General features: G+C 40.8%; 1 protein-coding gene and 2 non-coding genes across 3 annotated transcripts; 1 reads left to right on the top strand and 2 right to left on the bottom strand.

Moving 5' to 3' along the window:
- Nucleotides 1-48,392: 48,392 nt before the first annotated feature.
- LOC114808624 lies at nucleotides 48,393-48,530 on the bottom strand. The gene has a single exon (XR_003756468.1). It is a non-coding gene; the product is annotated as a small nucleolar RNA SNORA7 (small nucleolar RNA).
- Nucleotides 48,531-59,176: 10,646 nt separating this feature from the next.
- CCDC171 (coiled-coil domain containing 171) lies at nucleotides 59,177-200,407 on the top strand. Its single transcript, XM_039910752.1, is given in 21 exon segments — nucleotides 59,177-59,239; nucleotides 60,747-60,893; nucleotides 73,329-73,489; nucleotides 75,208-75,346; nucleotides 87,902-88,004; nucleotides 96,197-96,303; nucleotides 98,053-98,142; nucleotides 99,550-99,750; nucleotides 102,187-102,354; nucleotides 103,954-104,104; nucleotides 105,265-105,371; nucleotides 112,544-112,664; nucleotides 112,919-113,041; nucleotides 117,145-117,264; nucleotides 132,916-133,127; nucleotides 133,737-133,868; nucleotides 136,696-136,878; nucleotides 163,927-164,072; nucleotides 165,980-166,034; nucleotides 181,764-181,895; nucleotides 199,989-200,407. Coding segments are annotated over 21 exon segments (2,835 nt in total). The 3' UTR covers nucleotides 200,163-200,407.
- LOC114808595 lies at nucleotides 59,704-59,841 on the bottom strand. The gene has a single exon (XR_003756441.1). It is a non-coding gene; the product is annotated as a small nucleolar RNA SNORA7 (small nucleolar RNA).
- Nucleotides 200,408-236,786: the final 36,379 nt, after the last annotated feature.

The raw sequence follows: 236,786 nt of genomic DNA, 5'->3' as shown, positions 1-236,786 counted from the left end.
AGAAAGCGGACAGTGGAGGATTAGTGGTGTGAGATCAGCTAAGGGCTAAGGGAGTGAATTCAGTAGAGAGGGTGGTGTTGAGGGCCTCACTTTGTGTATCAAAGGGAAGGCAGTTTGTGTACAGAGACTAAATGGAGCACGATGACTTAGAAAATCAAGGCGTGGGTCAAAAGATTGTTGGTCTCCGTGGGGGAACAGGACAGGGAACAGGACAGATTTGCAGGGAGGGGGCGTGTGTGGGAGAGAAGCCAGGTGAGGAGCTTGTGATCGGATAGAGGGATTTCAGAGTTGGTGGTTGTACAGATTGTACAGTGACTAGAGATGATAGCAAGTGGGGGTGCAGGTTGTGGCGGGGGTGAGGTTGGATAGAGCAGGAGGTGAGTGGAGCTGAGGAGTGCTAGGAAGAGGGCAGCGGGAGAGTCATCGGGAACATCCACGTGGATATTGAAGTCCCCAGGTATCAGTGTAGGAATGGAGAAAGAGAAGGAATGTGAGAGAGGCATCAAAATGGTTGAGAAAGTCAGAGGTGGGGCCTGGAGGGACAGTAGATGACTGACCAGTAACTCGGTTGGGTGATGTTTTGGGCTTCGAAAGATGGGGTAGGTGGGATGGGGAGACGAGGGAGCCTCCTGTGGAGAGAGGGGCTGGGGAGATTGTGTCATCTGTGGAGAGCCAGGTTTCAGTGTCAGCGAGAAGCAGTGATTGGGTTAAGAGCAGGTCGAGGATGAAGGAAAGCTCTCCCATGATGGAGTAGGAGTTCCACAGGTGGCCCTTGGCTGAGGGGAGAGGGGAGGCCCATCCTAGGCCTGTGGGCACATTGGATGGAAGTGAACTGGGGGAGGGGTGCGGGGGGAGAGGCAAATAAGGGGCTGAACTGGGAAAGAAGGACAGGGGTGGGATGGGAGAAGAGGGGAAACCACAAGGCGTAGGGAGGGGTGAATGGAGTTTACAGTCTGTTCAGACCCGGATCTGTGGTCTAAAATCCTCGAGGGCAGGGCTTGTCTCTCCCAACTCTATTGTACTTTCCAAAGTGCTTAATGCAGTGCTCTGCACACATTGATGGATTGAAATATCTAAAACCGACAAAAATCCAAAATCTGCATATTACTTGGCCCCAAGGGTTGAGGATTATTCATCTTTTAAACTACAGAATTCTATTTATTGGCCCGTTTCCAGGTCCTTCTATTCTGGGCGCCTTGTAACTGATGAAAGTGTATCATGATAACAAAGGAAGTAAGAATTCAGGATTGTCTGATGGAGTGAAATGCAGATTCAGGATAAAGAAAGGCCCTACCCACTGAGAGCCTGATAAAAAAGAGAATTGTTAGTGACATGATCCACCTCAAATTCTTCAGAACCTCAGTGGGTGCAATGTTTATATAACACCTTTCAACGATAGGGGATGCATTCATTTGCATATATATTTTAACTAGGGTTTTAAAAAAATCACTAGCTAATTGATTAACATGGGAAACAGTTACAGTTCAGAAGACAATTATCAGCCATTTACTATTTTTAAAATTCCACCACCCAGTCTGACCTTTTCTTCACCCCTCTGAGAGAATGAAACAGCCAGAAGTTAGTGAAGGCCTGCTATGGCTCTGCCATTGGTGGTGAAATGGCGAAGGCTTCTGACAAGAGCCACTTAGGGCATCTCCTGGGAGAAGCTTGGCAGAAATCGTGAAAATGGCTGGCTAACGCGGTAAAGACCACAGCTCTCTGAAGTAGCTACTCGGGTAACTGCCTGCCGGTCTATGATGCTGTAACATGCTATGCTGTGGTCGCTTTGGCTGTAAATAGACTTTACACATGCATTTCTTGTGGTCTAGTGAGAAGCAGTGTGGCTCAGTGGAAAGAGCATGGGCTTTGGAGTCAGAGGTCATGAGTTCAAATCCCAGCTCTGCCACTTGTCAGCTGTGTGACTGTGGGCAAGTCACTTAACTTCTCTGTGCCTCAGTTACCTCATCTGTAAAATGGGGATTGACTGTGAGCCCCACGTCGGACATCCTGATTCCCCTGTGTCTACCCCAGCGCTTAGAACAGTGCTCGGCACATAGTAAGCGCTTAACAAATACCAACATTATTATTATTATTAGAAAGCGGGCCTGGGAGTCCATAGGACTTGGGGTCTAGATCTGGCTCTGCTAACTTGTCTGCTGTGTGGCCTTGGCCAAGTCACTTCACTTCCTCTGTGCCTCAGGTACCTCATCTGGAAAATGGGCTGAAGACAGACCTACGAGGGAGAGGGACGGTTTTCCACTCGATTCGCTTCTGTTTACCCCAGCGCTTAGGTACAGTTGCTGGCACACACCTAATCACTGGTTGCACCACTGCCCCAGTAGGAAAGTGATTAGAGGGACAAGAGACGGGGAGGGGGGCAAAAGAAGCAGCATGGTCTATTCATTCAATAGTATTTATTGAGCGCTTACTATGTGCAGAGCACTGTACTAAGCGCTTGGGATGAACAAGTCGGCAACAGATAGAGACAGTCCCTGCCGTTTGACGGGCTTACAGTCTAATCGGGGGAGACGGACAGACAAGAACAATGGCAATAAATAGAGTCAAGGGGAAGAACATCTCGTAAAAACAATGGCAACTAAATAGAATCAAGGCGATGTACAATTCATTAACAAAATAAATAGGGTAACGAAAATATATACAGTTGAGCGGACGAGTACAGTGCTGTGGGGATGGGAAGGGAGAGGTGGAGGAGCAGAGGGAAAAGGGGAAAAAGAGGGTTTAGCTGCGGAGAGGTAAAGGGGGGATGGCAGAGGGAGTAGAGGGGGAAGAGGAGCTCAGTCTGGGAAGGCCTCTTGGAGGAGGTGATTTTTAAGTAAGGTTTTGAAGAGGGAAAGAGAATCAGTTTGGCGGAGGTGAGGAGGGAGGGCGTTCCAGGACCGCGGGAGGACGTGACCCAGGGGTCGACGGCGGGATAGGCGAGACCGAGGGACGGCGAGGAGGTGGGCGGCAGAGGAGCGGAGCGTGCGGGGTGGGCGGTAGAAAGAGAGAAGGGAGGAGAGGTAGGAAGGGGCAAGGTGATGGAGAGCCTTGAAGCCTAGAGTGAGGAGTTTTTGTTTGGAGCGGAGGTCGATAGGCAACCACTGGAGTTGTTTAAGAAGGGGAGTGACATGCCCAGATCGTTTCTGCAGGAAGATGAGCCGGGCAGCGGAGTGAAGAATAGACCGGAGCGGGGCGAGAGAGGAGGAAGGGAGGTCAGAGAGAAGGCTGACACAGTAGTCTAGCCGGGATATAACGAGAGCCCGTAATAGTAAGGTAGCCGTCTAGTGGCTAGAGCACGGGCCTGGGAGTCAGAAGGACCTGGGTTCTAATCCCTGCGCTGCCACTTGTCTGCTGTGTGACCTTGGCCAAGTCACTTGACTTCTCTTGCCTCAAGTCGCCTCATCTGGAAAATGGGGATTAAGATTGTGTCTAACCTGATTATCTTGACTCTACCCCAGTGCTTAGTACAGTGCCTGGTGCAGGGTAAGTGTCTAACAAATACCACAAAGAGAAAAAAAAAAAGAGTGGCACCAAGCAAGCCATTAGCACTATAACCCATTCCTTTACACAGGCCCTCAGTCCTGTAGTCTTTGAGACTGGACTGAGGCTCATCCATCATCATTGTAAAAATTGATTCATAGTCCTCATGGAAAGTCAGACTGTATAAATTGCTTTTCAAATTACTGAAAGGGGCGCCGTGCATAATTGGATGTTTACTGTTTTACTCAATTTGACCAATCAACCTTTCATATATTTTTAAACTTTAGAGTTAACCTATTTTTTTCTAAGCTTTTAAAGCATTTTCACTGCCAAAATGGACTTGAAGTAAATTGATGAATTCTGCCATGGTCAACCTAAGTCAATTTAGCACATTTGTGTGATGAATTGTCATTAACTTCACTCTTTTTCGATGGGATTGACATATACCTTGGAAGGTGATACCTAAAAATTTTCTTTTTTAAATGCATCATAAATATTATTTTCCTTGCAGCTAACCTTCTTCCCAATTTTGTGAAGAGATTGTAGTCTCCTTGGTAAATAGCTATATTCTTGTATGCATGAGAAGCAGCATGGTCCGGTGGAAAGAGCTCCAGCCTGGGAGTCAGAGGACCTGGGTTGTAATCCTGGCATCACCATGCATCTGTGTTGTGACCTTGGGTAAATCCCTTAAATTTTCTGTGGGGATTAAAGCTGCGAGCCTTGTGTGGGACATGGACTGTGTCCAACCTGATCATCTTGTATCTACCCCAGCGTTTACTACAGTGCCTGACAAATAGTAAGCGCTTAACAAATAAAGTATCATGATTCTTCCCTTGGTAATATAGAGTCTTCACTTCAAAACCAAGATTTGGACAATATCATGTTTTGGATTGACACCTCTTCTGAGCACGTTTGACCAGCGGAGTAGGTGGCTGAGGAGAATCAATCAATCATTGTATCTACTGAGCACTTACTGAGAAGGCAATATAACTTTATCATAATCCTGGAACAAAATGAGAGCCAAGCAAGCTAAAGGGCACAGAGTTACTAATAAGATCTGACCCTAGCAAAGGAAGGGCCAAGGGGGCAGGACCAACAAAGGCATAAGGTGAGGTAGGGTTCCTGAGAAAGGTAGAGAGTGGGCTCAGAAAAGCTAGGAAAGTCAAGAGAGGAGTTTAGAATGGAAAGGGTAAGAACTAGGAGGAAAAAAAAAACTGAATAGGCACAAAAAAATAGGGGGAAGAAATGGAGAGGAACAAAATCTCTATGGGCTTAAAATTCTACTAGCACAACATCTGTAATTAATTTATTATACGTGTAATTTATCATATCTGTAATGTATGTATCATGTCTGCAGTGTATTTATTATATCTGTATCCCCCTCCTGACTGTAAGCTCATTGTGGGCAGGGAATATGTCTGTTTATTGTTATATTGTACTCTCCCAAGTTCTTAGTACAGTACTCTGCACACAGTAAGTGCTCAATAAATACGATCGAATAAATGAACATAAATTTAATAATCTGAATTTGGGCGGGTGAGTGCTTAACTTTTCTCTCCACTTTTGGAGGCCTGGGAATCAGAGGACCTGGGTTCTAGTCTCAGTTCCACCACTTGCCTCCCGTGTGACCTTGGAAAAGTCATTTAACTTCTCTGTGCTTCTGTTTCCTCAACTGTAAAATGGGAATTAAATACTTTTTCTGCCTCCTAAATAGACTGTGAGCCCCATTTGGAACAGGGACTGTGTTTGACATAATTATCTTGGAGCTTAGAATTTACCAATTAATAAACCAATCAGAGAAGGTGCTGCTCTCTTTGAGTAGAGGTTTGGAGACTGGAATACCAAAAGGTAGAATCAAAAAATGACAGGTGCAACACATCAGTTCTGCCCAGAACAATCTTTCTATGTTCACACAGTGTGAAATGGGTTGTTGCTCTTGCATTAGCCTTGCATCGGTCTTCTGAGGCACACAGCCACCAACGGTGAATAAAAACAACCATGCATAATTTACTGTGGTTGAGATTTCATCCAATCAATGCAATTTTACATTATTTACCCATGTCAAGATTCAGTGTGAATTTTCTCTTTTCTCAATGCTGAAAATTAATTTCAAGGGAGGAGAGAGAATAATTGTCACAGAAAGGCCTGTTGTAGATTTTGGCCCAAAAGTAAATGACAGAATAATTAAAAACCCATACACCATTAGAAACTGTATTGGCTATGAAAGCAGATTTCCAGAGCTCTCCAGTGGGTATTATCATTTTTTAAAAATTGTACATATCCATTAGAGCATGTGCTTTCCTCTCTTTTTGGTATTTTTTTTTCAGAATTGCAGACTTCTGTGAATCAGAAAAACTGAATTTCTCCAAGTCGAAATTCATTCAACATTGCTTAGGGCCAGTCTTCCTTTCTTCCCTTTTTAGATCTTCAAACCAAGATTTTTCTTTTTCAAGCAGTCCCTTCTTTCTGGTCTTAAAATTTCCAGTTCACAGACATGAATAAATTATATGTCAATTCCCAGTGTTATCTCTGTTTATAATCATCACTGATGAAAGCCAAAGTTGCTTTTTCAATGGCATGCCAATATATACAGTTTTTTTCTTTTCAGTACAACATTGCATAAAGTTACAATTTTGTTATATCATTTCAAACTGGAGTTTTCTCTTTGCAACGGTCTACGCACATGGGAAACAAAATATAACTGGGCGTATACAGAATCCACCTGCAGATTTATAGGTCCTGGGAGTATTTAAAACAGCTGCAGACTTAGGAAGTTTTAAACCACAGTATTCTAGAGTTGTTTAAAAATGTTATCATTTGAGAACTCCAAAATAAAACATAAGACAAAGCAATGAAATTTCTAGTGATTACGGCATTTGAAAATTTCAGGGTTGCCTCCTTTTCTGTACTGATAATTGAAAGTATAACCAGATATTATGCCTGTAGTTTCCATTTATGTGCTCTAAGACAATATAGATGGTTGACCTTCAGATTCAAAGATGATACTAATGCTATAGTATCAACTTTTCGTTTTGAGCTTGAGGTGAACTCGAGGTATGTTCCCAGTCTCTTTCGTTATGCCAGAATTATTTGAGGTTTCACTTCATTGTGCCTTTCAAACCATACTCCTGTCCTCTTTTAATGGTTTCTTCATTTCACCTCATCATACGGCAGCTATATATGTCTTGCTTTGTTAGGCATTTCCCTTACGTATGCCTAATAATTACAGCATTTGTTAAGCACTTACCCAGCCACGCAATGGGGTAGGTAATCGGGTCAGATGGTCTCTGTCCCATGTGGGGCCCTAAGTAGGAGGGAGAACAGTTATTTAACCCTATTTTACAGATGAGAAAACTGAGGCACAGAGAAGTTAAGTGCCAAGATCACACAGAGCAGACAAGTGACAGAGCTGGGATTAGAACCCTGGTCTCTGACTCCCAGGCCCATGGTCTTTCCACTAGGCCACTTTGCTTCTTCAGTCTCACACAGTCTAGAACATGGGCATTATAATTGCTCTATAGACTTTTGGTTGGTCTAAAGTTCCATAGCATGTTGGGACCATTCTTTGCCTCACAAAGGACATAGCCTTCTTAATTTCATTTTCTACCTCTTTATCTCTCTGCGCATAGATAAAGGTAGCAGAATTCAGTGTGGATATTTAACTACGCTGGCAGAGCAGATCTTTAGTTGTGTGAAGGATTTTCCAGGCTCAGTCTGGTACATAACCTTGGCCTTCTTTTGTCATCCACATTGCTTCAGTAATTCTCATCAGCAGTTCATAAGTACCTGCATGTCTTACGTATATGCTTCTGAGGATAATTATCGGAATATCCTGATAGAAAAAAATCAACTCATACCACTTTGTAAATAAAATATTAAATCAATTATTTTAGACCTTAAAATCTTTGATTTTTTTGTTAGAATTGAATTAATTTAGTTTGCTTTTGAAATTTGAGAATTAAACCTAAGAACCTAATCTATAAATTTGTCTAACAATGCTATTAAAAAAGGAGCAGCTCTTTTTGAGCAAAAGCCTCACGAAGAGCTAGAGACAAGAAATTAAAAGAAAAAAACGTGACAATAGGTACTGCAAATATGAAATACGACAACACAAGGGATAGTGCTTTTATGGGTACATATGGGCAAGACTGAGGATTGATCCTGTATTGGCCTTTTTCAATCACAAATGCATTCACAGGGGAATTTCAGAGTCAGCGGTGCCCTCTTTGAATACAAAGGTCAATGATGTATATATACATACACATATATGTATATCTGTATTTCATCGTGCAAACTTCTCTGCAGATGTCCTATGAAAATGTTACCCTGCTAGTTTTGGAAGAACTACTATTTCAACTTCTCTACCCAGGAAAAAGTGGCTGTTTTTCCTATCATTTGTTTTCTGTCTATTAGCCAACCTTGTAGCAATGTCAGAACATTCCCTTCAATCTCACGACAACTCAGTCTATTTTAAAGGCTTCACTGTGTGAATTTTCAGAGGTTTTTTAAAAGATAATTATGCCCACTTGTTCCCCTTTATCCTTGCATTTGTTGACTCCCTCAAAGAACCAGCATATTAGGCACGATTTCCCATTAAAGAAGCTATGTTGTTTTTCTTACAATAGGTCCTCACTGATCCTAAACTCTATTATCTAGTCAACTAGTTTTCCAGGAATGGAAGTGGGACCATTCAATCTATAGTCCCAAGAATTGCCTCTGGAAACCACCTTGTCAGCAGTTCCACAGTTTCTCCTTCAGAACCCGTCAATGGATGTCATCCAGTCCTCATGAATATTGGAAACACCTTGGGGTAGGGATTGTGACTGTTCGCTCTACTCTACTCTTCCAAGCTCTTAGAAATATGCTGTATACCCTGTAGGTGCTCAATAAGTGCTGACTGACTGATCGTTACATCTGTTATATTTATGTCTTTTGTGATTATCACAATTTGATCCAGTACTTATAATAGTCTGTTACAAAAAAAAAAATTGACCCTTTAATATCTTCCTCTGTAGAACTGAAGTAATAGTTCATTGTGCCTTTTTGCATCTCCTTCCTATCCCGGGGTGTACCTTTTACATCAGTCAATCAATAAATTCTATTTTTTGAGCTCTGTGTGCAGAGCACTGTACTGAGCGGTTGGGAGAGTACAATATAATAATATAACAGAGTTGGTAGACACGTTCCCTATACACAACGAGCTTCTCATCTAGAGGGGGAGACAGACAAGAATCAAAATAAATAGATTATGGATATGTACGTAAGTGCTGTGGGGCAGAGGATATGGGGGGTGGTGGGGAGGCGAATAAAGGAAGCAAATCAGGGTGATGCCAAAGGGAGTGGGAAAAAAGGAAATGAGGGTTTAGTCAGGGAAGGCCCCTTCAACCATCATCAATTAGCACCATCCATGCCTTAGTGAATTGTTGCAGGGTATGCAGTGAGCTGGGACGGAGGGAAGAGAGATGTTCCAGGAAGTCTTCCCTGATTAATCTCGACTCTCCCCACCCTATTCTCCCTCCCTTCTGTGTCGCTTATGCACTTAAGTCTCACTTTGACCTTCAGCCTTCACTCTCCCTCACGCTGCCACAGCATTTATGTACATATCCTTATGCTCTGTTCCTTTTTTACCTGCAATTTATTTAAGCGACTGTTTCCCCTGATAGATTCTAAGATCCTTGAGGGCCAGGGACCCCATCTAATTCTCACCTGTGTATCCTTCCCAGCCTTTTGTACAGTGCCTTGCACACAGTAAGGACTTAATAAATGCTATTACTATTACTTCTAATAATACTGTGCCTTGATCTTATCTCTCTCACCATTTACCCCTGGTTCACACCCTCCCACCTGGGATTCCCTCCCCTTTCATAGTAATAATAATAATAATAATAATGGTATTAAGTACTTACTATGTGCCGGGCACTGTACTAAGCACTGGGGCAGATACAAACAAATCGGGTTGGAAACAGTCCCGTCTCCTGTGGCGTGCACAGTCTCAATCCCCATTTTACAGATGAGGTAACTGAGGCACAGAGAAGTGAAGTGATTTGCCCAAGGTCACTCTTCCCATCTTCAAAGCCCTACTAAAATCATACCTCTTCCAGAAAGCTTTCCCTGACCCACCTCTCCTCTTACCACCCTATTGTTCTTCGCTTCTGTGTCACTTACTCACCTTGTCTGTACCCCCTAAGGATTTTGATCCTCATCTCACCCCCTTCCCCACAGCACTTATGTACATATTCTTATATTCTGTTACTACCTGTAATTTATTTTAAAGTCTGTCTCCCCCACTAGATTTTAAGCTCCTCAACTGTAGGGATAGTTTCTACCAAATCTGTTGTACTTTCCCGAGTGTTTCGTACAGTGCTTGGTACACAGTAAGTGCTCAATAAATACAATTGATTGATTGATGGATTGATTGAATGAAAGTGGAAACTGGACCTGAAGGGCGGATCAGAAAGAAAGCAAAACCTTGGAATTGGAAAAGAATATGGGATCAAGTTGGGTGGGACTAATGGGGAGGAATAGTCTGGAGAAGCTGATGGGGGAAAAACTTTAAGCTTCCAGAGGGTAGGCACCATGTTTTTTTAATTTTGGGGTAGGCTCTCAAGCTCCTAGTACAGTGCTCTGCACATAGTAGGCACAAAATAAATACTGATGATGATGATAATGATGCTCTTAGCTTCAGTATCTTCTGTGGATCATTTCTATTTTTTTTTTTTTTGCTGGAATTACTGTTTGCACTTGGCCTGCCATTCGTTTTCAGTTTTTTGTCTTTCCTCATTTGGATGAGCTTTTCAATTTTTAAAGGATGGCTTTTTTCCTCTGAGGATCTCTTTTAGTTTGCTAGTTATTCATTCAATCGTATTTATTGAGTGCTTACTGTGTGGAGAGCACTGTACTAAGCACTTGTTTGCCAGGGAGGGTCTCTGCTTGATCACCTCTTTTTTTTGTTGTTGTTGTTGTGGGCAAGGAACATGTCTGTTAATTCTGTTGTATTCTCCCAAGCGCTTAGTTCAGTGCTCTGCACTTGTAATCACTCAATAAATACCATTGACTGGTTGACTGATTGTTTTGTTTTGCTTTTTGTTCTGAAACACACATTTTCCCTGAACTTTTAATATGGTTTACTAATTCACCTCCTATGAAGTCTGCCTACTCCTTTCAGCTCAGATTCACATTGTATCCTAGCCTTCATTTCATGTCCATCCTCTTGTTCCTCCAAATGTCCTTGCTTGCCAGAGTCACAGATAGAAAACTGGGCTGAATAGAACATTGTTCTAACCCCTTGTCACATTTCTTAGTTTTTTAAAGTAATGCAAGGATGCTCCTCTAACTCAAGGGTTAGTCTAAGTACTCTTTGATAGGTGCCATACAAATCTACACAACTGTTTCTTCATTCATTCATTCATTCATTCATTCATTCATTCATTCATTCATTCGTATTTATTGAGAAATTACTGTGTGCAGAGCACTGTACTAAGCGTTTGGGAAAGTATAATACAACAATAAACAGTGACATTCCCTGCCCACAACAAGCTTACAGTCTAGATATTATCATGTTCTATCCAGATATCTCTTCCCTTTGCAGTCCATACATCACTCTGCTGCCTACATTGTTTTTCTGGGGAAAAAAATGTAATTTTATTTAAAAATACCTAAATGTATATGGTAATTGGGAAAGTCTTTTAAGTTCCCAGTCTTGCTGGTGCCTCAAATTAAAGGTACCCAAAAGGTAATAAATATATAAAATAATTACTTTGATTTTGAAGTTCATTGGCCAGTAACTTCTCAATAATAGTATCGCTGTTTGGGCAAATAGCTTCATGGTAAAAGTTTTATGATTAGGGATAAGAAAGGAATTTTCTAATCACTGTTTTCAAGTCACTAATAATTTATTTGCCCCAAATCCCTTTTGGGTTGAATTTTATCAGGGCTAATTAAATAAATGTGTAGAAATGTTTATTCAAAAAATATGTATTTATTGAAAGCTTACTGTGCAGAGCATTTTGCTCTGCACAGTACAACAGGCTTAGTAGACATGGTCAAAGTCCACAAGTCGCTTACAGTCCAGAGGGGGAACAGACATTAAAATAAATTACGGATATGTACGTAAGTGCTGTGGGTTTGAGGGTGGGGAGAATATCAAGTCCTTGAAGGATACGGATCCCAGTGCAGAAGGGAGAGGGAGTAGGGGAAATGAAGGCTTAGTCAGGGAAGGCTTCTTGGAGGAGATGGGATTTTAGGAATGCTTTGAAGATGCAGAGAGTGGTGGTCTGCCATATATGAAGGGGGAGGGAGTTCCAGGCCAGAGGGAGGATGTGAGCAATGAGTCGACAACAAGACAGATGAGCTCGAGGTACAGTGAGCAGGTTGGCATTAGAGGAGCGACATGTGTGGCCTGGGCTGTAGTTGGAAATCAGGGAGGTAAGGTTGGATGAGGCGAGCTGATTGAGTGCTGAGTTTCTGTTTGATGTGAAGGTGGATGGGTACCACTGGAAGTTCTTGGGGAGTTGAGGAGATGTGAGCCGAATGGCTTTTAGAAAAATAATCCAGGCAGCAGAGTGAAGTATGGACTGGAGTGGGGAGAGGCAGGAGGCAAGGAGAAGCAGCGTGGCTTAGTGGAGAGAGCACGGGCCTGGGTGTCAAAGGTCGTGGGTAATAATCCCCGCTCCGCCACTTGTCAGCTGTGTGATTTTGGGCAAGTTACTTCACTTCTTTGTGCCTCAGTTCCCTCATCTGTAAAATGGGGATTTAGACTGTGAGCCCCATGTGGAACAACCTAATTGCCTTGTATCTACCCCAGCGCTTAAAACAGTGTTCAGTACATAGTAAGTGCTTAACAAATACTATCGTCATCATCATCCAGGAGGTCAGCAACGAGGCTGATGCAGTAGTCAAGACGGGATATGATAAGTGCTTGGATCAGCATAGTAGCAATTTGGATGGAGAGGAAATGATGGATTTTAGCGATGCTGTGAAGGTAGAACTGACAGGATTTGGTGATGCTGAATATGAGAGAGATGCATTGAGGATTATGGGCTGTGACACATGAAGGATAGTGGTGTTGCCTAAAGTAATGGGAATGACAGGGGGATGATTGGATTTGGGTGGGAAAACGAGGAGTTCTGTTTTGGACATGTTAAGTTTGAAGCGCAGGTGGGACATCCACGTAGAGATCTCCTGAAGGCAGGAGGAAATGTGAGACTGCAGAGAAGGAGAGAGTTCAGGGCTGGAGATGTAGATTTAGGAATCATCCACCCAGAGATGGTTGTTGAAGCGGTGGGAGAGAATGAGTTCTCCAAGGGAGTGAGTGTGGATGTAAAAGACAAGGGGACCCAGAACTGGGCCTGGAGGGACTCCCACAATTAGAATATAAACATCTTTTCTTTCATTAAGATTTTCTTTAAGTGGGCTTTCTCAGAATCATTTATTTGCTCTGTGAATGTGACTGTGTGCATTAATCAGAAATTGACATTGAGGCAACTCTCTGCATCTTCCAGACCACATGAAATTAGGAATTGGGCCTATGCAACAGAGCAACACCAAACGGTCATTTAGGACAAAGTGGTCTTTTCTGAAGAAGAGATAATTCATTTAAAGGCATCCAAAGGGCAGTTATCTCTAGTTTCGTTTTCTCTCTCTGCTTGTATGAAAATTCTTATTCATTTGGAAAGATTAAGCAAATTTAAAGTGAGCCACACTTATGACTCGAGTACAAAATCTAGTCAAAAAAAGGTAGACTTTTTGTACATTCATTCATTCAATCGTATTTATTGAGCGCTTACTATGTGCAGAGCACTGTACTAAGCGCTTGGAATGGCACAATTCGGCAACAGATAGAGACAATCCCGGCCCAACACGGGCTCACAGTCTAAACGGGGGAGACAGACAACAAAACAAAACAGAACAAAACAAAACAAGTAGTCTGGCAAAGTTATATACTCAGATTCAGATTAGACAAGTGAAAATAAGAAAATTAAAAAATAAATCGAGCCTCAAATTACAATCTGTAACACCTTGGGGCCAACCAGGACCAGAGGAATGGGGCAAGGGTGAGCAAGGTAATTGTCCTTGGCCCTGTGCCACTGAGGAGACTGCAGAGGTATTTACTGAACACCTACTGTTTGCAAAGCCCTGCACTAAACACTTGGGAAAGTACATCAGCATTAGAAGACATGGTATTTTTCCCTGAGGTGCTTATAATCTAGTGGGGAAGACAGACAGAAAATAATTCTACATAGGAGGGGAAAGCACATGAAAAAAATGGATATGGGGATAAGTGCTTATACAGTAGAGCATCTAAGGTAAGTGTCTAGGAACAGAAGTGTGATGGATGGCTGGGAGGGCGTAAGTGCAGAGATGGCACAAAAATGCCAAGGAGGTAGTTTGGGAATGTGATCTGAGAAGAAAATGTAATTGGGGACGGCTTCCTGGATGTATGATTTTAGAAGGGCTTTGAAGATGGGAAGAGTTGGAGGGAGAGGGAGTTCCAGGCAGGTTGTGAGCCAGGGGTCAGAGTTGGGGGACTCGAGAACAAGGCACAGTGAGTGAGCTTGAGTGGAACCAAGAGTGTTAGTCTTTGACAAGCACGGTGGCCATTTAGATGGAGGAGAAGGGGTGAGTTCTAGAGATAAAAAAACTAATTATCTATTATGACTGATAAATCCTCCTCTATGAATAAAATATGGACATTTCTATCACTTACAGGTAGTCATGACTGTTTGCCAAAATTGGCGCTTTCCCCACTTTGGGTATACCAAAAGAGACACAAGGCAGTACATTAGACTACTTATAAGTATGGATATAGGAAATGTGTTATTTTGAATAATCATATTGTTATAGTTAAGAAATAAAGATTTCTTAGACAACAACTCGAGAGATGAGGGTAAGCTTAAACAACCCTCAAAATAAAGATTATTCCAACCTTTTTGCTAGGTGTGACATAATTGAGTTCTAAGTAAGATTTCCAATAAAGCTGGAAATTTACTCAATTTTCTACAGTACCTTTCTTATTACACTGTGCAAAATGTTCAAGTCAATCTAATTGGGCATAGTGTCCCTAAAGCAAAATGATCTCTTTAATTCTGGTTGGATGTTCAATTCCTAAAAAGCTGCCTCCTTTCCTCTCAAGCAGGACTTTGCTCCTTCCAGTAATGAAAACCCTATATCTCGAATATCAGAAACACAAAGCTATTCTCAAATTCTTTTTATGCCGTTCTTGTATTAAATGCTTCACATGATTTTGATGAGTTTAAACGTCCTTGTTCTTAATAGCCTACCTAAAGTTTATCCGAAATTTCTTGCCTGCTTCGGTTTTGAGAGGACCAGATTAACATTTTTTTCTCTACAGAGAGTCTTTAACCTACCAGTAATTTAACATATGAAGATCAGGTACTCATCGACGGGCAATTACGGTGTAATCTTTCAAGTTTAGAAGTTATCTGGGAGTAGGAGGACCCATCTATTTTTAAGTTAACTACTTAAGCACAGACCAATTAAAGCCACCTAGCCACAGCAATCACACATGATTTGGCCTTCAATGCCATCTGCAATTCAATACCTTCAGGATTGTGTGCATTCCTCGGGGGTGGTGGGAGGGCGCTCAGAAAAACCCTATCACCTAGGCATAGGAGTTAGGCTGAATACAATCAGCATAATAACAGTACTTGGTATTTAACACTATTTCGAGGGGGAAGGGGGAGGAAAATGGGGAAATAAAATCTCCTATCACTATTTTGCTACCGTATATCGTTTACCAGTGAGCCCGGCCATCAGATTTCACGCTCGATGTAAAGGAACAAAAGAGAGCTTTTCAGTTCCCCAGTCTCGCCGAGAAGTGCGGTGACGGGGATAGCATTTCCTTTGAAAGCAGCGATTACATTAACGCCCAGTCTCATGGCATCAAGGCATTTCACGTGAATTTAATACATCCAAGAAGGCCTACAGAACGCAAACAATGCACGACATTAAAGACGATGCATTGAAGGGGTATGGGACAAAAAAAGACTCAGGAAAAGAACGATAACTTCTAGTTGGGCCCTAAAGGTTCATCGATCCTGGGGAGAGGAGTGCCAGCTCTTTTTACACAAGCCCCTCTCTCCATCTGGCCTCTTTAGAGGGGGCAGAAGGAGACGCCCCAGCTTGGTTGAGGTATTGGGGTGACCGTCCATTCCCCACCCCCAAATTCACACTCCAGCGGTGGTTAGAGCTGCTGGAGAAGGGGTCAGGAGCAAAGTACAGTAGAGAGATGCCACATGCCAGGCTGGAGTTCCTGGGTCCAAACAATCAATCGTTGGTATTTAATGACCACTCACTGTTTACAGAAGACTATACTAAGCCCTTGAGAGAGTACAACAGAGTTGGTAGAGACATTCACAGTCTAGAGGGGGAGACAGATATTAATATAAGTAAATACATTATGGAGATGAACCTAAGTACTGAGGGGCCGAAGGTGAATAAAGGGAGCAAATCAGCATGAGAAGCAGCATGGCATAGTAGTGGATAGGGTATGGGCCTGGGAATCAGAAAGTCATGGGTTCTAATGCCGCCTCTGCCACTGGCCTGCTGCGTGGCCTTGGGTAAGTCACTTAGCTACTCTGTGCCTCAGTTACCTCATCTGTAAAATGGGGATTAAGACTGTGAGCCCCACGCGGGCCAGGGACTGTGCCCAACCCGATTTGCTTGTAACCACCCCAGCCTGGCACATAGTAAGCTCTTAACAAATACCATCATTATTAGGGAAGCAGCGGGGCTCAGTGGAAAGAGCACGGGCTTGGGAGTCAGCAGTCATGGGTTCGAATCCAGGATCTGCCACTTGTCAGCTGTGTGACTGTGGGCAAGTCACTTAACTTCTCTGTGCCTCACTTACCTTATCTGTAAAATGGGGATGAAGACTGTGAGCCTCACGTGGGGCAATCTGATTACCCTGTATCTACCCCAGCGCTTAGAACAGTGCTCTGCACATAGCGCTTAACAAATACCCTTGATTCTATCGTGATTATGTTGTCTTGTTTTTGTCCATCTGTCTCCCCGATTAGACTGTAAGCCTGTCACTGGGCAGGGGTTGTCTCTGTTGCCGAATTGTACATTCCAAGCGCTTAGTACAGTGCTCTGCACAGAGTAAGCGCTCAATAAATACTATTGAATGAATGAATAGTGAGGGAAGGGCTCTTGGAGGAGATGTGCCTTCAATAAGACTTTGAACGGGGGGAGGGGGAGAGTGATCGTCCGCATGATACGAAGAGGGGAGGGGTTTCAGGTCGGAGGCATTCATTCAGTCGTATTTATTGAGTCTGTACTAGGTGAAGAGCACTGTACTAAACGCTTGGAACGGTACAATTCGGCAACAGAGACAATCCCTGCCCAACAACGGGCTCACAGTTTAAACGGGGGAGACAGACAACAAAACAAAGCAGAACAAAACAAGTAGTCTGGCAAAGTTATATACTCATTCAGATTCAGGTTAGACAAGTGAAAATAAGAAAATTTAAAAATAAATGGAGCCTCAAATTACAGGCTGTAACACCTAGGGCCAACCAGGACCAGAGGTACGGGGCAAGGGTGAGCAAGGTAACTGCCCTGTGCCACTGCAGAGATAGACGAGATCAGTGTACAGTGAATAAATTGGCATTAGGTCCAGATTGAGTTCAGTTCCCCTACTACGCGAGCAGGTGTCCGTTGGGCTGTCGGAACCCTTCTAGCTCTGCCAATCAGAACCCCGCTTTCAGGTCGTTGCTAAGGTACCGCTAAGGGGGGGAAGAGACGTTGCCTGGTGAGTTCATAATTGGGGAGAGGGCAGAGACCCAGGCCTAGCGATAAGCAGCCAACAACTCACCTCATGGGGCTATCATCTTCTTGGTTCGCTAGGTCTAAAGTTTGCCCGGTGCTGCCTCTCCCGAAATCTCCCAACTTCGGGCCTCAGCGCCATTACAGATTTCATTCCCTGGCCTTGCGAGGACCCCTTCGAAGTAATAAGAGAAGCAGAAGCCGCAGAGGTGAGAGGAGGAGGATGAACCTGAGGGGTAGAGGGAGGAGGGAATGATAGGCAGGCGGAGGTGTCAGGAGAACTAATTTACTCCGAGGTGACATGAGAGTGGGGCTGGGGCAGGGAATGTGTCTATTTACTCTTGTACTCTTCCAGGTGCTTAAGGCAGTGCTCTGCACGTGGTAAGTGCTCAATAAATACGACTGAATGAAATCCGAGGGAAGGATTTACTAGGGCGGGACCCTTCAAGTAACTCTAGTGGTAAAATTCAGACCCAACTTTCGAGGCCACTGGGTGTGACCTGTTAAGAGTCTTTGCTGCTAACTCCGGGTTAAACATTTCCATGAATTCTGTACAGCCTAAGTGGGCTACACAGTCAAATGAACCAGGGTCAACTCTCTCGTTTAAAAAATGTACCTATGAAGTAGAAAATTTGAGAGTTTCAAATTTCTTGGGGTTTTTTAATGGTCTCTGTTAAAGGCTTAATACGTTCCAGACACTGTACTAAGCGCTGGGGTAGATACAAGATAATCAGGTTGGGCACAGTCCCCGCCCCACGTGCGGATCACGGCTTTAATCCCCATTTTGCAGATAAGGCAAGTGAGGCACAGAGAAGTTTAGCGACTTGTCCAAGGTCACCCAGCAGCCTAGTGTCAGAGGCGGGATTGGAACCCAGGTCTTTCCAACTCCCAAGCCCATACTCTATCCACTAGGGCATGCTGCTTGTCCGAACTTCATTTGTTTTTGTTTGGGTGAGAATTGTTTTGGGTAGGGAGATAATTGACCTGTTTCACTTCCCTCAGCTCTTCAACCTCTTACCCACAACTTCTGGCCCCACCTATTCACATTTCCAGGCAAGTTAAACATTGCCATTAGTTTGTTTATATTTACTTTAAACCACATACTTTTTTCTACTTTAGGCCCAACCTTTTTTTTTTTTTTGAGGCTAAGGCAGCTAATCATTCTGTGAAAATGCCAATTGTGATTATTTCCACCTGCTCCACCAAACTCAACTTTCTTGCCCCACTGACCCTCTGTAGATCTCCACTAACCCCCAGCCCTGGATCACTTGCACAGCATGCTTCCTCAGCGTCTGCACTCATGCCCCAGATAAACAGGTATCAGACCAATTTGGACCACTTCAAATTCATCCTTATTTGCGACGATTTCACTCTCTCTCCAGTTTACACTTGTGTAGTGAGAAACCTACTGCCTCCTTCTTTACATAAGGAAGAAAAGGTTAGCAGAGAAATCAGATGACTCAGTGGTCACTCCCTCTGTTCTCAAATCTCCCAGATTATGACCCTCCTGAAAACCCATCCCCTTTAGGAGGAGAGAGGAAGGAGGGAATGATAGTGAGGGGGAGGAGTGAGGAGAATTAATTTTCCCTGAGGTGAAATGGGGGTGGGGTGGGGATCTCGCTGCTGTCCGAAAGAAGGATTTATTGGAGGCCGGACCCTTCAAGCGACTCTAGTAGTAAAACCCAGACCCATAATAATAATAATGACATTTGTTAAGTGCTTACTATGTGCTAAGCACTGCTCTAAGCACTGGGGTAGTTACAAGGTAATCAGGTTGTCCCACGTAGGGCTCACAGCTCACAGTCTTGATCCTTTTACAGATAAAAATAATAATAATGTTGGTATTTCGCTGGGGTAGATACAGGGTAATTGGGTTGTCCCATGTGGGGCTCACAGTCTTCATCCCCATTTTACAGATGAGGTAACTGAGGCAGAGAAGTGAAGTGACTTGCCCACAGTCACACAGCTGACAAGTGGCAGAGCAGGGATTCAAACCCATGACCTCTGACTCCCAAGCCCGTGCTCTTTCCACTCAGCCACGATCTTCAGAGACCGATCATGTAATGCCAGTAGCCACTCTTTGCACTTCAGTCAATCGTATTGATTATTAATGATGGTATTTAAGCGCTTATTATGTACCAAGCACTATTGAACACTTACTGTGTGCAGAGCAGTGTACTAAACGCTTGGGACAGTAAAATGTAACAGAGCTGATAGATGAATTCCCTGCCCACAAAGGAGTCTTTACCAATGTAATTCAGTGGATGAATGCGGGGTAGGTATTGGAGTGTTTACTGTGCACAGAGGAAAAGTAGCTCTTGGGAAAGTAGAATAGATGCAGCCCCTACTTTGAGAGAGTTTTCAGTCTAGAGGGTGGGGTGAGACAGACATTATTTTAAAAAAAGTTTTACTTTTCCTTCTCTTTTCACACTCTTGCAGCTTCTCTTTAACAATCACCTTTTCTTGGAAACCAGATGTATCAGAACAGAAACAGTATCATACTAGGTCAGAACAATACTCCATTTAATCAATCAATAGCATTTAATGAGCACCTTCTGGGTGCTTGGGAAAATGCAGTAGAAGTAGAAGACAGGAGTTCTATTCTCAGAGAATTTACCATCTACAGGTGGAAATGGCAGTATTTACAAAGGGTGGGAGCAGGGAAAGAATGCTTTAATTTGTTGAGAGCAAGAATATTCATTCATTCATTCAATAGTATTTATTGAGCGCTTACTATGTGCAGAGCACTGTACTAAGCGCTTGGGATGAACAAGTCAGCAACAGATAGAGACAGTCCCTGCCGTTTGACAGGCTTACAGTCTAATCGGGGGAGAAGAATATGGTAGGATGCATGGATATGTAATGTAGATTAATAAAGTAGCTCAACATATACATAAATGCTAAAGTTAGATGTATAAACGTAAGTGCTAAGGACGGTTGTTGAAGTGAACATCCAGTCCAGTGTACTGTTTCTGAGAGTGGCACCAGAAGGATGTTTGGAGATATTCCCAACACTTTTTTCTCTTTAACAAAGGTCACAGTTTGAAATGAGTACCTAGAAACCTATGCTGCGGTACCATTCTCAACTAAATGTGGTTTTCAGGCTACAAATGTTGTCATCTTAAATTCAGCTACAGTGCAGGGAGGTTGGTGAGAGCCATTACATTCCACGAAGAGATATACATGAAAAAGGTATAAAGGGACAGTTGGAATTGAATAATTACAGGAAGAGAGTGTGGCAAGGAAGAAAATGAGGAGTTGGCATTTTAGCATTTACAAAACCCATAATCTTGTGTGGAAAAATAATTTTGAATACAGTAGTAGAACTGACTGTTCTGATTTAGCACAGTAGTTGGATGTTTTGGGCAATTGGAAAAATTGATGTGACAGAATGGTAAATGGGTTGCTGTCACTTGCAATCACACCCAGTGGGATGCTCTCATGATGTCATAAATTATAAATAAATGTAGGCTTGTGAATTAGACTTCTCAGTCATATTTTTCATTTTTGGTTAACCTCAATTGTTTTTATATTAGTGAAACATTCTCTTTGTTTTTTATTTATTTTATTTTTGACAAGATCAATTTGGCTTTTGAATGTTACCCAACATCTAAAATTCTGTACACAGAACTCTGTTGACTGAGTGAAATGTTTTGTTCAGACTCCAAGGGAAAACATTCTCATCCTTATGTGGATTAGTAATTTGCATGAGCACCTATATGATTTTATAGGTAAGAAGTTGAAAATGCTTTACAAATATTGCCTCTTTCTTCTCACTAGGGTGCAACAAGTATGCTCTGAGCATAGAACTTGTGGGTGTGTTGTGTGTGTAGCTGAAAGGGCTAGTGTGGTACCCGTAGTCCTTGACTACACTGTCCTTTGTTGTGCTGTGACATAGAGCTTCTGATGGTGATGGTGTCACAGTATACTCATCTACCTTCTCAAGCGCTTACCTAGTACAGTGCTCTGCACACAATAAATCCTCAGAAAATACTCTTGACGGAGTATTTGAACTAGTGGGTTTGGGTAACCAAAAATTTGGGTAATGGAACCTTTCTTTCCAAGATTTAGAACTTGTTTCCTGATGGTCCAAAAGTGCAGGAGAAGAAAAGATTTTCCTCCTTTATGACCCAGGGGTGTCTGCTGGATCCTATTCCAGATCAGAAATGAACCCAGGCATCCTTTACTTTTGCTACAGGACTGGTCTCTGCACAGTGGGTGGATTATTTTTAGCCTTTTTTTTAATGGTATTTGTTAAGCATTTGTGTCAGGTGTGTGGTATTTGTCAGGTGCTGGTCTAAGTGCTAGGGTAGATACAAAGTAATCAGGTTGGACACGGGCCATGTCCCACATGGGATTCTTAGTCCCCATTTTACAGATGGGGTAACTGAGGCACAGAGAAGTTAAATGACTTGCCCAAGGTCACACAGCAGACCTTGAGGAAAAAGTCTTAGTAAGGGAAGGCCTCTTGGAGGAGATGTGCCTTCAAAAATAATGGCATTTGTTAAGCACTTACTATGTGCCAAGCACTCTTCTGAGCACTGGGGTAGATAAAGAGTCATCAGTTTGTCCCACGTGGGGCTCACAGTCTTCATCTCCATTTTACAGATGAAGTAACTGAGGTACAGAGAAGTTAAGTGACTTGCCCAAAGTCACACAGCTGATCAGTGGTGGAGCTGGGATTAAAACCCACGACCTCTGAATCCCCAAGCCCGTGCTCCTTCCACTGCACCACACTGCTTCTCTAAAGACTTTCAAGGTGGAGAGAGTAAATTGTCTGTTGGATATGAGGAGGGAGGGCATTCCAGGCCAGAGGCAGGACGTGGGCGGGAGGTTGGTGGAGAGATAGAAGAGGTGGAGGTACAGTGAGAAGGTTACCATTAGAGGAGCGAAGTATGCAGGCTGGGTTGTAGTAGGAGAGTAGTGAGGTGAGTTAGGAGGGGGCAAGGTGATTGAGGGCTCTGAAGCCAATGGTGAGGAGTTTCTGTTTGATGTGGAAGGGCAACCACGGGAGGTTTCTGAGAAGTGGGGAAACATGGCCTGAATGATTTGTGGAAAAATGATCCAGGCAGCAGAGTGAAGTGTTGACCAGAATGGGGAGAGACAGTGGGGGTGGGAGGTCAGCAAGGAGACCAATATGGTAATCCAGGTGGGACAGGATAAGTGATTGGATTAATGTGGTAGTTTGGATGGAGAGGAAAGAGTGGATTTTAGTGATGTTGCAAAGGTCGAACTGACAGGATTTAGTGATGGCTCGGATATCAGAGAGCAGTCAAGGATAATGTCCAGGTTATGGGCTTGTGAGACAGGAAGGATGGTGGTGCTTTCTATGGTGATGAAAAAGTCAGGGGGGAAGATAGGGTTTGGGTGGGAAGAAAAGGAGTTCTGTTTTAGACATGTTAAGCTCCAGGTGATGGGAGGACATCCAAGTAGAGATGTCTTGAAGGCAGGAAGAAATGTGAGACTGCAGAGAGGGAGCGAGATCAGGGCTGGAGTTGTCAATTTGGATATCATCCAAATAGAGGTGGTAGTTGAAGCCATGTGAGCGAGTGAGTTCTCCAAGGGAGTGGAGGTAGATGGAGAATAGGGGACCCAGAACTGAACCTTGAGGGGCCCCCACAGTTATGGGGTAGGAGGCAGAGGAGGAGCATGCAAAAGAGACTGAGAATGAGCAGCCAGAGAGATAGGAGAACCAGGGAAGGACAGTATCAGTGAAGCCAAGGTTCACCAGGCCTACAGCTCTGCTAATGAACTATCTCTGAGCTGGAACAAAATATTGCTACAGTTGTGTGCCTGGCCTTGGCACAAGGACATGCTTTCTAATCCAGACTCTGCCACTTGTCTGCTGTGTAGCTTTGGGCAAGTCACTTTACTTCCCTAGGCCTCAGTTACTTCATCTGTAAAATGGGGATTGAGACTGAACCCCCAAAGTGGAACAGGGACTGTGTCTAACCGGGTTTGCTTGTATCCATCCCAGCGCATAGTAAGCACTTAACAAATACCATATTATTTAGAAAGAGCTGAAAAGTATTATCATGTATGTAAATTATCCAGGTAATTATAACATGGTGAATTACAAGGTAAGCCTCAAATCTACTCTTTTAATTGAGAAATATTATTGAGGACATACTCTGAGTTTTTTCATAGCAATTCTTATCAGTTTGAAATATGTATTATGTATTATTGTTCCAGGTTTCCACATAATTATGCTATTTATTAAATGCTTTCTATGTTCCAAGCACTGTGATAAGAGACATACAAGGTAACCTGATTGGGTACAGTCCCTGTCCCAGATGAAACTCACAGTCGACGAACAGAGTTGGAACAATTGGAGTGAACAGAGTGAAGCAAAAATAGCAATTATCCTTGGGTGGCCACTTGTGATTGAGTGGGGGTGGTGGGGAGAGAGAGGGGTCAAGGGGAAGGTACTTCTCCTGATACACAGTCCTCTCCCCTTTTCTACACCTTCTTGGAGAAAGGGGACAGAGAGTGAACAGAGTGGAACAAAAATAACAATTGTCATGGGTGGCCGTCTGTGAAGGAAGGATAGGAGATTGAGGTACAGCCCCCAACGCTGTAGCTAGACTATAAGGGAGCACAGTCTCCCCTAATAAATGCTATGATTTAAGAAGAAAAAATTTGATCAGAATCTTTTCTATTTTATAGATTTTTATGAATCCTTCTCATTTGTAAATTCAAAGATCTAAAACTACTCTTTATCCCTTTATGATTATAGAGTTAGAGAAGCATTACTTAGAAAAAGCTGAAAAGTCTTATGGTATACGTAAATTATTCCGGTCATTGTAATATGGTGAATTATAAGGTAAGCCTCAAATCTCCTTTAATTGAGAAATAGTGTTAAGAGGACATACTCTGAGTTTTTTCATAGCAATTATTAGTTTGAAAATTATAAGATTTAGCAATTAAATGCTTCTGAATGCATGAGTAGGAAACTGGACTTTTTCAGCTATCACTACCTCTATGTTTACAGGACAATGTATAGTACTTAATTCAAGGACTGAGAATGTTCATAAATGTCTTACATTTAGATAATTTTTTTTGGTCTGTGTTACATGCTTATTATGTGCCAAGTGCTTTTCTAAGCGCTGGGATAAATACAAATCAATCAGATCGGACATAGTCCCTATGCCACATGGAGCTCACAATCTATGTAGGAGAGAGCACAAGTATTGAATCCCCATTTTACATTTGAGGAAACTGAGGCACAGAGATGTGGGGTGACTTGCCCAAGGTCTCACAGGAGGCAAGTGGTGGTGCCAGGATTAGAACCCAGGTCCTCTGACTCCCAAGGCCCATACTGTTTCCCCTGGGCCACTTAAGCAATCCGCATTAAAGAATTGATTTTCCTATTCCTTGAAATTTAAATTGTGTATGGTCATTCTATGGATTCCCATTTTGCCAACTTGTTTGAACACACTGTCAATGTAAACACCTCTTTCAGCACTTTCTCTCCTAGTTTCTCTCCCTGCCCTCCCCACCCCATTCCCTTGGGGTTGTATATTCTTGCTACCAAATGTATCCCTTCCTGTGACCTGATTATCTTCTATCAATTCCAGGCTTGGTTTGGTGCTTGGGACATAGTGAGTGCATAACAAATACCAGAATTGCTATTATTCCCTGTTTCAGTGACCTTCCTCTCCTGGAAATAAGCACTTTTGTTGGGAAATTCCCTTGGCTATCTACTCCAAGATCCCCTTTGCCTATCCAATAGCTACCCCAAATCTCAAATTCAGCAGGCAGTTGTTGTGGATGGGGTGCGGTAGGTTTTGTTTCTCATCCAGATAGAACTCGTGTTTCAGGGAGCTTCAGGCTTCATGGGTCATGAAGTCTCCAAACTCAAACAAGCTCAACTCTCTCCCATACATATAACGTTTATACCCAGTCTGCCTTGTGTCATGCTGGATCCTGATAAGCATAATAACCCTCATTTTTGCACCCTGCATCTTCACCCAGTGCAGAAAATCCTGGGCCTTTTTCTTGAATCCTGCAAGGAGAGAGCTTTCACTTTTTTGCAGCATTACCTGGAGATGATTGAGTCATCTGCTTTCTGGTGACTCCCTGACACCTATTTGATTCTTCCTCTCACTGGTTCCCTGATGAACTCTTCCTCTGAAGTTCCTCTAATCTCCACCTAGGGTGAAAGCTCGCTGTGGGCAGGGAACCTGTCTACCCACTCTGTTATACTGTATTCTCCCACGCGCTTAATACTGTGCTCTGCACACAGCAGCATGGCTTAGTGGAAAGAACATGGGCTTGGGAGTCAGAGTTCATGGGTTCTAATCCCGACTCTGCCTCTTATCAGCTTTGTGATTTTGGGCAAGTGACTTAACTTCTATGTGCCTCAGTTACCTTGTCTGTAAAATGGGGATTAAAACTTACAGTTGCCCCACGTGGGACAACCTGATTACCTTGTATTTATGCCAGCGATTAGAACAGTGCTTGGCACATAGTAAGTGCTTAACAAATACCATTATTATTAATAATAAATGCCATTGAAGAAGTGATTGATAACAGGGACATTTTTTGGTGTATTGTACTGGAATTTGGAGTCTCCCCAGGGAAGGTACCTGTAAAATTTAGTTCTCACCCAAGGATCTCTTCTTATCCCATGATCCATACCTCCTCCATTACCGGTTTGAAGCAAACCTCAGCTAACCTACCTCCACCTATCCCATTGTAGGGTTCCTTTTCTCACAAAACACTCATTATCTGCAGCTTAACAAACATTCCCCATCAGGACACAGCCCTTTCTTAGAATAATGTCACCGAGACATCCCTATTGCAGGCCTTCCATTCACTGTGAAATTGAAATGAGATATTGCTTTGCTTTCTTAGAAATTTAGGTTCTAAAATAATGTTATAGATATGTTAATATGGTATTCTCATCACAAATCTTTTTTTTGCTTTTATATTCAGTAAGATCCACCAAATGATTGTCTTTACCGAATGAAGATGTATTCATTTGAATATATTTTGTGAATATCACCGCAGATTGTAACTTAAATGGGTAGAATGAATGGAAGAATAGGGAGCTTTTTATCTATAAGCAATACATTTTTTAAAAATGCTATTTAGGTGCTTACTATGTGCCGGGCACTGTACTAAGCACTGAGGTAGGTACAAACTACCTACCTCAGAGAAGCAGCGTGGCGCAGTGGAAAGAGCACGGGCTTTGGAGTCAGGGCTCATGAGTTCGAATCCCAGCTCTGCCACTTGTCAGCTGTGTGACTGTGGGCAAGTCACTTAACTTCTCTGTGCCTCAGTTCCCTCATCTGTAAAATGGGGATTAAGACTGTGAGCCCCACGTGGGACAACCTGATTCCCCTGTGTTTACCCCAGCACTTAGAACAGTGCTCTGCACATAGTAAGCGCTTAACAAATACCAACAGTAGTAGTACAAACTAATCAGGTTGGACAGAGCCCCTGTCCCACACGGGGCTCACAGTCTTAATCCCCATTTTACGGAGGGGGTAACTGAGGTAGAGAGAAGTTAAGTGACTTGACCAAGGTCACACAGCAGACAAGTGGCAGAGCTGGGAGTAGAACCCAGATCCTTCAAATTTGTTTCAAAGAAAACTTAGATTTAATGTTATTTGTAGTAATAACATGTTACCGATTTTGTGATCTTTTCAGAACTCTGAACTTAGTTGGATTCTAGTTGTAATAAATTAGAAGACCTTCAAGATTGGGTTAAATAGTAGTAGGCATTGATAGCTTCCTTTTTTTTTTATTCCTAATAATCCTTTAGTTCTACTCTTATTCATACTTTTGATTGGGTAAAAATAGGTATAGCACAATTGAGATTTCCATAGCAGCATCTTTATCCTTTTTCTTTGAAGAAATTTCATTTCAGGTTCATATAGTGGTGGGAAATATTGCATGTTGTCTGGGAAAATGCAATTCAAATAGTTATAGGATCATATTGTGAACCTTTGACTGTTTGCAAACCACTGGCTTTTTTTGCATTGTGTTTTAAACAATGTGGAATAATATGATGAAAAGATAGGGTTGAGAGTGTAGTCAAAGTATAGTTGTGAAACCAAGAGAATTTAAGCAGGAGAACTTGAAGACATTAGAACCTTAAATACATTCAAAAGGCTGGAAGATAAGACGAGGAGACAGTCTAAACAAATTGGCATTAATGATCCAACAGGAGAAGAATGAGAGGCGATTAATTTTGGTCTTTAAATAGATCAAGAATTATATAGAACACGACTATTAGTTCCGAGCAAGAGGAAATGGACAGAAGCAGTGGCATAAGGAATCCAGTTGAAGCTTAAGAAAAAAATTCTCAGCTGGGTTTGAAAACACCAGAGAGGGTTTTCCAAGGAAGTTGGGACATTTTCATTAGTCAGAAATGGGTTAGGTGTGTTCCCAACTGAAGGTGAAAGCAAGGACAAATAACTTCTCCAGTCACCTGCTCGGGTTAGGATTCAATACTAGATTCAAGGTTTCTTTCTTGTCCTTTGGCAGTGTGCATTAATGTAAAGAGCAATATTCATTCATTCATTCAATCGTATTTAATGAGTGCTTACTATGTACAGAGCACTGTACTAAGTGCTTGGAAAGTACAATTTGGCAACAGATAGAGACAATCCCTGCCCAACAGCGGGCTCACAGTCTAAATGGGGGAGACAGATAACAAAACAAAAGAACAAAACAAGTAGTCTGGCGTTAATATCATCAAGATAAATAGAATCATAGATATATACACATCATTAACAAAATAAATAGAGAAATAATATATACAAATATGCACAAGTGCCGTGGGGAGGGGAAGGGGGAAGAGCAGAGGGCGACAGAAGGGGGAATGGGGAGTCAATATGCACCTGGGAGTCAGGAACCTTCAATTTTAAGGCTCTTGGGTTCTATTCGATTTCTGTGTCATGGGTTTTATTGGCCATTAGGTGTTTTTTTTTTTTTTGAAGGTAATAGTATTTAAGTGCTTACTATAGGCCAGACACTGTACTAAGTGCTGGGGTAGATATAAACTAATCAGGTTATATACAATCCGTGTCTCATGTGGAGCTCACAGTCTCAATCCTCATTTTACAGATGAGGTAACCGAGACCCAGAGAAGTGAAGTGAGTTGCCCAAGGTCACACAGCAGAGAAGTGGCAGAGTTGGGATTAGAACTCATGTTCTCTGACTCCCAGGCCTGTGCTCTATCCACTAGGTCATGCTACTTCTCTAGTTGTGTGTCCTTGGGCAAGTTGCTTAACCTCTTTGTGATGATAATAATTGTGGGGTTTCATTCCCTACTATGTCTCAAACACTATATTTAGCACTGGGGTAGCTACAAGATAGTCAGGTCCCACAAGGGGGTCACAGTCTAAGCAGGAGGGAAAACAGGTACTGAATTCACATTTTGCAGATGAGGGAGCTGAGGCACAGAGAACTTAAGGGGCTTGCCCAAGGTCACACAGCAGGTAAGTGGCAGAAGAAGGTTTAGAATCTAGGGCCTCAGACTCCCAGGCCCATGCTCTTTCCACTAGGCCATGCTTCTTCCCTATGTGCCTCAGTTTCTTCAGCTTCACAGAGAGGTGATGTACCTCCCTATTTTTCAGTGATGTTTTGAGGATAAAATGAAATAATTGATGTGAAAGTGCCTTAGAAAAGGCACTCTATTCAAGGTCTTAATATTAATGATTCCCAGCATCCACATATGAGTGTATGTTTTTTTAGTTTATGTATATCCATTCATAGGTGCAAGCAATCCTTTTTCTTTGTTGACTCAATATTACTAATTCAAGTTAGAACCTATTGTACTTTTCCTCCTTCAGAACTCACTTCAAATATTGACAGCAGTGCTCACTTCACAAGGAAAACCAGTGTTGACAATTTCACACCATTTATCATTTCTTTAAAGTTGTGCATAGACATGTGACGTAAGCATATACTGAATAATTAATGTAATGTACATTTTAAAGATCTCAGCAGTTCATTTATTTACTGTCTTTTTGTGTCTTTGATTTATTTTCACATCCTTTCTACTGATTCCTTGAGGGATAGTTCCCATAGTAACAATACCCAAAGGAAGTGCAGTAATATAAGTACTGTTGTTGTGTCCTGCAAATCGTCATTATCATAAAGGAGAATATATCTTTTTTTAAACATCTGTTGGGTTTTTTTATTACAATGAATACATTTTACCTGGAGAATTGTTTATATGTCCCTTACGCTAGTAGTTATTTTAGATAAAAGCACTTATCCTATCCTGCCTTGACTACCGCATCTGCCTCTTCGTTGAACTCCCTGCCTCCTATCTCTCCCCACTCCAGTCCATATTTTACTCTGCTGTCTGGATCATTTTTCTACTGAAATGTATTTTTCTACTGAAACGTTCAGTCCATGTTTCCCTACCCTCAAGAACTTCCAGTGGTTGCCCATCCATCTCCGCATCCAACTGAAACTTCTTACCATTGGCTTTAAAGCATTCAATCACCTTGCCCCCTCCTACCTCAATGATCTCCTATGGCCCAGCTTGCACACTTAGCTCCTTTAGTGCCAGTTTACTCACTGTGCCCCTATCTCATCTACCTTGCTGCCAACTCTTCTCCTCCATCCTCCCTCTGGCTTGGAACTCCCTACCCTTCTATATATGCCAGACCACCATTTTCCTCACTTTCAAAGCCTTATTAAGGTTACAGCTTCTTCAAGAGGCCTTCCCCAATCAAGCCCCCTTTTCCCCAGCCCCCTCTCCATTCTGCGTCATCTGTTCACTTGGGCTCTTGGTATTCACCCCACCATCAGCCCCACAGCACGTATGTGTGTAGCTGTAATTTATATTAGTATCTGTCTCCACCACTAGACTGTAAGCTCACTGTGGGCAGGGAATGTGTCTGCCAACTCTGTTGTATTCTCCCAAGCACTTAGTACAGTGCTCTGCACACAGTAAATACGATTGAATGAATAAATACCATTGATTGATAAAACCATAGATAATCTTGTAACACAAATGAAGCATTATATTCATTCAATCATATCTATTGAGTTTTTACTGTATGCAGAGCACAGTTCTAAGGGAGAGCACAGTACAACAATAAACAGATGCATTCCCTGACCATAACAAGGGGGGACAAATGTGAATGTAAATAAATCCAGATATGTACGTAAGTGCTGTGGGGCTCGAAGCGGGGAAGAACAAAAAGGGAGCTAGGCAGGGCAACACAGAAGGGAGTAAGAGAAGAAGAAAGGGGGGCTTACTCAGGGAAGGTTTCTTGGAGGAAGTGTGGCTTCAATAAGGCCTTGAAAGAGGGGGAGGGTGTTCCATGCCCAAGGCAGATCGTGGGCAAGTGGTCCAGTTTTAGCAGTATATTGAAACACTGTTTTGTGTTCAATTCTTCACTCTGATATTGATGCATCATGGGTATCATTGGTAAAATTATATTACTTCATTTATAAAATGGGGGTATAATATTAACTTAGAGGTATGGGGTCAGAAAGAGAAAAATTGGAGAATGTGAGAGGGAGGACAAGTAGAAGCGAAAGGGAAGAATAGGAGGAATCAATGGTATTTATTGAGCACATATTGTGTGCAGAGCACTGTGCTAAGTGCTTGGGGAAGCACAGTACAAAAGAGTTAGTAGACACGATCACTATCCACCAGGAGCTTACAGTCTAGAAGAGGAGACAGGCATTGAAATAAATTACTGGTAGGGAAAGTGGCAGAATGTAAGGCTATGTATATAAATGCTGTGGAGCAAATATCAAGTGCTTATAGGGCACAGATCAGAGTGCATAGGTGATACAGAAGAGGGCAGGTAGGGGTAATGAGGGCTTATTCAGGGAAGGCCTCCTGAAGGAGAGCCCTGATGTCTTTTAAAATGAGGACCCACTCTCACGCTAAACAAAAAACCTTATCGAAGAAGCTGAAAAGATACATTAGCGGAGTGCATTTTCCCCCTCCCTATCTCTCAACTCTGGGTTCTGTAGCAACCTGCCGACTTGTAGCTGTTTTAGTGGGGCATGCCATGGCCTGGTCAGAGAGGCCTTGAGTAGGAATGGTATTTATTCAATGTCTACTGCATGCAGTGCTCTATAGTAAGAGTTTGGGAAAATACGACAGAAACAAAATAAATCTACTCATGAGGAGTTTGTTTTTTTTTAATGGTATTTCTTGTGCACTTACTATGAGCCAGGCACGGTACTAAATGCTAAGGTAGATACAAGCTAAGCAGGTTGGACACAGTCCCTGTACCACATGGGCCTCACAGTCTTAATCCCCATTTTACAGATGAGAGAACTGAGGCACAGAGAAGTGAAGCGCCTCGCCCGAAGTCACAGACTCCCAGGCCCTTGCTCTATTCACTCGGCCACGCTGCTTCACTTTAAGGCCACTAGGCCTGTTCTCCCTCCTAGTTAGACTGTGAGTCCAATGAGGGACAGGGCCTGTGTCCAACTCTGATTATCTTGTATCTACTCTAGTGCTTAGGATAGTGTTTGTAAGCGCTTAACAAATGCCACCTCCTATTTTCTCTGGGCTTCAGTTAAAATGGGGATAAGAGTATGAGCCCCATGTGGGACAGGGACTGTGTCTGACCTGATTAACTGGTATCTACCCCAGTGCTTAGAACAGTGCTTGTCACATAGTAAGCATTTAACAAGTACCATTATTATTATTAGGCCAGCCAGAAGCCTGGGATTTGTTCCAGAGTCACATCAGGCCTTTTGGATGGAGACTGCCAATCGAGGCCTTCCTGGAGCACCTGGAGCCTAGAGATAGATTTCAAGATCCCTGAGGAGGACAAGTTTGAGGGCTTTGGTCCTTTTGTATCCCTAGAAACCTGCTGCCGAGAGCTTCTCCCCTGGCTGCGGCCCTAAGTGGTGGTGGACAGGAAGGAAGCCTCCATGGATTTGTTTATGCAGTGCCTTTATCTCCATTTGCATAGAAAATAAAAGGGTTTAATAGTAGTATGAAAAATAATGGAAACTGATTGTCATTTCATTTTACAGATAGAATATACCCGATGAGAGAAAGATAATACATTAAAGCAGTTATTCCATTTGGACATCACAACATACCTGAGAAATGTCAAAGTACCAAAAAAAAGAGAAAATGTATTCTAATTATGAGTGCAATATGGAGGTAGGTGATTTTAATCCTAAATCAAAAGTGAAAAGTACAATTGGATTTTTTTACACATTTTGGTATTATGATTTCTTTATCAGTATTTATCCATTCATATTTCTTAAGGATGTTGTGGAATGATTAGGTTGTTCTTCATGTGGGTCCATGAGCTCACTGAGAGCAGTGAATGTGTCTGTTGGTTATTGCGTTGTACTCTCGTATAGACTGATGGAGTCAGGAGGACAGATGTCAGGACAGGCTGCAGGTGAAGTAAGTGGAACTTAAGGATGACAGACGGAAGATGAATAAGATGGTCAAAAGGCATAGATGAGGGGAGGGGACAAGTGAAAGGGATTGTCCAACTGTAAAGGTGAAGCAGGAAGTAGCTGATGGGCTAAGATGAGAACCTCGATCTTCTGGTTCTGAGAGCATTTTCGAAGGCTGTAGTACAAATTTTTTTTAATTTGGGCATTACAAAAATCTTCCTATAAGTTCTATTCATAAGAGCAATGGTATATTTTAAAATATATCTCTTGCCTTTAGTCCAGATGACTTTTTTTCTCTTCCCACATTGCTCCTATCCCATTCTCTGATCTCAAACAACTCCACATTCCCACTTTCACATAAAATAGTCTCTATAATAATAATAATGGTATTTGTAAAGTGTTTACTATGTTCCAAGCACTGTTCTAAGTGCTGGGGTAAATACAAGGTAATCAGGTTGTCCCACGTGGGGCTCACAGTCTCAATCCCCATTTTACAGATGAGGTAACTGAGGCAGAGAAGTTACGTGACTTGCCCAAGGTCAGTCAGCAAACAAGCGGTGGAGCCCACTACCTCTGACTCCCAAGCCCGTGCTCTTGCCACTAGGCCATGCTGCTCCTCAAGCAGTTTTTCTCGTCCGCCCGTTCGTGGTTCCTGAATTTAAACACATCATACATCTTTTGCCCCCAGTGTGCAAAGAATACCTTTTGCAACTTGACAGGCCCTCCTTCTGTTTTTAGCCAGTTGACCACTTTCTAGGTAGCTTTAGGTACTGCATTTTTCTATGTTCATCTGTGCTCTTGAGAGAATTCTTCATACAGCTGGATGCAGCATTTGACGTATTGGTCTTCTGCCAGTATTGTGACATCACCAGCTTAGGGCAATATCAGTGAGCTCCTTGGAGGGTCAAGGGTGATGTTTCTCCTCTGTACACACACACACACACATTTTCCACCAGCACTTAGTACAGTGCCCTGCACACAGTAAATACTTAATAAACATGAATTCCACTACTCCATCTGGCACGTTGAGAAGCAGCGTGGCTCAGTGGAAAGAGCACGGGCTTTGGAGTCAGGGCTCATGAGTTCGAATCCCAGCTCTGCCACTTGTCGGCTGTGTGACTGTGGGCAAGTCACTTAACTTCTCTGTGACTCAGTTCCCTCATCTGTAAAATGGGGATTAAGACTGTGAGCCCCTCGTGGGACAACCTGATTCCCCTATGTCTACCCCAGCACTTAGAACAGTGCTCAGCACATAGTAAGCGCTTAACAAATACCAACATTATTATTATTATTATTACGTTATCCTTCCATCCTCCCTTTTACACATGAAAGGACTTATGGTGGCATTGAATGCCTGAGGTAAAAGTGCTGTTCCCCAAGCATATAGTAGTAGGCTGTCTTTCCCAGGCCCCTCCCAATCTTAGTTTCTTCTCCAGATTCTCCAACTTGAAGAAGCAGTGTGGCCTAGAAAAGAGCTCAGGTCTGGGAGTCAGAGGAGTTAGGACTTGGGTTCTAATCCTGACTCCACCACTTGTCTGCTTTGTGACCTTGGACAAATTGCTTAACTTCTCTGGGCCTCAGTTACCGCATCTGTAAAATGGGAGCCCCATGTGGGACATGGACTGTGTCCAACCTGACTAGCTTGTATCTACCCCAGCGCTTAGTACAATGCCTGGCACATAATAAGCACTTAACAAATACCTTAAAAGCAAACAAAAATCCTTCCAATTTTGGGAACGCTCTTAATATCCTCTTAAATTGATTTTTCACATTTTCTGATTCCGGGGGGTCACTCTGTCAAAAGGCTTTCAGACTAGCATCACTCTAGCTCTCTTCCTTCAGATGAGCAAAGATTGCCCACACATGCACCAGGCAGTTCATAATATTTCTTTTCTGGTTCCTTTCTGCATTTCATGCATCACTTGTCAATCAGAGCTGCCAGTCTTCTCAACAGCACACCCTTGTGGTTCTTGTAATTGGCATTTAACATAATGAGTAGCCTCCAGGTATATTCACTCAGCATGGTTTTCATCTCATTGTTTTCACCATCTCGCCCTCGCTGTCAGTCAACTGTGTTTGAGTGCTTACTGTCATTATTATTATTATTACTGTGTGCAGAGCACTGTACTACACACTTAGGAGAGTACAGTATTACACATATTACGTAATTACACATCCCCTGCCACAGTGAGGTTACAGTCTAGAGGAGAGCTGACTCTCTCCTGATTTAATGAAAAACTCTGGCTAATGGTTTCCCCAGCACACATGCTTCATAATATTCAGTCAATCCCACTGTCTCTGGAACGTTCCCTTTATTCCGTACTCTTATCATGCTCGCCACCCCACACCCACCCCTCCTATATAATTCTTCTTTCCAACTCCTTTATCTGTCCTTCGATCAAATGTATCCTTAGCGTGCGTTTCCTGGAGCGAGAGAGAAAGTGAGGGGAGATGAGTTCAGTGGAGGGGTGGATTTGAGGATGTGTGTTTGTGTATCAAAAGAAGGGAAGTTGGATAGGGAATCCAAATGGGGCATGATGACCTGGGAGAAGTGGAGGGGGGTCTAGAGATCTGAGTTCTCCGTTGAGGGAGAGGAGAGTGTTTGTTGTAAGGAAGGGGGCTGAGGGAGAGAAAGATTAGGAGATGGTTGGAGAAAGGGGTTTCAGAGTTGGTGAGGTTAGCGATTGTACAGTGACTAGAAATAATGAGATTAAGAGTGTGTCCAAGTCAGTGAGGTCAGTGGAGTTGAGTGATAGGAAGCGGGTGCTTGGGAGGTCAATAGGAACATCCACATGGATATTGAAGTCCCTGAGGATCAGTGTAGGACAGAGAAGTAGAGCAGGAATGTGAGAGGCAGCAAAAGGTTTCTAATCTGGTTCCTTGCACTAACACGATATCCTAGTTCTCTTCCCTCAGGCCATATTTCCGGACCATATTACTGTTCACGTTTATAGTGCAGTGTTTCAAAATCAAATTGTATCATTTTTCAGTCTTCTTTGCCCTCTCCTGACCTCCCTCCTGCTTACCTTTGGCCTCTTCCACTTTCCGCACTTCGCCCCTCCCTTATTTTCCTACTGGACTCTGGCCCACCTCATGCCCCTCTAGTGTGTCTGAACTTTTCCAGGAGCAGATGGTGGTGGAAAGGAATGGCTCAGCCCTCTGCTTCATCATCTCCTTCTGCTCTTTTTCTCCACCATCTGTTCCTTCTTTACCTGCCCCACTGCCTTCTGTAGCTCATGACTTTTTATTTTTGTCTTGCCCTCCGCTTTTATGAAATTCTCCTCTCTGCTCAGTCCTTAAGTCTTCTTTACTATTCTTTTGACCTCTTCTCCTTTCCTTCCCATCGTCTGCATCTCTTGGTAGTGGTAATAATGATATTTATTGAGATCTCACTGGGTAAAATGCACAGTACTAAGCTCTTGGGAAGAAGAAGCATGTAACCTCTACAAGGAGCTGATACACTTTTGGGGATGTTGTATATACCATACTTACAAATAGACTGGTCAAAATAAATGGTGTGAGTGTGCATATACATATATATACACACATATGTAAGTGCTGAGGATAGTTCTAAATACATTCATAAATGCTAGCAATGGTTGAAGGATTTTTATGATTTAGGGTGCAGGGGAAGGCTTGTTGGAGGAGGTGGATTTTAAGGAAGGCTTTGGATGCCACTGCTTAGTACAGTGCCTGGCACATAGTAAGTGCTTAACAAATACCATATTTATTTATATGGGAAGACCTGTGGTCTGTTGGATTTGTGCTCTGCACATAAGCACTCAGTAAATACAATTGATTGAATGATTGGGAAAGGAGGGAGTTCCAAGCCAGGGGAACAGCATGAGTGGGGGGATGGAGGTGGGAGAGTTGAGAGCAAGGTCCAGTTAGAAGGGTAGTTTGAGAGGAACAAAGAGAGTGAGATGGAGCATAGTGGTTGAAGAGAGTAGATATGTAAGATGGGGTGAACTGACAGAGAGACTTGAAGAGCTGACCATGAGGAGTTGTGATGAGAAGAGACATGGGAAGCCAGTGGAGGGTTTTGAGGAATGGAAAAGCATGTGTTGAGTGATGCTTCAAGAAGATGGTCTAGGCAACAACATGTAGTTGGAGAAGGGGGAGTCTGGAGGTAGGGAGACCAGTAAAGATGATGATCCAATAGTCTAGCTGCTATATGACTGCAGCTTGTTCCAGGGAGGGAACTATTTGAGTGGAGAATAAGGGGTGGATCCAGGAGAATTGCGTACAGATATGTACATAAGTGCTGTGGGACTGGGAGTGAGGAAGAACAAAGGGAGCAAGTCAGGGCAAGGCAGAAGGGGGTGGGGGAAGAGGAAAGAGAGGTGCTTAGTCAGCGAAGGCCTCCTGGAGGAGATGTGCTTTCAATAAGGCTTTGAAGCGGGAGAGAGAGTAATTGTCTGGATTTGAGGAGGGCTACAAATAAATAAAAATAAAATAAATGATGGCATTTGTTAAGTGCTTACTATGTGCAAAGTACTGTTCTAAGCGCTGGAGAGGACACAAGGTGATCAGGTTGTCCCTCATGGGGCTCACAGTCTTAATCCCCATTTTACAAATCAGGTAACTGAGGCACAGGGAAGTTAAGTGACTTGCCCAAAGTCACACAGCTGACAAGCGGCCGAGCCGGGATTTGAACCCATGACCCCTGACTCCCAAGCCCGTGCTCTTTCCACTGAGCAACCCTGCTTCTCTAATTTGCCTCTACCCCTCTATCTTGGTGATAATTGTGATGAGGTAACAAATTGCATATGCTCACCACCTGTTTGTGTGAAAAAGTCCTTTGTCACTTTTAAAAAATTTCCTGAGGAGTTCTTTATAAATAATTTGCTCGTGACCTACAGAAACTTTAAAATTCAAAGTCTGAATATGATGTTGGTAAGTTTTGCATTGCTGCTGTTTTTAGTCCTTCAGAAAGTTAATAATTTATCATATTAGCTAAAGGTACTACAAAAATAGTTTCTTCCACTGAATGTTTATTTTTATGTTTTTTAAGCTGTTAATTAAAAAAAAACTTAGTAATGTTGTGAACATATTTCCTTTCAGTTGCTAATTTATTGGACATTTGTTTTCAGCTATTAAGATGTAAGAACGGGATTGCCCTGTTACAAAATAAAGTGGAAAAAGAAGAAGCTCTTAGAGAAAGGCTTCGATCTGAATCAACTCTTGTCCTAAAGATTGCAGACTTTGAAAAAATGGCGCTTGAAAAACAGTTAGGTGAAACAAACAGATACTGCAGAACACTATTCTGTAAGTTTGACTTGTTGATTCTTTTCTTTGATAATTGGCTGATATGTTTGCAGTTTTATTAAAGGTTCATTTCCTGGTCCTTATATTCATTAAAAAATTAGGGGCCAATTTATCAGCGTGGCTCAGTGGAAAGAGGCCGGGCTTGGGAGTCAGAGGTCATGGGTTCGATTTCCGGCTCTGCCACTTGTCAGCTGTGTGATTGTGGGCAAGCCACTTCAGTGCTCTGTGCCTCAGTTACCTCATCTGTAAAATGGGGATGAAGACTGTGAGCCTCATGTGGGACAACCTGATGACCCTGTATCTCCCCCAGTGCTTAGAACAGTGTTCTGCACATAGTAAGCACTTAACAAATACCAACATTATTATTATTATCCCTTTGGGTGTGTTCACAGCTACTTCCCGAGGAATACTTGTTCTCTCTGGCGTACAGAATGCTTCATGGTGTACACAATTCTTAAAAGTGTGATTACCCCTCCTTTGCTGGAGGGAAATGGTTAGTGAGTATGTCAAAGAAGGCACGACTAAACCCTGACCAAGCAAGGTCAGCTCCCATGATAATGGGTATAGATCATAGCCCCAGAATGAACTGGCCCCTACTGGTTATGTTAGACATCAGATTTTAGTCAGAAGGCTGATTATGCCCACTTAAATCCAAGTTGTGACGTCCATTGTTCCTAAATGTTTGATGTCTTCTTGTTGAATAGCACTCACATGTTTCAAGTTTTTTTTTTTTTTTGTCAAAAAAAAGGCTGAGAGACTCTAAGGAATTTTTTAAAAGTATTTTGTTAAGCACTTACTATATGCCAAGGCACTATACCAAGCACTGGGATTCATACAAGCTAATCGTGTTGGACACAGTCTATGTCCCACATGGGGCTCACAGGCTTAATCCCCATTTTACAGATGAAGTAACTGAGGCACGGAGAAGTTAAGTGACTTGCCCAGGGTCACACAGCAGACAAATGGCAGAGTCAGGATTAGAACCCAGGTCCTCTGATTCCCAGGCTCATGCTCTTTCCACTAGGCCAAACTGGCTTCTCATTTTCTTTCATTTTACTGCTTCCTTACCAGCTTTCCCAGTGTTTCCGCTGCAACTCCACTTGCTCCTAGTCCCCTTCACGATATGTACAAATCCCAGGAAGGCGAGGATCATATGCTGAATCTGCTGCGGGACTATCTTGCATCTGATACCGATCCCAGAGCTCAGGATTGTCTTGGAATCCTTCGGTTTCACTCCACAAAGTTGGTGTTTAAATAGAGTGGATAGAAATAAAATTTTAAGGAATTTCTGTAGAATCTTGTTTTGTTACAAATTTCATTTTGCATTCTCTTGTAGATTCTGTATATCCGCTTTTTAACCACACAGTTCCAAGTGTCAGTCTTTGTTCTGTTGCACACATAACTTTCTCATCTTTCTCCTCAAGTTGCCTGAGTCTTTTTTCATCTTCATCCAATTACTTGCCGATTTCTTTTAGATCCTTTACTTCAGTGGCATTTCCCTTTCTAAAAGTACCTTTTTCACCTGGGACTTTCAGCCATCTTTAAGCCATGACTTTCAGCCATGTTTTCCCTTCACAGAATATGTAAGTGTATACATGCTCATATCTGTTCTCTATCTTTTTTATTTAATTAAAAAATAACATTTGGGAAATTAAAAGAAGGAAAGGCAGGGAATGTGGTAGAATAATTATGGTGGAAGAGATCCAGTTAATTCTATACTTTCCTCAAGAGAAAATCGGGGTAAGAAGTCATGAGAACTTTGATGTTTTTTTCTTGAGAAAAATCTACATTCCATCCAAATATCTGGAGTTACGGCGTTAGCTCTGTTTTCAGATTTTTGTGTCAAGTTGAGATGAAGTGAAAGGGAAGAGAGCAGAGTGCTTGCCAGGATTTGTGGTTGTAGCTGAAGTTCCAGGTGCATTTTCCACTACTTTGGGATTCCACCCCTCTCCAGCAGCCCCTAACACTCTCACGACTCATGTATGGTGTCCTTTTTGCCTAGACGGGGACAGTATCGAACAAAGGAGAAAAGCTGAGGGATCCAGGACAGCCTGAGCTTGGGAGTCAGAAGGTCATAGGTTCTAATCCTGGCTCTGCCACTTGTCTGCTGTGTGACCTTGGGCAAGACACTTCACTTCTGTGGTCCTCAGTTACCTCATCTGTAAAATGGAGATTGAGATTGCCCCACATGGGACAGGGACTGTGTCCAGCCCGATTTGCTTGTATCCACCCCAGTGCTTAGTAGAGAAGCAGCGTGGCTCAGTGGAAAGAGCATGGGCTTTGGAGTCAGGGCTCATGAGTTCGAATCCCAGCTCTGCCACTTGTCGGCTGTGTGACTGTGGGCAAGTCACTTAACTTCTCTGTGCCTCAGTTCCCTCATCTGTAAAATGGGGATTAAGACTGTGAGCCCCACGTGGGACAACCTAATTCCCCTATGTCTACCCCAGCGCTTAGAACAGTGCTCGGCACATAGTAAGCGCTTAACAAATACCATAATAATAATTACTATTATTATTATTAAACTATGTCCAGAGGCTGACATATCTAGTGGAATATCAGCTAGCATATATGCGGAGAATTGCGAGCCTCTGTTTTGAGGCTGTTTTTAACAAATCAGAATGAGAAATTGATCAGAAATTAGAAGTTTTTTTTTTTGTAGCAGTCGTGATTTCTCATTTGGATACATAGCATAAGAGAATTAGAGGTACGGGTGAGAGAAGGAAAACACGAAAAGTTTTTGAATGAGACCAAAATGTTTGAAAACAGTGTCAGGAAGGGAAGGCGTATGGCCTAGTGGAAATGAGCACAGGCTTGGAAGTCAGAAGATTTGGGTTCTAATTCCAGCTCCTCCATTGTCTGCTGTGTGACCTTGGGTAAATCTCTTAACTTCTCTATGCCTCAATTACCTCATCTGTAAAATGGTGATTAAATCCTCCTCTCTCCAACTCAGACTCTGAATCCCATATGGGACAGGGACTGTGTCCAACCTGATAAAACTTGTATCCACCCAGCACTTAGAATATGCTTGACATAGTAAGTGCTTAACAAATGCCTTTAAAAAAAAAGGGACATATTTTGGGCTCATAAATTGTTGATTATCAAAAATAATGTCATTTAAGGACCTGCTTAATTTGAAAGTTGCCATAGAGCCTAGAATTAATTCTGTTGTGGCAAAAAAATAAAGCAGGAATTATCTGTTCAGAGCAATAATAGCAATGAGGCCTATTGGAAAGGTTTGGACATAGTCCATGTCCCATATGGGGCTCACAGTCTTAATCCCTGTTCTACAGATAAAGTAATTGAGGCACGGAGAAGTTAAGAGACTTGCTCAAGGTCACACAACAGATAGCTGGCGAAGCCAGGATTAGAACCCAAGTCTGGGAGTGGGGAGATTCATTCATTCAATCATATTTATTGAGCGCTTACTTTGTGCAGAGCACAGTACTAAGCGCTTGGAATGTACAAATCAGTAACAGAGACAGTCCCTGCCCTTTGATGGGCTTACAGTCTAATTGGGGGCGACAGACAAAAACAATAGCAATTAATAGAATCAAGGGGATGAACATCTCATTAAAACAATAGCAAATAAATAGAATCAAGGTGATGTACAGCTCATTAACAAAAGAATAGAATTAAGGTGATGTGCATCTCATTAACAAAATAAATAGGGTAATGAAAATATATACAGTTGAGTGGACGAGTACAGTGCGGAGGGGAGGGGAAGGGAGAGGGGGAGGAACAGAGGGAAAGGGGGGAAAAGAGGGCTTAGCTGAGGGGAGGTGAAGGGGGGGGTAGAGGGGGAGCAGAGGGAGCAGAGGGAAAAGGGGGAGCTCAGTCTGGGAAGGCCTCTTGGAGGAGTTGAGCTCTAAGTAGGGTTTTGAAGAGGGGAAGAGAATTAGTTTGGCAGAGGTTAGGAGGGAGGGCATTCCAGGACTGCGGGAGGGTCGACGGTGGGATAGGTGAGAATGGGGGACGGTGAGGAGGTGGGCGGCAGAGGAGTGGAGCGTGTGGGGTGGGCAGTGGAAAGAGAGAAGGGATGAGAGGTAGGAGGGGGCAAGGTGATGGAGAGCCTTGAAGCCTAGAGTGAGAAGTTTTTGTTTCATGCAGAGGTTGATAGGCAACCACTGGAGATTTTTAAGAAGGGGAGTGACATGCCCAGTGCGTTTCTGCAGGAAGATGAGCTGGGCAGCGGAGTGAAGAAAAGACTGGAGCGGGGAGAGACTGGAGGAAGGGAGATCAGAGAGAAGGCTGACACAATAATCCTGGCTGGATATTATGAGAGCCTGTAACAGTAAGATAGCCGTTTGGGTGGAGGGGAAAGGGTGGATCTTGGCAATATTATAAAGGTGAGACAGGCAGATTTTGGTGACGGATTGGATGTATGGGGTGAACGAGAGAGCCGAGTCAAAGATGACACCGAGGTTGCGGGCCAGAGAGATGGGAAGGATGGCCGTACCATCCACAGTGATAGGGAAGTCAGGAAGAGGACAGGGCTTGGGAGGGAAGATGAGGAGCTCAGTGTTGGCCATGTTGAGTTTTAGGTGGCGGGCAGACATCCAGGTAGAGATGTCTTGGAGGCAGCAGGAGATACGAGCCTGAAGGGAGGGGGAGAGGACAGGGGCAGAGATGAAGATCTGTGTGTCATCTGCATAGAGATGATAGTTGAAGCCGTGAGAGCGAATGAATTCATCGAGGGAGTGAGTGTATGTGGAGAACAGAAGAGGGCCAAGAACTGACCCTTGAGGAACCCCAACAGTTAGAGGATGGGAGGGGGAGGAGGAGCCCACGAAGGAGACCGAGAATGAATGGCCAGAGAGATAAGAGGAGAACCAGGAGAAGACCGAGTCTGTGAAGCCAAGGTGAGAGAAGGTGTGGAGGAGAAGGGGATGGTCAACAGTGTCAAAGGCAGCAGAGAGGTCAAGGAGGATTAGGATAGAGTAGGAGCCATTGGATTTGGCAAGAAGGAGGTCATGGGTGACCTTATAGAGAGCAGTCTTGGTAGAGTGGCGGGGACGGAAGCCAGTTTGGAGGGGGTCCAGGAGAGAATGGGAGTTAAGGAATTCTAGGCAGTGAATGTAGACGACTCGTTCTAGGAGCTTGGAAAGGAAGGGTAATAGGGAGATAGGGCGGTAACTGGAAGGGGAAGTGGGGTCGAGAGAGGGTTTCTTTAGGATGGGGGAGACATGGGCATGTTTGAAGGCAGAGGGGAAGAAGCCATTGGAGAGTGAGCGGTTCAAGATAGAAGTTAAGGAGGGGAGGAGGGCAGGGGCAGTGGTTTTTATAAGGTGAGCGGGAATGGAGTCCGAGGCACAGGTGGAGGGGGTGGCACTTGCGAGGAGGGTGGAGATCTCCTCTGAGGATACTGCAGGGAAGGATGGGAAAGTAGGGGAGGGGGTTGCGGGGGGGAGGGGGAGGGGTGACTTTGGGGAGCTCAGACCTGTTTGTGTTAATTTTTGTGATGAAGTAGGTGGCCAGATCATTGGGGGTGAGGGATGGGGGAGGGGGAGGAACAGGGGCCTAAGGAGAAATTAAAGGTCCAGAACAATTGGTGGGGGTGATGGTCATGGGTGTCAATGAGGGAAGAAAAGAAGTTTTGCCTGGTGGAGGAGGGGGCAGAGTTAGGCAGGAAAGGATAAAATTGCAATGAATAAGGTTGGCTTGGTGCTTGAACCTTCGCCAGCAGTGCTCAGGACCTCGAGCATAGGAGCGTAGGAGGCAAACAGAGGCGGTGACCCAGGGCTGTGAGTTAGTGGAGCAAGAGCTGCGGAGGGAGAGGGGTGCGAGAGAGTTGAGATGAGTAGAGAGGGTGGAGTTTAGAGCGGTGACCTGATCATCGAGAGAGGGAAGAGAGGACGGGGGGCAAGGTGGGGAGAGTTGCTTTTGGAGAGATGGATGGGATCAAGAGAGCAGAGGTCTCTGTGGGGGAGTAGTATAGATTTGCAGGGGGAGAGAGTGTGAGAGATGAGGCAGGTGAGAAGGTTATGGTCTGAGAGAGGGATTTCAGAGTTGGTAAGGGAGGAGATAGTGCAGCGGTAGGAGATGATGAGATCGAGGGTGTGACCGAGTTGGTGAGTGAGCGAGGTATGGTGGAGCAGGAGTTTGGCGGAGTCGAGGAGGGATAGCAGGCGGGCGGCAGAGGAGTCACCGAGTACATCCATGTAGATGTTGAAGTCTCCGAGGATCAGAGTGGGCAGAGAGAAGGAGAGAAAGAAGGCGAGAAGGGGGTCTAGGTGGTTGGAGAAGTCGGTGGTGGAACCGGGAGGGCAGTAGATGACGGCTACAAGTATCTGGAGGGGGTTGTAGAGGTGAATGATATGGGCTTCAAAGGAGGGGAAGGAGAGGGAAGGGGGAGGAGGGATAGTGCGGAAGCAGCAACGGGGTGAGAGAAGGAAGCCGATGCCTCCTCCCTTTCCGGTGAGTGTGGGGGAGTGGGAGAAGGAGAGGCCTCTGCTGGAGAGAGCAGCGGCGGAGACCGTGTCTGCAGGAGTGAGCCAGGTCTCCGTAAGGGCAAGGAGGAGGAGAGAGCGGGAAAGGAAACGGGCAAGGATGAAAGGTAGTTTACCTGTAATGGAGCAGGGGTTCCAGAGGCCACACTTGAAAGTAGCTGTGGGTGCAAGGCGGGGAGAGGGAGGAGAGCGGGGAGAGGGGAGGGTTTGGATGGGAACGAGATGGCAGGGCCTTGGACGGGGAGAGGGGGAGGAGAGGTGGCAGTGGGACAGGAGGACAGGGATGGGGCATGGGTGGGGAAGAGGGAAGGGGGAGGGTGGGAGGAGGGGGTTTGGTGGGGAGGGGCGTGGGGGGGTGGCGCTGGTAAAGTGGGGTTCTAGGGCAGGGTAGAGGAGGGAGAGAGGAGGCAGAGGAGAGAGTGGGAAAGAGCTGGGCGAGAGAGGGGAAGGGGAAGGAGAGGATTGGGAGAGGCAGGTGGGAGGAGGGGGGGTGGAAGGACATGGTGAGGCCAGAGAGGTAGGTGGCAGCACTCACAACAATTAACGATAACATGCGAAAGTGATAATATAGTAATGTGATACAATAAAATATTATTAATAAGTGGGTGATGACCAGAGTCGGGGGTTCACTTGACTATGGGTCCACCTGATCAGAATCAAAGTCAAAAGGCCAGAGGTAAGGAGAGTCCCAGGGCTCATGTCCAAATAATAATAATAATCTTGGTATTTGTTAAGCGCTTACCATGTGCAGAGCACTGTTCTAAGTGCTGGGGTAGATACAGGGTAATCAAGTTGTCCTACGTGAGGCTCACAGTTAATCCCCATTTTACAGATGAGGTAACTGAGGCACAGAGAAGTGAAGTGACTTGCCCACAGTCACACAGCTGCCAAGTGGCAGAGCCGGGAGTCGAACCCATGAGCATGAGCCTCCGAAGCTCAGGCTCTTTCCACTGAGCCTTGCAAATGTCTCTGAGGTGGTGGCGGGAGCCCTGAGGATGTCCGGTGTGGGTTGCGGGCATAGGTGGCAGCTAAGGTAAGGTAACACAGTGAGAACAAGGACATCGTTGGCCGGGGTGGAGGAGATCAATCACCTCACGGGGGAAGGGAGAGAGGGCATCCCAAAATGGCCGCTTCAGGTGGAGTGGGGGGAGGGCGGTTGGGGAGCATAATGTCCCAAGGCCCGGGGTGGGAGGAGCAGGGGAGCACAATGTCCCCAGGCCCGAGCAGGGGACACAATGTTCCCGGACCCGAGCAGGGGAGCACAATGTCCCCAGGTCCGAGCAGGGGGAGCACAATGTTCCCAGGCCCAAGCTGGGGATCACAATGTCCCCAGGAACACAATGGGAGCTGGTGGCTGGGGGTCTGTGGGGGCGGAGGGGGGGAGGGGAGATCCTTAATGTCGGAGTCCTTGAGCGGGGTGGTGCAGAGGTCCGGATTGCAGAGCTGACTATAAGCCCAGGGGCAGGTCATCGAGGACTGATGGCGCAGCTCCAAGGAAGCGGAGGACTCGAGTCGACGTGGCGGCGATGCCTGGAGGAGAAATGTTCGGTCTGGCATGGGGCTGGGCAGTCATTCATTCATTCAATAGTATTTATTGAGTGCTTACTAGGTGCAGAACTACTAAGCACTTGGAATGTACAAATCGGTAACAGATACAGTCCCTGCCTTTTGACGGGCTTACAGTCTAATTGGGGGAGAGAGACTAGAACAATAGCAATAAATAGAATAAAGGGGATGAACATCTCATTAAAACAATAGCAAGTAAATAGAATCAAGGTTATGTACATCTCATTAACAAAATAAATAGGGTAATGAAAATATATACAGTTGAGTGGACAAGTACAGTTCTGAGGGGATGGGAAGGGATGGGGGGAGGAGCAGAGGGAAAGGGGAGAAAAGAGGCTTTAGCTGAGGAGAGGTGAAGTGTGGGGGGGTAGAGGGAGCAGAGGGAAAAGGGGAGCTTGGTCCAATGCGCAGCTCCCCAGGAGATGCGGTCCCGGCGTAGATGAGTCGGCGAGCGGCAGCCGAAGGGCTTGCCGGGAATAGGGGACAGGTGGTCCAAGGCTCCGCTGCAAGGGAGAGGAGCTCTGGGTTTTAATCCTGGCTCTGCTGTGAGACCTTTGGGCATATCATTTAACCTCTCTGTCCTTTCAGTTTCCTCACCTAGAAAGTGGAGTGATGCCTACTTTCCCTATTTCTTAGACTGCAAGGCTCCTATGGGGCAGGGACTGTCTTAATCTGATTGCCTAGTATTTAGCACAGTGCTTAGCACATAGAAGCACTTCATAAATGGCATAATTACTACAACAGTGGCTGAGCTCTGCCTTCAGGCTCAGGAAATTGGAATTTGAGGAAATCAATACATTGCTAATTCAGGTGAAGCGTAGCCTGTAACTTAATAAAGGAACTGCATTTTATTTCTATTTTCTATTTGAATCCTTAAACATATACAAGTAAAACAGGCCTTGGCTTTCTGTGGGTTTCGTTGTATCTTTTTGTGGCAGGGGCGGTGGTCTGTTTTACAGCTCAAAAATCAGAACTACAAACAAATGTATATGAAGCTGAGAGAGCATTTCATGCTTCCCAGCAGAAGCGGCGGGAAGAAGCCTGATGCTTTGAAGAAAATTTGGAGAAGAGAGACATCCTAATTCGAAGAGGCCGTCGAGAATATGATTTACTTCTAGAGAAAAAAAGTAAGATTGAGCATGCTTTTAAGGTACGGTGCTTCCATGAAGAAATTATGTTTGTAAAGTAAATTCTCGGTTTCTTTTTGTATGTGGGATTTAGAAAAGTAAGTACTGTCGGTAAAATCAAAACCTTAAGACATGAATTTCCTGAAATCTCTCTCTACTCCTGTTTCCACATCTTTCTCTTGCTTCCAAGTTGTCTCCCACCTGCTCTCCGGACCTCCTCTTTCCTATTTCTCTTTCATCTCCAGAGCCTTACTAAAATTACATCTCCAAAGATGCCTTCTTCAACTAAGCCCTTGCTTCCCAGTCTAAATCTCTAGACTGTAAGCTTATTGTGGGCAGGGAATGTGTCTTTTTATTGTTACATTGTACTCTCCCAAGTGCTTAGTACAGTGCTCTGCACACAGAGCTCAATAAATATGACTGAATTAATAGGCCCTCCTTTGGACAGGGAAGGTGGCAGAAGGTTCTCGGTGGATACTCTTGGCCGTCTGGTGAGTTTTGGCTAGCTAGAAGGTGGTTAGAAAACTTAGGGGGCATCTCTCCAACAGCGTGAGCCTGTTTGAATACAGTCTACCGTGGTGATGAAAAAAGCAATCTGCGTGCATATCCACAGAGTCAAATGGGTGAGTTCTGTAAGTGTGTTTTTCAATCATTCAGTAGTATTTGAGTGCTTACTAGGTGCAGAGTACTGTGCTAAGTGCTTGGGAGAGTACAGTTCAGTGGCATTGTTAGACACGTTCCCCATCCGTAATGAGTTTACAGTCTTGTGGGAGAGTTTATTAATCTGAGGTTTTGCAGTAATCTGCCTCCCATGTAATCGACAGACTGCGTGTAAAATCCTGAAGGCAAGGAAATTTGGGAAGAATATTAATTTCTGTAAATGTAACCACATATATGGTTAAATTGTACATAATGGTATTTGTTAAGCACTTGCTATGTGCCAGGCACTGTACTAAGTGCTGGGGTGGATACAAGCAAATAGGGTTGGACACAGTCCCTGTCCCACGTGGGACTTACGGATGAGGTAGCTGAGGCACAGTGAAGGGAAGTGACTTGCCCAAGGTCACACAGCAGGCAAGTGACAGAGCCAGGATTAGAACCCATTATTTTCTGACTCCCAGGCTCATACTCTATCCATTATACCATTAATGAAGTGTTTTGAAGTAATCTTGGGCCGTTGAGTTCTCTAACCCATAGTGACTCCATGGACGCACCTCTCCCAGAACACCCCACCTCTACCTGTAATCGTTCTGGTAGTGTATCCATAGAGTTTTGTTGGTAAAAATACAGAAGTGGTTTAACATTGCCTTCTTCCGTGCAGTAAACTTGAGTCTCCGCCCTCAACTCTCTCCCATAAGTTTTGACTTGTAGCAGATTGCCTTCCACTCACTAGCCACTGCCCAAGCTAGGAATGGAATGGGTAGGCCTCTGCTTGACTCTCCCTCTATTATCTGAGACTGGTAGAGTAGTGGAAACTCTCCAGGTGCGATCCTGAGAGCAGGCTTTAAAGTAGAGAGCACTACATAAATTCCTGTTGATGATAGTCAAAGGGATGGTGTAGAATTCTTAAATGAAGAACCTGCTGTCCAGCCACTGGTGATAATCTTGCTACTTTCTGCGTTTTATTTTTTTCTGTGCCAAGCCCCGTCCTAAGCAGTGGGTTAGATACAAGATAATCAGGTTGGACCTAGTCTCTGTCCCTCTCATTGGGCTCACGGTGTAAGTAAAGATTAACTTTTGAAAAGTTAATCTTGTTGCATTTTAAAATTAAAATACTGGGATCTCTTTTTTCCCCTCACTCTGTTATGAAATATTTTTTAGAATTAGAAAATCAAACCACTCTCTAACCCAAGAGGGCAGAGACCAGGGAGAAAAAATCCCTGTTGCAATGACTTTACCATATGGCATGGTTTCGTTTGTCTCTTGAGCTCATCATGGGCAGGGAATGTGTCTACCACCTCTATTTTCTTGTACTCTCCCAAGCGCTTAGTACAGTGTTCTGCACAGTAAGCGCTCAATAAATATGATTGATTATTTGTTGTTGGCAGGTTTGATTTTTCTCCTCTGTTTTGCAATTAGGTGTCGACGTATATGGGGGTGCAGAAAACTACTTAGAGGGTGCAAGGAAGAGACATAGTCTTATTGAAAAGTAATTAATTTAGTTAGATCATTCTGTAACTAAACTCTACCATGGGCAGCAAACTTATTATGTGGTTTATCCAGCCAGCTTCACTGTTAGCATTTATAACAACATCACTAGTTTGACTAGATTTAATCCTGTTACCTCTGTAGTCTTTTTCCAGCAATCAGTCAAACTTCCACTCTATAGAAATAATGATTAGAATGCTTGACGTTCTTCAGTAGTTACATACGATTGGAATCTAATTCCTGTGACTTTAAAAATAGAATATAATATTCTCCAAAAGTGTGTAAGTGACATAATGCCATCATCATCATAATCTTAACTGTGGTATCGGTGAAGCGCTTACTATGTGCCAAGCATTGTACTAAATGCAGGAGCAGATACAAGATTATTAGGTCCCATAAGGGGCTCACAGTCCAAGTAGGAGGGAGAACCAGTATTGAATCCCCATTTTTCAGGTGAGGAAACTAAGGTCCAGAGGAGTTGTGACTTGCCCGAGGTCACGAAGCAGGCAAGTGGCGGAGCCAGGATTAGAACCCAGGTCCCCTGACTCCCAGCCCCCTTTTCATAGTCTTTTCCCTCCTTTCCTTGGCCATTTATCTCCCTTTGTATTTGAGTATTGGGGTCTTTCCCCCAGTTCCTTCCAACTCTGCAGTGGTAAGCAGGTTAAGGACCTCTCCTGCTGGCTGCGATGTTCATCCCTGTGCTGTGCTTTTGTGCGGTAATCCCACCTCATAGGATTCTCTCCCAGGCTCCTGGTCTGTTCCTCATGGTTGCTATATTACCTTTATGAATATAGTAGTTTGAGAAGCAGCGTGGCCTAGTAGATAGAGCATGGGCCTGCAGGTCAGAAGGACCTGGGTTCTAATCCTGGCTCCGCCACTTACTTGTCCGCTGTGTGACCTTGGGCAAATCACTTCACTTTTCTGTGCCTCATTGAAGTCATCTGTAAAATGGCGATTAAGACTATGTGGGACAGGGAGAGTGTCCAACTTGCTCAGTGGAAAGAGCCTGGGCTTTGGAGTCAGAGGTCATGGGTTTGAATCCCTGCTCTGCCACTTGTCAGCTGTGTGACTGTGGGCAAGTCACTTCACTTCTCTGTGCCTCAGTTCCCTCATCTGTAAAATGGGGATTAACTGTGAGCCTCACGTGGGACAACCTGATTACCCTGTATCTACCCCAGCGCTTAGAACAGTGTTCTGCACATAGTAAGCGCTTAACAAATACCAACATTATTATTATTATCATTATTATTATTTCCCTCCTAAAAGAATTTTCTTCCTAGCCTCAATTTAAAATATTATCAGTACACCACCACCACCTAGTGGACAAAAGCCGGCACTCTCTCAAGGTCTCGATGGTTTTTAAACAATTATTCTGTAAAATGGCCTTGTGTTGCTTTTGCCTGAAAAATTCAGTTTAACTCCGGTTTGTAATAAAAAAAATCTTTGAAGGTTTTTTTGGTAGGTATTTGTCGGGAGGCATTTGGTATTAGCAGGATTTTCAACTTTTTCCTCCCCAGTTAATTCTTAACAACTCAGAGAGCGTCAACCAGCCTCGCATAGAACATATGTTCCAAGCGCTGGGGTAGATACAGGGTAATCAGGTTGTCCCACATGAGGCTCACAGTCTTAATCCCCATTTTACACATGAGGGAACTGGGGCACAGAGAAGTTAAGTGATTTGCCCACAGTCACACAGCTGACAAGTGGCAGAGTGGGATTCGAACCCATGACATCTGACTCCCAAGCCCGGGCTCTTTCCACTGAGTCACATTGCCTTGTAGTACATATTCACTTGCACCTATACTTAGCACTTATATACGTTTTCATATATGAATTAGCAAGTGTGTATTCAGTTAGTTCATCCTGATATACTCATGCGATGACTTCTTGTATCCTTGTTCTTCCTCCTGCTTCCTCTCTTTCTAAATAATACACGTCTGCTCATCTTCTCCTTGGTATTGGAGCCTCCTGTGAGTTCAGACCGTGTCTTTTCTTGAATTGGGGTACTCTCACCAACACTTAGTATAATTGCCCTACTGAGAGCTCACCTCCTCCAGGAGGCCTTCCCAGACTGAGCCCCCCTTCCCTCTCTTCCTCCCCTCCCCATTCCCCTCCTCCCACCCTCTGCTCTTTCCCCTTCCCTCCCCTCAGCACTGTGAATATTTGTATATATATTTATCACCCTATTTATTAATGATGTGTATATCTCTATGATTCTGTTTACCTTGATGATATCTGCACTAGACTGCTTGTTTTGTTTTGTTCTGTTTTGCTTTGCTTTGCTGCCTGTCTCCCCCATTTAGACTGTGAGCCTGTTATTGGGCAGGGATTGTCTATCTGTTGCCGAACTGTACACTCCAAGCGCTTAGTACAGTGCTCTGCACATAGTAAGAGCTCAATAAATACTATTGAATGAATGTTTTGCATACAGCAGGTACTTAATAAATAGCATTGGTTAATATTTCATTTGAACTTTTTGGGCACTAACAATGATACTGTGAAACTCTGTAATGCTATATTACTTTTTTCTAAAGTATTTTTACATCTGCTGTTTCATTTTGTCTTCACGATATCTCTCTAAGGTAGAGTGAGGCAGATAATTTTATCCTGATTTTACAACACGTTTCCCCCCGCTCCCCAATTAAAAAAAATGGGGGCAGAGAGAAATCCAGTGATTTGTCCAAGATTGCCCAGCTACTCTGCAGCTAAACCAGACAACAACTTTGGTCTCCTGACTTTCTTCCTTGATCTCTTTCTTCTATACAAGGGCCAGGAGTTATTTGGACTCGTGGACCACTTAGATCTGATCCTTGACCTTGAGGAGCTTTTTTTTTTCTATGATATTTAAGCGCTTACTATGTGCCAGGCACTGTACTAAGCACAAGCTAATCAGGTTGGATGCAGTCCAAGTTCCACATGGGGCTCACAGTCTTAATCCCCATTTTACAGATGAGGTAACTGAGGGAGATGAGGTAACTGAGGGACAGAGAAGTTAAGTGACTTGCCCAAGGTCACACAGCAGGCAAGTGGTAGAGCCAGGATTAGAACTAGGTCCTCCTGACTCTCAGGTATGCTCTATCCACTAGGCCATGCTGCTTTTCTGAAAAGCTTTTGCTTTTATCCTTTCCCAGGCATCTAATATAGTGCTCTGCACCCATTAGGTGCTCAGTGAATACTGCTGAATGAATGGGTGTTATCAAATTTGACAAATCTTATGTAGGCTATCAAGTTGAAGAGTTAAGTGAGAAGAGAAAGGAAGTTTAAGCGGTGTATGGCTATAGTTTCTTCCATGTAGCTCCCAAGTGGGTGATAATTACATTAACAGTAGTAGTAATAGTATTTACTGAGCACTTACCTATACAGTCCACTGTACTAAGTGCTTGGAAGGTATAAAACTAAGACTAATTGTGATGTTTAAGCGCTTACTTTGTGCAGGATTGTACTAAGGTCACACACAGTCCATGTCCCAGAATTAAGGTGGTGTGGGGTAGAGGCTGGAGGAGAAAGAACAAGTATTGAATTCCTCTTTTACAGATGAATAAACAGTCCCAGAGAAGTGGATTGACTTGCCCAAGGTCACACAACAGACAAGTGGTGGAGCCGGGTTTAGAACCCAGGTCCTCCAACGCCCAGGCCCACGCTCTTTCCATTAGGTTACAATTTTCTCTGCCCACGAAGAGCTTACAGTTTAAGGTCTTGTCCATATTGCTAATTCTGTTTAACGCAAGGAGAGTTGCCAAGTGAGCAGAAAACAGTTGATTTCACCAGTTTTAAATGACAAGGCTTGTGTGTGCCTTTTGGTCCCTTCCCTTCCCCCTCCCCTGCCCCACTACTAATCTGCAACTCTAGATTGTTTGGTCCCACCTCTAGCCTTAAATTGCTTCAATTAATTCATTCACAAAATCACATTTTCATTAGTTTTGGGGATTTTTTTTTCCTGTTATATTTTAAGTGCTTTCTGTGTGGCAAGCAGTGTTCTACTTGCTGGGGTGGATGCAAATGAATCAGGTTGGATACAGTCCCTGTCCCACATGGGGCTCACAGTCTAAATAGGAGAGAAAACACATATGGAATTCCATTTTGCAGAGGAGGCAACTGAAGCACAGAGAAGTGAAGTGACTTGCCCAAGGGCATGCAGCAGGCAATTGGAGGAGCCAAGGTTAGAGCCCAGGTCCTCTGATTCCCAAGGCCCACAGTCTTTCCACAAGGCCATTTAATTAAGCAATCTGCATCAAATTATTGATTTTCCTATTTCTTGAAACTTAAATTATGTATGGTACACCATTTTTTTGTAATGAAGAGCAGCATGGCCTAGTACAGAAATCTACTAAATCCTCCTTCCTCCTAATTAGATTTTGAGCCCCATGTGGGACAGGGACTCTGTCCACTTGATCAACTTGTATCTACCCCAGTGCTTAGAATACAATTCCTTAACTCCCATTCTCTCCTGGACCCCCTCCAATCTGGCTTCCGTCCCCTCCACTCTACCGAGACTGCTCTCTCTAAGGTCACCCATGACCTCCTTCTTGCCAAATCCAATGGCTCCTACTCCATTCTGTCTCCTCTTATCTCTCTGGCTGGTCATTCTCGGTCTCCTTCGCAGGCGTCTCCTCCCCCTCCCATCCTTTAACTGTTGGAGCTCCTCAAGGGTCAGTTCTTGGCCCTCTTCTGTTCTCCATTTACACTCACTCCCTTGGTGAACTCATTCGCTCTCACGACTTTGACTACCATCTCTATGCAGATGACACACAGATCTACATCTCTGCCCCTGTCCTCTCCCCCTCCCTTCAGGCTCGCATCTCCTCCTGCCTCCAGGACGTCTCCACCTGGATGTCTGCCCGCCACCTAAAACTCAACATGAGCAAGACTGAGCTCCTCATCTTCCCTCCCAAGCCCAGACCTCTCCCAGACTTCCCTATCACCGTGGATGGCACAACCATCCTTCCCGTCTCTCAGGCCCGCAATCTCGGTGTCATCTTTGACTCGTCTCTTTCGTTTACCCCACACATCCTATCCGTTACCAAGACCTGCCAGTCTCACCTTTACAATATCGCCAAGATCCGCCCTTTCCTCTCCACCCAAACGGCTACCTTACTGCTACAGGCTCTCGTTATATCCCGACTAGACTACTGTGTCAGCCTTCTCTCTGATCTCCCTTCCTCCTCTCTCGCCCCGCTCCAGTCTATTCTTCACTCCGCTGCCCGGCTCATCTTCCTGCAGAAACGATCTGGGCATGTCACTCCCCTTCTTAAACACCTCCAGTGGTTGCCTATCAACTTCCGCTCCAAACAAAAACTCCTCACTCTAGGCTTCAAGGCTCTCCATCACCTTGCCCCTTCCTACCTCTCCTCCCTTCTCTCTTTCTACTGCCCATCCCGCACGCTCCGCTCCTCTGCCGCCCACCTCCTCACCGTTCCTCGGTCTCGCCTATCCCGCCGTCGACCCCTGGGCCACGTCCTCCCGCGGTCCTGGAATGCCTTCCCTCCTCACCTCCGCCAAACTGATTCTCTTCCCCTCTTCAAAACCCTACTTAAAACTCACCTCCTCCAAGAGGCCTTCCCAGACTGAGCTCCCCCCTTTTCCCCTCTACTCCCTCTACCCCCCCTTCACCTCTCCGCAGCTAAACCCTCTTCTCCCCCCGTTTCCCTCTCCTGTCCCACCCCCTCAGCACTGTACTCGTCCGCTCAACTGTATATATCTTTATCACCCTATTTATTTTGTTTATTTTGTTTAATGAAATGTACATCACCCTGATTCTATTTAGTTGCCATTGTTTTTATGAGATGTTCTTCCCCTTGACTCTATTTATTGCCATTGTTCTTGTCTGCCTGTCTCCCCTGATTAGACTGTAAGCCCGTCAAAGGGCAGGGACTGTCTCTATCTCTTGCCAACTTGTACATTCCAAGTGCTTAGTACAGTGCTCTGCACATAGTAATAGCTCAATAAATACTATCGAATGAATGAATGAATACTTAACAGATGCCATCATTATTATTAACAACCTGACCAGAATCACCTGTGCCCCAAGACTTGTAAATTTGAATTGCATTTGTAGCCTTTGAAGAGGTTTTTCAAACTGTTTTTTCAGATTGGCAGAGATCAAAATAGAAATGCGTTAACAAGAGGATCCCAACTGTATTACTATTAAATCATTTGCCTTAACTAAATGAAACTCTGGAAAGGCCAAGAGGTCCCTAAAATAGCATGTCTCCATGTTTTCTCTCATTCCATTTCCACTACTACATGTTGGACAATTTTTTCTTGCAATATCTTTTTAAGAGAAGAAATGTTAATATCCCCAAGGAAATCTGGACAGGAAGAAATCCAGCTTGTTGCTTGATTCCAGGCAGTAAGTAAATAGTAGGACTGGGATTAGATCATGGAAGCCTTGATGTTCAGTCCTGTTCTCAAACAGGAGTAATAGTTCATCTCCCAGATTAAAATGTTTTTCTCCTGTCTTTCCTTCCAGTCCATTATTTTATTTGCTGTTTAGTAGGCCCTTTCGAGTAAATTTTCCTATCTATATGATTCTGATTAGCTTTTATTTCCCTCCCTTTCACGTTATGCTTGCTAGTTTTCACTCTCTTCTGCACTCTTCTTGTGATCTATTTTACTTATTTCTTTTTTTTTTACCCCTTCTGCCCAGCATATTTTAACTCCTATATACATGCCTCTCATTTTCTTTTTGAGTTTTTTCTTCCCTTTTTTTGCTTTCCTTTTACCCTTCTGTGGCAGCTAATTCTGGAAAGTTATCGAGCTGCTGACTTTTTGTATGCATACCCAATGGGGCTCACTGACCCAACATATGAATGTTTCTGGGTTTGAGTTATGCCACGATGAAGGAAGAGTTAGCTGGAATGTGAATAGTAGTGTGTGAGTGCCTTCTTCCTATTGAGGAACTTGATAGCATTGAGGGTAGAAAGTACATACGATAGAGTTGTTAGTCCAAGAGGACTCTTCTCTTCCAGCAATAAATATAGTAAGAGAAGTCTGACCTCATCTAGGTCTCACTGGCCAAGTCTACATGGGACACTGGACTTTTTGGGAAATTATTTTTCCAGTGGAAAATTCATTGTGTAACATGTTCATAGGGCAGATTTCATGTTTTTGGTCAACTGGGGCCCTGTATAGATAAGGATAATGTTTTAAAGCTGTATTCACTAATATTTTCACCACAGAGCCCCTCTTAATGCCTGCATATTTGCTTGATTGACAAACTGCACTTAGTCAATACATCCCACTCCTTGTTTGTACTCAGGCCTACTAAATTTAGTAGAGGTGCTTTTCGTTCAGTACAACTGGTAGACACGAACCCTGCTTTCAAAGAGTTTATGGCCCAACGGAGGAGACTTGTGGATTAATTTGTTATTTTTGAATTCCACAAGCTGGAATGAAAATTGTGCCTCAAAATTTTTTTTTTTTTTGGTCCAAGAAAGACAAAAATGGAGAAACCTAAAACCAGTCCTCTCATATTTTTATCTTCTCACTTAGATGTTAAGCAAGCATCACTGTAGGTTGGACGGGATGCATTTGGGCAAAAATGCATTTATGCACAAATTAATGACAATCCAGACCTTTGACAATCCTCTTTACGTTTGAGGGAAAATGGAGTAGAGACATTTACACTATTGACGCAGCATGGCCAGAGAAATAGGCACTGGGAGTCACGTGACATGGGTTCTAATCCCAACCCCACTCCTTTCCTGCTGTGCGACTATGGGAAAATCACCTAACATTTCTGTGCCTCAGTTTCCTCCCACTTAGACTGTATGCCTGAGGTGGGACAGAGACTTTGTTCAATCTGATTGTCTCTTATCTACCCCATCATTTAGTACAGTGCCTGACAAAGGATGTGTGCTTCATAATTATTGCTAATAATCATTGTTACTGTTAAGGAATGTGGAAGCATAGGCTTTTATCTTTTGATTGGAAGCCCCTGAGGACATTCACTGAGTCTTTTGCTTCTGGTGTACATTCCCACATAGTACAGTGCTCCCCACACAGTAGGTGCTCAATAATTATCACTGGTTTATTTTGGGGGTAGAAAAGGGCAGGGGCGGGGACGAGAAAAAGGCAGCAGCACGGCCTAGTGGAAAGAGCCCCGGCTTGTGAGTCAGGGGACCTGGATTCTAAACCTGGCTCTGCCACTAAATAGTATAATAATGATAATAATTGTGGTATTCGTTAAGCACTTAATATGTGCCAGGTACTGTACTAAGCGCTGGGGTAGATACAAACTAATTGGGTTGGACACAGTCCCTGTTCCACTTGGGGCTCACACTCTTAATTCCCATTTTACAGATGAGGTAACAGGTCCAGAGAAGTGAAGTGAGTTGCCCAAGGTCACAGAGCAGAGGTGTGGTGGGTCCGGAATTAGAACTCAGATCATTCTGACTTTCAGGCCTGTGCTCTATCCATTAAGCCACACTGCTTTTCACTTGTCTGCTGTGTGACCTTGGGCAAGTCACTTAAATTCATTGGTCTTCAGTTCCTCATTTGTCAAATGGGGATTAAGAATGTGAGCCAAATGTGGGACGGGGACTGTGTCCAACCTGATTATCTTGTTTCTACCCCAGTGCTTAGTACAGTGCCTGGCAATAATAATATTATTTGCCCTAGGTAATAGGATCACAGTTTTCTTATCTTTAGCTACCACACCATTCAATTTTTAAGTCTCACTTCAAGGTATAACTAATATACCCGAAGAATAGAGGTTAAGTAAAATTGCTGCATGATAATTCTCTCTAAAGTGAAACATTTAGTTGAAAACTTTGGAGAAAAAATGATGGGGAAATGAAATACAGCCATCTAGTGGATACTACATTAATAGCTATTAAGCAAGGTTTAACTACTGTGAATTCACAGTTGAATCTCTCAAGTATCATTATCAGACGAATGAGCTAATCAGTCCTTAGCACCCTGAGGAGTTATATGCATTTGGGTTACAAATGCTTTTAGAAATTAATGAAGGAAAAAGCATTGTATAGGACATTAAAATGTAGCAATATAGACCTATCCCTTAGGTCAGTTTAACTAGCCTAATGGCAACATGCTGTGTCCCTTGTCAAGTGTGGTCGCTGAAGAGGCGGTTTCCTGGGTGGCTGAGCAGCCCTATTTAGGAATGCACAGCAGACTCCCAATGGAGAAGAGGACTATGGAGGAGCAGCAGAGAAGCAGTGGGGCTTAGTGGGTAGAACCTGGGCCCGGGAGCCAGAAAGACATGGGTTCTAGTCCCAGCTCCGCCACTTGTCTGCTCTGTGACCTTGGGCAAGTCAATAATTTCTCTGGGCCTCAGTTACCTCATCTGTAAAGTGGGGATGATGACTGTGAGTCCCATGTGGGACATGGACTGTGTCCAACTTGATTACCTTGTATCTACCTCAGTGCTTAGAACCGTGCCTGGCACGTAATGGGTGCTTAGCAAATACCATTAAAAAAAAAAAGCTAGAAAAAATGCCCCTATGGCCCAGCTCACCAGAAAACCACTATTGGTTATTTTCTTCTTAAGTCTATTTTTCCTGTTTGTTTTGAAACCCCAGAAAAAAAAGTCATGCCATGGAGTGTCAGGATGCTACGTGTTGACCGAACTAGTCATCGACCTATAAGAACAGCACTGATAGCATGTGAACTGGCCAGATGTTGAATAGGAAGAGAGAACCGTCAACCAGCACATAGGGAGGGATGAGACAGATGTTTCACTTGTTTGCTGTATGACCTTGGGCAAGTCATTTAACTTCTCTATGTCTCAGTTTCCTGATCTACTAGACTGCCTGATGAAAGACAGTTCATAGAGGTAGGTGCTGGGTGCACCTTCTGGTGGAGAGACCTTCCCTCTTCACAATGATTCCTATCAGGAGTTGGATGTGCAATCAGACCATCACTAATATTGGCCCTTCCAGATCTACCTAGAGGTGTCTAAGTAACCATCTGATGACACTCTGCACCTGCCCCAGAAACAAAAGAGTTTTGGCACAGTCATTAACGCCTGTCCCCATGATGATGGGTGGTGATGAAGATGAAGAACACTATGATAAAGATTTAGGCAGACTCATCCCAGGAGTAGTAATATTGTATAAAATGAATTTAATAGGCAATTTCAAAGCCTCAGTTGAAAGTGTTGCCTCCATACAGAGGAAAGACAATGAGCCACGTGTGTTTGGCAGACTCAGCGACTTAAGTCTACTGAGTGAATAATAACTGCACTATTGGTTAAGCCTATATTATTTGCCAAGCACTGTCCTAAACGCTGGGGTAGATGAGATAATCAGGTCAGACACAGTCCCCGTCCTACCCAGTAATAATCTTACCTTAGGCTGTTGAGTCATCTCCGACCCATAGCGACACCATGGACGCATCTCCCCCAGAATGCCCCACCTCACTCTGCAGTCGTTCTGGTAGTGTGTCCATAGAGTTTTCTTGTTAAAAATACAGAAGTGGTTTATCACTGCTTCCTTAAACAAAGTAAATGTGAGTCTCTGCCCTCATCTTTCTCCCATGCTGCTGCTGCCCAGCACAGGTGAGCTTTGACTTGTAGCAGATTACCTTCCACTGGCTAGCCACTGCCCAAACTAGGAATGGAATGGTTGTGCCCTTGCTTGACGCTCCCTCCCATAGCCGAAACTAGTAGAGTACTGGAAACTCTCCAGGTGCGATTCTGAGAAGGAGCACAGTAATAATAACTGTGGTATTTGTTAAGCACATGCTATATTGTTTTATTGGGTTTTTTTTGTCTGTTTCATCCCTCCCTATGTACGTTTTTCGCCAGTCCTTCTCCCTGCTTTATAATCTTAGATTGTGAAGCACTTGAGGGCCAGGGACCATGTCTAACAGCACCCATGTATTCTTTCTTAGCTTTTAGTACAGTAGCCGACACACAGTAAGTGCTTAATACTACCGATACCTGAACAAAGCCTCAGACGATTCCGCATCCCCGCCAAAAGCTGGGAGTCAGTTTGCTAAGGGTAGACCAGCATGGCACCCTGCAAATAAAAGAGGTGTGGCTCTTTTTGAGCAAAAGCTTCATAAAGAACTAGAGACAAGGAGGCACTGCAAACATTAGATATAACACAGTAAGGGACAATGTTTTTCTCTGCATGGTGTGGCAGGGACTATGACTGCCACATTGTCATATTCAACCATACATGCATTTGTAGGTGAATTTCACCATTGGTAGTTTCGTCTTCAAATACAGAGGACACATCTCTCTCTTTCTCTTTCTCACATAATGATTACAGTAGTTATGGTATTTGTTAAGCACTTTTTATCGAACAATGTTAACTTGTTAGATACAAGTTAATCAGGTCAGACCCAGCTGCTGTCCCACATGGAGCTCAGAGTCTAAGTAGAAGGGAGAACAGGTCTTGAATCCCCACTTTACAGAGGAGGGAACTGAGGCACAGAGAAGTTAAATGACTTGCACAAGGTCACACAGCAGACAAGTGGCAGAGCCAGGATTAGAATGCAGGTCCTCTGACCCCCAGGTCTGCGTTCTTTCCACTAGTTCACTGCTTCTATTACATACGTACATGCATGTACACATATATTACCTATGCTGTATATTCTTTTGCAGATTCAGGAACATGATATGCATGATTTGCACAGGAGAATAAGACACCTAGGGAAAAAATGCGATGACTCTTCTGATATTCTACTGCAACAAACAAGTGAACTTAAATCCAGCATTGAACGAGAAGAACACCTTGAAAGAGAATATCTGGTAAGCCATAATCATTTTTCATTATCAACATTACATTACTCTATAATTGAAATAAGGCTACCGCAATCCAGATTTTACTTTGCAGAAAAGTTTTACTAACTAAACTTAATATTCTCTAGGTCTTTGTTCATGGATGATTTGGGACCTTTCCAAATATTTACAATTCCACTGAAAAGTTGTCATGGATTTTCCTTGAGAAGTTGTAATTTTACAGTTTTGACCTGTTTTATATTTCCACATTAATCTTTCTGGTATCCCTGTGACACTTAGTAAATTCTTCCCATTTTAAGAGAGGCAAAAATAATAACTGTGGCATTTGCTGAGGGCTTACTATGTGCCAAGCACTGTTCTAAGCGCTGGGGTGGATACAGCACACACAGACACACACATGCACAAACTGATTTTGTCCACTGGTGATACAGTGGCAAGAGCTTTAGATATTTTTCAAATTCTTGTCTCATGCCCTGATCACCAACTGAATGATTTTCTGACATGTTCCTGAAATAGCATATTAAAAGGAAAAGGGAAGTAAAAAGCAAAACTGAATAGAATGTCTACTGTTGGCTTTAAATAGATGAAGACCAGTTCTCCAGGTTTTATTAGCTTTTAGTAAGGTTTAAATTCTAGTAACTATTTTTCTGTGCATATTGAGATAGTTCATTTCTAAAAAAAAAAATCTCGTTTGTGCAGTAGGACCCATAGTATTAATGTTTTAGGGCCCACTTGATGTAATACGCTATACTAAATCCTTGGGAGGTACAAAATGAAGAAATGATTGCACTCTAATGAGGGAGGCATTATTTAACAATAAATGATTATTTCCATCTCAATGACTAAATATTTTAAATTCAGGGCATTTAAGTAGACAGTGTTTACCACAGTTCTTTGGCCCATAGTAAACTTAAAAAAAAAATACCATCAAAAAGCAACTCTTTGATAGAACCAAGGCTAATTATGTAGTACTCTTACTCTTCTGCCCCTGTAGACTGTAAGGTTATTATGGGCAGGGAACATTTCTGCTAACTCTGTCGTACTCTCCCAAGGGCTTAGTACAGTGCTGTGCACGTACTGTGTTGAATAAACACCACTGATGTACGTATATGTAATGTATTTATATTTAATGTCTGTATCCCCCTCTAGACTGTAAGATTGTTTTGGGCAGGAAATGTGTCTACCAATTCTGTACAGCACTCTCCCAAGTGCTTAGTAAAGTGCTCCTCACACAGTAAGCACTCAATAAATACGATTGATTGATGGACAGAAAGTTTCCTCGGAAGAGTAAGAAATTTTACTTATAGTAGTGTTCCTCCCCATCAACATCTTTATGAGGACAGGAAGATTTTTGCTTTTAAAAAGAAAGCTTGCTAATTATGGAGATTAGATATTTAAACTGCAATGGATGAGTGTAATTTTCTTATGGTTTTTTTCTTACTCTTTTTTTTTCCTTCTCAAAAATATTCCAGAAATGAATAGTTTTATTCCTCTTACTCCTATCTAGGATTTTTGGGATGCAAATCCTAGCATTTTAAATAATTTCCTCAGGAGTTGAGTCTGATCATCATCCCGCACGCCTTTGTTCCGGGGTAGTGACCAGCTTGGGTGTAGTGGGGAGGGAAAAAGGGAAAAGTGGTTTCTTGGAGATTTTCCCATTGGACCAGTGAGTTCTAAGAGAAAATCCTGATAGTTAATTTAACATTTGAATCGTAGTGCAGAAATATTGTTTTCTTCTCCCCCCCTCATGTTTCTGCTGTTGGGGAACAGTATAGTATAGGATACCACTATTGGTCAAGGATGCATTACTTTGAATTTAAATTAATTATATTCTGCATTAAATATTATGTCCTATTGTCTACAAGAGTTTTTTGATAGCTCATTCTAAACCAGTTTTACAGGATTGGACATTATCCATTCTGCACACTTTTAGATACATATATTCCAACTCTTGAAACAGGACCAAGACAGCACAGCTATAATAACGTGGAGGAAAACCATGCTTTGCATTGTTTGGAATTTTTGATTGCAGTTAAAGAAATGATTTTTGATGGTGGAAATCCATCTATTAGACTAAAAGAACCGGTACTCTAAATTTTCAATATAATAAACATTCTTACTTTTAGTGGACTCTTTACAAATTGCATTTCATGAAAAGGTGATTTCTTTATGAGAGTGGGCTAGCGAGATGCTTTTTTTAATCTGATAAACTGTATCCCATTGTGCAGCTTAATCACCTTAACATGGATCAATGGACTCTTGGTTTCAAAAAATTGCCCAATCCAATTTTATAAAGGTGATACTGAATAGCATAGAACCAAGGGAAAAAGGGAAAAAGAAAGATCCTGGGCTTCCATAAAACACTTTTCAACTCAGGGGGAGGGGGTTATTATCTTGGGAAATAAGCTTAACTCAATAACAGAAAAATATAGCCTTAACAAAGAGGTGAATCAAAGCTAATTCTAAAAGAGCAGGTAGAACCTGGTGAAGATTATGGTTGGGGAAAGAACTGTCTTTGGAAATAAATTTTGAATTGCTTCTGTCAGTCATGCTTTAGATTACATAATATAAAATAACTTTGATTGCAGTTTTGTCTTTAAAGTATTTGTTTTTTTCAAGAAACTTAGAGCCTGAAACTAGTTTATCATTTATTTTTCTAACTCTAAGATCATCTGTGAATGTAAGCCATACTGCCCTGGGTTTTAAATTCTCATCTAAGTTGTTATTGACAGCACCTGTATTCTAAATAATAAATGATAAATATTTTTAGTAAAGTTCTTAATTTTGTTGAACTCTTCGGCACTGTTTGAAGCTTACACAAATTTAGATATTTAAACCAGAGAGAGGCAGGAATATATTAAGATTATAAAAGGATCATGAGAATATGGGGAATATACCATGATTAATAGATATTTAGACCAGATTAAGTCCATCGATCAATGGTACTCATCGAGCGCTTACTGTGGGCAGAGCACTCTACTAAGCACTTGGTAGAGTGCAGTGCAATAAAGTTGGTAGACCTGATGCCTGCCCACAAGGAGCTTACAGTCTAGAGGGGGAGATGGGCATGAAATCAAGTCACAGATGGAGGAAATGGGAGAGTATTATGAGGTTGGGGGGAATTTCAAGTGTGAAAGGGGTGCAGATCTAACTCTACAGCAGATGCAGAAGGATCAAAGAAGTGTCAATGAAGCCATCACTTTATGGAAGTGCATTTAATTTAGAGACCAGGATAAAAGTGAAATCTTGTACTATTAATGATAATAATGAAAGTGGTGTTTAAGTGCTTACTATGTCAAGCCCTGTACTAAACTCTGGGTTAGATACAAGGTAATTAGGTCAGACGAAGTTCCTGTCTCGCATGGGGCTCACAGTATAAAATAAGAGCGAGAACAGGTATTGAATCCCCATTTTACAGATGAGGAAACTGAGGCCCAGTGGGGTTAAGTGATTTGCTCAAGGTCACACAATAGGCAAGGGGCCTCTGATCCCTAGGCCTGTACTTTTTCCACTAGGCCACGCAGCTTCTCAAGTTTATCTCGTCTATTCTGGTGCTGCAAGCATCAAAGATAGTGCAACAAGGGGCAGACTTTTTTGTGTGCACAATGTGGTGTGGACCGTGGAGGCTCCCCATGGGCCTTTTCAGCCACATATGTGCTCATAGGTGAATTTCACAGCCAGTGGTATCTTAGAATACAAAGGACAACTATATATATTATAGTTATATAATAGTAACTATATATTATATATATATTTGTAGATGGGCAGAGAGGCCAAGTGAATGAGTCTGTGTTGCGGGGTTTGAATATGTGGGTAGAATTTTGAAAGTGACTTAATGTAAAATAAAGTACTTTGAGATCTTGAATGAAATGTTTTAAGTGAGTGCATTTTTCACTTATGCAACTAAAAGAGCTTTTGCTCTTGCATTTATTTTCTTCATTGAGCATTAACTACTTTAAAAAAGAATGCCAGATTAAGTGAACTGTGACAATTTAGATTTGATTTATGCACTTGCACAGTATTTTACCCCATCATTTTTAACAGGTAAGCTGTGGTCTACTATTGAAAACCATAAAGTGTTTGTGACTTGATAGATGTAGTTATGGAACCCATATATGAATTAATCTAGAGGAAAAATAAATACTTTGTTATGAATGCCTTGGCAGAAAGCAGCAGAGAGGAATTCTGTTGAGCAGCTTGGCCTAGGCGAAAAAGCAGGGGTCTGTGAGTCAGAGGACTTGGGTTCTAATTTCCAGATCTGCCACTTGTCTGCTGTATGACTTGGGCAAATCACTTAACTTCTCTGTGCCTCAGTTTCCTCATCTGGGAAATGGGGATTAAATCCTACTCCTCAGTGCCTAGACTCTGAGCCCGGGTATGGGACAGGGCCCATGTCCAAACTGATTATCTTTTATCTACCATAATCCTTACAGTGCTCTGCACACAATAAGCACTTAATACGATCGAATGAAAACATAGTAAGCGCTTTGTAAAAAGAATAATATTAATGGAGCCTTCTGTGCAGGCTTGGTTTTCTGTAACAAAGCTGAATTCCAACCTGGAAGTTTAGAAGCATTGCATCCTTTTTTTCTATGTTTAAATAGTAAGAGTTTTGGTCTTGAAATTCGGAATGGCAGATTTATGTTCCTTTAGCACCCTCTGCTGGATTTGAGGAAGAGCTCATTGATTAGAAGATTGCAAGCAAAAGACACATTAATTCCATGCTTTGTCTATCATCTCTACCTGAAAAACCCACTCATGGAAGATGTTGCTTGTATGGGAAAAACGACTGAATTGATAGTTTGTTGATATTAAAATGATCCCCATACCTTTTTCCAGGACATAGCAGTCCAAATTGGATTCCATTTAAAATCTGTGTTTTATTGAAAGTGGACAATGGGCTCACTTTTTGGCTTTGACCTAGCAGGAGATAAGATAACTAAAATGTGCTGACTTTGATAACGAAGGACAGTTTTATTGGGCTGCTATGACATAAACTCTTAAGGTTGAAAATAACAAGGGTTGGCGTTTGATAATCTAGTGGTAGATCCTCCAAATTTGTTAAAAGTTAGACTTGTTTGTTTCATTCCCAACTTTCACGGGTATCCCAATATAAATAAGTGATGTGACTCAGCAAGGAGCAGTGTGGCTTAATGGAAAGAATGAGGGCCTGGAAGTCAGAGGACCTGGGTTCTAATTTTGTCTCTGCCACTTGACCGTTGTATTGGAAAATCACTTAACTTCTCTGTGCCTCAGTGTCCTTGGTGGTAAAATGGAGATTCAACACCTGTTCTCCCTGTCACTTAGACTGCGAGCCCCTGTGGGATGGGGGCTGTGTCCGACTTTATTAACTTGTATTAACTCCAGTGCTTAGAACAGTACTTGATACATAGTTAGTGCTGAACAAATACTGTAGCAGTAATGATAATTAAAAAGGAAAATCTTTAGTGTCAAATACCAAATAAGGCTGAACAATTATTTTGGATGGGGAGATGCTTCTTGACATTTGAGGCAAGTGGAGGGGCACAAGCAATCATCTTCTTCAAATGCTGTGGAGTCATTTCCGAACCGTAGAGATTCTATGGATGCACCCTATTCAGAACATCCCATCTTCTGTCATAAGGCCGTTCTGGTAGGTGTATCCATAGAGTTTTCTTGGTAAAGATATGGAAGTGGTTTACCACTGTCTTCTTCCACACAGTAAAAACTTGAGTCTCTGCTGTTGTCTTCGATCAACATTTTGATCACTGCCTTTGACTCTTTCCCATGTCTCTGCTGCCCAGCACAGGTGAATTGACTTTGTTGCTTCGGCTTAGACGTTCCCGTTGTGGGTAGCCCTATATGGCATAACTCTAAGCTTCTTCAGCATATGCAGACTCTTCTGCCATGATAAGGCGTCGATTCATAGTCATACTGGTATATTTTTTTCAATGGTATTTGTACGGCTTATTATTTGCTGGGCACTGTAATAAGCACTGGGGTGGATACAAGCTAATCAGATTGGAGAGAGTCCATGTCCCACGTGGGGCTCACAGTCCTGATCCATATTTTCCAGATGAGGTAACTGAGGCCCAGAGAAGTGAAGTGACCTGCAGACAAGTGGCAGAGCAGAGGGTAGAACCCAGTTCCTTCTGACTCCCAAGCCTATACTCTATTCAATAGGCCACAGAGCTTCCCTATTCATCAGGTGATAGCAGGAGTAGTAGGGAAGGGAATTGTTTAAACTGCCAAAGTGAAGGTGCTTCCACCTGCTACAGCTTCTATTGGAATCCAAGCCAGCTAATCCCCACACGTCGCTGTTTGTCACTGTTCTTGGAATTGCAGTGTGCTGGGAGTTCATTCCTTCATTCATTCAATTGTATTTATTGAGTGCTCACTGTGTACAAAGCACTGTACTAAGCGCTTGGGAGAGTACTTGTGCCCATACTGGCTTTTGCAGGGTGCATGGTTCAATTTCAACCCTGCCAATAGAAATGCCAGCAGCAACTACATTCTGCTTCATTTATCTTCTTCTATCTGGGCCTGTTCTCTACTTGTCTCTGTTGGTAAATACCTCAGTCTCTGCCAATATGTGTTTTTGTGTGTTGTTTTCTTTTTTGTGCATGTGAATGAGTGGCTGTGTGTGGTTGTCTGTGTGTGTGTGTGTGTGTTCGTATGTTCGGCTGAGTGAGGGTGTTCTGGAATCCCCCTGTGGTCTCTTCTCTGTATCCCTCTGAAATTTTCCCTATTTCCCTCAGTAGAATCCTCTTATTCCAGTGCTTAGAACAGTGCTTTGCACATAGTAAGTGCTTAACAAATACCATCATTATTTTACCCACCATCTCTCTCGCTTCCTCTTGTATATTCTCTAGTTACGTTCCATCACGTCCATGCACCTTTTTTTCTGTGGGGGAAGTAAGTAACAGTTATTCCAAATGTTTAAGGTAAAAAAAAATTCAACTTTTCTAGCCTCAAATAAGGACTTTGTTTGCAGACATCCAAAGTATTGTGAAACTTAGTTTCTCTCATGACATGAGCTTTAACCAGAAATCTGGGGGGAATTCCGTTTTGACAGGAGATGGGAGAGAAAAATGTTCATTCACTATCGCTTTATGAAAAACAGAATTATCAATTCAGAGCTTCCATACATTTTGTCTTTTACATACAAGGGCAGCCATGTGCCCATTGATACATGTAAAAAAAAAAAGGAATTTATCTTTGTGAGCTCTGTTATAGAGTGCAGCCAATTCAGATTTTGCTGGAGCAGAAAATATCCAGTGGGGTTTCATTAATATACTGCAAGTTGGCCCAGTAGTTGCTGAGACTCCTCTCGATGAGGGTAAATCATAACTAAAAATTTCCCTGCTGCATTCATTATGTTTTTGAGCCATGGTCTAATTACATTGATTTTTGCGGGCCTGTCCATTCCTGCTGAATAAACAAATAGACTATCCGGTTTGGTCCAGGCATAACCGAGGCTCAAGGTTAGTGTCTAAAGGGAGATTTGTATTAGGTAATGTCCCTTTAAGCCCAGCTTGGTGGAGGTTAGAATTATCATTAGTTTTATAAATAAAGAAAACAAGGGCCACAGAATCAGGACTTAACCCCTGGGAGAACTCCATTGTTTATTATTCCCCTCTAAATAAGCAACACTGAAACTGTAAAGGAGGAAAGAGAAAACACTTTATCAATAATAAGCAAACAATATTTTACAGAAGAGCTGAGGGTAAATCACTGAGAAAATTTTTTAAAAAATGTGCTTACCATGTAAGTGGTCTGTACATACATGGGAAGTAGCGCTTAGAACAGTGCTCTGCACATAGTAAGCGCTTAACAAATACCAACATTATTATTATTATTAGTCTCTACACTCTGTCTTTTGTTCAAGCAAAGCGGCGGAGGGGGGGAAGGTGCAGAACCTATTTTGCACAGCATGGGAATTGGCGAAGTAGAGCCTAACATCTATTGCTATTTTGGTCTAGGCTTAAATAAAAGCATTTATCAAGACTTTAGCCTTATAAGCTTATGTGACCCAACCAGTCAATCGTATTTATTGAGTTCTTACTGTGTGCAGAGCACTGTACTAAACGTTTCGGAGAGTACAATATAACAGATACATTCCCTGCCCAAAATGAACTTACTGTATAGAGTGGGAGACAGACATTTATATAAGAAGGAGGGGCCACGGAAATAGGAGGATAACCTAGAAACAACAGGGTGAGTGAAGCCAAGGTGCTTAAAACAGTGCTCAGCGCATAGAACAGTGCTAGGCACATAGTAAGCGCTTAACACATACCATCGTTATTATTATAGTGTTTCCAGGAGGAGGGGGTGGTCTACAGTGTTGAATGTAGCTGTGAGAGGTCTAGAAGGTTAGGATGAGGTAGAGGTGGTTGGATTTGGCAAGAAGGAGTCATTTGTGACCGTGGAGAGGGAAATTACCAGATTGCAGGGAGTCAGGGAGAGGAGAGGGAGTAGAGGCAGTGGAGGTAAACAAGTCACTTGAGAAGTATGGACTGGTATAATAGGACTGGGATGGGGAGATAATTGGGCCAATCCAATTAATCTCCTAAAATAGTGAAAGACCATGTAGACAAAGGAGTAGCAAAAATCTAATCTGTTGACCTCAGAAAGGCCTTGGGTTTTGCCCTGTCTGGTTCTAATCCCAGCTTCGCCACTTGTGTACTGTGTGACTTTGGGCAAGTCACTTCACTTCTCTTTGCCTCAGTTATCTCATCTGTAAAATGGGGATTAAGACTGTGAGCCCTATGTGGGACAGGGACTGTTTCTGACCTGATTATCTTAGTATTTACCCCAGTGCTTAGTACAGTGCCTGGCACATAGTAAGCATTTAGCAAATACCACAATTATTATTACTACTACCTGACATCACCGGTAAACTAGAAAAATATGGTCTGGTTAGTAATAATAAAAATAATAACGATAGGGGAAGCATCATACCCTAGTGAAAAGAGCATGGGCCTGGGAGTCAGAGGGCCTGGGTTCTAACTGTAGCTTCACCACTTGTCTGCCTCGTGACCCCGGGCAAGTCACTTAACTTTTCATTGCCTCAGCTACCTCATCTGTAAAATGAGAATTAAATCCTTAGACTGTGTGCCCCTGTGTGGGACAGGGACTGTGTCCAACCTGATTAGCATGGGCCTGGGAGTCGGAAGGTCACGAGTTCTAATCCCGGCTCTGCCACTTGTCTGCGATTGAATGAATGAATGAATGCCTGCTTTGTCAAGCCTTAAAGCCACCTCTGAATTTGTCAAGCACTGGGATTGAGTAATTGTATTTTGATTATTTCTTTTGTGGCCCATATCCTGCCAGCTTTTAAAAGGACAATTTGACAGTAGTCCTTCTTGAGGTCACTTAGGAGAGTACGAGTCAGAGTGTTTGGTTGAACCACTGCGGAACAGATATTTATGCATTGATAATAGTAATAATAGATTGTGTTTCTCCCGATTGCCCCTGAAATCTTCCCTGCCCGATTGATGACTGTTTCTTGGGAATTCCAGTGACTCACACTCTTCACCTCGGTTTGCTCTGGTTTTACTCCCCTCCATCCCCCACATATCTTTCTCATGTACCTATTCTCCCAGTTTTTCTCCCTATAGCCCTCTACTAGCTCTTGGCCACCTCCTTCAGCAGTCTGGTGGGTGGGAGATAATAATAATGATGGTATTTGTTAAGTGCTTACCATGTGCCACGCACTGTACTAAGCGCTGGGGTGGATACAAGCAAATGGAGTTGGACACAGTCCCTGTCCCATGAGGGGCTCACAGTCTCAATCCCCATTTTACAGATGAAGCGAAGTGATTTGCCCAAGGTCACACAGCAGACAAGTGGCGGAGCTGGAATTAGAACCCCTGACCTTCTGCTTCCCAGGCCCTTGCTTTATCCACTATGCCGTCAATGGTATTTATTGAGCACTTGGTGTGTGCAGAGCACTGTACTAAACATTTGGGAGAGTACAATTTAAGAAAGTTGATAGACACGTTCCCTGTCCACAGGAAGCTTGAAGAGACCCTAGAAGCTCCCCATCTCCCAGGTTCTTGATCAGTTGCTGGGGTGACGGGTGACTCCCATGGGGTCAATCAATCAATCGGATAATGGCATTAAGCAAATTTAAATATCATTTAACAATATACCATCAAATGTTAATAGTTGATCACTAACCTATCTTCCTTTAAAGTACTGACCAAACTTATTTAAGGTGAAAGGAGCATCTTATTTTCATGTATGTGTTTGAAAATGTTCTAAGAAAAGTCCCACAGTGCATTTATTTAAACGAATGTTTAAATCAGTGCTCATTCAAGTAGATCCAGTTATTTAAAATGAACAGTTAAACTAAGTGTAAAAATTGGAACCATACTTCATTACAACTGAAATTTAAAATGGAATAATTCAATCAATCCATTAATGAATCAATCATTTATTGATCACTTACTGGGCGCAGAGAGCACTGTACTAAGAACTTGGGAGACACATTCCCTGCCCACAGTGAGCTTACAGTCTAGAGGAGGAGACAGACAATAATATAAATGAATGAATTATGGCTATGCACATAATTAAGGAAATTCAAAAGGAAATCTTCATTTGCACAAAAGCTGCAATGTCTGTTCACCTTGAAACTGAACATAAAAGCCAAAATAAACAGACATGAGTGGAAAATATATATGAAACATATTACTCTACGGTTTGATAGGAATATTTGGCCATCTGCTATCCTAAGGTCAGAAAACAGGACTCAGGAATCCCTTCTTCACTGTGTACTTCCATTTTCTAACCTGGAGCTGATTAAAAATAACACACTATCAGTCATGAACTGAGGGGTTAACTAGAGTTGCCCCCTGAAAATAGGACTCAGGCAATTCTCTTCCCTTGCTTTTCCATTTCTGAACTGGAGGCACTTAAAAAATGAAAGTACCTTACAGCTCATAAAGGGACAGTACAATGGATGGAGGACAGTCCTGAGATTTTTTTTCTGACCCCAAGGTTAGAAAATTTAGGATGGGGGTCTCCTCATGGTTTGCCAGAAACCACCGAGTTAGAGCGGTATGGTGGAAATTATTTGATTAATTTGGAGAAATCTCCAATTTTTTTAAGGTATATGTTAAGCACGTACTACGCATCAAACACTGTCCCAAGTGCTGGGTTAGACACACTCCCTGTCCCACATTGGGCTCACAGTCAAAGTAGGAAGGAGAACAGGTACTGAATCTCGATTTTGCAGTTGAGAAAACAGGCATAGAGGAGTTAAATGACTTGCTTAAGGTCACCAGCTGGAGAAGCACTGTGGTCTAGTGGATAGAGCATGGGACTGGGACTCAGAAGGACCTGGGTTCACTTCACTTCACTGTGACTCAGTTCCTTCATCTGTAAAATGGGGATTAAGACTGTGAGCCTTGTGTGGGGCAGGGACTGTCTCCCACCCAATTATCTTGTATCAACCCCAGCACTTAGAACAGTGCCTGGCACATAGTAAGTGCTTACCAGTTACCATTGAGCAAGTCACTTAACTTCTCTGGGCCTCAGTTACCTCATCTGTAAAATGGGGATGAAGACTGTGAGCCCCATGTGGGACAACCTGATCACCTTGTATTCCCCCAGCGCTTAGAACAGTGCTTTGCACATAGTAAGCACTTAACAAATACCAACATTATTATTATAAAAAATGGCAGAGTCGGGATTAGAAATTGATTGTTATTCCTTTAATTTTAGTGACCAAAATAATAGTAAAAGACAAAAATCACTTTTCTGATCAGGCAAAACACCTGTTTGGGCCAGAAGTTGTGATAAGATTTTCAGCCTCAGAAATTTGTTCAGGTCATAATGAAGCTTGAAAGTTCATGCCTGTGTCCCCAGTTATTTTCATCAACAACCATCTCATTTAAGTATAACACCAAAGAGAAGGCTTTCAGTGGATTAGCTGGTCAAAATTAAGGCCCACTGAGAAGAAAGGGGTTAAAATTGGTCCAACCTTTCCTTTTTGGTAATGCAATCCCTGTATCACTTTCATAAATTCTAAATAAGTATCAAAAAAGTAAAGTGCCTTCCCTCTAAACTGTAAGCTCCCTGTGGGCAGGGAACATGTATACCATCAACATCATCATTCATGGTATTTATTGAACACTTACTATGTGCAGAGCTTTGTACTAAGCACTTGGGAAAGTACATTACAACTGAGTTGGCAGACACATTCCCTGCCCACAGTGAGTTTACAGTCTACCAACTCTGTTATGTTGTACAGTCCCAACAGCTTAGTATAGTGCTCTGCACACAGTAAGCACTCAAATAGAGCTGACTGATTTTTCTTGATCATTTTATATTTTTACCAAAATCAAGAAGTAAGGCATATTCAGTTGGAAAATAAACTGCTATTGGTAAAGTATTCTGCTCCTCTTAAGATCAATGTTAGCATTTCCTAACTGACTTGAATTGTATTTTATCCCCTGGTAGTTACATATTGAAGACCTCCAAGAAGAATTACAAACAGAGAGAGCTAACCATGCTGAAGCTGTATATGATTTGGAAATCATTCTTGATGAGTTTGCTGAATTTGAAAACGTGTATGAAACAGAGAAGCAAAATGCTCAAGTGAGCACTTTACTGCTACAGATGTAAGTTATCTGTAACCTTCTAAATTACTGTAAATAAAGATTTTATGAGTGACATACACAAGATGTGATTATACCAGAAAAAACCCTCTCATTAATGTCAGGGGAGGTTGTATCAGAGATACAGTTCACTATTTCCTGCCCCTTTCTGATAGTCTTTTTTTAAAAAAATCAAAATACCCCAAGTCTTGGAAATCCCAGTTTTAACTTCAAAACTCAGTGATCATATGCAATGTCAATGAAGGTTATTTATATTTACGAGAGGACTTTATATTTTAACTTTTCCATCATTAGGCCAAATAAAATGATAGAGACAGAGTTGGTGGATTTATAAGTTTCCAGGGATGTAGACAACACAATATATTGCATCATTTTTAGAATCACTAACTTCAGAATTTATGTGGAACATTTACAAAGTATTTTGAAATCTTTGTAGATGTAGTCTTGCAGAAAAAGGAAAGCTGGGAAACCCAGGATGAGTTTCTCCACCTACTAGTTTATTGCTCTTTTTTCAGAGGAGGCAGCTTAAACATTTCAGCTGCTGCCTCTGAGGACAAGAGTTGCATCCCCCACCATACCATAAGGCAGAAAAATTTGAGGTCACTTTTCCTCCCCAGATATACATGTTGCATTTTATAAATGAGGTAATGAATTTGCAAATAGGATAAAAAGTCAGAGGTCTTGCAGTAATAATTTACTTTGGAGTTTGACAATTTAAAAAAAAACTCAAAACAACAATTTTTCTGGTATATTCACAGCCAGATCACTGCACAGTATCTGTGAATACTCTTGAGTTCTACCATTCAACTTCAATTCATGACTGGTTAAGCAAGATGATGGTGATGATGATTATTTTTTTGTAAAGTGCTTTCTATGTGCCAAACACTGTTCTAAGTGCTGGCGTAGATACAATTTAATAATAATGATGGCATTTGTTAAGTGCTTACTATGTGCAAAGCACTGTTCTAAGTGCTGGGGGCATACAAGGTAATCAGGTTGTCCCATATGGGGCTCACAGTCTTCATCCCCATTTTACAGATGAGGTAACTGAGGCCCAGAATAGTGAAGTGACTTGCCCAAGGTCATACAGCTGACAAGTGGAGGAGCTGGAATCAGAGCCCATGACCTCTGACTCCCAAGCCCGGGTTCTTTCCACTGAGCCCAACTTAATCAGTTTGGACATAGTCACTGTCCCACATGGGGCTCACAGTTACGTAGGAAGGAGACTAGGTAATGAGCATCCTCATTTTACAGATGTGGCAACTGAGGCACAGAAAAGTGAGGTAACTTGCCAAAGGTCACACAGAAAGCAAGTGGCAGAGCTGGGATTAGAACCCAGGTCCTTTGACTCCCTGAGCCATGCTCTTTCCACTAGGCTATGCTACTTCTCATACTGAGTCTTGAGGCAATTTTGAAGCTAATTGAACTGTGTGACTTTTGCTCATGAAAAATAATCTATAGGCCAAATCAGCTATACCAAATCTATTTTACTCATGACCTTGGGCATGGTAAAAATATCTGATATCATAAGAGGAGGTACCATCTCTTTAAAATCTTTCATTTAGAAGTGTGGAATCCTTTTTATTAAAAATAAGAAAGGCAGCCTTTAACGCCTCATGGCATGAAAACATATAGTACATCTGTCAGTTGTGTTAAAAGAATATAATAGCAGTTAACAAAAGTATATTTGAAAAACCCGTTTTGACCCTTTACCTTTTCAGAAAAGAAAAAGAGTTTTCTGACACAAACAAGCAACAAAATGAAAAGATTGAAGAACAGAAAAAAGTAATTACAGATCTCTCTAGGAGACTTCAAAATAATGAAAAATGTTGTGATGAATTACGGGAAGAACTTGTAAGGGTAAGGATATAAAAAAAACCCTATGGCAATTACTTTATTGGGTCAAAAGTTGATGTGCGGTGCTACTCTGTATGTCACATATTAGGGACTAGTATAAAAGTAACCGGAAAGCCATATTGGGTTAGGATTTTGAAATGGTATCCTTTAGATGCTGATTTAAAAATACATTAATGATGTTAATGTGTTAAAGTAACCTGTGAGCCAAATCATTTAAAAAAATAGATATCTAAATTTTTTCTTATGCTGTAATGATAGCATTACAGTGTGGAGTAAAAGAGCATATTATCCAAATGAGTATCTTCACATGATTTCCTTGCTCAATTAACATTTTTAGGTAGACCCTCAGTGATGCAATTTTACAAGGGGGAATGGAGCTTTTCTGCCTGCTGATTAACTATAAAAATATGGCACATATACTGATTGGTGTGTTTGGCATGGTCAGGACCTAGGAGAAATCCCAAAACCTAACATCAGTTTAGGCTGATTAAAAAACAAAACCCCCCACTTTGCTAACGCTTACTAAAAATAGTTTTATTTTTAGAGGTATAAAAGTGGAAGAGTTTTGATAGCTTAGGAATAGGACTCAGAAAAGACAAAAAATGAATAGAAAGCTGAGACTTTCCTCTCCTCTGTAGGCCTACATATAGGTTGGGGAGTTTGGTGCAGGAATTATTACTCAGTATTATTACACAGTATTACAGTGTTTGTCACAACATATAATGCTTCCATAGTTTTCATTTTACTTATTGTTTTCATTTTTCTTAGGGCAGCAGCATGGCCTAGTAGAAAGAGCACGGGCCTGGTAGTCAAAGGACCTGGGCTCTAATCCCTATTCCGCCATATACTTGCTGTGTGACCTTGGATAAGTCACTTAACGTCTTTGTGTCTCAGTTCCCTCATCTGCAAAATGAGGATTCAATGCCTGTGTTCTGTCCTACTTAGAATTTGAGCACCACCTTCACTTTTGCATCAAACCAATGTCCCATACAGTCTTGTGCTCTGTCATCGCATTAATTACGGATTTATCATCTAACATCTCCAACCTCTTTCCCTCCATGAGAATCATACAGCTGAAAGGGAACTCGAAAGAGCATTTGTTTGGTGCCCTTCCTCCGTGTAGGTGAATGATTAAATCATCCAAGAAAGATGGTTGTTTGTATTTAAAGACCTTTAGGGATGGAGGCTCCATAACCTATTTGGGTGGCTTGTTTTGCTCTTTTATCATTTTGATCAAGGAATTCTTCCTTATGGTAACTGAAATCTCTCCCGTTGTAATGTAAAACTCCTTTCCTCTTGTTTGATCCTTTCTGGACATGGAGAACAACATGTCAGCATCCTTATTAAAAACTTCAGGAGACTGAAGATGCTCATAGGGAATTTAATGACATTGCAGCCACTTTATTAGAGCAACAGTAGCAAAGCTTCCACTTCCAGTGGAATGCCCACTAAAATCCCCAGGCCTTCAGCTAATCATTCATTAATTCAGTCATATTCATTCAGTCGTATTTATTGAGCGCTTAACTATGTGCAGAGCACTGTACTAGGCCCTCGGAATGTACAATTCGGCAACAGATAGAGACAATCCCTACCCAACAACAGGCTCACATCAGTTACCTGCACAGGTGCTTCAACATATGGGACACTGAGGAAGTGATAAGAATTTCAGAGGCCACCACTATTAATCATATTCCAGAAAAAAGGTGGAAGAGCTGTGAGAACTATTGTGGAATCTGCTTTCCATTGTTGGCAAGATACTAGCCAGAGCCCTTCTGGATTGACTACTGAGGAACATTGTTAATCATGCTTTCCCAGAATCGCAGTTTGGCTTTAGACCACAGCAGGACAGAGTAGACATCTGAGCATAAATTCAAGAAAACGCACAGATGATTATGTGTGTTATCTTTGTACTGGATCTGTACCTTTTGGGCACTTGGTATTCACCCCACCCTCAGCCCCACGGTACTTATGTACGCATCCATGATTTATTTATTTATATTAATGTCTGTTGTGCCACCTAGACTGTAAGCTCATCTTGGGCAGGGAACGTGTTTCCCAACTCTGTTGTATTGTACTCTCCCAAGTGCTTAGTACAGTACAATAAATACTATTGATGACTGTGACCTGCTTCTCCAAAATCATCAAAGCTCTATTGGCTGACAGTTTGTCTGAAGATGATCGGTTTACTTACCATACCATACCTGGAAAACATTACACACAAAACTCTCCTTAAAGAAAACAGAGACAAAACTTGTCATTAAGTGTTTTTTTCCCCCAAGGCATATAACTGTGTAATGATGCTAGAATAATTAGAGTTAGAAAAGCAAAACAGGAGCCCTGAATATCTTTTGGGGAAAATACAGAATGTGGCACCAACATGGCATCCAGCCTCATACCCCGAGTTTTAGGTCTACAGAACAGATGAAAGTCCAACTTTCTTTAGAAGGTGTCGTGAAGTTGCTACAGAGTTCTTTCTCAGTGCGTTTGTTCCCCAGGATGATGATGATGGTATTTAAGTGCTGACAATGCGTCAAGCACTGTTCTAAGTGCTGGAGTAGATAGATACAAGTTAATCAGGTTGGATGTAGTCCCTGTCCCACATGGGGCTCACAGTCTTAATCCCCATTTTACAGCTGAGGCACAGAGAAATTAAATGACTTGCCCAAATTCACACAGCAGACAAGTGGTGGAACCGGGATTAGAACCCAGATCCTTCTGATGCCCAGGCCTGTGCTCTATCCGTTAGACCATGCTGCTTCCTACTTGGAAGCGCTTGGCAGAGTTCAACACGTCAGAGTTGGTAGATCCTTTCCTTGCCCTCAACAGTCTAGAGGTCTGTATCTTTATATTTTCTTTAAAATTCTGTGCCCAAATATTAAAGCTCACCAGGTGTGTATACAGCCTGGATCTGGTTCAAAACCAGTACCTTTCCCCCTTGAAAATCAGACCTCACTCAATTTCTTTCAAATTTCAATAGCAACAGCAACAATATAGTAATTTCTCTGCACTTTGTAAAAGGCTATGTGAATAAGCTTCAGAATAGTCACCATATGGTCTTCATTTCTCCCTAGTCCAATATTGCAGACTTTGGCAGGGAGCATTCCATTTATCAGGATTTTGTTAACAAATTATCATCAGAATAGGGAATTTCTCAATATAGCACACAAAACTATCAAATTTTCCAACACGTCTTATGGGAGAGTTAGTTTAGTTTCTTCGGAGCAGCTGCTACAAAGTGGTTGTTCCAGAACTATTTTGCAATTTCATTGACATTAACCTTTATTTCTGGAGCCCCATGCCTGGTAAAGAGATGCATCGAGTGAATACTACTGCCATATGTTATTAGCTTGGGACCTTCTTTACTTATTTCTTCTAATCTTTGACACATTTATAGTGTTATGTGACTAAATTGCATACTGGACACCTGATTTTTTTTTCAGTTTATTGATTTTACTGCAATTTTTGCAAATATTTTGCTGTGTGTGCATTTCCTGATATTAATGTTTCAGTATGGAAGACAGACGTTCTGTTGTCACAAAAGCCCATATTGTATTTTTGGATCATTGTGGTCACTGCCCCACCTATCCTGCCTCAGGCAAGCATTTTTTCCCTTTACTCCTCGAGAGCACCGTTGTATTTTTTGCTCTTACACTTTTTCAAGCAATTTACCAATTATTTCTGCTCTTTCGGGTGGACGATCTACTTGTCCTAATAACTCAGTAGTATGTTTGCAAGCATATGGAAAGGAAAGCTTGTAGCATAAGCAAAGTGAGCGACATATGGACCTCACGCTACAACAATTAGTAATGGAGTGGCTCTCTAAAAGTGGTAGTTTCGAGATGATTGGGGCATAAAAAGAGGAGAATTGAAAAAGGTACCAGCACTATGATAAGGAAAAAAATGTAGAAGTATTGAAAAAGATTGTTAGTCATATATCTGTCTTATCAGTCAAATTCATGTAATCATCTTCAAATCATCTTCAAACTAATAGTTTTTGCTGAACATCTTCTGTGTGCAGGGCACTTCCCTCAGCACTTGGGAGAGTACAGTAGAGATAGAACAAATAATTCCTGCTCACAAGGGGCATACAGTCTAGCAGGGGAAATAGACATAAAATCATTTTCAAATTAGAGGAAGTAGTGCTCAAGTAGAGTATGCTAAGTGATACGAACAGAAGTGCAACAAGGAGCTTGGGAGTATGAGTATTACTGAGTTAGTGCAAAAGTCATAAGATGAGAGTTTGGAGGGTGTGACCTGAAAGGAAGAAAACCTTCTGGAGGAGACGGTTTACCAAGGGTTTAGGAGATGAGAGAATTTTGGTCTGGTGGATTTTAAGGGAGAGGAATTTTCAGGCATTCATTCAATTGTATTTATTGAGTGCTTACAGTTGTGCAGAGCACTGTACTAGGCACTTGGGAAAGTACAATATAAGAATAAACAGTGACATCTCTGCCCACAATGAGCTTACGGTCTAGAGGGGCTGAAGGAAAGGGGTAGGTGAGGGGTCGGAGGCAGGAGGGTGGACAATGGGGCCATCGTGAGGTGATGAGATTGAGAGGAACAGAGCGTGTGAGTTGGAGTACAATAGGAGAAGAAAGTGGATAGGTGAGAGTGACAGAACTGATGGAATGCCTTAAAGCCGATGGCCAGGAGTTTCTACTTGATGTGGAGTCAACTAGGTAACAAACAGTAAGCACTCAATAAATACGATTGAATGAAATAGAGGTTTTTTACAGAAACATATTCAGAATGATGTTTGGAAAGATGACCTGAGCCACAGAGGGAAGGATAGACAGGAAAAGGGAGTGGTTGGAGGCAGGGAGACCAGAGAGGAGGCTGATGGAGTAATCAAGCCAGGGCATGAAAAGCCCCAGAACTGAGGTGGTGGCCATTTGGTTGGAGAAGAAAGGACAGATCCAAGAAGGGTTGTGGAGGAAAAATTGACAGGATTTAGCAACAGACCGAATATGAGAGTTGAAAGAAGGAGGAATCACTGATAATGACCAGGTTGAAGGCTTCAGAAACAGGGAGGATGGTGGTGGTGTCAGTTTTGAAGGAAAGAAAAGATGCATTCCCTGCCTTCAGTGGTCTTGCAAACTAATGAGGAGACATTAGGCATTAATTGACAAATATTCTCCAATTAGCAGTGAGAAAGAGGTATTAATAACAGGCACAAGTGAATGAATAAACAAATGCAGTGTGTATTAGGGCCTCTACATGCTTGTGAAACATGCAGAAAGAGAATGTTAATAAAACTAATTTCAAAATGATAGGTCCCCTGCTTTTAGAAAAAGGAATATAAAAACCTACAATGTCTGAGAAACCTAATCGAGTTTTGTTGAGCCGCTAGAAGGCACCGAAGTAATATAAACACTGCATAACGTAGAATCTAAATTCAATTCTATTTAAAAAGAAATTCATTAAATTAATTCTAAGAAAATGCATTTGAAAAATATAATTAATAGGATCAAATGTATTTGGAACTTTTAACCACTTTACAATTAACAGCATCACAGAAAGTGAACTAATCTTTTAGGCTTCAAGCTACCCTACCAGACTAGAATTTTGTTCCACATTCTCACAATTGGATTTCACTTGTAGAAGTGGTTTTAAAAAACAATACCATGCTAATAATTATATTTAAAAATCTATGAATTTAATAACAATTTAATAAAACTCTAGATACCATTGAATTTCTGTTAAGCCCCATAGTTTTCATATGTACTAGCATACACCAGAGACTCAACAGACCCAATTGGGTCTTTTCAGATTACAGAGAGTTTTTATATTCACTTTCTTAAACATGGGAACTATTAGTTTCAAATTAGTCTTATTAGAACTTTCTTTGTGCTTTCATCAATGAAGTATTCTTCTTAAGCCCATTACTTTCTGGGAGATATTTTTCTGTTGCTCAGTGATCTTCACCATTTGAGTTCCAGGAAATGCTATTATTGAAAAGGGAATTCTGTGGCTCTTAGAGCTTTTGCTCAAGATATATTTTGCTTCTCAAGGAATTCAGTTTTGCAAATGGCAGTGTATATGGGCAATTGGTTCTCCCTATAATTTGGGAGTTGTGTTCTTGAAGAACCACACAATTAGGAAAACTCATGTTTTAATACCCTGTATTTGATTCTGTGTGCAATGCACACAATCTTTTCTTCCCCAGACTGTCACCTCCAATCCAGAGAGAGAGGGAGAGACGTACTGCGAGAAGAACTTTACCCAAAGTTGTTGTGGCATTTTTATCTAAAATTCATAGTGAAAGCAGCCATTATCTTAGAACTGTCTGTATCTTTTTTCTCTTTTTTTCTTTGTAACCAATCACACATCACTGTAGACATCAGTTTATTTGATGACTGTGACATAATATACTCACCTGAAATGAACTAGTGGCATGGACTCTAGAGGAGGCACAGAGAAGTGATTTGCCCAAGTTCACACAGTAGGCAAGTAGGAGATCTGGGATTAGAACCCAGGTCCTCTGACTTCCAGACTCATTCTCTTTCCCCTAAGCCACGCTGCTTCAAGGCTTAGTTGTTCACTAGCCCAGTGAACATTTTCTTTGGTGTTTTTCCTTCTTAGTTCAGTATTTATTAGTAGTAATTAGCAATTCCTATATGAAAGATTATGCTTCAGAAAAATGTCCCCAATTTCCTTTTAAAAAGTTCAAGTAGAAGCTAGTTTTTACTCATCATGAGAGGGAGTAAGTCTTATACATCTCCATAGTTGTTTGTTGTACAACTGTTAGACATCTTTTTTCTTCTGTTCTTTATCGACTATTCAAATGGCACTAAGTGTTTTATCAAATGACATTTATATTTCTCATGGGACTATGCTGGATCTCCAAGTTGTTATAGAAGTATTTTGTTTAGGCTTTTCAGTTAGGTCTCCAATCAATCAATCAGTGGTATTTATTTATTGAGTGCTTATCTTGAGCAGAGCACTGTGCTAAACTCTTGGGAGACTGCTATGCAACAGAGTTGGTAGAGATGATACCTGCCCTCAGGAAGTTCTCAGTCTACAGGGGGAGGACAGATTTTAAACTAGATTAGAGATAGGGGAAATAATAGAGTATATTATGTCTTGGTATTTTACCCGCACTACTTCTGTTTCCAACTTCCTGCAAAAATCATGTCTCGTGCTGAATTTTGGTCTGAAATGTGAGATTCAGATAAGGTGTATTTCACAGTAGCCTATCCTGAAGACTTCTGGGTAAAAATAATAGTAGTAATAGTATTTATTAAGTTCTTACTGTGTGTAGAGGACTGCACTAAGCGCTGGGAAAGAGTATACCGGAGGAAATCAGACACAGACCCTGTCCCTCAAGAGGTTTCCAATCCAGGAATACTTGCCATGAAAAGCAGTGAGATATCCTGGTCATTTCTGCCAGCTCTCTCACCTTTCTTACTGGAACTATAGTTTAACTGTGCCTCCCTAGCAATGCTGTCATCTTTGATCCATTGCTCATACCTTCCCTCTACTTGGGATTCCATCTCTCCCCACCTTAAACTACTCCTAGAGGTTTTCCCTGACTGATCCTCCCACCTTCCTGATCATGCCACTCAATCAACTACTTTAGCACTCATTCATTCATTCAATCATATTTATTAAGCACTTACTGTGTGCAGAGCACTGTACTAAGCTTCGGGAGACACATTACCTGACCATGACGACCTTATAGTTTATGGGACGAATGTATATATCTGTTATTAGCTATCTACTTATTGAATTGCTTTGTTTTTTCTTCTCTATTCTCTTACCCTTTTATCTATTGTATATTTGGTTATTCTTGTCCATTGGCCTTCTTCATTAGATTGGAAGCTTCGCTAGGTCATGAATCATCACATCTTCAACATCTGTTCTCTGGCCCCAAGTGCTAAATATAATGCTCCACACACATTAGATACTCAATATTAGGTACTCAGTATTGCAGCGTTTAGAACAGTGGTTGGCACATAGTAAACGCTTAACAGGTATAAGTATAAATGGATTTAGCTAATGAATAAGAAATAACTGCATTTGCTAAGTGCTCACTGTGTGCTAAGCACTGGTGCTAGATACAATGCAATCAGATCTCAGAAGGCAGTCCCTGTCCCTCATGAGATTCACGGTCTAAGGGGGAGGGAAAACAGGTATTTAATTCCCATTTTGCAGATGATGAAAATGAAGCACAGAGAAGTTAAATGACTTGCCCAAGGTCACACAACAGGCAAGTGGTGGAGTCAGAATTGGAATCCAGGTTTCCTGACCCCCCAGTCCAGTGCTTTATGATAATTTTGAGGGTGGGAAATCTTGTAGCATTTCTTCAGTATTTCATAAATTGAGGAAGAACTTCTTGATAGAGCTAAGCATTAGGGCCTCTTTCTTTCTTGTAGATTTCTACAGGAATGCCATCAGATTTAGATGCCTTACCATTTGTAAATTGCTTTTACTGCAGGATTGCTTTCCTCAAATGTTGGAGCTAAGGCATACCTTCACATTTGGCCAGTTTTCCTATGCTTTGAATAGTCTCATCCTCAGTGGGACAAAGCAAATTTGGAAAAGGCATGTAAAATAAACTGACAATTGGTGCAACTCTTGGGTGATGAATTAGCCTGCTACCTTTTGCCTTAGTGTAAACTACAGTAATACATGCTGGGCATGTTAGCATGGCTGGAAAATCTCAGTAAGGGAGATTCTGGGCTCTGAGGCAGCTTTGGCTTGCACTTTTACTGTTTTCTGTGCAACAGAATGTTCTAATGCCTATTGGGGGTTGTTAGACTATGTTATAGAATTATACGGCCAGTACGAGAGTCCTTGGATGGAGCAATCTGGCCACCAGTGGCTATCCAGGGGCTTCATCCAAGGACACTTATATTGTGATGGAGTAGCCAAATGGTAAATGCTTGAAGAGGAGAGAAGCAGCATGGCATAATGGAAAGAGCTCAGGCCCGGGAAATCAGGAGGCCTGGGTTCCAATATCAACTTGGCTACTTGCCTACAGCATGACTTTTTACGAGCCACCTAACTTTTCTGTGCCTCGGTTTCTTCATCTGTAAAATGGAGATTAAATACCCATCCTCTTCCCCACCTTAGACTGTGAGCCCCATGTGGGACAGGGACTGTGTTCTGATCATACTGTGTCTACCCCAGTGCTTAGCACAGAGGTAGGTACATAGTAGGTACTTAACAAATACCACAGTTATCTTCATCTTTTATATTTTATCAACAATTACATTATTTTTTATCCTTAACAATGTTAATGCTACAAAAAGTATTATACTAGCATTAAGTTTTTATATCATTTTTTGTAATCCCAAAATATAGGAGGAGTTAAGTGGGGATTTAGGTAGAGCAATAAGTAAATCAGGAGAAAGAAGGGGAAATGAAAAAGAGGTGGGAGGGAGGAAGAGAAAGGTAAGTGGCACTTGAGGCTGTGTCTCCTATTTATTCCACGCTCCCAAGTGTTGCACACAATAGTAGACTGCCTGCCCCCTCCTCTAGACTGTAAGCTCATTGTGGGCAGGGAATGTGTCTATCAACTCTGTTATATTGTACTCTCCCCTATGCTTAGTACAGTGCTCTGCACACACTAAGTGCTTAATAAATATCATTGATTGATTGGTTGCAATGTATCAATTAAGGTAAGCCTCTACCCTTACATTTCAACCATTAACAAAGTTGGATGCTGTAATTACCTGTCTTAATAACCAGTGATGGTAAATTCACCTATGTGAAAGAGAGAGAGAGAGAGAGAGAGAGAAAGAGAGAGTGTGTGTGTGTGAGAGAGAGAAAGAGACTGAAAAAGGCCATTTCAGGACCACAGCCCTGGCCATGTTGTGTGCCCAGAAAAACCATCCCTTGTGTTGTCATGTTTGAAGTTAGTGGCACCTGGTGCTACTTTCGCCTTCTGGTTCTCATTCCATTCAAAGCTTCTGGTAAAACAGACCTTCTCCATCCTTGATTGAAATCAGCATACAGGAATTCCTGTATTGAGTGATTAAAAAATTTTCCAGAGAACTGAAATCGTATTCTGATAACAGCTTCTGGATTAGTTTTTGGTCCTCTACTGTGGCTACGTAGAAAAGATAGAACAATATAGGCCTCGTACATATTCTTTTAATGATGGAAAAATATCATTTTACCTGCATTTCTGATGAAGCCAACCATGTTGTTGTAGAGCCTAGGTTGACTGATGATATAAAATGCTCTTGATTTTTGTCTCCTATACTTTCCTAAATTTTCTGCTGTGCTCCACTGTGGTTGGAAGCTGCAGGAAGATTTTGGGAGTGAATGTGTAATGGTGGTGTCCAACTGTTGGTTCAGAAAGAAGAATATAAGCTCCTTGCGTGTAGGGAATGTGTCTTGTGCTTCTGTTGTATTTTCCCTAGCACATATTACTGTGCATTGCAACCAGTGGACACTCAATAAATAACATCACTGGAGAGTGGTGAGATAGAGAAGCAGCATGGCTTGGTGGAAAGAGCAGGGGCTTGGGAGTCAGAGGATGTGGGTTCTAATCGCAGCTCTGCCACTTGTCTGCTGTTTGACCTTGGGCAAGCCACTAAACTTCTCTCTGCCTCAGTTACCTCATCTGTCAAATGGGGATGAAGACTCTGGGACAACCTGATTATATTGTATATATCTATCCCTGCATTTAGAACAGTGCTTGGCACATAGTAAGTGCTTAACAAATAAAATGATAATTATTATATTGGTTTTTACAGTCTGCTCTTCTTTCTTCTTGAACAGTTATAATAACTGTGGCATTTGTTAAGCATTTACTATGTTCAAAGCACTGTACTCATTGCTGGGGTAGAGGCAGTATAAGCAGATGGGACACAGTCCCTGTCCCACATAGGACTCACAGTCTTAGGGGTAGGGAGAACAGGTATTTAATCCCCATTTTACAGTTGAGAAAACTGAAGCACAAAGAACTTAAATGAGTTGCCCAAGGTCACACAGCAGGCAAATGGCAGAGTCAGAATTAGAACCCTGGACCTCTGTCTTCCAGGTCCATGCTCTTCCAACTAGCTGTGCTACTTCTTGATGGTGACGATAATGCAAGCATCTTTGAAATCCTGTGGCATTTCCTTAGCATTCTAGATGTTGAAGAAGAGCCTGTACAGATTACTAAGCAGCCCATCCTTTCCCAGCTTGTGGATCTTGATACATATACCATTCAATTTGGTTGTTCTCTATTTCTCCTGATGTTGACTTTGGAGTTGCTTTCATTAAGTGTTGCGGCGAAAAGCATGTCTTCACCAAGTTGGCAAATTATTCTTCAGAGGGCATCACCCTTGATGGTAGAAAAAGTGTGTTGTTGAGATCATTGGAGTGTTTGTTGTGTCATCCCTTTTTGTCTGTAATGAGGGTGGTCTTCATGGTGCTGTATGGGGCATATGGAGCCACCATAAAAATGATTTAGGGATGCAGAGAAGACCCTGGTGGGGTTTCTGTCTGTTTAGTTTTATGGCTCTTCAGACTTAACATCTTAGAACTTTTCTCATGGGCTTCTTAGTTGGTTCTGTATTCCATGGTATAGAGATGATAAATGTCCCATTCATTGGGGATGTGAGGATCTGCAAGGCAGTGTTGTAAGCAAAGTGGGCAGGGGATGTGTCTGTTTATGTTATATTGTACTCTCCCAAGTGCTTAGTATAATACTTTGCACACAGTAAGCTCTCAATAAATACGATTGAGTAAACGAATGAATAATGCTTTGGTCTACAAGGAACTTTCCAATCTCAGAGTCATTCTCATCGCACCAGTCCTGGTATTTCCTTCTGACAGCTCTTAGAACCTTAGTCTGCCTGAGAGAGTATCTCATAGAGATTCCCATTAATTACTCACAGTAGGATGAGTTCCAATAGGGCTGCTTTGACTTTTTTTTTTAAAATTTCTCATATGCATATTTCTTCTGTAGGAGATGGTCATTTGGTCTTCTGGATGGTTTGGCTACCCCTTCGAGATGCACTGACTTTATGGTTTGTGGAAGTTTGGCATGTGTCAGGTGTCTGTCAGTCCAGAATTTGTCCCCACAAAGGTTGTAGCAGAAATATCAGTATCCCTCAGGTTTGGCCGTTGGACAATGATGTAATAAGTAAATGCTACTTCCAAGATCTCGATGCATCCAAAATGTCTCCTACACTTTATTAGCCATTTGCTTAGGCTTTTAAAAATGACATAAGCACCAATCTCTTGGTGATGAAAATGATTTTTGATTCCATGAAGTTTATTTATGAGTTTCCTTGAGACTAATAAGATTGGTTTCCAGGTACACAAGGTTGCTTTTAACTTGGGCACACATTTTCATGGAAGAGGGAGGCAAGGTCCCTAATTCTTGCTGCTCTTTTTTCCTAATCTCCCTTTGAGGTCATAATGCTTCAAAAAGCTGACTTCTTATGTTATCTTACCTCTCCAGTTGGAGTGATCCTTGGCCAAGGTGTCCCAAGTGTCCGTATTTACTTTAAAAATCCACTGGCTCAAAAGTGTTCGAAACCCTCTTTTTTTAAACCATATAACTTTACAGTTTTGTGATATTTCCTATTTTTCTCTCTCCTATCAAATAATAAAAAGTCTAAGAGACACCAGACCGACCTATTAGAGACATGTGAAAATGATGCGAAAGAACTGGTATTAATCTTGGACATGTTTCCTGGGTCGACTGAGCGGACATCAGGTTAGTTGAAGGTATAAAATGACAGATGCATCTGTCAATGTTCCAAAGTCACTACATTGTGGGAATTCTGCAGATGCCTCTTGCAGTCTCTCTTCTCAACATGTTTTGATTTGATGACATGGTAAGAGCAGTTCTCACAGCAGTCAGTTGGCCTAGCTGGCTGAGAAAGGGTGACGGAGTGTGGACCTACTGTTGTCAGCCCAGAACTTGATTTACAAGTGCTGGGATCTTTATGATCAGGCAGAAAAGGGCTCACTTGCTGTGCTTTGAATCCAACTGAGAAAAAAGTCCTTACAGTATACCTGCAAGGGGAACAGATGTTTTGATTGAACTGAGCCAAATTCTGAAGCAACCTTCAGCAACTTAAAGGTCACTTATTCCAAAAAAATAAAAAAAAGAAAAAAAGGTTATGTAGGACACAGGCTATAACACACTGCATGTTCAACACTACTGCTTTCTAGTCAATTGTCATATTCATTTCACACATTTACATTCATGTGCTCTCCATGTAAGTATGGCAAAGTGACATTAGAATTACTTTATTATATTTAGTATGCTAAAATAATTCTGTTATCATCTACTGACCAAGGAATTGTATGAATGGGGGAAAAATGTACAATTATCTTATCAAAAGTGAAACAGGTGTGTAACACTATTACTTACAAGAATATATCAAATATGGTATGGTAACTCTACTGTAACATTTTAAAACACCTATTAGTCCATTTTCTATAGTCCTGCCATTTTACCTTTGCTTTCTCCATATTTTTCAGGAGATGACACTACAATGTATTGTTTTAGTGACTTGTCCATTTTTGGTTTTTGCTTTTTTAAAATAAATTTACACCTACATTTTAAATTGTGATTTCTTGGATCTAAAGTAGAAGTGAAGTTTACTTTTCATATTTCTATTTTGCTGAACTACAAGTATAGTTTACTTCTCATATTTCTAGTTTGCCTTATATGTGATCTAATTAAAAAATCAGAGCTAATAGAATAAAAAGGTTTTACTAGTTAGTTTACAGAAGTATATGGATAGTATGTGCATACTTGCCTTTTTAGCTGATGCTTAATGTCTAGATCAATGTCCAATCTGCCACAATTTTTATATCAAGACTTTTATATCAAGTAGAAGTGAAGTTTACTTTTCATATTTCTATTTTGCTGAACTACAAGTATAGTTTACTTCTCATATTTCTAGTTTGCCTTATATGTGATCTAATTAAAAAATCAGAGCTAATAGAATAAAAAGGTTTTACTAGTTAGTTTACAGAAGTATATGGATAGTATGTGCATACTTGCCTTTTTAGCTGATGCTTAATGTCTAGATCAATGTCCAATCTGCCACAATTTTTATATCAAGACTTTTTTTGGAACCATATAGCTTTCTTGTCAACATGCCATTATGTTGTATAATGAAGGGATGTGGCTGTAATAATTTCCCAACATTTAATAACTCAGTGATGCCATACAGCTTGAAGACCAAGTTGACCCTGGTTGATCACCCACACTTTCAAATGTGGCGTTTCATAATCGAAAAAAAATGATCTCATTCTTATTTCCCAACATATCTGTGTATCTATTACTCATCTCTGTACAGTTAAATTATTCTGTATGATCAGAAATCCTGGTACTAACTGACTGTGGCTCTTCCTTTGGACCACACAATGTGTGAGTGATAAGCTGGACCAGAAGTGAGCCTAGGCTAAACTGGAAGTGGGCCTAGGCTCACTTTCACGAGATGTTACCACAATTGTTTGGTTGCCATGTGGGTTGCTGGGAGGGTAATCCCAACAGTCCAGGGGACTTACTGTATGTTAGAGAGCCAAGGTCACAGGGCCAGGCCCCCCAGGGGTCATTTGGAATATTTTGGGAGGGGATTGGCTTATCTGTCAATAGGGGAAAATTCAACTCCCTCAGCCCCCGGCAGGCCACCCCCCAAGCCCCTGAGGGCATAGCCAAGCTCTCTTGAGAGCAAGGTGGAGAGAAGTGAGGGTGTGACAGCTGCCTATTGACTGAGAGGGGATATCTGCCTGCTGCTTGGAGACCCACCCAGAAGTAATCTTTATGCAGTAATGTTTTTCTCTCTATCTAAGCTATACCTGGGCTTAAAAGGAAGCCATTTTGGTCATTATTTTAATTTGGGGGTGATTTTAGACAAACCCTATTTCCTGGTTTTTCCCCAAACAAAACTTTCAGGCAACACCTGACCTAAGCACCTGACTTGTTAATCAGGTCCGTAGGTTGGTTCTGGCAGTCTTGATGAACCTCAGAGAATGTGAATATTACTTACAAACCTTATCTTTAGCATTCTCTGTTGTGATCTTTTCCTGTTTGTATTTCTAATTAAAACCCAACATTGATCTTGTCTGGCTTGGAAGTTTGGTTCTGTCTTAGATACTGGGGTGTACATACAATTTTCAACTGGATCTTGCATGGAGTTCCTGATTCCATATATTATCATTTAGTCAGTCAGTCATATCTGAGAGCTTACTGTCAGTCAGTCGTATTTATTGAGTGCTTATTGTGTGCAGAGCACTGTACTAAGTGCTTGGGAGAGTACAATATAACAGACATATTCCCTGCCCACAATGAGTCCTAAATACAGGATGGCTGGTTTTGGTCCCAACTTTGATCCAAGGAGGAAAAAATAAATGGTCTGTAGAGGCTGGGGAACTATTTGTACCTGGCCCGAACTCCACTGAAAAGACTTTATAATGACTCAGCATGATCCCATGAATTTGAGATTTGTAGGTCATTGCCTTTCCCATTTGGGACTCAACCACTAATGATATCTTTCTTTACCCTCTCTATTTTTAACTGACACCCCACAACCTTTTTCTTAAACTTACATTTATAATAAGAACTGGAGGTCAGTCCAAATGTTGTTTGAGGACCTACTAGCAGGTGAGTGACTCCCACTGCAACAAACAGAATGAATGGTGGTATTTAAGCACTTACTATGTGCCAAGCATTGTACTAAGCGCTGGGGTAGATACACGGTAATCAGGTTGGGCACAGACCCTGTCTCACATGGGACTCAAGAGGAGAAAGAGAAATGTGGAGTGAGGAGAGGTAAGAATCAAAGTGACTTACCCAGCTGGTTTTTATTTTCTCCAGAATTATGATTTCACCCAATATTCAAATACTTGTATGAAAAGAGAGAGGAGAAAAGGGAGCAGGAATGAAATAACCTCAGTACAATCACTTAGATAACTATTTTAATATGAGCCTTTGGATTTCCTAATAGTTAAATAGTGTAAACCTCTAGCTTTAGTTGTGGACCATGTAGTTTCAGTTGTAAGGTCTCAGGTCAGGGTGATGTAACCTGTTAACTGTAATGATCCCTCAGCTCCTAAGAAGTCTTCCCTTCTGTCCCAGCACTCCAACAATTATAGAGGTCTCCATCTCTCAGCTGTTTCAATCAATCAACCAATCATTCAATCAGTTGTATTAATTGAGTATTAACTGTGTGCAGAAGACTATTAAGTGCTTGGGAGAGTACAATATAATAGTCCATGGTGGTGCCATCCTCTCAGCATGCTCCTGCCTTTTTTATTTTTATGATTAATTTTTATCATGGTAGGATGGTACAGAAATCCCCAAAATAAGGATTTTTATTGTCTTCCACAGGGGATTTAGGTTTCTTCTTACTTTTCCCTTATTTTTCTGAGTCATGAATCACAGTCTCATGTCCATGCTTTGAAAACAGTTTCAATTAAAGCTTTGAACCTACATTGACCAGCAAAATATTTTTCCAGATAAATCTTGCTTCGAGATTTATCTACATTACGAGTAGGATCCGTGACTGTAAGCTCACTGTGGGCAGGAAGCGTGTCTACTAACTCTGTTTTATCATACTCTCCCAAGCGTTTAGTACAGTGCTCTACACACAGTAAGCACTCAATAAATACCATTTTTGGATTGATATGATTAATGAAAATTTTGATGACCTCACCATCCTGGCTTCGGCTATTCATTCAGGAAGTAGAAGCAACAGAGAAAGTAAATTCACTATTTGATACCACTGTCATGTGACTCATCCACCTATTATTCATGAAAGATTTTTGTATTCTACCTCATTTAAATAAATGAGCAAGCTCTGAATTTGATTCCCGAAGGAGTGCCTGCCATTTGGCATGAGTCTTCCAGAGCCATGTCTCCCAGATCCAGGCTATCTCAGGAAAAGATTCGCCTGGACCATGTAGTTCGGTGGGGTAATTTTTATGCTTTTATTTTCCAAAGAATATCTATATCAGTTTTTTCTCTTTACCCTTACAACATCCTTCTGAGGTAGCAAATGGTAAAGTTGTTCCCTTTTTACAGATGACAAGACTGAGGCTCAGGGAGGTTTTGACTTGCCCAAGGGGCCAATAGTCGAGTTTAGGTCTACTAGACTATGCTGCACCAGGTGCCCTGCACAATACACTGTAATATCTTCAGTCAATCTATCAGTGGTATTTCTTGAGTGCCTTACTATGTTCAGAGCACTGTAATAAGCACTTGGGAGAGTACGATACAACAGAATTAGCCGACACATTCCCTGCCCAAAACGAACTTACAGTCTGAGCATTGCCTTGGTGCAGCTGAGCTGACTGTGTTCCAGGGCCTCATTATTGGTAATCTTGTTCTGCCATTTTATGTTGAGTAGGAATTGTAGGTGATACTAGCTAAACTACTGTAGAAGCTAGGTTGATATGTCTTCTGTGGTTTGGTCTAGGTCTCACAGCCATAAATATATTTTTTGGCAGTTACCATAGCCCTGGATGTCATTATTAGCTTTGGCAACCTCTTCACTGGTCTTGCTTGTTGTTTTAGTAATAGTAATGTAGTGCTTACTTTTTCTAAGCTGGGGTCTTGTCTTATGTTGTCGAGTCGTCCCCGACCCATAGCGACTCCATGGACGCATCTCAACCAGAACGCCCCACTCTCCATATACAATTGTTCTGGCAGTGTATCAGTAGAGTTTTCTCCATAAAAATATAGAAGTGGTTTACCATTGCCTTCTTCCACGCAGTAAACTCTAGCCTCCTCCCTCGACTCTCTCCCATGCCGCTGCTGCCCTGCATGATTGAGCTTTGACTTGTAGCAGATATTGCCTTCCACTAGCTAGCCACTGCCCACGCTAGGAATGGAATGGGAATGCCTCTGCTTGACTCTCCTGCCCATAGCTGAGGCTGGTAGAGTACTGGAAACTCTCCAGGTGCCATCCTGAGAGGGAGAAACTGGGGTAGGAACAAGTTAATTAGGTCGGGCACAGTCCCTGTCCCACATGGGACTCACAGCCTAAATAGGAGGGAGAACAGGTATTTATTCCCCATTTTGCATGTGAAGAAACTGAGGCACAAAGAAGTGAAATGACTTACCCGAGGTCACACAGCAAGCAACGGGCAGAGCCGGGCTTACTGTGGGCAGTGCATTGTACTAAGCACTGGGAAAGAATTTACAGCTGAGAATTAAACATGTCCCTACCCCTTGGGGGGCTCAAGGGGAAGAGGGGATTGAGAGATGAAAAAAACCACTAAGACAGCACAAAGACAAAAATCAAAGATGAGTAGGGTACCATGACTGGAAGAGTAGAATTTCAGTCTCCTTGTGGCTCAGAGTCCACAGTCACAACTGCAGCCACAGTGACTGTGACAGCAGCAGCTGCCACAGCTTTACTAAGGTTTTGTGGAGATGATGTGCCATGGCTCCTTTTCTCTTTCTTGCTGGGATAGTGGAAAGCCGGTCAGATGGAGGTGATGTGGAGGGGAGTTAGTGTGGGATCTCAGGGAGTCAGCATGGCGGTCCAGTAGAGAGGGACCTGAGGGCTGTGGGGTGGCGGGGAGGATGAGGGGATGGGAAGGCACCGGCAGGAGTCGTATAGTCATCTGGTGGAGAAAGAGGTGTGGCAAATGCTTAGCTGTATCTTAAGTCCACAGGGCATAGGGAGCAGAGCTGGTGGGGAGATGCAATGGGCACAGCAAGCACCCGGGAGAGTGGTGGAGAAAGAGGCCTGGGGAATGGTTAGCAGTGGCTGAAGTCCACGCAGCTGCCGCTGCACGGTCATCCCTGGAGCTGAGCTCTGGGAGTCGCGATGGGGGCGACGGGCTTCTGGTAGAGTCATGAGTCCATCTGGTGAAGAAAGAGGCTGGGGGCGCCATCAGTAGCAGCTCAAGTCCATGCGGCTGCTGGCTTTTTTTTTTTTGGGGAATCGCTTCCACATTGATCTGCCTGTCATACCACTGGTTTTGAGAGGCCTCTCTTTGGGGGCACTTTGAAGGGGTTGACCATGTTCTCCTTGCATTACTGGAAGTGGTGTTTTAATCAGAGTCATTTTCATCAAGCCAGTCTTGGGGGTGGTGCCTTCTTGCTCAACCCACAGTTTTGATGATTGCCTAAAAGACAATTATCCATCCTCTTCTTTCTACTGTGGTAGGAGGGAGTGTAGCCTAGGGGAAAGAACTAGATTTGGGTATTGAAGCTGAGATTCTGCCACTGATGTGCTGTGTGACTGAGGAAATCACTTGAGCTCTCTTTTCATAGGTTTCCTTATTTTTAAACAGGAAAATAATAGCCCCTCCCTGCCCCAAAGAGCTGTTGTGAGGATAAAATGTGATAAGCACTTTTGAAAAATAAATAAGTGCAATATAAATTCAAAGTAGTATTATTGTTCAAGTTGGCCCTTGGAGTTCCTTGTTCCAGAAGACCTGGTGTGATTTTTGTCTGACTGAAAATCCAATGCCTAAGAGATGTTGTTCTGAAGAGGGAAGGCTTCTCAAGAATAAGGTGTATCCAGCACCTAGTAATCACATAAAATAGAATATAGTATTACAGATCAAAAAAGGAAATCAGCTCCTCTGGCGTTTGTTACATGTGACCCTGGGCATAGAATGGCATTTCATTAGCTTAGGTATGCAATTGTATATGGATTGGCTTAAATTATATTGTGCTCTTGTTCCCAGAATTCTAAGATGTATTATGCTCACTAAGTACCCTAATTCAAAATAAATGAAATAGATGATATTCAGAGCCATGATTTTATTAACAAAATATTTTGTATAAAATGAAAACACAGTTGAATACAGAAAATATTCTGATATGACACAGTTCATAATTATGGAATGATTTGGTTTAACTTGATGCTTGCTCTAAATATATATTCTGTATTTTTTATTTATAAACTAACCAAGGACAGTCGTAATTTGAAAATCAAAAGTGAAAATTGCCCAAAGCCCTACAGTCAATCTAGGGTGTTTTAAAACCATGTCTTTTTTTTGTTGGTGAAATGGACTGAGTGTAGAAGGTATGGGAAAAAATGTTTATTATAAAGAAAGTAGTTTCTGTAGAAATAGCCATTAGACTTTCTTTTCTAAGTTATACTAAAGAAAAATATCTGATGCCAATAGCTCGCTATTTTCATTGACTCCAAAACAGGGATGAGAACACATGCTTAGTTGTCATCTATGACTAGTTAATAAATGCAAAGCAGTTTTTTAAACTGAGGTTGCTTCATTAGAAGCAGTATCTTAAACTACATTTGGCCACATGATCATGATTAAGCCAACTAAACTAAATTTTTTTTAATCCTCAATTGATAGTTTTTAAAGTACCCACCTGTATAATGAGTATCAGTTTTCACGATATGAGATATGTATTTTTGGTTTTTTTATATGGAATTGTAATTCAACTGAATTTTAATGGTTTAATAATTTTCTAAGATTAATATAAAATTCTCTGCTTGCTCAGAAATCATTTTTTGAGTAAATTAAGTAGAATTAGACCACAATTTGAAATCCAAAAAAATGCAATGCATATAAAACAACTTCCAGATATATCACTTTGAAACAAGTGTTTAATTATCCTATTGGAAAAACTCGGTGAATGGCAGCTTTATTAGTCACTGGTTTATAAGAAAAGAAATCTTGAGGACAGGATATCTGAAAAGTATAATTTTTTCTTTATATGTTTATTTCATCTTTTCTGTGACCATTTGCTTAGTGCTTAATAAATACCATTGACTGATTTGTTTAGGTATAATATTAAAAATGTTACTGCACAACATTATGCCTTGAAGAATTAATTTGCTCTGTGGCGTACTGTAAGGTCTCTGCCCCCCTAACTAATTGTAATGTTTCTATTACAGTTTAACTGACATTTCATCTTTGTGATTTTTAAGGAATTTATTCTCCTCTTCTACCATTCTTTAGGCATCCACAAGGACAAAGATAAAGCTCCAAGGCTCTCTCCTGTCCTTGACACTTTGAGAAGTACCTTGACAGATTACCAAAACAAGTTTGAAGATACTTATAATGAGGTAATACTGGCACTCTTTGGCTGTACACATATAGCCTTCTGCCTGAAGCAGAACATGTTCCTTGTTTGTTGCTAAGGTCAAAAGAGTGCTGAATTGACAGCTTCACAGATACTGGAAAGAAATATTCTCTGTCATTGTGTTTTCTTTAAACTTGCCCTGAAGTTATGACTCCTATAAATGTCTGTAAATCTTTAGCTATATTATTGTGAACTTTTGCACTCCCAATTATTTTTTTCATAATGTGGAAGCCACCATATCAATTTAGTCTAAAATAGCAAGTAAGTGATGAAGAGGTGTAAGATAGTATTTGAATTTTCACAGGCATTCATGATAGTTGCAAAAGCCAACACAGATTTAGACGAAAAATGTCATTGTTTTCAGCAAGTGGTTGACTAGAAATGGGAAATAATTTACTGTAAATTTGAGATGGCCTTTATAAAAGCCAGAGAAATCTTTTCTGTTCCCACGCAGAGTGGAGAATATAGGTTTTTTTTTTTTTTTAAGTAAATGGGTGCAGGTGGGCAGGTCACCTGTCTGGTGAAAGCTAGGTCTAGTTTGATGATTGAAAAATCTCAAATTTATATTTCTCATCTTATTCGAGTTGTTGAATATGTGGATTGCAAATTATTGGCTTTCAAATGATCAATCTGTTGCTTTAAAAATGGAAGTGTTTAGTTACCTCATATTGAATTAGATGGTTCACAATAATTTTATAATATGCAATGGAACAGTAGAGTTTAGATTTCACTTTTCATGTCCCACTTACTGGTTGTATGTTTTGTTGGAGAGAAAAAAATGCATGGCCATTAACTTGCAATTTAAAGAAGCAGGGTTTTTTTTCTTGTTTATTTAGAGGATAGCAGGGGAAAGGCAGAGTTGCTTAATGTGGGGATTCAAGAGGCACAAAAGAAAGTGACCATAAGAAAAAATGTATTTCTCTAATCGGAGAGTTCTGCTAGCACTCTCTCAGTGATATAAGCAAGCAGAACTGTTAGTAGTTTCCGAACTCTTCCAAGGTCCGGGTCTGGAAGCCACAGAGTAACTAGGAACATGTTACCCACAGTGAATTGTTATTTGGGAGGATGAATGTCACATGATCTTTAGCACAGTTGAAAAGTCGACTCAGCAGGCTTTGGCTTAGTAATGTGCTTTGTTGTGAAACAGTGCCAGAGACAGCAGTGGGAAGACCAAGGGGGTGGCTGCAAAGAAAGCAAAAAGAGCAGTCTGACAGAAAGAAGAATGAACTGTCAAGGAAAATAAATCACAAACAGTGCAGGACCAACTGATGACCTGCCACAAGCCTTCCCAGTAGGAAAGCATGTGACTGACCCTGAAGTTGTCATATGGAGCTAGAGACCACTGAATGCCCTCATGACATATAGAAAGAGCAGTTCTGTTTCCTTGTGGATGCCATTGCTTTTGACCTTCTGTCTTAGACAAGTTTAGTAATAAGATTATTTAAGTTTACAGGAAAAAAGAAGGCCTTTAACTGGGGCCTCCCATAAAAATCTATAATAATAATATCCCTGTTGTTTTTGGCTTCTACAATGTTTTTAAGCCCAAAGCTCTGTGATAAAACTTACTTAGGAGCAATAAAACAATTTTCAGACTGACTTGATTTGAATTTAGGTAATGAAAGAGTATTTTAAATAGCTTCTAGTTTAATGATGAAGTATTTAAGATAAACCAAGGCTTTGCATTTGTTTGTCTTACTAATGAAAACATTTCCTTACATTTCTGTTTTGTCAGAGAAATGACATGAAAGTTATTTTGGAAAAAACATTTAAAGAACTTGAGTCTTCTAAAGAGAAGATACATTTTCAAAATCAAAAACTAAAGGTATAATGTTATTGAATTTTTTCTTTGGAGATATGTTTAGGTTATTATTTTGCCATAGTAAAATTTCCACTCAGTGCTTTTTGTTTTTCTTCTTTTAAAAAAGTTAGGCTAATCTCTAATCGCTAAACTTTTAATATTATTTGAAATGTATTTCCGTGCTCTTTGTTGGATTTTGTGCACCACCAATGTGTTTTGATTTAGACATTTGTCTTTGTTATATGCAGATTAACTTGGAATTAATTATTTGTTGCTGGGGGAAAAAAGTACTCTATTCTTAAAGTGCAATCTAGTTTTTAAATGGAACTGAAATGTAATAAATTTCAACTGGGAAAATTGCATGAAAATAAGAAATATGGCATAGATATCAAAAATAAATGTGAATAGTCAAAGTATTTCATCTTTTCAAGCATTATATTGAACATTTTGGTGAGGTTAGTATATGAAAATGTTAGTTCCAAGTATTGATGTGTCTGGATCTCTTAATATACATTCCTCATTTACTATCTAGGAAACATTGTTGACCCCTGACCTAAACATGCTCGTCATGGCTGTCAAGTATTATGATTCTATCAACATATGGGGATTTGGAATATGTTCCCCCGCCACACTTTTTTGCGGCGGATCATTGTTTATCAGATTATGCTTAATTGGTAAATTCCAAATTCCCTTTTAAAACAACAGAAACTGTTAGACTAATGTGAAATTAAACTCTCCCCAATCCCCAATTTTTCTGCATTATTATAATTTCAGCTTTTTAAATTAGCATTTGACCCCTATGTAGTATTCATGGTACATTTTAACATATGAATGCTATAAGCAATTTTATGGTTCATATTAAAGTGGGTTCTTAGCAATATAAATTAGACAAAGCAAGTTTTCTTATCCTCGACCCAGGGTTGTTTTTATTAGACATTGGATTTTTTTCCCACATTATAAGATAATTGCATCCTTAGGATTTTTTATAAAGAATGGCATCATGTCTCTATTATTATTACCCTAATCTTAAATTAAAAACCCTGATAATTTGTTAATTTTCAAGTAACTAATCTTATTAATTCCAGTGAGAGTATAAAAAATGATGTTGCTAAATTTGGAAGGGTGAAAGGCTATTATCCTTGTCCCCAAATAAAGCAATTACAACATGGGCCTCTGAGAGAGGAGAAGCAAGGTAGATGACCTGGTGTGATCCTGGAGGGTCTGCTCTATTTTCTTAGGAGTTGAGAATAAAAAGCTACTGAAAGGGTATTAATTAAATGTCAGATTCCTCATGCAGATTCTGTTTTAACACTGGTACTTTCCTTCTTGCATATTTTAAAACTGCTCTAAATGTATATAATTGCATGCAATAATCATCTGCTGCAGAGCTAAATAAAGTTAACTTTTTGGAAATCACTTTTTATTTTGCAGGAAGTACAGGATAACCTGGCTGATGCCAGTAAAGAGTTAAATGAGCTGCACACTAAGTATGCAGACAGGGGGGCTTTAGTGGACTCTTTAAAAGTGGAAGTACAAGATGGGCTACTCTGCTGCAATAAAGAGAACATGCATACCACAGAATCTGAAAACGAAATCCAGAAGCTTACCAAAGCTTACCATAAAGATGCTGAGGTATTACCAGAGACAAGACGACTGTCAAAAAAGGCCTCTATCTAATCTTTGCTTTATACATTTACATATATGAGATTGCTACTTTTAAGTTTTATCTGATATATTCTCCAGAGATCATGTTAAGCTGCATATTTTGAAATATGCATGTAATATCTGCACATTTGGTCCCTATCTTAGTTCTTTGTTGTCTTATTTTGCAAGAAAAGATGTTTAGTCGTTTAACCCTTCTGTCATTCTCAATGCTAATTTTCCTCGGCTGTTTCTCAGAGCCAAACGTATCAAGTGAGGCAGTTTTTTTTTTGGAGCCATCCCGTGGTATTAATTTTGCTCACTATAAGTATTTATTTTTATATTTGGAAACTTTATAAGCTTTATAGTCCAGAGGGTTAATTACCAGGTTAAATACCAACCAGAAATCATGGGAAATGCAAATTATTTTACCTTGACACTAGATTATAGTTTTTTCCATTGTTGACTTGCAAGTTGATAGCTCTCAAATCCTGTATTTAGTAATTATTTCATTAACATTATTTCAAAACCTGTTCATCTCATGCAGGCATTGCCTATCAAAATAGAGAGGTTGCTAGGCATTTTAATTTTATACATAAGGTACATGACTAATCTAGCACAGAATTACTTTATCTGAGTTGTCCAGCATATTGAGCTCATTACTCCAACAAATATGAACACGAATGCCAACTGAGTAAAAAGGAAACATTCTTTCCACCCTTCTTACAGTCTGGGATTTAAATTGTGTCCACATGAAGCAGTTGGAATTGTTCTACACATCAGATAATGATTAAAGTAAAGGAAACTGGAATCCTGACTGTATTGTAAAGTCAGCATGTCTACAGCATTGTGGTTGGGTTCAACATGTGTGAATTGATTTTGAGTCTTGGGATTTCTTTTTCACGCCAAATGGATGATTATCATGCTTGGTTTATCACAGCCCAAGCAAAAAGGACAGAATGGCGACACAGTGAATTATCACTGAGGAAGCACTTGATCAATTGAAGATTTTTTTGTGAAATTTTTATTGCTTGTTCATTGCTTTTGGTTATTTATATTTGTAAGATTTTAAAACAACTAATCACAGTTGGAAACTACAAACTTCTAACATTAGCTGTGTACAAAAGGAATGATATTTCTGAACTCTCTCATGGTTTCTTGATTTAGTTTTGGTTAGAAAGCCATCTTTAACTTTTAGTATTTTGAAAGCATTTGGGAAAGTAGTTAAGCTCCAAGAAAGAAGTAAAATGATATGTAGCATTTTGATAGATGCAAGAAAACTTACCTCAGGAGTTCCCACTTAAGCTTTTTTGAGTGATGTATTCAGATGTTTAGTTTCTCCCCCCCACCCCCCCACTTTCTCTCTCTCTTTTTTCTAAGAAATTTTTCATGTTAACAGGTCTTGGAAAGTGACCTGAGACCTATGTTGAATATACATTTTCATTTGTTCTTTCTAACTGAATATGTTGGAAGGCATTTTGTTCTGCTGTCACACTTTTTTCTTACTAGTTTGGAGGTGCTGTTTTTGCTATTACTAATGATCATTTAACTGTTTATACTGTAATTCTTACATCCAAGACTACAGAAGAGTAGTATTTACTCGAGGGGTCCAAACGACTCTCCTTCTCTATCTCTCTCCATCAGATAACCTAAGGGGCCCTAGGCACATTTCCTTAACAACATGGCTTAGTGGAAAGAGTAAGGGCTTGGGAGTCAGAGGAGGTGCATTCTAATCCTGGCTCCACCACTTGTCACTGTGTGACCTTGGGCAAGCCGCTTAACTTCTCTGTGCTTTAGTTACCTCATCTGGAAAATGGGGATTAAGACTGTGAGCCCCATGTGGGACAACCTGATTACCTTGTATCTACTCCAGCTCTTAGAACAGCTCTTGGCCTATAGTAAGTGCTTAACAAATACCATAATTATTATTATTAAGAAGTTAGTCTCAGCGAAACTGTAGAAGGGAAGAAATTACCTTTACAAACAAACTGCTAGAACGAAGTCCAACCTGATTGTTACGTATGTACCCCAGTGCTTAATACAGTGCCTGGTCCATAGTAGGTGCTTAACAAATACCATCAAAAAATCATTTTAATTTATTTTCAACTGAGTAAACTAACATTATTTTCCCTTGCAAATAACTTGCTTCTTTTGGTTTGAGGCAAGACAACATACTGATGTATTGTGATTAATGTAAACATGAAATTATAACTTATAATTATAAAAAGGCATAAGCAAGTCCATCTATTCTGGCTACATTAACCTACGTTCCACAATCTAATAAGTTTTCTTAAAACTATAATATGTTGAAATTTCAAGCATGCCAATTGTGTCCTTTTTAAGTTTTCAAAATATGCATCTCACCATATGAATAGTTGGAATTGTGAGTGTTTTTACACTGGACTTAATTTCCTTCTTTTCTCACAGGAGAAACTAACTTCCCTTCATACTTTATATCAGCATTTGGGAACAGGCTCTGGGTTAAAAAGACAACCAGAAGGCAAACTGGAATTATTTTCCTGGTCTGAGATTTGTGCAATCTTGCAGGAGAATGCGGATGCCCTGATCTTAGACCTCGAAAGGGCTAATGAGAAGGTAACTGTCCTCGGGCACCAGATACCTTTATTAAATTCAGTGACATTTGTCCAAATCACAGTATCATTAAGAGAGTCTGACATTCATCTTATTTCAAAAAGAATTTGTGTGTTAATAATTCAATACCATTAATTATGACTTGTCTACAACTCAGTTTGATGCCATTGCTGTGGGCATGTAAATGTGACTGAAGTCTGTATGAAGTCTCTAAGCTCCACTTTCTGTGCAGGACATGCTAATACTACTAGCCAGTATTAGCCACAGGGACCTAATTAAAAGAAAATAAATTAATCTTACTGATGAAGCAATTCAAAGAACTTAGTCATTTACACTAATAAATCCACTCTTTATTTTAGCATAAAATAGAAACAAGATACAGTTATTCAAATTACAAAAATCTCAAAATAATTTGCTTGTGAAATATGTGTTAAAGAGTAATTAAAAAAATGTAATTATGTGATTATGACATGTTTTCTGAAGTGCAATAGACTGTGGATTATAAAACCCATTCCATTTTTCATAACCTAACAAATACTTTTGAAAGGGAAAAGTAGTAGAATTTTATGGGTACTTCGATATTTCATAAGTTCCAAAATCATAGTCTTTCCAAAAGAAACACATAAAAACTTTATTTTTACTATAATAAATTGAAATGGCTTAGCAGACCAGCATATACCCCTGCTAAAGAACTAGGTTCATATGCTGGCTCTATTGAGCAGGTCAAACCTTTGTTCATGTGGTCTGAGTAGAAAGATTCCAGATCTTGGCTACATTCACATTTGCTCTGGAGGGATAGGAAGGGAAAAAAGTTCTCTAAGTTTCTTATCCTGCTGGAATTATGAAACAATTTTGGCCCACAGTGCTTGGCACACAGTAAGGACTTAATGATAACAATAATAACTGTGCTATTTGTTATTATTATTAAATGTTCCTTATCATTGATTGTCTTGTATGTAAGCATCTCTACAGTCAGTAGAGAAGGGAAGGACAGAAAGAGAGAGAAAGAGAATATAATTTATTTGCCATTTCAAAGAAAAACATTGAAAATCAGTAGGAAATGGGCCTTTAAAAAAATCTCTATGATGGGATTAGAAACCTTTTCATGACTCCAGGTTTTCAGATATTTCATTCAACATGATCTGCATAAGTGGATCTGTCAGAAGAAAGGGAGTTTCCTCATAGAAACTTAGAACTTTTTTATTGAGCTACTATGACCCCCTCTGTCATAAGTATGCATCATGTATGCACATTTGCAGATCCAATTTCAAATTGGGGATACTTCATTTTACTTTAGATGCATTCTGAACTAAATATGTTCCCCTTCATTACCTCATTTAAATGCATTATAAAATGAAAGAGAGAAGAAACATCAGTTTTAAGTAACACACTATTAAATGACACCAATTGTGAACCAAATATTTTATTTTTCACATATAATATGATCATAAATATACTGATCTCTGCTAATTCTAAATCTCTTGACCTTCTTACATTAGAAAAGACATTTACAGGAAAGCAAGTTTAAAAATTTAAAAGACATGAACTGAGTTATGCAACTTTTGAATCAAATTTATTTGCATTTCCTGTTCTACCATGCAGGTAGCTCATCTACAGTGTATTTGCAAGAAATAGTCTGATACTTTGAAGGAACTTCAAAAGTGTCAGGATGAAATTTTTAATATGATAGAACATGTAAAATCGCAAGACTAATTATGGCAGAAACAGAAAAATATTATGAGGCAGCAGCACTGTAGGCTCCTTCCTAAAACTAATATGCAATTTCTGCCAAAGAGCCATAAGATTATGAAACTCTTCGTTTATTTCAAAGAAAATAAATGTGTGGTTTATAATTTACAACTAATTTAAAGTGGCTGCAGAATTACAATGTATATCAATCAATCATATTTATTCTGTACTTTCTATGTGCAGAGCATTGCACTAAGCACTTGGGAGAGTACAATATAACAGAGTTAGTAGACACATCCCCTGCCCACAGTGAATGTACAGTGCAGAGGCGGAAACAGACATTACTATCAATAAATAAATTACGGATATGTACATAAGTGCTGTGGGGCTGAGGAAGGGGTGAATTAAAGGGTATAAATCCAAGTGCAGGGGTGACACAGAAGGGAGTGGGATAAGAGGAAATGAGGGCTTATTCGGGAGAGGCCTCTTGGAGGAAATGTGCTTTTAATAAGACTTCGAAGATGGGGAGAGTGATTGTCAGATATGAAAAGGGAGAGCTTTCCAGGCCAGAGGCAGGATGGAAGTGAGAGGTTGGCGGTGAGAGGAATGAGATTGCGGTACAGTGAGTAGGTTGGCATTAGAGGAGCGAAGTGTGCAGGCTGGCTTGGAGTAGGAAATCAGGGAGAAGGGGGCAAGGTGATTGAGTGCTTTAAAACCAATGGCAAGGAGTTTCAGTTTGATGCGGTGGTGGACGGGCAACCACTGGAGGTTCTTGAGGAGTGGGGAAACACGGTCTGAATGGTTTTGTAGAAAAATGATCTGGGCAGCAGAATAGGGTATGGACTAGAATGGGGAGAGACAGGAGGCAGGGAGGTCAGCAAAGAGTTCTGTTTTGCACATGCTAAGTTTGAGGTGTCAGCGGGACATCCGAATGGAGATGTCCTGAAGACAGGAGAAAAATACTTGCTGGCTGAGGAGAGAATTCAGGGCTGGAGATGTAGATTTGGGAATCATGTGAATAGAAATGGTAGTTGAAGCTATGGGAGCGAATGTGTTCTCCAGGGGATTGGGAGTAAATGGATAATAAGATTTAGAAATTGCATGAATGTATATAAACACCCACTCAGTGGACGTGCTCTTTGCAGAGTACCAGATAAAGGAGCACCATATCCCTTTGTGATTTTCATTGATCTTATCTCGCCTTCGACTGGCATATTCTTTCAGTCGCCAAATCCTGCTGTTCCTGTCTTCTCAGCATCTCTAGAATCTGCCCCTTGGTTTCCATCCACAACTGCCACCAAGCTGGTCCATGCACTTGGTTCAGCTTGACAGTGAGAAGCAGCTTGGCCTCGTGGAAAGAGCACAGACCTGGGAGTCAGAAAATCTGGGTTCTAATTCTGGCTCCACCAATCGTCTGCTGTGTGACCTTGGGCAAGTCACTCTAGTCTTGCCACTCTCCAGTCCCTACTTCACTCTGCTGCCCCTGTCATTTATCTGAAAGAGTTGTTCTGCACATACCTCCCCACTCTTCCAAAACTTCCAGTGCCCATCCATCTCTGCATCAAGCAGAAACTTGTCACTATTGGCCTTAAGGAACTCAATAAACTCTCAGCCTGCACATTTCACTCTTTGTTTGAACAGTCTAAGACTTAGCTGTTTACCCCTTAATCACTTTGATGCTCACCCCAGCCCCATAATACTTTTGTAAATATCATTATCTTATTATATTTCCCCTATAGTTGTGGTGTTCAAGTACTTACTATGTGTCAAGCACTGTACTAAGCATTGGAATAGATACAAAATGATCAGATCTCCCATGGGACTCACTACTCACAGTCTGAGTAGGAGGGAGAATTGCTATTAAATCCCCATTTTGCGAATGAGGGAACTGAGACCCAGGGAAATGAAGTGAATTGCCCAAGGTCACACAGCACACAAGTGGAAGAACCAGGATTAGAACCCAGGTCATCTGGCTCTCAGGCCCATGCTCATTCCACTAGGCCACAGCTGCTTCTGTGCTGCTTCCCTATCCTAATCTATTTTCATGTATCTCTTCCCCTGAAGACAATAAGCTCCTTGTGGACAGGGATCATGTCTACCTACTCTATTGTAGTCCTCGAAGTGCTTACTACAGTGCTCAGCACACAGTAAGCACTCAATAAATACCATTGATTGAAGGCGGTGGTCCACAGTGTCAAAGCTGTTGGGGACTGTGGGATCTAGAGTAGGATTGGGAGACAAGGGCACAAAGGCAACTACATTATCAGGTGCTGCAGACAGCAAATAAGAGAGCAAAGCAAGAGACAGTCTTTGTGTGTTCGCAGTGTGACTTTCCAGCCATACTTGCTCTCATAAGTGAACTTTACCATCAGTGACACCAACTTTGAGTAGCTATTTGAATATATGTTCATGTATAAGGATTCTTTTATCATTAACTTTTACTTTAGGAAATGAAGAAATTTTTAGTTAAGGCTGTTCAGAAATATATTGCTTGGCTCCTTGAGGGCAGAGATTGTACCTGTTGAGTTGTATGGTACTCTCCACAGTGCTTAGTTCAGTGCTCTGCACACAGTAAGCGCTCAGTAAATATCATCAATTGATTGATAGATCCCACAGTCAGTATTTCCCTTGTTTGTTCATTTTTTTAACAAGAGGTTCAATGTAAAGCATGAATATATATCAATTACCACTACAGAATTTCCCATGGCACCAGTACCAATTGCATTTTTGAGGAATTCAAATAGTTACTGCCACTTTAATTAATTTGGGCCTGAGAATTTGACATAGAAGTCCTGAGCCTAGGAGTAGGAAATATATATTCCCACAATGTTGCAGACCCAATAGTAATATAATTGACTGTGAGTTGAGTTACGTCTCCTCAGCTGAAGGTGAGTATGCATAGCAGAAGTAGAAACCAATTACATTAACATATTTTTTCCTCTAAAAATTTAACATTTATGAATTGGTAACTGAAATCCTCTACTAATCAGACAGATATACCATAATGGTAATATAAGCTTCACTATGCTGCTTCATGAAAATTCCTCAAATGTGCTCTGATTACAGCATACTTAAAAATGGAAGGGTTGCTAATTCTCTGCATGATTCATTCAATATATGGCTTCTTTGTTCAATCCATTTATAGTGCAGTGTTTTGTGGAGGGTTTTGGTATATGGAAATACTAGACTCCCTGCAACTGAAAAAAAAATCACCAACAACGTAATCTACCATTTGTAGTTTTAGACAATATGATGTTGCCATTCTCACTTTTTTCTTTGTCCTTATTATAATTTTTCAAAGGAAAGACAAAAATCATTGCATGCTATTTAATAATAATTGTGGTATTTGTAAAGTGCTTACTATGTGCCAGGCACTGTTCTAAATGCTGGGGTAGATACCAGCAAATCAGGTTGGACACAGTCCCTGACCTGCTTGGGGCTCACAATCTTAATCGTCATTTTACAGATGAGGGAACTGAGGCCCAAAGAAGTGAAGTGACTTGCCAAAGGCCACATAGCAGACAAATGGCAGAGCCGGGATTAGAACCCATGACCTTCTGACTCCTAGGCCCGTGCTCTATCCACTATGCCATGCTGCTTCCCCTAAAAATATCCTGATCCATTTCCTGTGCATTGCACGTAGTGTGGAGGTCTGACAGATTTAATGTACTTCTAAAAATGATCAGTTTACATTGTTTTCAACAGTAGGATGATATTGGAATGATTTCAATTTATTTTTCTTTAAAATTTTTGCCCCATTCAATTCTATAAATAATTTTTTCTTCTCTGTTTGGGGACCCGTATCGGCTAGAACACAGCCAGCGCTTGAGGTGAAGACAAATCCTCACCAACCCATCCTACTTTCCAGCACAACCTATTTGGCCAGAACACTTTGTCTGTGGAGAGTGAGGTGTCAGGGAACAAGTTCTAACTTACAACTGATGACAAACAAACCTCCCTAGAAAGGTTGACACTGGAGCTCTAGAGATATGTCATTTGCACTTCAGAGAGATATTCTGTCAAAGCTGCAGTCTTCCGAACCATGGTAGTATTTTGAAAGAAGTCGATGAAGAGGACCCTAGGCTGCCCTTTGTTCCACCTTTTAACTCCTCCATGCCTGCCTTTGCAGTGGCATGAGGGAAGCCTAGGGCAGGGCGGTGTGTATGCTTGATCAAAATTGGCATCCTCAGCCTCTGTGGGAAATTGGGGTGTTCTCACAAAGGAAGCTAAATGTCTTGTCAGCTCCTCTATTAGTTATCCTTCCCAAGTTGCCTGAGAAATCAGACCTGCTGACAAAGCTTTTAGATCTGGTTTGCCAGGAAACCTGAGTTTCATTCTGGAAGGTACAGAGTCTGTCCCAAGCCCTCCCTTTCCAGATTTCCACATCAAATTATATGTAGTGGAAAACATCCTGAAAAGATCATCTAGAAGTGACTCATATACCATATATGCATATAAATAGAAATTGACCTCATCCCAGGTGAAGGTGTGTGGGAGCTAATGACCTGGTGAGGCCATGTAACTTCAGAGACCACAAGTTAGAGGTAAGGAATTTTGGTTTCACTCGAAATCGAATATGGGTCTCATTAGTTCATCAATTTGTTTGACTCTGTAGCCCACATTTTCAGATTCTGGAGGACCAGGCAACCGAACTGAGTTTTTGTGGTTGGGCACTGGATCCAGGAAGGAATATTTTGGAAGGTTTGTGGTATGGTATAAGTCTCTACCCTGCATGTTTGAGTTTTAGTACATTATGAAGATTGTGCTTCTGTGGTGTTCTTCGAGTGCATTACATTTAGAGGGCATTCCATGAATACCTTTTATGTGGCCACTTATCAAGACAAATAAGTCCATCTCTGAATTGCCTTTCTATGAGAATAGGTTGTCAGCAACTGAGCTGCTGATTGGCTACTCATGGGGGTTCACCACCTGTCAGCTCAAGCATCCGTGTCTTCTACTAGGTAGGAGACTAAATGACGAGATCCTGTTTTGTGGTACCCATTGCCTGATTTCCAGAGTCTCTTTGCAAGATGAAATGGAGTGGGTCCTCCTTGTTTATTTATGTAGTGCATTGTTACCTGACTGTCCATCTGAGTCATGATGCGTTGGTCTAAGAAAATGTCTGGGAAGACTTTAAGAACTCTCAGTTTTTTGGTCATCCTTGGGATGTAGATGAGGATATTTGACTTGCAGGGGAAAGTCAGAGCTACTCTGCTCTGTGTCACATCTGCCTTATATTTACTTTTAAAAATCTTGGCAATTTAACCTCCTAGGGTGGAGAATCTTACTCCTTTTAACTCTAAGTTGCTCTTACACTTGCTCCTAGCCATACCACCAGATGAGCTTTGTTCTGCAAAAATCACATTCAATAAATAATACAGTATGCCTGATAACATCTATGGAATATCGGGGTTAATTTAAAAGCCTAATATATCCTAAAAATCAAAGTCCTGTTCACTTAGGTATTCATTGTAGCTTTTATTTTGCTGCTCTATTTTATTTTAACTAGAATTTAAATGAGTACAGCTGAAAAAGATTTAGCAATTTAATTATAATTGTATTTGTTAAGCACTGTTCTAACTACTGAAGTAGATGCAGGCTTATCAGGTGAGACACAGTTTAGGTGTGGTCAGCTTCTAGAGACTACATTTCAGCCACCAATATACAATCAATGTAAAATCTGATTTTTTGGAACTGACTGGTATATCATTTAAAATGACTACCTTTTTCCAATCTTTGCCTTTTTATTTTTCCTTTCTAGTTGATTAAACAAATCCCACATAACTCTTGGGAATTAACTACCCTCTGAGAGCAAAGCTAACAGCTTTGTTGCACCGATAAGCTTGGAGAAAACGGAAGAGTCCTGGTGACTACACTACTATGGTCATCCTCACACTGGCTTGCCCTTATCTACTGTGGTTAGTAGTTCATAGTTCCCCCTGCTGTAGTTGCTTAAATGGCTTGGTGCCTTTCAGCTCGTCTTTCCAAATGACTGCGCTATACCATCTGCAGCATCAAGGTAGTATTTCCGCTGAAGCTTGGGGTCTGAGGCGGCTGAAGATGCACAGTTTCATCATTTGGATTCCTACAGATTCAGTCTTGGCCTTCTGCTTCTGCATGTTGTATGTTGTTTGCTAGACTGTGAGCTCATTGTGTCTATCAACTGTATTATAGTGGGCTCTCCCAAGCATTGACTACAGTGCTCTGCATACAGTAAGCACTCAGTAAATATGATTGATTAGTGCCCTACCGTGTAGGGATTTTGAAAACCAAAGAGTCAGTGGTGGTGAATCGAAATCATTGTAATCCTAAGGCCAGTACAATCCTGAGTCTTGCTTAGGTCAGGATTTATCAGTTATATGTGTTGAGTGCTTATTGTCTGTGGAGTGCTGTACTAATCACTTACATTAAGGTCAGAACCCTACCAGAACATCGGTTTCCATTGACAAGGGTTCTTGTGGAGGTTTGGTTCCAGGAAGCAGCGTGGCCTAGTGGAAGGAGCACAGGCCTGGGGGTCAAATGATCTGGGTTCTAATCCTGGCTCTGCCAATTGCTTGCTGTGTGACCTTGGGCAAATCACTTAACTTTTCTGTGCCTCAGTTTCCTCAACTATAAAATGTGGATTAAATACCTATTCCCCCTCCTACTTAGTTTGAGTCCCACGTGGGACAGGGACTGTTTGACCTGATTAACTTATATCTACCCCAGTGCTTAGAACAGTCCTTAATCCATAGTAAGCACTTAACAAACACCATACAATTTTGTTAAGTTTTGTCAAGTACATTTATTGCAATGGTTAGGTCATTTATCTTCTATCCTATCCAACCTACCAATCATCCTTCCAGATACTTTTTGTGAAACATCTTTGTGGGAATCACCACACTCTTCAAAAACCTCCAGTGACTTTAAGGCACTCAATCAATCCTCAATCCCTTATATATCCTCTCCATATGCCCTCTAGACCCCAGCTCTCATACTCTGTTTCATTAAAGCTAACCTTACTCACTGTGCCTCATTCTCATCTCTCCCATCACCGAATTCTTACTCACACCCTTCCTTCTGCCTGGATCTTCCACCTTTCTCACATCTGGCAGACCACTGCTCTCCCCATCTTCTCAAACTTTCTGAAATCACATCTCCTCCACAAGCCTTTTCCTGATTAATCTCTCATCTCCTCTCCTTTCCTCTCAACTGCCATTTCAGCCCTTCCATGGCACCCAATTAAATACCCATAACTTCCCTTTGCACTTCTGTACTTTTCTTATATATTCTATTACTTCTCTCCTTTCTGCAATTTGTCCCCCTTCCTAGATTGTAAGCTCCTTGAGGGCAGGGGTCATGTATACACTAATTTCCATTGCATGATCCAGTGCATGTAATACAGTGTTTTGTACCCAGTAGGTACTTAATACATGGTATTGGTTGATTAGAAAATGGGGATCATTTGGGGAGTGCCTCCTGGAGGAGGTAGTCTTTTAGAAAGGCTCTGAAGGTGGCTTGGTAGATTTGAGGAGGGAGGGAATAGCATACAGAGGAAAGGCTGTGAGCAATGAATAGGATATAGGAGATTTGGTACAGCTAGGAGATTATCTTGGGAGGGGTGAAGTGTGTGAGTTGGGTGTGTAGCAGGGAGAAAAGAGCAGAAAAGTGAGAAAGAGACATTTGATGGAGCGTGTTGAATCATTTGGTCAGGTGAGATTGGACAGAATTGAGTTAAAGACCAAATAGCACCCTGACCTAAGGTAATACACAGATCAAGAAGCCAAGGTTCAAACCATCTAAGAAGTTATTTGCCAGGTCACAGTAAAATAAAAACTAATTCAGTATTCCTAGTTTAAAGTGGTTACATGTTCACTCTCTTAGTAAATATTCTTACCTGACTTTCCATTACTTACCTATTTGGAAAAGTATCCACAAGGTATTTGCTTAAGCAGCTACATGTGTTTAAAAAAGTCACTGTAGTGTTCTATTGAAAACATGGCTCTGCTTCTCAGACATAATTCATCTATGAATATATGAGTAGGGGGTTGATTGCAAAGCAATTAAGAGATCACCTTTATGTCCCCTTAACCCAGCTGCTGCCAATCTGTCCATTATATCTCTTCAGGTTTTACCAACTTCTTAGCCCCCATTCTTGTTCCCTCACTTGGTTTATGTAGGGGAGATGATGAACTTTTATATGTTACTTTAGATTCCTTTTGCTCTGGTTCTTCGGCGGTGCCAAAATTTAGTATTAAAATGAAAGTCCATATTTATATGAAAATAAGTTGGAGTACTTTTCCTCTTATGAGCATATGCCATAGTTTTTATTTCAGTTAACTCTCAAGGAAAAGAAAGATGAAAAATAATTGTCATTAAATTTCAATTTAAATATTGCATTTTCTGTTATGATTGCTTATCAAGTAAAATAGAAAAAGCAAAAAAGATGGCTCAGTTAACTTTGAATTTAAAGGAGGTGAGAAATACTTGTTTATGTTCATCATTTGCCACTTTTTTCTCATAGACATTTGAAGAAATTGCTAAGAGAAATGAGGAAAAATTTGCCAAGATTAAAGAAGACCAAGAGCAGTTGAAACTTGAAAATGCATATTTGAAAAATACATTATCACAGACTCAAAAGGAACGTACATCTTTACTGGCAGCCTGTGCCTTAATGGCAGGAGCCTTATTTCCTTTATATAGCCAGATACGTGCCTTGTGTATACAAGGGGACTTTCTTCAAGATCAACTCAATAAGTTTGAATTCCTCAAACAAAAAATTAGAACTATGATACAGATTTTTTCTGAGCCTGAGAATCGAGGTGAAATGAAACAAAGAAGAAGCCAACCAAAAGTCTATTGCATATTTTCCATAAGATTGCCATTTGTGTGATGGCAGCAAATCGTTATCGGTGTTCGGTGGAAAAGTCCAACTTCCTGTTCTCCTGGGAGGGAAATTTCCATGGAGTCAAAGAAATCCGAGTTTCTATAGGAGAATCCGATGTTGAGCCTCCTTTGTCAGGTAAGAGCATGGGTGCATTGTTTGACTTGCATTATAATAAACGAATAATTGGTAATTTTGTCAAAACTATTTGAAATCACCAACTGAATCAGAATGATCCAATTATACATTTGAAAAACTTATTTTTCCAAAATTGAATATTTTCTATCTGCCAAATCTAATCAGTCAATCAATCAATTGACTGAACATGTGATAGAGCATGTTCTCTGCAGAGCAGTGTACTTAGCATTTGGGAGACTATAAAAGAGTCATCAGACATGATCCCTTCCTTTAAAGGAGCTATAAATTTAGGTGGGGAGACAGATAGTAAAAGTAATTATAGGTTGTGTAGACAACTGAGTATAAGGATAGTCATTCATTCCGTCATATTTGAGCGCTTACTGTGTGCAAAGCAGTGTACTCAGCACTTGGGAGAGTACAATATAATAATAAACAGACACATTCATTCATTCAATATTATTTATTGAGCGCTTACTATGTGCAGAGCACTGTACTAAGCGCTTGGAATGTACAATTCGGCAACAGATAGAGACAATCCCTGCCCAACAACGGGCTCACAGTCTAAAAGGGGGAGACAGACAACAACAACAAAAAAAAAGTAGACAGGCATCACTACCATCAAAATAGATAAAGCCTTCTGGTCTCACAAGCCCATTAGCTGGGCATTAGCTTTGACTTCTCTTATCATTCAACCTGCACATTCAGTCTGTCACCAAATCCTGTGGGTCCTACCTTCACAACATCTCTACTGTAAGCTCACTGTGGGCAGGGAGTGAGTCCGTTATATGGTACTCTCCCAAGCACTTAGTTTACAGTGCTCTGCACACAGTAAGTGCTCAATAAACATGACTGACTGACTGAATAGAATGCTCCCCTTCCATCTACTCCCATCCAAACTGCTACCAATGCTGGTCCAAGCACTTGTCATATCCCACCTCAACTACCTCCCTTCCGTCCTCACTTACCTCCCTGCCTCCAGTCTCTCCCTTCTCCAGTTCATGCTTCACTTTGCTGCCTAGATCATTTTCTAAAAAAATCATTTTGCACACATCTCTCCACTCCTCAAAAACCTCCAGTGGTTGCCTATTCAGCTCTGCATCAAACAGAAACTTCTTACCTTTGGCTTTAAGGCACTCAATCAGCTCTCGCCCTCCTACCTAACCTTGCTCATCTCCCACTACAACCCAGCCCACACACTTCGCTCCTCTAACACCTACTCACTCACTGTAACTTGATCTCATTTCTCTCGCTGCTGACTCTTCATTCATGTCCTCCTCCCTGCCTAAAACTCCCTCCCGCTTCATATCCAGCAGATAAACAATCTCTCCATCTTCAAAGCCCTACCAAAATTATATCTCCTCCAACAAGCCTTTCCTGACTAACCTCTCATTTCCCTACGTTTTGCAACAACTACGCACTTGAATCTGTACCCCTTAAGCGCTTCGATATTCACCCCTGCCATACAGCACTTAGGTGCGTACCCTTATACTCTACCGCTTCCCCTATTGGTAATTTATTTAAGTGTCTATCTCCCTCATGTGAGGACAGGGATCATGTCTACCACCTCTACTGTATTGTACTCTCCTGAGTGCTTAATAATAATAATAATAATAATAATGTTGGTATTTGTTAAGCGCTTACTATGTACAGAGCACTGTTCTAAGCGCTGGGGGAGATACAGGGTCATCAGGTTGTCCCACGTGAGGCTCACAGTTAATCCCCATTTTACAGATGAGGTAACTGAGGCACAGAAAAGTGAAGTGACTTGCCCACAATCACACAACTGACAAGTGGCAGAGCTGGGAATCGAACCCATGACCTCTGACTCTGAAGCCCAGGCTCTTTCCACTGAGCCACGCTGCTTAATCCTTTAACAAATACCACAATTACTATTATTGTTAGAAGGAGAGGTTCAGGGTGACACAGTGAAGTCAAAGAGTTTTAAGGGGGGCAGCTTCTACACCGCACAGGTGCAGCAACAGGATATTGATCTGACGTTTCTGCAAATACTTGATCTGACAAATCTTGATCTGGTGTTTCCATGGCGACTAGTCACAGGTCCTTTCAGATCAATCAATAAATGGTATTTATTGAGTGCTTACTATGTGCAGAACACTGTATTAAGCTCTTGGGAGAGTATAGTCCCAACGGAATTAGCAAACATGCCCCCTACCCCTAATGAATTTACAGTCTAGAGATGATTGTATTGGTGCCCTAGCACTTGGCCTGTGGCAGGTGTTGTGCTGTAGTTCAAGACTGGGCATCTATTACCAATCAATCGATCAGTCATATTTATTGAGCACTTACTATGTGCAGAGCACTGTACTAAGCGCTTGGAAGAGTACAATACAGAAGAGTTGGTAAACAAGTTCCCAGTCTACAATGAGCTTATAGTCTAGACAGGGAGACAGACATTAATAAACAGAAATAAATTACGGATATGTATGTAAGTGCTGTGGAGCTGAGGGAGGGGTGAATAAAGGGAGCAAGTCCAAGTGAAAGGGCCATGCATATGGGAGCAGGAGAAGATGAAATGAGGGCTTAGTCAGGAAAGGGTTCTTGGAGGAGATGTGCCTTCAGTAAGGCTTTGAAGGTGGGGAGAGTCATTGTCAGATGTGAAGAGGGAGAGCATTTCAGGCCAGAGACAGGATGTGGGCAAGAGGTCTGCAATGAGATAGATGAGATCGAGGTACAGTGAGAAGGTTAGCATTAGAGGAGCAAAGTGTGTGGACTGGGTTGTAATAGGAGAGCAGCGAGGTAAGGTAGGCAGGGGCAAGGTAATTGAGTGCTTTAAAGTCAATGGTAAGGAGATTCTGCCTGATGTGGAGATGAATGGGCAACCACTGGAGATTCTTGAGGAAACGTGGTCTGAAGATTTTTACAGAAAAATGATCCAGGCAGCAGAATGAAGTATGGACTGGAGTGGGGAGTGACAGAAGGCTGGGAGTTCAGCAAGGAAGCTGATGCAGTAGTTAAGCAGCATAGGTTAAGTGCTTGGATTAACATGGTAGCAGTGTGGATAGAGAGGAAAGGGCAGATTTTAATGATGTTGTGAAGTATTAGGGACTCAGACGTTGATTGGTGCTTGGGGAGCAATGGACGGAGAGGGAAAATCAGGTCCAGGTGTTTGGGCACTCCATTTGGATTCAGGTCAGATTTGGCAGTGAGCTGGGGAGCAGAATAAGGGGTTTGGTTGGGACCCGATAGAAGATGGTGTTTCCACTGTTAATAGGTTGAGCACGGCAGAGTGAGCAGACAGAGCGTTCTCGGTGAGGAGTTGGGCCGGGCCGCGTGGTGAGCTGGGGGTAGCAGGACAAGGGATGTGGGCCTGTGCTCCCGGTGACTGCTGGCATGGTCCTGGAGGTTCTGCTGTGTTTTGGAGATGCTGCTCTTAGTGTGGCAAGTACTGCTACCTTTTCCCTTACAAGTTTCGGTTGGCGACTGTTCTGGGCAGCTGCTCAGCTGCAGCCTCTGGGCAGGGGTGGTTCCTGGGAGGTGGTGAATGTTCCAGGGAAGTGTTACGGGGGTTTGGGGAATGGTTGGGACTGGTAAGAAGGAGATGTAAGGAAGCTAGGTTGCATATAGAATTATTGGACAAGCTCTACAGACTTTGAAAAAGTAGGGTTCCCTGCACTTTATAGAGCTAATTTTATGTAGTAAATTTGCCAAAGTAAAGAAACCCTGAGGAACTCAGCTACAAATTTATTTTCAACATCCCCTGATGGTAAATGTAAATAATACGTAAATGTTTTATTTGAATGAAAATAATGAGAATCAGATATAATCTTTAGTCTCCAAAAGAGATGTACTCGAATTTGTCAGCTAGCAATACGTTGGAAGATAATGATCTTAGAATACAAGTAGACTCTTAGGTACTCCTAAGTAATGGAAGGTGGTAACTAAGTGATTTCCCCCTTTTATTTGGCCTGTAAACAGGAGAAACATCCTCAGGGTATGTCAGTAGCATCTAAAATTTCATGGAATCCATCAAGGAATTTGACATGAATTTCATATAGGTATTATTTAGCAGATGAACATTATCCTGTAAGTCTTAAATACAGATTTTAATCAAACTTAATGGCATATCTTATTTGACCTTTTAGCTGGAAATCAGAAGGCGCAGATCTGTTGCAATCAAGTACTAAAGTGGTTTTCCAGCATTCATCTTCTTTCTGCAATAACCAAATCTATGACTGAATTACAGGAACTTATTATTGAAAAAGGTAAAATGTTCTTGTAGTTTTATACTTTAGTAAAGTTTAAATGCAAATGCCCCCAAATACTTTATGGTGCTGATTTTGATATTTCATTTTGTGTGAAATTATTTCTATGGTCTTTGCTTTCCTCACTGCTAGGGAGTTAGTATTTTGAAACAAATTTGATTATTATTGTGAAATCTGTTTTTTTGTTTTTTACGTAAATCCATCAAATAGGGATTATTGAGAGTTTACTGTGTGCAGAGCACTGTACTAAACACTTTGTTCCCTTTTATTAGAAACAAAGGATATGCAGATATTCAAATGGTATTATTGGTACATCTATTCTTTTTATCCTATTTGCCTTCAGAATTTTGTTTTTCCTATGGAAAGAATGAGCATGATGTGTTTTCTTTAACATCTCATTAGGTTGGTTTTATGTGTTCATGTAGATGATTCTTTCATGTGTTCTGACCTTCCTGTATTTTCATTTTTGGTTTCAGTTTTTAGAAGAGGATATTTATTACTTAGACAATAACCATTTCTTCCCTTTTATTTAGTTTTGATTTGGTTAGTCAAAATAGGCTGTTCTTGCATGACTTTTTTCCCTTAATCCAGAACTACTGCAAATCAATAATTCCAAAAATGTAAGAGTGTCTTTACAAACTCAATTTCAAAATGCAAATGCTTAGGATGCATTTACTCTGTAATCTGATTTTGTTTTTTAATAGCTGATTTATATTGCATATTTATATTCAACAGTTTGGCTGTTTTGTCATGTTTACAGTTTTGTGTTTTATATTTAACATGGTGATGGCTGTTGGCAAAAGCAAGTGTTCATTTATATTTTTCTATTTGCTTTATGTGTTGTTGGTCCTTTTATTATACTAATGCATTTGATAACATTTTTGAATTTCCACTCTGAAATCCAACTCTGAAATCCCATTATCTGACCACAACCTCCACATTTGCCTGCTCTCACACAGCCCCTCCCCACAAACCTATCTTGTTCCTCCCATACAGATTTCCATTCTTTTGACCCACACCAATTTTCTCAATTCATCCGGCCCCATTTAGTGTCCATACCCATGCTACCTTCCCTTGACACAAAAATTGATTCCCTTAACACCATCCTCTCTACTGAGTTCAACTCACTCGCTCTCCAATCCCTTCGTCAATCTCTTACCACTACACCACAGCCCTGGATCACCTCTCCAGCCTGCTTCTTTCGCTCTGTGTATGAGCCGCAGGGCACTGCTGGCAGAAATCCAGATCAAATCAAGCTGTCCTTGTCCGTCTCAAATTTATCCTTGCTTACGTTAACTCTGCCCTCTCCTCTGCCTGGAAACATTATGTCTCCATCTCCTTATTGACTCCCATGCCCATTGCCTGATCCAGTTATTTCATATATCTAACTTCCACCTCAAGCCCCCGTCCCCCACTCCCCCTCTCTTGCTCCTAATGACCCGTCCATGTACTTTATTAAGAAAATTGAAAGCATCAGGCATGATTTCCCTAAAATCTCCCCTGCTCCTCTCCAGTTCCTCCCCCTTCCTGCCCCTTCTTCGACTCTTCCTTCTTTCCCAGCAGTATCTCAAGAGGAGACTTCCCACCTCCTGTCAAAACCACACCCTCCTCCTGTGCCTCTGACCCCTTGACTTCATACCTTATCTAATCACTTTCCCTCTCCCTCCCTGACTACCATTTTCAACTGTTTACTCGCCAATGGCTTCTTTCTTTCCACTGCTTTCAAACATGTTCAAGTATCCCCTACCCTAAAAAACCCCCTTCCCTTTGCCCCACAACTCCCTCCAGTTATCACCCCATCTCCTTCCTACCACTCCTCTCCAACCTCCTTGAGGAAGTTGTCTACACCTGCTGTCTCCACTTCCTTTCTTCGACCCCCTGCACGCTGGCGTCCATCCCCTTCACTCCATATAAATTGCCCTCCTAGTGATCTCCTTCTTGCTAAATCTAACATCTTATATTCCATCCTAATCCTCCTCAACCTCTCAACTGCCTTCATCACTGTGTACCACCCTCTCCTCCTGGAAACATTATCCAACCTTAGCTTCACTGACACTGTCTTCTCTCCTGATTCTCCTGTCTCTCTCACTGCACCTTCTCAGGCTCTTTTGCAGGTTCCTCCTCCACCTCCCACCCTCTGACAGTGGGAGTCTCTCAAGACTCAATTCTGTGTCATCTTCTAGCCTCCATCTACACCCATTCCCTTGGAGTACTCATTTGCTCCCATGACTTACCTGCCATCTCTATGCGGATGATTCTCAAATCTACACCTACAGCTCCAATCTTTCTCCTTCTTTGCAGGCTCATATTTCCTCCTGCCTTTAGGACATCTCTAGTTAACATGTGAAAAATAGAACTTTTCATCTATCCACCTAAACTCTGTCCTCCCTGTGACTTTCCCATCTGTGGACAGCACCACCTTTCTTCCTCTCACAAACCTGTCAACTTGGCATTATCCTTGACTCATCCCATTCGATCTGCATATTCAATCTGTCACCAAATCTTGTCAATTCAGCCTCCATAGCCTCCGTAACATCATTAAAATCTGTCCTTTCCTCTCCATCCAAACTCCTACCATATTAATCCCAACACTTATCTTATCCCATCTCAACCACTGCATCAGCCTTCTTGCTGACCTCCCTGCCTCCTGTCTCTCCTCACTTTGGTACATATTTCTCTCTGCTGCCAGGATCATTTATCTACAGAATTGTTCAGTCTTTGTTTCTCCACTCCTCACCTCCAGTGGTTGCCCATCCACCCCTGTATCAAACAGAAACTCCTTACCCTCATCGTTAAAGCACTCAATCACCCTCTCTTATCTTACCTCACTGCTCTCCTACTACAACCCAGCCCGCAAGCTTCGCTCCTCTAATGCCAACCTACTCACTATACCTCGATCTTACCTATCTTGCTGCTGACTCCTTGCCTACATCCTGCCTCTGGCCTGGAATGCCCTCCCTCTTCATATCAGACAAGTACTCTCCCCATCTTCTGAGCCTTTTTGAAGCTGTATTTCCTCTGACGTCTTCCCCAACTAAGCCCTCACTTCCTCTTCTCCCACTCCCATCTGTGTCACCCTTGCATTGGTGGATTTACTCCCTTTATTTACCCCTCCCTCAGCTCCACAGCACTTATGTACATATCCATAATTTATTTATATTACCGTCTCCCCCTCTAGACTGCAAACTTGTTGCTGGCAGGGAACACGTCTACAACTCTGTTATATTGTACTCTCCTCAGCGCTTAGTACAGTGCTTTGCACACAGTAAGCACACACTAAATATGATTGATTGAAAGGGGTTGACAGCCAGATACATGAGACTGGGGCGCAGTGATCAATCTGGTACTAGAGGAGTGAAGTGTATGGACTGTGCTATAGGAGATCAGTGAGTTAAAGTAGGAGGAGGCAAGTTGATTGAGTGTTTTAAAGCTTGATGGTAAAGAGTTTCTCTTTGATGCAGAGGGTTTATTATTAACACGGAGTTTTTTTTTTATTCCAGTCATGATTTGTTTTGATACACATGGAAGATTTTCTATATTTTAAGTTAGTATTTTGGCACCGGCCTTAAAAACATGGGAATTTATGTGCTTTTTCACATACAGTTGGACTAATTTCTGTTACTTCAAATTCCATAAGATAGGTTGTGATGTAGTGGTGACTGCCTGACGATGTGCATTTTTAAGGCCCCCCAAATTGGTTATGGGTTGTCTCCCTCCCAAATAAGGTGTGAAAGTAGCAGCAGTCTCACTACTGTGTGGAAGTTTGGTGGTTGTGGTTTCACATTTTGCATGTTCATAAGTTGGGGCTTTGTGTGTCCGTCATTGTCTTTAATGTTTCTGGAACTGTGTTTCATGAGCCTAGGAACATTGATATAGGAGTCCCAATGCCTAGACTTCACTATGACACCTTCCCTAGAACCTATGTGTCTACTGATTGAGGGGCTGGGGGTAGAAGGAGAGGAGTCTTGCTCTGGAGCTTCACTCCAGGATGAAGAATCCCTGTTTTTTAAAATCTTTCTTTATAGATCTATCTTTCCAACCCCTTAAACTATCTTTGTGATTGACCTGTGAGCCCTTTCCAAATTCCTGACATCCCTCCTTAGATCTGGACACACCTTTTTAAAATTATTTTGTCATATGAAAATCCAGTACCCCATGGCACTTTTAAAAAAAACAACGCATATATGCTCCAGCATATTTTTGCATTCTCTTCTTCATGATAATTAGCTTAACTTTCAGTCCCAAAGTATGTAGGGATAATTGGCGAAAGAATCCCTCCATTTCAATGGTTTATCATCTTTTGGGTTTATTAGCAGTATATAAATTCATGGTGGTAGTTCTCAGTATGTTTACTCCATGTTTTAATAAGTCCCTCCATCTCCCTAAATGAACTCTCCAAAATTCAGTTAGATATACTTGCATTTCCTTCTTTTCTCTCTCTGCCCATTTTCCTGCTTCCTGGCAAATTCTAGAATATCTAAAGATTAATCTATAATATTTATTCATCACTTGCTATATGCAGAGCACATAAGTGCTTGGGAAAGTGCAGTATAACAGAGTTGGTAGACACATTCCCTTCCCACTGTGTGAAGAGTGTAAGCTCACAGTATAATAAGAGAAGAGAATGAATAGTTGAGTGGAGATAGATTGAGTGCCTTGAAGTCATGTAAACTAGATTGAAGAGGGAAGAGGCATAAAAGTGAAAATATGAAATCTATACCAAAAATGAAGAGTAACATGTATAGAAATTCCAAATTTGGGAAAAATATGGTACTGGGACTTTTTATATATCACCTGACCAGGCAGGGAAGCAGATGGCCTAATAGAAAGAGCACAGGCCTGGGAATCAGAGGCCCTGGGTTCTAATTCCAGTTCTGCCACTCACCTGCTGTGTGACCTTGAGAAATTCACTTAACTTTTCTGTGCCTCAATTCCCTCACCTGCAAATGGGGATTCATTACCTGTTCTCCATCCCACTTAGACTGTGATTCCCATGTGGGCCCTGATGTATTTTACCCCAGCACTTAATACAGTGCTTGTCATATAGAAGGCACTTAGAAAATACCACAATTATTATTATTACTATTATTATCATTACTATTATTACAATGGCTGTTGTGTGATCTTGGCAAGTCACTTAGCTGCTCTGTGCTTCATCTGTAAGCGCTGGGATAGATACAAGCTAATCAGGTTGGACACAGTCCAAGTCCCGCATGGACCTCACAGTCTTAATCCTAATTTTACAGATGAGGTAACTGAGGCACAGAGACAAGAAGTGACTTGCCCAAGCAGCAGCAACTGACAGAGCGGGGATTAGAACCCAGGTCCTTCTGATTCCCTGGCTCATATTGTATCCACTAGGTTACACTGCTTCTCTTTTTGGGTATTAATGCTGTGGAGTAAGTCGTACTGATGATCTTACTACATTGCTAAGTGCTCTTCAACACTCTCATGTAAAATGAATTTTAAAGAATCAGGTCTCAAAAATGAATGGAAATGAGACCATTTCTCATCAGCAAGGAAGGTTTTCATTTAGTAATTCAGATGAGCAGGGCAAGCAGTCTGTCTCCTTTAATATAGAATTTCTTCCATTGACAAAATACTGGTTCATAAGTTTGAGGCCTCCGACCCATCTAGATTCAGGTTAGAGTTAATGTGTGTTTTTTCCATGTTTGATGTTCACTGATATGTGCTTTAAGAATCCAACCCCCCTTTTTAAAGCTTCTATGAGGTTTTTCTTGAACTCTGGTTGCCTAATGTTTTATTAAAGTAAACTCACCTGTGGTAAGGGAGTCATTTATTTAAAACTACTCAGCAGCCACCAATTTGCATCAGAAGGTTTTGATATCCTGATAACCCTTCTGATCACTGGTTGACTGAGAAGAGAGATTTATGACAAATCAAATCACATTCTTTAATAAATTCCCATCCTCAAATTGTGGAAGTACAATGGTTATATGAAATGAGCAGCTTTGTGTTTGGCAAAATGCCAGTTAGTGGTAAGCATCTGGGATGGGAGATTTTGATGGCAGGCTGTAGAATATGAAAAGAAGGTTAATGGACCATCTCTGTTTTTTATCCCCACTAATTTACACTCAAAAGAGGGTTTGGTAGACTGATAAAATGCTTGTTTGAGCTTATGGAGACAAGTACCATGGTCTAGTGGATAGAGCATGGGCCTGGGAGTCAGAAGGACCAGCTCTGGCACTTCTCTGCTAGGTGACCTTGGGCAATTCACTTAACTTCTCTATGCCTCAGTTACCTCATCTGTAAAATGGGGATTAAGACTATGAGCACCATGAGGGAGAGGAAATGTGTCCAACTTGCTTACCTTGTATCTGCCCCAGCACTTAGTACAGTGCCTAGCACAAAGGGCCCCCCCGCCGCCACAGGGTTATTTGGTCATGAGCTCTGGGACTCTCTCGGCCGCTGGCCGCTTGACTTTGAGTCTGATCGGGTAGGGTCGGCTCGTCCCCCGACCCTGGTCATCGCCTGCTTATTAACACTATTGTAGTGTGCCTTACTGTAGCATGTTGCTATATTTGCGATCTCGCTTTTTATTGTTTATTGTCGTCAGATTTTGAATTTGATCAGGTCACCCCTTAATCGAGTCTACCCCCGACCCTGGTCATCACCCCTTTTATTAACACGACTATATTGTATCATACTGTATCATGTTGCTATATTAGCACCACTGTATTGTATCATATTGTATCATGTTGCTATATTACCGATTTCGTTTATTACTGTTTATTGTTGTCAGTGCTGCCACCCACCTCTCTGGCCTCGCCATGTCCCTCCTCCCCCCCTCCCCCCTCCCGCCCCTTCCTATCCTCCCCTTCCCCTTCCCCTCTCTCGCTCAGCTCTTTCCCGCTCTCTCCTCTGTCTCCTCCCCCCCTCCTCTCTCCCGCCCTAGAACCCCACTTTACCAGCGCTACCCCTCTTCCCCCTCCCCCTACTCTTCCCCCCACCAAACCCCCTCTTCACCCCCTCCCCCCTTCTCTCTTCCCCACCCATGCCCCATCCCAGTCCTCTTGTCCCACCGCCACCCCTCATCCCCCTCTCCTCGTCCAGGGCCCCGCCACCTCCTTCCCATCCAAACCCTCCCCTCCCCCCGCCCTTCCCCCCCTCCTCCCCTTGCACCCACAGCTACTTTCAAGTGTGGCCTCTGGAACCCCCGCTCTATTACAGGCAAGCTACCTTTCATCCATGACCTTTTCCTCTCCCGCTCTCTCCTCCTCCTCGCCCTTTCGGAAACGTGGCTCTCTCCCGAAGACACGGTCTCCGCCGCCGCTCTCTCCAGCGGAGGCCTCTCCTTCTCCCACTCCCCCAGACTCACCGGTAAGGGAGGAGGCGTCGGCTTCCTCCTCTCGCCCCGATGCCGCTTCCGCACTATCCCTCCTCCCGCCCCCCTCCTTCCCCTCCTTCGAAGCCCATATCATTCGCCTCTACCACCCACTCCAGTTACTTGTCGCCGTCATCTACCGCCCTCCCGGTCCCACCTCCGACTTCTTCAACCACCTTGACCCCTTTCTCACCTTCCTCCTCTCCTTCTCTCTGCCCACTCTGATCCTTGGAGACTTCAACATCCATACGGATGTACCCGACGACTCCTCTGCCGCCCGCCTGCTATCCCTCCTCGACTCTGCCGACCTCCTCCTCCACCATACCGCGCCCACTCACCGACTCGGTCACACCCTCGATCTCGTCATCTCCTACCGCTGCACTATCTCCTCCCTCACCAACTCTGAAATCCCTCTCTCTGACCATAACCTTCTCACCTGCCTCATCTCTCACACTCCCTCCCCCTGCAAATCTTCGCTACTGCCCCACAGAGACCTCCGCTCTCTCGATCCCATCCGTCTTTCCAATAGCATCTCGCCTCACCTTGCCGCCCTGTCCTCTCTTCCCACTCTCGACGAGCGGGTCTCTGCTCTCAACTCCACCCTCTCTACTCATCTCGACTCTCTCGCCCCCCTTTCCCTCCGCCGCTCTCGCTCCACTAACCCACAGCCCTGGATCACCTCCTCTGTCCGCCTCCTACGCTCCTATGCTCGAGCTGCTGAGCGCTGCTGGCGAAAGTCCAAGCACCAAGCCGACCTCACACACTTCAAATTTATCCTTTCCTGCCTTAACTCTGCCCTCTCCTCCGCCAGGCAAAGCTTCTTCTCCTCCCTCATCGACACCCATGCCCGTCACCCCCGCCGATTGTTCCGGACCTTTAACTCTCTCCTTAGGCCCCCTGTTCCTCCCCCTCCCCCATCTCTCACCCCTAATGATCTGGCCACCTATTTCCTCACGAAAATCAACACGATCAGGTCTGAGCTCCCCAAAGTCACCCCTCCGCCTCTCCCCTCCCCCCCACCAACCCCCTCCCCTACTTTCCCATCCTTCCCTGCAGTATCCTCAGAGGAGATCTCCTCCCTCCTCGCAACTGCCACCCCCTCCACCTGCGCCTCGGACCCCATTCCCTCTCACCTTCTTAAAACCATCGCCCCTGCCCTCCTCCCTTCCTTAACTTCTATTTTTAACCACTCAATCTCCAAGGGCTCCTTCCCCTCTGCCTTCAAACATGCCCACGTCTCCCCAATCCTAAAAAAAACCCGCTCTTGACCCCACTTCCCCCTCCAGTTATCGTCCTATCTCCCTACTACCCTTCCTTTCCAAAATCGTAGAACGAGTCGTCTACAATCGATGCCTAGAATTCCTTAACTCCCATTCTCTCCTAGACCCCCTCCAATCTGGCTTCCGTCCCCTCCACTCTACCGAGACTGCTCTCTCTAAGGTCACCCATGACCTCCTTCTTGCCAAATCCAATGGCTCCTACTCCATTCTGATCCTCCTTGACCTCTCTGCTGCCTTTGACACTGTCGACCATCCCCTCCTCCTCCATACCTTATCTCACCTTGGCTTCACGGACTCTGTCCTCTCCAGGTTCTCCTCTTACCTCTCTGGCCGATCATTCTCGGTCTCCTACGCTGGAGCCTCCTCCCCCTCCCATCCTTTAACTGTTGGAGTTCCTCAAGGGTCAGTTCTTGGCCCTCTTCTGTTCTCCATTTACACTCACTCCCTCGGTGAACTCATCCGCTCTCACGGCTTTGACTACCATCTCTACGCAGATGACACGCAGATCTACATCTCCGCCCCTGTCCTCTCCCCCTCCCTTCAGGCTCGCATCTCCTCCTGCCTCCGGGACGTCTCCACCTGGATGTCGGCCCGCCACCTAAAACTCAACATGAGCAAGACTGAGCTCCTCATCTTCCCTCCCAAGCCCGGTCCGCTCCCAGACTTCTCCATCACCGTGGATGGCACGACCATCCTTCCCGTCCCGCAGGCCCGCAATCTCGGTGTCATCCTTGACTCGTCCCTCTCGTTCACCCCACACATCCTATCCGTTACCAAGACCTGCCGGTTTCACCTCTACAATATCGCCAAGATCCGCCCTTTCCTCTCCACCCAAACGGCTACCTTACTGCTACGGGCTCTCGTTATATCCCGGCTAGACTACTGTGTCAGCCTTCTCTCTGACCTCCCTTCCTCCTCTCTCGCCCCGCTCCGGTCTATTCTTCACTCTGCTGCCCGGCTCATCTTCCTGCAGAAACGATCTGGGCATGTCACTCCCCTTCTTAAACAACTCCAGTGGTTGCCTATCGACCTCCGCTCCAAACAAAAACTCCTCACTCTAGGCTTCAAGGCTCTCCATCACCTCGCCCCTTCCTACCTCTCCTCCCTTCTCTCTTTCTACCGCCCACCCCGCACGCTCCGCTCCTCTGCCGCCCACCTCCTCGCCGTCCCTCGGTCTCGCCTATCCCGCCGTCGACCCCTGGGTCACGTCCTCCCGCGGTCCTGGAACGCCCTCCCTCCTCACCTCCGCCAAACCGATTCTCTTTCCCTCTTCAAAACCTTACTTAAAAATCACCTCCTCCAAGAGGCGTTCCCAGACTGAGCTCCTCTTCCCCCTCTACTCCCTCTGCCATCCCCCCTTTACCTCTCCGCAGCTAAAGCCTCATTTTCCCCTTTTCCCTCTGCTCCTCCACCTCTCTCTTCCCATCCCCACAGCACTGTACTCGTCCGCTCAACTGTATATATTTTCGTTACCCTATTTATTTTGTTAATGAATTGTACATCGCCTTGATTCTATTTAGTTGCCATTGTTTTTACGAGATGTTCTTCCCCTTGACGCTGTTTAGTGCCATTGTTCTTGTCTGTCCGTCTCCCCCGATTAGACTGTAAGCCCGTCAAACGGCAGGGACTGTCTCTATCTGTTGCCGACTTGTTCATCCCAAGCGCTTAGTACAGTGCTCTGCACATAGTAAGCGCTCAATAAATACTATTGAATGAATGAATGAATGAATGATTAGCAAATGCCATTAAAAATAAAAAGCATGCATGCCATGCTATTCTTTTCTCATGCATACCTCTGGATTGACCTAGTCTGCCCAACTACTAGTTGCTTCCCAGAGGTGCTGATTATCCTGGCCTGCCCTCCTCTCAGCCCATCACTAGCTTGCCTGGATTCTAGGGACTGACCTGAAACTACCCATATTAGCAGCAGAGTGTGAGAACACAGATGGGGTAATGGGGTTGAAAAGACTGAGGTGCCCTCTGCCACTGAAGTAGATTTGGAAGGCAGGACAAATTGTATTTGGTCCTGGTGTTTGTTTTGTCATGTGGATTATTATTATTATTTTTATTATTATTATTATATCTGTTAAGCGTTCAACATGTGTCAAACACTGTTTTGAGCACTGGGGTAGATAAAAGTTAATTGCAATGGACACAGGCTCTGTCCCACATGGGCTCATAGTTTATGCAGAAGGGAGAGTAGGTGGGTCAATTCCAAAGTTGGTTAGATGCTTAGAATCAGGCTTTCTATGAGGAGATTCTGGGCCTAAAAAATATTTTCTGCAAAACAGCTATCTCGAAAAACAAACCATTTGCCTTCTGTAAGCACACCAATGTTGTTGAAGTAGCAAGTATTGTTGAAGGCCCTCTTCATTAATAATAATGTTAATAATGTTGGTATTTGTTAAGCGCTTACTATGTGCTGAGCACTGTTCTAAGCGCTGGGGTAGACATAGGGGAATCAGGTTGTCCCATGTGGGGCTCACAGTCTTAATCCCCATTTTACAGATGAGGGAACTGAGGCACAGAGAAGTTAAGTGACTTGCCCACAGTCACACAGCCGACAAGTGGCAGAGTGGTTGTCAGTTCCATTTCAGAAATTTCTTTGGCCATTCAGTTGTCCTATGCCAAATTTAGAAAACATGCAGATTCAGGCTGAATTTCAAAAATTATTTGTCAAAGTTTACTTTAGCAATACATTATTCACTTTTGGTTTGTTTAATATTATTCAGCTGGATCCTTGTGAGTTTAAAACTTAAAAGTCATTAAACTTGGTAAGATTAAGGAGAGCAAGCAACAAGTATGACCATATGTAATGGGACTGGGGAAGTTTTAATAAGGCCATTCTTCCCTCAGCCTTCTCGCTGACCTCCCTGCCTCCTGTTTCTCCACACTCTGCTGCCTGGATTGTTGTTGTTGTTGTGTTTTTTTTTAAGTTCAGTCCATGTCTTCCCACTCCTCAAGAACCTCCGGTTGTCTTTTCTACTCCAGTTGTCTTTTCTACTCCACATCAAACAGGAACTCCTTACCAACAGCTTTAAAGGATTCAATCAGCTCTCCCCCTCCTGCCTTACCTAGCTGACTTTCTACCACAACCTATTCTGCACACTTCATTCCTCTAACGCCAATTTACTCACTGTACCTCAGTCTCATCTATCTCATGGCTGACCCCTTGCCCACATCCTCCCTCTGGCCTGGAACTCCCTCCCCATCCTATCTGACAGACTATCACTCTCCCCACCTTCAAAGCCTTATTGAAATCAAATTTCCTCCAAGAAGCCTTCTGTGATTAAGCCCTCATTTCCTCGACTCCCTCTCCCTTTTGTGTCACCTCTGCACTCTGATCTGTACCCTTTAAGCACTTGATATCTCCCTTCCCCAACCCCCCAGGTAGTTGAGGCTGGACAAGGTGTCTTTTGAAGTCCCTTCTAGCTCTGTGACTGTAATAAAATACTATTTTAGGTGATGATTTAACACATGTAAGCTCTGTTGATTGTCCTGTGTTCCATTATATTATATTTCTATTTGGTGTTGATTTCTGTAAATAATCTAATCATCCACTAAACACTGTATCACAAGTAAATCTCCTTACTGTTTCTCCTCTCCTACCTCTGATCAATTGCTCACAACTTTCCTCTCATCTAAAACACTTCTCCCTCCTTCAGCTCAGTCCCTAGCCAACAGCAGGCCCACAGTCTAATTGGTGGAGGACAGTCACATATAGCAAAATAATATAACGGAGCAGAAAAAATAATGCATTTTACGGCCAGTAAGTTATATTCTCTCGGCTAAACAATCCATGGAAGGAATGGAAGGAGGCAGTTCTCAGTTACCTCAAAAATAAATCATATTATTTAGTAGGATAACATTTTTTGTAGCAAATCAATCAATCAGTCATATTTATTGAACACATTGTGTGAAGCACCCCAGCGTTTCTATATTTTCACTTTGGTGCCATGAGAATTCCAAGAGTTTTACAACCCTATTTTGGCAGTTTGAAACTCAGAGCTTAGAAAGTAGTTAAAGAAAATTCATATGCATGGAATGCAGAGCCATTGAATAAGAAGCTCTCCCCTGAATTTTGTTGTTTTTATTTTAAACCCCGAATGTATTCTTCCATATCAGCAGTGTCTGCACAAAGCAGTCATTTCTCCACCAAACTATTCTTTATTGAAAGGAAGGTAGGTTGTGGACCTGGTTGAAAGCATCCCCTTGGTTGAATCTGCCTGGGAACAAGTGGCATTTTTTTTGATTGGCTGTTTAGGTTTTTGACCTAAAACTAAACTGGGTGCAGAAATGATGGTGCCAAATGAACATTCCTCTGAGATAGTAGCAGGTAGGCAAAGGATATCGTTCCGCCTCCCGGTCTGTCCCTGCAGCCATGATGTCAGCAAATTCACCTGACTGACAGATAGCTGTTGGACCTTGCAGTTCCCCAACCCACTTGATTGGCTTCCTGGGACACCTTTAGAGCCGTTTCCAGAATCCAAGCAGGTGTACAGTGGGGTGAGCTGCCAGCACCCCCTAGGCAGCAGGTGTTAATCCAACCCACTTCCAAATTGGGCAGACAGCACACAGGAGCATGCCAAGTCATGACCAGAACTGTGCTACATCAACAAATCACACATCAGCTGATCTGTATGAAAATCACAAAAATCCATGGTTGCACACCCGATACTGCAGAAAAATGAGTCCGTGAGTCTTTATGCCAAGCTGTAGTAACGTTATTTATTGAGTTCTGACCGAGTGCACAGCACTGTACCAAACCCTTAGGAAAGTACAACAAAAGCCACACACACATTCTCTGTCCACATGGAGCTTATGCTCTAATGTGGGAGATAGGCATACAAAATTCTTTGCACTGGGACGAACTATGATCCTGTGGGGAATGGAATGGATATGCCAGCTTGTTGAATGTACAGTTGGACAGATATAGAAGATGGTACTGATGGTGAAATTCACTGTGGGAGTGTATATGTTTGTGACCAACAAGGCCAATTTGGGACTCATAATACCAGTATGTTAGACACACACAAAGACTGTCTCCCAGCCCCCACCTTTTTTTTGGATGGTGTTTGTTAAGCACTTACTATGTGGCAGGCACAGTACTAAGCACTAGGGTAGATACGTAACAATCAGGTTGGACTTTGTTCTAGCAGTTTGTAAAGGTAAATTCTTCCCTTCTACAGTTTGGCTGAGACTGACTTCTTAATAATAATAATTATGGTATTTGTTAAGCACTTACTATGGGCCAAGCGCTGTTCTAAGAGCTGGAGTAGATACAAGGTAATCACGTGGGGCTCACAGTCACTGTCTCAGGAAACTGAGGTACAGAGAAGTGAAGTAACTTGCCCAAGGTCACACAGCAGACAAGTGGCAGAGCTGGGATTGGAACCAAGGTCTTTTGACTCCCAGACTCGTGCTTCAGCTTCGACTTGTGCTTCGTGCTTCTCTGTGCTGTTATATTTGTTGTTTGCAGAACCTGGCACTGTTTTCACTTTTACCTCCAGGCAACGTGATCCTTATGGAGCCTCTGCTCAAATAGAGCCACTCCTTACATTTGAACACATACATGGTTATAAATACATAAGTTCTAGGTAAGACAATTGGGTGATTCATTCAATAGTATTTATTGAGCGCTTATTATGTGCAGAGCACTGTACTAAGCGCTTGGAATGTACAAGTCGGTAACAGATAGAGACAGTCCCTGCACCTTGGGGTGTAGATAGAAAATCAATCAGGGAAGGTTTCTTGGAGGAGATGATATTTTATGAGGGGTATTTTATAAGTTGCGGGGAGGGCTGAGGTCTGGCACATTTGCAGGGGCTGGAGAGGGGAATTCCAGGCCAGGAGAACAGCATGAACAAGAAGTCAGTGATTGGCGAGTCAAAAGTGGGATGTGTTTAGGTGAGTTTTGGAGAAACAAAGAGTGAGTTGGGGTGTTTTGGAGGATTGTTTTGTCTTGTATAGATTTGCCCATTGAAAACCAATCATGAGAATTTCATCTGAACACTCTTCTCATATGATTTTGAAGCAAATATTTTAATTAAGCATTTTGTAGGGCAGCGCCAGTTCCCACGTTCAGAAACTAATGCCCACTCCCAAATGCCCCAATTAATTCCTTCCGTTATTTGCTGTGGTATAGAGATGGAGCTGGCTGGGTTTCTGTTTTCTATTCATAATTTAATAAAAATGTTTGTTTGCCCAGTAACAAGAGCTCTTGAAAGGTAGAATAGTATACTGCTATGTGGTATGTGGAATACTGCTGTTAGCTTCTCCATGCTTGTCATCTTACAGTGATGGTATCATAAGACAAGTAATGACAGATTAAGACCTTCCTAGCAGAGGGAAAACTAAATTACAAGACTTTTATTAAGGCATAAATAAACCTATTAACCATTATCTGGAATACCAATTAGTAGAAGGAGCACTGACAATTTTATTTATCAACATTAAACACAATTATTAATTACAGACCTGACGAATCTAACTGTAAGCAGGACATGTTGGGTGTGCTGGGGCCTTAAGTCCATTATATGAGAAGGATGATTATCAAAATCCTGTGGGGAAATAAGTAATTGTAGTTGTAAAATTTTAATTGCCTTGGAATAAGGCAAATTATATTCTCTTGTCTCTGAATATAAATAGTATGGCATTAAGATAGCAAGCCTCACTAGTGTAAACAGCAGATGAGGTAGATATAATGTTTTCAAACCAAGGAAAAATTATAAATTAGTAAATGCTTTAAATATCATAGATCCATGTGGTGTGATTTTGTCCTTTTAAGAAATCCTCTGTAGCTATTTACTGTAGAAAGTACTTAGTAGGCCTTGATCACATTTTAAAGTTTTTATTTTGCAGTGGAAGGAAATGAAAAAGACAATCTTGTGGTTAAATGACTATAGGTGAATAAGAAATAATGGAAAAATTATTCACTCAAACAAATTTGATTGTTTTGAAAGGGAGGATTGCAGTAATTTCCCGAGGAAACCCAATTTGCTTAACCTTTCTGCTCTTCCTTTAAAGATCCAAATCGCATACTTAATGAAGAATTACTTGTAAGTAAAGCAAAAAATTCATTTGCCAAACTTATGGACAGACTTGGCCTGGCAATGGAGAATGGCCAGAATGTGGACTATAAAGAGCAGGGCAACCTGCTTCTGAAACTGAATTGTGGACTCCAAAAAATAAGCGCCCAGGCCCTGGAAGACGGTCTCAATGTCCCTGTGCCTGTTATGGTATGCGAATCATATAGACACGTAATGTAGTCGTAGTATAATAATCATTCTATAGCTCTCAAAAGAAGGTTGTTTAATACATTAAGTGTACCACTGTATATTTAATTTTCAAGCAGAGATTCATTTACAGATTATCTTTGCACTTGATATCCTTTTCAATGAGCCACATCTAAATAGACTGAGCTTTTCCATAACTTATTTATAGATCTATTTAGGCTAGTATAAAGTATAATGTATTAAAGTAGGTAGGAACAATGTCAAATGACAGCAGGAGGGTGGAATTATTTGTGAACTTTTTGTTCCTTTTTCTTAAGTGCACTAAAATGGACTGATTCAATGATGCTCTCTAATGTTCATTTGCATTTAATATTAGGATATTTTTCTGTGATTTTTTCAGGCAAGATTATCTGTAGACTTTAAAACTAAGTAAACTTTTCCTTCCATTTCAATAGCAGCTATGATGCCATTTCCTTTTCAAAAATGTGTACAACAACAGAATCCTTTAATTTGGTGTGGTAGTGAATACTTTGGGTTTCTTACTAAAGTAGCCAATTTTAGTGCACATATAAATGTCTCCATTTATTCAAAGAAAACACATCATTGTTTCAGAACCAAGTATCTGAATTTATAAGCAAACTACTCTTGGGGCTCACAGAATTCAAACAGAATCTGAATGAAGTGAAAAAAGAACTTGACATAAACCAGAGCCTGGAATGGAAATCCAATGAGTCTGAGCAATCTGTAAGTATATTTGATTTAGAAGGACTGGCTGAAAGGAGCTCTCCTTTTAGACATCTTTGACTCTCTGTGCCTTAGAAAAATAAGCACAGAACCAATCTAACAGCAATCTTGCCCCACCCAGAATACTTTCCTTGGAAAATGCCACCAACTTGGGAAACAGATGTAATTAATACAGGAATGAAAAAAGTGGTTCATTTCCATAAACTTTCATATTTATTTTTCTATTTAAGAATTCTCTGTAAATTACACTTGTTTAATACAAAATTAAAAATCTCAATCTCATGAGCGTCCACTCTTCACACAAGTTGCATTAAGCAATATAATAATAATAATCATTGTGGTATTTGTTAAGTGCTTACTGTGCTCCAGACAATGTACTAAGCACTGGGTTGGACACAAGCAGATCGGGTTGGACACAGTCCCTGTCCCACATAGGGTTCTGTCTCAATCCTCCTTTTACAGATGAGGTAACTGAGGTACAGAGAAGTTACGTTACTTGCCCAAGGTCACACAGCAGGCATATTCAGGACCATAAAAGTGACAACTGTGGGCAAATGGCTACTTGTGAGCAGAGCTGTCCAGAGCTTGCTGAGGGAGCCTCCAAGTTTCATTATCAATCAATCAATCAACACGTTCCCTGCCCACAACAAGCTCACAGTGTGATGTGACAATATCTAGATCTAGGTTTCCTGGAGCACTAGGATAGATTTGGGGATGAAAAGGTGAAAAGAGTCCGGGTCAACAGACTAGATTGCCACAGCCTTGAATGAGTGAAGTTATGGCACACCCATGACATAACTCTCTGGAAGTATTTCTTGGTTCAGCCCCAGCTTCTGAGCCAGTGATGCTTCAGTTGCTATGCCAATCAATCAATAGTATTTATTGAGTGCTAACTGTGTGCAGAGCACTATACTAACTGCTTGGGAGAAGACAATAGAATTAGTGGACATGATCCCGCCCTCAAGGAGCTTGCAATTTAATGGACGAGACAAACACTAAAATAATTTACAGATAGGAGGAAGCAATTGAACAGAAAGATATGTATGTACATAGATGTTATGGGGGCTGTGGGGAGGTGAGTGCCCAAATGCTTAGAGGAAGAGGAAGTGCTTCAAGGGACAGTTGTGGGGGTTATAGTTAGGGGAGATGAACAGTTGATTATTGAAAGTCTTTTGGAGGAGATGCAATTTCAGAAAGGCTTTGGTTATGGGGAGAGAAGTAGTCTGCTGGATGTCAAGTGGGAGGTAATTCCAGGCAGGATGGAAAGCACAAGCAAGAGGTCAGCAGTGGGAGACAAAGTTATGGCACAGTGAGTAGGTTGTTTTGGAGAGAGGAATGAAGTGTGTGAACTGGGGTTTAGTAGGAGAAAGAGAAGGTAAGGAAGAGGGAGAGAGCTGATTGAGTGCCTCTAAGCTGATGGTTAAGCTATTCTACTTGATCACAGAGGAATGGGCAATCATTGGAGGTTTATGAGGTGTGCGGAGCTGTGCACAGAATAATATTTTTGAAACATTATTCAGCCCACTATACTAAGTGCTTGGGAGATCACATTCATTCATTCAATCATATTTATTGAGCGCTTACTGTGTGCAGAGCACTGTACTAAGCACTTGGTAAGTACAGTTCGGCAACAGATAGAGACAATCCCTACCCAACAAAGGACTCACAGTCTAGAAGGGGGAGACAGACAACAAAACAAGTTAGACAGGCGTCAATAGCATCAGAATAAATAGAATTATATATATATATATATATATATATATATATATATATATATATATACATCATCAGTAAAGTGAATAGAATAATAAATATGTACAAATACACATAAGAGCTGTGGAGTGGGAAAGGGGGTAGAGCAGAGGGAGGGCGTAGTGGCGATGGGGATGGGGGGAGGAGGAGCAGAGGAAAAGGGGGGCACAGCCTGGAAAGACCTCCTGAAGGAGGTGGGCTCTCAGTAAGGCTTTGAAGGGGAGAAGAGAGCTAGTTTGGCCGATGGGAGATCAGAAAGGAGGCTGATGCAGTAATCCAGTTAGGATAAAATGAGAGATTGTACCAACAAGGTAGTTTGGATGGAGAGGAAAGGGCGGATCTTGGCGACGTTGTGAAGGTGAGACCAGCAGGTATTGGTGACAGACTGGATGTGTGGGGTGAATGAGAGAGTGGAGTCAAGGATGACACCAAGGTTGTGGGCTTGTGAGACAGAAAGGATGTTGTGCCGTCCACAGTGACGGGAAAGTCAGGGAGAGGACAGGGTTTGGGAGGGAAGATAAGGAGCTCAATTTTGGACATGTTGGGTTTTAGGTGGTGGGCAGACATCCAGGTGGAGATGTCCTGAAGGCAGGAGGAGATACGAGCCTGGAGGGAGGGAGAGAGAACAGGGGAGGAGATGTACATTTGGGTGTCATCTGCGTAAAGATGATAGTTGAAGCCGTGGGAGACTAGAACAGAGTTCATAGACACATTCTCTGTCCACATGAGAATGAAGGGTGAGAGTGAAGCAGAAGGGTGAGAATGTGTCAACCAGCAGGTGCGCCTTCATTATTCTGTCCCAAGCATGTAGTATACTCAATAAATATTACTACTATTTACACTACCATTACTATAGCCATATGTGCTCAATTTAGGGAGAAATATTAAATGAGGTTCTCAGTGTTGGGATATTGAGATCACTAGATGTATTAAAAGAAAACATAATCTTTCACACCTATCTGATTTTTAGAAATGTCTCTATCAAACATTTTCATGTGGGAAGGTAAAATTCTGGATGTCAAATTAGTAAACAATCCAGTTATTGTATGATTAAACAACTTTTTTCCTTTATCAGAGATTGATCTCCTCTGAGGACAATGTAAATGAATGTATGGAACCAAATAATCCAGTATGCCAGGAACAGCAGACCAAACTGCTTTTGAGTGAACTTTCACAACAGCTACAAGAGTTAAACCTTCAAGAAGAATTCCCCTCTGGGGAGCAAGATCAAAACCAAATCCTGGGTGAAGCAACTGAGGTAGGAGAATTTCCCCTGTGAAATAGGGAATCACATTTTCCTTTGTGTGACTATTCATGGAATTTTGCATTTACACTGAATAGGAAATGTACTCTAAGGTTAAATGTTGCTCTTCTCATTTTCTTCATGACAATTGGCCAGGGGTTCAAGGAAGAAGATGGGATGACTTTCAGGAAATCAACAATAATCAGGTTTCTTTGATGAGATTACTATTTCTAGTTCTAGTTTTGCATAATCATTAATAATAATGAATAAAGATGTATTTGTTAAGCACTTACTATGTGCCAGGCACTGTTCTAAGTGCTGGGGTAGATACAAGATCATCAGGTTGGACACAGTCCCTGTCCCATTTAGGGTTCACAGACTTAATCCCCATTTTACAGTTGAGGGAACTGAGGCACAGAGAAGTGAAATGACTTGCCCAAGGTCACACAGCAGACAAGTGGCAGAGCTGGGATTAGAACCCATGACCTTCTGACTCCCAGGCCCGTGCTGTATCCACGAGGCCATTGTTAACTGCACCGCTGTGGGTGGAACGCAAGGTTTTAAGAGATTTGCTTGGGGAGTCTAAAAATAGTACTTAAAGCTTAGTTTAGTTTCAGAGCAGTTTGCTAATAAAATAATTTTTGTTGCCTTTTTTTTGGCAAAGAATACCATTTAGTTTCTTCCTTTTGTTCACCCCTCAGCCCCACAGCACTTATGTACATAATCATAATTTATATTAATATCTGTCTCCCCCTCTAGACCGTGAGCTTATTGTGGGCAGGGAATGCATCTACCTATTCTGTTCTATTGTACTCTCCCAAACGCCTAGTACAGTGCTCTGCATACCGTGAGCACTCAATGAATAGGTTTGATCGATTGGTCCACCATCATCAAGCCCTGCTGTTGATCTAGTATAAAGAGCCCAGCTTTAAGAATAAGGAGACACAGGTTCTTGTCCAGGCTCTGCAAATAGAGGAATGCCCCCTGGACCTAAGTCATCATTGGTGAATTTTTCTGACTGTAGCCCCTCCTAGGATTTTTTCATGAGGTGGACAAGCCCAGCAGAAATTTTGCAAAACAGCTGGATAACATAGCTATGACTGCAGCGGCTACCAAGGCAACCGCCTCCTGGGTTATAGTGCTATGCTGCACGTTGGGATTACTTTTCAGTTACTTGGATTGTAAATGTATTATGGGTAAAAATCCTTCATCTGCACTTGTCACTGTACTATGCCCCTGCTCACCTATTCACCAGTTGCAATTGGTGATGCAGTGGGTCCACCATGGCAAGACTGAGAGACTATGAGTAGAGAAGCAGCATGGCTCAGTGGAAAGAGCATGGGCTTGGTAGTCAGAGGTCATGTGTTCGAATCCTGACTCTGCCACTTGTCAGCTGTGTGACTGTGGGCAAGTCACTTCACTTCTCTGGGCCTCAGTTCCCTCATCTGTAAAATGGGGATTAAGACTGTGAGCCTGTGGGACAACCTGATTACCCTGTATCTACCCCAGCACTTAGAACAGTTCTGTGCATATAGTAAGCGCTTAACAAATACCAACGTTATTATAAGTGGTATTGGTAGCGTAAGTGGTTTTGTGTGAGCCACTAGTACTGTAATCAATGCCATTACATAGGTTCTTGGTCCTGAAGTCCCAAGACCAAGACTCATCCAATGTTTTTGCACAAGAAACTCCGTCACCATCATCATCCCTCAAAAGACCTAATACATCTAGTTTGTTCACAGTTTTCTTAAAACAAAATGTCATCTGAGAAGAATTAAGCATTTCCACAGTTATCCCAGTTTGTAAGTTACACAAAATACCTATTATGCCATTCAGTTACCAACCAATCAGTCAATAGTATCTGTTGAGCTTTTGGGTGTGCAGAACACTATACTAAGCCCTTGGGAGAATACAATGCAAAAGTGTTGGTAAAAGCATTCCCTGCCCATAAGGAGCTTACAGTCTAAAAAGGGGAGACAGTTATTAAAATGAATTACAGATATGTACCTAAAGTGCTTTGGGGCTGAGGGTGGGGTGAATATCAAGTGCTTAAAGGATACAGATCCAAGTGCATAGGTGACACAGAAGGGAGAAGGAGTAGGGGAAATAATAATGTTGGTATTTGTTAAGCGCTTACTATGTGCAGAGCACTGCTCTAAGCGCTGGGGTAGACACAAGGGAATCAGGTTGTCCCACATGGGGCTCACAGTCTTCATCCCCATTTTACAGATGAGGGAACTGAGGCCCAGAGAAGTGAAGTGACTTGCCCATAGTCACACAGCTGACAAGTGGCAGAGCTGGGATTTGAACCCATGACCTCTGACTCCAAAGCCCGTGCTCTTTCCACTGAGCCATGCTGCTTCTCTATGAGGGCTTAGTCAAGGAAGGCCTCTTGGAGGAGATGGGATTTTAATAAGGCTTTGAAGATGGGAAGAGTGGTGGTCTCATAAAGTTATTTTCATAAAGAAAGATTAATAAAGCTGTTACTTAATTTTATAGCCTTATCATTTTTCATTTTAATCCCATATATTTTTATCTTCTTAATGGAATATACCACTGAGACCCATAGGGTAGCCAATTATATTTCAAGGTCATAGAGATAATTAAATAGCAACTCTCCTTACATCATTTACTGTATACAAAATCCTTACTTATTAACCAGCTTTGATTCTGGCTGTAAATTTTCAAAATGAATCCCACGAATATAAATATTTTCTCGACAAGCTATTGTCCATGGGACTGTCTTGAAAAAATGAACAACAGAGTTCTATACTGAATCAGTATGAATCTGGAGTAGAAAAGTGTTTCTCCATGTCAAACACTAACCAGAATTACCAAAATGAATTTTTTTCTCACTACAGTAAATATTTCTGCACAAACATGTAACACTTAGAATACATCCTTTCATCATTTTTTGAGAACATTTACTTGGCAATTATATTCTGAAAATATTTCAAATATTTTGAAAGATGAAGCTGAGTTAACCTTATGCAAATGTATCTTTATGAGGGTGTGCTTTTATAAATACAAATACAATGAAGGCTAAAGAATAGAGCATTTTTTTCCCCACAGATATCTCCTCTCTCAGAGATAATTCATTTGTGAAATTGATTCAGTATATATTTAAAATAAATCTGTAAATGTTCATATTTTAAAGAAATTGACAGTTTAAGCCCTCCCTTCCTCTTCTCCCACTCCCCTCTGTATCACCCTGACTTGCTCCCTGTATTTATCCCCCTCCCAGCCCCACAGCACTTATGTACACATCTGTAATTTATGTATTTATATTAGTGGATGTCTCCCCATCTAGACTGTGAGCTCAATGTGGGTAGGGAATGTGTCTGCTCATTGTTGTATTTTCCCAAGTGCTTAGTACTATGCTCTGCATACAGTAAGCGCTCAATAAATATTATTGACTGACTTCTGTAAAATGAAAACAGCAGTGTGATTTAAAATCATGTATAGCAAAACTCTGAGAATACATTGTCTTTCGGGTAATTTCAATATTTAGCAGTTGTGGACATCATACATGATGACGTGTTTTAAGCATAAAAATACAAAGCCTGACCATCCCTCTTTGGGAGATTTGATGCATGGCATAGTATCTAGAAGCACTAAGAATATTCTCATTATAACACCAGAAACTTTGCTGATGTTTCTATGAAATAATTTCTTCTGAGCTTTGATACTAGATACATTTAGGTCTACTGGGGGAGATACTGTTGATACTCTTAACTCCTCATTCATCCTCATAAACCTTCTGTTCCTTCTAACTGTCCCATGGTGGGTGACCACAGCACTTTCTTACCTGTTGCAGAAACTTAGTAGTAACAGTATTTATTGAATGTCCCCTGTATGTTATGTATTTTGCTAGGTGCTTGAGGAAGTAAAACAGAAGCTCTAACAGTTTCCCTGCCTACCAGGAATTTGCATTCGGAGGGAGAAAGAGCTATAAAAACATTTACAATGAGAGTGATTGGAATAAGTAATTGAATGTATTTGAATGGACCTTTGAGCACACATAAATATGTACAATCATAATGCTACTTATGGTACTTGTTAAGAACTTATTACGTACTAAGCACTGTTAATAATAATAATAATAATAATAATGTTGGTATTTGTTAAGCACTTACTATGTGCAGAGCACTGTTCTAAGCGCTGGGATAGATACAGGGTCATCAGGTTGTCCCACGTGAGGCTCACAATTAATCCCCATTTTACAGATGAGGGAACTGAGGCCCAGAGAAGTAAAGTGACTTGCCCAGTCACACAGCTGACAAGTGGCAGAGTCAGGTTTCGAACCCATGACCTCTGACTCCCAAGCCCGGGCTCTTTCCACTGAACCATGCTGCTTCCCCTAAGCACTGGTGTAGATACAAGCTAATCAGGTTATATAAATGTGGAGAATGGGTATAAATAAATACAGATATGCTAGAGATTGCTGGTGAGTAAATATGACTTGGGGTGGAAGAGGGGGTTGGGGTCAGGGGATGATGGGGGTGTGTGAAAAGTCCCAGCTATGGTGTAGAGAAGAGAATGGATAGGTAGGAGAGAGTGAACTGATTGAGTGTCTTCAGGGCAATTGTTAGGAGTCTCTGCTTGATGCAAAGAGTAGTGGGTAACTATTTGAGAGTTTTTTGGAGTGGGGAGACGTGCAGAATGTTGTTTTAGAAAAATGATCCAGGCAGCAGAGTGAATTAAGGACTGGAGGGAGATAGAGACTGGAGATCAGTGGGGAGGCTGATGTAACAATCAAGAGGGGATATGAAAAGTAACATGGTGGGTAGATAGGAAGGGGTGGATGTTGGAAATGTTTTGGAGAAAAGCCTGACAGGAATTGATTGATGATAGTCTTTATATGGGGTCAAAAGAGAGGGAAGAATTGAGGCTAAGGTGAAGGTTGGGGGCTTCAGAGACAGGGAGGATGGGAGTTTTGTTATCTTATGGGAACTTTAGGTGGAGGATGAGATTTGGGAGGGAAGATGAGTCACTGTCTTACCTGGATTTTTGTGATCACAAAATATATTTTGTACATATTCTTTAAAATGCTAAATTTACTTCAGATATTAAATGGAGAAAGAAATTTAAAAGTAATAGACATGTAAAAGGAGAAGACTGCACTGAACATTTTTTGCTCTTGAAAACCAAAATCACACTTGACTCTCTTAATCTTCTAGTTCTCTTAACTTTAAAATCTGGAACTGAAGGCTTAATGGTATTAAATTCTACATTGTAATTATACTAACAAACACCTTTGTCCATGACCTTGGAATTTATAGTGCAGTAGGAAAGATTTATTGACTTACACTTTAGAAGAAAAATGGGATTATTGCATAAGGATAATGCATAGTTGTTAAGCACATGTACTTGCATACCATTTATCCCAGTTAGTTTTAAGCTTTAATGTATCTTTAAATTTTCATTCAAAAATACAGGAAAGCTTCTTGTTAAATCCAGATTCCTGAGAGATCTTTGTTATATTATTGAGTCAACTACAAAGTAACCATGTTACCTTGAGATGTGCAGAAGGAATCAATAGACCTATAAAACTGCATGTGGTTTTTTTTTTTAATGTTCTAAACCCCATTTTCCCTAGAAGTCTGAATATCAATGCATAGGACTGTCTTGGTTTTTGAGGTAGTCAAGTCCCTTATAGTTTGTGTGTCTGTGTAGGTGAGTGTGTTTGTTTTTCTACCAGGAAGTATTGCTTAGGGGAATTATCCTTAGGGCGTCTTTACTTTCACCTTAGTTAACTTTTCCCATGATCTCCCTTTCCTTGGCTGTGAAGTTTAAGTCCATAAAGATTTTTTTATCTTTTAGTTGTGAAACCCCATAGATAAACCAACCCTGAAATAACTGTTTAAATAGAATGCTGAATAGAATAGAATGCATCTCTCAGTGGCATGAAGTATGAGATAAATCCCTTCCATCTCAGTTTGACATTGCTCAACTCTGTTTAGAACTGGTTGGAGCTCAGTGATGTCATCAGCATTATGATGTCTGGTATACTCCTGAGGGGGGTTAGTTTAACCAACAAGCATCGTGGTCTTAATAAATTAAAAGTAATACAGAATGATTTCAGAATAAAATAATCCATGTATTGTTAAAACAGCTGACAAATGGTTTTCTAGATAAAGTTACTCTTTGGTTTTAAAAATCACTAATAAACAGCTCATAAATGTGCCTTTAAAATTAATTCACACCATCACAAGTGTAATTAAATGATCGTGCCTCTCTTGTTGTAGTTGTAGTTTATTCTCGTTTTCATCTACCTACGAATCAGTGAAGGTTGGTTTTATGTCTTGTTTAATTGTAGTTACTCTCAATAGAATATCACGTTTAGATTGCAGTGAATGTACATATAAATATCACAGATATTTCTGGTAAAATGTTTAATACAAATATCTGATCAAATTCCTAATACATATTCTTAATTTGGGATTCTATAACTCAGACTAACAACGTTTGAAAATAATTCTGCTGTTAAATGTTTGAGTCTGAGGAGCTCTGTTTCTTTACAGTTTAATCTACAGGAATCATTTAATTACCATACTCAAAATTTATCTAGAATTCTAGTAATGATTCATTGCATTCAGTAATTGAACATGTCCCCCTTAGATCCCACTTCCACTGATCATTAGGGAATTGCATTTTAGAATAACATTTCCAAAGGGAAAGGAGTTACCTAACAAGCATTCTTTGCAGTGCTTTAATCTTCCTATACAAGGCCTGTAGTACCATGTGCTAGTTTATAATTACAGCTAAATGTATGAAGTATTACTAATCTCTTTAAAAAATAGAGTCCCTGGAATTTTGCAGTTTCTTCATTGTTTTAATATCAAAATCTTGACTAACCTCCAAAAAGATTATACCTTCTTTAAGGAGAGTTGTTGCAGTACTAATGAGAATTAATGTGTTGGATAAATTAGGATGCACTGTGCTTTTTACCATGTCAGAGTAGAGCTAGACATTTGAAACAGAATCAAATTCAGAAATGGAGTTTCTGTGATGGAAACAGAATTCATCTTTGATCCTTGATGAAGGGCAGACATAAAGTCCTTATGGCCATAAAAAAACCCTTTGCTTATAAAAAAAAATGAATGAAAATATTTCATACTTTGTCATGCTAGAAATTTTGTAAGAGAAGAAAACTTGCCCTTGGGAAATAAAATAATTTTAGAGATGAGGTATTATTATGAAGGTAATATATAGCTATATTTCCATTTGAAGATGACATTATTAATGGGGAGATTTGATGGTGGGTGAGAGGTTGATAAAAACAAATGTGTGATGGACAATCTTTTTCATATCATGTCCTCATAAAGATTGCTTCTTGCTGCACTTTGACATTTGTATTGTAAGCTCCCTGAGCACAGGGACAGTATCTTTCAACTTTGGTTTTATGCTCTCATGGATCTAGTATAGTGCCCTGCACAAAAAAGGTGTCAAATAAATACCGATATTGCTATGTACAAATCCTGAAGCTATTTTCATTTCTCCCTTTTTGTGTTGTAATCTTCTTGAATCACCTGTTTTAAGAATTTAGGCCCCCTTCTAAATGCTGCATGCAAAACTAATATGTCAACTGTTGCTGCTTCCTAAATGTCCGTAACATCTTTAAGATTTTGTTTCATTTTATTTCACTGTATCTTTGAAGTATCTTCTGCCCACCTGTTTCTGATTTCCTCATTTCCTATACAGTAGCTCTTTGGGTCATCTGTTTATTGTCCTCTCATGTCTCACCCAGCAAAGGTGAGATATGATGAGCAGTGTTTTAATCCTTGAGGACTACCTCCTTTCCAGAACCTCCTTGTTTTTGATCTTTTATTGCCATTCGATGTTAAATAGTGCATGTAAATGACACTGGTATAACAACTTTAGACATCTGATTTGGCATCTGCAGTAAATCAGGTCTCACACCCTCTTTGTCTATCTTTGCAATATTGGCTGGTGTGCTGCCTACATAGTAGATTCAGATAGTGCTTTCAGCTATATGGTGGAGGTGGTAGGAATGATATTTACTGAACACCTGGATGTAATGCATTTTACTAAGTGTTTGGAGAAGAGCAGCAGAAGCACAAAATCTATTCTCTGCCAAATGGGGGCTTACACTGTAATGGGGAGGGTCATCATCACAGAAATACAAATATTTACAAGCGGAGTAGTCAGAATAAATAATTGGCTTTATAATTGATTGTACATAAATACTTAAGTGTTGAGGGAGGGTAAAATAAATATTTAAGTTCCAGAGATGGCTGATGAATTGATGTGACTCAGAGTATTGGGAATTAGAGAAGGCTTGGTTTGAGGAATTGGGATTTCAAGTGGTGGACTTTGAAGTTAAACATAGCTTAATTGGGAGAATTGAAAGATAATGAGGAGTCATAGATGTCACCAAGGTTGTTGAGAATGGTGGTGAAACTAATCACTGTTAGTGGTTAAACTAACTCTCCTCCCCTCTTCAAAGTCCTACTGAGAGCTCACCTCCTCCAAGAGGCCTTCCCAGACTAAGCTTCCCCTTTTCCCTCTGCTCCCTCTGCTCCTTCTCTGCCCCCCTTCACCTCCCCTCAGCTAAGCCCCCTTTCCCCCCTTTTCCTCTGCTCCTCCCCCGCTCCCTTCCCCTCCCCTCAGCACTGTGCTCATTTGTATATATTTTTATTACCCTATGTATTTTGTTAATGAGGTGTACATCCCCTTGATTCTATTTATCATGATTAAGTTGTCTTGTTTTTGTCCATCTGTCTCCCCTGATTAGACTGTAAGCCGGTCAATGGGCAGGGATTGTCTCTATCTGTTGCCGAATTGTACATTCCAAGCACTTAGTACAGTGCTCTGCACATAGTAAGCACTCAATAAATACTATTGAATGAATGAATGGTGATCATTGATAGAGATAGAGTTGCAGGTTGATACATATCCTAGGTTATCTATCCTTAGCCCAGTTTTCCATCCAGAGGACTTTGATGGTTCTGTTAAAGCAGGTCATGACAAGTCATGTTATTTTAGTGAATATGTAGTTCTTTGTAGTTCACAGTCAAATGTGTGTAAGAGCTTGAGATCAAAGAGACATATTTCCACTCCAGCTGCCAGGTTTCTTTCTGTGGCCCTTCATTATGACTGTGTAGAAGGAACTGAACAAGAAAGGAACTAGCATTCATTCCCCCTTACTCTAGTGGAGTAATCAAACAAGGACCTTTCCATTATTTTGTGTCAAGGCATATCATTGGGTTTTGCTCTTATGCTCTTGATCATCCTCAGTGGTATTTATTGAGCGCTTACTGTGTGCAGAGCACTCAACTAAGCACTTGGGAAAGTAAAATACAACAGAGTTGGTAGGCATATTCCTTGCCCACAACAAGCTTACAGTCTAGAGGAGTGCAGGCAGTAAGGCAGAACAGGTTGCTACTAAATTCCTGAATAAAGAAAATTTCCAGAACTGATGTTCTGGTTAGGAAAATTATTCCCTTTTGGCTAGTGGGGAGTGACTCCTTTCCCTCCCAGTCTGGAGAGGGCATGTGGGTGACAATGATCTAGGGGTTGACCCCCCCCTCTTGGGAGAAGTGTGGAGAGTAAGTATCACCAGGGGAGGTTGCAGAAGGCAAAGCTGCCTGGTGTTCACGGCCACAGTGTGATGCCTAGCCAACGAGGCCCCTCAGCCACCCTCTCCCCATCCACCAGGGATCCATTTCTGCTTCCCAACCCCTGCCCTGAGCCTGGTTTCTGGGAAGGAAGATGACAATGGCCCGCTTGCTTACTCCTTCCTTCTACCTCCTCTCTTCTATCCTCTCTCCACTGTCACTGTCTCCACCACTGCGTTTGTGTTCCTGGAAGGAGGAGGGAGAGCTCAGGTCCAAGTGGGAGTGACTGAATCAGTCTTACACAGCCCATGTGTGATCTAAACTGCAAATTCATGCTCCCGTTGGGCTGTGGGAAGGACCCCTCTGAGTTGGGAAAGGTGGAGGAAGAGGGAGAAGGATAATAGTCTCTTTCTGGGGGGTTTCTCTCCTCTGCCCTACTGTGACCTCATCACTTTATGGCACGTACTGGGCAAAAGAGAAGCAGTGTGGCCTAGTGGATTGATCACAGACCTGAGTTCTAATACCGGCTCTGCCCACATCTGCTGTATAACCCTGGGCAAGTCATTTGATTTCTCTGTGCTTTAGTTCCCTCATATTTATAATGGTGATTAAGACTGTGAACCCCACATGGGACAGGGACTGTCCCACCTGATTATCTTGTATCTACTCCAGTGCTTAGTACAGTGCCTGGCACATAGTAAGCACTTAACAAATACCATTAAAAACAAACAAAACAACGAAGAACCATGTGTGACATCATGGTCGTTGCACCAAGAAGTTTTTCTTTCTAGTTGTAGCACTAATCATGATACATATTTCACATCAGCCAAACATTTTTAGAAGTGGTCAGACTCCAGGGCTATCGATGGTATCCCTGAGGTTTTGACATTATGTAATGGGAAAATTAACCCAGGAAATAGAAATGGTTAAAACCTTCACTTGGGTAGTACCTATCCATTTGGAGGAAAAATCATTCCACAACAAATCTCTTTTCCTGTTTCTTCACTTCATCTAGTGTGAACAAATGCTAGAAATCAAAATTACATACACATGTTCAGTTTTCGATAAAACAAATAATCTATAGAATTTGCTAATTTCTCATCCTTAGTTTATGTAACATATTTTTCTTCATGCATGCACAATATCATAATGTAACTTGGAGCAAAGCTTAAGGTATCACAACTGTTCTTATAAATTATAGTTCAAGATAAAAAAGATTGAGAATAAAGGAATTATATATGCATATCTTTCTCACCTGCAAATCTTTCAGGCTGCAAAATATTAAGCTAAAATACACACACATTAGACAGAAGTGTACTTTGGAAAACTGTGTACTTGAATAGGAATTTTTTCTTTGGACAGAAATTTTCTTTTGTTATGACCATCAGTATGAGAACTAAATATTTGATTGTAAAGTAGAAACCAGTTTCATGCTATGTTTTCACTGATCTAAGACTCAAAAGAGGTCTCCGATGTTTATTATTCAACCAAAATATCGTTCACCTGATGATTATAAACCAGTATTAAAGCAGAATAGAGACTGATGTCTTAAATTATATTCTTGTACTCCTGGTTTCTGTGATGGGTAATTTTCTACCTCAGTGCTTAGAACAGTGCTTGGCACATAGTAAGCACTAAACAAGTACCATAATTATGATTGTTATTATTTTTAAAATAACATAACACTAGAAATAAGCACTTCATTGGTAGTGTAATGAGAATTTTCATTTTTTCTTATGAATTTTTGGACTTTAGAGATTAAAATGTAAAAATCAAATGGATGTTTTGTGGTTCATGATATATCAACTAAGATTTAATTCAGGTGAATTATAATCTTTCTTCTTTTCCCTCTAGCTACTCTCCATTTTCTTCCTTCCATATTTGTCTCTGAATCTGCTCAAGTGGTGGATTTTTTTCATTAGATCAACTGGGCCACGACTCAGGGCAGCAGAACTGTATAAATAATAATAATAGTAATGATAGTGGTATTTAAGTTCTTACTATGTACTAAGCACTGGGGTAGACACAAGGTGATTAGGTAGGACACAGTCCCTTTTGCACCCAGGGCTCACAGTCTGAAAGCTTGTTGTGGGCAGGGAACGTTTCTGCCAACTCTGTTGTACTCTCCCAAGCACTTAATACAGTACTCTTCACACAGTAAGTGCTCAATAATTGCCATCGATGATGATGATAAGTAGAAGGGAGAAAAGGTAGTGAATCTCCTTTTTACAGATGAGGAAACTGAAGCATAAAGATGTTAAGTGACTTGCCCAAGGTCATACAGCAGGACATTGGGAAAGAAAAGGGATAGAACCCAGGTCCTCTGACTCCCTGGCCCATGTTTTTCCTTAGGCCACATTGCTTCTCTTCTAGTAGTTGTAGTATTCATTAAGTACTTATGATATGCAGAACACTTGTGTTTCCTGCATCTGCTGTAGTCTCCTGAGTGCTTAGTACAGTACTCTGCACGAGTAGGTGCTCAGTAAGAGCTACTGATAGATTGATCATTGGTGATAAAACTGTGGAGGTAAGTAGTTTTCCTTTGTTAATTATTAGCAGCATATCATTCATAGGCCTATATCAATCTATCAGTCCTATTTATTAAGCACTTATTGTGTGCAGAGCACTGTACTAGGTGCTTGAGAGAGTATAATATAACAGATCTAGTAGATTCATTCCCTGCCTAAAGCGGGGATTATATGGAGATATATTTTATGCTCAAAGGCGATGCTACTTTATGGTGAGATTTACCTGTGTGTGCCTGTGTACATAAAAGTGCCAGTGTGTTGCCTACATCCAGACCACACTATATACACTCAAAAGCCATCCTTTGTTGTGCCGCAGACAACAAACACAACAGCACCAGGTGCTGTTTGCACTTTTATTTCCTTGCCTTATAATTCTTTTGAAGCTCTGCCCTAAAAATGCTCTTGCTTTCTTGATCGCAATGCACCATGCCGGTCTATCTGTGGCATTTGACTCCCAATTTCTAGTTTTGGCATTTCCAGCCGCATACACTCAAATGTGATTCAAGGAGGAGCGAGTGATCCACAGTCTCAAAGGTGGCCAAGGGATCGAGGAGGATTAGATCAGAGTATAATCCTTGGGCTTGGCTATGAGGAGGAGTTCATTGGTCATTTTGGATATTGATGTCTCAGTGGAATAGAAGGGGACAAGATCCCAATTGTAGTGGGTTAAGAAAAGAGATAGGAAGAGGAAATGAATGCAGCAGGTGTATACAACCCGTTCAAAGAGTTTGGACCAGAATAGGAACAGGGAAATGGAGCAGTAGCTGGATGGGTCTGTGGATCCAGAGAAGGCAACTGCCTTAGACTTGGGAAAATTTGAGTAAGCGGAGGAGAAGGAGTATAAAGAGGGCAGTAAAAGAGGAGCTTGGGAGCAAGTATTTTTAAGAGGTGTGGGGGGGAATGGGGTAAAGGAGGGTAAACTTAGAGAACAGGCAGGAGAAACAGCTGGGAAGAAGAAGGAGGAGGAAGGAATAGGAGAGAGATGAGCAAGCAATAGAGAGCCTTTATGAAGTTCATGCCTACTGGTCGATGTCTATAAGGATTAAGAAGGAAGATATTGTGGGTACTGGCAGCTTCCAGAAGGATTTAAAGGTTTGAAGTAGTTGTGGGTGTGGGGGTTAAGGATGACCAGAAGAGTTGGCTTGAGATGAATAGGGGTCATTATGGAATTTTTGCATATTTCAGCCAGATTAATTTGGTTTATTTGATCTGTTTTCACCATATTGTTCCCCATTTCTGTTGCTTTTTTCAACCTTTTATTTTTAATCAACTTCTAAACATCTTTGAGGGGGCCTTGAATTCCTTGTCAATTTTCCTTTGGCATTCATTCATGCATGTCCTTTCTGCCATCATTTTTAATTGCTCTACTTTGATCCTTCATTTCTTTCTAGGTGCTAATTTCACTTTAATTTTATTTGGTGATGCTATTTGTGTACAGACTAAGACTATATCCTAATCACTATCTGTTCCCCTGGAGAAGTTGTACACAAGGCTCAATGTGCATAATTTCTCTACTAACCCAACTTTACTAAATTTGCACTCCACATAGGCTACTGAGATCTTCAATGTGGCATTTCTAGAGCAAGGATAATTTTTAACTTTGTAACATCTGGTGTACAGAACTGATACAAATTATGTTTTGCTTATAGTTGAGATAATGGTGAAGATGATTTTTGTGTCCATTATTTAGGTAATCAATTCATTTAACTGCACTGGGGCTTTTTCAGATCCACTGACTTCAATGTTCTCAGTAGATTGTATGCAGGGCTGGCTGCTGATAGTAAGCGAGTGAGGTGATTGCGTCAGGAAGCCCCATCAGAGAGGGCAGTGGGGCTGTGGGTGTTATGCATCTTCTCACCAAAATGATGGAGGTGAGGACTAAATGTCCCTCTGCTCATCCTTAAAATAGCACAGGATGGAAATTAGAATCGTGGAGCAGAGCTGCTGTGACTCATTACTGCACGGTATCATTATGTTGAGGGGTGGCGGGGTTGAGATGGGGTAGTGGAATGACCTCAGTGGTGGAGAAATGTTCTTTGGACAAACTGGACAGTCTTCCACCCCCTAACTGTGGGAGTCCCTCAAGGCTCAGTTCTGGGCCCTCTTTTATTCTCCATCTACACCCACTCCTCAGAGAACTCATTCCCACTTATGGCTTCAGCTACCATTTCTATGTGGCTGATTCCCAAATCTACATCTCTAGCCCTGCTCTCTCTCCTTCTCTGCAATCTCATATTTCCTTCTGCCTTAAAGACATCTCTACTTGGCTGTTCTGCCTAGACCTCAAACTTAATATGTCCAAAACATAATTCCTCTTCCCACCCCAAACTCTGTCCTCCCTCTGACTTTTTTCACTACTGTAGACAGCACCATCATCCTCACAAGCCCATAACCTTGGCATTATCTTCGACTCATTTGACTCATTCAGTCCACACATTTAATCTGTCACTAAATCCTGTCCATTCTACCTTCACAACTAAAATCCTCCCTCTCCTTTCCATCCAAACTGCTACTATGCTGATCCAAGCACTTATTCTATCCCAACTTAACTACTATATCGGCTTCCTTGCTTACTTCCTTGCCTCCTGTCTCTCCCCACTCCGGTCCATACTTCATTCTGCTGCCCAGATCATTTTTTTTTTTTAAAGTTCAGTCTGTGTTTCCCCACTTCTTGGGAATCTCCAGCGGTGATGTACCTCTACCTCGAACAGACACTCCTTACCATTGGTTTTAAAGCACTTAATCACCTTGCCCCCACCTACCGTACTTCACTACTTGCCTACTACAACCCAGCCTGTGCACTTCTATCCTCTAACAACAACCTACTCACTGTACCTCAGTCTTGTCTTTCTCACTAGCAGCCCCTTGTCCACGCCCTGACTCTGGCCTGGAACTCCTTCCCCCTTCGTATGTGACATAACATCACTGTCCTTCCTTTCAAAGCCTTATTTAAATCTTATCTCTCCGAAGAGGCCTTTTCTGACTAAACCCTAATTTCCCCTACTTCCTCTCCTTTTGTGTCACTCTTGCACTTGGATCTGTACCCTTTAAGCACTTGATGTTCACCCTACCCTCAGCCCCACGGCACTTACCTACATATCTGTAATTTATTTTATTTTCTGTCTCCCCCTCTAGATTTTAAGATCCTTGTGGGCAGGGAACATGTCTACCAACTCTGTTATACTGTACTCTCCCAAACACTTGGAGCAGTGTTCTTCAAGCAGTAAGCACTCAAAAAATACCAGTGATTGATTGACGTTACGTTACACTACGTGCATGTGCAAAGTAAGATAATAATATCGTACAGAATAGTCAGTCACATGTATTTATTGAGCACTTTCATTCATTCATTCATTCATTCAATAGTATTTATTGAGCGCTTACTATGTGCAGAGCACTGTACTAAGCGCTTGGAATGAACAAGTTGGCAACAGATAGAGACAGTCCCTGCCCTTTGACGGGCTTACAGTCTAATTGGGGGAAACAAGTCTAATCGGGGGAGACAGAGCACTGTACTAAGTGCTGGGGAGAGTACAATATAATAATGAACCGGCACATTCCCTGGCCACAGTGAGTTTACAGTCTAGCGGGGGAGACAGGCAATTAACAATTAATATAAATAAATAAATGACAGATATGTGCATAAGTGGTCTGGGGCTGGAAGGGGGGAGATGACTAAAGGGAGCATGTCAGGACAATGTCAAGTCCCTAATTGCATTCACAACATTTGAGTTCTTTACTCACTCTCTCCCTTTGCAAACTTACTCAAAATAACTTTTGGCCACTCTCTCTCTGTCCTACTTTGCAGGGCATCTTCTCTTTCCTCATATATTTCAAATTTCTCACCTCTCACTAATGTGTTGCACTATTTTGAACATGCTGAAACTCATAGTTCATAGGATAAGTTTTTCTAGGTTCACTGAAACAATACCAGAACCATGTACCAGAAATACTGCCTCTGTCTTATAAATCAAACACCTCATGTTCCGGCTCTTTTGTTTCCTGCTTTACTGAAGAATAGTTGACTAGCCTTTCCACTGGGCAATAAGCCTTTTGGATTTCCTAGTTTCACATAGGCTGACCATATTTGCTGGAACTTTCTTTGTTCCTTCAAGAAACTCATCTTGTGTTAGACTCTGTATATTGTAGCTTGCTATATAAAGTTTTCTGGCATTTATCTGGTGTAACCGGTGTTAACTCAGGTGATGGGTGTTGCTCAGGTCAACTGTCAATGTTTTCCCAGCTTGTACTACCCCTATTTTGTGTGACTGCACTTTATATGAATGGAGGCTCGCTTCAATTATCCGTACTAATGGAGAGGAGTCACTGACCAGATAACTGAAAATTCAGGTCATTGTGATCAGAGTAAAATAGAGTTGGAGAATATTTTGAGAGCTCATCTAGTCTAAGCCAGTAGCTTCAGGCAGAAAAACAGCACCCTTGATTTCCAAGTGTGCTTCTGTTCAGATACTAGCTTTTGAGATTAGACAAGATCAGTTTATAGATAATTTATATTACGCACCTATCTCCAAGGCAAACACCAAATAATCCAGGGTCTTGATGGGTTATTCTCAAAATATGTTTGCAAAGGTGGCAGGTGGCAAGTATTTCTTTGTATCTGACCTGGATCTATTCTCCTTGAGGGAAGTATGAAAAATCCAGGCATTTTAGAGTGGTTTTTTTTCCTTGGAGAGTGGTGAGAGTGTGTGAGTGGTGATGTCTGCATGAGAGAGCCTGATGACAGGTTGAAAATATTTCAAAGAATCTGCTTGGGTCCAAACTGAGGTAACAGTTTCTGACTAATATTTGGGGAATTTACTCTGAGGATTTTTTTTTCCCCTACAATTCAGCCAGAAGGAATGAAAAGTGTTCCAGCCAAATTGTGCTGACGAGGTCTTTTTGCCATGAGATTGAATGCTTGTGCATACCTCCTTATTTGCTGTGGAGCTCTCCCGATGAACAGCTGCCTCCTGGGGGTTCTTGCAATACCGAGCTCTTCCCTCACTCCACCCGGAGACTGGCAGGTAGATTGCACCTGAAACTCTTGAGGCCTCCCAAGACAGCAGAGGGAAGGATGGGGCTAGAGGTTGGCAAAACTGAAATGCAGCTTGTAGGACAGATACATTTGCTCATATAAAAACATTTGAGGTGGGCTAGTACAAAGGATTAGTCGTTGGTGTCCTGAAAACATTAATCCTGTTTATACAGGGTGATGTCCACTAACAGTACTTTTGGGGATTTTAGGCTTGTCCTCTGCAAATTGAGGTGCTAAATGGAATCCTTTCCTGGAAAATTTTCTTAAAATGCATTTTTGGGCAAGGCAGATGTGACTAATAAACAATGCTTGTGCCCCAGTACATGATGATGGGTGGCGGTAGGAAGAAAAGCAGAAATTGCCTCAGTTTCAATTATTCATTTGTTTCAGTCATGTGAGAGTATTTTAGGGTAGGAGAACTGAGCAGATAGTCCTCAGATAATCCATGCACAGATCAAAAGTAGTTCATTTTATTGTCATTCCAAGGAATACTGTAGCATCAAGGATTTGTGACCTTCGCATTAACTGGAGTCTGCCAACTGGGTGAGATTTACAAAGCTCTCTGAATTCTCTGGAGAAAACCTCTGTATTTTCTATCATTCTTCTTATTGTTTGATTATGGAACTTAGAAGCTATAAAAAAAGCGCATTTTATTACAGCAGGTTCAGCGAAGGTGGCTATTCCCAAGTAGTTATTGCTTCTTCAAGTCTGAAGAGGAGACGCATGTACTTTATGCTCTTAAAAAACATCACTGACACATTACTGGTTGCATACTGTCTTGTAGTAAATCTAGTTACTGCTTGTCTATTTTGCACTTTGGGGAAAATATTTTCCATTTGAAAGGATTCTTACCATTTCCTCATCCACCCTCCTCTTCTAGTAAGTGTCTGTATTGTAGGTCCTACTTTCTGTTCCCATTTGTCTAATTCTTAAGTCCTCTGAACAAGATTTCCATTGGCCTATGATCTATGCAGGGCTCGGTGTACCATCAGTGCTCAATACGTTTTAAGTAAGTATTTTTACTTGTACCCTTAAATTTTGTCTTATGTATAAGGTTTTAAAATAATTTTTTCTGTGAAGAGCTACATTTTTTCTCTAAGGGACACTAATTCTGGAATATATTTTCAAACACATATATGGGAATATTTAACAGCATTGTTCCAATGATCAACAGACATTTTACAGAAAAGTTTTGTTGCTGAATTTGAAAATTTAAAGGTGACCATACTAAGTTTATTTTCCTGTCTTAACTTGAGTTCTTTTAAAGAAATCCAATTTTGCTCACATTAATTCTTATCACCAAATGTGCATATATATAATATATATATTTGCCTAATTGGTATTCATTTGTAAACAATCTTCTCGGCAGTTAAATTCAACTCATAATTGATTGTGTACATAGCAATTAGAGTTACATCTACACACAGGGAGGGAGTGATTTTTTTATGGAACTTGTTAAGCACTTACTATGAGTCAGACACTGTTCTAAGCACTGGGGTAGGTTCAAGTTAATTAGGTTGGATGCAGTCTTTGTCTCACATGGGTTTCACAGTCCAAGTAGGAGGGAGAACCAGTATTTTATCTCCATTTTACAGTTAGCGGGGCTGAGGCATAGAGAAGTTAAGTGACTTACCCAAGGTCACACAGCAAGCAATTGACAGAATGGATTAGAACCTAGGTCCTCTGACCCAGGCCTGTGCTCTTTCCACTAGACCATGCTACTTCCCATGAATGTTCTGTTCAGCTGTCTCTACAGGATCTTAACATATGAAACACTGAGGAAATCAGTCAGTCAATCAATGGTATTTATTGAGCACTTGCTATGTACACAGCACTCTACTTGGAATGCCATAAGATTTCAGAGTCGCCATCACTGTCACAGTATTCAAGAAGAAGGGCAGGTAGCTGATGGTGGAAACTCTCACAGAATCTCAGTGTTCCCTATTGCTGTTAAGGTCCAAGCTACCAGAACCCTCCAGGAGTGGAACTGAATTGTTACCATTCTAAACAATGTGCTCCTATTATTGCAGTAAGCCTTGACTTTCAATCATTTGTATTTATTGAGCACTTACCGTGTGCAGAGCACTGTACTAAGTACTTTGGAGAATACAGTATAACACAGTTGGTAGACACAATCCCTGTATACAGTGAGCGAACAAAGGAAGGTACCGTAGACAGCAATCATTTAGTATTTATACTTGTCATCTATGTGACTTTGGGCAAGTCATTTAACTTCTCTGTGCCTCAGTTACCTCATCTCTAAAATGGAGATTAAGACTGTGAGCCCCACGTGGGACAACCTGATCACCTTCTATACCCCCCCAGTGCTTAGAACAGTGCTTTGCACACAGTAAGCGCTTAACAAATGCCATCATTATTACTATTATTATTTATACATTTTCCATTGTGTGCAGAGCACTGTGCTAAACACTTTAGAGGGTATAATAGACTTAGCTATACTCTCCCAATCACTCACTCACTTAGTACAGTGCTCTGCCCACAGTGGGTGATCAGTAAATGCTATTGATGATGAAAGTCTCTCAATTAGTAATACAGATATTCCTATAAACTGAAGATATAGAAGCATAAAGGCAAGAAGATATATAGTTGATTAGGAATCACTTTTCACAATCAACAAAATGCTCCAGACTGACAGTCTGAAGAAGACTAAGGTTACATATGTCTAGTCTGTGAGCTCCTCCTTTAGACTGTGGGCTCCCTGTGGGCAAGGAACGTGTTTTAGCCTATGATGATAGGCAAATAAATGCACGAGAACATAAGTGATATTATTGTTGTCAGACCAATAGTCCTTCCAGCCTAATATTTTATTTCCAGTAGTGACATCGGGATGCTTGCAGGAACAGTGTGATAGTTCCCTTTCTTAAGTCCCATTTTACTGGTTAAGGTTAAAACCTTATCATCTAACCCATCGAACCTTTCCTCTAGTAACCCATTATGGACCTCTCATCTGTGAAATATTCAAATCCCTCTTGAATCTACTGATATTTTTACCTTCTACAATTTTTTGGCACAATAAATTCTGTTACAAATTCCTCTAGACCGTAAACTCCTTGTGGGCAGGGAAGGTTTCTACCAACTCTGTTATAGTCTTTCAGACTGTGAGCCTGTTGTTGGGCAGGGATTGTCTCTATCTGTTGCCAAATTATACATTCCAAGAGCTTAGTACAGTGGTTTGCACACAATAAGCGCTCAATAAATAGGATTGAATGAATAGTGTACTCTCCCAAGTGCTTAGTACAGTACTTTGCACACAGTAAGTGCTCAATAAATACTATTGATTGATTGTTTACCACCACCAGCTCTGTGAAGAAGTGTTTCCTTTTGTTTTTACCTTGCCATTTTCAAGCTTCAATGGATGGCCCATTCTAGTGTTGCTGGGTTTAGTGAATATCATTTCCTTGTTTGGCCTCTTCATATGCTTCCTAAATTAGTAAACTGCAATCAAGTACCCTCTTAGTTTTCATTTTGCCAATCTGTATAGTTCTGATTTTTTCAGTCTATCATCATACGGAAGCTTCCATTCCCTCTGATTGCCCTTTTCTACACCTCTCCTAGCTCTTTTATGTCCTTCCGAGATGTCGCGACCGGAACCACATGGAGTATTCTAGGGGAGGAAGTGTCATGATTTTATATAGTGGCAAAACTGGAAAGAGCATGGGACTAGGAGTTAGGACACCAAGGTTCTAGTCTAGCCTTTGCTACTTGTCTGCTGTGTGACCTTGGGCAAGTCACTTAACTCTTAACACCCTGGGCCTCAATTTTCTCATTGTGAGCTCCATGACAGGATTCTGAATCTGATTATCTTGTATCTGTCTCAGTGCTTAACATAGTAAGCATTTGATAAATATTATTGTTCCTTTCTAATCCTAGCATTTTGTTGGAAGTGCAAGTCATAAATTTCAGCTAGACAGTAGAAATTTCACCAACCTGAAAATAAAAAGTTACTGAAATTTCTGATGATTCTTATTTGACAGTTTGTTGCTCACATCAAATCAGTGGTATTTATTGAACAATTACTATGTGCAGAGCACTGTACTAAGCATTTGGGAGAGTACAATGCAACAGAATCCGCAGACATGTTCCCTGCCCATAACGAGCTTGCAGTCTAGTGGGCTATCAAGGCCAGGTTATTTACTTTACTTAATTCATCTACTAGTGTTAGTATATTATCTCTTATGATTAGTAGTTCTAACATTTTCATAAAGATTGAGCAAGCCATTAAGTTTTGGTCTCTAGAAATTTTCCATGCCTATTTTCCAATAGACAAAGGAGAGTGTAAAAAAGATATATCCTTTGTAGTATTGATTTCTTGGCGCGCTTAATGCTTCACACCCTCATGTGGAAGACCTGAATTTGACTACTTTGTGAACCAGGAACTTTTAGAGTTATAGACCTATGTGGACTTAACTGAAATATGTGCATTTTAAATGATTTAATCCCAAATTCCTAGCCTTCATAATACTTTTGTAGTACTTACGGAGCAAATTTTTAAATGGAAATCAATTTCATAAATGCTGTCCCAATTTATAGTTGCTACTTTTCTGTCCCATAATTATGTGCATTTGAGTAGTTTTCAAATTGGCATTATCTGAAATGCAAAGCCATCTTGTGCTGATAAAAACTGTCACACGGATTTTAGGATCTTCTAAAACATTTGGAAAACCCTCAAATGTTCTGGCATTTTGTAAACAATTATTTGCTACAACTATTGTAGCTGTTAAGGTACCTAAATGATAATTCACCATCACTTCCATCCATCAGTGGTGCACCAAAATTGTATATATTTATTACTCTATTTTATTAATGATTATATATATCTATAATTCTATTAATCTATTTTGATGGTATTGATGCTTGTCTACTTGTTTTGTTTTGTTGTCTGTCTCCCCCTTCTAGACTGTGAGCCCATTGTTGGATAGAGATTGTCACTATATGTTGCCGAATTGTACTTTCCAAGCACTTAGTACAGTGCTCTGTACACAGTAAGCGCTCAATAAATACGATTGAATGAATGAATAAGCAGGTTACAAAATAGTCACCTTCTGGATGAAGCCCCTTCTTGAATATAAAGTGGCAATAGAAAAGATGAGTTGCCACATACATCCCTTTACAATAGCACTTTGAACCACCATACATGTTTTAATATTTGAAGAAACAAAATGTTGTAAAATCTGCTAATTTTGAGGAATGACCAGAATTATGTGTCTACTAACTCTGTTATAGTCTACTCTCTCAAGTGCTTAGTACAGTGCTCTGCACCCTCTAAGCACTCAATAAACACCACTGATTCATTGATGTGCATTCCTAGCATGACTTCAGCTTTCCATCCCTCACACTTACCCAAGAAATAGTGTGTTGGAGGGTGGATTTTCCTGTTTTTCACCTGTGGACATTAAGGTTATTGTTGTCCCATTTTTAAAAATTGTACAATTTTCAGTAATTATGGAAATATCATCATTACATTATACATTTAGCTTGAAAGTTGTTTAAAATCCATTGCCTTTAAAGTGAAAAAGCATCATCTTTGGAAAAAAAAAAGCATTCTGGCATAGGGTTTTTTATGGACATAGGGGATGGAGGGTGAGGTTTGTGGATTGTTGTGTGTCTGACTATATTTTAAAGTTTTTTTAGCAAATCTTTTCTTCTTGTTATCGTATTTAGCCTTAACTTCCTAACAATTGAAATTATTCACGGCAGCATTTTAGGATAAATACACTATCAGGCTTTGAAATTTCCTTATTTTTGTAAATATTAAGACCCAGGGAGCAAAATATGGGCTATATTATGGATTAAATGAAATATCTCAAGGCTGTGCTCTTCTGATAACTGAACCTGAAGTGACCTTTCTCAGACACAATTACAGAGCTGTATGTTTTTCCTTTAATTTCATCAGGGGTTTAATTAGTATACAAATAAAACTTCCCTTATCTTCCTTTCTACCTAATTGGCTTGTCTTCGCTTATATATGAAGTATGTGAAAGTGGGCTGTAATTAGGGTGACCGTGTTAACCTTTTTTTCTCAAATGTACTGTTGCCTAAAGGCCTCAAGGCCTAAAAACAGTGCTTTGGATTATTGCTTTGCAATCACTATGGCTGTCCCATAGGTTTTCTCATGAGCAGAAGGGCTTTGGGTGCTGCAGGTTCCCACTGCTTAACGGGATCTTCATTCTTTTCCCCACTAAATGTTTATTGATTATCTTGCTGTTCCAGGCTCAGCCTCCAACAACTTAATATCAGGTGACAGTCAGGAGAGTTCTCCAAGTAATTAGAGTTGAGCATTGGGGGAACAATTAGGAGCAGAGTTATTAAACTTGATTTATCCTATTCTCTCCTGAACAGTTTCTTGGATATCAGAACATCACACTTTCACAATCTACCCTGGTTGAGAAATTAGTGGCTAACCTGCTGCTTATCATTGTTGCCTTGCTGCCTCGAGGCACACCCTCTTGGTTTCAGTCACTCAGTTGGAAATATTAGAGTCCATAAAGTTTATCAAGGGTTTTAATTAGATCAATCTGAAAAGAAGAAAAAAACCAAACAATAAAAGGTATATTACTTTAAAGCACTGTAGTGGTACAAGAATTGGAAAGGGTGGACTTTAATCCTCAAAAGCAAAGTTGAACAGCAAGAATGAAACTTGGTCCTTGCCCTGTGTTCTTATGTCTAGGAAATAGAACGAACACTGGATATTTGTACAGTGTTTTATGGCATTCCCCACTATTCAAAATATAGGGCACCTCCTCTGTGGAAGATTTCATATCCTCAATTATGATCATTTGTTTTTGCCCTAGGCTGTTTTCATTTTGACCACAGCCACCAGAAAGTTGGCTTGTTTCAATTTGTATTTACACTGCTTCTCCCCCATGGTGTTTTTAGAAGAAATGTAGGGAGGTAAGAGACTGTCAGCCATCCCTGAAATTGCACGATTTTTAGGGTTGACTTTTAGCAGCCATTTTTCATTAGTGATCCTCCATAACTATATCCGGATGGGAAGGTGAAGGGTAATATCTACAGTAGGAATTGAGATAATTAGAAGCAATTGTAGAGTCATAGAGTTTGAAAGAGCTAATCCTGGCTCCACTGCTTGTCTGCTGTGTGATCTGGGGCTCTTCATGTCGCTGTGCCTTAGTTAGCTCATGTGTAAAAGACTTTGAATATAGGATATTGAGACTGTGAGCCCCATGTGGGACAGGGACTCTGTCCAACCCAATTTGGATGTATCCACCCCAGCGCTTAGTACAGTGTCTGGCACATAGTAAGTGCTTAACTAGTACCACAATTATCATTATTATTATTAATAAAGATCTCAAGAGATCATTTAGTCCAGCTTCCTGCTTCCAGGCGGGTGAATTCCTGTGTGATCCCAGGCAGATAAATGCTCATCAAAACCCCTCCAAAACAAACAGCTTGTATTTACTGCAGCACTTAGTACAATTCCTGGCATGTAGTAAGGGTTTAACAAATACCATAACCTCCCCCTACCACAAAAAAAACAAAAAACAAACCACACCAAAACAAAAAGATTCCAGGGGTCTTCTTAGACTTTCCATTATCTCATGTATCATGATCCTAAGGCTAACATCCCCACCCTAAATAATAATAATAGTGGTATTTAAGTGCTTACTATGTTCCAAGCACTGTAAATTCAAGATAATCAGGTTGGACACAGTCCCTCTTCTACATGGGGCTCACAGTCTAGGAGATGGAGGGAGAAAAAGTATTGAATCCCCATTTTTCCAATGAGGAAACTGAGGTACTGAGAAGTTAAGTGATTTGCCCAAGGTCATACCACAGGCAACTGGTGGAGTCTGGACTACAACCTAGGTCCTCTGACTCCCAGGCCCATGCTCTTTCTACTAAGTCAAGATGCTATTGGATTTTTGGAAAATAAAGATAGTAGTATAAATTTATTTGACTTGTTATATGTTTCCTTTTTGAAAAAGACCTCAAAAATTGCAATGGGTTTGCAAGCTTTATTACAAAAAGAAAGTAAGCTGAAGTGCTTATGTTGCTTGGATATTTCCATAACAAAGTGGTTGATACAGGATTTTTAATCTAATGATTTCTCTTTCTTTTGAAAAGTGCTATTAGCAAGCAGTGACATTAATGACAATTCTAACACTTAGCCATCTGTTAATAGTGAAGATGGCTTTGTTGATTACACGTAAGTATTCACAGTATTGTTTATATTATTTTTCTTTTTATACTTTGAATATATATTTAATGTGTCTAATGATGTTAAAGGTGCATTCACAGTATTTAATGCATTCTTAATTGGTCTTTTGAATTTGTAGTTAAACTTCCATGAGAAAAGGCAGAAAGTACTTTATGTGTTTGCTTATGCTATTTAGCTCATTGGATCTGAGAACTTTTATACTCGCCCAAGCTCTTAGTTCAGTGCTCTGCACACAGTTAAACTCTCAATAAACACCATTGATTAGAGAAAGGACTTTAAAAAAAAGAAAGTATAAAAAATAATATTTTTAAATAGGAGTTTTGAAGGAATATTTCACTAAATACAAAAAGAGTACCCCAAAACAAGAGGGATCGTGTCTACCAACTCGTACTGCATTCTCTCAAGCCCCTAGTACAGTGCTCTGCACACAGTAAGTGCTCAGTAAATACCATTGATTGATAATTTATTTTCTAGAATTCAAACAGAGTTTTAGGAATTTATTCAAATGTTCCCAGCTTCTAATCTAAAGACTTTCATCCCTATATTTTCAAAGTAGGTAGGAATTAATTCACATAATTACCAGCTAATTTCTCCATTTAGTGTTATGAAATTTTAGGGTCAACTGTCAAATTTCATTCATTCATTCAATATATTTATTGAGCACTTACTGTGTGCAGAGCACTGTACTAAGTGCTTGGGAAAGTACAATACAACAATGAACAGTGACATTCCCTGCCCACAAACCAACAGTTGGTGATAAAGTCTTTATTATCCACAAGTAGAAGAATTCTGTGAAAATGCTGAAACCCCCTTTCATTCATTCATTCATTCAATAGTATTTATTGAGCGCTTACTATGTGCAGAGCACTGTACTAAGCGCTTGGGATGAACAAGTCGGCAACAGATAGAGACAGTCCCTGCCGTTTGACGGGCTTACAGTCTAATTGGGGGAGACGGACAGACAAGAACAATGGCACCCCCTTCAAACTAAGTGGTGTAGCTAGAGATCTTATCAGGCAGCTTTCTCCGTTATTTCATCTTGGTTCAGTTGTTTTCCCTGTGTTTTCAGATACCTGTAAGCAAGTGGAGGCATTTGAAAAATATTAGAAGCCAGGGAGTTTCTGTTTATTTGTAATCCAAGAATTGAAATATTAACAGCACCCTTACAGAATCCAGCATATTCTAGAATCATACATAGGACATTTAACAGAGATTTTTTCTTCAATGAAAATCTGTTGGGTGTTCATCTTAGGTTTCCCATTCTGTTGATTTTTTTTTTTTACCATCAGAAGTACTGAATATTTCCATTTGTCATAATTTTGATTGTTTTTGAGCTTGCAATTCCTTTTTTTATAAACTTTGAGTACTCTATTATTAATTTCCCCTTGTCATTCTGTATTTTTAAATATCTTTTTGTGAAGTCAAATTCTCAGCAATTTCATCTTTTCACTTTTCATGAATCACCTGTTTTTTTATGAAACACATATATGGTCAGTGGGGTATGGTAAAGGCATGAAGAGATTAATCTAATTTTTGAACAGTTTTATAGTTGTAATTGGTAGATAAGCAAAATTGTGGCAGAAGATTTGTTAGAGCTTGCTTTGTAGTAGCCAAATTCTACTTCTCAGTCAGTCTGTATTCCTCTTTGTTTAATAGCCTATGGCATAAATTGAAGTTAATTATCAGGGCTGACAAGTAGCTCTGTTTTCTGTCTGCTTGCAGGGCCTCTCCAAGGCAAAGAATGAGCTGAGTAGAAAAGATCAATCTCTGGATGAGCTCAATAGACATCTTACCCAGCTGGAGCAGGACAAGCGTCGACTCGAGGAGAGCATCCATGATGCAGAGAGTGCCCTCTGCATAGCAGCAAAGTGAGCACTGGGACCTTGGGGAGATCACTTAAAACAGACAAAAGATCAATTCTTACTTTCATGAGCAGGGTTTTAGCCCTGGATAATACAGTGTTAGAAAACAAAAGTACAGCTGTCTCTCTTTGAAATCCACTGATACAACCTCAAAAAAGAAAACTCTTAGCCTAACATACTAAGTGTATATTTTAGTGAATAAACCTGAGAAAAGTGTGAAAGTACTCTAAAATCTCTGTCACCTGTAATAAGCACATTTGAGCTGCCTATAATTTTTGAAACTATGTTTTGCAGAGGCAGGGGAAAAAATGAAAGCTTTCTTTATTTAAAAGTTAATTTTATCTCATTCATTTTTGCTTGCATTTCCTCCCCCCTCACTCCTAGGTTTTTAGTTTCTGCTTGAGACTTGCAGACTACTCTAGTGCAATCTAGACATGATATGTTAATGACATGTGTATGATTAACATAGAGAATCAAAGCACATTACTATATACCATGTCCTTTTTAAGGTAATATGAAGCAAATTTCAAGATCAAAGATCTGAATGATAAATTTAGTTAAATTTATGATTTCATAAGCATTCACACTTTGAGGAGGAAAGAACACAGTTTTTGAGACCTGATAACCATGACATGGTGGGGTATAGATAGCTTACTTCTCTACATTTTATGAAGGAGAAATAAATGCAGACTAGATGTAGTTTTTTTCTCCCTGATTGACAAAATAATGAGGTTGACATCTACTGGAAAGTACTAGTTACACATTTCTAATTTTATTTTCATCTGTTATCAAATAGTCTTTTTGCAGATGTCTTGTATACAAGTGGTGATTTTTAAAATATGTTATTTGAGAAAAACACATTTACAAATATCGTTTTAAAAACTGTTTGAATCCTAGACGTATTGTTAATTTTTTTAAAAATTAGCTTTCTTGTTCTAGTTCCTGATAATCTTATCCTTAGACTAGCCTTAAAGAGATCCAAGTCTGAAAGGAAATAGATTGAGGAATCCCTTCTTTCCTTGCCATTAACTTGTTTGGTTCATTTGGCAAATAGTTCATAAGCAATTAAAAAAAAAGTGCATTGACATGTTTGCGGAATATTGGCATATCTTTCTATCTGCAAATAGCCAAAATGACAGCAGCCTTCTGACATTGTTCAGGTATATTTTTGTATATGCAGAAGTTTAGAGTGAAATTACATTTAATCTCTCAAGATTCCAGTTTTTCCTTTGACAAAATATTTATCTATGTAATATTTTAAATTCTCAGAGGAGGAAACATACATTCAATTCATTGACAGTTTTCAAAATCCAGAGAAATCAAGCATGTCAGGAAAGAGTTGCAGTGTTTAATTTGTAAGGTTTCAGTCAAATGTTTCTTTTTAACATTTTCACTTAAATTTTTTAAAAATGTGAAATATATTTTTTAAAATTCACCAGTACTAATAAAACAATTGCCTCTATAAGTATGGCTATATATGTCTAAAAGTTCACGGGTGTTAATTTTTGATAAATTAATCTAATAGGTGCTAAAAAAGTGGTTATTTCTATCATCATAAAAGAGGCAAAAAGTAACATTTTGACATTTATGCTGAAATAACATAAGTAACATTAAAACAGTAAAAAGTACAATCATAACATTGGCTTTAAAAAATTCCTCTAGCTCATTTTCATAATGAATAATGTACATTTATGCTCATGATTTCAGTTTTTTTTTAATTCTGATACAAGACACCACCACCGTAGGAAATGTCAGAGCAAATGAATTAAACACATTCACGATTTACAATTAGAAAAGGAGAAATACACTATTGCATATTTGTTTATGGGATGGATTATGGACTGGACTAGTAAAGCTTTTGTTGTAGTAAAACTAATCCTCGCTTGCTCCCTTGTTTTTTTTTTTTTTATCAGAGATAAAGAATACCTTGCAGATCACATGAAATCAGTGGAAAAGATTTTTTGTAATGTAGTATAGAGAGCTTTCTTCTATACATTTTTGAAAGTTTCATTTTTAAATCACTGTTCACTTGGTATATTCATTGTTTCATTAGAGTATGCGAGTTATTTTATTTCATCTTAAAAAAATTATGAATTCCAATGGCAAAATACAACTCTGGCCAAAGGCAGGTGGTTTCATTACTTATTCTAACAGCAAGTTTATACTTTAGTATGAATCCACTCCCAAGAGTACCCTTAATTTTGTTGATAAAATTATGAAAATTATGACTTTCCCCAAACTACTATAATTGCTCTTAAATCATTTGTGGTCTTTGCCGAATGGACCAGAGGTCATTTAAGAATTTCATATGTCTCAATCATAAAATGTTTGACCGCACTGTCTACCCTATTACCACTGTGAAATCTACTTCTTTCACATTCTTTTTGGATGTGATGTATTGACTTTAGTAGCACTTGTATACCTTGGTGGGCCAATAAAGTTACTTAAGTTGCAATTTACTTGCATCATTTTAAAAATGAAATGAAGTGAAAAAGAAAAATAAACTAATTCCAGCAGAGTAATGCATAATCATAATCTTTAAGTGGATGTTCTTTTTTATTGATCTGTCATCTGAAGTTAAACTCTAGGCTTGCATTTCATGTTGTCAGTTATTAACTCAAGTATCAGCTTGATTATTAATGAGAATAGAATTATACGTGTCTATATTTACACACCTATATCAGTGCTGGAGATGCTTTTTCACTAAATAAAACAAGGAAGAAATATAAAGAGTAAGAGAGAGAGAGAGAGCTGTTGGTTTTGTCAAGGCATTTCTTATCACAACCAACCCATCAGAAATCCAAACACAAAGCAGTTTCATATATAAGGAGTTCATGAACACATCATGTTCAATTATTTTCTGAATCAAAGCCTTCATATCCTGCAGTTCTTATTTCACTGAAAACACACATGCGCGTGCGCGCACACACACACACACACACACACACATGCATCCCAAAGACTTTTTCTCTGTTAACCAGATCTTGAAATTAATATAGGTTAATGAATATTTAATACCCAGGCATTGAGATAAATTGGACTTTATCTCTATTCATTTCCATGTTGAAAGTGGCTAGTATTACTTTATTATGACTAAAACCATTTTCCTACTTTATAAAGATTTTGGCAGTTGGTGTGCTTTTAAAGTAATATTAATCTACATGTAGTTCAAAGGTGAAATTTAGAGATACCAAAAGGACCTTTTTAAAGTTGTTGTGCTTGTGAAGATTTAGAGAGCTAAAGTCAGTTGCCTCACACACATCATATATCTTCTTATTCATTTGGTTTTTGATCGGATATGGAATCACTTTACTAGCTTGCCAAAATAATTTTGAAAGCTCCTATTGCCCTTTGTAAATGGTAGTTGATTATATACAGTTTAACTTTTGTTGTAAAATGATGGTATTGTTGCCATTTATTATAGTAGCAACAGATCCCTGTTCTCCATGCTTTCTTTTATAAATGTGCAGGGACCATTCATTCATTCAACTGTATTTATTGAGTGCTTACTCTGTGCACAGCTCTGTACTAAATGCTTGGAAAGTACAATTCAGCAACAAAGAGAGACAATCCCTGCCACAACGGGATCAGTCTAGAAGGGAGGAGACAGGCATCAAAACAAGTAAACAAGCAGACCAAGTTGAATGTGATCACTGCATTGGTGACCACATGTTTTTCCAGCAACCTCAACGTATTTGATGGACAGTGCATGTGTTTATTGTAACCCCTGCTAGACTGTAAGCCTCTTGAGATGATGGATCATGTCTACCCACTCTATGTACAATACAGCGCTCTGCACACAGTAAGCACATAATAATACCACTGATGGATTGATCAATTTCCTAATAGCCATGCCAGAAAATTCCAAATCTACTATAGGATGGAGGGCAAGAACTAATTAACGGAAATAACAAAAATCAAATACCATCAGTGGTATATTTCAAGTGCTTGCTGTGTGCAGAGCACTGTATTGAGAGCTTGGGAAAGTACAATACAAGAGAATTGGAACAGAGTTGGTAGACATGCTTAAACCATCATTGCCTTAATTTATGCTGTGTTTAAAATTTAATTTTAGGTCTGTAAGTAATTGCCCTTCTAAGAGCACTAACTTTATTCAAGAAAAAATGGTGGCATAAAAAAAACTGCATGTGCAGAGGTATTTTAAATAAAGAAATGATTCTACATTTCTAGATTCCAGTAAATTGGCAAGAAATTAAGGAAAAAGCAGGGTTTTAGATTCTTGAAAATTTACCATCAATTTTCTTAAGGAATCCTCACAACATCTTTTTTTAATGGTGTGTAAATCATTTTTAATAAGTGACCCTTTATCCTCTCTTCCACTCCCCTATTCCTTCTCCCCCATCCCCTTCCTAATACAGTATTCTGACTTTTTTTGATCCTTGTTGCTAAAGATCAGTTTTGCAGGACATACAGGTGTTAGCACAGCTGGCTTGCTGATGACAACTCTGTCCATATAGCTGTCTTGTGTGTCATCATTCATATTGTTCAGTGTCATTCTGACCTAGCCAAGCTAAAAATGGTACTCCAGCTCAAGAGGGATTTAAAAACCTTGACAAACTAAAGATAAGACATTGCGGAATGTCATATACATGTGCTTAACTGATTCAGTTTAGAAACTCTACTGTCTTCCTCCTTGGGAAATTTGAATGATTTAAAGAGTTTTCCTTAAGAAAGAAGACCTTGTTGTGGGGGACTAATTAATGCAATATTTTATGCATGATCTATTCTTTTCTTGGTTGGGGATTTTCCCATCTCAAGGTCACTGAAGCATGTTCTTAAGGGAGGTACTGTAGTGTATACCTGCAAATGCAAGTCTTCAGAACCATTGCTTTGTGAGTTGTAAATATAGTATGAGGTGTTAATTTAAGATAACTCAAATCATCTTTAGAGTAGGTGTTTATGTGAGCCACAGAGTGTGTAAAAATGCATATAAGCAGAAATCATGTTTGAGACCCATTTGCCTTGATATGCACATGCATCTCCATTTAAGTGCACCCCCTTATATTAGTAGGGGGATGGGCAGAACCATATGAGGCTGGACTGAGGTAAGCACTATTCCTGACTACCAACCAGACCATTTTAAAAGTAAGTGGCCAGAAGGAATGACTCGGATAGTAAAAAGTGGAATTAGCTAGGGTCTACCACTCTTAATGGGGAGAATGAGGAGGGAACCGGGCTAAGGGAAAGGATAGGGCCTTAATAGTGATTCTGGGACTACCTTCCCATTTGCACATGGGTTCTAACATCCCTGTAGAGCTATGTCATTTATAGTGCGTAGAGACACTATATAACTCCCTCAAGATGCTTATGGTGGAATCCCCCTTCCACCCTCCCGCCCCCATCCTCTTGCACTTTATTAGGATTGGGAGGGCAGGCAAAAAAGGGCAAAAGAGGAAAAATAAAAAAAAGAAAGAGGAATAAAAGGAAGGAGATGGAGAAGGAAGGGAGGGAGGAAAAGAGAGAGCATGAGCCTGGGTTTTAATCCTGACTCTGCTGCTTTCCTGCTGTGTGACCTTGGGTCAGTCACTCAGCTTCTCTAGGCCTCAGTTTCCTCCTCTTTAAAATGGGGCTTCAATAGCTGTTCTCCCTCTTACTTAGATTGTGAGCCCTAACTGGGACAGGGATTATGATTAACTTGTACCTACCCCAGTGCTTAGAACAGTGTTTGACAGTAAGCACTTGATAAATACAATTATTATTATTATTATCATTATTACATTTATTGTATTATTATTATTGTTGTTGTGAGGAAAACATAACTAAATGTGGAGACTAAGCAATATCATAAGTATATTTCCATCATGTACAAAGATGCCTTCCTCATGCCGATACCTGTCTTGGGCAAAGATCAAATAAATACCCTAATTTCTGAAGAGTGTAGTTTTAGCAAATCTATATTTATATATTATAGAAATTAAAATTGGATTAGTGATCATAAAGTCCTAAAATCTTTCCATGCCTCCATATCTATGCTAGTGCCTTATACATATTTCTTAGCACTCCATCAAATTTTAACAGTGAATTTTATTCTTAGAGTACACATAACTAAACAACAGATGACAGTTCTGTTGTGCTGAGGTGTTTTCTGCTTGTGGTGCCTGGAGAAGGTTTCATTTTTGCATTTTAGTGTCTCGATTCTCTAGAAACGTCTACTTGAAAAGAACTCTGGGCATACCGGGTTTGCTGTTGTTTGCTGCTGTTGACTCAACATTCAGCTATATTGCCACAGAGACTGAAATTGCACTTATTCCTTCCTTAAAGTATTTCCTCTGTCCCCCTTGCTTTTGTTCTCCACATTTTAGCAAACAATACCATGGCTGTTTAGGTATTCTATTTTTCACCTATCTCCATTCATCTTACAAATGAAGCATGCTGAATATAATAGAAACACATTGTTCCAGGATTTTGTTTGAGATCCTGTCTTGCCAGTTGATGTTGAGTAGATTGAAAATTTGAAGGAAGGAAAAGCATGTTTTGCTTCTGTCGTACCCTCCCATGTGCTTAGCATAGTGTTGTGCGCTCAGTAAGGCTGCACTGATGGAACTTCTTAGGAAGCTGGATGTGGCAACTATTTAGAATAATGGGCAGCACTACAGCTACGTGAATATTCAGTCTGATGTAAAATTCAATGTCTTTTTGCCACCATACTCTGACAGTTGCCCAAAGTACATGCTAGCTACCTTTAGCTTTCTACTTCTTTGTTATTGTACTTTTCAGCATTGTGCTGGCCTAAATAGCAAAATTCTGTGATGTGATATCATTGGCATCATGGAACTTAATACTCTTTGGTTAAGTGTAGAGTTTGTCTGGGGTAGACTGGAGTATTTTGTTGCTGTCAGTCTATAGCACTGGGCCAGTTCTGCAAAATTGTTCCCAATCATCCATGTGCCTTGGTGTATATATATGCCTTTAAGGCACAATCATCTGTATTTAGCAACTGTTGTGATGATTTGGGCACTATCTTGAGGGTTTTCTTGGCTAAAACACCTCAAGAATTCCACCAATGTCTGTGCAAAATCTGTCTGCAGCTGGCACAGATCAGAACTTTCCCCAACCGTAGACCCACTGAAGTATTTGTAATTGCAAGAACTTTATAGCCTTGCATAAAAATAACTTAAAGTCTTAATAACTTTAAGCCTTGCCTTAAAAAATAACTGTATATAGCCTATATACAGTTCTAGCACCTGAGAATGCCACCATCCTGTGACTTGGAATTTCACCCCTCTCGAAATGGTACAGGAATTGGTTAGGGCCCTATGACTGGGAATATAGCTGCTTTCTGAGGGTTTTTCTGCCCCCTCCTTCAATTTGTAAGTATATCAATTAATCACTATGGCTGAGCACTGTACTCAGTGCTTGGGAGAGTACAGTAAATGTAGGAGACTTGATCCCTGCCCTTGAGGAGTGTACAGTCTAGCAGAGGAGACAGATGCTAAAATAAATTAAAGGAAAGGGAGTTTAAAGATATCTACAAAATTGCTACTGGTGGAGTACCATTCTTTCTCTGATAATTCAGAATTCCTCCTCAGCAGTTCCTGGACTTGACATCTCAGAAACAAGGCCCATCCACAGTTTTCAACAGGTAACTCCATCATCATTATCATCAGCATATATACAAAATGCTACTGATTGAGAAATAGAACTCATGCAATTGGTACAGACAAACCCTACTCCTTCAACAGCTGCCTCTATCTTTTGTAGAGTGGAGAAATTTCAAATGGTCACTGTGCATGTTTGGCATCAGAGGGGGCATGGGAAGTTGGGTTGTAGGAAATGCAGGCCAATGTCAGCATTGCCCCTCCCCTTTTGATGTTGTACATGTGTAGTGTCTATTTAGGGAAGGTCTATTTTGGGTGTTACCTTCAGAAAAGTCCCAAGTGGCAACCATGTTGGCAGTGTCAGGAAGTGCTCAGTGGCCAGCTGAAGTGGCATTGCCTTGCCTAGGGCATCTCTAGGGTGCAGCAGGAGCCTTCTGTTAGCCCAGAGCCCAAAGCTTCAGCCCTTAAAGTTAATCCAACCCTCTGTGGGAGCCTTGAGTAGCATGCTGGGTGGGCAGTGCCTCTCCTATCCATCAGGTATCAGCACGCCTAATGGTGAGGTCTTCCCCCTTCTGAGTGATGTGGAGCAGAAGTTGGATTTATCATCCAACAGGCCTTGCCTTAGGCCTTCCAGATTCTCCCAGAGGCATAAGCAATCAACTGATTACCTAAACCTACCTCGAAAGCCAAGATCCCAACCCTGAGAAATACCGACAAATAGAAACAAAAATCTATAAGAATCTGAACAGATTGATTTCAGGAGTACCAAACTCCAAAAAGCCGATCATTAGGAAGGATTTAAACACATATGTAGGATGTGATGCCAAATCTATATCCTATGGAAATGGAAAACTAAATAGCTATAGTCTACTCCTGCTCAGCATGTTTGCCAACACCAGCTTATAATGATCAAAACCATATTCCACCTTCTATCAAGTTAAGGAAAATACGTGAGAGTTGGCAGGATGCCAAAGCAGAAGAGATCCAAAATTCTACGCAGACTGCCATGAAACCGAAAACTTCTACACATCTTTAAAGATGTTATTTGGGCTGGTACATACCATCACAGTATCTCTGAAGACTGCAGATGGCTCCAGCCTCATCACAGGCTAGTAAGGAATACTGAAGAGATGATAACAATATTTCAGTGTTCTCTACAACACACCTTCTTCTATTAGAAATGAATCCTTGCAAATATAGAAAACTTTCCAACAGGAAAAGACAGGGCACTTGTTCTACTGGTTGAGGCAGTCATCAGAGCAGTTAGAGCTGTGGGCCTGCTGACATGCTGGCTGAGATCTACAAGCATGGAAGAGAAGCAGTGTGGCTCAGTGGAAAGAGCACGGGCTTTGGAGTCAGAGGTCATGAGTTCGAATCCCAGCTCTGCCACTTGCCAGCTGTGTGACTGTGGGCAAGTCACTTAACTTCTCTGTGCCTCAGTTACCTCATCTGTAAAATGGGAATTAAGACTGTGAGCCCCATGTGGGACATCCTGATTCCCCTGTGTCTACCCCAGCGCTTAGAACAGTGCTCGGCACATAGTAAGCGCTTAAAAAAATACCAACATTATTATTATATCCTGCTTAAGCCCATACGTGAGCTCTTCCTCAACATGTAGATACGTGAGGAGATGCCACAAGATCTCAAAGATGTCACCATCATCACCATCTTCAAGAAAAGTGATCGACCAGATTGTGGCAATTATTGAAGCATCTCATTATTCATCATTGCTGGCAAGATCCGAGCAAGAGCATTCCTGTATTGGCTACTGCAGGATAGTGTCTTCCAAATGCTCCTGGAATCCCACTGTGCCCTTTAGATTACAGTATAGAGCACAGTGGAAATGATCTTTACAGTACATTAGATCCAGGAATTATGTAAGGAGAGCAGCTCCAAGATTTTTATACCATCTTCATAGACCTTATGAAAGTATTTGGCACCATCAGTAGATCTGGAGTCTAGGAACTACTAATTAAATTGGGCTGCCCTGCAAAGTTCATTTGACTCTAGACTGTAACCTCGTCCTCTAGACTATAAGCAGGGAACGTGTCTACAACTCTGTTACGTTGTACTCTCCAAAGCGCTTTGTGTGGGGTTCAGCACATAGTAAGCACTCAATAAATACAATTGATAGATTGATTTATTCTAAGACTACTTCATGATTGCATGTCTGTCAGCATTAGATCTGGGGGTGCCCTGACCGATTCGTTGTCAGCAATGGAGTAAAGCAGGAACGAATAGTTATTGTACTGTCATGCTGGAAGATGCAACAAGAGGCCTGTATTCAAGTGTTAGAATATGCTTATGTTTCTCTAGGAAACACTTCCACTCAGCAGTCAGAACATCACTCAAAGTCCTGGAGGCCATCATCCAAAAACTGTTCTAAGCAAATAACCGTGTCTTGGGGCACACACTCAGGAATCAAACAATGGTATTTATTAGGTGCTTACTGTATACAGAGCACTATACTAAGCACTTGGGAGAGTACAATACAGTAGTGTTGGTAGACATGATCTCTGCCCGAAAAGGAGCTTATCGTGTAGACAGGGAGTCAGACATTAAAATAAATGACAGATAGGGGAATGGCAGAGCATAACAGGGCTGGGGTGGAAATCAAGTGCTTAAGAAATGCATAGGTGACTGCACTATGGACTGTGCAACTCTATGTACCACTTGAAGTGCATAGGTGTCTCAAATGCTTAGATGAATCAGAAAGGAGGGCAGATAGGGAAAGCGGAGGCTTAGGAAAGTCCTCTTGGAGGAGATTTGATTTGGGGGGGGGTTCTTAAGGTGGGGAGAGTGACAGACTGTCAAATGTGAAGGGGGAGGGAGTTCCAGGCCTAAGAGAGGATGTGGGCAAGGGGTAGGTGGTGAGGCAGTCGTGATCAAAGTACAGTGAATAGATTGTCAGCTGGGTGACTGTGGGCAAGTCACTTCACTTCTTTGTGCCTCGGTTTCCTCATCCGTAAAATGGGGATGAAGACTGTGAGCCCCACGTGGGACAACCTGATTCCCCTGTGTCTCCCCCAGCGCTTAGAACAGTGCTCTGCACATAGTAAGCGCTTAACAAATACCAACATTATTATTATTATTATTATTATTATTGGCATTAGGGGAGTGAAGTATGTAAGGTGGGTTGTAGTAAAGATAGGTGAGGTGAGGTAAGGGGGGAGAGTGGCGTTACTGATCAATAATAGACAAGGAAGTAAGTGTTTAGTACCATACTCTGCATGTATTAATCACTCAGTAAATATCAGCAAATTGAATCAAGAAGGCCAGTACATCCTTTGAGATACTGTCACACAAGATGTGGCAACAGTGTGGTATGAGGCCACAGACCCAAATAAAGGTCCAAAGAGATCATGTGCTGCCCTACCTTCTTTGTAGAGATGGCAACAGCACAGTTTTCTAAAAGACTAGTTAAACTACTGAAGCAATGAGAGGGTACATGAGTTCAAGGTGTGATGACAGAAAACCTGCTCAGAACAAAGGAGTATGAGAAGGAAACCGGGAAATGAGAGAAGGGAGCAGGGAAGGAATTGATCTATCAACATTAATTGGACATTACTTTGGAGATGTGGTTTAGCAATCCTGGGGTATGCCAGCAATTAATGCAGGATGTAACCTTGGTCGGTATGTACTGTGGAGTGACTGTAAATCTGGGGTATGCCTGTACTAAATATATTTGGCTGTCCAGAGAGTGAGTTAGGATAACTGTTAATCAATTACATGATGCCAAGTAGTGTGCTAAATGCTGGGTCAAGTATAAAATAATCAGATTAGACACAGTCCCTGAACCACTTGGGGCCAAGAGATAGGGAGAGGAGGATTCTTATTTCTATCTGTCATTTATTTTAATATCTTTCTTTCCCACAAGTTTGAAAGCTCTCTGAGGGCAGGGATCATTTCTACCTACTCTATAGTATTCTCTCAAGTGCACACAGTAAGCACTAAATAAATATCATTAATTGATCATTCCCATTTTACAGTGAGGAAACTGAGGCAAAGGGAGGTTGTGTGATTTCTTCAAGGTTTCTCAAGCAGGCCAGGACCAGAGCTGGTATAAGAACTGGATCTCCTGACTCCCAGCCCCATGGTCTTTCTATTAGACCATGAGGCTCATCAAGACACTAAGTTCATTAAAAGGCTGTGGCTGACCTGATTATCCTTAACAAATATTATTATTATTATTATTATTATTATTATTATTGTGAGATTCTTATGAGACAGGGACTAGGTCTGATTTCAGCTCTTGGCACAGTGCTCTGCACATAGTAAGTGCTCACTAAATACCATTGTTAATGATAGAGCTAAAAAAAGAAATCACAGCTAACTTCACAATAGCCTGCAGTCAAATAAAAAAGTTGAAGGTATCCTGAGTGATCTTCATACCTAATGGTTATGAGTACCCACAGTAAAGTTGTGCATCAGGTCAGAAAATTAGTATTAGGATGTGGATTTGGATCAGGTGAGGGTAGGTCCATGGTCCATTCTGGGTCCTTTTTCCCCTCCCTCCTACCCTCTCTGTCTTGGCCCTGGCCCAGTCCCAGCCCACACTACTCTGTCCTGAGGAGATGATCGTAAGGTGGGTAGACAGCGTCTTATGAACCAGGAGATGCAATAGGTATCCTGCCCCCACCCCCCGAAGTAGAGATCTGTCATATCCAGGGTTTGGGATGGGAAAATTGTGGATATCTGCAGTCCAGTTTTTGGTCAGGCTAGGTAAGTAGATGTTTTTTGTAGGTATGGAGTGGTGGAGCATTAATTGGGTACAGTAGTACCTGTGTTCATCTCTAGCTACATGGTTTGACCCATTTCCCATTCCCAAGGAATAAAGCAAATCTAGTCCTGGGCAATCTTATCTAGGTTGGAGTATGGAAAAAGGCACCTGAAACCTGGTGTCATAAAACACTTCTGATTTTCCAGGAAACTATTTGAATATAAGATATCAGCACCATCAAATGTGTGAGTTATGCAGGTGTTGCTGAATGTGGTGATTATTGTCAACCAAAGACATATAGATGATTCTGAACTTCCTTGCAAAGTCGTTGATCAATGATATTTCTTTAAAGACTGAAGTTATGTATCAATCAGCATCACAGTCAACCTATCCCAAGTATTTATTGAGTGATTACTTTGTACAGAAATCTGCATGAAGTAAGTGCTTTGGAAAGTACAATAGAGATTAGAAGACCTGATCCGTGCCCTCAAGGACCTTACAATTTAATGGATACTCTATACATAACCAAATAATTTCCTTGGCAACCTAGAACTTGATGTTGTCATTGAATTTTGCTGTCTAAACAGTACTCTCTCCATCATAGATAGGCAAAAATGTAGAAAGCAAAATCAAGAAGGCCAGCATCTCCTTGGGAGATTGTGATTGAATGTGGTGACGACTGGTGGTGATGCTTCATACCAAACCAAAGGCCTTCAAAGCTCTAGTAGTACCCCATCTTGTTTGTGACTGGGAGACCTGGACCTACTACTTATCTACCTACCTTCCAACCTTCCACCACATGATTCTGAGCCGTCTCAGCATGGGGACTCTGGAGTTTGCAAAGGGTCAGCAGAGCCCCACCTCGCAAAGGAGTGGAGGATGAGCAGAAGCCTACCTTCCCAGCTGCTAGGATGGTGGCCCAGATCTGACTGTTTGGACAGGGGCCCGTTCCACATGGAGCAGTGATGAGTCAGAAGATAAGTTCCTCCAGCCTACAGGGAACTGTTTTGGATGACTGTAGGTGAAGTTTGGATGACTATTTTCTGTGTCACTTCTCCTTACACATGGTGACCACACTGTGGCCAGGGTCCACATCCTAAGTAGTTTGCTTGCACTTCCTAGTGCTTAATATATTGATTAGCTCATCCTAAGCACTTAAATTGTGCATTTGATTGATTAATAGGAAGCACCTCTATCTTGAACAGTTTCACTACCATCCCTTATCTGAAATCACTAGATAAGCTAGCCCCTTGTGGTCAGGGAATGTGTTTTGTGTTTCTGTAGAATTTACCCAACACAGAGTATAGTGTGTTAGACCTGATAGCTGCTCAGTAAATACAATTCCTGCCATTGTTACCAACAGTGAAGTCCCAGAGCTCAATCCCATCAGCTGAGTTGAGGCATACTGTTCATTGCAACATAACTTTGCTGGGTGGAACATGTTAGAACCTATAAGCTGCTGTCTGGTGAAATGTAAGAGGGCATATGCAAACAGGGAGGGCAGAACAAGTCTATTAAAAATATAATGAAATATGCTCCCCACTCTGTGCCACAGCACTTAGGACTGTAATTTATTTATGTATATTAATGTCTATCTCCTCCTCTAGACCCCAAGCTCCTTATGGGCAGAGGATGTGCCCACCAACTCTGTTATATTGTACTCTCCCAAGTGCTTAATATAGTGCTCTGCACAGAGTAAGTGCTCAATAAATGCCACTGATTGATTGTGGCATAGCAACTAACTGTCGGTAAACAACTTCACAGGCAAACTAGCCTGGTGTGAGGGAGAAGGGTGGCCATCCTTGTGTAATAACAGGATTCCAAGAGGCAGATTTAAATAGAGCAACAGGTATGGCAACTGGAAAACATAACTTGGCAACGCATATTCATTGTGCACACTGTGTGGAATGGAATATTAGCTGCACATGCATCTTATCAGCTGTGCCTCCATGCAAGAATAAAATCCCACCATTCTCTTCCGATATGAAGGACACATCTCCATACACACCTAAAGGCAAACATATACGTCAGTTTCCATTTCTGTCACTACCTGTTGGTCTATGGTCTCTCCCCGGTTGTCAAACTTTCCACAGATACCTAAGCATCCCTCCACACTGATGTAAAACTTATGGGCAGATATCCCTCTCCTCTGTGCTGGAGCATAATCCATGCTGTGTAATGCTATATATAGATGTGTTTGGGGATGGCCCTGTGGTGGAGGAAATGAAGGTGTTTTCCAAGGATTCCTAGGTGTACTCTCCCCCAGCTTTTCCACTCCTGAATGGGCCTAATCAATTAATGAATGAATCAGATTTATTGCACACTTACTGTGTGCAGAGCACTGTATTAAGTGCTTGGGAGAGTACAGTATAACAGAATTTGTAGACTCGGTCCCTGCCCACAATGATCTGACAGCCTAAAGGAAGAGGCAGACATTAATATTAAAAAAATTAAATAATTCATCCATAAATATTTCTTATGAGGAAACCAGGGCACTTGATTACTGTTTGGGACTGCAGAGTAAAGAGTATAAGAGTGGTTGAGCAATTTTCTGGCCATAAACTGAGTTTAGGCCTAAATGGGAGAATATGGGAATATAACAGAAAGAATGTCTTTGCCCCTCTGCAGTTCTGGGGGAGGAGAGAAGGGAAATTTTCCCTTATTCCAACCTCTTACTTCATTTCTTTCAGTGCTTTATAATGTGTGAGCATTTCCAGTTACTTCTCTTTCCAGTTTCTTTTCAAATCCCCCTTCCATTAAGTTCTTTGAATATCATTTGGAGGATATGTCTTTAATTTTCACTCTATTTTAAAAACAAAAACAAAATAAACTTTAGTCTTCATAATAGATATTTAGGTGTTACTCTCATAGCTTGAAGTATAACTCTCTGTCAGGAACCAGTTTTACCACCCTCAACAGTTGACTGACAGTAGGAAAAGGTTGAAATCTACAAATGTTATTTACCTGGTGTTAAAATGATTGTTAGATTTTGGAATACTATGCTCAAGAGTTGGTGAAATAATTCCACATAAATTTGAAAATAAAATGTTTTTTATGAAAAAAATAAAAACTACTGGGAAAGAGGTTTAAATATAATCATTCAGTTTTAAATATCAAATGCATCATTTTACCGATTTAACCACTGTTTGTATGTAGTGCATATTCAAAATATGATTTACTTTATAGTTCAGGATATGTCAGGCTACACTGAAGAAGCAGGAGGCCTGATATTACTAAGATTAAAGGACTCCACTGTCCATAATATGTTGGGCATTATACCTACATTGCTTATACATTGTATTTTTTTCTTTGCCAGTATTAGCAATCTGCTTTTGTACTTTGACATCCAGGATGTCCCCAGTGAATTTTGTCACAGAAAAAAGAGAATCATCAATATCACAGTTAAACTTGACTTTCAAAGCTAATAGTATCTCATTTGGGGGCTCAAATTTAATAAATTTTCTTTGATTCTGGGTGAGTTTTTAAACATCAAACAATGAATTGGCCAGGGTGCAGTAAAATATTTAGATCTATTGACTATGGTTCAGAAGGGTAGACGGCAAAACACTAGCGGTTTGATGTTGATAAATTCTTAGTACCTTAACCCACATTAATGTTTTCTTTTATCTGTATGCATACTGGTGACTAAAAACCCTGCAAATTTGATGTACATATAAAATATAAAAATGTAAATCAAATATATCTGAAAAGAATGATTTTTATGTTATGTAAAGTAAATTTAGTAGAACTGCTCATGCTGACTGAAGACCCTGGAGAATGTTTGTTCTAGACGATTGTATATTTTGAACCTAGTATATCGGGTGTCTGTGTGTATGAGACCCACACTGTTATAAAAATTACATTATAGTGCATACGTTTGACAGCCACAGGTATTGACTGGAATTCTCGGGTCAACCTGGGAAATAAAAGGGTCTCTATCCTCACACTGCAATACAGAATTAACAAAGTCATCAAGTGTACATTTATGTGTTTATAATATCTAAACACTTAAAGGTTTTAAATTGCATTATTTATGCAATCTATTAATTTACATACTCAGCAAAGCTTCAAACCTAGGTTCAGTGGTGCTTGAATAGGACAAGCATTAAGGCGATATTTTTATTCTTATGGTATATAAAGTCGTGTAAAAATGAGTGAGTTTGATTTAGATTTGGAAAAAGAAAGGGAAATATTTTTATGATTGCATTATTTGTTGCTCTCTCTTCACTAATCACAAACCAATTAAGTACCGTATCAAAAATGTTTTTGTTAAATTAACTTTTTTAAAGCAAGCATTGCGAATGCTGTACATAGTATGTATGTTGTCAAGGTGTGCGATTAAATTACCAAAATCAGTGCAAAGCACCAATAGGCTAAGGTAACATCAAAAATCATTTTAAATTTAGATGGGGAAAATATGCTTTCAGTATAAGAAGCACATTCATAAAGTTAAATGACATAAATAGAGCATTCTGAATTTTAGTAAGGACTAAAATCCAAATTGAACTATCTAGGAATACGTTTTAGAGTGGTTTAACATTGTTTTGTATTTCTGACTTGACTTTTTCTTTTTTTGTCGTTCTCCGTGTTTCAAAGTTTATAGTAATGAATTGGGGGTGAATTCCACTTTTTCCAGAAGGTGGCAGTGTGATACCAACTGCATGTGCTTACGTTTCTGTGCAGAGAACTAGTATATTTCAAATATAAAGTTTGTTTTTCTCTCTACATTTTGGAATCTTCAAAATACAACTATTTAGACTTGGAATAGATACAGATGGTTTACTCTCCTAGTTATCTTATTTGGGAAGTGTGAGACAAAGTTGGCTAGCTAACATTTACATACTCATTTCAAGTCCAGAATAAGAAATCTAATGAGTGCAGTTATTTAAAAAAAGAAACAAACAAGCAACCCCCTCCCCCCTCATTCCAGATATATTTTGAAAGAATTTTTCTTTCAGGTAAACTTGTCTCATATTTGAAAGGCTTATTGGACTACTGGCTTTTCCAAATTGTCACCGACACTTTTTTTTCATGTGTATTGATTGTTGTACGCTTTTGGCATTTTACTATAAAATTGCTGGCCATCATTGCAAGGATTTTTGGTGTTTACAAAGTATATTTTAGCCCACTTTCTGGAGGTTGTGAAGAAAGAATGTGAAACCACTTGGACAGCAGAGCTCCAATGACTTTTCTCATTTCAGCAGGAGGATGATGCTTTTTCTTCTTAACATTCTCTCCCAGCACTCTGAATTAGAGATTTATTTGCAACGAAAAATCAATTAGTCCTAAATTTATTCATGGATTGCAGGTCCAGCGATCAATGCAAGTCCACTCAGTGGGCTCAAGGGGACCCAGTTCATCCCAGTTAATGTGTCTGAAGGGGAATTACCATTGATGCTGTTTTTTTTTTCCCTTTAGGTCACAGATCAGATTTCACTGTCACACACTGCGGCAGATACTAGTGACTACACCCTGAAGCTACCAAAACTGCACCTGGAGACTCTGGCAATGAAGGGGCTGCAGGGTGGGCCGGAGGTTGACGCTTTCCAGGTTAGAGTCTAAATAACCTTATTTGCAACAGGGATGGAGAGGAAAAAATAAGGTGCAGTAAATGAGCAGAGCAAAACCATCGAATGCATAGTGGTCAGAATTGGAAATAAACACCATTCACTGAAGATATTTTCCCCCATAGCATGAATTTAAAGGATTTCTTCATATCTTGCCCGCATGATAATGTTTGGGTTTATTCCACAAAGCATCACAAATGTATATTTTTAAAACCTCTTAAATCAAGCTAAGGAAGGGACTTTACATTTTGCAGTAACTTATCTGTTGTGTATTGCTATAAGATTTGATCTGTTTATGCAACCATTAGCCCTCAGAATTGTCATTCAAAATCATAATGCACAGTATTTACATCAAGAAAAGACTTTTGTTTTATGACTGAGAAAAGCCTCGAAAAGTCAGTGATTCTTTCATTGTCTCCTATCCATCTGTAATACGAAAACTGTCCCCTATGTGGAAAAAAAAGATAGGTTAAAAAAAGATGGAGTAAAATCATCTAGGTTACACAACTAAATTAGTGCTCCTAGTTTCACGACTGTATATGGAAACATATCTACCCAAATTTGAAAAAAGCCCACTATTTGTATCCACCTGGTGTTCCAACACTTAAAACATTTTTATCAACTTACGGTACTAGAACATTTTACTTTCACTGAAGGATAATTTAACTGTGTCCAAGACAAACAACAGGCGAAAATATATTTTGTGTTCAGTCTACCTATTTTAAATGGATAGAAGCACCACCTGGACTCATACTACATAAAGATCATCCTAACTTTCTGAGATTTTTCTAAGCATGAATTGTCAGAAAACTTCCAGTTTCACTCATAAATAAATTTGAACACTTTATCTCACTTAAAATACATCTGCACATCTCTTACAAATGGATTTACAATTATTCCATTTCTATGAAGAACCTCAGTAATTAATTAAAGGGCTTTAAATCTCCACCTTCATGTTTTTAACTGTGTGTAAATTGAACTTCTTTCTGTTTAGTAGAATTAAGGCTTTGATAGATTTCACATTAGATTACATTGTATTTTAAAATTTGAATCTTAAGAGGTTTGAATACTCTATTGTATGATTTTAACATGGGACTAGAGTTATTTTAAATGAAAATAGATGAGCTTGATTTATTTTTAGTCATATGAACTGAGGTCTTTTTAGAACCCATAGGTTAAGTGAGTGTGGCCCAAATTTGGATGAAGGCCTTCGCTTTTCTGTCTTATTCAAATTCTGGTTTGCAGAGTATATTGTCCCTAAATGCTCCTTCAGTTTTGACAAGATATAGCATGCCTTTTCCCCTCTCCTCCAAACCTGTCTCTGTGCACAACTGCTTGGGCATTGATTTGCTGCACACATTAATTTGACATTTCACCCTGTAAAAATTCACATCCCTGATAAAACAAAAAAACAAAACACAAAATGAAAAAAAACCCAGTATGTGTTACTTTCTAATTTAAAATGTGCTTTGGGATCCTTTGCACTCAAGAGCATAATTATAAAAACATTCATTTACTACGATCATACCCAGATGTTGTTGCTCAGTGACAGTAGTGTTTCCATTACAAATTGATTAAAAAAACCCCGTTTTTCATTGAAATATATATATTATGCATCCAGGTATGATGTGGTAGATCACAGCTTATGCTCTGTTGTAGACAAACTGGCAGCTGTAAAATTCACTTTCTAATTAATTGGTCAATCACTGGAAAAGGTTAGGAAACCACTGAATGTTATGATTTTATTCACTATTTCTTCCCTACCATCTAGGTTTACTTTGAATAATTTAGAAGTTAAAAGAGATTGAACAAAATGTCATTTGACATTTATGAAAAAGATGAGTATTTTCTCATGTATTAACATATATATTTAAATGAAACAGATGGAACAATTAATCTGGTAATACTGGACTATAAAGAGCTTAATTCTCCTGGTAAATGATTCTATATAGGTGGAAAAATAGAATCATTATTAGGAAATGAAGACATTGTATATGGGCACTCTACGATTTAACCTAATTTATTTTATCACTCATTAATGGGATAAAACCAGATATCATAGTATCCCATGAGCTGGGAAATCGCCATTACCGTCAACAGCATCTATCCAGTGACTGTTGTCTACAGAGCACTGTAATAGTTATCTGGGGAAGAAATGCTAGAAGTAAAAGACCCAGGCCCTACCCTTGAGTTTACAATTCCATATCCCCTCTCCTTCCCGTGCCTGGTGTTCATATCTCTTGCGGTGTTCCAAACAATCCCAAATGAGATGATATCTGGGGAGGGCGGGGCACAACGGGGAGAACCAGAATCTTTAAAGCTACCCAATCCTGCAACTATCTGGAATGTAAGTCTGGCGCTTTCCCAGAACTGTCAGTGTGGACAGTACTAAGTGAAGATGCACAGTCTACGGTTACCAGAAGTAGAAGGATCATCATTAGTGCCTTCTTTAAGAACTAGCGGTAAGATGATCGGTAGTATTCTTTTGGGCAGGAAGAACACACTTTTTGGGTGCTGTCTTACTCCCCGCCTAAAAGCCTAAGGCAAGACCTGTGGTGGCTGGAAAGAATTCTTTAGATATGATGATAGGTGGCGACAGCTGCTGTTTTTGACTCTGAAGAATAGGAGGAGGAAATATGCCTCCTCTTTAAGGACAGCAATAGCAGCAGCTGCCGACATTACCGACGCACCTGAACTGGTCCTTCCTGGCCGTAGATAAGAGACTTGCACGTGGAAGAGCCAGCTTGGATGAGGTTGCCATCAGCCTCCAGCCTGCTGTTGGCCTGCTGGTGCCTGTTGCTGCCACCTGCTGCAGCTTGCTATTACTTGCAGCCTCCTAGTTTGGCCAGCAGTGGCCTGGCCCTCCAAATGGGGAAAAAATGCTGAGGCTGGGCAGCCATGAACAACAGAAGCTGGTAGAGGGCATCATGGACTGAGCAAGAGGAGGAAGTAAGTTATCCTCCTTCTCCCTGTTACTATCGCTTCATATTTTCCTCTCTTTTCTCCTCCTCATCTCACTCCTACACCACACTTTCCCACTCTTTTTTATTTCCTCCATTTCCCTCTTCCCTTTCCTCTTTCCTTTCTGGTATTTCATTCTGCCCTCACCTCTCCCTTTCCTCCTCTCCGCCCCATCCTCTTTCCCCTTCCTCCGTTTTTTTTCCCCCACTTCTATTTCCTTTGTCTTCCTTTCTCTATCCCTTGTCTTCCTCTCCCTTTTTCCTTTTCTTTCTCTTCTCCCTTTCAGGCTTCCTCATTCTATTCTCTCCTCTATCTCTGCACCATTACAACACTTTCTCTTTGCCCTTAGAGACCTGGCGTCTCTTTAGACACTGCTCCAATAACCTTGTAAGGTGACCATTTAAAGAAGTGAGACTAGCTCAGACCAATGTGTGCCCTCAATTATTAAAGTTAAGCTCCAACATGATAAGCCAAGGTAGTTTTAGCTCTGCCTTGCTGGCCTCTGGGGGTTTCTTGAACAGCCTACTTATTTTCATATCTGGGAATAGTTCCTTGGATTCTTTCTCTGCTCTTTCTACTTTTGCTGCCCCTTTTGTTTCCTCAAAGGTTTTATGTCAGGAATATTTTAATCAAGGCAAGCTAAGTAAAGTTCACTCTTGGATCTGCTTTGTCAGTTGATATCAATGAATGCACTGTATGAAACGTTCTCTCCACTGGGGAAAGCCTGGTGGGCCTGTGCCAGTTTGGGCTGCATTGGCACTAAATGGTTTCCTTGCTTACTCGGATCTTGGAACAAGCAAGGAATCATTTGGCGCTAGTTAGGTGCACTGATAGCCAGAGAAGTAGAAATCAGAATAAAGAAGACCAGCGTAGTTTTTGGAATGGATGTCTGTTGGGTGTGGTGACGATGGAACTAGTGAGCACTACCTCACTAGTGCTGCTTAGAGAAGCAGCGTGGCTCAGTGGAAAGAGCATGGGCTTTGGAGTCAGAGGTCATGGGTTCAAATCCCGGCTCGGCCATTTGTCAGCTGTGTGACTTTGGGCAAGTCACTTAACTTCTCGGTGCCTCAGTTACCTCATCTGTAAAATGGGGATTAAGACTGTGAGCCCCATGTGGGACAACCTGATTCCCTTGTGTCTACCCCAGTGCTTAGAACAGTGCTTGGCACATAGTAAGCGCTTAACAAATACCAACATTATTATTATTATTACCTAGTTCAGAAGAAACCTACAGAAGCCCTTGATTGAGTTTGTATGGGGGAAGAGCAAAAAAGCCAATCCAAGCTTTTTTGGGGGGAAGTGCCAGATTGACACAACAATTACCAGTACCGTTTCCAGTTGGTTATATTTCTTATTGTAAGACTGTAAGCTCCTTGTAGGCAGGGAGCTTTTCTACTAACTGTTGTATTGTCCCAAGCACTTGGTACAGTGCCCTGCACTCAGTAAGTGCTCAAAAATGTGATTGACTATTATCACACTCAAGGGACAGATTAGGTGGGGGAGGAGAACATCACACTCCGTAGGTCTAGGTCATAATGTGTACCAAATCCTATCATATTCCTCTATATTTCATTACAAATCTTCATTTCAGAAAACCACTTCTCTCTAACTTTTTAAAAGAAAAGTACTTGTGGAAAAATATATGTTAAGGCTCAGCTAGCTAAAGAGGCTATGGAATCATTTATGATCAGGCATTTTATATCCTGCATTGTGGTGTTATTTGAGAAACGAAAAGGGGGTTCCCTACATGGGGTAAAACTCCCTTGATCTTTATCTGGGAAAGGATCACATTTGAAAGCAAGCTGTAAAGCCCTAGCCCCATTTTGGAGGAAGTGCCTTTTAACAAATAAGACTTTCAAACCTCACCTATGGTGAAATGTTACCTGTGGAATCATCCCAGTCTAATTGTTTAACTCCAAGATGAGATTTTTTTTTTTGAAGTAATTTATTTCTAGGTAGGTGAAGAAATCAAATTGCCAGAAAGCTAGCTAACGTTGTACTGCTTTTAAGTTGAGGTTTTGGGTCTATTTTAGCACTAAAAAAGCACTCAAACACTTGGGCAGTTGAAGCTTTTTTGCTTCCTCCTCTTTTCCTTTCTCCACTCTTCACACACACACACGTGCTGGAAGAGGGTGCGAAATCCAGGACATAAGTGGTGGAGAAAGTACAAAAACAAGGTCCATGTTCTGCTTTTCACATTCCTTTGTGTGTCGGTGTCTTTGCCTCCCTTACCTCCCTGTTCCTCTTCACCATCTCCATGTCTCTGCATCTCTCTTTGTTTTTGTCTTACTGTCTTTTCTCAGGGATAAAATTAGGGGAAGGATACTTTTTTTTCCTCAATCTAAAGCGGAAGGTTTAAGGAGTTGCCTTAAATGTAGAGGTGTCTTGGTTTTGAAGTAATACCTTATATTCATCCATGTAAGATTTTCTGTGTTTCAGTGAAGTCACAAGGGATATCTTGTAAATCATAATGGGAATTATTTTCTGTCTTTGAACTTAGAAATGTCTGCATGAGGGAGATAAAACAATCCTTCTATCTTCCTTAACTTTAGATTTTTCAAAGTTCTAAAATTTTTTTTCAACTTGACTACTTGAAAGTGTCTCAGTTCTGACATCCTCATCTTGTACAATTTTCTATCTCTTTCCCCACCCCCACACTCTTTTTTGAAAGTTACTAGGCCTTAAAGAAGAGAGGGCAATCAATGAGAATGATAAGGAACCATAAATGCACCTCATAGCTACCTGCTACAGCCTCATGATGGTTTTAAAACCACACAGGAAAGCTTGTTCCAAAGAAGGCATTCTAGCATCATAGAACCCTCCATAGGCTGAAAATCTCTGATATGAGACAGTCCATTTCAGACACAACACAAATTGAGCTTCTGACCATGGCGCCTGAGTCTAGTCTGTAGCTGACCCCGACTAGAAGCAAGACTGAGCCAGACTGGAAGTGGCGTAGACCTAATTTTCTGTGCTCCTCATTCCTCCTAGTTATTCTCGCTCCTCTCTCACTACATCACAGCTCATACAGTTCATTCAACCCAATACAGCCTATTCACAGGGCCTCCTTCTCGTCTCTTGAGCCAACCTCTTGCTCAAACCCTCCCTTCTGCCTGGAACTCCCTCCCCCTTCAGATCTGTCAGACCACTGCTCTCCATCTTCAAGACCCTTCTGAAATCACATCTCCTCCAGGAAGCCTTCCCTGATTAATCTCTCATCTCCCCACCTCATTTCCCCACCTATTGACATACCAGTATTTCCACATCACCAAAGCACTGGGTATTTGACCCCACCTTCTCGACCCTTCCCCACTGTAGGACTTAAGTATATATATTTTATACTCCATTTCTCTCTTCCCTTGAGGGCAGGGACCATGCCTACTAATTCTATTGAAATCTCCCAAATGCTGCTTTTGACTGTTGATTAATTCTGGAGTGTGAGGAGAAGGGATGGGGGATTAGAGTAATGGTCTCTGTAGACTTTGGGGAGTTGCAAGTTGTCCAGGCAACAACCAGACCCGAGGGCTGAGCCCACCCTGTGCAGAGCGGTAGGGCAGGATTGGGAATAGAGAGATGACTGTGATCAGAAAAAGTGAGACCAGAAGCTACTCCTAAAGCAGGCATGAGCTGGGAAGAAATCATTGAAATTCTAATAATGTAATTTTTGAGTGCTTTTTTTTTTTTTGCTGAGCTACTCCACTGTATACATTTTATTCAGTGGTTTGTGCTGGGAAATACATACCTACTCAGGTGAGTGGAATGTCTTTCAGGTCCCAATTAAGAAGAAGTTCACAGAAATTTGACATGATGCTTTGCTAACGGCCAATTAGGTGCCCACATAGCAGGGGACTATGATAGTTGCCACGAAGAGTAATTCAGGCCCAGTTACTATTGTATTGATCTCTTCTAATTTGCTTTGTGACCTTATCCAAGCCAGTTTGCTTCACTTTGCTTCATCTTCCTCCTCTGAGATTCTGACAACACTTGCCTATTAGTGAAATGTTAAGAGATACTAGGTTAAAGCCTTACAGAAATGTTCTAACTCTTATTACTAAGCACCCAGCAGTCAAGAAATGTTGTGGAATTATGCCAGTGAGCCCAATTCTTCCAGAAGATAGAGACTCCTTGTTAAGAAGGAACATTTAGTACACACAGCAGTGGATGAAAAATCTGTGCAGCAATACTCTAAACCAAATATAGCAGGTATGGTCCAGAAGTCACATTGGGTCTCCCAGTCAATTCAAACTGACTCACCCTTATGTTATGACCGACAGAAGTCACATTATCTATAATTTCATCTTTGCTCATGATTTTTTTTTCTCCTGGGTACAATATGAGCATGATTTGAATCTCACTGCCTATGTTTCTAAGTGATTATACACTTGTGTGAAAACCACAAGAGTGGTTCAATTTTATTGGTATGCATTATAAACACCAAATTTTATGTGTGAGGCCCTCAGAAAGTTACTAAAATTCATCTAGTGACCCTTTAGAGCAAATAACTGTCCACCTTTGGCCCTAAATGGTCCTGTAGTGGTCAGAAAGAATTAATGCTCAAGGAGAATGCTCTGATCTCCCTTCCTCCTGTCTCTCCCCACTCCAGTCTATTCTTTATTCCACTGCCCGGATCATCTTCCTACAAAAACACTCTGGGCATGTCACTCCCCTCCTCAAAAACCTCCAGTGGTTGCCTATCAACCTTCGCATGAAACAAAACTTGGCTTTAAAGCTCTCCATCACCTTGCCCCCTCCTACCTCACCTCCCTTCTCTCTTTCTACTGCCCACCCCGTACTCTCCGCTCCTCTGCCGCTCACCTCCTCACAGTCCCTCGTTTGCGTCTGTGCCGCCGTCGACCTCTGGCCCACATCCTACCACTGTCCTGGAATGCCCTCCCTCCTCACATCTGCCAAACTAGCTCTCTTCCCCTCTTCAAAGCCCTACTGAAAGCTCACCTCCTCCAGGAGGCCTTCCCGGACTGAGCCCCCCCTTTCCTTCTGTTCCTCCTCCCCTCCCCATTCGCCCTTCTCCCGCCCTCTGCTCTTCCCCCTTCCCCTCCCCTCAGCACTGTGAATATTTGTATATAGTATTTATCACTCTATTTATTTTGTTAATGATGTGTATATATCTATGATTCTATTTATCTTGATGATATCTACGCCAGACTACTTGTTTTGTTTTGTTCTGTTTTGCTTTGCTGTCTGTCTCTCCTGTTTAGGCTGTGAGCCCATTATTGGGCAGGGATTATCTCTATCTGTTGCTGAATTGTACATTCCAAGTGCTTAGTACAGTGCTCTGCACATAGTAAGCGCTCAATAAATACTATTGAATGAATGAGAATTGATCAACCAATCAATGTTATTTATTGAGTACTTACTGGGTGTAGAGCACTGTATTAAGCACTTGAGAGAATACAGCAAAGTTGGTAGACATGTTCCTTGGCCATGACGAATTTACAGTCTAGAGAATTAGGCAGATTATGGTCACCATTGTCTCCAAAATGTTAGTAGTCAAAATTTGCCTTTTTCTGAATCTCTTTTCATTTCAATTTTTAATTTGCATCAGCATAACCTGACCAAACAGTGATTTGGTTGCTCTTTTATTAAAGACTACAAGCCAACAGTTTAGAGTCTTTTTTTTTTTTAAGAGCATTCCAACTTTCACTGTGTTCAAATCTGGACCGCGATGCTTTTAAGTTTTTGGCAAGCAGCAGTATTTCATAGACTGCCTGGGTGAAAACCTGGAAAAGGAACGGTTATCTACAAATTGAGCGAGTTTATTATGGCTTAGTGATTTGCTGATTGATTTCATTTGCTGTCAGTTAAGCCTGCCTTAATGTCAGTTTTTTTGCATAATGCCCTGAAATAAAGACTGATGAAGTTCTTCAGATTGATGTCACTTACATAAACTGACCCAGATTTGCCCTGTTCTGCACGACAATTTAAGTGACAGCAATAGGAAGGAAATACAGCAATGAATATGCAACCTAAGGATTAAAAAAAGGCAGCAAACCTTTCAGAGCCTAAAACTAAGCGTAAAAAACAAGCTCTTCTATTGATTCTAAAGTTGTCTTAAATTTTAAGAATCAGACTATTATTTTTAATCTCAAGCATATGCATTGTTAAATGAAGATGGTAAGATGAAAAATGCACCTAAGTATTTTGGACTGTGCCTGTAAATCTTTTTTTCCAATTCCAACTTTAGTCTGGAGTTAGAAGGATCACAGTTTTAAGAAAATATTTTCGTGGACCACACTCACATGACTTTTTGCTGAAAAATTAAATTGTAGATTTTCCTCTCTATGTTTTGTTGAATCACAAACATGTTAGGGACCTGGAGAGATGATCTGGTGCAGCCCCTTCCCTTCAGCTGGTGCTCATCTTTATTTTATGTTTTTTCCTTAAAGATTTTTTGGGTTAGAGGCTCCACCTCCACTCTTAGTAGCCTATTCCAGTGTTTTATTACAGCTATTCAAGAAAGTCATTCCTCTGTCAAACTGAAATCTCTAGTTTAAGCCCTACTAGTCCTCAGTGGTCATGGAGAATAGAACCCTCCTCATAAACTTCCTTCAAGTATCTGAAGACAGTTACTGTCATTCTTTAGTTTTCTCTCTTCTCGTCTAAGCAATGCCATTTCCTTTATCCTTTTAGGACCTATTTCTTATCACTTTAATCCTCTTCTCTGGGTCTTTTTAAAAAAAAATGCATTTAGCCCCAAATGGGCATAATACTCTAATAAAAGCCCAGTCCTAGTGAATAACATGGTCCTTAAATATAAGCCTGCTTAAGTATTTTGTGAGGCTCAACACCAAAGTCTTAATTCACTGATCACCTAAAATCTGAAGTCTAAGCACAATGTTTGAAGTGTTTTATTGGTTTGCATATCTTGTGTTTTAAAATGTTATATTTAATTAAACATTTTAATTTTAACTTTTGTAGGCTCCTTCAAAATGAAACCCTCCTCTTTTTCTATCAAAATTTCAAGAATCACAGCCACTAAGATTATTATTATTAAGTGCTGTCGAGTCATTTCTGATTCATAGCGACTCCATGAATATACTTTCTCCAGAACGTCCTGTCTTCTGCCATAATCTGCAACCTTTCTAGTGGTTCTTCCGTTATCGTTGTTATGATCTCTATCCATCTAACTGCTGGTCTGCCTCGTCCTTGTTTTCCCTGGGCTTTTCCTAGCATTAGTGTCTTCTCCAGAGAATTAGTCATCCTGATTATGTGTCCAAAATATGCTAATCTAAGTTGAGTTATTTGGCCTTCCAAAGACCAAATAATTTGCTCTAAAATCTATTTGTTTTTCAGACGGTCCATGGTATTTGCAAAAGCCTTCTCCAACACCACATTTCAAAAGAATCAATGTTCTTTCTATCCTATTTTTTCACTGTCCAGCTTTTGGATCCATACATTGTCACTGGAAACACCATAGAATTGGCAATTTGTATTTTTGTGGCAATTGTTACATCAGCACATTTCATGACTTTTGTCAGTCTCTTCATAGCAAGTCTTCCTAACATTAATCTTCTCCACATTTAACTTAGCCACTAAGAACATGTTGTGAAATAGGAAAAGCTCAACCTTCAAAGCTTTTTGCCCGTTTCCAATAACCTAAAGTTTATTTCTGTGGACATGAGCAAGAATTGATAAGAGCTTTTACCCTGCTTTTGCAACTTATTGTTCTTCCTATTGTCCGCTGCATAACAGCAGTTGGAGTGGTAAAAAAAAAAAATGTAGTTAGCCTAAACTGGGCAAGAAGTCACGTGTTCAAGAAATTTGGAAAGGAGTGGTAAGAGGGACATGGGGTGATAACAGGAGGGAGCCATGGGGGGATCAAGGAAGGGTTTTTTTTTTGTGTTTTTTTTAGGATGCGGAAACATGAGCATGTTCGAAAGCAGTGGGGAAAAAGCCATTGGGGAGAGAACAATTGAAGAGGGCAGTCAGGGAGGGAAGAAGAGAGGGGACAAGTACTTGATAAGATAAGATGTTTTGGATTGTGATTTTGTTAAGTGATAAGCTTCTTGTGGTTTGCACCATGAATGGATTCAGAAGCTTTGGGTGGTGCAAGTGTTAGGTAACCCCCCCTCCTTTTTTTTTAAGTACCTCTTCATATCCTACAAACCTAAACTCTCTGACAAGTCCACTTATCTAATGGTTTTAATTTAGAACATATTTTCTATGAGATCAATGTTGTTCTTGAAGCTCTTATTCTTTTTAATAATTTCCGTGACTATCATTTCATGTCCATCTATTGTGACTTCCAGTAGAAGCACTTTCTTTTCAATCTCTGTCAGTTTTGATGGTCTGTTTTCAATTTTCCTGTAGGAAGTCATTACCTCTTATTTTTTATTTACAACTTTATTCCCTTGGGCCTTTCAGAGACCTTTTGTAGAATGTGATCGCCATCAACCTGGAGGTTGGAGTTGGGCCCCCAGCATAGCTTTGAGTCCACTTTAGTTGGGGGAAAAAATGTTTAACAGAAGTGGTTTCGCTCTTGGCACATTTATGTTGTATATGCTATGGTTGAGTAGCATCCAGAAAGAAGTTTCGAGTCTAAACAAGATACAGAGAAAACAGATCATTTTTAAAAAGTCAAACTGCTGCAAAAGCATTCTGTAAGTCTGCTGAATTGGGTGCCCCATGGGACCCCTTCTCATACCTGAAAAGCGGCTCTATTTACATCCTTCAAAGATGGTACCAGTAAAATTTTGAGTGATGGGATGAGTCAAGTTCAGTGCCATTTCAAATGGCAAGAAGAAGGAAATGAACTTTAATTTTCTTCTCCCTCTGCAAAACACCAATAAAAACTAACATAGAACTCTATACTACATTGCATAAAATCAATAAATGTTACGATTTCCTCAGTTGCACTTGAACTTTGACAAGGAGGATATGCCTTTGGAAAACAATTCTATTCTCCATTAATATTCCAAGAAAACATAAAGGGAACATGCTGAATTCAAATTCAAATTGATGTGGGCTTTTTCCCCCCATCTTTTTCCCCCCTATTTATCCCTGTTCTGTCATATATAGCAGGGGGAGCTGCCATTGGCCAAATGGAGCAAGACTTGGCCATCCGTATTTTAATCAAATGTTTGAGCTTGATTTTGATCTTCAACAATTCTTACTTAGAAATAACCAAGCAGCGTGGCTCAGTGGAAAGAGCACGGGCTTTGGAGTCAGGGCTCATGAGTTCGAATCCCAGCTCTGCCACTTGTCGGCTGTGTGACTGTGGGCAAGTCACTTAACTTCTCTGTGCCTCAGTTCCCTCATCTGTAAAATGGGGATTAAGACTGTGAGCCCCACGTGGGACAACCTGATTCTCCTATGTCTACCCCAGCGCTTAGAACAGTGCTCGGCACATAGTAAGCACTTAACAAATACCAACATTATTATTATTATTATTATAACCCTCACAGGACTGCTCAGTTTAGTGTCTCACACACACACACACACACACACACATATCATTCTCTATTTAATTTGGACATACAGAAAATGATACATTTTATACTTGATTTTCCCAGTATACAGAATTGAATGGTTTAATGAATGACATTGTGTTGTGCTTGTATGATATTTTTTTCTTTGAAAAGTCATTTGTGGTTTCACTTCACCTGTTATCCTCTATTTCTACAAAACTAACAGGAAGACTATGTTTCACACAGGTGTGAGAGAAGTAAAGAAGTAATGGGGAGACAAGCTCCTGGGCCTATGAGTCAGAAGGACCTGGGTTCTAATCCCTGTTGCACCACTTGTCTGCTGTGTGACCTTGGGCAAGTCATTAAACTTCTCTGGGCCTCAGTTACCTCATCTGTAAAATGGGGATTAAGACTGTGAGCCCCATGTGGGACATGGACTGTGTCCAACCCCAGCAGTTAGTACCATGCTGGCACATAGTAAGTGCTTAACAAATGCCATTAAAAGTCATGAATGAGTAAAAGAAAATAGGATGGGATGGGGCAAATGGATGTGTTAGGGGGAATGAAGGAGTCAGATGGAGATAGAGCCTCTCCTCCCCAACCCCTCCATTATGTATTTAGATTTCCTAAACGTGCACATTACATCCTCCCTTCTGTTTCCACTCCTCTCCACATTTACACATGCTATATCTCACACTGAAAGAGCCTTATATACTTACCCACCCAGGTGTCCTCTGCTTGGGTGAGGAAGAGTGATGACAGAAGAGGAACATAGAAGAAGAGTGGCTATCCTCCCGCCATTACTACTGGTTGACTAATCAGTCAGTGGTGTTTATTGAGCTCTTGCTATGCCCTTGGGAGAGTTCTGTATAAGAGAGTTGTTAGATGCATTCCCTGCCCACAGTGAGCTTACAGTCTATAGTGCGAGACAGACGTTACTATAAATAAATAAAATATCCCAGGATGGATCACCTAGGAGCTAAGTGAGGGCAATTGGCTAGCTGGTAGCTGGAACAGCTGCCAAGGCTTAGGTTGCATTTAGGTCCTGCTATCACTGCTCCTCTCTGCTGTATAAGGCTTCAGTTGCTACTCTACCTGGCTGTGAGCCCTCATTAAATACCGTTGATTGATTGATAGTTGAGGTCTACAGACCTCCTTTTCACTTCCCACTGGGCTAAAAGGACTGTAGGAGGGATCGGGAGGTGATGGGGGTGGGGCTTTGCTCCCTGCTTCATCACTCAATGCCAGGGCCTAGTGCTGATTTTTGTCAGGATCAGATAAGGACCAGGAGACTGATGCAATTGCCCAGCATTTGAGGCCAGTCCAGCTAGACCAATGTGGATTATTTGTCTATTCATGTTGTGTGCGGTTTGACATACCATTAGTCCTAAAATATCAAGGGTGCAAAAGCAAGTCACTTACTTGAAATTTTTCTTGTACTACTTACTTCATACATTTTTTATTGAATTTCTTTAGGTATTACAGCAAATCTTTTTTGCTTTAAATATGATAGTGATTTGAATGAGCTCTCTCATCATATACGTTTCCTAATTTCCCCCCCCACTAAATTCAGTTGCTAATTTGAATGACCTTGACCGAGTTAGCTTATTTTAATGAATACTTTTTCCACAGTTAATCTGTAAATATTTTTATTAGCGGGAATTGTGATGAATGTTGCCTAGTTGAAATATTAACAGAAGCCAACAATATATTTTTCTCAAATGATGAATGATAAGCATAAGCTCTACCCCAGGCCTATTTTATCTATATCTATCCTCAGCATTGTGTTTGTATATTCAATTGGACATTCAATTATTTAGTCTGATTAGTTGATTTGTAAATATTTTTCTGTGTGTTTCCCTGTCTCCCCCTTTAGAGTGTAAATTCTCTGTAGATTGGGCATGTCAGGTGCTTCTTTTGTACTTCCCCATGTGCTTAGTACAGTGCATTGCACCCAGCAGGTGCTCATTAAATCCCACTACAACTACTATTTAAGTGCTACTACTTCTAATTAAATACTCAATTGCACAGTCCACTAACCAGTATACTTGAGCCATAATTTAATCTAGTCAATGTAAATACCCAAGAACTTTATTTAAAAGTAATACAGACTCCTAATACATTCCTTTTTACAAATGAAAAACTGAAAGGCTTTTCATTATGTCACACACCAAGGTTACAGAGTGATTCTGAAAGTCTGGTCTGCAGATCACTGGGGGTTCATGGGGGTCCTCCTGTTGCTTGGCAGGTCAAAAAATGTTTCTCAAATGCAGTTGTTTCTTCCTGGTGTTGACTAACTCTGATGCTGGTCTAAGAGAGGAAGCTGCTTTTTTTTTATGATCGGTGACCAGGGCCATGGCAAAATTATCCAGGTGAGGCTATGGTCTTAAGCTGTACAACAAACCAACCTTCTCACCAAAGGCAGCAGCAATTGCAACCTCAGCTATTTAGAAGCTGAGCTAGAAGAAGTGAAATGCTCAACCCGAAGGGGAAAAAAGCAAATAAGTGGAGATGGTAGAGAAAGGGCAAGAGTAAAGGCACATCGGAGGAAGAAGGAGGAAGGAGGTAAAAGGAGGGAACTGGGCTTCGAGTCTCTCCACCAGCTGTGTCTCCTTCATCCCTATCTGTTTTCTTCCCCTGCTTCACCTCAGCTCCCACTCATCCATCAATCAATCATTTTTAATGAGTCCTTACCACGTGCAAAGCACTGTACGAAGTGCTTGGGATAGTACAATATAACAGATTTGTTAGGTCTGTTCCCTGCTCAGAACGAGCTTCCAGTGTAGTGAGGGAGACAGACATTAATATAAGTAAATAAATTGCAGATATGTACATAAGTGCTGTGGGGCTGAGGGAGGGGTGCATAAACGGTACAGATCCTAGTGCAAGGGTGACCCAGCTGGTCACCTTAGTCGAGAAAGACCTCTATTCAATCCTCTCAAGCTAAACTTCTAACCTGAACTCATGGAGCTCCCATTACTGGGAAAAGACATTAGGCTCTTCCCCTCCATGGAATTCCTTCCTCCCTCCAATCCACCAAGACCCATCACACTCCATCTTCAAAGCCCTCCTAAAAAAGAAAAATCTCTTCCAAGAAGCAGTCATTGAGTAACCCTCCATCTTCCTGATCACATTAGCACTCACATGGCTTACTTTTCTGTTCATTATTCCTATTTATGCTCTTATTCCCTTGCCCAGTATTTGGCAATTTGTCTTTTTGTTGCTCCATGCTCTCCACTCTGGCCCCCCAACCTCCATCCCCACCTCCTCCCTTCATTTGAGATTATGAACACCTCAAAGGCAGGGACTGTATTTGTTTCTTTGGTTGCCATTCTCAAGCATCTTAACACAGTTATCTGCATACAGTTACACTCAATGCCACTGATGGATAATGATGGGGAGAGAGTGAGGCTGAGGAGTGAGGCTTTTTGTCTTTGTGATGGCAAGCAGGAGAGGTGGGGTATGTGGTTCTTGGGATCTTTTGTCACACCTGCATGATCTGCAGACCAATCACAAAGTGTTCTTAATAGTAATAATAATAATAATGATGGTATTTGTTAGGAGCTTACTCTGTGTCAAGCACTGTTCTAAACACTGGAGTTGGATGCAAGTTAATCAAGTTGGACATGGTCCCTGTTCCACATGGGGCTCACAGTCTAAGTAAGGGAGAGATCAGGAATTGAATTACAGGTGAGGAAACTGAGGCACAGAGAATTAAAATGATTTGCCCAAGGTCACACAGCAGGCAAGGAACCTTCAGAACTGATCCAACACAGTGGTTAGTAATTAACTAATCAATCAAAGACCATGTTTGAAGCTGTGGGTTCAAGCTGACTATTCACCCTATCTCAATTGTGTGTCTACAAGGGAGAGGAGACTTCTGGGAATTTATTTACCCCGGGGCTTAGCACAGAATTTCAAAAATTGTAGTCTCTTAATAAGCTTCCTCCCTTCACCTCCCCTCAGCTAAGCCCCCTTTCTCTCTGCTCCTCCCCCTCCTTCTTCCCCTCCCCTCAGCACTGTGCTCATTTGTATATATTTTTTATTACCCTATTTATTTTGTTAATGAGGTGTACATCCCCTTGATTCTATCGTGATGATGTTGTCTTGTTTTTGTTTCGTTCTGTTTTGCTCTGCCACCTGTCTCCCCCGATTAGACTGTGAGCCCGACATTGGGCAGGGATTGTCTCTATCTGTTGCTGAATTGCACATTCTAAGCACTTAGTATAGTGCTCTGCACATGGTAAGCGCTCAATAAATACTATTGAATGAATGAATGAATACAGGCAGGATTAGAACCTAGTTTCTCTAACTCCCAGGCCTGAGTTCTTTCCATTATCCCACGCTGCTTCTTTGAAGTAGTCAAACATCCAGATGGCTTTCTCTCTCCAAATGGTCAGTTGGTCAAAGCTATAATGGTTAGAGATGACATGGAAATAAAGGACTATTAGTTAATGTTGGTTTGCTTTTCTTATGATGTTATACTGCCACCTCTTCCCCAATGAAATAATATGCAAAACTCTAACAAAAGAATGAAAGATTTCAAAATACTGGACATTTTGAGAGGATGAGTCTGAGGTCACTGGGAAGGCAACTAAAAGCTTACTGTTTCTGTGTCTTTTGTTTTTTAATTATAGTTGATCCAGAATGTTATTTCCATTTTTGCTGCCAACTTGATATCCCCATTTTATGTTTGCCAAGTTGCTTTTATTCATTGCATCCTTTATTTCATACTTTAATGTAATATTCTTCATCCCTCAGAAAAGCACTGATCCAAATAAAAATGAAAAGAAATAATAAATTATGGTATTCATTAAGCACTTGCTATGTGCCAAGCACTGTACTAACTGCTGGGGCAGATAGAAGCTAGTCTGGATGGACACAGTCGCTGTCCCTCATGCAGCTCACAGTCTAATTAGGAAGGAGTAGGATTGAATCCCCATTTTACAGATGAGGTAACTGAGGCACAGAGAACTTAAGTGACTTGCCTGAGATCACACAGTAGACACATGGCAGAGCTGGGATTAGCACTCATGTCCTCTGACTCGTAGGCCTGTGCTCCTTCCGTTAGGCCATGCTGCTTCTCATATCCCACCTCTCTCTCACCTTGAAGAAAGTCCAACAATCCCAGTAGTGGTATACTATTTAGGATATCACTTACACTCTCCTGTGTTAACTTTATTATCGATCAGAGCAATATTACACTGCTTGGACATTTTTCTATTATATTATGAATGCAATTGCATTTTCCCAGCTATATTGTAATCAGGTAATTTACTTTCAGAAATCTGTTTTGCATGGTTTATTTCATCGCACATCAAATAGGTGGGAGTTTTTAACTTGAATGGAACAGTTACTTTTTTATCCATCACCTGAATGCCTCTTCTCAAGATAGAAGTTTAAAGTATATTTCACACTAAAAAAACTGTCACCTTTTAATGCTGCATTCCAAAGTTGAGCAAAATACATCACAGTACAATGGAAAGAAAGTGTCAAAAATTTCCTTCCACACTTTCTTAAAGTAATCACATTGCTCAGTATGAAGGGTGCCATACTATTGCTCATTAATTATTTGAAGTAAAGATGATCAATTGTTCATTTCCAATGTTCTTATTGAAATTATGAAGACTCTCATTATTGGGCAATATATTTATTTGAATTACATATGCCAATAATTTTTATTTCTCAAGGGTGTGATTAAATGTTTCATGGACATCTGTGAATTTGCAAGCTCTAGAATTGCTGGATCTGCAGAAGAAACTACATCTTATCAAAACAACACTGTATCCCTAAAGTCAGAATCCCAAACAGTAGATCAACATGAAAAGGAAAGTTTGCACTCCGTAAATCCATGCCTTATTTGAGATAATCTGCTTCAGTTACATGTATATTCAGGTGACACTTAATTTCTTGTTTTGCCATTGTTATAAATTATTGCAGTAGGTGATCAACCTGGATGTATAAAACCCTTGGAAGAGAAGAAAATTATTTGGAGAATTAAATTATCTGTATTTTGTATAAAGATGTACATTGATATGCACAGATCATTGTGATTTGTTTGTGTATGACCCTACAACTGGAAGCTAAAATTGAAAATATACGTAGTTGGAGCATGTTACTGTCTACAGATGCCATGTACCCTATTGAAACAGATTGTTATTAATATTTAATCAAAATGATAATTACAACTTTGTTTACTCTCTTAAGGAAACTAAGCATATACACAACAGGTAATTGCATGAAGATGTGTGATATGACTCACCTACTGGATTAAGAATTAGTTTAGGAATTATTTTGTGGGTAAAACTTTAACCTATGATTTTCTTTTAGCTTTCTGAGGTAGTATAATGTTGAGAAGGATTGGCTTTGAATAAGGATGTATATGTGCCATTTTATTATTATATAAATGTTTTAACTGTTATTGTGAAAGCAAATCTACAGTAGAAATGTAAGGCTTTAGCAGTTGTGGATGATTAATTGTAATAGCCTTTCTCACCAAATTTCATTTTATGTCCAAGTGAATTCAGTAATTTTTTAAGATCCTGGGTTTGTACAGGTGTGTATGTGTTTGTGCTTATCTTTTCTCTGGTTATTCAGGACTAAAAAATCAGTAAGTAAAATAGGGTCAGCTTTGAAATAAGCAAAATAGAGGCTAGCTAGAGTGAAGTTGGCTTTTAAGCAAATGGATTGTATTCAAGAAGCCAGTTCTAGGAATGGAGATCTAGCGACTGTATCTCCCAAGCCCTTAGTTCATGCTCTGCATAAATGAAGCATCCAGTAAATACCATTGTTTGAATGGAGATGGAGGTTTGATTATTCCCATAAGTGCTTATGTCTAAGAAAGATTTCTACATTTGACCAGCATCATGAGAGATTAAAGAGGAAAGGAAATATTTTCCTCTGTTTAAATTTAAGTATACATAGAACTCTGCTTGGCCTCGCTATGAGAATACTGAAGTTATTTGTCTTCCTTTCCTCCAGCCAATTCTCTTTAGCAGTTATAATTGGTTTAGGTGTATGTTACTGTGAAAGTGAGAAATCCAGAATTTTTTCTCAGTCATTAGTGATTGTTTATATTCATTTCCAATTTAGTGAAAGTGAGAAACTTAGACTTCAAGGACTAACTAGGGATTGCTGATAACCACTTCCCATAGATTGCCAGTAGTTACTAGCAAGTGTGGGAAATTGCACTTGAGTTTCTAACATAACTGAATTTTAGTGATTGTTTGAAATCACTAGCAGGCTTGGAAAAGTCTCCTGTGTTCTTCTTTTCACTCGGCATATCAGGGGGTATTAAGAATGACTGACTGCCTACTTTTTTAGTATAGGCACTATTGTGTTGGTGTATGCTTTGCTAGATTGTTGCTTTTCTATATTTTTATTGTTGTATTTTATTAGATACTAAAAAATGCTCAGTTACCAAACTTGCTGTAACGAGGTTTCCTTTCACTTGGTTCAAAAAAGCTTTTAATAAACCTTCTGTTACTTTACTTTTCAAAATTTGTGTGTCGATTGGGTGTACCACAGCATTTTTCTATCATGTTCCTTATGTGGTATTTTGAAATTCAGAATTGATCGCCCCCTAAATTTTAGGAAAGCTATGTCATGTAGAAAACTCTGGATATCAAAGAGTTATGATAAAATGTAAGCTCCCAGAATTCCAGAACACACATCCATTTGCATTTTGCACATTGACATTTTAAGCATTCTTCAATTTGAATGAAGAACAAAACTAGTTTTTCTTGGGCTTTAGATTTTCCTGTCTTAATTTCAATGATTAGGAATAAAGTTTGCCATCTTAAATGTGCTTATTGTTGCTTTACCACCTTAATTATGCAAAATAGGAAGAATGACATATTCTTGTTATTTATGATGTTCGTTAAGCACTTTGTGACTGGGGAAAGGGACCAAGGATAACTGAATCAAGCTTCCTGCCCCCCAGAGAATGCCTAATCTAAACGATTGGTGGGGAGGGAAGGCATACCAGGAAAGAAATGACTAGGAAAATTCAGCTAACAATAATAGACTATAAGCTATTTGTGGGCAGGAAATGTGTCTATTGTTATAGTGTATTCTCCCAAATTCTCACACTGTAAGAGTTCAATAAATTCGACTGACTGAACAATAGAATCAAGGTCTTCTCCACCCTGTGATCTCAGGCCCTGCCCTGAAGGCCCGGTGCCTCAACTTCAGCATGTTTGTGTTCTCAGGTATAAAATAGCTCCAGAGCCAAACAGTGCTACTCAACTATTCTCTAGATGAATATTCTGCTTGAAGAATGTTTTGCAATCTGAAAAAGTATAATTTTCTGCACAGGATATCAGCTCAAAATAGCTCATCTAGAGATAGGATGAGGAGGAGAAATTTTACCAAAGGATTTCTCTTATGGCGTAGAATGCTGTTAGGTTTTGGATCCCTACCTTCCTGGGGGTGGTTCTGATGTAAATTTGTAATTGGATAATAAAAAGGTATCATCAGTCATGATCACATAGCATTGATGCTCATTCAGTGAAGGGACTGAGCAACCTGAAGGATTGAAGAAAAAATGATTTTAAAGACTTTGAATCTCCTTATTTTCTATTTTCTTACTAGGTTCTTGTTTCTTGTTCAGTAAGAGAGACTAATAATGGCTGAGTTCATACTCCACTTCAAGATTTCCTGTCAATTGTAAACTTGCCAGTAACTTTCACAGTTCTGGGTTCCGTTTCTTTGATCCGTTTTACTCCTCCTCTTCCTTCAAACACATTAGCTTACAACTGCACTTGCACTTTCATTCAGTTATAGTAACCAGTAGGCTTTGAACTGAGAGCTTTTGAGCACTGCACAGTACAGTAGAGTAGTCTCATAAGCAATTACTTTGGGGCCAGAGAACCCACAAATTCATATGACAAGCATGTGACTTTGGACACCAGACTGCTAGGCAAAATGCTCTTCCTGGCAGGGCAGGAATGCAGTGAGCAACAGCACCAATTCGCCTCGATTTTCAGGGTTTTCAAAAAGTCTATTTTTACTTTATAGCAAATTCTCTTCTGACTTGTAATTTATCAGTTGAAGTTAGTACCTCAGCATGTTGATGTGTTTATTCAAATACTCAACCTTAGTAAATGCCAAAGAAGCAGCATGACCTAGTGGATGGGGAGTGAGAAGGACCTGAGTTCTAATTCCCGTCTCTGGCACTTGTCTGCTGTGTGACCTTGGGCAAATCACTTAATTTCTCTGTGCCTCAGTTACCTCATCTGTAAAATGGGGATTAAGACTGTGAGCCCCATCGTGGGACATGTACTGTGTCCAACCTGATTGGCTTGTATCTACCCCAGCACATAGTATAGTGCCTGGCACAGAGTAAGTGCTTAACAAATACTATTATTATTAATAATACTATATGACTCTGTTACTTATGACTCTGTTACTCCTGACCCATGATGGACAATGGGATTAGGAACTTGGTTTAGAAATCAATAATACAGAATACAATACCCCCAGAGTCTGAAAGTAATGTCTAGTAGGGCTGTAAGGTTTGCTGAGGTGGGCTATTCAATATGGGACGAATCTTCCTTTATACATTTCAGCAGTGTTTGCCCAAGGTATGAAATGGTGCACTAAATATTCCCCTTGTTGTTGAAAAGAGTTATCACTCCTCACAAAGTGTGTGACTTACCACTGGAGAGAACTGTGTACATTATCTTTTAAAGCCACAGAAATGAAGAATGGAGAGCCCAAATCACTTTTTAGTCAGTTTGATGTGAAAATAATCTGAGAAATGAAAAAAAGGCTAGAGAAAGGCAGATTTTGACTACAAATAGTGCAATAATAAAAAGGCAGTCATAATGAGCCCAATCCTCCCAGTTCTTAAGTTTCCTCCCTGGTAGTTCCTCAGGCATTTTGGAAAGAGCATTAACTCTTTGAGACCCCTAGGGAGCCATTTAGCACAGGCATGTGAAACTCATTCCTGTGGATAGACTGCTTATACAGTAATGCATTTATATGTGGGCTGGGCTTTGCAAAACTGCTAAATTTTAAGGCATTCTTTGTGAAGTATTTCTTAATTTAGTACATAACAAGCATACCCTAGATTACTGCCACCCCTCAGTGGGTGCAACCTGGGGATACATCCTGACACACTCCAGGGTTCATAAACTTTGTCCTCCCATGCCTCATCCAGTCGGGGCACCCTTCTTCCCACTGACCTTCTCTGAGCAGTTTTCCTGTCCCTTCCCTCCACCCCACAGACTTGGTCCTTGCCTTCCATCTGCCCCTCTCCCATCCAACCTCCAGGGTTTTTTTTTAAATTAGTGACATGCCACCAGTGCCATGGGTAAGCCATGTGCTCCACCCAAACCATATATGGCACTGTTTTCCCCAACTCTCTTATCCCTCCACGTTCCAGCCCTAGTTCTTGCCATGGGACTAAGGACAGGGGCAGCTTTGGGCAGAAAAAGGGACATCAGCTGTTGCTGCAGGAATTGCTGCCTCTGTTGTCATCCCTGCCCTTCCCTTTTTCCTTCCTGGTTTATAGCCTGACATCCCCAATCCAGCCCTAGTGGTCAAAAACAAAGCAGGAAGAGAAAGGGACTTGTGGCAAGGGTACCACACTTGTCACTAGTCTTTTTTTTAAAAAAAGACATAAATAAAAGTATTGGAGAGTGGCCAGAAGACAGATCTTGGTATTTTGGGGTGTGTGTGGGGGGGAAAGAGTGGTGGAAAACAGTGGGGAGGGGGAAGGGATCAAGATGAGAGGAGGAGGGGTTGGGGAAGGAATTAATTTACCTTCTGTGATTGAAGCTCTAATGAAAGAATGTGCTGGAGTATGGTGGTAGGGGAGAAGAAGAGGCAGGAGAGGAGGGTGCTGTGTTCAGGGTGTAGGTGGAAAATTCAGGAAAACCACTGGGAACAGGGGAGGCGGCAGGGAGGGATTTACAGTAGAATTTTTACTTACCTGTAGTACTTGGCCATCCTTTCGAGGCTGGTTTGAGGTTAAAATTGAATTGTATGTAAACCCATGGGGAAAAGTTCATTGGTTTAGTATGGTTAGTGTATTGTGGCAGAGCATGAAGAGGATAGCAGTGCACTAAATTATCATCAATATTTACTGAGCACCTACGTTGTGGAGAACACTATACTGGATCAGTCAACCAAACTGGGGGGACAGGCATATGCAAACTTATTTACAGTTGGAAGGAAAGATAGAAATGTAACTTGTTTAAAAAAAATAATGGAAAGATGGATCAGTGAATAATTAAGTTCATAAATGGTGGAGTTGATCTTTAGTTTAAAGATGACACTGCCAAAGGTAAAACTGCACCCAGGAATGTGAATGGCTTTAAGAGAGAATTTCATAGTGCTAGTATTTATTGAGTTCTTAATTGTTACAATGCATTTGGGAAGTGCAAAACAAAGAAGTGAAATCTTTGAAGCTAGAATCGTAGCTCCACCACCACCTAGACTTTCAGATTAAAAAATATTGCACCCATTTTCAGTAGCAGATGAATCCTTAAAATGGAAGAAGGCCCTGATAGAACTTAAAGGTGGTAGAGATGTTCAGAAGGGCTTAGCTTGTTACAAGTTGCTTCAGGAAGAAATGAAGCAGACTCTTGTTCAACCTAAATTGGACAAATTTTTCATTAAAATTTAAAAACCATTACCAATGTGAGCAGAGCAAGCTTCTAATTCTGCAGCCTCCTGCAAAGACTAATTACAACTCCTTATTTAGTAAGTGGTATGATGTTATGCTTTGAATTAAATAAATAATAGTTTAGTTATGTTATCATTGCAGAATATTGCATTTAAAGGAATTTTATATCATTTTTTCAGACATTTAGGAACAGATCCCAGTTTATAAATGTAAGTCTGTGGGAAAACATACTCTATGCTATAGCATATGATTCAAGGAATACATTACAGCTCTATTGCGGGATAGTCCTGTAAATTCTTAAGTGCCCGTGACTGCTGCTGCATTAATATGCCTTGCATTCTTGCACATTTTCTTCAGAGAGTTCAGATCTTTGGACTCCATATCCAGTATTCTCTCCAGTGGACAGCACTTCCCAAAATGTTTTAATCCAAGTCTTCAAGGCACAGTAAAGACATGAGAAGTGGTTTATGGGTATTTCTTTCTCCCCTTCCCCCCCCCCCCCCCAATCATGTCTTGTTTCTTTTGTACCTTCCCAAGTTCTTAGAACAGTGTTTTGCCCAACTCAGAAAAGAGAGCTGAGCCATTATTGATTAAAAAAATAATATTTTGACGACAGCCAAAAAGGCCAAAGGAATGCTGGGTATTATCAAGAAGGGGCTAGAAAACCAAAGGCATTCATCTATCCATTCATTCAATAATATTTCTTTAGCACCTACTAGCTTCTCCTGTTATTTATGTCACCGAGTGGTCTGTGTGCTGCAACGGTCTCCCAACAACCACTGCCATGTAACATTGTTTGGAACGGTGTTTTAAAATGATCTTTAAAACACCCTTGCTGCCCTCTGGGTTTGTGTATGCCTTCCTTCATTTGCCATAGGGCAGTCGCTTGAGTATTCTGCTTGTCATCCTTTCTCCCCACAGGGTCCCCCATCCAGTGGAACTGTGCGGCTGACAAAAATGGGAAGTCATCACTAAGTCATTTTGGTGTATGTACCTCAGCACATCCATTGGGAACTTCTGCTCTAGACGAATGGTACCCTAGAGAAACAGTGTGGCCTAGAGGATAGAACACAGGCCTGTGAGTCAGAAGGACCTGGGTTCTAATCCTGGCTCTGCCACTTGCCTGCTGTGTGACCTTGGACAAGTCACTTAACTCCTCTGTGCCTCAATTCCCTCATCTGTAAAATGGAGATTAAGACTGTGAGTCCCATGAGGGACATGCACTGTATCCAATGTGATTAGCTTGTATCTTCTCCAGTGCTTAGTACAGTGTCTGGCACATAGTAAGTGCTTTATACATAGCATAAAAAATTTAGATATTTCCCCAAGCTCTGCTTTCCTTATGAAAATTTTATGACTCCTGTTTTTTCCTCAGAGCTGGGCATCCAATTCCCTCCTGATGGCATGAAATTGAAAATCTAATTGTACACCCATTAGCAGGATTGTCAGGAGGTCGAGAAAAAGAAGTAGAGAGAACATCCCTTGTTTGCAGAGCCTTCCAAAATATGAAAAATTCTATAAAGTTCAGGGTCTGATGGTGTTAAGCCTTGGAAAAAGTCAGTCAATCATATTTATTGAGTGCTTACTGTGTGCAGAGCACTCTACTAAGCAGCACGGCATAGTGGATAGAGCATGGGCCTGAGAGTCAGGCCATGGGTTTTAATACCGCCTTGGCCACTTGTTTGCTGAGTGACCTTGGGCAAGTCACTTCACTTCTCTGTGCCTCAGTTATGATTGAGACTGTGAACCCCATGAGGGACAGGGACTGTGTCCAACCCTATTTGCTTGTACCCACCCCAACATTTAGTACAGTGCATGGCACACAGTAAGTGCTTAACAGCTACCACAATTGTTATTAATAATAATAATAATTAATAAGTGCTTGTGAGAGTACAATATAACAGTGAACAGACACATTCCTTGCCCACAGATTCCCTAACAGTGGGGCCAGTCAGCTAAGACCTCCACCAGCACAGAAAGCTACCTTTTTTTTGTGTGTGTGTGTGTGTGTGTGTGTGTGTGTGTGTGTCTGTGTGAGAGAGAGAAAGAAAGAGAGAATGAAAGAAAGAATCCATTCATCCCTGTGAAAATGGACTAGCTGCCCTTTACTAGCCCTTGTGGGCACACATATGCCGAAATTCCACGTAGCATTCTTGCATTGGGAGTAGAGGAAGTAGACACATTTTTCCCCTCACCTTCTATGTAGTTCATCAAGATACCAACTCTGCTGTATTGTACTCTCCCAAGCATACAGTAAAGTGCTCTGCACACAGTAAGTGCTCAGTAAATACCATTGATTGATCAAGATAACTTCTCTAGATTTGACAGCCCTATCTCAGGGGTAGAACCAAGATGCCTTTGATTAAGAAGGGACAGAGGTCAAGTGGGGTCCCTGAGCATATCACTTCCAGGTTTGGACTAGGGCCCATTTATAACTGATGATGGGTGGACAAGTTTAATTGTATTTATCATATTTATCGAGTGCTTACTGTGTGCAAAGCACTGGACTAAAGTGTTTGGGAAAGTACAATATAGTAATATAGTTTGAGTGCAACTATTGGCAGGTAGTTATTTGTCTCCTTAAACTGCTCAGGTCAGGATCTCTTTCTCCCATAACTGGCAACCTCTGAGAATCAACAGTCCTAAGTAGGCAAAAGCAGAAGCACCCACACCATGGCCAGGACTTTGAGCAAGTTCCCCCACCATAATGCCACCCCTGGTCCAGAGCTTACATTAATAGCAATCCATAGATGGAAAGGTTCTCTTAGGTTGTAGCATCACTCACTGATATGGTGACTCAATTTTTATGAACTCAAAGGGGGACAGGAGACAAAGTCAGAAGATGAGCCTAGAAAGAGAAACAGAAAAGGACAGAGAGGTGGGAGAAAGAAAGGAGGGGAAAAGATAGGGCAGGGAACTTGTATGCCAACTTTTTTATATTGTACTCTCCCAAGTGCTTAGTACAGTGCTCTGCACACAGTAAGCAGTCAGTAATTACCATTGATTGATTGATAGGATGATGGGGAGCCGAAGAAGGTACAGGGATTTAAAAAAAGGGAGTGGATAGCACATAGATGTTCACACCTTCAGACCCATAGAAAAATTGCAGGCCCACATGCACACTAAATAAAATACAGTCCTTCCCCTCTTCACTGTGCTGCCTGGAACATTTTTTCCAAAATGTCATTCTCCACATATCTCCCTCTCCTAAAAAACCTTTAATGGTTGCCAGTCCTTTCCCTATCAAGCAGAAACTCCTCACCATCTGCCTTTAAAGCATTCAATCAGCATCCATCTCAATTCCCCTCAAGGAAGCCTTCCCTGATTAATTCTAACCTGCCCATTTTTAACTACCCAATTTCCCCTTCAGCACTTCTGAATCACCTAAACCCTTCTACTCGCAGCTCCCCTTGGCCTTGGCATCCATAGTTTTATATTCTCTTATTTCCTCTTATCTGTAATTTATTTTCCTGTCTGACTCCCCTGTTAGAGAGTAAACTCCTTGTGGACAGGGAATGTGTCTACCAATTCTGTATATAGTACTCTCCCAAGTGCACAGTAATAATTGTAACAATTGTGGCATTTGTTAAGTGCTTACTATGTGCCAGTCACTGTACTGAGTGCTAATTGGTTGGACACAATCTACAGTGCTCTGTGCCTGTAAGTGCTTAATCAAAACCATTGATTGAATTCAAACCCTAAATTCAGTGCTCCACACAGATTAGATACTGAATAAATATTTTAGTTGATTGATTGATTACTGGATTAATGGGTCAGAAAGCTGGATCTCAGCCTCCACACTCTGGGAGCCCAGGCTGCTCTTACCCCCATCCCATGCCAGCAAGGGTCCAAGGCAGCAGCAGGGAGAGGCTTGCTGCCAACGTCTGAATGGTGGAAGCAAGCCCCTCAACCATGGTCTAGGCCACAGGAATCCTGCTGCCATGATCTAGGACGGGGAGGCAGGGGCTTGAGGAATGTGGTGGTGGAGGAGCTCCTACTGGCCTGATTACCAGATGGTTTCCAGGAAGACACTGGCGGGTCACAGTGTAAGCAAACAAAATAACAAATAACCATAATGCAATTATAATGGCCAGGGCCTACAATTTCCAAGCGTCAGCTTCCTTTTTCCTCTTGTTCATTCTCACCACCAACCAGATTGGCCAGCTTTTTGATGCCAGCAACTACATTACTTGGGAAACTGTCCACTCCATGCATCACTGGGTGGTATTTATCGAGTGCTTACTATGTGCAGAGCACTGGACTAAGCACTTGGGAGAGTACCATGTCACAGAGTTAGTAGACATGTTCCTGCCCACAAAGGGTTTCCAGGCTAGAGGGGGAGACTGTGAAGTTTTCAAACGGGCAGTAATTATGACTACTTAGGAATATTAAGAATACCTAAAAAAGGATAAAGAGAGAAGCAGCATGACCTAGGGGAAAGAACACAGGCCTGGGAGTCAGAGGACATTGGGTTCTAATTCTGGCTCTGCCCATTGCCTGTTGTGTGACCTTTGGCAAGTCACTTCTTTGTGCCACAGTTTCCCCATCTGTAAAGTGGGGGATTCAATACCTGTTCCCCCTTCTGCTTAGACTGTGAGCCACATGTGGGACAGGGACTGTATCCATCCTGATTAACTTGTATCTACCCCAGTGCTTAGAACATAGTAAGTGCTTAACAAATGCCATTATCATCATAATATAAAATTCTGATTGCTCCCACAGGACTTCTGTACAGCCATGCCAACAGTTTGAAATATATTTACTAAGGTTCCATTAATGCTGATTTTGCTTTGAGTAACATGCTACACACATCCAGAAACAATTAATGCCTTCTAGCACTTCTTGCCATATAAACAATGACAATTGATATTCAAAATAAACTCCTCCACTCCCCCTTTGAATCACTTTTAAGGTAAATTGGATTTTTACCTTTCCACTGCCTGAATAAATTCCAATCCTGGTCAAACTTGAGATATGTACCTGCAATTTACATTGCTATTTTTATCCATACAGGGACTCAGTGTAGTTGTGTGGGCCTGGTATTTTTTGTCATTTATAAAAAACAATCAAATATTGTACCAAACAGTGACTTGTATGAAAGTGAAGCTTTTCATAAATGTTTTTGCTTGAATTCTGTTTTGGTCGGCAACCTGTAATAGAGTGCTTTCAGACACCGTGGCCTAGCTGCACACTATCTGGTTTCCTATTAAACTTATAATAATGAGCAAATAGCATACACTTTTACTACAATTAAGCTCACAGCGTAATTTCTACTGCAGAAATGTGGCTGTGCAATCTTGCCAATAATAAAGTTAATAACTTAGAACCAGTTTGGTAAATCACATAACATAACTTGGGACAAGGTGTTTAAAAACTCAGAGTAATCCCAGGTTGTATTAATCTGTTTGTTAAGAATATTTCCTTTTTATATAAGTTTTTTTTGATATTCAATATGTTAGGTATGTGAACTTTTAACTTGTCAACCTATTGTAACATATTTGAAAATTATAGTAATTTGATTAAAATGTTGCCTATAAGGCAAAAGTCTCAGTTAATAGAATCCATATGTAATTAAAATGCAGAACTAAATGTAATCAGACCCCAGTGACTAGTGCCTTCATATTGATAGTTTTACAGTGACCTCTGGGGTTGAAAGTTTACAGAAAAGTTTTTGAATGCAACCTCACTTTCAGAAAACAATCAAGCAGGCAGTCTAGTTATTTCAAATTTATTGCCACAGTTCATTGATAGGTATGTGAAGACCATATCCCAAATTCTCACCATTTTAGGACTATCTTCTATTGGCAGGTGGTAGAAGCATTCAACTCATGCCAGGGTAGAACTGCCCTCGACAGCACTGTTATAGAAACAGGCTAAGATGAAGAGTCTTGCTGTGAGTAAGCAGTGGGTTTTTTTTTTTTCAAAGAATATACTTAATTTAAGTGAATTCACTGAATAATCCAAAAGTTATAGACACAACACTATGTAACAAGCCACCAAAAAAAATTAAAAAAAATTTCCTGAACTTAAAAAAAAAAAGTATTTTTTCTGGACAGCTTTAAGAGTTGACATCCTGTGCTAGAGTTCTCTAATCATCACCAGCACAATTTACAATCAGAACACACAGAGAGCCAGTTCAGACCAGCTCATCTGTTGATTTTGGCAAAGGCCCTTAATCTCACTGTGTGCAGCTGCCACTTGAGAGATGGGGACTCGGCAGAAAGCTGAAGGAGGTTGGGATACAAGGTTGGTCAAAAGCATGAACACATAGGCCTGCTTCATTTCAAGAGTTGTACACTGCTTTTTTATAGTCTTTTCATTTTACTGCTTTTTTTTTTTAAACCTGAAATTAAATGAGGACCTCTCATGAGCCACTATGCTCCAGGCATAAGAAATTGTAATGTCTGGCTTCCAGAAACTGTCCCGTCAAAATGTGCTTCTGATTAGGTGGCTTAATTACAGCTGTGAAAACAATGTTGATTTAGGCCTCAAGATTCCAGGGCATGTCAGCCGTTATTAGCTAACCTTGGACTGAAGCCACCATTTTAAAACTCTGTACCACTAAAGTCATACTGCCGGACAACTTTTTATTTAGGAAAAGAGGTTGCCAGAAGCAACACATTTTCCGCAAAATATTTTTCAGTGCCCAAATTTCAAATGCAGAACCATCAGTGGGCATTAAGAAGACAGTTAAATATGTCCTAAGAACACGAAGAACAATGAATAGGTGTTTGCAAGGAAAACCAAGTTTTGTGTAGCATGTCTGAAGTTTGACTGACATAAGAATTAATTTTAATTCCTTTAATTCAGTTTTATTTCAAATCCAGCATGTTGGTTTAACCACCCAATTTTATTGCACCTAAATTTTCCTGACAGTTTCATTTGCTGTCAGGAAATAAAATTGCCATTTTTTTTCAACATGGGAAATAATGGCTAGTTTAAGGAACGATATGTTTGAAACTTCCTTTGCCTCAAGCAGGTTCAGGCACACTCTCAATTTACTTTCGTGGAGCAAAAAAGCCTCATTAAATAGTTTTAAATATTTTAATATAATTTTACTAAGCCCTCTCGCAGTGGGAAAGCTTATTAGGCTCATGTATTTACACCTGCAGGGAAATACAAGTTTGAATAATTAGATGGTTTTCAATATTTGACTTTTCAATACAATTGCAGCAATACTATAAACTCTTTTTGGTATATTGTGTATATTGTGCATTTAAGTCTCCCATTTTCATTTTTTTGGGGGGCCTATTAAGCCCCCTTCTTATATTGCAAGTTTGGTAAAGCCAAGCACTAAATACAAAGCAATTCTTTAATGGTGGGTAGATGAGCAATAAGCACGGAGGTTCACAATTTTCGTAATATTCTCTGGAAGAAAGTTTTTGAGGGAGAGCTTCGTGAAAGTAACTTTATGTGTGCCAAGATGGAGCTCCCAAGGGTGGAGAAGCATATTTTTAAAAAACTAAAATTTCCCACACCCAAGACATGAAGGCCAGCAAAGTGGGTGGCCAAGATGCATTTTTTCCTACTGGTCAGCGGAGCTGGAAAATTCAACAATCACATATATACAAGGAACTAACAGTATGCTTTGTTCCAAACTGTTGCAAGAGTTAATGCTTAGACCATTGGTTGCCTTGGATGGAGGGATGAATTGAAAAAGTGGGCTGTATGTCTGTGGCCTTCAAATAGACTTGATCACTTGGAAGTGCCTGTTAGTAGTCTAATTGAGAAACCAATTTAAAGTGGTGGAAAAACAAGTAAAGCCCATAATCTACATGTTATTGAGCTACCAGAGGGGGAAGAAGCAAATAATTGAACCATTTTCTTTGAAAAATGGATCCCCGAGTTACTGCAAGTTAGCATTAAGGATGACCCAATTTATGTTGAGAGTGCCTTCGGGCTATCAGGGAGGTAGGAATAAAAGCAAAGTGAGTGCTGGATGCGCTGTTATTTTTAGAATTATGAACGTACAGACAAGGGCATTTAACCTTGAATAAAAGTTTTTCGAAGGAAGAAAATAGAGCAAGCAAAGATTCAATTTTTCCGGCTTTACAGTAGAAAATGAGTATATACGAAGACAGACACATTCACCATTTTCAGTTAGGGCCTTTTTCTCAGGCCAAAAGGAGCTTCTTCCTCCCTTCTGAAGTATAACTTTGAAGTTGTTTCATGCTAGAAAGACTGAACATGTATAGTATCCCTTGGTAAAGTTAGTTTTAGAAGTGATTTGTTATGGGACTGTATGTGAAGTAGGAATTTGGGGGGTAAATACAATTCTCAGTTTTTCAAAAATGATTTTGGCTTAGAGACTTACTTTATTATCACCAGAATCCAACCTTGTTTTCTAGATTCTCTTTTTAACCTTTCCAGATGTTTCTTTGACATTGAAAATAAAGATCGCCATCCAAAACATGTCAGGCTATAGAGGTTAAATGATTTGGGGTTTTTTTTTTCCATTAGTTTGATTCCTGTGATTGTTCTAGCTGGAAATGCAAATGGTGGTAAAGTAGATTAAATATACTTCAGACTCAGAAGCTTTTCTCATCATTTGCAACCAAATGTTTCTTTCTTATTTTAATTTGGACTTAGAATATTTACACTACGGTGACCTTATTCCAGGTCGTACATATTCAGTTGGTGAAAGCTTTTATGCCCTAAAGAGTTTCTGGCTTTTTTCATTTATATAAGAACTTCAGATAAAGGCCAATAAGTGACTTTGTTTTTACTGATGGATTGTATGATTGATCACCATTGCCATTTATTAAATAATTTTGCAGTGAAGCAATAGATTTACACAATAATAGCTATCTATGTTTACATGCTCCTACTTGTTGATTAGTTACATTTTGTATTTAAAAAAGTATAATGAAAAGCATTTAAAATTTTTTTTATTATGTTCTAACACAACCTTGTAAATTGGATGGATTTAGAACTCTTAATATATTCAGTTCATTTCATTTACACTCACACAGCCTTGCACCTAGATTGTCAAAGCCAGCTTTCCTTTCAAAAACTCTAATAGAGGGCCAAAATGTTGGAAAGCTTCTTTTCCCTTCTTCAAACCCTCCATATGCAGATGCCTTCTGGAATCGTTCCAACCGTGTCTGTTTATTGTTGTATTGTACTCTCCTAAGCGCTTGGTACAATGCTCTGCACACAGTAAGCCTTCAATAAATACGAGTGATGGACTATTCTTCTTATAGCTCCTACTCAGTCACTTCTACTCTTTCTCTTTACCCTCAGTCAAAGATATCCAGTTACAAGGGCATAGACTTTTGTTTTTTCTGATCCTTTTTTGTTTTCTCTGCATATCTACGAATACAGAGAAGCAGCGTGGCTCAGTGGTAAGAACCCGGGCTTGGGAGTCGGGGTCATGGGTTTGAATCCCGGCTCTGCCGCTTGTCAGCTATGTGACTGTGGGCAGGTCACTTAACTTCTCTGTGCCTCAGTTCCCTCATCTGCAAAATGGGGATGAAGACTGTAAGCCCCACATGGGCCAACTTGATTACCCTGTATCTCCCCCAGTGCTTAGAACAGTGCTCTGCACAGAGTAAGCGCTTCACAAATACCAACATTCATACAGCTGTCCTTTATTTTCGTGGATGATGCTGTTGTCAGTGAGATTTTATCCACAAGGGTGAGTGTGGCCAAAGAGAAATAGGGCATCTTTTATAGCTTCTTACTCACTAGTCTAATAAATGCATTTGTAAATGGGACGGCTCAGACTCCAAAGTTGTTGTTGCCTCTAAGGCACCAAGGCCAATATCATATTGCAGACTGTGAGCCCGTCATTGGGCGGGGATTGTCTCTATCTGTTGCCGAATTGTACATTCCAAGCACTTAGTACAGTGCTTTGCACATAGTAAGTGCTCAATAAATACTATTGAATGAATGAATGCTTACAAAAGATTGGGGAGGTGAAGGAAAGGGATATTTTATTACCAGTTGGGCATGTGCTTGATTTGTGTTTCCAGTAGGGGTGATGGGTTGTACTGAACTACCCACACTCTCACTCATGCTGTTGTGGCCAAGAATTTAATAATTGTAGCATTTTTAAGTGCTTACTATATGCCAAGCACTGTACTAAGCACTGTGTAGATATAAGATAATTAGGTCATGCTTAGGGCTCACAGTCTAAGTAGGAAGGAGAACAGGTATTGAATCTCCATTTTGCAGATGAGGGAAGTAAGGTACAGAGAAGTTAAGTGACTTGCTCGAGGTCACACAGCAGACAAGTGGCAGAGCCAGGATTAGAACCCAGGTCCTCTGATTCCCAGGCCCATGCTCTTTCCATTAGGCCATACTTCTTCCCAATTTACAGGGATTGCAGGTATATTTGAATGTCTTGAAACAGAAAATCTCTATGGAACCTCCTCAATAGCATTCCTTTTCTGCCTTAACTCACTTTAGAAAACATTTGTGAGTGTGGAATTTTCATTAGACATACAAAATTTTGAAGCCCTTACTTCTTATTAGAACCAGTGGAATCGAGTATTTAAACCAACTAGGTAGGCAGGTTATGCCATGGAAACTGGCATTTATGTACATGTGTTGGAGATTACCATTATTCAGAGAAGTTGGTCCAGTCCTGTTCAACTTTCTGCACAGCCTTCCTGGTGGAGGTATCAAAAGATTAGACATTAGTGAGGAATACATTTCAGTCCTCTGGAACACCAACCCAACTCAACAGACTATGAGCATTGTCAAAAGTCTTTGAGACAAGTCATTCAGGAGTTGTTATATGAGGATGACTGTGCCCTAGAGGCACACAAGCAACTAGACATGCAGATGATTGCAAACCACTTTGAAATGTCATTCCAGTGCTATGGACAGACAATAAGCCTGAGGAAAAGTATAGTTATATAAGTGTGTGGGACCTGGATTTACCTCAGATGTTACTTCTGGCTTTTTGAGCAGTTCTGCCAGTGTCACTTAAGTGCTTTATTCAACATCAAATGGCAAGAGAGGATTACAAACAACAAGGTCGTAGAACAAAGTGAAGATTTTGTTCACTTCAGTACACCTTTGTTGAGAAGCAGCGTGGCTCAGTGGAAAGAGCCCGGGCTTGGGAGTCAGAGGTCATGGGTTCGAATCCCTACTCTGCCCCTTGTCAGCTTTGTGACTTTGGGCAAGTCACTTCACTTCTCTGTGCCTCAGTTCCCTCATCTGTAAAATGGGGATGAAGACTATGAGCCTCACGTGGGACCACCTTATGACCCTGTATCTCCCCCAGCGCTTACAACAGTGCTCTGCACAGAGTAAGCGCTTAACAAATACCAACATTATTGTTATTATTAGAATGGATGGCAGTAGGATACCCAAACAGCTGCAGTAAGGTGACCAAAATCCAGGGGATTAGAGGAAATATTTTAAGGAGGCAGTGAAGTACAGCACAAACATTGTGCCTGACAGCTGATTGCCGGGAAACAAACCGCTGCAGAGAGCCCAGCCTGGTAATATGAATTTAAGGAATGAATGAGACTTGCTGAGGAGAAGCAACTGTGTAATTATCAGCTTGATTGCATTGCTTTTGTTAGCTGAAGCCTAATAGCTGCAGCTAGGGTGCCTTGATAAGGTCCAAGTAATTTGCTGCCATCATCCCATGACTGGGTAGATTTGAACCCCCAGGAGGCATGGGAATTTTTTTTTATATTTGGCTGGGGGGTTGTTGCTGATCTGCAAACCCATGAGTTCAGCAGTTAGTTAGAGAAAGCCTGAACACCCAGCCCAAAGCAGTAGCATGATCTTCCCAAAGAGGTTTCACACAAATATTTCACAGACACACCTGTTTATGGAAAAGAGATATAAAAATGATACCTCCCTCTTTCTTTTTCTACATATGTTTATATATATATATACATATATATATATATATATGCACACACATACACACACACACACACACAAACGCACACACACACACACACACACACACACACACATATACACACACATATCTCCAAGCCACAGTCTTAAATCTCCCCAAGCCAAAAGCGAGTAAATCAAGAAGTAGAAGTAATTTTGTCAATATACATTTTAATTTGACTGGGCTCCTGTTGATATCACCAGGTGAGCCAGTCTTTCCAAATGTGATTGATAGGGCATGCAAATAGTATCCCCATATGGCCTGTCCCCAGTGACAGAGAACTGTAATCTCTGCTGAGCAGGCTGTCACAGGAATCCGTCAGGCCTTGAAGCCACACCCATACCAATGCACTTGCCTCTCTGGGGGATTATTTTCAAATGCAAAAACAACTATGTCAAGGTAATTTTGGGAAATAGGGGAAAAGGGAAAAAAAAGGAAAAAAGAGGCTGCTCATTTGCTTTAAATTTAAATTAAATCTGCTTGAAAATTTTGTCTTTCTTGGCCTAAATTTGCCAATAGCTGAGACACCATCCAAAAACTCTCTTCACCTCGCTGGGTGAGGGGAGTGCTAGGTAGTTTTTCCCTATTTTCCACTCCAGTAGAAGACCAACACTCTCTTCCCAAAAACCATCAGCAGAAAGTCCTGCCTTCTGCAACTGTTTATAGCCATGATGCTCCCTCTGCAATGTATCTTTCTTGGCACGAATATATTTGATATCATTATTATCAATACTATTTATTAAAGGCTCACTATATACAAAGTACTTTACAAGGAATTGAGGGAATTGACTGAATATGAGAAAGACAAAAAAGTTCCTGTAATGTGCTCCCAGATTCACGCCTTTACAGCTCAAACTTTACACCTAATCACCCCCTCAAATTCTCTCACCCATACCCAACCTAGCTAACTCTAATTCATTCTGACCCACATGCACTCTCACCTAGATTTTTGTACTCATTTTCAACCACATCCACACTCAATCAATCCCTCTCTCAAGGGCTTTCAGGAGCACTAACAGTCAGCAACCACAGCCAGACAATAACTTCAATGGTTCTAGCAATTACAGGCCCTTTTCTTCATCATCCTATTTATCACTCACCAGGAGAGATTTTTGTCCCTCCATGGGGGAGTGGGTAAGTGTAAATATGAATATTTGCATGGGGAGGCCAGGTCTACATTACCCAGGCTTTCTACCCCTACTCTCCTACTGCCATTTGGGCCCTAAGTAATCAACCCCTTCAGCTATATCTAGAATGTAAAGCTTGTCTCTACACGGTAAACTCATCGTTGGGAGGGAATATGTCTGTTTACTGTTATAGTGTACTCTCCGAAGTGCTCAGTACAGTGCTTTGCACACAGTAAATGCTCAATAAATATGATTGAATGAATTAATATCTTTTTTAACCCCCGCCCCCCAGCCGTAGTCTCATAAAATGAGTCTTTTTGGATGCCCACCAACTGTGTGAAGAGTAGTGCTTGGAACTAGCATAATTTGCCTCACCAGCCTTCCTATTGGAGGCTTCCCTACAGCAGGGTGATCTCTATGTGGATTTTGGGGCAACTGGTAATTAGATGATTAAGTTTTGCCTTCACTGATTATCATTAGTGGGTACTATCTCTCCCACTATGGAATCAGTTTGCTGCTTATAGCAGCAATATGGTATTTGTTATTTAAGCTCATGGGTTTACCCTAAGCAAAGGACCATTGGCCATCTTTGTTTTCTCCTGTCAACTTTTCAAAGTATAATTTGTTTTTTTTCTGAAATCCTTTGAAAATAATGATCACCATTTGCCTGACCCAGCTATTCTATGCATCTTTTTTCTGGATGGTATCATCTTTGTCACTATGTCATTGGGACATTTAAGCCAGTTACCATGAGCATCCTATTTATAAACACAGTAATCAGTCAATCAATCAATCACATTTATTGAGCACTTATTGTGTGCAGAGCACTGTACTAACCACTTAGAAGAGTACAACCCACCAATATAAGACGGATTCGCTGCACATAGTGAGTTTACATTCTAGACAACTAGACAAAATTTCTTAGAGCAGCATGGTATGTCCATGGATCGCAATGGGACCACCAGGCCTCAGGAACTCACAAACCTTCTCTCTCTTTCTGGTGGTCAGTCAATCAATAAAATGATTTTCTAAATTTACAAATGTATTTTCATGAAAGAAAGCTGAATTGCTGAATTATAGTCACTTTAATTGCTCTTCCTCTTTCTCTCGTACTCTGAAATGTGATAAAAATGATGACTCTCTCCCTCTCACCCTTCCTCTTGCCTTTCTTCAATATTACTAATGTACCACAATCATTAATTATGGAATGACTAAAACTCTTTACCTAATTTTAGTAATTTAAAAATCAGATCTTGGTGCCAATAGGACCCAGAGATTATTTGAAATTAAGATTTTATTTCTGGAAAATAAGAGGATAAAAAAGGATCTTACTGCAATATCTAAGCTTTTCCTGCCCCATTCAATAATGAAATGACTAAATTTCAGTCACAGGGGTTCAAAGCAAACAGTCATGAAGAAAGGTAGTTAAGCATCTTGCTGCGTGTGAGCATTTAGAGGGCAGGCGGACACCAGGCACCCTGACCACCTATTATGAAGCTTTTTGCTGCAGTGTCAAGTGAAAGCGAGTTAATTGGGTGAAGCTGTAGAGCATGTTAGGGGCATGGTAAAGGGTTGCTGTCTGACAGTTGAATGTCAGCAAAAGCCAGTCAAGTGTGGCAGAAAGACAGAGACCTGTCACAAAGTTCATGTGGACTATAGCACAGTTAGGGAGCTGAAATGTGGTGCAGTCTCACTTTATCCCTCATCGCATTCAAGCACCTAAAAGGATTTTACAGTGTATCTGTCAACCCTTGTTCTCTAAGCTGTTTTCCCTAACCTTCCTGCATTCAAATGATTGGACAAAAGATGCTAATGTTTGGCAAAGTGAATGTGAAATCCACTCCTTTCCTTTTTTTTTTTTTTGCTAGAGCATGGACAGATATCCAACTCAAAGGAAACTCTGAAGGGTTACATCAAACAATTAAAATGCCTCAGAATTTAGTTAACAGAATATATTTCTCAAGAGAGGATGCAATATGACAATTAGAATAGCAGAGTAAGCATTGTCTTTCTTTCCTACTAGCTTCAAGGGCTAGGACTACTTCTTCATGGGCCACTTGAGATTGAGCACACTGCAGAGGTCACATTCATTTTGTCTCCGGTCATAACCTCCATCCCATTCCCTTCATAGTGGCCTGAGGTAAAATCTTGTAAAGGCAGGAAAGATAAACAAAGGAAGGAAAAGTGATGTTTTCCATGAAATTTTGTAGTTATGCTAGTCTATTGGTGATTGAGGGTAATGCCAAATAAACATGAGAAGAACCTTGTCAAATAAAAATATTTAGAGGGACAGGAAAAATAGTTTAATAGCAAATTGTGCCTCACATTGAAGGTTTCAGGGCACAAGTCAAAATAAATAGATTACTGATGTATGTTGGCTTGTCAGATAAAAATGAAAAGTACATTTAGATTTGAAAAGGTGGAGGGACACTGGTAAATACCTAACTTGGTCAAAGTCTTTCTTCTTAGAGGCAGTGAGAGTCGCTTCTTAGAGGCAGTAATAAAGATTTTGGAAACTTAGGTTGAAATCATTGTAAGATGAGTATTACACTGTGAAATATCTCATGTTTGTTATTTCAGTGACATTTAAACAAGTTCAAAGAAACTAACTCACAGTTAAGAATTATTAGAGTGATGGAGAATAAGTAAAATAATGAGTGGATATGGCTTACAATCCTGTTTAGTGGACTTAAGCTTAATGCTTTTTTCATACTGAAAAAGCATTTCAGAAAAAGGATTTATTTCAAAAAACATTAGGTGCTTGAATGAGGCTTTGCATATGTGAGATTTTTTTTTCCTCTTCAGCAGAGCCTGAAGTCAGTAATTCCACCAAGTTAAAAAAAAAAAGTTGAGTGCATTGGGGGTAGAATAATATTTATAGTTTCCAGATTATTACTGAATTTTCTACATTACATAAAATTTTATAACTGTAAGAGGAAATTCTTCCATAATGAAAAAGTGGTTAGAAAACTGCTGGCTAAAATATCCCCAAAGAGAATGTGACATATGTATTGTCTGACCACAAAAGGAGTGTGCTGGCATCTGGAAGCACAGCCACCTGACAATTCTGTGCATAGGTCCAAGGCATAAAGATTCTGAATTACCAGGGGTATCTATCAACTTTTGCTCTTTTATAGAATTATACAACTGATAATATTTAAATTAGACATAATCTTTAATCATGGAGCACCTTTCGAAACTTGCTGACCTAGTTGACAGCCCATCAGTCTTTAACAAGTCCATTAGATTTTTGGATTGCAGCCTGTGTTTTGGGGTTTTTTTGGGGGGTGTGAGTGTGTGTGTGTGTAAGCAGCAAAGGAAGAAACTGGGCCATACCAACTTTTTATTTTGAAAATTCACCATTTAGGTAACAACATAATGGACAGATCCTCGGTCCTATCACTAATTACTTAAATGAACATTTGAATTTTTAAAAGACAAAAGAGATCAGTATACATGTTTTCTGATAAAAATTGTGTACCTCTGGTTTCCTGTGGTTTAAAATAATAATGTTGGTATTTGTTAAGTGCTTACTATGTGCAGAGCACTGTTCTAAGTGCTGGGGTAGATACAGGGTAATCAGGTTGTCCCACGTGAGTCTCACAGTTAATCCCCATTTTACAGATGAGGTAACTGCGGCACAGAGAAATGAAGTGACTTGCCCACAGTCACACAGCTGACAAGTGGCAGAGCGGGGATTCGAACCCATGACCTCTGACTCCCAAGCCCAGGCTCTTTCCACTGAACCATGCTGCTTTAACAGTAATAATTATTTAACACTTAAAAGAAATCTCATCTGAAGGCAAGTCATCAAATTTGGAAGCTGTATTCTGTATTGCAGGAATGTACTCTTAATCTAGCTTATAACCTTCGTTCCCAAGTGCTCTGTACGGTGCTCTGTATACAGGTGTGTAGTACATACATTTGTTTGATGAACTGACTGATAAAACTGCTCTGCACATAGTCAGTGCTCACTAAAAATATCATTGATAAAACTAGTATTCTTTCTGGGGATTTCAGTTTTAACCTCTTTGAGTACAGGAACTATGCCATTTTCACTATCTGTAATATTTTACATTTTGTACAGTCTCCAACACTTGGGATTAATGCTGAATAATATAATGATTAATACTATTGCTCTTTTAAGAGCTTTAGGAGATCATGCTCAGATTGTGCACTGGGTGCTACTAAATTATTGATATTGCATTCTGTAACTAGGCATGAGGGGGCTCAAGTAGAGATAGTATTCTCCTGTCTCAGGGTCCTCTCGTGCACAACATTTTCTTCTAAAATATGGAAAATATGAGTTAAGAACCACAAGTAATTTTCACCTTTTAAAATGTCTACGGTTGAAAATTATTATTTCATAAATGTAGTGCTTGATGATTGGGATTTTGATGATCATAGATGACAAACCTGACAATTAAGATATCACTGCTTACTTCTTTGGTTCATCCAATATGTCTTTTATTCTGTAGCAGAATATTTGGTTGGTGAATAAAAGGTGGCATTTAGCACTTTCATTGAACAGGAATCAACCATAGCCATTTCATTTCCCAAATCTGTGTGGCTCACCTCCTAGTCAGGTGTTGAAATCTTTCATGACAGTCAAATTTTCATATAATAACACTATTCCTTCTTGTTGGGGCTAATCACTAATGCCTCTGGGCAGATCTGGAAAGTCTGAAGCAAGCAACTATCTGAGCACAAAGCTGACATCTGCAGGTCTTATAACAAAGGAAAGAACACTTCTCCAGAAGAAGGTGTATCTGTTACATTATCTGTTCTGCATCAAGAAGTCTTGTTTTACTCAGTCCTGCACTATCAAGTCTCTGTCGCTAGTTTATATCCAACAAGTACCAATCTCCTTTATTAGGTGATTGCTCTTATCATCATGTAGCATCTTGATGTTCCATGATATCTTTCTCCGCCTACATTCAGAGAAGGAGCGTGGCCTAGTGTAAAGAGCACAGGCCTGGGAATCGGGGGAACCTGGGTTCTAATCCTAGCTCTGTCACTTGTCTGCTGTGCAACCTTTGGCAAGTCACTTAATTTCTCTGTGCCTCAGTTTCCCCATCTGTAAAATGGAGATTAATCCTATTCCCTCCTACCTAGTCTGTGAGCCCCATGTGGGACATGGACTGTGTCCAACCTGATAACCTTGTAGCTACCCCAGCATTTAAAATAATGCTTGGCACATAGTAAGCACTTTATTATTATTATTATCAATTATTAATTAATTATTATTACCATTATCATTATTACCATTATTAATATTATTCAGTCATTCTCCGAATCCTGCCAGTTCTTTTTTTTTATAATACTTGTTACACGCTTACTATGTGCCAAGCACTGTTCAAAGCACTGGGATAGATACAAGGTTTCAGGTTGTCCCATGTGGGGCTCACAGTCTTAATCCCCATTTTCCAGATGAGGTAATTTAGGCCCAGAGAAGTTAAGTGACTTGCCCAAAGTCACACAGCTGACAAGTGGCGGAGCAGCATTAGAACCCATGACCTCTGACTCCCAAACCCATGCTCTTTCCACTAAGCCATGCTGCTCCTCAGTTCTTCAACTCAAATGTCTAGTGGATCTGCTCCTCCCCCACCATCCTTGTGTCCCAGTTTGGATTCTGTTATAGGCTCTTTACTGGTCCTTCTGCCTCAAGCCTCTCCCCTCAGAAGTCTATCCTACTCTATCCAACTGCTGCTCAGATCATCTTAAAACACTCTTCAGAACACATCATTTCTCTCTTCAAAAACCTCCAGTGTATGCACATTTCTTTTCGCATTTGAGGTTTTAAGGCCTGCCACTAGCTGTCACCTTCCTACATATCTGATTTCTTCTCCCCTTACTCCTTGATGTCTTTCCTTCCCCTTACGGGTCCTGATCAGCAAAGCTTTGAATAATGACTTTTGCCTCAACTGCTGGTTGTATTGTTGGTGATCACAGTTTGTCCTTTAACAATAATAATAATAATAATGGTATTTGTTAAGTGCTTACTATGTGCCAAGCACTATTTAGTGTGTTCAGAGCTTGTAGGTGTTAATGATCAAGTGGAAGAAGTAGTGCATCTGTCTGCTGTGATTTACCCTGGTCTCACAGACAAGCAAAAGTTTGGGAACTCACATATGGAAGCAGAACTGGACTGACTACACAGCCCTTCTTTATTCAGACAGCAATGGGGGAAAGGGTTATATAATGCCCCCCCAAATCTTATTCAACCTGTATTTTCATGAAGTAACCTTAGCAACTTGTGTGTCCCAGTGCTTTTGTATGAAGTAGGACTTGGTTTAGAGATCTCGGGATCTGTCTGCCGTACCATGTTTTGGTTTGTTGTTACAGTATGATCCAGGGGTAAGCAATTTTCATCAGTGGCCTGTCCAGCAGGAGTCTGACTAAAATGTTGCCAACAATGGAAATAGTGAAACACTCTGGTAGTTTCCACAGTGAGCTCTTTCACCCCTTACTCAACAGCTTCAAGGCTCACCAGTAGCTGCCCTGCTCTCATCTATCTGTTATGTTCTCCTGCTACACCCCAGTTTGTGTTATTGCAGGCCATGCAGTTTTAGGCTGGTAGCTAATGGGTTTGTAGACAAAATTATTGAAGCCATCAGAGCTAATTCGTGACTATACCTAATTATAGACTTAACTCAGCATGGCCTAAAGCATGGACCTGGGAGTCAAAAGGTCCTGGATTCTAATTCAGGCTCTGCCACTTGTCTACTGTGTGGCCTTGGGTAAGTCACTTCACTTCTCTGGGCCTCAGTTACCTCATCTGTAAAATGGGGATTAAAACTGTGACCCCCATGTGGGACAGAGTGTCCAACCCGATTTTGCTTGTGTCCACCCCAGCACTTAGTACAGTGCCTGGAACATAGCAAGAGCTTAACAAATGCCACAATTATTATTCTTATTGACCCTACATGGTTATGTTCTTCCTTTCAATACTGGCCTATCTGTAATTAACAACCCTTATCACCTTACAATTAAAAAAAGATTTTGACATTCTAAATGTGAACAAGTGGATGTCACTGTAAGATCCTAAAGTGTTACCTTTGGGGTAAAAAATGGTATCATTAACTTAGTCATAATCACAATTATGAATCAATTTAATATAATTGACATCACAGTTTGAGATAGCGACATTCCATGGAATTTTTTTCTGGGCTCATAAAATGTGGTAATAGAAACTCACTTGTATCACTTTTAGTAAAATGAATCCCTGGAATGATCTTACCCTGACTGCTAGCAAAATGAGTAAGAAAAATGACTTGGTATCATTGTTTCAGATGTGTCTTTGCACAAAACCATCCTTGATTTTATAACCAATACTGATGTTTTATTTTATTTTTTTTGGCTTGGAAAAACATGTGTAAATAATTAAAATATTAAACTTTGAAAAATGGCTACTGAGCATGTCCAGTTACTATATTTCATAAGGTTTTTAAAAAATGCATATTTTTATTAGACACATTCTGTATCCTGAGTACGAATTTAGTTGATGGACTATAACAATTTAAATGGAATCATTTACAGCTTATTGAGTAAATAAAAGTGCTTCCATATATACTCACATGACAGTGAGTCTTTATTTCAGGTAATTTTCTTTTTAAAAATTGTTTAAATATAGATTTACATGATACGTCCTTACAGTGCCTTTTTAGCAATTCTAAGAGTGACTAAAAGCCTCTAGGTTTTGATGAGTCCTTTTGATTGGCTTACAGTATTTTAAATAATTGGCTAAGTACGCTGTGACATAATGAGCTTCTTGGAGCTACAGAGACCCCAACAATATGTCTTTTGAAGGTATAGAAGGGAGCAGAATCCATTTTTGCCAACAATTGCAGCACAGTACTGATTGTGACCAAATACAACTTAGCTTCTGCTTGTGCCTCTCTCAGATCAGTCATTCAGTGGCGCTTACTTTGTGCAGAACACTGTACTAAGTGCTTGGAAGAGTACAGTAATTAGTGTTGGTAGACATGCTATCTGGAAGATTTCACTAGAGAAGCAGAAGAAGCTATAATCCTGGAAGTGGTAATAACTATCCTGCTGCCAAAATGGCTACAGTGTTTGTCTCCCTCTGTAGACTGTAAGTTCTCTGTGGGCAGGGATAGTGTCTTCTAATTCTATTGTACTTTCCCAAGCGCTTAGTTCAGTGCTCTGTGCACAGTAAGCACTCGATAAATTGAAGTACACCATCCAGCAAATGAGCACAGATTGCCGGTCAGTACAAAAGAAGGGGAAACATTTTCTTACCTCAATTCATAAATGCAAGGAAGGACATAATTGCATCTCTTTGCGAGTTTGGCAGCTTATTCTCCTCAGTGGGCTAAAATTAGGCTCAAGACTTCAGTCTTCTCTCCTCCTAAGTTATTTTCCTGATTAAAAATCATTACATTCTAGAATTAAAATAGTTCAAAGAAATAGTGCTAGGGTTTTTGATTAATGAAACTATTCAAAAATCTGATTTGCCCATTTAATGAAAATAATTATACTCTGCTCGAGATGTATATGGAGTGCAGCAGAGGACCCATATATCTAAAACAGAACTTTTCTCCCCACAAAAGCTTACTGTAGCATAATCTATTGACTTTCTGCCAATCATTAAGTTTCATACAGTTTTTTTTTTGTATGTCTCAAAGGAAACCCAATTTCTCATCCCCTTATTTGGGATTTTGAGGTTATTTTCTTAAAAAAAAATCAGTCCAAAAACATTGAGAAAAAAGTGGAACGCGTTAAAAAATCCTCAACACATAAGAAATGAGTAATGTGCATGCCTTTTATTTCATATTTTTGATTAGTCCTGCAGCCTGTTTTAAAGCTTAATAATTAGTGACTATACCTTCCTATATGAGAAAAGTCTCTTAACAATTCTGACGTCTTAAGTTTTCATACTCTTTGCAAAGTTTGGTTTGGTTTTCAAATAATATAAATGAAAAACAAGCACAACTAAGTAGTTTAATAAAGACTAGCAAACCAGCAGGTATTTATAATGGATTTATGCTATTAATAGAGGTCTGGTGTCAGAGTACATCCAGTTCTGCTTTGCCATGTGTTTTCATTGCATGATTTCTGATATCACACAGTGAAAAAATTAGGGAACATTCTTCCCTCAATCCAAATCCTTTAGGAGATAACCTGGATCCACCAGTTGGTGGAAGTAGATTTAGTGAAAAAGGTTGGGTGCGTGCATGTGACGGTTGAGCAGTGATGCTACTGGCCTTTGCTGCTTCTGCCTCAACCTTACAGTACTGTATCAAGAAGTACTTATTTCTTCTTTGTGTTTTCGCAATTTTATAGTATTTAATACAGTAAAATAGCAATGAATGGCAAGGGCGTAAAAGCATTCTGCTAACGGTGGACATACTCGATAGATGCTATTTATTGAACATTGTATTTTTCCCCAGTGTTTAGTATACTATTTTGCATTCAGTAAGCACTCAGTAAAATGTTGTGGAACAAATGGATGCCTGAATGAAAACCAAGAGTTAGATTTGACTTATACAGCTACAGGTGATAGAAGAATATTGCATGCAGAAAGTCCACTTGAAAACACTTGCACCAGGAAGACCTCCGGTCTCTAACATTCTCGTCCCCATTCTGAGTCTCACCAGTCTTCCATTTGGCCTCCTGATTCCCATCCTATGCCTATATCTCTCCTCCCATTCTTCCTGGTAGAAAATGAAATTTTCCCCAGGTATCCCGGTTTCCCCCTCCAGGTCCGTGAGTTCCCTGTGGCTCAGCAGTTTTTTCCAAAAACAATGTGCCACCTTTTGGAGAATTTCACCTGCCTGGAACCAATTAAGCTTTTCAAGTATGACACATTTCTTATAACTTTGCTCAAATTTTTACACGTAACCCACTTTAGGATATTTGTAAGTAGGCTTGCTCCTACTTTGCTCCAGTTGGGAGTGGACACTAAGAAACACTGCCACTTTAGGAGCTAAAGGGGAAGCCTTAAGGGGAAGAAATGCCCCACTACTCCAAGAGTTCTGACACCCCAGTTTGCACTTCAGTTAAGAGCTGGAAGCTGGGAAGAGGCGCTACAAATGACTCTCAGAACCAATTATTCCTTTATCCAGGCAGTCTGGGAAATTCAGAAATGCAGAGGGTAATGGAAAGTGGATGGTACCCCTACATGGCCAGATGTTGAAGAGATTTCTCAAGGTATTCAGAGGCCTAAAATTCAAGACTGTCTGAGCAAATACTGCACTAGTGACCCCTCTATTGCCAATTACTGGTATGTTTGAGGTTCTACAGACTAAAATTGATCAGGGCTGCCATATATGATCACTATAGTTTAGGAAACATAAAAGAGTCCCTTCCTGGGGATAAGGTAGAAATTTCTTCCTCATATAGGTATTCAGAGATCCTTCCATTTTAGATGTTTTTGCAGGCCCAGCACAAACTAGGATGATTTTAGTGAGCTGTAAGCTGGCTTTGGAGTATCAGAAAATCAAAAGGACCAACATCAAAGAAAAGAGCTGAACTAGGTGTTAGATGCAACCATTGATTTTTTTTCTCCAGTCATGGGTTTTAAAAGCCCCCACAAAAACTGCAGCATACAACAGTGGAATTCCTAATATTTCCTTAATGCCGACTTTGCAGCTGCCTTCCATTTTTTTAACCTCTGAAAACCCAGTTTTGTGTGCCCTCAGAACATATTAAATCAGTCTGTGTTTGTTATACTATATTATGATAGAAGCAGTTAAATAATCTAACCTGTCTGCTAATTCTGTTTGTATTTTACTCTCCCAAGCCCTTATTACAGTGCTCTGCTCACAGTAAGAGCTCAATAAATACCATCGATTGATTGATCGGAAGGTAGCACTATCAATCAGTTGATCAATCAAATTTATTGAGTGCTTTCTGTGTGCAGAGCACTGTACTAAGCGCTTAGGAGAGCACAATATAACAGAGTTGGTAGACATGCTCCCTGCCTTCAAGAAGCTTATGTATAGTCTACAATCTATACTACTTATCTTATTTACAATTTCTTATTCTCTTGAAAACTGGCTGTGCCTGGAATCTCATGACTGTGAATTTGCCTCAGAGTCTGGAAAGTACAACATACATTTGGTTACTATTTCTTTGCCATCATAAATTTCCTAGAACTGACTCCAGTATTTGGGTACTTATTTAGAGCTTACTACTGTAGTATAAGATGTCATTTCCAAGTACTTCAAGAGGATGTAGCATTAAACATGATCTGTAATAGCTTCCTGATTCTGATAATGTTTTAAACTGTTTGACAAATTGGCTCCTCTGTGCTAGTCACATGGCTTGATCCAGTAAATTCATAATAAAAGTATATTTTGATCTTCTTAATAAGTTTAATAGGTTATTGGAAACAGAAAATTCCTCCAGTTGTGATTTATATCACAACAAAATACTTTTCAGTAATTACAAAAGTTGCTTCTATGTGGTTTATCTCTTAAACCAGTTTTGCAGGTTAAGTAAATATATATACGAGACCACCTTTGAGGGTTTTTTTTCTTTTAAACAGGGTCTTCCCCTCAACCCAATATAAACTGTAACTGGTCCCAAGCACTGTAAAAAGTGAGTGTCTCAATAATTTCAAGGAAGTACGTCACTGGTAACCTTTCACTGGGTGGCCAGCAGGTGTGGCATGTGCTACTGGAAATGTGCCCAAAATATGGAGTGATTGGAAATTCTAAAGACCAGAGGTGGCAAAAGGGAGGGAGAGAGGCATCGTGGCTCATGGGGACTGGAATTTTTTTTTTTTTGTCTTGAATCCTGTCCAAGCGACCTCGGAGTGTCTCTTAATATAACTCCTAGTTGGTTTGCAGCTGTGATGTGGCATAATTTGCTTCCCATTTACAGTCCTTAGGCCAAATATTTATACCTGATGGAATTAAAACAAAATAACAAGTTTGAAACATGTATGGAAATGATTTCATTATCAAATGTCTTGATACATTTTATAGATGGTAACATAAAGCTTTTAAGGTAATCTAAGCCACTTAAGCCATTTTATTCGATGTGTGTGTGTGTGTGTGTGTGTGTTGTGTTCTCACAGGTATCACGGAGCTCGTCAGGAACTGGAACTCAATTACCTATGCCATCAACATCCCAAAGATTGAATATGAACATAAAGCTTGAAGTCAGCAACATGATTATAAATATTAGACCCAATTCTCAGCCTTCAACATGTGTGTCCTTTGTGAATGAGGCTGATATAACCAAAAGAATAAGCCAACATGGGTTGTAAGTCTCATGGCAGAAAATGGAACCAGAATTAAATGAGCTGATTGAAATGATTTCTGGAGAACTTTCTTTGCTTTTGAATTTGTTTTAGCATATGTGGTGAGAATGCTTTTTGTGCTTTTGTGATAATTCGATGTGTGCCTTTTCATGTGTGCATGTGTATCTGGGGGTTGGAGGGGATGGGGGTCCTTGCATAATGAAACAACCAACTTGGGGTTTTATTTATAATCACAGTTGCTCATTTTTATGTAATGTATTTTTAAATGTTAAAGAATGACACATTTTGGGTAATTTTCCTCAGACTTAAAAAAAAATCAATAAGCCATTTTAGTCTCTATCTATCAAAGTTGTTTCATACTTGTCTATTTTAAAGCAGGACTGCAATACTTTAATAGGATTGAGAGAGCTATTTGAAATGTATGCCAATGATTCCTGTCATTTCATGGCAGCCCTGCTATGGTTCACTGAGCCCCCTCTTCTCTCTTGTCAGCTCAACTGAAGACAAGCATTTAGTTGCAAACTTTAAGCAGGTTGTGCAAAACAGACATGATGCGACTGCTTCTGCTCCTGCACAATAATGTCACTCCTGGTCAATGTGAGAAGGTCAGGTTGCTCCTTGTAAAGGTACATGATACCACTTGCCCATTTGAACAAGTTAACTGCTGAATCGGGTCCCTGCAGGCATTGAAAACTCATCCTTTTACTAAGACTGCCTTTGATAAGGAAAGTAGAGCAATTGTGCAGAGACCATTTCTGATGATATGTTTATGTACTTGATAAGGACAGTTCTCAAACCAGTGTTGCAGGTAATGTATTTAGTATAAGCTGGAAGACTTTTAAGTAATGGCTGCTTTGACCTTCAGAATAGACTCCTTTTTTGTTGTTGGTAGGACCCAAGAGTGACGCCCATCTTTGATGCTGACAGAATTTAAAACAGGGCCATTGCCCTGCATTTTCTGCCTTGTAGCACACAAAAGTAAAATTGTATGTCAGGCCGAGATGTCGGGGAGATGACAAGATGCCCCAGTGACATTTCAGCTGGAAAGAGCAAGTGTCTTGCAACCAAGTGGTCAAATATCAAATAATAGGTCAAGCAGGAAGGAGCTGAGTTCTAACCACAAAGAGGTTTCTGGTAACTTACTTGACAAGCTTTTGGGTGCTTTGTGGCTTGACAAAGTGATGTTCTGTTGGGTATCGCAAGACAGACTGTTCTTTATCGCCTTCAGAAAATCCGACATTGACATTGATTAAACTCTTTAACCCTTAAAGGTTAAATCCTCGCAGTTTGCATCATTGTAAGTGAAGGACAAAAATAAATTTGTAATATATAATTTGTATTTGTATTAATCATCAAACTCCCCAGTGATTTTAACTTTTGAAGTGCACTGTAGTTTTCAACAAAGGGTTGCAAAATCCATATATTAGATTGTTTCTCGTTATAGACCGGTGAAATATTAGAAAATAACATTCTGCATTATGGAATCATTGGTGTTTTATGTTTGGCTCACAGTGGCATGCGATTCTAATTCTGGCTACTGAAAATTTTCTTATTAATAGTAGGAAATCAAATTTCCATACTAATTGTCGAATAACATTAGCAAAGGTAAACCATTTTAGGGAATGCTGAGAAATTTTAAGACAGTATATAGAAGATGCTGAGATAACTTTATACAATACTGGGAAAAAAAACTTTAGAATGTTTTATATTGTAAGTTTTTTTGTTTTATGTTTTTTAACAAAACAGTTTCAGAGTAGAATGCCAGCTTTCTTAAAGGTAGGTATTTGTTTAAAGTCCACTTTTTAATTTTGGTAATAAGAGTCTGATTACTATTTAGGTTTATGAAATTAAAATGAATGCCTAAGTGTTTTTCAAATGAATTATAATTAAAAGTGTTCCCTCATTGTAGATTTTATATAGATGAATTCAGAATTATGCACATCATAAAGCCTTATTTCTGGCTTTCCATAAAATGATTGGAATGTTAATGTTGGAAACAGCTTATGATAGTTTGGTACATTAATGGCCTTTTATACTGACATCTTAGAGAAATGCTAATTTCCACCAAGTTAGTTGAAAGTGTGTGTGTATGTCTGTGTGTGTGTTAATTATCCTAATTGTTTAACCACTGAATTAGAAAGTTGAGACTTTCACTAATGTTGTCACTGACATTTTTATAATCATGAACATTTTGCCTTATTGTGATCATTTGTTAATTGAGACTAACAGGAATTATATGAAGGTGTAAGAGCAGTTCAGGAAGCAAGATCAAGACCTCTCCTCAGCGTTTGATATCGTCAATGCTTCAGTCTGTGCAACTGCTTTGCAAGTTAATGGACCCTGGAATTCACCAATATCCTAAAGCTACTCCCCTAGTGGTACCAAAAATGAAGTTATCTTGTTGACCGTTTCCCCATCATCAGTGGACCAAAGAATGGTTATGTAAGTGATGGTGTCCTAATTATTAAGTCTTTATTTTGCTTATTTTCAGCATCACTCTAGGGAATAAAATAAGGGTCTTAAAGAGTAGGTGCTTGAATATGCTCTTGGTTCCCTGGAAAATACTTCCAAACTCAACAGGATATTGGAATTGTTGAAAAACATTTAGACAGTCATCCAGAAGTGGCTAGGTGCAGGTGACTGTCCTTGAGATGTGTACACAAATGGGGAAGTGTGAATGGTCATAAATCAGTGTACAGAATCAGTGAAATGTGATAGATAGACAAGCCTAAGTAGCCCAAGGTTATTGAATGGCGAAGGGAAACTACACTTAAGCAAAGTTTTTTTTAAAAAAATTGGTAATTCAGTGATTAGAGCTGCCACTGAATTCTGCAGATGTTACATTGAACACTTCAAGTGTCTCAAAACCCTTGTGAAACCATGCATCCACACACACAAATACACACTTGCACATTCACACATGTGCGTACACACACACACACACACACACCCAGCGCCCCCCCCCCGCCCCCCCCCATGGCTCCCGGTACTTTAGTGGCTGTGGCACGAAAGCATGGGGCTTTCTGGACTGCAGCTGGCGACACTGACATATGGTTTTGCAATCAGTCAATAGTATTGATTGAGTCCTTCCCGTGTGCAGAGCACTGTGCTAAGCACTTTGGAGAGTACACTATGACAGCGTTGGTAGAGCATTCCCTGCCCAAATAACTTTATAATCTAGAGGAAATTGGGAAGTTGGGAAATGCTGGCAGAAGTATGGTCGGGGTGGTGGCAGGCTGGGGTGGAAAGTGACAACAGGAGGTAGAAGGTGACGGTGAAAGCATGCATAGTAGTGACACCAGATGGGGCAGGTACCTCAGTGGGACCTCCTTATAGCAGTAACGTAATGTTTGGTGGTGGGTCTTCTGAATCCCAGGAAGCCCCCTTAGGCCCAAGGCGGGGGCTGAATCCCCATGAGTCTCTTCATTAATCCAACCCTGCAGACATTCCCGATATGACCAAGCTTCTCCCGCAAGATTTATAAGCTGAATAAATGGATAAAAAAGGGATTAGTCACCCATAAGGTAGCTGATTGTCTGGCCTTTAGCTAGCCTGCAGAGTGGTTCCAACCACATGATTTTATGCCCAGTTTTTTTTTTTATTTCCAACTTTAAGCCCTTGTCACAGCCACTACCACGTAGTGGCTGGCTTGAATATTGTGCCAGACTTCCTACTGATTTGGGAGGGGAACACAAAGGCTCTGGAGCAAGTGGGGAGGTCCAGGAGGCTCCCCAGAAATTAGAGCAGATTTTGCACGAGCATAGTTCCAGAAAATGGTGCTCATAATGTTGTTATGGTTTGTGTCCAGAGTAACATGCCATCTTTTTACCCAGTATGTGGGAAGGCCATCAGTGGGTCCCCTACGAACCCACATGGAGGCCTTTCCCAGTAAACAAAACAACATGGCTTCCAGCAGGTACATTCTGGGCACAAAGTGGAAGAAAGAGAGTGAGCACAAGGCTCACCCCACCTGCCTTTAAAGATCTCACCCTCACCATACCTGGCTGGCCAGAAGTGCAGGGAAATGCCTACTAAAAAGTTTAGACTCTAAAGGAGGCTCTGCTATTTCCAGTTCCTGTTTAGGAGCAGGAAATGCCTTTACTTTCTGGGGAATGTAATCTTAGGGAGGATTCCATATTCCTCTTGCACTCACTCCCTTAACCCCACCTCCAAAAGAGGTTTGAGTGTTTTGTTTGTAAGACATCACAGTGCAATAGTGTTGAGATCAACTCTCCCTTGGCATCCTGACTTTTTGGAAGTTTCTGGTCAAATAGATCAACCCCTGTCCTGATTGCTGCTTATTATGCTATCTGTTTGTTGCTGTTGTCTCTCAATGGTCAGCTTTTGAGAGATGCAGCGAGACCTAGTGGGTGTCATGAGCCTGTCTCTGGGAATTCACCTTTTCCTACTCTCAGGCACTCAAGACAAGTACTAAATGAAAATTTTGTCTTGTCTTGTGCTGTCAAGTCGTTTCCGACCATTGTGGTAATGTATCCATTGAGTTTTCTTGGTCAAAATACGCAAGTGGTTTACCATTGCCTCCTTCCATGCAGTAAACCTGAGTCTCCACCCACGATTCTCTCCCATGCCGCTGTTGCCCAGCACGGGTGAGTTTTGACTTGTAGCAGATTGCCTTCCACTAGCTAGGCACTGCCCAAGCTAGGAATGGAATGGCTATGCCTTTGTTTGACTCTCCCTTTCATAGCTGAGACTGTAGAGTACTGGAAACTCTCCAGGTGTGATCCTGAGAGGGGCAAATGAAAACTTTCCTTGTTGCCAAATTATGTCAAGAACCCGTCTCTGGGAATTCTCCTTCCCCTACTATCTGTCACTCAACTGCTTACTAAGTGAAAACTTTCCTCATCGCCAATTTGTGTGTCACGAGCCCTGGGCCCTGCTCTATGGGTTCCAAATTAGCCCCTCCTCATAAACTGGGAAAGCCCACTATCCTAACTGACCTCAATGGTCGGGCATATTCTAACTGGCCCATTATATCTGAGACAGATTCTAATCAGGCATAATGATCAGAAGTTTCCTAGACCGGGCATTCTGTGACAAATTCAAAATAAATCCGAACCACCATTATGTACAGGGGAGAGGCCTTTATTCAACTCTCAGCCTAATTAAATGGGGAAACACAACCACCCACACACACAACAGACATTGCTACCCATCTGACAGTTTCACCCCAAGTTCGTGGAGGTGATCCCACGGAGGAATCTTAGGAATCTGGTCATGTGGTGACTGTGTTGCCTCACAGTGGCTGTGGGCAGTGGTGCAAACACCTGATATGAGTTTTAGCAATTTGGGGTTTGTGGGGGCCCTGCTGCCTTGCGGTGGATGCGATGGTGGTGCGAATACCCAATGCGCTTCTTAGTGGTTGGCGGGAGCCGCGTTTGTTCGTAATGACCCTGAGTGGACTCCTAATCCGAGCTTCAGTTGGTTTGTGGTGGCCACACGCGTTCATGATGGTGCCTTGTCTCCAGCAGTGGTGGCAGAGGAGGCTGGGGAGGGGCACGACTCAAAGCCACTGCCTTTTATCTGCCTCTGCCTCCGGAATCTCAGCGGTTCCTGATTTGCTGCTTGGGCATTGCAGTAGTTGTTGATTTGCTGCTTTGGGCATCGTGGCAG

The sequence above is a fragment of the Ornithorhynchus anatinus genome, chromosome X5, assembly GCF_004115215.2.
Source record: "Ornithorhynchus anatinus isolate Pmale09 chromosome X5, mOrnAna1.pri.v4, whole genome shotgun sequence".
NCBI lineage: Eukaryota > Metazoa > Chordata > Mammalia > Monotremata > Ornithorhynchidae > Ornithorhynchus > Ornithorhynchus anatinus.
This window is presented reverse-complemented; position numbering and strand designations above follow the sequence as displayed.